The following is a 233,563-nucleotide window of genomic DNA, read 5'->3' as shown; positions in this document are numbered from 1 at the left end:
TCTGCTATAAAAGAGACTACAATTTCAGTACACAGTTCCCATGTGGAGCTACAGTGCTGTTAAATATTGTCCTAGTATTCGATTCAGAAGGTTAAGAAGCTATAGAAAGTATGTCTCTGTGTACACATGTGCACATTTAAATGCCATGCTTAGCAAAATGTTCAGAATGTAAAGACAGAAAATATTTAGCCAGGATAATTCTTAACAGCTATTCTAAACAGGAAGCAAAAGTGGGGAAGCAAAATTCCTTTGTTCTGCAACTTCTAGTTGTAGATTTAAAAAATTCCTAACAAAATGAGAGCACTTTTACAGTTGATGGACTGTCCTTCATTGAATTCATTCAAGTGGAAGATAAGACAACTCTCTGGTAGGTATGTTTTAGTTTACATTCCTCTGCAAAATAGGGGGATAGACTAAATAACTCTAGGAGCTCTTTCCAGGTCTGTGGCTCTATATGTCCATATCCAGTTGCTAGACATGCCAACAGAACTGGTAATTACATTTGCATACCAAATGATTCCTCCAACTTTCCATGAGAAAACACAGCTCTACTACCGGTTGAATCCAACCCCTGGATTACACACCAGCTTCTTCTTCTCCTCCTCCTTCTTCTTTTTCACAGAGTGATCTAATTCATCATTCTAGTTTCAATACACTAGCCTCCTGACTTGAAGCCCTTCACTGTTATCCTCATGAAGTTTGCTAAATGCATTAGAATGTCTAATTAAATTTTGGAAGCTTCAGAAATTTCCTTTCTCCTTTAGGTTTCTCCTTTTTAAAACTAACACTGTTTTTCGGAGAGATTCAGAATGGTTTGTTAATTCAGTTTAATTATAGAACTGTGTTTATGATGTCAGAATACAAGAACATTGTGGATCTCAATTATACTTATATTGCCAGGATTTGCTGCAATCATGATTTGAAAGTGGGTCAACTTCTTCAACTTTAGAAGGTACCAAGCCCAAATGAAATGTCGTTGCTCTGTTAAAGAGGATTCTGCTAAGAATAACTTCACAGACTTCATTTTAAGGGTTTGGAAATACCAAAAATTAAAACGAATGGTTTTTTTTAAAAAAAAAAACTTTCCAAATGTGTATTTTGTGTGCAGCTATAAAAGCTTGAGTTCTAATCCCACCTTAGGCACAAAGTTAACTTGATGGAGACCTTTGGCCACTCACTTTGTCACAATCTATGGAAGGCGCCAATGGGAAACCACTTCTGAAAAACCTTGCCAAAAAAACTGCAGATACTTATCCAGGCGGTCTCTGACAGTCAGACATGATTGATGTATATATTCTATGCAGATACTATGCAGGACCCTGAAACTCCCAGGCCTCAGTGAGGGCCTGGAGTGAGGAACACACATATTACTCATAGGGGTGAAGAAGGGATCTTTCGAATGGGTTGTATTGAAGCAAAATATACAAGACGGTGGGTGCACTGAAGCCTCACTCCTTTCATGCATGCTTTGTATTTGATCATGATTCTATACCCACCATCTTGCAGATTTTGACACACACACATTTATACACAGCCTGTGCACACCACTGAAATCCTCCATGGGATATACAATTGTAGGATGGGGCTTTAGAGGAGGGGAAACAGTAGGCCTCATTTGATGCCCTGTTAAACCAGGTGGTTTCTTCTGATTAAGTCCACAGGCTGGTGGAATTTCCTCTTGTGTTTGGCAAGGTTTAGAAATGTTCTTCCATAACTTGTGTTTTACATATTATGTAGCAAGTTATGCTTCTTTGCTTGCCTTTGGTAAGCTTCACCAACTCTCCTCCAAATGTGTTGGATTGTAATTGTGGAAATCCATGCTGGTATATCCGAAGCAGTTTAGACTGTTATACCATACAAAGTGTTTTGAACAGCTGAATATACTATATTTATATAAATAACCTTATAATAAACTTGACTTAGATATTTTGACTTAATCCTTATTAGGATGCTTTCTTCTCTTGCTTCAGATGCTTTCCAATCTTGCTTCAGCAGATGGCAGCACCTGGCTGGGCTGAGAAGATAAGCAGTGTCAGGCCTGGCTAACCCTTGGATGATAGATTACAAGGCAGTCCCAGGGCTATAAACTAGATTTAGAAGTTGAAAAACATCCTAAAATAAAGCAATAGCAAGCTTCTTCTGCACCGTGGCACAGACAATTTCATGGGCATGTCCATGAAATCACTAGGAATTATAATCAACTCAACTTAGAGGTTTCCCTTTTATATTTGAGATATTACCTTTCTACAATATTAAAATATTAGTTTACAGAAAGAAATCTATACATTGGATAATCTATTTCCTATAGGGTCCTTTGAGGCAGCTGCCTGACTATTTTCTCAACAATCTTCCCTCTGTTTGAGACTGGAAGACAATTGTCTTGATATTGGATCCAGCATGATTACTTGAGGAGAGGCTGGATGGATCATAGCCTTCTTTAAAGCCAGCAGAATCACCTTCCTTTTGAAAGAAAAAATTGCCATCAAAAATATTCAAATGCATGTCAACTCCTGGATGATCATAAAGTGGTTGGTTTGTAAGGACCTTGAAAACAATGCCAAGATTACCAGATGCCAGCATGGATTTTTCAGGGATAAATCTTGTCAGATTAACTTTATCTCATGGATAAGTTCCTCATTATATTGAGGGTGTAAATTGTAAGTAATTATCTTAACTTCAGCAAAACAGATAAAGTATCCCATAACATTCTGATCAGCAAGCTAATTAAGTGTAGTCTGGAATGACATGACAACTACAGTAACTGATATATAGCTGGTTTGAAAAGCACATTCAAAGTGCTCCTCAATACTCATAAAACTGGAAAAAGATATTGAGTGGGATGTCAGAAAGTTAGTTTTATTGAAAGGAAAAAAAGGATTAAGTTAGAGTTTTGGAAACTGCATAGGTGTATTTTAGCGCCCCATACATCAATAACTTTGTTAGAATGGATATTTTATTAATCTTCTTACTGACTACCACTTGAAGTTATGGGGAGGTTGTTACTCACTTTGTTGATATAGGAAGATTATGTGGCTCAATTTGATAGGTAGTTACTGTAGGTAGAAATAGATGATAGACAAAATCATAGTTTCCTTTTTCTGAAAGCAATATTGTGCAGAATGCAGGAAATGAGTAAGAAATAGTAATACTATTAATCACAGTTAGTGCTAACAATACAGTTATTGATTGGGAAAGGGGGAAAGAATTCACAGTAATAAGGAGCCAAATGGTATTAGGAATTAGAACTACATTAAAATTGCCGAGAAATTCTGGGAGATGAAGTCTACCCATCTTAAAGTCGCTAAAGTTGGGAAACACTGCTAAGGCAATCTATCATCATCTGTCACAGCCATAAAATCTGGAACCTTTGCTTCTCAAGCTGCAAGCAGCCTCAGTCGGCTGTGATCAGGACCCTCAAATTAGATGGCAGCAAAGAGATCCTGAAAAACCCTTTGGGACCATCTCCGGGTCACTCCGATTTCTGCGGCCCAGCTCCAGATTGGTGTGTAAAGCCTAGATTGGTGTGTGGTGTGTGTAATCGGAGTGACGTCATTATAGTTGTGCTTTTAAAGTTGTAGCAACGTTTTGGCAGAATCTCATCTGCCATGAAGCCTGATGGCAGATGAGATTCTGCCAAAACGTTGCTACAACTTTAAAAGCACAACTATAATGACGTGGGAAAATACCCGAACAAAGCTGAATACCATACATGTAAGTACCCGGGAAAACTTAAGAATATATATATATATAGAGAGAGAGAGAGAGAGAGAGGGAAAGGGAGAGAGAGAGAGTTACTAATGATCGGCACATGCCCAGAGGCACTAATGATCGGCCCTTTGATCTCGCTGCGCCGGGAGCTAAGCATCACAGCGGAACATCCTCCTTCTTAGGAAGCTCCGCTTCCTCTCCGGAGCAGACCGCCGCTCTCGAGAAGAGCTTCCCGCAGGCTTCCTCAGCTCGGGGAGGACCATGCCGGAAGGCTAAGAGGCTGCTTGCGTAGTTTCCGTGTGGGCTGGAAGGGAGCGAGAAGGAAGGGGAGGCGCTATCTGAAGCGACCAGGCAGCAAGAGCCGCGGCGGCGGCGGCGGCGGCAGCGCTCCGGGCAGCGGCTGGGACTCGCCCTGGCGTCCGAAGAGCAGCGGTAGCAGCAACGGCGGCGGCGGCAGGCAGGGGCCAGCCAGACTTCAGCCCTTCCCCGCCAGCATGGAGATCGAGAAGGAGTTCCAGCGCCTGGATCAGGAGGACAGCTGGGCCGCCATCTACCAGGTGAGCGAGGTGGGAGAAATGCCACCGGGACCTGCCCGGCTGGGAGCGAACCGCGGCTGCTTCTTTGTCCGCCGGTCCAGCAGCTCCTTTTTTTTCTTTTCCTTTTCCCCTCCCTCCCCGCCTCTTCCCTAGGGACTCGCACTCGCTCCTCGGACAAAGCTCTCTTTGCCTTTACCTCCCGTTAATCGCGTCGCGATCGGCTCCCAACTCTGATCCGGGCTCTCTCCCTCTCTCTTTTTTTTTTTCCGCGCGCGGCTTGGCACGGCTCCTTCCGACATCCAACGCTGGGACTTGGAGGTGGTGGTGGGGGGCTCCATTTCTTGCATCCCTCACCCAACTCCCTTTAAAACGACCCCGTTCCCGGCTTACTGTAAGGCTTGCCGGGGAGAGGATGACTTGCATTGTGCGTGTCCTGGACTTGATGTGTTTGTGTGAGTATACTCCCCCCCGCCCCCCGTCCCCAAAGACAAGAAGGAGACGAAGATTCAACCACGATCAAAGGAAGTCAAGAACACCCTGTTAATACAGATGGACGCTCTCCTCAAGGAAAGGAGGGGGCAGATCTGTAGGCCATCCCTAATGGACACCAACGAGGCTCTCTTTTATGTCTACCCGTTGATCCCTTCGCTGCCCCCTCTAGTCTTCAGGTCTTCCAGGGTGTGCCCCCCTTCCCCCCCCACACTATGAGGTGTCCGGAGGGAGGGAAATCAGCTGACTCTTGAAGATAGGCTTGCTTGCAACTCCTCCATTAGGGCATCTCTAATTAAGGGTCTTTTGCGCAGTGCCCCGGAGCAATTATATGAAGGGTCCATGTCCTTGTCTGGAAGCCAGTAAGGCTAATTATTTCTCCTACACACTTTTTTTGAGGGGGGACTAAAAACCTGATCCCCCTCCTAGACTTCTGTTCCCTGGAGTTAGGATTTACAATCTCTATCTGATTGGTTGCTTACCAAGAAAAGCAGCGGCTGCTTATAAGTTGCGATCTTTTATACTCACCATTTCTACCCCCCCCCCCCAATACACGTGTTGCCTGGAGAGTGTGGAAATGATATGTCTAAATGTGTTTTTGTTTTATTTTATTTTTTCCCCCAAGCTGCAGACTTTCAAGAAGAGTGAAAGTACTTTTTTTCTTTGTTTCTGGTAGTCTTTGCGATTTGACCTTAACTATGAAACATTGAGTTCTGTGCCACACATAGCATGAGGTGACTGAAGCTTGGATAAGTTGTAACTTTGCTTGTTCTTTTGAACCGCATTTGTCAAGTTGCGTGGGATAGAGGAAAGGCCCATTGAATAGATCTTTGGATTAAGAGGGAACACTTGTGTCCCATAGATTAGAAAGGATCAATACATTGAATGCAGTGCTGTCAACCTGGCAAGTTAACATTATTGTATCTCATTGTGTACCACCCAAAGTCACTTTTGTTGAGATGGGTGGCTCTATAAATTTGATAAATGAATAGAAATAAAATAATTTAAAATGGACAAGGAAATCTAATGGATATATTGTTTTCTGGGGTAAAAGTCTTTAAAAAGGACCTGGTCTTATTATGTTGAGCTTAAATGGCACTTGTTATTGTTTGTCAGATAGTCAGCCACATGTTCGGATTGGTTTTGGCATTTCTATCCACTTATCTAGTCCTTCCCAAGGACCTGGGTTGTCAGATGTTATTATTTTATTATCTTTGGATGTATATAACTAATAAGGGCCAACGTTTGACTGCTTGGGGATTTTGGTGAGTCAATAACAAATCTCTGCAGAAGGGATGTTCTCCCTGACTCTAGAAAAGGGACCCCCCCTTTTAGCATGGAGTTTTGTAAGATTTGTTTTAATGGCTATTGATGATATTTTAGTTCCTAGGCTGCCAGGCTAAATCAATAGGTGAAATTAGCCAATATTCTCCCTGGTGAGGAGAATGAATGAATTTATCCCTTGCCATGGAATTTTGGAGACTGGAAAAGTTGCCTAAGCAATTTCTTTTTCCTTGTGATCATGTTAGGAAATATTGAAAAAGATCTTCCTTCCGTAAGGCTTCGCGAAATAATAATGCATACATCATCAAATTACAAATTAAGCATGCCATCCTAGGCATTTGCAAAACTGCTGATTTCAGTAGAGTTTGATTGATAGTTTTCAGAGCTGGGTATATCCACTGAACAAAAAGAGATCTCAAATTGTGTTGGGGGGGCGGGGTAGGGGAGTGGGGAGAGGAATGCTCTTTAGTATGCTAGGCATTATTGAAAATTGGAATAACAGGATATTTGCTAATCTGGTCTTGAAATGTCAGTGACTAAGGTAGCTTAGCTTTTGTTTCTTAATTTTATTTTCTTACTGTATCTGTACCGAATTTGGCTGGAAATCTGTAGTGTATCAGTGAAACATAAGAAATTAGGTCAAGGTGGTTGCTCTGTCCCTGGAATTGTTACACTATGTGCTTTGCATAATATCACTCCTTAATGTGCTAGCAAGCTGCAGTACTCACTTTTTTTTTTTTTACTAAAAGCACGAGTAGCGATATCTTGGAAGGCTGCAATTCTTGCAAATCCTTGAAAAGCGTGTATATTTGTTCTAGCGTGGACATTTTGAATTTGGGTCAGGAATAATAATTAGGTCTTTTCTAGCCTTTGAAGAATATGGCTGAATATTTTCTCTGTGAATCCCACCTGGGCCAGGTTCACTGTGTCCCCCAAGCATTGCAAGTTCTATAGCCTGTTTTATTTCCTCTCATTCTATTAACCACCTATCTTGCAGGGAGTACTTGGATAGAAACATCAGCAATCCTATTTAGTTTCCCCTTTCCCATCTACTGAGCTGTGAGCCTTCTGCATTTCCTGATATTTAATTATAAGGCTATGTCGCTTAGAGATGTCCCTGTTCTATTATGATCACTCTTTCCTTTATTAATCTGTTTACATGAACTGCTTTTTTTTCCCTCATGAAAAGCCCGTAGTACACCTATTCACAGTGCATGCTTCATAACAAAAGGCTTCATTTCTTTAGTTTAGATGAGCTCAAGGCATAGCCTTTTTCGTCTTCATGCTGCTTTGCCTTAAAAGAAATCCCACATAAAAGCAGCGAGCTGTTTTTCTTGTTGGACTTCTGCAATAACCTACAAGGCTCTGCCTCCTGCTTCTCCAAGTGAAAAATTAGCTTGGATGTGGCAGATAGCTACTAATTTAGTTTTTCAGTGGGAGTAGATGAATTCGTGAAGGGCCAGAGCATTCAGGACTGCCAACTGGGATTGCTTTCTCTTAGCTGGATAGCCATGTTTTAAGAACTCACTTCCAGGGAAAAGGGAAGAAGAGCAGGTTTGTAATTTCTGGTTTCACAAAGGCAAAGCAAGTCAATAAAGCCTCAAACTAATTTTATCTGAACCGTGAGCTCTTGGCAATGTGAAGACTCAGTTCTTTGGAGATGGCTCAGTTACTGTGAAAGGTAGAAAGTGCATGGTCAACAGCACAGCGAATAATTACAGGGAATCCTCAATTTACGACTATAATTGGGACCAGCATCTCTGTTGCTAAATGAGGTGGTGGTTAATAGTTACACCTGATTTTATAACTTTTTTTTGTTATGGTTGTTAAGCGAATCACTCAAAACAGTTAAATGAAGGAGGATACTGCAATTGGCGAGCTCTCGATTTTGATTACATGACCATATGAATGCTGTGACAATTGTAAATGTGAAAACTGGCTGTAAGTCACCTTTTTCAGTGCCATTATAATTTCAAACGGTCACTAAATGAAGTGGCATAAGTACACAAATTATGTTAGAAAAAAATTAGGGATAGATCATCATGGATAAAATCTATGTGAATATTAGGAGTCAAAAATGCCTTAATGGCACATTATCTAACTAGTTTTGAGTAAGTTATTACTCTCTTGATGGTAGAACAATATAGTAATAAGCCATTTTTCTAGTATATCTTGTGTGAAAAACATTTATTTACCTTATTTCTTTCTTTATGGTATTGATTTCCCCGATTAATTAAGCTTGTGAGTGATGTACAACAAAACAAAAATAAAATAAAAAAGTTATCAAATTAATTGAAAATAATATATAATGCAATTACAGGTCCTTGACTTGTGACCACAATTGAGCCCAAAATTTACGTTGCTGAGCGAGACAGTTAAGTGAGTTTTCCCCATTTTATGACCTTTTTTGCCACGGTTAAGTTGTTAAGCAAATTATTGCTGTTGTTAAACAACATAGCTGTTAAGTGAATTTGGCTTCCCCATTGATTTTGCTTGTCAAAAGGTCGCAAAAGGGGATTCCATGACCCCAGGACACTGTAACCGTCATATTGTAAATATGAGTCAGTTGCCAAGCATCTAAATTTTGATCACATGACCGTGGAGATTTTTGCAGTGGTCATAAGTGTGAAAAACAGCCCTAGGTCATTTTTTTCCCCCAGTGCAGTTGTAACTTTGAACAGTCACTAAATGAGCTGTTGTAAGTCAAGGAATTCCTATACATAAAGGGTTAGATGCCCACAACCAGCTGGGACCAATGGCATGCTAAAATAAAATGCTTAGTAAAATACAGAGAGGAAAGGGATTCACTTCTAAGGAAAGTGTGTTTCACAACATAGGGTCTGTTACTTAGAAAATTTACAATCTAACCTGTGGCAGGAGGTGGGGTAGGGTGGGGTGAGGACGCTCTCAACAGGTCCTCACTAGAATTTCAGATCAGATAGTAAGATCTGATTTTTGTCAGTGCAGAACCTGATGTGTGTAACCTGGTGGCTTTTCCTGCTTTGACCATAATTACCCAAGACCTGTTTGCCTTTACATATATGAATTTTTAATCAAATTTGTTCCAGCTGTGGAGCACATTTGTAATTTCAATCTGTCTGAATATGTGTTTGCTAATGACATTTTCCTTCTTATGCAGATAATTATCATCTTACCGCCTCTATCTCCAAGGCCTAGATTTAATTAAAATAAAGGCTGAATTGCTTGTCATAAAGCTTTCAGTCTTACTATTGCAGAGCACCTTCTTAAGTAGCTTTTTGTAAAAGTTTGCCAATGAAACCATTGGGCATGTATGTTTATGCTTAATTTTGACATAAAGCAACAGTTATGGGCAACTGTGAATGCATTCACAAATGTTTCCAACCTCTTATTTTTACCAGTGAGTCTTTTCAAATATATGTTTGTGGGTGTTAATTTTTGTTCTTCAAAAATGAAGGGGAGGTAACAAATTGGTTGTCAAAATTGAATCTGTTTGTAAGATACCCTTTTGGTAATTCAACCTCTTCCCCCCTCCATCATAACACTGGATTGGGCAGCAAATTATACCAGCAACACAATTTCCTCCTGATTTTCAGCAGGAAGTAAATTAAAAAAGCTTCAATGGCCTTATAAAATGTAAACACATCCCCTACTAGGAAAGAAATCCCCATTACTGCTCCCCCACCACTGATGGTAGTCTGAAGTGGCTGAAAAAGAAATTGAATGTTGTATACTGCTGTGCTAAGTGACATTAGCTACAAACCTAGCCAATTACTGCTTACTCAGCAAAGCATGGTCAAACAAGCATGGATGTATTATAAAACATGAGGAAAGTCTAATATCTTTCATTATACAAAAGTTTTTTTGGTCCGGGTTTTTATAGGGTTCTGGAGTTTGGTGATTGAGATGCTCCAGGGGTTTGTGCAGTGTAGTGAGCCTTGTGTCTTTTGCTGTTCTAATGGTGATGAGTAAATTCTATTATGTCCTAAAGGTCATGTCCTGTCCTTAGAATTTGGGTGGGGAAATGTAATTTCTTAATCCCATCAGCTCCAGCCTTCTGTGGGAGCTTGTGCCTGAGGGCATTTTGTTTATGAATAGATTGGCTCAGTCTTTCTGAATGGATACCAAATCTCCATTCCAAAAGACCAGTGTCTTCTGCTTGAGGCTGTTTTCCTATGGCAGGAAGACTGGGGCTGCTTTCTGCCTTTTGGAATATATTTCTCTATTTCTCCTTTGGGGAAATATTCTGTCCTGCCTCTTTTTAATGTTAAGAAGAAAGGATATTTTAATCCGAGGAGGGGCAGGTTTCCTACAATACTTAACTTGTCACAAGTTAGATTACTAGCTGAATGCTTCTGAACCAGTACCAAGAACAAACTGTAATTTTGTAGAAACATGGTCTACCCACTTCCTTATTTTTAGTTTAAAAACGTAGGCTTTAGTTTCTTACTAGGAAATTTCCAACTGCTTCCCCTCTTCGTGCCCTTGCCTCTGAAAAGGTTAGAAGATTGAGAATGGATCTTAAATGGTGGAGCAAGCAGCTTTCTAGGAGACACTGAATGCATTCAGATGGGTTATGAAAACTTTTGAGAGGCTTCTGTAGAATTGAATGATATAAGAAGGGGTTTTTAAAATTATTCCTAAAAGATGAGAACTGGTATAGTCTAGTGGCTAAGATATCAGTCTGAGAGTCTGGAGATTCTCAGTCATCCAGGTCATGGTTGTCCCAAATGTGCTTTTTTTCAAGAGGCTTTCTGGTTTTTCTTTGAAGACGTTTTGCTTCTTATCCAACAAGCTTCTTCAGTTCTGAGAGTGGGAAGATGGAGGATGAAAGCACACCGCATCACAGTTTGGTGGGTGAGCCACCCTTTCAAATCAACACCTCATAGGAATTGTTGTTTGGGGGAATAAAATAAGATGAGGTCACCATGAAAGTGGTTTTGAACTCTGAGAGGAAAGCCAGACTTTAAATTTAAATTTATTATTATTATTATTAATCCTTTTGGAAAAATGATTTTAGCATCAGAAAAAAATAGTACTCAATTAAATTAGAGGACCAAAATTAGGCTAGTAGGCTTTCTCTAAAGACCATTCTCTATTTGGGAACAACCTGAGAAAGCATATTTATGCATACCTTCCTTTGGAGAATTTGGAGCATAATGAAATTGCATCAAAAAAGTCACAGGAAATAATCAGAATAAACGGATTTTGTGCCAAGAAATTTTAGCTTTGCTAAAGAGGCCGTGTGTGAAAACCATGAACAAGTTTTTACAGGATGCTAACCATAAAATGATTTGTTTGATTTTGGTTTAGCTGAATATGAGTGCTGAGTATTATTTCTGCTTTGTGAAACTCGGTTTTGAAGGTATCCCATTGGCTTGGTATTGGTTTGTGAGTGGGTATGTCCTTTATGGCAGTCATTTTTTGAGCAGACAAAGCTATAATGTAATTATAGGTTTGTCTTATTCAAAAATTTGGAATTTGGGGGAGCGGGTGAGCAATGGGGAGGAAGTGATTCCAAATATATTTACCTGCTTAACCAGTTTGTCCTTTTTCTGCTCTAGTAGCTATAATTTGAATAACAGAATCATGATATTATCATTCTTCAGAAATGGTGCTTATATTCCAGGCAATTGCATATGACAGCAAATTCTCCCCCCACCTTTCTAATTGTATGAACTTTGGAGATACATATAGTTCTCAACTTACGACTATAATGGAGCTGGGACCTCTGTCATAAGTCAAGACAGTCGTAAGTTGAGGCACCCATGTTACTGAATCCAATTGAACAACATTTTTTGTAGTGGTCATTATGCAAATACTGCTATTTGTGAATCAATGTGAATGCTTTTTGCTCATCACCAGCAAAGAATGCTACAAATCAGGGGTGGGGAAACTATGGCTGCTGTATGACCTGTGGACTTCAACTCCCAGAATATCTTAGCTAGCATGACTGGTGCAGGAATTCTGGGAATTGAAGTCTACAAGTCATACAGGGGCCATATTTCCCACTCCTGCTATGAATCATGATCATGTAACTGCAGAACCTTGCAAACAGCCATAAAGATGAGCTGGTTGCCAAGCGCCTGAAATGCAGTCATGTGATTTGGGGGTAGAGACATCAAGAGTTCTGGAGCCAGGTCGTAAGTACAGGTAGTTCTTGACTTACAACCATAATTGAGCCCAAAATTTCTGTTGCTAAGTTGTTAAGCGAATTTTGCTCCATTTTCTGACTTTCCTTGCCACAATTTTTAAATGAATCCCTGCAGATGTTAAATTAATAGCATGGTTGTTAAGTGAATCTGGCTTCCCCATTGACTTTGCTCGTCAGAAGGTCGCAAAAGGGAATCACAAGACCCCAGGACAGGGAAAACATCATAAATATAAACCAGTTGCAAAGTGTTTGAATTTTGATCACGTGACCATGGGGATATTGCAATGGTCAGAAGTGTGAAAACCAGTCATAAGTTACTTTTTTCAGTGCCGTTGTAACTTCAAACAGTCATTGAATGAACTGTTGTAAGTTGAGGACTATCTAGCTTTTGGGGGGATTCTTGTAACTTCCACTTGTTGAGCAAGAGGTACCTATAGTTGATTACGAAAATAATGCTTGGTTTTAATTTTACCTTGTTCTAGTAAACTACACTTGAATTTTAATGATGCAAGCTAACAAAACATTACCAATTAGGGGTAACAAAAAATATGAAAGGGCAGAGGATTTTTTTTTCTAAAAAGAACAAAATATTCTGAGTTTGATTTACTTTGTCATGCTTAGTGTGACTGGGTGGCTTTGACAGGGAGTTCTTGTTGGAAATGCTTTGGCATTTGGGTACCAGATGGTTTGCCACAGATTCTTCAGGGCATAAGGGTTTGGGAAGGATGCCCAGGACAAAGGCAAAGAATACAATCTGTTTCATAGCTTGTATCAACATCTCAGAAAATGTTCTAATAATTCACCATTTCTCTGGAACTAAATTGGTATAATTCTCAGAAAAACAGATGACACAGGTAGTGCTCAACTTATAACGATTCATTAAATGCCAGTATGAAGTTACAATGGCACTGAAAAAGTAACTTATGACCGTTCTTCACACTTACGACCATTGTAGCATTCCCCGTGGTCACGTGGGACTTCCTTTGTTGGCTTTCTGACAAGCAAAGTCAATGGGGAAGCCAAGTTCACTTAACAACCATGTTACCAACTAAACAGATTCACTTAATAACTGGGCAAGAAAGGTCTTAAAATGGGACAAAATTCATGTAACATCTTTATTGCTTAGCAACAGAGATTTTGGGCTTAATTGTGGTTGTAAGTCAAGGACCACCTGTATAGTAAACCTGTACTGCTACTATGCTAGGTTCAGGCTGCAAATGAAAATTCTTATGGATAAAGTTTTTCTACAGCAGGGGTGTCAAACTCAATTATATTGAGGGCCGGATCAGGGTTGGGGTGGGCGTGGCCAGGGTAGGCATGGCCAGCTTGATGTCACTCATGTTGGGGTGCACCTGTGGTGGCCCGAGCACCCTGCCAGAAAAAAATGGGCTCCTGAGTTCTGTTTTCGGCTGTGATGGCCTCCTGCAACCCTCTGCCAGCAAAAACAACTTGGGAGGGTTGGACACGGTTCCCCCGAGCTCTGTTTTTGCTGGCAGAGGGCTGCAGATGGCCGTCATGGCTGAAAATGGAGTCTGGGAAGGACATGCATGGCCCTCCCAAGCTCCATTTTCTCTGACAGAGGCACTGCAGGCTGGTCCTTTACTGTTTCCAGGTGGCCCCATGGGGCCAGATCTAAACACTTTGCAGGCTAAATGTGGCCCGTGGGCTTTGAGTTTGACACCCCTGTTCTACAGCATGCACATTTGAGACTTTATATGGAAAACTAGTATCTATCAGGTGCAAAGGATTAAGTTGCACCACAGAAGATTTATTCAAATCTATAAAGAAGAATTTAGACAACAAATTGTCAATTTAGACAATTAATTGGCACTGGATAAGAGTCCATAATTCAAAATGGGGCTGGGCTTGGATCATTTGTGGCAATGTAAGGACTCTAAATGTTTGACACATTTAACTCTGCCTCCCATGCCTGCCACTCTAAAATGGCGATTGCTTCTATATGCTTCTATTATATAGAGAGGTCCAAGGGTAGATTGGCTGGGTCTCCTTGCAGAATCTGGTCTTTTTTCTTAGAATGTGCACCCATGTGACCACAGAATGCTACACAGCCAGTTGTAAATGTGAGCAATTGCCAAATGCCCCAAATATGGGGTGAGGTGGGAATATTTTATGACAGCTGGAAGTGCTTTATGAGCACCCTTTCTAAGACTATCATAACTCCGAATGACCAGTTGTAAATCAAGGACTTAATCAAGGACTATTTGTACATAAAAAATCAAATAAAGGAGGAACCTGCAATGATGTTCATTAGATTAAATAAGAAGGTTCTGTACATAATGGTTTGCAAGGCAAGATATTGGTGTGCCTTTTGGTGGTAGATAAATAGGTACAATGATTTGGGGTGGAAGCTGACAGTTAGACAACAATTTTTATGATCTCAAAATTGTATACTGCATGTAGAGGATTGCCTGTTAATTGGCAGATAGAATAAGCAATATTCCCAGGAGGAAAGAAATAGATCTAATATGTAAACCAGGCAATTTTTAAATTGGGTTCAGTTTGTAAGGTATTAGTTATAGTTTGCGACATTGGACATTTAAGTGACAGTTTGCCTCTTTTGTATTGTATTGTATCTCAGTTTGTATTGGCAAACAGTCTCGCAAATAGAAATTTGGTGGAGGGTGTTTTTTTTAGTGTGTTGGAATTTGCAATTTTCTAATACTGTTGTAATAGGATTGCCAACGCCTAAAATGTTTAAAATCATTAAAAGCTCTGTCAACCCTGAAGCTGGCTTGACTGAAGCCATTTTGACCGCTTCGGTGTTGTCACACTGGAGCTGAGGGATAGGGAGGGAGGGACTTGAGATAGAGGGGATTTTGTAGCCAAAACAAAATACTTTCTGTTGGGAACCAAGGACATTCTCACACCTGGTTGGAGGGAGGCGGAATGATGCTACCCTGCTGCCAGACTGTACCATGATTGGACCATGTGACTGATTGTTATGAGAAAGTAGAAAATATTTTAGTAAGGTGAAAACCGTGGGAGTCTTCAGAGTCGGTTTTCACCAGATATGTGCCAATATGATATTTCCAATAAAAGTATTCTTTGAGGAGTTTAATTGCCTTGGAGTCTTGCTTGCTATGGATTTGTTACTTGGAACTCTACACTAACATTGAACAGGGCAAGATGTGAAGATATTTCTCAAAAGTAAAAGAAGGAGTCTTCAGACATTATCCTGTGCATGTGTTATGTTGCTCATATCTATTTTAACTTTTGATGTCACTGTTTAAATATACTAAACCTCATTACACTGTGGCATAAAATGTACTCTGTAGAAATATAATGTGATATGTTCTACAGAAAGAGGTTTGGCTGGACAGTTCGAATGAATTATATTGGTACAGAAAGTCCTGCAATAGTAGAAGTTGGCTTTTTAAAAATGGATTTTCTAGAAGATTAAAGACTTACAAATTATGCTACTGTAATTTTGTTTCTCATGGTCACAATTTTCTACTGACCTTGAGTAATGGGTAGTGAAATGGATGTATTTTTCAACTGGAAGCCAATATTTTGTCAGATGTGTTGATTGGAAAGTTTCATCTCAAAAACGAAAAATCTTATGAACGAGAAGGAGGTTTGGCACCGATTAATTTTGAAAGTCACCTTCTAATCTGCCAGGTTGTTTTCCACTATGTTAATTTTAATGGGTTCTTATTTTTAAAATGAATTCATCATTTTTGCTCAAAGCTAGGGTGACTCATCATCTCCAGACCAAAAGGCTACATGCAAATTTGTTCCTGAATATTACAGAATACAGAGAAGTATTTTTTTTAAAAAGATTGTTTAGCCAAAATGTTTTGGGATGACAAAAACTCCTATTGAGATTCTTAAGAAAATAAGTGATTGTGTTTCCAAATGGCATAGCCAGAGGACATTATTTAAAGTAAAACAGGTATGTTTCCCCTATCTCATTAATAAATATAAAGTACGGGTTTGGATTTTTAAAATTGTATGCATACACAAGCTATTTTGTCCTGAGTTTACATAAGACAATTAGTAAATGAACAGGGATGTCTTTGGATATGGAGTGGAGTACAATTAACTGAAGGACTTGAAGTTAATGGAATCCTTGGCTATAATGATTGTGTAATACAAAAATAGTTTTTAAAAAAATCATTTTCATATGAACGGGAAGAAGGGAATCACTTGATTCTGGTATTCTGCCTGGAATGATTGGCTCAGAGATTTTAGCTGCTGCTCCCAACATTCATGTAATACAGGTGGTTCTTGACTTATGATCATAATTGAGCCTGGAATTATGACTGGACCAAATTTAGCTAGTGATCTTTCATGCCTAAGGCAGGACTAGAACTCACAGTGTTCTGGTTTCTAGCCTGATATCTTAGCCACTAGATCAAGCTGACTTGTCTCTTTTTTTTTCAAAACAAACAAACCACAAATTTCTACTGTAAGCCTTTAAAAAAACGACAGCCCAACCACCAGAAGAAGAGAAAAAGCTCCATCTACTTTATATCAGTGCTTTACCAATTGTGAGGGATGTGCATTTCAACTGAACGAGGGATCATAAATTCATAGCACATAGAATAATAGAGTTGAAAGGGACCTTGGAGGTCTTCTTCTAGTACAGGGGTCGCCAATCTTTTGGACCTCAGGGACCACCAAACTCATAATTTTAAATCCCGCAGACCAGAGACCCTGGGAAAATCCCCAAAAAAGTCTGCACGAAAATTCCCTAGCCCATTTTCCTACTGATAGATCATTCTCTATTTGGGATTTCAGGATACCCTCTCCAGCTCCGTTCTCAGGGGGAGAGAAAGAGAGACTTTTGTCTTCATGCAAGGAAAGCAGCAGAAGCAGCAGAAGTCTTCCTTTCTCTCCCCCAAACTCCACCAGCAATGAATCTTTGTGAGACTTGTCACATTGGCACAGCCTCTTGGAGCAGCAGGGTCCCAAAGACTCATTTCTGGCAGAGTTCGGGGGAGAAAAAGAAAGACTTTTGCTGCTTTCCTTACTTGCAGCCAAAAGCAGTAGAAAAAAGAAGTGGAAAGAAGCAGCCCGGTGGCTAGGCGAGGCACATGGGGCAATTGGAGCAAGTTCCTCCCCTCCAACTTTTCTCCCCTCCCCTCATTACCTTGTGTTGTTTGCAATGCAAGCGATGCAAGCCTTGTGTTCCCCTGGGCCATGTGGGTGGCACAGCCTTGTGTTCCTGCGCAGCCTGGATTAATTGCTTTAGTGGGTGCTTTGGGGGTGACATTTCTCTGAGGACCACTGGTTGGCGACCACTGTTCTAGTCCAACCCCCTGCTGAAGCAGGAGATTCTATAATGGGGATGTCAAACTTGCATCATCACGGCATCGTCAAGTGACATATCGCAACTTTTCCCCCCTTTGCTAAACTGGGCATGGGTGTGACCAGCACATGACACATCCGCCCCGTGAGCCCCGAGTTTGGCAGCCCTGCTCTGTACCATTTTAGGCAAATGCTTTTTGAGTCTCTTTTTGAAAGCTTTCAGTGATGGAGATTGTCACAAGGGCTAATTCGTTGATCCAAGGACAAAAACATTTGTTTTACTTTGATACAAAAGTCTTTAATCAAAAAGAAGAACACAAAGAGTATCACAATATACCATCAAGCTAAAAATAGTGAAATAAAAGAATTACTGTAAGGCAGGGCTACTTTTATCATGTAAGTTTGCCATTTTTCTCTGTAGTATTTTTCATTAACAGGGACACTAGCATTTGGCTTGATGGTTGTTGAATAACAATATAAAACTCTTGAACCTAATCATCTGAAACTTGGCAGAATTGAATCCCTCAGGAGAAGTAACTGTGCCTGAAATGTATTTCCAGTGTGGTACAGAAATTAAAATTATACTGGCAAGACTCTGCTTAGGGAACAAAGTGTTAAAATTAATCAGATCAAAGTTTATTTATGGTGGTAGAACAACAATCTGTATAAAACATTAAACCACAAAATATGTAATAAAACTAACATTAAAATTACTTAATTGCTTTCCAATGTGGAAAACAGTTTATCAGATCTTATTCTATCGGAAGTAGCATACTCATGATGGAACAGTACTTTGCTTCCTAAATTGTCCATCAATTGGCATGTTCCATCCTTGTCCCAAAGGCTATAATTCCTGAAAATTTAGCTCAATTTCAAATTACTTTTTATAGAAAGCAGACTATCCCACAGAAAAAAAAAAGCAATTGTTACTTGGTGCTTTCCAGGTTTAATTAATGGGGAAGCTTGGAGGTTTGGGATTTTGCCTTTTCCTGCCTTGCTGTTTCCATCATCACCAGGGCTAGAATTGCTCAAAGTCTTTTGGGCTCCAGAACCTGAATTCAAGAGGGCAGGGGGAGCGGGAGGAAGCAGAGGAGGTATTCAGCAGGTTCTGACCAGTTCTGGAGAACCGGTAGCAGAAATTTTGAGTAGTTCGGAGAACCGGCAAATACCACCTCTGACTGGAGTTTTACAGTATCTTTCCCCTGCCACGCCCACCAAGCCACGCCCATAGAACCGGGAATTTAAAAAATTGAATCCCACCACTGGGAGAAAGGCAGGAAGTCTTGTCTATCAGCAAATCCTAGCAGCAATGGGAGATATTTTTGTGTAGCTTCTGCCAGCTGCATCAGTGACAACCATACAGGCCCATTCTAAACAAAAAAATATTATTATTCTAGATGAACTTAGACACAAACCTATCAAACCTAGGCATAGAACTATCAAGTTTGTGTTTAGAATAGTAATATTTGAGCTGAAGTCACTACAAGCTTGTTTTAATCGCAGAATGCTTTTTAATTGTTATTTTTATTACGTGTTTTTATTGTATGTCACCCAGAGTCACATTCTGGGAGATGGGCAGCTATATAAATGTGATAAATAAGCAAGCTTTGGCCAACTCTGTCAGGGTTTCTTCTGAAAATAAAATAGACGTAAAGCTAAATTAGTTCACTTACATAATAATTATTTATTTTAGTTTTATACAACTTATTTCCAAGATTTAGGTCAGTGTACAAGCAATAAATAGCTATAAATACATAGCAATAAAACAGTCTTCTGAAGAAAATCCATAAGTTAAAGAAAATGTGAGGAAATTAATGCACATTTAAAAAAAAAGTTTCCTCACCTTCCGAAAATATATGATTGGATTAGTGAATATGATATCTGCACATGAATTTAAAATGTAATTTTACTGCTCACACTCAGAAGCCTTGCGGTTTCACCCAGTGGTTCCAGAATAGGAATGCTCACTATAGCTCAGCAGATGAGATGATTTGGTAGATGAAGAGTAGATAACAGTTGCCATTGGCTTCCAGAAGGGATTGAAGTGGATGAAAGAAGTACAGATAGTCCTCGATTTACAACAGTTCATTTAGTGACTGTTCAAAGTTATCACGGCACTGAAAAAAGTGACTTATGACCATTTTTCACACTTACCACCATTGTAGCATACCCCATGGTCACATGATTTACATTCAGATGCCTGGCAACTAACTCACATTTATGACCGCTGCAGTCATAAATCCTGGGGTCATGTGATTAGCTTTTGGGGACCTTCTGACAGGCAAAGTCAATGGGGAAGCCCGGTTCACTTAACGACCGTGTTACTAATTTAACAACTGTAGTGATTCACTTAACAAATGCGATAAGAACAGTTGTAAAATGGGGCAAAACTCACCGAACAAATTCTCACTTAGCAACATAAATTTTGGACTTAGTTGTGTTTGGAAGTTGAGGACTACCTGTATAAGATGGAAGAAGGCGGTGGGGGGGGGAGGAATAAGCAAAGATTAATAAGAAAAAGAGGAAAGAAGCAATGCGCTTCTGGAAAAGAAAGGAAGGAAGGTGAAAATGTGTAAGAGAAAAAAGTGAAAGAGAAAGGAAGTGGATTTGGACAATGTATGAGATTATTAGAGTTTAAGTAGAGCAGAGGCTGAAGAGTAACTGGAACATACTGGAAGATGTGGAAAGAAAAAGAGAAGCGTAACAGATAAAAGGGATGCTTTGAACAAAGGGGACTAATGTTTCAGAGGTTTATTTTTTGCCATTATTAGCAACAGCTGAAGGCAGTCTAAGAGGGATAATGCAATTGCTGTTATGGCCCTTCTAGGGAGGAACATTTCCAAAGCTATAATTTTCCAGAGATATTATGATTGGTACATGGACTCGTTAGAGGATGGCTAAGTCTCGTTTAAGTTACTGAGGGGCTTTTTTCCCTTGGAGATGAGAGCAAGCCAGCCATAGATGTGAACTGCTAACTAGCATCCTTCCTCTTGGTATTTGGATGCCTAGGACAGATCCTGTTTGGGTGATAGGAACATGATTCAGTTGAAATCTGGAAGGTTGATCTGCTGGTGATCACATGACCTCAGGATGCTGCAGCCATTGTAAATACATGCTGATTTCCAGGTGCCCAAATTTTGATCACATGACCATGCGGGCGCTGCAACAGTCATAGGTGTGAGGACTGATTGTGTCACTTTTTTTCAGTGCCATTGTAACTTTGAACAAATGTTTGTGAGTGGAGGACTTTCTTGTGTTGGAGAGAAGAGAAAGACAATGCTTGTTAAATATTAAAAATTGAATAAAAATATAGAAAGTGGTACATCTTCTTTTGGCACAGATTTGGGACAATGGATTAGGCTTAGATTCCCCCCAGCACAAAGTCAGGGTTATATCATATGCTGCAGTTATATTGCATTTTGTCTTGTTAGCCTTCTGTTTTAAAACAGTTGCTCAGCATGTGTGTCTGTGATTAAAATACATGCTAAGTGATTTAGCAGAAGGGGATACATGACAGGTGCATTGTAATGGCATTTTAAAATATGAAAATAGGTTTTCCCCATCCATGCTTAAAAATGCTGAAAGCTATTTGCAAGAGATTTGAGCTAAAAGAGAGGAAACCCCTAATATATATATATGGTTTAAATAATGTTTTTGGATTCCTATTCTTAGAAGGTGTTTAAAAAATTGGTATTGAGTTTACATCAAATTTGGGCTTGTATATCTGTAGTGTACAAGATTTGAAGTGTTTTGTTTTGAGGGAACCAAATGAACTAATACACATTAGTGAAACAAGCCCACTTCAAACTGAATAATTATATTCTACTAACGTACTGATGGCCAAATATTTGCTGTATAGGACATATCGTAGTTAAAGTTTTTTGAGGAAACAAAAGCTAGAATGACTCAAATAGGTGCTACCACATCATACATGGATAGAACCAGGATTTTCTCTTCCTCCTGGGATTTGCAAGTTTGGATGGGGTTGTGTGATTACATTTGTTTAGACAATGTTAAAACTTATTTGGGAGGATTATGCTGCAAATTGTGTGTTTTTCCTGCCTACAAATGGCAGAAATGTGTGCCACTGATTTTCAGCAATTACCGTATACTACCGTGTTTCTCCAACAATACGGCCTCCACCAATAGGAAGGCCCAGCATGATTTCTAGGCATGAGGTGAAATTAAGCCCCATCCCCCAAATTTAGGCCTATTTAAACCATGCGTTTCCCCGCCATTTCTCACATCATTTGTTAGAACTACACGAGGTGAAGAGAAATGGGGGGGAAGGGCAGGGGGTGGGGAGAAAACTTGCCTTTAGGAGTGCCATGCAGGTAGCCTAGGCTAGAATACCCCGATCTACCGATAGAACATCAGCTGATAGAAGCTCCCCGAAGGCAGAGTCCCCAGCTGCTTCAGGGCGAGGCGTGGCTGCCCATGTCCCCTCGCCATTAGGCAGTGTCTTTTGGGCGATGGAAGCTCCCCAAGTGCAGTCACCAGCCACTTCAATCAGCTGGTAGAAGCGGTTTCGGGGCGAGCACACACACACATTCCCCTCACTGCGAGGCTGCTTCTATCAGCTGATAAAAGCTCCCTGAAGGCAGAGTCCCCAGCCGCTTCAGGGCGTGGCGTGGCTGCCCGTGTGCCCTCGCCATTAGGCAGTGTCTTTCGGGTGATGGAAGCTCCCCAAGTACAGTCACCAGCCACTTTGATCAGCCAGTAGAAGCGGCCTCGTGTGAGGGGAGTGTTTGTGTGTGCTCGCCCCGAGGCCACCTCTACCGGCCGATCGAAGTGGCTGGTGACTGCACTTGGGGAGTTTCCATCACCCGAAAGACACTGCCTAATGGCGAGGGGACATGGGCAGCCGCGCCGAAGCGGCTGGGGACTCTGCCTTCGGGGAGCTTTTGTCGGCTGATGGAAGTGGCTTTGTGGCGAGGTACGTGCATATGGGCCGCTCTAGGTGGGGGAGGAAATTAAGTCACCCCCGAAAAGACGGCCTAGCCGTTTTTTCAGGGGTCAAAAAAAAAAAAAAGGCCCGGCCTTATTTTGAGAGAAACACGGTACTGGTGTAGGAATATCAGAGTAATAAAATGGTTTCGGCTTGCAAATTACTCACACCTGCAGAAGCAAAATATTTTAATACAGATTGTGTGAAGAATTGAAAAACAATGAATTGCCTAATTAATTCCAGAAACTCATTACATTAAAATAGTTGGTAGACGGCAGAAACAAAAAAGATCAGACAAATTGAAAATTACATTGCTATAAAGAAATTGGTTTTCCTTTTCTTCTGAAATGAGAATTGTAGCTCTAAATCATAGAAGAATTTATGGTTATATCTATGTCATTATTAGAAAATCTGATACCAGTTTTTTTAAAGAACATCGCAACAAGGTACAATCCGTTGCATAGTTTTTATTGCATATATACTAAATATTCAATGGTGACTGTTACAGCAAATGAAGATGAGAGGTGACAACAAAGTTAGCCAAAGAATTCATGGCAGCTCAACAACAGAAGAATTAAATATTTGGACTAGAAGTCAATATATCACATTTTGTGTTTGTTGAAACATTTCACATCATAATTTGCTTTATTCTAGTTGTGAAGAAATAAACCTCTTCTTGACACTTCATGTTTTTTCTCAAAAATATATCCATGTAATTTACATCGATGTAAGATTTATTGTCTTTTTCCCCAAGTACTTGGCACATGCTATTTCCATCACTAATGAGAACTGTAATATAGCAACATCCATTACTTACAGGAATGCTGAGTAATTAGTCTAAATGTTTATACTAGGGTGGGAGAGGCATTAGAAAGATGAAGAGGTAGAAAGGGTGCTAATAAAACTAACTGGACATTTAATCCAACAGTACAGTGGTTTGGCTTATAAGTTAGATATGAGAATTATATAAAATTGAAGTGTTTCAGGTGGTAGAGTAATATGGTATTAATTTGTCAAAAACTTCAATATCAGCCTTTCCCAGAACATGGCCAAAACAGTGATCTATAGACTTAAGTGTTTCACAAACTTATCACAAGAGAAGGTATGTAGTTGTCTGATATTATTTTGTGACATAATCTGCCGTAATGCTTTAATAAAATCTTCAGATTTTTTTAAATATTTGATTTTTAATAGAAATAAAAGTAAAATATGAAATAGTATAGAATAAGTAAATAAGAGAAAATGTGAAGTAAGAAAATACAGAAAGAGATACAAATATATGCAGAACCACTTCAGTTCTTTTTTTCAGCAATTACACTCTTATGCTCATTCTTCCCTCATTAAAATAACATACTATTCTGTTCTTCCCATTTTCAGTCCGCAAATCCATAAATCACCAGTTCGATTTTTTCCATTTTCAACAAAATGTCCCTAAGAGGTTTGATAAAAGTACTTATTGTCTTATATCTGATCAAATAGGTCAATTTTGGCCATGTCCAGCCATTGTATAATCGTTACAACACACTCTTCCTTCAGAAACATTGATTGCTAGTAAATGAGCTGTCAGAGTTCCAGAAAACCTCCATTCCAACAAATAACTCCGAGACAGACATCTTCTCAAAAGTTCTGCTTTATTTGGAAAGTAAACTGGCACATCTCAGGAATCCCGAATCTGAAAGTTCCAGGTTTCCTTGCAATAAGTAAAAACTACAAATCCACCCCCTGCACTCTTCATCGCATCACATGCCCCAATCACCATCCGTCCCAACTTGAGATGTCTTCTCACCTAGGTGCAGAATTACATGACCTTAACTTAGAAGAAGAATGCTATTATGTCTAACCATATACACCCCAAGAAATTCCCCCCTCCCATTTTCCCAGGCTCAAGAATGTGGCAGTGTGGAAGCCTCTGGTGTCACTATGGTCATTATGGCTTCCAAAGCTGACATGAACAGCGTATTGATACATATAAGTCAGGCAACAATTGCTGTTATTGCTTATCAGCATGCATAGTTTATAAGATTTCAGATTCAAAGACGAAGGATGCTTGGAATCCTTCGAATACAAGTAGTCCTCGACTTAACAACAGTTCATTTAGTGACCATTCGAAGTTACAACAGCAGTGAAAAATGTGAGTTATAACTGTTTTTCACACATGGCGGTTGCAACACCCCCATGGTCATGTGATTATGATGGCTGCAGACTCCCTGAATCATGGGGTCACTTTTTGCGACCTTCTGACAAGCCAAGACAACGGGGAAGCCAGATTCCCTTAACAACCATGTTACTAACTTAATAACTGCAGTGATTCACTTAATAACTTTGGCAAGAAAGATTGTAAAACAGGGCAAAATTCAGATAACAAATGTTTCGCTTAGCAACAGAAATTTTGGGCTTAATTGTGGTCATAAGTCGATGTCTACTTATTTTTGAACTTGGAATTCTTAAAAGAGAACAAACTGGAATTGCGTTTTTAGAGGCAGAATGCTTCTTCTGGGATGGGTGATAGAAGAAGACTTGCTTCTAATGGACTAAAACAGGGGTAACTAGAACCTTAGCAATTTTAAGACTTGTGGACTTCAACTCCAAGAATTCTGAGAGTTGAAGTCCGCAAGTCTTAAAGTTGCTAAGTTTGGAGACCCCTGGTCTAGGCCCCTTCCAACTCCGTTATTCCAAGGCCCCTTCCAACTCCATTATTCTGTTCTCTTCTAATGCCTGGAGCAAGATGAAGGGTGGGTTATGAAAGGAGCAAGTGCACAATATATTTGTGGAACACTTCATTCCTCGGAAAATTGGAAATCAGTTTTTCTGATACATTTATGGGCTGAAAGGTGCAGAAGTAAATTAATCACATTCTTTTGTCAGCCCTAAATGCAAATGAAGCCAGGGAATAAGATATTAAGAAAACATTGTTTTGGAATATGAGATAATATTGTGTATGGGGCTCATGTTTGCATGGTTCCTCTCAAATAGCATATAATCATCAAAGGCTTTATTGTCTAAACCAGGGGTCACCAACCTTTCGGACCTCAGGGACCACTAAATTCATAATTCTAAATCCTGTGGATCCGGTGCACTAATATGATCTGCCTAATGACTGGTTGGGTTGGCGTGGCTAGGTGATCATGTGACTGGGTAGGTGTGGCCAACTCGATGTCACTCACATTGAGGGGTACCTTGCCAGGCTCTACGCACCCCTCCTTTCCCAGCCACTCTTTGACTCCCCACCCAGGCTGCTTAGGGCCCCAACAGGAAGCAGTTGTTGGAGCTAAGCAGCCACCATGAGAAAGAGTTGGCAAAACAGCTGGCTCAGCTCAAATTGGATCTGACCGAGAAGGAGGCTCAGCAGAGGCACCTCACTGAGGACTACGAGCATAGGCTTTCCAAGTAGAGGGAAAACCTGCAGGAGTACAAGGCCAGGTACCGACACCTGGAGGCTCAGGAGGCTGGCATGGTCAGCCAGTTCCAGGCCATGATGCAATCCCACTGGAACAAGGCTCTCTGGCTCTTTGCCACCGGTTTTACTTTCCTCCAGCCTTCGCCCAAAGCCCCACACCAGGAGTCTGAAACAGACCCTGGGGGAGTTTCTGCCCCCCTCCGACCAGCACAAAAAGACCCCGAAGTGGGAGACGTTCATTGCACGTATCCTGCCCAGGGACTGTAGTTTGAGGACCCTGATTTAGTACAATATAAAAATTGCAAATAATTTTTCTGTGAACCACCAAAGTTTTCTCAAGGACCACAGTGATCCACAGGCCACCAGTTGGTGACCACTGGTCTAAATCTTTCTGAAGTTTTCTAATATTTACACTGGACGAATTTTGTAGCAGTATTATGCAGGTAGTCCCTGACTTGTGACTATTTATTTAACAACCGTTGAAATTTCAGTTGCAGTAAAAAAAAGTGATTTATGACAAGTCTTCACATTTACAACTGTTGCAACAGCCCTACAGACGGGTGATCAAAATCTGGGTGCTTGATAATTGGCATGTATTTGAAATGGTTTCAGTGTCCCAAGGATCACCATTTGTGACCATCCAAGGGGATTTCCAACAAGCAAAATCAATGCGGGAAGCCAGATTCTCTTAATGACCAAAGCAGGAAAAAAATCATGATATCAATTGTGACTCAGTGACTGCATTACTTAACAATCGGGTGGATTTGATTTAAATTAAGTCAATTTAAAACATGATTTAAATCACTAGTAAAAAGGCTTGATTTAAGTCAACTTGATTTTTAAAGAGCAATAATTTTTAAAGAGCAACTGTCATATCTGCTGTGAAATTGTGTGAATGCATCAATGCAGTGCATGTTGTTTCAGCTTGCAGAGCTTGGATTCAATGTAAATATTGCAGAATATACAGCCTCATGCTACATAACTAAGCTCCATTTCCTGTTGAATAAACTAAATTATTAATGTATCTTAAATTGAAAACTATCTTTGGATAGATTTTTATTCCAAAACCATTTTATTAAAATAAAACTGATTTAAAAAATCCTATTTAGATTTTAAAAATCTGATTTTTTTATTTAAAAACCATTGATTTTTATCCACTCTGTTAGCAATGGAAGTTCTAGTCCCAATTGTGATCATAGGTGAAACACTATCTGTATTATGGTTTTATATTATGGATTGATTTTATCTTTTGCATTTGTTTATTTTGCTTAGATATGTATTTATGACCACTCTTTTTAATACCCAAGGCATGTTAAATAGAAAGATGGCATGCCCATTTGAGGTAGACAATTCAGGAATGGAAGTCTGGGGCATAAAGAAGTAAATATTGTCAAATAAGAAGGAGTTTGTAAGAAAATCCCAATTCCCCTCCCCTCCCCCAAAAAGCTTAACTTAGTTCTTGCTTAAGCTGTGTCTTTTTCATAAACCTGTTGAACAGCCAACTGCTTTCCTGCTCCAGTGTCATTCAAGACATAAACAGATTTTACATTCCATTTCTTTCTGAAAGTCTGAAGTCAGTAGATACTTGTACTAAAGTATTAGTTACTGGTGATGTCTTATTTTATGAATTGAGATCATAAAAGATAGCCCCTTGCTGCTGGAACTTATGAAAAGTAGAGTTTCATCTGCTCTTTCCCAATTAAATATGTGGCAAGTCCATGGCTTCCTACAAACTGTAGAAATTGCAGTCTGAACACATCTTTGTGGCGCTAGGTTGGACCACAATGGTGTAAACCCTTCCTCTATGCCTTGGGTTAACTGGTCAGGTTACCTAATACTAAGAGGATTCTGCAGAAATTTCTGATGTGCTTTCTTGTCTTGTGTTTAAACCACCCAGAACTGGTTGTACTCTGCACTATTTATAGTTGAGACAATGCCTGTACAAGGCATAATGAAATTGAATATCTTTGCTTTCCAGTTGGGTTCCTTAGCAGAAAACAGCTGAGGAACATGATTGGACTGGAATTGGAGATTAACATATAAATCATATCAACAGTTCATGGTTGTGAGGATAATAAACACAGTCATGCATTTCTTCTTTTAGCCCGTTAAACTAGCAAGTGCTTGTTGGTTGCCACAGGAATGAATTTAGTCTTTCACATCGATTTGTCAGCTGATTTCCATATTATTCATTCCATCTTAAAAGAGCATCTAGCTTCTGGATTTAATTAGATTGCTCAGAATATTTTTTGCATTTTAGCTGGCACCAAGTAGGTACTTAGCCTGTTTCTTGGGTCCTGTACTGTATTAGTCATACAAACACAGGCAATAATGGTCATCAGATAGGATGAAGACATTTCCCCATTCAGTTGGTTAACCTCTGCAGTTAATTGAGTTTTTGCATTGAATTGAATTTTTTTGTTTTGTTTTTGTTCTGCTGTTGACAGACGTGTCAGTTGCTCTGTTTGGAATATGGCAAGATCTCCAGTTCTTTGCCAGTTGAAAAAATTATATGATTGAGGAAGATGCTAATTCTAAAACAACTTTTTAACTAACAAAGGATAATATTTGTAATTCAGGGTTGAAGCACCAAGGGTAGAACATTAAGGACCCTTCATTTCAACTTTGACCCTTTTAACACCTTTGATGTCCCTGTGACTGGTCTGTAAACATATTCTCTTCTGGCCTGTTTTTAAATACTTTTCTTCAGAATGGCAGAGCAGGGAACTAGAATAGACTTGAACAATGGAATTGGGGACCGAATTATTTAAAATTTGTAACTGCTTATTGTTCAAAATGATATTGTAGATTTGGATTTTGGTTGTTGTTGTTTTTAGACTATTTAAAAAATGGGCTAACAAGGAGGCTGATTGAATAAAACAAAATGCCTCTAATCTGATAAATTTATTCAATGCAGGTCAATTTGTTTGTGAGTCATATGTTCTGGAAGCATAAATATCAGCAAGGTTCCTATATACAAGTTGATTTCTCCCTTCCATATCAGCCAGCATTTTCAGTGAATTATCTTGACTTTTCAAAGTCCCTTCCATCTTAACTTCACTGTATCATCCAGTCAATTTTTAAGCTTTTTTTTTAAATATTCTGTCTTCTTTTTCTCTTCCTCAACATCCTCCTTTTATTTTGTGAAGACTCTCTAACAATAATGTTTCTATGTAGTAAATTGTAATTATCTCTGAGATGGAAAGAGGACTTTCAACATTGCAGCTGTTTTGTCTCCTGTCTTCTTCAGTGGTGGGTCTTGTGTGGCTTCCATTCTCACAGTGGCTATTCCTGGATCAGCTGAATCAGCTGTTCTTGTCTGGTGGGAGTTGGAAGCCAACAACTCTGACACAAAGGGAGATGCTGGGATGTTAAGATGCTCAAACTGATTTGTGTTACTTGCATTGCAAGATTTTGTTTCATGTTTGCTGTTGGTTTTGAAAAGTCTCCTATGTTGTAACTTAAATACGTATACATTCAAATGGAGGGCACACAGTACAAGCATTAGCAATTGTGGACTGTATGAATGGGTTTTTCTGTACCTCATTAATTCCTATATGCAGTTTTCTTTTTTTTTTCTTTTTTTTTAAATCTGGCTCTTTAATTAATAATTCTTATTTCTTCCATAGATGTTCCATAGTTAGCAGAGATTAGAAATTGGAGATGATGTCCTAAAATGGCTTTTTTCTTTCGGTTTTATACATTTAGAACAGATGCAAACCATTTGCACATAGAAGACATTCTAAAATCCATCTCCCAAAGTGAAGCAAATTTCATTGCTTCAGGCTATAGTTTCAAAAGTAGTATGACCTTTTAGAGGGAGGAGGTGGGCCTTTGAAGAACACTGAGCTTCCTGTTTCTTAGCAGGAGGAACCAACAGTGTTGCTGAAACCAATTTTCCACTGTATTGCAAGTAAGAAAAAAAACAACCAATATAATCTCTGGCCTATAGGCATGGTTAGAGGGAAGCGAGTTCAAAGCAGAAGTGACCACAAAATGTATGCTTGCATACAGTATGTGTGTAAATGTATACATGTGTGTGTGCATGTATATAGTGTGTGTCTACATATACATATATGGAGAGGGAGGGAGGGAGGGAGGGAAGGAAGGAAGGAAGGAAGGAAGGAAGGAAGGAAGGAAGGAAGGAAGGAAGGATGGATCATCTTGCTCAGGAAAAGGGGCGTTGGTTCTTACCTGATACGCTTCTTTTCGTAGAGCTGTTGAGAGTGTCCAGGTTGGGAGGAGCTCCAGTCTCGGCTCTTCCAGGCTGAGCTTGAAAATTGAGGAACGCCCCCTCACCGTCACATGGTCCTCGGGCACTCCCCAGGTTTTTGCACAGACGAGAAGGAAAGTCCTGTTCTCATCACACTCAGGAAAAAAATATATTAGATTGCTCGGTCGAACAGCCAGGTTTCCCACCAGACGGCCTACGGGTGGGGCTGGACACTCTCAACAGCTCTACGAAAAGAAGCGTATCAGGTAAGAACCAACGCCCTTTTCCATAGAGCTGTCTCGAGTGTCCAGGTTGGGACATACCAAAGCTTGGCTAGTCCTGCGGGTGGGGCCCCGTCTGGAATAGAATCTCTCCTGGAACCCTGATGACCCGCTGGAAGGCATGCCCAACAGGAGAAAACCCCTGGATGTTGGAATGTCTCAACAAGGGGCCTAAAGAGGAGGCGGAGCTATCCGGGAGGCAGTCCCGCTAAAGAGGCCAACAGGTGTGCACTGGGACCGGGATTCAAGAAACTGGGAAGATCGACCCGTGTTGGGAATTCCCCTGGGAGAACTCTGGGACAGAGAGAAGGAGGGAGGCGCAGAGATCTGTGTGAGGCCCGGGAGCGCAAGAAGGGACCCCGGCTAGCATTGAATGGGGGTAGATGTGTTGCCGACCAGTTGCCCAGGGCAGGGTGAGGAGGACAAGAGTGCTCCTGGGGTAGGAGCCTGTTGCAAGCAGGGGTTAAAGGTCGGAGTAGAGAAGGCCTTCTCGCACTCCTTCCTCTTTTTTTTTTTTAAAGGACAAGCGCCTGAGGGCGACTGCATTATCAAGAACGAGCGGAACGAACCTCTCCCGGATCCCGGGAGGGCTTCCTGGAAGAAGTACCTCCGGACCCATCCGGCTCCGCTCGGTAGGGAGATCTATAGGGAGAGGATCGGTAGTATCTGGCAAAGGAGGAGGAGTGAGAAGAACCCTGGCGAGGAGAGGGGGAGCCTCTGAAGTTGGACCTCCTAGAGAGGGAAGGGAGGTACTTGCGCTTGTTCCGGGTCTCGGCCAGGAATGGGTCGAGAACCGGTCCAAATAACTTCCCCCAGAGATGGGGGCTGTTGCTAGCTTAGTCTTGTTTTTAACGTCCGCTTGCCAGTGGCGGAGCCAGAGTAGACGGCGGGCGGTAACCTGGGACGAAATGGCCCTGGTGGAGAACTTTGCCGCCTGGAAGGTGGCGTCTGCAAAACTTCGGCGCGGCCAGGATCTTGGCAATGTCCTGGTGCGCCCTGAGATTGGCTGTGGGGACATGCTGCTTGAGCTGCTGGAGCCACTTGATGGAAGACCTGGTGAAAAACGACGCGGCAGTGGAAGCCCTGACTGCCCAAGCGTCAGAGAGGTGAGCGCGGCACAGGGCCAGTTCAGCTCGCTTGTCCTCGGGCTGGAGAGCATCGAGTGAGTCGCTGGGAGTAGAGCGGGAAACCAGGCCCACCACGGGCTCGTCCACGGGAAGGGGGTCGAGCAAGGTGGAGAACTGCGGTTCCAGGTTAAAAAACCGCTTGTCCTGGGCGTTGGGGGAGGGGGCCCGAGGAGGCCAGCTGCCTAGAAACCATGTCTGAGAATATGGGCGGGACAGGGATCACCTCAGTTTCGCCACGGGCTGAGAGAAGAGAGAGTCGGGAGGAACCCCTGCCGCCGCTGGGTTGGGTGGGGAGGGGGTTCAGGCCCGAGGTGGTCCTGGCTTTGAACAGGAGGGACCTAAATAGGTGCGGTTTAAAGAGCCCTAGAAACGCGGGCTGACCTGGAGGAGGCCCTCGTCCTCCGACATGTCCCCTTCTAGGGGACCTGTTCCCAAAAGAGTTCACTGCCTATGAGGGACCTCATGTCAAGGTCCTGCTCGTCCCCAAAGAGGGAAGGGTCCCGGGTTCTTGGGCCTCCATTCCCTCCAACTCCAAAGGTAAGGTTAAGTCCTCTTGGGGAGTTGCCTGACCATGCGAGGCCGCTGATCCTAGGGCCTCGGGGGCCGCGGGCCGAGGAGCCAGACCGGCCAGCTGCTGCATCTGTTGCGCTACCCTTTGCCGGATGGCCAGCTCCATAGCCTGCATTAGGTTTTCGGGTATTTCCGCCATGGGGAGAGACTCCTCCGGGCGCAGTTCTACAGCAGTGGTGGGCAAGGTGACCTCAGGGGCCTGTCCAGGCTGTGGGGAGAAGCAGAAGCAGGAGGGGAGGGGAGAGGAGGATGGGTGGAGGTTGATGGAACGGAAGGGTCCCGGGACACAGAGCTTGACTCCTGAGAGCGTCTGTCAATTTCCCTTTCGAGGGCCCTGTGTCGCCTGAGGGCATCCCTTTGGGAAGCTTTGGATGGTTCCTGTGCCTGTTTGCGCAGGTGGTGGGATTTGGCCTTGGCCTTCAGAGAAGTGCCACGAGAGGTATTGTCGTCTGCCATCTGGAGAGGACAGAAAAAGGAAAAAAATTTTCTGGTTAATGCGAGGCGGTTAACGGGTCTGGGTACAGCCTAAGCAGAGGCTGGAACTCCCAGTGCTCGTGTTGCACCCCCTTTTTTGTCAAGGCCACAGAATTGTTCTGTAACGTGTTGGGAAGTAGGGCCTAGCCCGGGGCCAATCAGCCAGAATGAACGCCAAGCTGTCCCTGCCGGGCGAACCGGGAAGGGACATGGCAAGCAACTAACTCCTTAGTTGGGGGAGACTTAGGCAGAATTGCAAGGTATTTGAGCAGTCCCAGGATCTGCCCAGGAGTCAGGAAGCAATGCGGCCTACTGGTAGGCCTCTGAAAAAAAACCAATGACCCTGGGGCCGCAGGCAGAAGGGAATAATGTAAGCTGAAACCAGGTCTGGATGCGGCCTACGGGAGGCCGGGAATCCCAACGCAACTAACAAAGGATAATATTTGTAATTCAGGGTTGAAGCACCAAGGGTAGAACATTAAGGACCCTTCATTTCAACTTTGACCCTTTTAACACCTTTGATGTCCCTGTGACTGGTCTGTAAACATATTCTCTTCTGGCCTGTTTTTAAATACTTTTCTTCAGAATGGCAGAGCAGGGAACTAGAATAGACTTGAACAATGGAATTGGGGACCGAATTATTTAAAATTTGTAACTGCTTATTGTTCAAAATGATATTGTAGATTTGGATTTTGGTTGTTGTTGTTTTTAGACTATTTAAAAATGGGCTAACAAGGAGGCTGATTGAATAAAACAAAATGCCTCTAATCTGATAAATTTATTCAATGCAGGTCAATTTGTTTGTGAGTCATATGTTCTGGAAGCATAAATATCAGCAAGGTTCCTATATACAGGATTGATTTCTCCCTTCCATATCAGCCAGCATTTTTCAGTGAATTATCTTGACTTTTCAAAGTCCCTTCCATCTTAACTTCACTGTATCATCCAGTCAATTTTTAAGCTTTTTTTTAAATATTCTGTCTTCTTTTTCTCTTCCTCAACATCCTCCTTTTATTTTGTGAAGACTCTCTAACAATAATGTTTCTATGTAGTAAATTGTAATTATCTCTGAGATGGAAAGAGGACTTTCAACATTGCAGCTGTTTTGTCTCCTGTCTTCTTCAGTGGTGGGTCTTGTGTGGCTTCCATTCTCACAGTGGTTATTCCTGGATCAGCTGAATCAGCTGTTCTTGTCTGGTGGGAGTTGGAAGCCAACAACTCTGACACAAAGGGAGATGCTGGGATGTTAAGATGCTCAAACTGATTTGTGTTACTTGCATTGCAAGATTTTGTTTCATGTTTGCTGTTGGTTTGAAAAGTCTCCTATGTTGTAACTTAAATACGTATACATTCAAATGGAGGGCACACAGTACAAGCATTAGCAATTGTGGACTGTATGAATGGGTTTTTCTGTACCTCATTAATTCCTATATGCAGTTTTTTTTTTTTTCTTTTTTTAAATCTGGCTCTTTAATTAATAATTCTTATTTCTTCCATAGATGTTCCATAGTTAGCAGAGATTAGAAATTGGAGATGATGTCCTAAAATGGCTTTTTTTCTTTCGGTTTTATACATTTAGAACAGATGCAAACCATTTGCACATAGAAGACATTCTAAAATCCATCTCCCCAAAGTGAAGCAAATTTCATTGCTTCAGGCTATAGTTTCAAAAGTAGTATGACCTTTTTAGAGGGAGGAGGTGGGCCTTTGAAGAACACTGAGCTTCCTGTTTCTTAGCAGGAGGAACCAACAGTGTTGCTGAAACCAATTTTCCACTGTATTGCAAGTAAGAAAAAAAACAACCAATATAATCTCTGGCCTATAGGCATGGTTAGAGGGAAGCGAGTTCAAAGCAGAAGTGACCACAAAATGTATGCTTGCATACAGTATGTGTGTAAATGTATACATGTGTGTGTGCATGTATATAGTGTGTGTCTACATATACATATATGGAGAGGGAGGGAGGGAGGGAGGGAAGGAAGGAAGGAAGGAAGGAAGGAAGGAAGGAAGGAAGGAAGGAAGGATGGATCATCTTGCTCAGGAAAACTGACAATAAGCTGTGAGTATATGCTGGGGTTGCAGTACCAGGTCCACAGGAACAAAAATAAGTTGAAGTATTTTATTTTATTTCTAAAAATACTACATGTGCAAGTAGTATCTTTTGTTTTAACAGACAAGGCTACAAACCTAAAAATAAGAATTTAGTAAGAGAAGAAAGAAGCAGGCAAGCAGGAGGAGGGAAACCATAATTTTGCCTTGAGCTCCTACAGAAAAAGATGAGATGTTAAATTAAACAAATTAAAATTACTAGTAATAGTAGTACTGTCTTAAACTGGCATAGCACTACTTATGGCAGTTGAGAAGGGCATTTTGGAAGCTGTTCTGCTTCTGTCTTTTACACCAAAAATGTGATTTTAGTTCCAGTTTCCAGGGGAGTAGTCATTTTCACCATAAAAACATATTTTTTAAGACCAACACATTTATGATGGCATAAGATTCTATGAATTACAGTCCATTTCATCTAAAACTCAGAATATTATCCTGAAATAGGAATATGTATGTGTGGATATGAAGAGACAATAATTAACATTGAGGTCAATTGACAATGAAGAACAGATGGCCAAGTGGATAATAATCTATTGATAACTACTCACTTGTCAGTTGTGATAAGAAAGCTTTTTCTTCCTTTAATCCATGGGAATCGAATTGAATTTTTCAATTCTAGTGAAGTTGTTTCACAATGGAGCCTTTATCAGTACTTTGTTCAGGAGTATATATTTCACAATCGGTCATGAACTGTCCTGTGGATTTAAAAGTGTTCTCCTGCATTGGGTTTGACAGCTTTATATCCAGTTTGTGGGATGGGAGTAAAAAACAGATATATATACTAATTGTGAGATTGCAGACAAATTCTGTATTAGAAATAATGAACCCCTGATTTTCGAGTTAAGGGATATCAAACTCAAGGCCCGAGGGCCAGATCCAACCCGCAGGGTGCTTAGATCTGCCCTGCGAGGCTGCCCTGGAAACAGTGAAGGATCGACCCATGGTGCTTCTGCTAGCAAAAATAGAGCTCGGGGGGGGGCATGCATGCCCCCCCCCCGAGCTCCATTTTCACTGGCAGAGGGCTGCAGGAGGCCATTGCAGCTGAAAATGGACGTTGAGATGGCCATGCCCTCCTGGCCACACACACACCGCCCTTCGCAAGGTCAAACACAATCCTGATGTGGCCCTCAGTGAAATTGAGTTTGGCACCCTCATTCTGAATGAAATTATTAGATCTCTCTAATAGTATTGCCAGAGGCAATGGATGAATGCAAACCATTTTAAGGAGATCATAAGATATGGATCCTATATCAGTGTTGTTATACAGTGAAAATATAGTCTGTGGTTGTTAAACTGTCGGTTACCTGGAATGGCTGTCCATATGCCTATGGAGCCTATCTATCATTCAAGTTCTGTGAAAAGGAATATCATTGTCCAGCATGATTTTTAATTATATGTTTGGAGTGAAGTGGAGATAATAATGCTACCACCATGTTTAGAGTACAAAACTCCAGATAACCACTAGAATAACAATAAAAAGATAGAAAATAAAAATCTGTATTTCCCGTATTCTTGAAATTCAGATATGCTATTTCTAGACAATACATAATGTTCTTTTCTCTCTTCTTAACCTACCTTGTAGGTTATTCTTGAGTACCAATTTGGTCTCATTGATAAGGATGCTATATTGTATTTATTGCTTTATAATTATAGTAACTTTATTTCGTTTACTGATCAGCAGGGTCATTTGACATTTCTAAAAATAACAAATAAAAGGGTTCAAACTATAAAACACTATAAATGCAAGTAATAAAATACTATATATTTAAACTTATAATTATAAACTACTTCATGAATTAAATAAATTTCTCTCTCATCTATGTTTCTATCTATTTATCATCTATCACAATAATATGCTCAGTATGCAACAAAAAGCATAACAGAGCATACAGAGGATGAGAATATTTTATATATAGATAATTCTTAAAATTTGGACAGTGTTTTTCGGTAGAGAACTGTAGCAGCTGAAATTTTTTTGCAAATCTTCTAGAGATGTTAAAGTTCAGGTCCAACAGTAAAAACAAAATAGAAATCACCTATAAGCTGGAAGGACGATTGAGAGAACATATGAGCAGAGGTGGTATCCAGCAGTTTCTGACCAGTTCTGGAGAACTGGAAGTGGAAAATTTGAGTAGTTCAGAGAACTGGCAAATTCCACCTCTCACTGGCCCCACCCACCTCTATTCTCTGCCTCCCAAGTCCCTGCTGATCAGCTGGGTCTTCTTTTGTTGCCCTGCACAGGTGAAAGGAGCTGGAAAGCAGGTTAGTGGGGTGGGGAGGGAATGGGATTTTGCAGTAACCTTCCCCCAAGAGTGGGGACAGAATGGAGGTTTTACAGTATCCTTCCCCTGCCATGCCCACCAAGCCATGCCCACAGAACCGGCAGTAAAAAAATTTGAATCCCACCACTGCATATGGGGTACAGTCTCAGATTCCTCAGGGGTGTCAAAGTCTCCGTCCATGATCTGGATGCGTCATGTGCTGGCCCCGCCTGGTTTAGTGAAGGGGGAAAATGTCCCGCTACGTCATATGACGCCGCTATGGCGATGCAAGTTTGACACTCCTGCTCTAGGTTACAGGGGAGTATTTACTGTTTCTTTGCTTGTGATATCTGTGTGTGGTTGAGTAGATATAGTTGTTCCATGTTTTGATAGTACATGCAGCTGGTAGTTCCATGGAGAGTTGAAAGAAAAATGAGTAACCATTCTTTCAACCAAGGTTGACTCAGCCTTCTATCCTTCTGAGGTGGGTAAAATGAGGACCCAAATTGTTGGGGGCAATATGCTGACTCTGTAAACCGCTTAGAGAGGGCTGTAAACAGGGATAAGATTCTACCGGTTCTGCCCGGGTCTGCCCGGGTCTGCAGAACTGGTAGCTCTGAAGAGCAGCAGACATAGAACCGCAAATTGTAAAATCACCAAACCAGTAGTTACACCGGTTGGATCCCACCCCTGGTTGTAAAGCACTGTACGGTATATAAGTCTAAATGCTATTGCTGTTATATTGATTTGTAAACCTAAGACCTATGTTTAAAAACTGCCTAAGTATAAAATACAAACTTAAAATCACAAAGCTGTTCCCAGACCCACTTTTTCTAGTAGGGGAAAGAACCTTCTTCCATTTTCGTAATAAAGTTAGCATAGTTCCTCTTATTTGCAAGCATGAATTCCAAGAAGTTCAGTTTTAACCTGGAAAGCCCTGGATCTTCTTCTTCACGTATCTTCCGTGCATGGACCTGCCTTGTTTTCCACTTAAAATTGACCTGAAGACAAGATGAGTCAAGAAGTTTGAGTCTCTGACACTAACATCCTTTTTGTTGTGGTTCAATTGTGTCTGATTCTTGGAGACTGTCTGGACAAGTCCCTGCAGTTTACTTGGCAAGAGTTTTCAGAAGTGGTTTGCCATTTCTTACGTCTTAGGATTCGGAGAAAGTGACTGGTCCAAGGTCAGCCAGCTGCCTTTTGTGCCTAAGGCAAGTCTCACCTTCCAGAATTCATGGCCTTTCTGTTTCAAACCTGATGCCTTAACCATTATACCAACTCGTCTGTCTTTTAACATTGTAGTAGAATAATAATGCTGGAATAATCCTTTTCAAACATTCTGGCAGGAATCCAGTTTTGAAGTGTTGGCTCATTTAACATACAGCAACCTTTTCAGGCAGTGGATGCACTGTGATTTCACTTCTAGGGGTGCCAAAAATATAATTAAAAATCAACAGAGTGTTTTAATTACAATTAATTGACAGAAGTGGACATGCCATCATGTGACCCCAGCCATTTCATTAGAAATACAACCAGGATTTCAGTGGATACCACCTGGCAGAAACACAGCCACTAAGGTACAAAAGAACAATGCTTCATAATAATATGCTAGAAGGTGTGTAATTGTTTGAAAATCTGAGCCATACCAACCAGGCAATTTTGGAAAGAAAGGTTGTCAGTATACTATCACTGAAAATCATTGTTAGAAGCATGTTTACATAAAGATCTTGGCTTATTGTATCATAATCTGGCAGTCTCTTAACCTCTTAGGAGTTGCTCAGAAAGGCACGGCACATTGGCCTTTCCCAACTATCTCCTTTCCCTAAGAGCAATCTTGTTCCATTGGTAACCCCTCCCTTACTGCAAGAGAAAAATCACCTAACATAGAATTATCCGGTGCACAATGCTCCGCGAGCAAAAAGCCCCTCAAAACTCCAATTTTCTACCAGTAGTAAAAGACATCCATAGAGGAATGTCAGAAAGTCAAAATGGCAACCACAATCATAAGTTTGAAGCTTTTTTTTTACAAATATTACATGAAACCTGTTTGTATATCTATATCATTAAAATATATGCATTAATTTAAGTGTCCCTAATTTTAAGGTACCTTGTTTTTCTGACTTTATGCTGGGTATTACATTACCATTGTTTTTAATTGCATGTTTCCAGGCTATGGAAACACACAATCCTGTGCATATCTACTCATTCCTTTCGGTTCAGTGGATATTGGGCTACAACATTTAGCAATAGCAGCTCAATAATTCTTCTTCCATTCACTTCTTAAGTTGTTGCTTAACAAGTTTCTTGACTCCAAAGGAAGCATTGCTCTTGCCTATATAGGTAGTTCCTACTTAATAACAGTAATTGAACCAGAATTTTCATCACTAAGTGATGCAGTTGCATCTGTGCTAATTAGTAATAGCAGTTAAGACAGTCCTTGGTTATCTTTGTCAAGCAAGGGCCTCACACATTGTGATTCTTATTTCCTGCCAGTTTTCCCATTGATTTTCCTTGTGGGAAGGCAGCAGAAATGCTCAAAATGTGATCACAGGATGCTGCCATGGTTGGAAAGCCAGGCTTGTTGTCGAGTGTCTGGATCACACCCATGAGGGCTCTGCAAAGGCCAGAACTTTGAGGATCAAGTAATAAGTACCACTTGCTCAGCACTGTCACAAGTTTGAATGATCACTGACCAAGTAGTTGTTAAATGAGGATCGCCTGTATTTACACTTTTTCTTTAACATTTTCTATCATTTTTTCATCATTCAGTGAATACATATCCTTTTCTGAATTTGTTGATCTCTTTTATGCCTCACTTCAAAATACTATATTAATTATTCATTGGTTATGATACAAAAATATTTCACTGGAAGCAATTGGAATTTTATAACCGAGAATCTTAAACTGTTTTGGAGATTAAATAATTGCATTCCATAATATAATTCCAAAAGAGTAACAGATTTTTCTTGGAAGCATTTATCACGTACTTGTGTAGATGAACATGTAGTTTGAGCTGTAGATGTACCCAATCCGATCCATTATAGAATATGTCAACTTTGTCTGAACGAGATTTCTGTAGCTACTCATTGGAAAGTAAGTTGAATTTAATTTGAACATATTTTTTTAAATAACTTTTTTCCTGGAAGATTTATAGTTTTACCAAGTACTAGGATTGTACAAATTGTGAAACAGGACAGATTAGATTACAAAACCTAAGATGCAAGTGATGCAATACATAGTTGTAATCTTGTAGATCCAAGCCTTGATCTCCCCCTTTCTTTAGCACCTTAACTGTTACCTGAGAGAGTTGTTTTGTGATCTTATCTTCCTTTTCTAGATTGGAGCTCTTGTCTTCTCTGGAGGAGGAGATTCTAAACAATCTATGTCCTTGGCTTCCATGCCAGCAGTTTTATGTTGACACTGATAGCAAATTTTACTGGATGGATTATTAGTCATCTTTCATTTATCTTTCTGGTTTTATTTCTTCTTTTAAATGATCTGTTTATTATGTTTAAATATTAATATGTATTGTATTAATTATCTTGATTTATCTGTGTTAAATCAGGCCTTTCCTAACTTGATTCCCCCCAGATGTGTGGGAAATTCGCTCCCAAACAACATAGCATTCTGGAAGTTATAATCCCATCAAGTTGGGTGAGACTAGGTTAATAAATCATTTAGTGTTTCAGATGGATTGGGGTGATGGTAGTGGAAATGATGATTCTTGAAATCTTGCTTGTTATTTGGGAAGTGTATTAATGGATTAAATAAAATAAATGCAAAAAAGTGATTTTATCTCCTTTTTTACTTATTTTTTCTTACTTCTTATTATTTTTGAATTCTTCTGAATTCAAAAATCTTATGAAATAGATCATAAACTTTATCCAAGGTCAACAAAATGCTCACATGTCAGATCCAAATCCAGAGAATTATGAGAAATATAAGAATCTCTTTATTTATTTTGTCAAACAATTATTAGATAACAAGTATAAGCATAAACATGGTTATAAATACATGAAATGGATACAAATAAGAAAAAAAAGAAACAATAGGACAGGGACGGTAGGCACGTTTTGGTGTGTTTTTGCACACCCCCTACAGACCTCTTAAGAAAGGGGTGAGGTCAATAGTAGACAGTCTAATGTTGAAGATTTTGGGGTTTGGGGAAGAAACCACAGAGTCAGGTCGAGTATTCCAGACATTGACCACTCTGTTGCTGAATTCGTATTTCCTGCAATCAAGTTTGGTGTGGTTAACCTTGAGTTTGTATCTATTGTGTGTTCTTGTGTTGTTATGGTTGAAGCTGAAGTATTCATTGATAGGTAAGTCATTGCAATGTATGATTTTATATACCATACTTAGATCAGACTGAAGACGGCGTAATTCAACGTTTTCTAGGTCTAGAATTTCAAGTCTGGTGGCATAAGGTATTCTACAATGAGTAGAGGAGCGAAGAACTCTTCTTGTGAAATATTTCTGGACTTTCTCAACTGTGCTAATATCAGATACGTAATGCGGGTTCCAGATTGATGAGCTGTATTCGAGTATCGGTCTAGCAAATGTTTTGTATGCTCTAGTTAGTAGTGTGATATTGCCAGAGAAAAAGCTACGTAGCATTAGGTTAACAACTCTTAATGCCTTTTTGGCTATGTAGTTACAGTGGGCTCTAGCACTTAGATCATTAGAGATGAGTATCCCAAGGTCCTTTACAGAGCTTGGATCATCAAAAAGATCTTGACTATTCAGCTTATATTTTATTTTCTGATTTTTTTTTGCCAATATGTAAGATAGAACATTTATTTCTTGAGATTTGAAGTTGCCATTTGTTTGACCATCTTCTCCATTTCTACTCTGTGCCAAGCCCTCATGGGAAATGTTTTTAATTTGGCAGTAGAACAAACACTGCTTCAGTCCATACACATATGGGAAATTATTTAAATAAAACCATTTTTATTAGCAAGTAAGTGTTCCCTCCAAAATGTCCATTATTTGATTGCATAGCAATATTTTTAATTAATGTATAAGTGCTATCATTGTTATACTTTTGTTTTATTTGGCTAAGAGCAGTTTTCCATTTATTTGAGAGATTGTGAGGTTATATCACCAGATTACTGAAAACAGTCATGTTTGAAACAAACATTTGATGTTTATAATACATGTAAGATTTCATGTTTCTTTCCTTAAAGGTGAATCAAGTTGCTCTCAGTGTTTGGATATTAAATCTGCTATATGTATTCATTAAATCAATGAAATTTGTTTATTTGGCTAATATGCAGCTCATTTCCATTGAGTTGGGTTTAGTTTTGTATTTACTGTGATACAGATATTTGTGCCAGGAGAAGGTCCATTGAAATCAATGAAATTAAAAAATTTGTAGCTAAATTCTCCCTTTCATTTAATTCGTCCCTTTCATTTCTTACACTACACAGTTGGATCCAACCTACTTGCACTTTGGCATATGAATAGGATAAATGCAATTTGGGCAGAAAATTAAGAAAGAAAAGAAAACACGTTGGAGAGTCAGAATTTACAAAGCAGTTTGTACTTGCTATGTTGTGCTGAAGTATAATGGACATTTTTATAGACATTTTGTCTTCATTTGAATATTATTTAATAACCTCACTAGGTTTTACAAAAGAAGAGCAAATACTTACTCTGTTTTGTCACTGGGGTTTGCGTTGTTTTAGTTCTTGTTTTGCTTTTGCCTGTATGGATACAGAAATAAAATCTAGAATAAACAGCCATTTTTTCAGCCTTCCAAAACTCGGCCTACCCACCATGTCAGCACAAAGAAAAACTTAAAAAGCACAGGGCTTGCTACTCCTTGGAGTGCTTATAAAAAAGGGGTGGAAAAAACATGAACAGCTATGTGCCACTGTTAGCTCTTTGCTTTCAGGAAAAGAGTGTAAATTCAGGCTATTTTCAGCGTGGTTTTGAAATATCCTCATTTCCATCCAGTTCAATATTCATGCTTGGTAGGAAAAACACGATTTCTACTACTTATGTTTACATACAGATAGAAGGGTCAATAAAGATCAGTCCTTACTGGAAGGACAAGTCATATTTAGGTCTTCCTCTTGCCAGAAAGATAACTTAAAAGGAAATGCATTATTTCCAGTCTTGATTCCCAGACATCCTCTTATTTTTTTCCTCTGGATGAAAGCCACAAAGGCAAAAATGCCTGTTTCGTTTAAATGGTCAGGAAAAAGTAAGTGTACATCCATAGTTCTTCCAAAGGATTTCTTTTAAGGCAAAATAAATATTTGGGAATATAAAGCTTAACAGAACTGCTGGACTCAGTGGAAGGAAACCAAGCACATAATCATTCTGACAACAACTATTAGCAGAAAGAATCTCCACCACAGTAGTCTGAGACCTAAAATATTGTGCAGCAAATTTTATACTTTTGGCGACCAGTTGTTTGTCACCAGTATCATTCAGCTAGAAATTGCAGTGTTCTCAGTTTCTACTTGGAAGTTCAGTAAATTTCCCCTCTTCATTTTAGCAATTTAAAATAGGGGAAAGCCCTATTTGCAGCTATTTCCACTTTTGCTTTCATAGTTAGAATCCAGATTTGCACAGGGCCAACAAGCATACTAATTGATAACATCTTCAATCTGGGTTTAGGATTTAGATGTACTTTTCTAGTTCTGTAATTCTGAAAACCAACCAGCTCAGCATATCCTCCATCTGACTACTGTTAGGGCTGTGTCTTTATCTAGTACTACATCTTCCCAGGATGATATCTAAGGAATGTTAGAAATTGTAACTCACTGATGAGACTTGGAGTATATGAATCAGTTTCCGCTACTAATTTCTCCATAGGCATTGAAGGACAAACAATAAAATGCATGTAATGGGCCTAAAGTGTAAATGCGAGGAAAAAAATCTAACTTGCATTGAAATAGTTGGTTTCAATTGTTTATGTCATTTTGAAGCAGATTTTCCCAACAGACTGTTTTCAGATATGATGATTGAATATTATGGGGGGGGCGGGGGGGGGAGACCATCCTAGCAATAAAAGGGAGATGGGGTACAATAGTGGAATCAGTTGCCCAAAGAAATGATACACTCCCTTTCACTGAACGAGGTCTAGCAAATATTAGGTAAAGATTGTAGATTCCTACATCAAGTGGTAGGTTGGACTCAGTAGCCTCTTTTAACTCTTATTGTAGCATTACAGCTCCCATCATGCTGGATCAACGTTGAAGTCCAACCTACTAAGAGGCCACACAAGTTAGGAAAAGCTGCCTCAAAGACGTTTGTTTTTTATTACTACAGGACAGCATACTAATTGAGGGGAGGAAGAAATGATTAGGCTCAGTACCAATGTACAACATATTTTTATTTTTAATTGTTTCTTCGGTGTTTTAAACCGATAGAGAGGCATACTGGTATCTTTTACATGTTTTGGACTGAATTTATTAGACCTCTGTGAGTAACCATGCTATCTAAGGTTGATTGAACTTCAAAGCAAGCGGAGGTCACCAGATTGTCTATCCTTGTTTGAAACAAATATGTGTCTTTTGACAACATCTTCTCTTGGCATCAGAACAACAGTAAAGTATTCATAAGAAAAGTGTCAGTCACAACAGGTTGTAGCATGTAGTTCTTTGGAATAACATTTTGTAGAATGAAGCGGGGTTTCGAAAAATCCACATTGTTTGAAGCAATAGTATTAATAAAACAGGTTGGCAAAATGGACAGAATGCATTAAAACTGGCCTACAATAAAATTATTTGAGAAGGAATGGTGTGTGGGTGGGTGTATAATCCTTTCCTTTTTCTTGTGTAATATTGTGAAAGGAATTTAACTCTTTTGAATGTGAATTATATGTTGACTTCCATACAGGTAGTCCTCAACTTATGACAGTTGAGCCCAAAATTTCTTAACACTAAGAAGTCATTTGTTAAGTGAATTTTGCCGAATTTTATGACCTTTCTTGTCACAGTTAAGTGAATCACTGAAGTTGTTAAGTTAGTAACACAGTTGTGGAGTGAATCTTACTTCTCCATTTCTTGTCACAAGGTCACAAAAGGTGATCATAGGACCCCAATAGCATAGAACTTGGGAATCTAGAGATAGGTTAAGATAATACAGCTAGTAAATGTAAAAAGTCAGTATGTCCAATTTTGCAAGGAAATATTGCAATTAAACTTGAATAAGAATATGTCTTAAGATGTGCTTATATGTGTGATCCATGTGCCAATTAATTTGCTCACTGAAATGAAAATTTAATAATTGGAAGGAGTAGTTTTTTCTTATGGAAATTACCTAGGATTTAAATTGAGACTCGCTGATGCAAGACTATACCTTTTTGGCAAGATAGGATTTCAGATAGGTTCTCTTCCAAATTCTGTTACGGCCTGTAGCAATAAATCCAGACCTGGAATTTGAGGATGTGATGACCAGGAAGGAAGGCATGTAGGAAAAATGAGTCCTGTAATTTAGTTCCTGGGTGACTAAAAGAATCCTCTTATTTGTTTGCCATTTGGTTCTGTTTAATTTTATTTCCATAAAATTATTTCTAATAATGTGTAGTCCTCATTTAGCAACCACAATTGTAACTGGCAACTTGGTTGTTAAGCAGAGTGGCCATTAAGTGAAACTGTGACTTCAGATTTCCTTTGCTTTGTAGATTTCCAAAGATTGTAAATGTGAAGATTGGTAATAAAATCACTCTTTCATCACTATCGTAACTATAGTTACTGAAGCATGTTCTTTAAATTATAAAGAATTTTCGCAAGTTCAGTTGCTTAAAAATTATATTTGTCTCCATTGTGGGAGTGGGTGAGTGGGGAGTTTATAACTTTTTAAATTTTATTTATTTTCAATTAAAATTTATTTTACATTTTTTTTATTATGGATGTTTAATTGTGTGAACAGCCCCGAGTCAATATGTGTGACTTGGACGGTTATATAAAGGTATATAATATAATAAAATAAAAGATATCTCAGTTTTGGCATTTGGATTGATTTGCCTCTTGAGTTTTCCTTCTTTTTTGGCTTTCTGTGTATCTTAAGAGTTTGTATTAGGTTTTTTTTTTCTTTTTCTTTTCTGCCACTGCTACTAACTCCTGTAAATGCAAGTTGTTTGTAAACTTCCACTGTTCTTTTTTGAGCATAAAAAATGCTCATAAAGGAGGGATGGGAATTGGTTTGCAAAATTTAAATTTTCTCATGTGCTTGTCTGGCATCAAACAAGGTAGGCTTGACGCCTCCGCTTCCATCTTGCGCTTTACATCTCATCCGTCTTTGGCAGTTGCTAACACCTCTGCAAATACACTTGGCTCATATTTTTAAATCCCTGTTCCTAAATCAATCACAAATTGTTTATGAACTTCCTGTGCTTCCCCTAACTCTAGCCCACTCACTACATTCCTCAGGTTTTGACCTTCTGTCTTGTTCTCATGACTCTCAACTGTGATTTAGATTAGATGTTTAAAACTGAATTTCTCAACTACAGAACTGTCATTGTATCTGCATTGTAATGTATTTGTAACTTTAAACACTGATACTGCTGTGAAGACGAATAAGGCAAACCTATAGCTGGGGTGGTAGTGTGAGTAAGCAGATAGGAGAAACTGGAGTTGCGTTTGGGGGAAAAGGAAGTAAATCTGTGATCAATTAAGCCTTATAAATAAATCCTTGAATGATCCCTCTCATGCTGCAATCTTGAGTAGGAGGTGAAGAATTTAGATTTTTATGTAGGTGATAAAGATAAGGAAGAAAGAAGAGAAAAGCACGTCCATAAAGAAATAGTAGCAAGGGAATTGGGATAAATTACAAGTGAATTTAAGAACTGGGTCATCCTGTTACGTCTTGGAATAGAAAAGACAAAGATCTCAAAAAGGTTTGGACAATAGCAATCAGCAAACATAGACTATGCAGAATGACCATTGAACCATCAGGAGTCTTTTATATCAGTTTGTAAGGTACATTATGTCTGATCCAAATTTTTGTGTTTGTGCCATCTTATGCCTGTGATAATTGTTTGTAGGAATGAAGGAGGATTCAGGGATGTATATATTTCTTGGTAGCATCCCAAGTTGTATACTGCCTCTGAGGGAATATATGAAATAGTTTTGACCTTTGTCTAGCCCAAAGTTTTTCATCACATCACATCTTCTATCTCTAATTATTTTTACCATATTGAATATTATTGGCATGAGGGCACCACATTAGAGTATTTCTTAATACCCAAACAAAGCAGACAGTATGGATACGCTTCAGCGCTAGAAGGTTATAAGAGGATCTGTTAATATAACAGGTATTAATGCTAACGTAGCAAAGAAAATTTACAAGTTTTACTCTAGACCTACTAGAAGACTGTTTTATAACTATAGTACAGATGCAGAAAACACATACTGTACATTAAAACTTGAAAGTATTTTATAAATATTTTAAAAGTCAACTTCGAAAATGAGGTGAAAGAATAGGAGGGGCAGGAAAGAAGAAAAGGGGAAGGAGGAAGATGAAGAAAAGAAACAACAGCAATAGGAATAGCACTTACACTTATATGCAACTTCATAGTGCTTTATAGCCCTCTCTAAGCAGTTTTATAGAGTCACTGTATTTCCCCTAACAATCTGTGTCCTCAATTTCCCGACCTGCAATAATATATTCTAACCACTGTGCCTCCAAGGCTCTTTCACTATCCTATGTGGAGCTCACATGCCCCCTTCCTCCCCACCCCAATGTGGTAGCTCAAAATGGTACAAAGGCCGGGCTTTCATTATTTGTATTTTATACACACTATAGGCTATAAAATATAATTGTCCATAAAATTAGCACTATTATAAAAAGGGAGGTTCTGAAAAATGCAAACAAAAGCAATAGGAAATCATATGCATAAAAGTAACATATAAGCTCAAGTATTCATTAAAGCCTTGTTTGTTCAGCAGAGGTAGAGGCCTTCTGAAGTGGATTTCATAAATCTGTATTCTGGTGTTTTGTTTTGTTTTTGGGTCTGGTCCTCATCACAAAACTTCCACTGCACATCTGTTATTGTACCATATAATTTGCTCTTCTTGGTTTAAATTTTGGGTTATTATGCGGTTGATGTGCTGTTGCTACTTGTTGATTTAAAAGACAGGCATACTTTTTAGGTGAAAGGATACATATCCCACAAACAATTTTCATTTGCTGATTTTGAGTTCCAGAGAAATGTTTCTGTTCCAAGGAACAGAGGTCTTGCTGCTAAGTCTTGACATGCAATAAAACACAAGGACTCTAATTTCCTTCCACATATGATCTAATTCCAAGGTTTGTTCTGTAAAATGAAGAAGTTTTCAGCTCTAAAAAAAACCCAGATAACATGGTGGACTTCCCAGATCTTAATGCCTTTGAATTTTGGTTTTTCTTATTGGTAGGTGGCTGTTTCTTGAAGTTGTTATTGAAGTTCTTAAATCACTGTTGAATCTATTTGATGGTCATATTTGTCACTGGAAACATTATTTAGCATATAATTGAATTTACCAATTCAATTGGGAAATTTTGGAACATGTAGCCAGATCAAGTAGAGGAAAGAAAATTATGTTCCTACCAATCTTGTTTGGCCTTTTTTCAGAATGGCTCTGGTACTTCCTAATAGCTGAATAATGGAAGTCTTTGATATATAGAGCTATTTTTAATTGAAAGAAGCTGTTTTTATAAATAACAAAAGTGCTTCCTCTCCCTCTCTCCCTCTCTTTTTCTCATGGGTTGACAGCATTTGATCTGTAAAATATTATCATGCTCATTTTTATATCTTTTTCAGATCGAAGGGATGAGCAAATATCCGCTTCTTAGGATTGCAAAGAGAAAGTTGAAATGCAATAGCAAAATAACCTGAAACGAGAAATCTTTCAATGCACGATTTCAATTTGTATTACTTCCTATGAGTGACTACAAAAACATTTCAACAGAAAATAATAATATAGGATAAGGTTGCCTTGTCCCCAGAAGTATTTAGATGTCAACTATTTTTTTTTAATAATACAGGTTCATCTCATATGAAAATGAGATGAAAAACTTCACTGCATAGAATTTATACACAAGTGCGGTGGTTATACTTTTTTTTAAATGTGAGTACTGTGTAGTATAATTATTCTGAAGAATGTTCTTAATGGATATGACGTCCCTTCTTACTGTGAATTAGCCTTCAGGCTGTTTACTGAAGGTTATATGGAGAAAGCAAGTAGTCTGTCACTTGCTGTTTAGCTCAAATCAGAATATACCTGACCATTAACCCTTTTTTCTTGGAATGCTGAAAATTGTAGCTCAACAATATTTGGAATTTCCTAGGTTGCATTCCGTGCTGATCGTTAATATCTTAAAAATTCTCAAAGGAACTGTGGAAACTTTCAAGAATGTCTTCCATACTGGAAGTCAGATTATTCAAGGAATATATTATCCCTTTCTTAAAAGAAAGGGATAAAGGTAGGGCTGTTACAAAACCTGGAATATTGGTACCAGAAGTGTGGCTGTTGATTTCATTCTAGTATGCTGTCACTATTAAGAGGCGGCATTTTATAGGACACATCAAGGAAAATGAGAACCATGCTAATTATAACTTAATGAAACAAGATATCCCTTGTGCTACAAATGAAGCTGGTAAGTTAATGAAATAATTCTGTCCACATTCCCATCCAAGTAATAAATTCCTAAAGCATTTCTCACAAAGCGCATTTAACTCTACCCTTGAAGTTATCCTTAGTTGGTCACATCCAGGGGTGGGATTCTACCAGTTCACACCTATTTGCTAGAACCGGTTGTTAACATTCTAAGCAGTTCGGAGAACCAGTTGTTAGAAGAAATTACTGGCCTAATCCTGTAAGGAAGGCAGGAAGGAAACATTCTGGTGTTGCTTACAGAAACTGCCTCTCCGTTAACCCTTATTACATTCTTGGCAGGACTAGACTTCCTGTCTCAGGAACGTCTCTGGAGTTTTTTCCCCTCCTTTGCTGGTACTTTGCTTGTGTGGAGTGACCATTCAAAGTTACAATGGCACTGAAAAAAGTGACTGATGACCATTTTTCACACTTACAACTGTTGCAGCATCCCCAGTCATGAGAGGCCAGACGAGGAGATGCGTGCCTCGATATGAGTGATATTGGGTTGGCCATTCCCAGCCAGTCACATGACCACCAAGCCATGCCCAGCTAGTCACATGACCACCAAACCACGCCCACCAACCAAGCCATGCCCACAGAACCGGTTGTTAAAAAATTTGAATCCCACCCCTGGTCAACATCTATTAACTGTCTAGACAAAGGTAGGAGAAGGTTACCAAAAAAAGCCAATTTCTTTGGAAAGTGAAGACTTAAAAAGAATATCCATTTCACATGCTGCACTACAGTAGATTAAGAGCTGGGTTAGTCTATGGAAGCATAAAATCAGAAGGCTTTGTTAGCACATTTTCCAGCTAACATACTATATTGAAATAGTATGTTAAACCGTATTGCAATTAATTTCATTAAACATATAGAGTGACTTGACTAACTTAGATTTGAATTGGGATGAAGGGAGAAAAAGATTAGGTAGATGTGCATAATCAAAGTCTTACAACGTTTTAGAATATAATAGAATAACTTTCAAACAACCAGAATAGAGCTGGAAGGGACCTGGGAGGTCTTCTAGTCCAACCCCCTGCTCAAGCAGGAGACCCTATACCATTTCAGATAGGTTGATGTCCAATCTTTTCTTAAAAGCCTCCAGTGATGAAGCACCCACAATTTCTAAAGGCAAGCTATTCCACTGGTTAATTGTTCTCACTGTTAGGAAGTTTCTCCTCAATTTCAAGTTGCTTCTCTCCTTGATTTTTTTCCATCCATTATTTCTTGTCTTGCCTTCTGGTGCTTTGGAAAATAAATTGACTCCCCCTTTTTTGTGGCAGCCCCTCAAATACTGGAATACTGTTATCATGTCAACCCTACTCCTTCTTTTCTCTAGACTGGCTATATCCAATTCCTGCAACTATTGTTCATATGTTTTTGATTCCAGGACTTTAATCATCTTAATTGCTCTTCTTTGCACTTTTTCCAAAGTCTCAACATCTTTTTTGTAATGTGGTCACCAAAACTGAATGCAGTATTCCAGGTGTAGCCTTACTAAGGCTTTATTAAGCAGTACTAATACTTCACATGATTTTTATTCTATGCCGTGAAGTATTAGTACTGCTTTATAAAAGCTTAGCAAGGCCACATATGGAATACAACATCCAGTTTTGGTCACCACATTACAAAAAAAGATAACTAGAACATAAGCTATTATTGGGTGGAATTTGTGGTTCACAAAATGTTCCTGACAGGTAGATTATAGCTCTGAAAAGTTTCTGTTGCAATAAAACCAAGTTTTAAGACGCTAGAATTTATATTTGCTTCAGTAAATAAGCACAGCTTTCTTCATGAATGCAGTACATGTCTATTGGAAAGTTAAATGGGATTTTCTCCAAGGTTAATGTATTTTGCAAATGTTATTTGCTTCCAGTTTCCAGTATCAAAAAATCATAGAATTGGAAGGGACTATTTAGAGCATTAATCCCACTGCTGTCTGTTCAGTGCAGGAATCCAAATTAAAGGTCCCCTGTGTGTTCTGCTCTATTTTGAATAAATCAAGTAAAGTCATCTTTACAGATAATTGGCTGTTATTAAGCAGTTCTTATTAGAGACTATTTTTCTAACTTTCAGACAAAATTCGTGATCTGGTTATTCAAATTCTATGGCCTGACCTCTTTATGCATGTCTCTTCTGGTACTTTAAACATGCTGATACCTCTCTTATTGTTTTAACTCACTGTTAGGTGTCCAGAATTACATTATGTGAGAAGAAAAGCCATATACATTGATTTATTCATTGATTGTATGGATGAATAATAAGGCATGATATAGTGTGCTGATTTATGCTTTGTTTAATCAGAATAACTCTATGTATTAATAGGATATAAATTGAAATCCAAATCACATTGTAGATCACACCAGTGAAAGATTACTAATAGTTCTAAAAGGTTCAGAAACTTACTATCACTACAGTAAGAACTATCTATAGGGGGGATGTCAAACACAATTTCATTGAGGGCCACATCAGGGTTGTGTTTGACCTCAGGGGGCCAGCTCAATGTCACTTATGTCAGAGGCAGTTATGGTGGCTCGAATGCTCTGCCAGCAAAAATGGGCTCCTGAGCTCCATTTCTGGCTGTGACAGCCTCCTGCAACCTTCTGCCAGCGAAAGCAGAGCCTGGGAGAGCTGCATGCGGCCCTCATGAGCTCCATTTCTGGCTGCAATGGCATCCTGCAACCCTGTGCCAGTGAAACTGGAGCTTGGGAAGGCCACACACGGCCATCGCAAGCTCCATTTCTGGCTGTGATGGTTTCCTGCAACCCTCCATTTTCACCGGCAGAGACACTACAGGCCAGTTCTTCACTGTTTCCAGGGTGGCCCTGTGGGCCAGATCTAAGCACCCCATAGGCCAGATTGGGCCCACGGGCCTTGAGTTTGCTACATCCCTGATCCATAGCTTCCTGGCTATCCTTATTGCCTTTCTGCAAACATGTTCAATTTAGCTGAAAGCATAGTACCTAGAAGTAGATACAGTATTTCAGATGGGGTATGATCAGTGTAGAATGAAATTAATAACTTAATTAGTAACTTAACAATAGATCAGTTAAGCATGGTCAATGATGAGAAGTTGTTAGTATCTAAAGTTCTGTACTTTCCTCACTCTAATATGTAGCAATGAAATTACTTTTCTTCTGTTTAGTTTATTATGAATTTTCTAGAAAGTCTAGGTTACAGAAATGAATTTATAATTTGTTACACGTTGATTGGTTCATTAAGTATATTGATTAACCTGTGACATCAACTATTATAACCATGTTTATTTGGGATGAAGCAGACAATCTTAGTGAATTGTTCATTTTAATGTTTTTGTAAAAGCTTTTCCAAAGCACTTAATTCCTCTTTTCAACACATTACACCTTGTTAAATTGTGATCGTGATACAATTATTATTCAACATTTACTGAATTTAAATTTATTTGTATTTTTGTACTCACAGTGAGTGGCAACAGGTTGGCTGGTCTTTAAAACAATGATCTTCGGCATAGTAAGACTAGGTTTGTACTTGAATGAAAATATATTCAGGAATCCTAGGGCTTGGGATTTTTTAAAAAAATATTGGCCTGACAAACTACTTCTCTATTGTTGCCAAGAAATTTACATGGACTCTTCTATATAGCCACCACAAGTTGTGTTCAGCTCAAGAGCCTTTGTCATAGAAATGAAATATGTCATAGTTTAGAGTGAATGATGGTTCAAATGTTTAAATATCATTCAAAACTTTCACTAATTATAATGATTTGGATCTACAGTAAGGAGGATGATAATACAGATGTCTTTTAGAGCAGTGGTTGCCAACCGGTGGGCTGGGGACCACAGGTGGTCCGCGAGAAAATTGTGGTGGTCCACAGAAAAATGTCCCCCCCAAAGCACTCCCCCAAAGCAATTAATCCAGGCTGCACGGGAACACAAGGCCACATGGCCTGCCCACTCCTGGCCCCCACCCTTCAGCCAAGCGCAAACCATACCTTGAGTAGAGCCACGCGAGCTGGAACTGAAAGGTAAGACAAACGGCAGGGGAGGGAAATCCACCCAGGGGTGGCTTGCTGCCATTGGTGGGAAAGTCAGTCCCATATTCCAGAGCTGCAGTAGTCACAAGATTGGCCTTTTGGTCATCCTGGAGCAGCTCCTCCAGTCCATGGCAGGCCAGTGCACCCAGGTGGAAGAGCAGCTGCTCCGAGATGACCAAAGGGCCAATCCTGTGACTACTGCAGCTCTGGAATATGGAACCGACTTTCTCACCAACATCAGCAAGCCACTGTCAGTCAAAATTCATATTAGTGGTCCGTGGGGTTTAAAATTATGAGTTTGGTGGTCCCTGAGGTCCAAAAGGTTGGCGATCCCTGTTTTAGAGGATAATTGCAACAATTGTAACAAAATTGAACCATATTGCATTTATACTGATGTTAATTTTGCATATTGTTTGTAAGCTATGATTTGAGATGAAACCATATTTGAGGCTTCTTTTGTAACACACAGTTAAACAATCTACAGCTGGGTACATTTGTGAACCCAGTCCATAGGAAAAGATTTTGGTGTTCTTGCAAAAGGAAAGGCAACTTGAAGATCAATCTGCAGGTCCAGTAAAGTTTTAGGTTGAAACAATTATATTGCTTATTATTGCTATTGCTGTAAGGCCTATAAAAACTAAATTCCCGATAATGCTCATATAATGTATAAATTATTTATGAACAAAAGCAAATCTGAAGCCCCACAAAGCATTTGAACATAATTTATGAACTTTGCAGTAATAATTTCTTTTCCAAAATATCAGTAATTCCACTGATGGGAAGAGGTTTAAATCACCTTCAGTTCAGAAAAAAAATGTGATTGAAACTTTTCTGTAAAAGTATATCTGTGGATGCTTGTGGATTAAATCCCTTAACAGTTGTCAATGATCTGTTCATATTATGGAAATTTAGTGAAATTGACTGAGTCATGGGAATATGTGGGTTACGGTTACTGTTCATATGACATGCTATAAAGTATTGAGTTACCAAAATTGATTGTTCAAATGAGATAGTAACACTTGTAGTTGTGATTTTCAGTATATAATTGCTAATTGCACTATTTGTTGTGCAAGTAATTATATATTTAAAAAAAAAACTTTTACCAAATCCAGATAAAGTCATTTTTCAGAGATACTATAAAACTAATTTTTGTAAATGTGAACCATTTACTAAGGCTTATTTTAAAATAGGCCCACTAATTTAGCCTCCACATGAACCATTATCACTTGGATGTAAAATATTCTATACTTACTTTGAATGTTTTTATTTTTTTCATGTTTTAGTGTTTTAATTGTAATATATTTTTGAATTTTAAGCTGTCCAGAATCATTGATTGAGATGGGCAGCAATAGCAATTGTATAAATAAATAAATAAAATATACAATCCTTTTTAGTTACTAAAAAGGGAAAACTTCTGAAGCAGGCTTAATTCATGGAAGAAAGCTCTGCTAAACTCAGGAGACTAGCTTATTTGGAATAAATGTCCCTAAGATCAGTGTGGTTGTTGTCTATTAACTAGTTCATCAGATTTGTATCCCATTTCCCTAGAAGAACTCAAGGTAGTATAACAATTCCACCTCCCAATTCTTATCTCTCAGCAATTATTCTCTCAGGTAGGTTGAAGTGAAAAATAGTCCAAAATGGAAGTTCACTGGTCCAAAATTACCTAGTAAACTTCCATGATGGAAGGTGTGGATTTGACATGATCTAGTCATGAGCCAACATCTTAACATGATTTTTTTTCTTAACATGATTTTTTTTTCTTCTCATAATTTTACTCTTGCCTTGAGGCCTTGCTCTCAGCTCACTGTTTTCTTGTTTACGATGTTATTTTAAGAATAACTTCAGGGTAGGAACTGAACAGATGTTGCCTTCTCTGTCTGATTTTAGGCTTGCAACTGAAATATTTATTGTTACTCTTGTTTAGAAAGGTTAAATGAGTTTCATTTGGGCAACTTGTAAATTTGTAGCTCTCCCAATTTTCCTTCTTCCTTTGAATAGATAATGCAAAAGAAAGTGATTTGAGAATTTAGGATGAAGCTCTTTCTTTCTTTCTTTCTTCTTTTTTTCTTTCTTTCGCTCAAAAAAAGAAACAGTGAATTTATGAAACAGGAAGTGGTTATTTTGAAACAAGATAGTCTTTTGTCATTGGGTCTGTCTTCATATGTAAAAGGTTGAAGGAAGAAGGGAAGAATACAGCTGAATACAAACATAAAATCAACAATGGGGTAAAGGAATATTTGGATAGCTGTTTAGATAATTTGTGATAGACATTCCCAAAGCTTTTTATTCCACATGTATGTCAGAAACAATAAACTGTACTATCAGGGATGTGAATGAAAAAGTGAATCGATACAAGTAGCCCTCAACATACAACCACTTTTGAGACCCAAATTTATGTTGCTAAATGAAAAAATTGCTTTGTGAATCCCTGCCATTGTTAAATTAGTAACATGGTTGTTAAGTGAATCTGGCCTCCCCATTAACTTTGCTTGTCAGAAGGTTGCAAAATGAGATCACTTGACTTTGGGACATTGCAGTCGTCGTAAATGTGAGTCAATTGTCAAGCATCTGAGTATAAATCATGTGGCCATGGGAATGCTGCAATGATCATAAGTATGAAAAATGTCCTTTTTTCAGTGCCGTTGTAACTTTGAATGGTCACTAAATGAAATGTTATAAGTCAAGGACTACCTGTTTGTTGCTGGTAGTTGCATGTTAGTTTCTAGTGAATGTTGACAATGAAAGAGCCAGATGACATTTCTGAGTTTTTGTTTTTGTTTTAAAAACAGACTTCTGAGTGTCTGTTTTCCAAGGAGGTGGGGAGCCAGCTGTCATGAACGGGTGGATGGGAAGTTCAGAAAAAGTGATCTCAACATTCAGAGATCAAAGAATGAATGAGAATGCTATAACTGTACAGGAACAGATCTGTTCAAAATATATAGTTTATACATACAGTATATGTAGAAATTTCACTGATTGTGATGAAATATTGAGAGAAGTAATAAAGATAATTAACAGAGACATTTTGGAAGTATCAAGAAAGAAGGAAAAGAAGAGATAATGAAAGAAAACTACAGGAATAATCACAAAATGAGTTATTCTACCTAAATCAAATATTTTGCACTTGTTGCTAAAATTCATCAGCAACATCTGGAAGGGTGCAAATTTGCTATCCGTGACCTCCCATCTTAGCAGAAGATGGCTAGTAATCTTATCCACTGTACTTTTTGTGGCTGCACAAATTGGTGAAAAGGGTGGCTTACACTCTGTCCTTACAATTACAACTGTTGCAGCATCTTTCTAATCATATCATCAAAACTTGAGCACTTGGCAACTGGCCTGTATTTATGCAGTGTGGCAGTGTCTTGCAGCCATGCAGAGGTGGTATTCAGTAGGTTCTGACCAGTTCTGGAGAACCGGTAGTGGAAATTTTGAGTAGTTCGGAGAACCAGCAAATGCCACCTCTGACTGGAACTTTTACAGTATCCTTCCCCTGCCATGCCCACCAAGCCACACCCACAGAACTGGTAGTAAAAAAAAATTTGAATCCACTATTTGGGCCGTGTGATCCCCATTTGAGACCTTTCCAACCAGCTTCTGACAAGCAAAGTCAATGGGGAACCCAAATTTGCTTAACAGCCCTATGATTACCTTAACAACAAAAGTGATTCGCTTAACATAAAAGATCAGACACACTTCACTTAATAACATAAATTTTGGCCCAATTGTGGCCACAAGTCAAGGACTGCCTATAGATTACGAGTTCCTGTACAAAGGACACAGGACACTTTTTGCTCTTTAGTGCCTAATCTGGAAAGAATAACGCTATAAGGCAAAATTCCAAAGAAGAGTTAAGTTTACTATAATCTTTTTCCGGGAATCCCATCAACAGCTGAAGTATTTTCATACAGGCTGCTGATGTCTTTGGTATGAATTGAATTGTTTCTTGGAAACACAAATCTTATGGATTTGGGATTTTTGAATTTGATGATTAGGAAGGATAGATTATGGAACAAAGAAAATTATTATGTAAATTTAGAAAGGGTAAAATATAAATGCATTTATAACCACTGCTTTAAATATACATTTACATTTTATGTATACAAATGTATAGACACATATGCACCAGTGGTGGGATTCAAACATTTTTTACTACCGGTTCTGTGGGCGTGGCCATGTGACTAGGTGGGTGTGACTATTTTTTCTTTTTGTAGCACCCCCCATTTTTTGTGCCTTTTGAGCCTCAGGGAAGCCTCTTGGGCAAAGCAGTAAGTAAGCAAGGGGAATCCTGGCACAGCTGATTGTAGGAACAGCTGATTGTTGGGAGGGGGAAAAAAGAAATAGCTAAGGAGTGATTGGGTGGGCTAGCGTCAGGCGGGCAGGGTGAGCAAGCATTGGGCAGGCAGGGTGACCAACCGGCGACCGGGTCAGGGGCAGGGGCAGTCAGAAATAACTACCTGTTCAGCGACCCATACCAAATCCTTGCTACTGGTTTGCCCGAACTGGTGCGAACCAGCTGAATACCACCATTGATATGCACACGTTATATCAGACTTTTTTTCCTCTTTCTTTTCTACTTCTGTTTTATTTCTTTATTTACTATTTTTCTTTATTCTTCTTACTTTCAATTTAAAAATTTGTACTGCTTTTACTCTGTGGAAAACAATGGATGGATGGATGGATGGACAGACAGACAGACGTTTCTCCTGTCCAGTCGTGTCTGACTCGTGGGGTGGGGGGCAATCATTTCAGTTTCTTGGCTGAGGGAGCCAGCATTGTCTGAAGACATGTTCCGTGGTCATGTGGCCAGCATGGCTATATGCCAAGTATCACAAACACACACACACAAACACATATACACACAGCATATATATAAAGCTGCATTTTTTAAATAGTCGTTCCAGCCATAGTTTATGTTCCATTGTTCCCTTTCCAGGAAGAAAGAAAAAATAAAGATTGCACATACTTAACTGTAGCTCTTTCTGTCTCCTCACTCATATTGATAGAAAAGAAATGTAATGTCAGTTGACAGAATGAATTAGGAAATGAATACCAAGTACTTTTATAAATACAAAGGGTCGGGGAGAAAAGGATGTAGCAAATGATTCAGAAGAATTTTCTGCTTTGAAAAACTAAAAAATGTAGAAAAATGTCAATTTTCTGTTCCTGTTTATCTGCACAGATGAAACTTTTGCCCATGGCTTTTCAACTGTTGGATTATTGATGGTGCTGACAGTATGGTTTTAATGTACATTTTTCATTTGGTAAGATACCCAGAGTTATTTGGGATTGATTAATGTATGGATTTCTAATAATATTAATATCTTGCATTACTCCACAAATGATTTTGGAAAACTATAAAATAAGAAGGCTTTTTATGTATGACTTTTTATGGTATGAGATCATTACAATTCCTGTATGCTGAAGATAAAATACCCAGCACATTTCTGTACTAAAAGGACAAGAACATATATTACTTTCTCCAAAGGAGAATGGTAATCTACTTTCCAAGGAAATTGAGGACTGGGGCCTTTTAGCTCAGGGCCTTGTTGGATTTTCATCTAAAAATGGTGAATCAATTCCTGCCCTTCACCAGGCTTACAGAATATTACGAATGGGGTAAACATTGATAACAACATCCATGTGAACTATTTTATATGGGAGGATTCATTTTTTTTCTCCAAAAATATTTTTTTATGATTGCTTTTTCAGGATTTTCTTTCCAGAAACTTGCTTTCAGAAACTTCATCCCCTACCCCCTGCCACTACAGTGGAAAAAGATTCATTTTTCTAACCAGCAGAGAGACCAGAATGTTGTGTGTTCTTTTAGGGGTGACACAGCAAACGTACACAAAGTTGCTTTTTTAATTCCCAAGTTGGCTGTGGTTTATTGCTTCAGAGACTAATAAACATTTTCTCAGAAAACTTATTTCTTGCCTTGAACTCTCAATTATTGCCATTAATCATTCTTATGCTGTACCTATATAATTCCTGAGTGTTTTCTAACCCAGTTTTTTTTCAGCTTTGGCAACTTTAAGATAGGCAATCTCCAATTCCCAGAATTCCCCAACTGGTAAGTTGCCAAAGTTGAGAAACATGTTATCCTTATTTTCTATTACTCTGTTCCTTGTATGTCTGTGTTTCTCTTTTATCTATTATCTACCTAACCCATTACTCTGTACTTACGCTGATTGCTCTTCAGACTACTTATTTACTTAATATTATCAATTTATATAATAATCTGTTTTTAAGTACTCTTGTGCTGTGTTTTACTCTTTTAACACTGGCATGTGTTACACAGTACCTTTGTGTGAGGCTAGCTTTGGGTCACCCTCGGGCTGGGTGTGTGTGTAGAAATGAGTATTATTCATTGTTGAGTCCCTTACTAAAGGGACTAGACTCACTTTCAGACGTTCTCAGTATCAGTCAGTCCTTTTGACAACATTCCCATTTATCTTCGCAGGGATTTCTATATTTTTCCCAGAATGTACTACAGTTGTGGGGAAAGATCCATATTGGAAATTACTTTTGCATCCCCATACTAAATCCCCTGCTACTCTGCTAGTAGGTCTGTTGTCCAAGAAATGAAGATGAGCACACACACCCCCGCCAGAGTTAGACACAACTAGACAGGTGAAACCTTTACTTGCATGCAGGTGTTGGCATCAGGAGAGAGAACACTGGCAATTGCAATGCTCTTGTCCTACATAGTTCCAACTCCCTCCTCCTAGAAATTGTCTCAACTCTTCTTTATATTTACTTTCAGAAGAGACTCATTACCCATCCTTGTGTTATGCCACTCCATCTGTGCCACCATTTTGCCTTTTGAGCAAGTGGTGCTAAATACTTTGTGGACCCTTTTGAATTTTCAATATTTCTCTATAAATATTAGCCTAAAACTAGATAAAGAGATCCCAGTTAAGCTAATGAGTGAAAAACATTACACTTGTTCATTTATTTTCTGAGGAAAATGACACAGAGCTGCAGAGGTGTGTCAAAAGTTTGTGAACCTTTGCTTTCAGTAACTGGGTGCTCCTCTTTGACAGCAATAGCTACAACTAAACATTTCCCCAAAACGATCATTTTTATGTAGAAATACATAAAAGTCAAATGGCTTCATAATCCTTAAGTACACAGGAAAAGTTTTTAACTTCCAAACTAAATGTGATTTATTGCTTCAGGGAAAAACACATATTTTTTTTAAATAAAAAAATGTCCTTATTCTTCTTTGTTGAAGTTTGTTGAATACATTTTCTGCCTTTAGCCTCTTGCCTCTATATTTCTTTGAATTTATATCCAGAGTAATTTTCATCTTATTTATATAACTCTTCTTATATTTTAGTATTCTGTGGTGCCTGCTCTAAATTCTCTTTATGTCTATTCTCCCAATCATCAACAAAATCACATATTAATTCCTTGCAGGTGCTTTTCGTTTCTTGGTATTCTGTTGCCAGATGAGCAAGATGGCTGAGCAACTTCCATTCCTGGGCTGCTGTTATGTTGATTTGACTTCTTCAGGGTTTGTCCTGAATCTTTAGACTTCTGGAGAGTTCCTGCCAATTCCCTGAGTTTCTTTTCCAAGACTTGCTGGGATGCTGGGCTTCACTGAAAAAAATAGGAAGGAGGAATAGATAATGCTTTTTACTTCTGCTCTACCAAATCATCCCTGTAGTTTTTGATGCTACATCATGGTTGCACTGGCTGCTACCTTTTCCAGGTGCAGCTGCAGGCATCTCTGAGGTTCTTGATCATTGGTGTTGCTAACCTCCCGAGCTGTTCTTTGGGGTTTTCTGGGTCTCTTCCTCAACAATTTTAAAACTAGCCATTGATGACAATCATTCTGCTGTTGCTGCTCTTGTTGAATGTGCTGCCTGCCAATTCCTTCTAGCTGTCTTCAACTCCTTCCTCTCTTTCACTTTCCACACCTTCCTCATGATGATGTTCACTGTACAGTTGCTTTTTTTCACCTCCATGTTATGCTTGCTGGCGCTCTAGACAAGTGTGGTAGCCTTCAAAAAGAGGAAGAGGTAATGTGGCTATTTCCTGCCTCTCTCAGGGGCTTTTACACTTTCTGGAGATTTAGATATGCATATAAGAAAGAAGAAGCAAAAAAAATGCAGCAAATTAGTCTCATAGTGCTGTCCGCATCTTTTTGCAACCAAGCCATTATGACTAAAGATCCTTGTGTAACACCATCATTTGCTCTGCTGATTCTTATCCTGCTGCTTTTGGAGTCAAACTAATGAATTTATTTAAGGATCCTGTTCCCTATAAGATTTGGAGGTTGCTGGCTTGTCTCTATATCTCTGACTTTGATATTATGAAGCCAACTCATTGGCCTTGTGCACAAAGCCTACAAGGTCAATGATACAGTCTATATTCATAGATCATTCTAGCATGCTAAACTGCTGCACTTGGGAGTTTTGATTTCCCTTGTTTTGTATAAACTGCTATGCTGTCTACTGAATTTTGTTTGCTTAATGGAATTACCCTTTATCAAAATGACCTTATTTTTGGTAGTGTTTATTGGGACACAAGGATGATTTTTTTTTCTGCATGCTAAATGAAGGATATCTGACTGTGAAATAGAACAACAGCAGAAATGTGTTGCGTGTATGTTACTTTTTGTTTATACAATCAGTTATTTTCTTGAGGAAAGAATAGATGAAAGAAAGAGACCAATATGACAGACAATCTAAATTGAAAAAAATAAATAAATTGGTTTCATACTCATAATTCTGCCTGCAGATTTCACTTTTGCTAGATAAGTTGCTAGATCTATTTTTTTCACAATTGAAAATTAACTCCAAGCCTATCAGCTGTTCTCAGCATGAAGCAGACAGCCTTTTCATGGTAACAGCTTATTCTGACCACTGAAAGGAACATGGTCCCTGAAAACAGACAATTGTCCCTTTCTCATCTTACAATTGCAAGGCAATTTTCACAGACTCCTTTGTTAATAGACAGTTGCAGTTCAGCTGCTGTTGCTTCTGTTGACATACGCTAATCTCAGTTTGACATGCCTCACACCTCATGGTTCTGTCATCTGAAAAACTCAGCATTTTTTTAAAAATCATTTTTATGGAAGAATCTGTCTGGGAACAGCAGAATGAAATGCACTTGAATGGTTTTGAGATAAATCTTTTAAGCTAAGAATTATAGGAATTGTTGGTGAATGTGTCTGGAAATAATCAGGTTGAAATAGCCATGAAATTTCTAGGACAAGGACAGTCTTAAAGGGGGTCTATTTAGATTTGCATTGAAAGTAGGGCACCTTGACACCATATATGAGGATATCATTTTTAAGGCTATTTTTGAATGCCTTGGTTATGGATTGCATTGCCCATGCCATATAATAAAGGTGGGAAAAATAGCATGACTTAAAAAGTATAGTCAAAAACATATTTTTATTCAGTCTTTTACACTATTGAAATCCAAGGTCATTTATTGAATCAGATAAAAAAAAACTAATAAAAGGAAGTGTTATAATGTAACAACTCATAGTTAAATTATAGATTTGCTGACTAGCTATGCTATGGTGATAGTCAGCAATTTAGTTGAATAAGCAAATTCATTGCAATAGACATTGATGCATGTTACGATTAGAATCAAAGGCAGCAGATCCTAACTTCCAGCTGTTAAGGAGAAACACTAGATGAAGATTTTCATCTCCATGTGCTGCTTGTAAGTTCATCGATCATCTGATCAAATGCTGTTCAACCCCAAGTGGCTGGAGGATCCAATCTGAGTCAGTCACTGAGACCAAAAGTTTATTCTTTGAAGCTTTTAGGAATGGATCCCTTGTCAGTCAACAGGAGTGCTGATTTACCATCAGTTTACAGGAGCTTCTTGTTCTCTACCATCTTCTGGAATCCATTTAAGCTCATGCCTACTGCTTCAGTGACTTTATCTAGCCACCTCATTCTCTGTTGTCCCCTTCTTCTATTGTCCTCAATCTTTCCTAGCATTAGGCTCTTCTCCAATGAGTTCTTCCTTCTCATTAGGTGGACAAAGTATTTGATTGAGGACAGGAAGTATTTGGTAGAGGACAAGAAGGCCTGGAGGAATGTTGCCCATGGGTTTGCAATGGGTCAGGCATGACTTCACAACTAACAACTACAGGAGCTTATGGAGTGGCATAAGGAAACCACAATTAATGATACCATTATTGGTTATCCTGGGACACATATATTCACAGAGTGATTACGTTTGGGCTACATATAAATCAATCTTGACCGAACTATCAATCCAATTTTCTAGATTTGTTCAATATACAGCCCTGGACTATAAATTAATCATACATTGTGAGTTCACACACTATACCACACCACACCACACTAAAATGTGATTCACTACAGTAGTTATGATTTAGTTTTGATTAGAAGGCCTGATCTAGCTGGCAATTTAATCCTCTCTTATAAGAATATACAAGTGCAACTTCAGGGAATTTCCTTTTTCTCCCTACATTCTATAATGTTACCTGCTATAATTTGTCACCAAATTATGCAATTTTTTAAAATGAAGGTAAACAACCTGTCAACCTGTCAAGATTAATTCTTTCATAAAATGTGTATTTTATGTTGGCCAGAAAAATCCTTAGCTCTAGAAATGGTTCCTGTAGGGATAATTTGGAATGAAATCAGGACTACTTATTTTGTAAAAACTTCCTGTGAGTATGTTTTGTGGGCCAGAGTCCATTTCATCAAATTTATGAAATTTTGGTATGAGTACATCTGGGACTGTGTATGCAAGGAAGTGAAATCTGGCCACAAAAGAGGGAGCAGTTTTACCCAGCTACTTTTCTCAGTTTTGTTTCCAGAGAAATCACTTTAAAGTCACTTCTTAAGAAAAAGCAGTTTAAAATACCGTGTTTCTCATATAATAAGGCCTGGTCTTATTTTTTTTAAGCCCCGAAAAAATGGCTAGGATGACTTTTCGGGGGTGAATTAATTTATTTCCCGCCCCCCACACACCCTTGCCTATGGTGCCCCGTGGGCAGCTACGCCTCGCCACCAGCCACTCCTAATGGCCAATCATGGTGGAGCGTGGAGGGCTCCCTAACCCTGCCAAGTGCCTTTGCTGCAGACCCTGGTCAGCAAGCAGGCGGCAGGGATGTCCGCCGGCAGCGTTTCAGCTGCTTCTCAGGCCTCCATAGCTTTCACGGTTCCCACTGGTGCTGGCGCCTCTCTCACCAGCGCCGTCTTCAACAACAGCATTTGAGTTGCTCCCGCTTTTACCCCATCCCTGTAACAACAGGGGGAAAAAAAGATTTTGAGGTACCTGGGAGTGCCGCGCACTGCGTTTTGGTTTAATCCCGAGTGTCTGGGTGGGCATGAGAAGAGTCGAGCGAGCGTCTCTGCTGCTGCTATCCTTGGTGCTCCAGTCTCGGGCACTGCAAGTTCCCAAAAGTCCTGGGGCGCAGCCCACTCCTGCATTCCAAGCGCGCCCAGGCTGAGCTGCAGCTGGCCCTCTCTCGCCAGTGCCGTCTCCAACAACAGCTACGGAGGCCTGAGAAGTGGCTGAAATGCTGCTGGCGGACATCCATGCCAACACTGCTCGCCTGCTGACCCGGGTCTGCAGCAAAGGCACTTGGTGGGGTAGGGAGCCCTCCGCGCTCTGCCATGATCGGCTGTTAGGAGCAGCTGATGGCGAGGCGTAGCTGCCCGCGGGGCACTCCTAATAGCAAATTTCCCCCCGCCTCCCCCCCAATTTCGCATGTTTTAAATAGGCCTAAATTTGGGGGGAGGGGCTTAATTTCATTTTATGCCTAGAAAATATTCTGGGTCTTCCTATTGGGGGGGCATATTGTTGGAGAAACACGGTAATATACCCCAAAATGTTCCTTCTAAGTTGTGCAGGCATGCTTAAGGTTATCTGAACTTAATCAGACTTGCTTGAAGATAGTTTTTCTCAGCAAAGTTCTGAATTAACAGTCTCAAATTGGATTGTAAACAAAATCATAGATAATCCTGTGCTATCTCCACTGAGTTTCATTAATTGATCAGGAAGTGGATTACTGAAAAGATTGTTGAATAAGTTATTAAAATGGAAGCAGTAATTCAGTTTATTCATTTATCATCATGGATGAATATTTTTTGATGCAAACAATCATGCATACAGCTTTTCAAATACCACTTTTTATATGATAATAAACACAATACAGTGTTAAGCTAATTTTCTTGATCAGCAGATATATTTGCAATGTTAACATTATGCCACAAGGGCAGTCAAAAAATGACTATGATGAGCATGGCCAGTATAAAATGTCTATTCTCTAGTAAAAAAAACGATTGAGATTGTTCTGGTTTTTTTTCTAATTATTAGTTATTCTTCTCAGCAACCATACACATTTTTGTTTATTCTCATTTCCTGTTTGTTTATTTACTTAAAATTATCTTTTTAAAAATATAATGATTACCTGAGACAGTGAGAACAATTAATCAGTGAAACAGCTTGCCTCCAAAAATTGTGGGTGTTCCATCATTGGAGGTTTTTAAGAAACGATTGGACAGCCATTTTTCTGGAATAGAATGGGGTGTCCTGAGCAGGGGTTGAACTAGAAGACCTTTCCAGACCCTTCTGTTTCCTTCCAACTCTGTTATACTCTTCCTATTATACCTGTAAGCTATACAAGTTAAACATTGCTAGAGTATTAGTCACATCTACTTGCTAACTATCTGTATTTTACACCTGTGAGGTTCCTACCCCCAAAATAAGCCCTAATTAAGACTGCCCACTCCGATGGGGCGAGGCGAATGGGTAAACATTAAGTAGGGTTGGGAGAGTGGAGCTGCCCTACTTACTAGGCCTTGCACACTCTGACACCTGACTTGCCTTGCCGGCCCACTTCTTCTGTGGCTGCTTGCTGCCGCTTGCACACATTGCCTCCGCCCTCTGTTTCGTCACCAGAGGCCCTTCCAGAAAGGCCTCTGCAGCAATAACAGAACTCCGGATTGATCGCAAGTGATCCACAGAAATAGTGGGCCGGCAATGGGCTTCTGCTGAGTGGGGCTGTCAGTGCCTCTGCCGCAAGGTGAATCAGTGGAACATCCCCTCCTCCAGGGGTGGGATTCTACCAGTTTGCACCTATGCGCTAGAACCGGTTGTTAACATTATAACTTTGAATGGTCACTCCACACAAGCAAAGTACCAGCAAAGGAGGGAAAAAAACTCCAGAGAAGTTTCTGAGACAGGAAGTCTAGTCCTGCCAAGAATGTAATAAGGGTTAACAGAGAGGCAATTTCTGTAAGGAACACCAGAATGTTTCCTTCCTGTCTTCTTTACAGGCTTAGGCCAGTAATTTCTCCTAACAACCGGTTCTCTGAACTGCTTATAATGTTAACAGTTACGAGAGGCCAGGCGAGAAGATGCGTGCCCCGATGTGAGTGATATTGAGTTGGCCACGCCCAGACAACAACATGACCACCAAGCCATGTCCACCCAGTCACATGACCACCAAGCCACGCCCACCAACTAAGCCACGCCCACAGAACCAGTTGTTTAAAAAAATTGAATCCCACCCCTGCCCTTCCCCCCCCAACCCCTGAAAATAAGACCTGGTGCCTTTTTTTGGTGAGAGAAAAAAAAATAAGACCAGCTCTTACTTTCGGGGGAACACAGGTATTAGTATGAAACGAATAGGTTGCTTATAATGTCTTGTTTAATAAAAACTTTACCTTTATATTACTTTACTTCCATTGTTCTAAAGGCAGTCAAAACAAGAATTATGCAGTTTCCAGGCAATCCTGAAATGTCTTCAACAATTTTCCAGCGGAGGGCTATTTTACAACACCCAACAAAGCATGTATATACCCATTCATTCCTAACTTGACCACAGATGATAGACCTAGGAATGAATACTTGTTTGGCCACTGTCAACACAGTGTAATGACACCATGGAATGAGTTTCTCTATAAAGCCGCTTCCAAGGGACAGTATGATTTAATGGTTCCATCTAGTTTGCATACTGGCTGGCTGTTTCAGAGTCTGGCTCTCTGACAGTAGTCTGTGGTTTGCTGGGTGTGTTGCTTCACTGCAGCAGGTATCAAATTACTGAATACTAAATCAACAAGGGTTTTCTAGGAAAGCCATGTTGCAAAGGTACATTGGCAGTGCCAAGATCACAGTCTCTTATTTACTTCTTCACCATTTTAACAAGCAGTTCTGTGCTTTCAAGTTAGTAAAAGCTAACTTGAGTAAAGTCACAGCAAAAATAACAATTTTGCTGCCCAATTTCCCTGATATTGTGCTTTACCCCATATGCCATAAAACACATACTGTACTAGGATGTTCCCTTCTTAGTTTTTGCACGGTAGAGTTGTATTATAGATGTTGGAAATTCAGATAGTGTTATTGGTTCTACTAGTATAATGAATATCCTACACTTCCTGGTATGGAGATAGATAGATGGATGGGTGGGTGGATGGATGGATGGATAGATAGATAGATAGATAGATAGATAGATAGATAGATAGATAGATAGATCCAAAATTGTAAAATTCTGGCATACTCTCTTGAGGATATATGCAATTTAATTAATGAAGATGTACTGGGTCATCATGGAATCTCAATTATATGTTTTGTGCAATTTTCATTAGGCATACACAACAATAGTTAAGCGAATCCATTATGCTATGGGGCAGTTTTTGTCAGAAGCAGGAAGTAAACATTGGATTCCACCAGAAACATTGTAAATTGTGGTCACTGTGACCTCAGGGCACTGCATAGATTCAGACTGCTTGCTGAGCACCTAAAATGCAGTCAAATGTGCTTTAAGTCCAGGTCATAAGTCTCTTTTGGGGGATTTGCTACAACTTTGGTTGCTAAGCAACTGGTCGTATCGTAACTGGAGGACTATTTATAGTACTTCTCATTTGTTCAACAAACTTATTTGCAGTAAGTTTCTTTCGAAAAGCCATTTTGAATGTAGTAATTCTAGAACAGGATTACATAAAAAAAGTTTGACCTATTTTTTTTTATAGTCTCCTTTTGCAGACTTTGGCCTCATTCTAGCAAAATCTCACATCACTATAACATGAGCCACATACTGTAACTACTATGAAACCTTTGTCAGCCTCAGTAATGCAAATAATGACGACCTGATTAAAGGAAATTTCTGGTTGGACAATATGATATTTATGGAAAGTTTCTCCACACCAAGTGGAGAAACAATGATAAGCAGGAATGGGGCCCATAAATTGCATTTTCTAATCCAAAAAAACCATGAATGACAGAATACAGAAACAGAAGACAGAATTAAAAATAAGTAGGGGTGCAATATCTTTCAGTTGTCTTGCGTTTGCGGTTTTGTTATTGTTGTTATTGCTGGTTCTTCCCATCCTAGTTAACTTATTCTTAATCTTCATTGCCTCACATGTGATGATTGTAGTAACTGTAAATTTTGGGAGATATAATCCCAATACATCTGGAGTACACCAAGTTTGAGGAAAGAGCAAAGACTGGTAAATTGGGGTTCAAGACTTAAGTCACCATATTTTTCTCTATTCTTGGGTTGAAGAATACAGGGAAATTAACCTGAACATTCAGGGACACTCTGGAGGTCAAAGCTATAAGGATCTAGTTCCTGATTCAACCACCCATTCTAGGAGCTGAGACTTGAATTTCATTCTTACTAATTAATAAAATTAGCCACTTAAAAAAATATAAAAAACATTGCAACATTAAAAAAAATAGCATGTTCAGCGCTCCCACATTTGTCATGATTCAACATTTAGGCACCTTTGACCTGGATGATTGAGTCTTCATTGACATTTTTCAACACATTTGGGAAGAAACTCCTGAAGTTGCTATGACAAGAATTGGTACATTCCAACTCTAACTCTCTGCCTAACAAATTTTGCTCTGACTGATGAAGTTGCTTGGATGAGCAATGAAACACCTCAGACTAACAAAGTTTGGTCCAGTTGCCATGAGTTCACCTTTAGACACCTTTGGCCTGGATATTTGAGTCTTTATTCATTCATTCCCCCATTTTGGGGGAAAACCCCTGACATTGGTGTGACAAGAGTTGGTACATTCCAACAACTGTCTGATTCCCTGCCTCACTAATTTTGCTCTGATTGATAAAGTTGCTTGGATGAGCAACGAAATGTCTCAGATTAATGAAGTTTGATCCAGTTTCCATGACTCTTTAGACTCCCAAGAATGTAGTAGTCCATTATAGTGGATCTGAAAGACTTGATAAGAGGATGATGGCACTGTCATGTTCATTTCTGCTCCCTTCATTCTTGATCTAAACCCCCTTTATATATACTATAAGTAGACTCCTTTACTCATGAGCGAAATGGAAAGCTGTTCCATTTTAGTCTTACAAGAAAGGCAGAGGAGATGGGAAATAGTGATTGTTGTAGAGCGGCGGAATAACCTGAGGCGAACACAGAGCGAACTTCAGCTTTTACTTTATTGTAACAATAAAGGGTTGCCGCGGCTGCCGCACTAACAAGGTAGCCAGCTGGCGGACAACAGCTGATGCCGTTTGACAGCTTCTTTTATAGCCGGCTGTCAAACAGCATCAGCCAATAGGAACGGTCCGTGTTCCCGCTGGAAACACGGACCGGAGTGAAGACTTCAGCTCAGTCTTTCCCGAACGCCACAATGATCAGTCAACCCTTTCCTGCCTTTCCTTCCCACTCATATGCTGTCCTTGCTAATAAACCTATTTTTCTTAAATGATTCAAGCACATAAGGCTGTTGATATCCTATTACTCATCCTCAAACTGCATAAGTATTGAACCCTTGAAATAACTTAAGGAAAAGAAGAAGAAGAACAAGACTTCTGCTTCCGATACTGTATGGAAAATGCACCATTTTTTCCCCCTTAAGACTACTGAGGCTATTATAATGGGAACAGAGAATAAATCTCTGCCAGGGTGTGCTAGATAAGATTAAAACCACGACTGATTATATTTGAATTATCCTGCTTGCTCATCAGAAATCCCTCCATTAATGTATTGGATCATGTATTGATTTTATACTCTGCATTAAAATGAGGGCTGCACAGTTCTCACACATGTAAAATCTGTGAACTGCTTATATTTTGGAAATGACAACATGTGCTAAAGTGCAAATATTGGTCATTTGTGAGCTCTATCTTTGAATATTTATTTTATTATTTATTAAATGTATACAATGCCCATTTCACCAGGAAGGCAACTTTGTTTATTTTTGTGCCACTCAGAAATGGATCGTCTTTGTTGTTTTGTGTCATGTTTTAAACATAACTGGTGAATTGCAAACACATTTGTTCTTTTAACTTTTGTAAAGGGTGTAATAGGATGCCCTTATCCAGAGACTATGAAACCTTCTGTAAAGCTAATAAAACAAAAGTTGAGAATTATCTTCCCAAGCAATACCAAGGAAAAGTGCTTTGCAAGAAAAATTGATATGAAACTAGAAGAGTCTTGTCCTGCACTGGCTGGGGTTTAAAAAGTAGATTAGATTTGGCAATGTCCCTATACTATTCTTTCAAGGATATATTATGCTCCTGTTTATAAGCATGTGTTTAGTATTCGTTCATTTGTTTCCAGTATGTCAGCTACCCTACAATAGCATTCCTAAGGTGATTTAGCATAAGAAATCAAACCATTCAGAACCATTCTAATAATGGTAGATTTAGAGTAGGAATGTCAAACTTGATTTCATTGGGGCCCACATCAGGGTTGTGTTTGACCTGAGGGGGGCAGGAAGCGTGGCTAGGGTGGGTGTGGCCAGCTTGATGTCACTTGTATCAAGGGGGTACCTGTAGTGGCCTGAGTGCTCTGCCAGTGAAAGTGGCTCCCAAGCTCCATATTTGGCAAGGAAGGCCTCCCGCAACCCTCTGCCAATGAAAATGGAGCTTGGGAGTGCCATGCACAGCTCTTGAAAGATACATTTTCACTGGCAGAAACACCACGGGCCAGTCCTTCAATGTTTCCAGGGCACCCCACGGGTCCAATCTAAGAATCCCGCAGGCCAGATCCAGTCCCCCCCCGTACCTTGAGTTTGACACCCCTGATATAGAGTATTCATACAATCAGAAAAAGGCACTCATACAATCTCAAAAGGCTAAAAATAGCTTAAAGCTAACAGAGAAGAAAAGATCCATCCAGTCTATTCCTATGTTAAAATCAGGCCTGAAACTAATTTGAAATTTTCTGGAAAATCAGTTTCATGCAGTGGATCTTTATAATAAGCTGGCAACTACCCTCTTGAGAAACTGTTACACTAATTGTTTTGGTTACTTCTTGTGGGCCAAGGTCTGTTATTGTTGTTTTTCCTTCAATAGCGGCTTTTTCCCAGTCCCTGCAAGAAACATGGACCATTCACTGTCAGAAAATTTCAATGCACTTGTGTCTGAGAGGATTTTCAAAGCATCCTTTAGTTTTAGTACTGTAACTTGACTAGAATATCGGAGAAAGAAAGACGGAGAAAGAACTGGATTTTGATCTGGCACAAAATATTGTATCTTATATTTAAGGAGACTACAGTAGAAGTAAGGGAACCTTGAGGTTTCCAACCTCAGCTGCAGCCAGCAGTGTCCATTTGGTCTAGGAGCAGGATCTCTGATTTATATTCTGTCTCTGCTCAAATGAGCACTCAACATGGCTCATAAATTTTAAAGGCACAGTTCAAAGATTAAAAAGAGAATGAATGCTAAAATGATTAACTCTTAAGAGGATGGAGAAAAAACCATACATTGTTGTAGTCCAGCATTATCTTGGAGGGCTGTAAGTTCTCCCCTGGGCTATGGAAAAATCCAAACTTGCATGGCTTTAGTGTAAGCTGTCTCACATTTATTTAATTATGCATATTGCATTTATTTACTTAACCGTAAAAGTTAAAGAAAGGCTTCACTCCAAGTCTAGTGGGAAAAAAGTGTCTCAAGTGAAAATCCTATAACTTCTCTCTTTCTCTTTATTTTTAATCCCTGCATTTTTAAGTTATACATGCTTTGTTTGTTTGTTTGTTTTTTAAGTTCCTGACATGCAGTGTACAGGTTTGATTGATCCTACACATAGCTTTTGTTAGAACGTTATTTACAGCAAATGTTGGATTTTATGTGAGTTGCCAGAGAAATGAATGATCAGTGTCAAATTGGATGGCTGTAATAACTCTACTGTTGCTGTGAAGTACAATATGCCTCATCCTTTTAACATTTACAGCTCCTGTGTAGCTTGCTGATGACTCAAGGAAACCTATGCTCTTATCTTAACCAGGCATTTGTAGCCTTTAGCTGTTAATATGCATATATGAAAGGGTGGCATGTAGGATATCAAGAAACATGTGTGTTCCTGTAGATATCCTTGTTCAGTTGCTCTTCTTGCATGTCTGTCTTTGTGCTGCCCCAATACACATTTTGATGCTTGTTTTTAATTTCAGCAGTAAAATTGTATTTCATGCTGTAAATCCAATGAAACATGATACCCTTCTTTTAACATTCTCATAAATTTCCAAATTTATTTTCAGTAATGACATATGCTGCTAGTCTGTAATACATGCCTTCAATCTTTGCCATTATTAATCTTAAAAACTGTCATTATTTGGAAATTTTGCACAGCAACTGTTAAGAGAAAACAGAATTATGTGTGGTGATAAGCCACTAGCTCTCAGTGATTTTTTTTTTTTTGAACCAACAGTTCAACTCAGGTGGTAATATGCACAAGTCTTAGCATATACCAATGTCTTCTTTTATTTACTTCTAGGAAATCAAACATGAAGCCAGTGACTTTCCATGTAAAATAGCCAAACACCCGAAAAACAAAAATCGCAACAGGTACAGAGATGTCAGCCCCTGTAAGTATTGTGACCTTCTCAATTTACTTACAAAAACTGTAGCATTGTTGTCAGTGAAGATTCTCAGTCATCCAGGTAGAGTTATCTGGAAGTTATCTGAAAAGTTATCTGAAAAATAGCTTATATCCCAGGGCAGTAGCTCTTTTGAATTCTACTGTATAGTGCAGTGTTAGTGCAGTGTTGCGGGTTTTCTGTTCAATGTGTGGAATGTGAAGGGTGTATGTTTGTGTTTATTTTCATGGCCATGATGTGCACTGAAGATGTTTGATTTCATTGTACGAAGTGAAATGACAATAAAGTAAACTAAACTAAACTAAAGTTGTGTCATGGCAACTAGATGTAAGTCCAGTTGCCGTGACTCAACTTCCAGATATAGCATTATTATTTTTCTAATATAATTTTTCAAAGGAACAGGGTTTTTCAAATGTAATACCAATCTATGAATTAGCATTACAGTACAGGTAATCCTCAGTTTACAACTGTTCATTTAGTGACTATTCAAAGTTACAATGGTACTGAAAAAGTGACGTGACCATTTTTCACATTAATACCCATCGCAGCATTCCCATGGTCACTTGATCAAAATTCAGTCACTCCTATTTATAATGGCTGTAGTGTCACAGGGTCATGTGATCACCTTTTGTGACGTTCTGACAAGCAAAATCTGGAGAAACTAGATTCACTTAACAACACTTAACTTTAACAACTGCAGTGATTCAGTTAATGACTGTGACAAAAAGGTTGTAAAAGGGGGCAAATGTCTCACTAACTTTGGGGTCAATTGTCTATGTAAGTCAAGTGCAACATATTTAGGATTAGGTAGGCTTTACTTAATATGTCTTACTGAAGTCCCCGTTGAGTGAGATGTCAAGTAAGTAGAGCCACCTCATGAAAATTTGTGGGCCAGGACTTTCTGAGGTAGAAGATTTTTTGTTCATTGCATGTTTTGTTATGTTAAGTTTATTTTAGGGATCAAGAAGATTTTTTTTTCATTGCATTCTTTTGTTATGTTAAGCTTGTTTTAGGGCTTACAGTACAGCCCTTGTATTTCTTATTCCAAAAATCTCGGAAACTTGGCAGCCAATTTCTTGCAATTATAATCAGATGAGGTTCTGGGAATTGCAAAACAGGGTTTCTGAAAAAAGCACTATCCAGGAGTGAGTTGTGTAATTGTAAAGAGTCATTTATATTCAGAGATTAGATAAAATAATCCTATGTAGAAGAATTTACACACCTGGATCATGGCTTGCTGCTCTGAATTATCTCATGGTAGAGCAGAAATACAGTACAAAGAGCACAACAAAAAGAGACCAAAATGTGCATGAAATATGCAAGGCTTTGGAAAGGAGGTTGAAATGGCCATCACTGTAAAGGTAACAATTAAAAATCTTCAAATACATCAGAAAAATACCTTGGGATTATAGTCAATTATGCACTAAATGTGAGTTGGCATTGGATATGTGGTAAAAAGACCAATGTTAGATTGCACTAAAGAAAATATAGGTCCCACAAAAATGGTAAACAATAGGTCCACTGTATCCTTCATTGGTCTGTTCCCACTTTGAATGTTATAACCATTTATGGCACCACATAGGAAATACTTTGATAAAATGGAACAGATTCCAAAAAGAGCAATAAGGCTGACTGAGCAATTAAGAAACTGAAATCTATCAACAAGAAAACTAGAAATATGTAACTTTGAAAAGACCCATAGGGGTCTTTTCAGCTATCTGGAAGGGTGTTATGTAGAAATAGTGGCTATGACATATGGCAATTAATTCCAAAGTGGGGTGGGGGAAGCTTACAGAAATGTTCTCATTAAATCCTAAAAAATTAGTGTGGGTGGGAGATGGTGAAAGGGGATTTAAAAATCAAATACTTGTGGTTAAAATTTTGTCTCACATTCACATCACGACCCTGGTTTTCTTTTGCATCTGCTCATCTCCAAGTGTTACAGTCATCTACTCAGGAGCTTTACTTTGATTGTCATTTGTGCTACACACTCAGATTGCCAATCTGTTCTTCTCCATATGTTAGAATATCTCTACAATCATTTAATAGACTAAAAATCTGTTGAGCCTTCCAGGAAAACTCAATACATGCTATAGTGTTGCACATAATTTTGCTTACTGATCAGTTCTAGAGATTCTTTTTATGGTAACCGCCATTGATTTTGTTTGTTTTAGATAAAATGGTTTCCAGTCAGTTTGGTTTTCCTGTAAAACCCCTATTCTTTTATATCTGGGTCGGCTAAAGGGAACAAACTTTAGATCTTTAAAACTGTCAGACCGCTTTGAATATTGATAATCAGTGGGTTGGATTCTAAGAAATGTTAACTGAACAATATATATATATATATATATGACAATTTAGGTGAAGCAATTAAGTATTTTTATGATAGAGATTTCAGTTTCTCCTGAGAATGAAAGCAATGGTTTATGGAAAAGATTATAAAATCCTGCATATAAGATGGTAAATTCTATATTAACATATCTCTATGTCTCTCTGTATTATGCTTGTTCTAAATAAGATTATACACAATCAAAAAAAAAAGTTCTTCTGCAGTATTTCTAGAGCCCAGGGTAGTTTATATTGCTAGGAGCATCCATGGTTGGCTTCATCTGGTTTTCCTGGTTACAGGTAATTTAACTAATATAACCCACGTGCTGATAATCCAACATTTAGCTTACTGTAAAGCATTCTACATGGTACCATTCATGTACCTGTTTGAGAAGCTGCAACTAGGACAAAATAGAGCTATTTGTTGTTGAATGTTATATACATTCCGTGCTGAAGTATAGATTTATTGCATGTGAAAGCTCTCTACAAGAATCTGAACTACTCTATCCTTCATTGATCTGATCCCACTGTGAGTGTTATAATCATTTCTGGCACCACACTTTAGGAAATATTTTTTTTATAAAATGGACCAGGTTCAGAAAAGAGCAAAATACATGTGACAATTTAACAAATTGTCAAAGCAAATTGCAGTAGATAAGAATCAATGGAATTCAAGGTGGGCTCTTGTAGGTACGAAGGGACTCAAAACTGATGATGCACTTGATCCTTCCCTTGGGCTCAGTCTGGATGTCTCCTACAAAATACCTTCTTATTGATTGTGTCACTGTGTGGAGTGTTCTATCTCCACCACCCTCTGAAGAAGCAAATATCTGTTCTATTATTTAGATGTTTATTGAAGAGTTTCCTTGTGTGAATGATAACTGATTTTTTTCCTGTTCCCACTCATACATTAACTTACATGCTTTGTGTCCTTTGTTTTAACATACTTGTTATGTCTCCTCTTGGAGATTCAAACGAACAAACACAAGCAGCCGTTTCACAATCAAATCAAACTGAAGGAAAATAACAAGATAACGACTGGCAGAAACGGTTAGAATTCCCCTTCAAAATTCAAACAAACAGAGATCTCTTTGCAGTAACGTCCTCACTCAAATAGACATTTTGTTTCTGGCAAAAGGCACCAGCTCAGCTGTGTCCTTTTATACCCATTAAGGCAACGTGCTAATTAACTGGCTTGCCCTTCAGATTAACGTTCCCTGGTTCTGACGTCAATCCACGATCTAACAGTCATCAGATTCAAAATTCCTAACAGTACCAATCCTTCCAATCACAACACTATCCCCCACCGCAGGGCCCTTCCCCCGAGTCTGATGATTAACTTGACGATGTTTCGTTGACAACCCCACTCTGTCTCCCACAGCCAATGGAGGCGTCGCTCGTTCCAATTGTCTCAGGTGGTCTACACATTGGAGACTTGGAAAAGAAATACCGTTCTGCGACCAAGCCACCAACGGATTGTGCAAACGCAACCAGGACATTCCGAGCACCAAAGGGAGATGAAGGTTCGAGGTGATATAAAAACTTATCGCCTCCTCATGATCCCCAATGATCATACGCACTGGCTGGGTGGCAAAACGAATGGGCCCAGACTTGAGCTCATGCCCATCCACGGTTTCCACCTTAATGGGTGGATGTACAGCAACCAATGGGATCCCATAGAGCTTAGCAAAAGCTCGGTCCATAAAGCTGGTTGTAGCCCCTGAGTCCACCAACGCAACAGCAGGAATTCCCTCCTTCTGTGACTGTAGAAAAATCCGAGTGTCCAAAAGTAAATGCCGAGGAGGGCCAGGATTTACTTCAGCAATTTGAGGTGGGGATGTGAAATGTGTCCGACCTAGGGTTTCCTTGAGGTCAGGTCTACCCTTTTTTCCTGACGAGCCAAGAGTGGTTTCAGGTGCGGGTCTGCGGTTCCCTCTCCGATTGCAGGAATTAACAAAATGTCCCAGACCCCTGCAATAAAGGCACAAGCCTTCCTGGAACCGTCTCGAACGTTCCCGCGCTGTTAAGCGAGGGCGGAGTGCTCCCAACTCCATCGGCTCCTCTGTCTTAACCATGGGTTGGAAAACTCTCGGTGGCGTGGGTTGTGCACGAGAAAACGAAGATGGTTCCATACCGAGCCATTTGCGTCCACGTTGCTGTAAACGAGCTTCAATTCGTAAGCACTGAACTATCAATGCATCCAAAGTTAAAGCCCTCTCTGAATGGACCAGCTCATCTTTGATGGCATCAGACAAGCCTTCCTGGAATGCAGCCATATGAGCCGGTTCGTTCCAGTTGGATTCCAAACATAAACGAAATTCTGCAACGTAATCCTGCAGGGAACGTTTCCCCTGATTTATGTCCCATAAACGTCTGTCCACAGTTTGTATCTTAATTGGGTTCTCAAACATCACTCTCATTTGTTGAAGAAAACCCTGGAAATCATTCAACAACGGGCTATCTTGAACTAACAAAGGAGTAGCCCAATTAGCAGCCTGCCCAGATAAGAGGCTAAGAATGAATCCTGTCTTGGCCCGATCATTTGGAAACTTTTCAGGCCTCAAGGACATAAATAATTGACACTGCCCCAGAAATGCCGGAAACATGTCCGTTTGCCCAGAAAATTTCTCCGGCATGGATACTGGGCTTTTCCTCACAGGAGGGGCAGGGGGAACAGCAGCAGGACTTGGTAAGCTGGAAACATAATTCAGCAATTGTGTTACCTGATTCTGAAGCGTCACATTGCTTTGCAGGAGCTGATTTATTTGCTGTTGCTGCTGCTCTACCAAACGCTGCAGTTGATTTAAATCCATCTTGCTTGAAAGATGGTTTGTTTTGGCCAGAAACAATAATGTTATGTCTCCTCTTGGAGATTCAAACGAACAAACACAAAGCAGCCGTTTCACAATCAAATCAAACTGAAGGAAAATAACAAGATAACGACTGGCAGAAACGGTTAGAATTCCCCTTCAAAATTCAAACAGAGATCTCTTTGCAGTAACGTCCTCACTCAAATAGACATTTTGTTTCTGGCAAAAGGCACCAGCTCAGCTGTGTCCTTTTATACCCATTAAGGCAACGTGCTAATTAACTGGCTTGCCCTTCAGATTAACGTTCCCTGGTTCTGACGTCAATCCACGATCTAACAGTCATCAGATTCAAAATTCCTAACAGTACCAATCCTTCCAATCACAACACTTACTGCTGTTTTCTAACTATAAATCTGTTTCTTAAAACGCTTTGAGAATTTTTACAGAAAGCATTGTATCAGTGTTTTATGTAGAATGAAAAAATAACATCGGGCGTGACATTTAGCTCATGGTATCATACCTTATTAAATATTTTTCCCAAGAACACTTGATAATGGTATAGGAACTTTTCTTAAGAATAAAGGTTTTGCTTTGTGTTACATATATTTGGAAACAAAAAGAGCTTTCTTCTTTCATCTGAAACTAACTGTTTAGCAAAATTTAAATATTATATAAGTGTTTAATAGCGTGGCTTCTTATCCATTCTGTAGTTGACCACAGCCGAATTAAGCTGGAGCAAGGTGACAATGATTATGTCAATGCAAGTTTGATAAAAATGGAGGAGGCAAACAGAAGTTATATCCTTACACAGGTAAGAGCTTTAAGAGAATAATAGAAAGGAAATGGTAGTCTTTCTCTCCTGTATTTTGGCCTTGGAGATCACAGCTGGTAACTGTGTGGGAAAACAAGTGAAATGCTTTACTATCATGCAGTTATATGCTTTAGGTATAGTATGCTATTCTGCCCTTTCCCAGTTCCTGTAATGCCGCTTTTTGGTGAGGGTGGATGTTTCTGACACAGATGAGCAGAGAACAACAGGTGTATATGACAAGGCTATATATATATATATATATATATATATATATATATATATATCCCCAGCAGGATCACCTGTGGTGTGAAAGTCCTCCTAGCTAAATCAAGCAGGCACTGATATTGGAAAATAGTGATGCTGCAGGCAGATGATGACTTTAGTGAAAACATCAAAGGTATCATTTCATACTGTGGAGAAAGCAATGATAAATCCCTCCTGTATTTTATCAAGACGCTGCATGGATAGAAACTCATTAGATTATGATTGACAGCAAAGTCCCTCAAGTCAAATAGGACAAAATGCTATGAAGGAAGAGTTGTGGAACTTTTAGAATACTGACAGGGTTTATGATATGGCTAGATTAAAGTCTTAAGGACATCTAGTTGCTAATATAAGTAGTTCTCGACTTACAGTCATAATGGAGCCTACCTGTTATCATGTTATGGCAGTTGTAATCATGTGGCTTTCCCAAATTTACAGTTATTTTTCTGTGGTAGTTATTAATACCATGATTGTTTAAGCAAATTCATTGTTGGCGGTGGGGCATGTTTGCTGAAAATTGAAAATAAATGCCAGTTTTTAGTAAAAATATTGTAAATGCCAGTCACATGACCATGGAATGTAGATATGGGCCAGTTGCTTGAGCACCCAAAATGTGGTCACATGTTTCCAAGCTTTATAGTTTAACTGTGGGCAGTATGCAGTTCTAGCTAAAAGAATTGTCCTTAAACTGCTAATCCTTTCCTCAGTGGCTTTCAGAATTACATGTTTTTTGGAAGTATGGGCAATACCTAGGAAGATGTGGGTACTTCTTGAACAACTCTTAGGACAATGATGACCAGGGATTAAGGGCCTTTCAATCAAACACATCTGGAAGACACTAATCTCAGGAATGCTAATCTAGCATATTGCCTATTGTTATTAAGACAGAATCAAGCTATCTTCTCCTGAAATAGCACACTGTAGGAAGTGGTGTGCCACACCCTTCCTGTTGGTTGTTGTTCACATCATTTTCTCTTTCCAAAGCTGCTTCCTTTGATAAAATCTTGTCCCCTTAGGTACTTTGAATTATTCATCTGTTCATTTAGCTCTGCTTCAACACTTTTCCTTTAATTTTTTGGATCTGAGCTGTTGAAGATGATTAACATAAGTTTTAACTTCTGGTTTCTTTTTTAAAAGAAATCTGTATTATATAGCAGATATGTCAAAATACTAAGAAGCCACTGGGCACAAATTAAGGAAGCTGTTCTTTAGTTTCATGTTTTATTAAATCTAAAAGCATGAAAATTTCAGTATAGAATCTTTATAAAAGTAGCTCTGTAGGCAACGTTTTAAAGTTCAAGAATCAGCACCAAAATGCTATCTCACAAAACTAACATTTAGCTGGAGATTCTTATTATGTCACCTGTAATACTTCAGATCCTTCAACTGAATGACAGGAGCCTTGGTAGAATTTGGATGAGCAGTGTTTGAGTCCACAGTTTCCATTATCCCATTAAGCTACATCGATTTGAGTTTTAGCCCAAAATTCTCATTGATACTAAGTTGCTTGCTCCTGATTTCTGTTTAGAGGAAAGATGGTAGATAGGACCATAAGTGAGAGGAAAGCAAATAAGTGTATTGTATTTTGTATTATAACCAGTGAGAGCAATTGATTACTTTTTATTATTGTATATACATACACATATATTGTATATGTATATACACAAAAACACACACACACACACACACACATACACATACACGTGTGTGTGTGTGTGTGTGTATTAATTGTGACAAAAGACAACATACATTTGATATTCTAATTGTCATTTGTAAATTAACCAAATGAATTACAGCCATTTTCTGTAAACTGTTGTGTACTTTCAATGTAAGAATTACAGAATATGCCAGGCTTACAGGGACAAAGCTTATCTTTGATTTTTTGCTATTGTTTAAATTCTGATCAATTTTGTATAGTTGTGCTTCAGTATGTCAGTGCAGTCTAGCTTAATTTGATGGAAAAACAAGAACCTTTGACTTAGAAGGTTACCTTAAAAGTGATGGGATAAACATCTAGCAGGAAGAGTAAACACTCTCTAAGACCAAGAACTGTTAAAAGTTATTGAGCTTCCTACCCATGAGTTTTAATGATTCCTCATCCCAGCAAATCAGATGTTGCACTAACTACAGAATATAGGTTATCCTGCTGAGTGACCTTTTTGCCTTAAGAACTTTCCTGTCCCATCTTCCTTGCCTTCAGACCTTGTGGGTGTGTCAACACTGGAAGTTTTTTAAAAGAAATTGGATAACCATTTATCTGAAGTGGTGTAAGGTTTCCTGTCCTAAAGCAGGGGTTTGGACTAGAAGATCTCCAAGGTCCCTTCCAACTCTGTTATTCTATTATTCTGTTATTCCTTCTGGAAATAGGCTTTAATATTCTTGCCTAATTTGTACAAAGAGCTTTGACTTATCTATGGTTAAATATTACTAGCTGGCAACTTCAAAACAAAGCTAACTAGCTTGCAATTGCTTGTTTGCTTGTTGTTGCTTCTAAATTGCCCCAATCTGGATGCCAGATTTTACATACCTAGAAATGGAAGCCACATGGTGTCATATTTAGAATAATTAAATAAGTTTTGTTTGATCATAGTTTTCAGAAATTTGTGCCCTATGAATACTGCTCTTTCTTGAAAATTCAGTATCTTTTTCAGGGTCCACTTCCAAATACTTGTGGTCACTTTTGGGAGATGATTTGGGAACAGAAAAGCCGTGGAGTTGTCATGCTGAACAGAGTGATGGAAAAGGGATCAGTAAGTATATATAATTTTAACTCCTTTGGGAACATGGGTGCATAATTCATGTACATTTTAGAAATCTAGTAAAAATGATCTAAAGTTTTTAATCTAGCAAAAATAAAAAAAATCACCCCACAAAGCATTTTTCTAAAGTAAAAGAAGTGTTGTTTAAGCAGAATGAAAATACAATGGTATCTTTCAAGTTCAGAACTTAAGTTTGCCATGTCTAACAGCCTTGTTGTATGTTTTTTTTTTAAGCAAAGCAGCCTGGAAATTCAGTGCAACATTAAAAAAAACTTTCTTAATCACCAGCACCAAATTTCCAGCAAATACTATATTTTAAGCCCTTCCCCAGAATCACAATTTGCATGTGTTTATTTTAGCTCATGTAAATGTACCTAAATATTATTGCTTTGTGCCAGCAAAGAAGTGTTTGATCGAATTGATTTTCATATTGAGGCATCATTTCTGCTTTTCTAGTCACTTGAAATATGTTTGTACTGACTAGTGTAAATAGGATGCTACAAACTGAACTAGATCTTTTACAGTCTCCTTTCATTATGTAATGAAAATCAAGATCCGAAAGACCTTACAAAGAATTATTTGACATAGTTCATCCTCTTTCAGGAGCTTTATTTTAATGTTTATAACAGTTGTGGTAGAACCTCTTGGGGAAGGAGATTTCAAGCCAAGAATGTTCACCTTCTACTTTTTAGTATGGAAGCCAATATCTGCAATTTGATGGTACTTGGCACTAGAAGTTCTCAGTAGCATGTGTTTTCGATAGACTCTTTTTAAATCTGTATGAAAGCTTACTTCAAGTAGAAGTAAATACTATGTGGAGCAATAGTTCTCAATGTCATAAATCCAAGAAATGCTGGATTTCTCAAAAGCTTATTCCAAAAACCTTCAATAAGAACAGTAATAATGAAAACAGCTATTCAATCCCTAACTGGCCTAAAGTAGAAGAGCCATCTGAAATTACAGAAGACCCACTACCAATTAATTTGCAATAGACTATGTTGAAGGAGGTAAAGTAAAAAATTGGCATTATATGGCAACTTTCTTTGTTCTTAAAGACAATTTATCTTCTGTTCTGAAATGCCTCTCTTCTCAATGCAAGACTTAATAATTGAAAATGTTGACTATGTTGTAGGTTATCTGGCCTGTGCCTGAAATGACCATGCAGCAAATAACATGCCTAGAAAATATTTGCTGTGTACAGGCACGCAAAGATTCTTTAAGTTGATAAGGAAAATGCTCCCTTGGAAATATGTTATTTCAGAAAGTGTATTGCATAGCTGATGATAATTTTCTTCATATTCCTTTTCCTAGTCATTATCTCCCCATAATTTTTTATGTTGAATGTCTGCCTATAGATAATCTTTCTAAAGAAACAAAAATAGTTCAAGATTAAATACATTTTATATGCTCATTGTTTATTGCATAATGGAATTTTGTATCTCAGGTATTAGTATCAAATTAGTTAATTAATTATCAAATTAGTATGCAAATGGCTGATTAAATAATTCCTAAACAGTCTGAAAATTGTTCAGGACATTTGCAGAAAAGCCAGATAATAGTAGACCATGTTTGGTTAACTTTGTAGTTTGTAGTCCCTAAACTAACTTTATCTCTCTCCCCCCACCCACCATATATATCTCCCCCGCCCACCCCCCATATATAGCCACTTACAGTGAACTCTAGGCAGTTTACAAACAATAAAAACACAAGATACAGTAGAACCTCTGGTCACGATCGTATATATAAAAAAATAATCACCCACCCAGCCCCAGCGACAACACACAAATAAGCCGTTCGATGGGCAAAACTTCAGGGCCTTATAAAACACTGTCAAAGTGCAGGGCAGTCTAGTTTCTGCAGGGATGTTGTTCCAAAAGGAGGGAGCCACCATGGAGAAAGCCCTGCCAGATGTATCTCCTTAGGGGACAGGACCTGCAGCATTCCTTGCCTCCCTGCTTGAGTGGCTCGGGGGGGTTGTAACCAGCAAGAGACGTCAAGTCCCTCGGATAAACTGGTCCTTTCTTTAGTAATACAAGTAGTGAAACAGACCTAAAAGAAAAAGTGCTCTGACTTTAGCATTGGCTCAATTATCTTTATGTACTTTTCACTATTACCGATAATTTGGAACAAAGTATGAAATTATAGAGAACTCTTTGGAACAGGCTTCCAATGCCACTAAACAAATGGTTGTGTGGGACATTCAATGTATAGGGATCATTATTTGTCACCATGAGGTACAAAAAAAAAAAAATCATACATGCAGTGAATTCTCTTATATGTTGTAAGGAAAAATAAGTTCACAGGCGGTTATAATTTTCTACTATATCCAGATGAATCGTGCTGTTCAGGTTGAAAGGAAGAAAAACGTTGTTCTCTCTAATAATGAATCAACTTCTTGAAAGCATTTCTTTTGTGAATTCCATTTGATTCTGTTCCATAAAAGACCTTCAGTATAATCATCCCATGCTTAATTATTTTTCATTGGTATTTAATGAGTATAATAATTAATGTCTTTGCTACTTGATAGAAACAAAGGAAGAAAGAATAAGGTTCTTGCTCTGAAAATAGAACACTAAAAATCCATGAACAGTGAACATTTCCTTCTTAACTCCTGCTGAGTTATAATCCTAGCCAGAGAAATTATTTTGTCTTCTGCAGAATAACATTTAGCAAGGGCGTATTTTTTGCGACCAACTTGTATGTTACTTAGTGCAACTTAATTCCAGAATTTTCTAATAAAACTCCCTATCTTCCAGGATTAGATAGATATTTCTAGCATGTACATATCCTAATGATGCATTTCTTGGATTTCCTGGAAGATAATTTCTTTCAAAATTGGTGTGATTAGTCAAAAGCTTAGATAATGAGCAACTCAGACTTCATTTACAATAAACTATTGTAGTCTTTAAGCTATCCCATATGCCATCAAAATTACTTCATAAAGGGTGATTTTTGAAACCAGGTATGAGGTATGCTGGCTGTCTTTATTGCAATTCTTTCATTTGAATTGCAATTAAAACTCTGTGCCTGGGGTTGTCCTGGTGAACATCCAACTATTCTCTAAGGACTGTCCCTTCAATCACTTGGATAATTTTGTTGCCTTGTCATGTTTCTTAGTGACATACTCCGTAATCCCAAAGTAGATCCAGAAATTCAGAATCTATTGTCGAGCCAAATTATTGAGATAGCAGTGGTGTGCTAAGTAGTTGCAGTGTCTTAAGGAAAAATTATTTGAATTTTTCTTGAGTTTAAACCAGAGGTCTCCAAACTTGGCAACTTTAAGACTTGTGGACTTGAACTCCCAGAATTCTCCAGCCAGCATAGCTGGGAGTTGAAGTCCACAAGTCTTAAAGTTGCCAAGTTTGAGGACTCCTGGTTTAAACAGTTACATCTCAGTTTCTTTCTACGTATGTCTGAATGAACATGCATATAAATGTACCCATCTGTGCAGAGCTATACAGATTGAAAGTATAATCTTACAATGGTGTTCTCTTGGCTGTCATATATATTGATGATTTGGTGAGTGTATTTATGTTTAGCTGTATTCATTCTGTGAAATAATTTTCATATAACTCTTCTTTTACTTTCTACCCTTCAGATAAAATGTGCACAGTATTGGCCACAAAAAGAGGAGAAAGAAATGTTCTTTGAAGATACAAACTTCACATTGACTTTAATATCAGAAGACGTAAAATCCTATTATACAGTCCGACTATTAGAACTGAAGAACCTCATGGCAAGTATGATGAAAATTAATCAGTGTGCTGTATTTTGCAGCACTGATTCTCTTTATTAAAATGGGTTATGTTTAGCATCAATGCTTCAAGAATTTCCATAGTTGATAAAAAGTCTTAAGTTTTGATTTCGGATAGTATTTCATTCTAGTTTTGAATATTGCTCATTTCAAGGATTATTATTCTGTGATGTCTGTTGGGAATGGCATTATCACCATCCTGCTGTTACTTCCTGCAACTTTGCATTTGTTAGGCATTATCCAAAGCTTAACAAGATGCTTCCCACTTCCAACTTGCAAGAGAAGTCCATTTTTCATCTTTTATTTATTAATTTACTTCACACTTTACAGACACACGAAACACGAGAAATTCTGCATTTTCATTACACGACGTGGCCTGACTTTGGAGTCCCAGAATCTCCAGCTTCATTCCTCAACTTCCTGTTCAAAGTGAGAGAATCGGGGTCCCTGAGTCCTCAGCATGGTCCCATTGTGGTGCATTGCAGTGCTGGAATTGGAAGATCAGGAACTTTTTGTCTGGTTGATACTTGTCTTCTCTTGGTAAGAATGGCTGATAGGCAAAGCAGGAATTTGGGCTGGTTATATGGTTGGTTCAGCTGGGCTCAGGGCAAAATACCTTTCAGGGACTTTTGCGATGTGCTTTTGTTTTGATCATTATGCTTCTGCAGTAAAGGCTGCTGACTGGAGTAGGAACTGATATGGAGGCCCACAAGTGAAACAATACCCCAGATTCTTTTCAGTTTTGACCTTGAAGAAGAGGCCACAGCAGGAGGGAGGGACACAAAAACCACTATTGTTGAAGTTTTCCCATAAATCTTTTCAGAGAAGTACAGCAAACCCCATTTTTCAATGCTGTGTTTTGACATCAAAGCTGAGCACCAGCAGAATATTAAATAAATTTCTGTTCGTCAATTCTTACCACCCATTCTTTCCCAACGCTGCTCCTTTCTTGTTCCAATAACAGTGTTTCTCTTGATTCAGGCAATGCTTGACATTATCCTTTTTAAATTTTTGTTGCCTTAAATTTTAAGTTGCTTTCAAATAATTCATGAGCAGCTCTCCAGGACTCTCTTCAGTGCCTTCCTACATGTCAATAGCAGCCTATTCAAAAGCCTGGTGGGAAATCCATGCTATCCTAAGCCTGTAGGACATATTTGGAAGTACATCCTGCAACTTTTGGGAAAAAAACAAACACATCAGCAACAACCCTTACAAAGAATTACAATGCTAAGCATGTTTACTTTAATGTAAGATCCATTGTGTTCAGTGATGCTTACTCAATAGCTTTTAGGATAAGTGTAATTAGGATTGCCACAGTTGCATGCTGCCCAATACATTCCTTGGATGCGTTTCTGATCAAAATGTACTCCATGCTGATATGATTATATGTCTAAAAGCAGGGACTTTGGATCTTTGTATCCTAGAAAGTATAGTATTCTTTTATTTTTTCCCGTCCCTTAGTAAATTTCTAATTTGTAATCCTTGTGGCTCTAGGGATGAATTTAGCTAGGTTCACAGGTTGCATGAAGCCATTATTTGCTTAAGCATGATTTACTTAGTACATCTTGGTGGGCCGGGTTTACAAATAACCATTTTGTGGTTTATTGTAGGATGTGACTAAACGGCACGGCTGAAATACTATTAGCAGAAGTAATAAGGATTATGCTTTCAGTGCTTTGGAGAGAGGCAGAGGTGGTGTAATTAAGTAGTACATTCCTGCACTGTATTCCTTTAATGTTCCCCCCTCCCTACGTTTGGTTACTAGTTTTACTTTTTTTACATTATCAAGTAACTAAAATAGCATAAAGTCAAGATATTTTTAAAAAAGATAATGGAAAATGTTTTTTTTTAAAAAATCAACTAAAATGTCAGACTGATGAACCAAAAAGGATTCCAGAGGGAACTTGGGGATCTCCTGGCAGATTTACTGCATGGTACTGCTGAGACTCTGGTTATGTCCTGGAACCAAAGTGCAGCCAAAGCCTCTTTTGACCCATCGCTCCAGTTACTCCCCATGGTTCAGAGAGGAGCTGTGGGTTCCGAGGGCTAAAAGATGCCTAGAGTGCCCCCTGGAGGAAAATGAGGGATGAATCCAAGTGGACATGACTTCGAGCTCCTATTAAAGCCTGCCTCATAAGGGATGTGGTTGCTCAGTGGCTAAGACGCTGAGCTTGTTGATCTGAATCCTTAGCACTGCATAACGGAGTGAATTCCTGTTACTTGTCCTAGCTTCTGCCAACCTAGCAGTTCGAAAGGATGTAATAATGCAAGTAGAAAAATAGGGACCACTTTGGTGAGAAGGTAACAGAGTTCCGTGCGCCTTCGGTGTTTAGTTATGCTGGCCACATGACCACAGAAATGTCTTTGGACAGCACTGGCTCTTTGGCTTTGTAACGGAGATGAGCACTGCCCCCTGGAGCTGGAAACGACTAGCACGTATGTGCAAGGGGAACCTTTACCTTTTACATGCTGGTAAACGTGGTGAAACAGCATTATTTCTCTGCTATAATCTTATCTGTAGTGTTGCTAATTTTATTATTTGATGTTTTATAGTTTTTTATTGGTTTTAATGATTGTAAGATGCCTAGCATCATGGCATACAAGTTGAATAAGTAAATAAATAAATAACAAACTCATCTGACATCCATGTGATTTTCTTGATAAAAATTTACAGGAGTGGTTTATCATTGCCTTCTCCCACTCAGTGTGAATTGATGCTTTTGGCATTGTCGTGAAAATGTGGATCTGCCTCCAGTATCTTCCTTAATCGCTGTCTGCTTGCTTTTGCTGGGTAACCCTGCCGGGAATATATATTCTTGGCAAACACTTTCAGTGTTCTTCACTCATCTCTTACTGAAACACACACACACACACACACACACACACACCACAATTTGGACTTGGACTAACTGGGGAATTTTCAATTCTTTATTTAGCACTGATACTTATCTATCAGAAATTTTATATCAAACATGACCTTCACAGAGATAAGAAAAGCTATCTTTTTTGACAATCTCTCCAACATTGGCAAAGATAATTCTGATAGATAAGTGCCAATCTAACTGAGGTCAAGTGCCATCGGTACATAATGTTTCACTGCAGTTCTTGGACTGAAGCTGAGGTGGATTTCTATAATTCTGCAATTTATCTCTTGTATGGATTTACCAAGATTGGTATCTCAAGCTTTCTTTAAATCTTGAGGTGGATCTCCTACTATTAATTGCGGTAACAACCTATATAATTTTTGAGATTATTTCCTTGGGTTTTTCTAAGTAATTAAATATTAGATTCTCAAAATTGGTATAAGGCTCAGTTGCTGAATTTCTAACATTCATGTTGCCCAAAAGAGATTTGGGTTGATACCAGAAAAACTATGATAATTTATCATCTTTTCATTGCTGTATCTCATTCTATCTGTCTTCTATCATAGAGCTAATATTGAGTTTCCTTTGCCCAGATGGACAGCATACACATTTGATAAATAAATCAAATATTCTATCTATCAATCTATCTCTGTCTATCTACCTCTTATCTATCTATAATTACCTACCTACTTACTTAGAAACCACCATCTCATTCAAGGTTAGGCTTTATGGACATAATATTCATTGCTATAAAATATTTTAGTCTAAAAGTAATGGACTTTATTTTAAGAACATTTTATTGTGAAGTTATAAATTCTGAAATGTGATTTACAGATGTAGAACTCACTTCTGGGCTGATATAAAAGATAGCAAATAAAACTGACTGTTTCTAAGGGGCTTGAGGTATTGCAATTCCTTATCTATTGTTGGGTATTGGAACTAAGCATGATAGCTGCAAGCATTTTCACAGCAATAGTCATTTTTAATATGTTGTGGTAAGAAATAAGATTCTTTGAGCCCCCTTAAGATTATATTATTATGGGGTGAAGTTCACAGAAATTCAGCTGTAATATAATGTGCTGTCTTTGTGGGTTTTTTTGAAAATCTTGTCATTTTAGCAGACTTGACTACTCTTAATATCAGTGTTGCTCTGCAAATGAAAATTTGTAGTACTGTACTGCTTTTATGGGATCAAATTCTTGTTGAGTTGCATGTGATTGTTCTCAGGAATTATTTTTCTGGTTTGTTGCATAATTGTTCCTGCATTCATGAACATTTTTGTTGATAGATGAATTTTTTACATCATCTATGTTGTTTCATTTTTTAAAACCCTGTGAATTCTGGGGAACATGGTAAGATAGTTTAATGAGTGTCACCTCTCTTTGTGCAGATGGACAAAAGGAAAGATCCTTCTTCTGTCAACATTAAACAGGTTCTTTTAGAAATGAGGAACTATCGAATGGGGCTTATACAAACAGCAGACCAACTTCGCTTCTCATACTTGGCTGTTACAGAAGGAGCCAAATTTATTATGGGCGATTCTTCGGTACAAGTGAGTGCAGTACATATTGTCTTCAATTTCAATCATTCTTGACAGTCAGTCTTAGGTTTTAGTATATAGAAGAATTCCAATGCAGTGATATGTATTAAAAAGGAGTGATCATGATCTCTTTTTTTTTTTTGCATGCTAGTCAACATTACTAATAAACAAAGCAAATAATATAAAGCCTTTTGGTATTTTCAGAGGTGATAGATGATAGGTAGGTAGAGATAGATAAATAAATAGATAGATGTAGATGGATAGATAGATGATAGATAGATAGATAGATAGATAGATAGATAGATAGATAGATAGATAGATAGATAGATAGATAGACATGTAGATTAAGATATAAAACAGAGTTTATTATGACATATTTGTTGGAATTACAATAGTTTTCCTCAGATTCATGATCAAACAATAGTTTTCCTCAGATTCATGATCAGTTAGTTATGATTATGACATTCATAATTAGCATATGAGAAATACTTTTCCACCAGTTGTAGAATGGCAAGAAGTTATTATCCTGTTTGTGCCATAGGAAGTTGTTTGAACCTCTTAATACTTAGCTGTTTCACATTGAAATCTGAATCACAGTCCTTTGTTTTAAAAAAAATGTTATGGTGGGTTCTCCTTGGAGATTGAAATATTCTTCCTGATGTCCATTTTGAACATTGATCAGATTTGATGTTTATTTATTTATTTTCATGGAAATTGGTCGATTTATCTTCTGTAGAAAGTGGCAGGACGTGAATGACAAACGGTGGCATATTTTTGTAGTAGAACGAGGAAGTGCTTGGTCAAGAATGAGCAGCCACTGCAGTGAAGAACTCGTTTAGGATTATATGAAATGCCATGTGAGATTCTGATTAGAAAGGCAATTCCTTGTTCACAATTTACAAATGCAGGGAACCATTGTTACAAAAATAGGACAAAACATGCCCCAATTCTTCATTTGTTGGGGTTTTTTTCTATGCAATTTATAGGTTGTCTGACTCCCAACAACTCTGGAAGACTTACAGTTAAAACTACCAAACACAAAGCAGAATCATAGCCCTCCAAAACAGCATAAAGCAATAATAATAGTAACATTTATTGTGCCCTTTCTTCCCACTTCCTGTCCATATTTTGTATATAGGAAGACAAAGGAAGGAGAGGTTCCTCTGAAGCATGTGCTTTCCATAAGAAAGTTTCTCATATATATTAAATATAACAAACTACAATGTTTTCAGAAATGTAGTAATAGCAATAACAGGCTTATATACCTCTTCATAGTGCTTTACAGCCCTCTGTAAGATATACAAATATCAACATATTGCCCCCAACAGTTTGGGTCCTCATTTTACTGACCTTGGATAGACAAAGCTGAGTCAACCTTGAACCCCACCAGGATCGAACTGCTGGCAGTTGACAGAATTAGTCTGTAATACTGCATTCTAACCCCTGCACCACCATATATATCCAGCTTAGTGTCTCCATAAATATTAGGTTCCTATATATCCAGGAAAATATTCAGGGATTGGTGGAATTTATGATCATTTTGGAGAAGTTAATCAATTCCTTCTTCATGTTGAAGGAGCAATGGAAAGAACTCTCTAATGAAGATTTGGACCCACCACCAGAACATACTCCTCCACCTCCAAGGCCACCCAAAAGAACCTCTGAAATGAATAATGGAAGGGTGCATGGTGATATGGAAGTTTTATCAAAGCATCCAAGGGCTGAGGAAGAAATCAAGTGTGCTGCCAGCACTTTGGAAGCCAGTGTTCTGGATGGCAGAGCTTGTTCCTCTGAGCAGCAGGTTATAGAGAGGTAATGTTGCCAAGGAATACTATAAGTATTTCTTGTAGATTCTTAACAAATTGTCTCCGCTTATAGTGTGTTTCCACCAGTTTATGGCCTCCTCCTCTATTTTTCCCAATGTGTTCAGTAAAGTACACTGAAAATTTAATTCTCGTTCGTATAATGACATATGTCAGCATATAAAATAAAAATAGACATTTGAAAGGAGTCATTTTTTCTCAAGTTGCATTATCTTCTGAAAAAAGAAGCCCTTAAATGCTTTAAATTTAAATGTTTTAAATTGAATTCAGTATGGACAATATAATATTGCCATTTCTGAGTTAAAAGCTATCCTACTGAGCTACTTTAGTAACATAATGAAGAACAATACAGTATGATTTTTATAAGTCAAAGAGTAGTTCTGAAAAAAGCTAATATGTTCCTTATTTGCCTTCTGAAGTAACATTGCTAAAAGAAATTCCATGATAATAACATCAGCATATGAGTTTGAAGAAGAATGACTTGTCTTACAGTTTGAGAATATTTAAGTTATTTACTTTTTGCAATGGCTGAAAATGAACGAGAGTGATTTATTTAAAACTTCTCAATGGAATGAAACATTCTTAATTGGACTTAAATATTGTCAGGATGAAACTATACATTTCATGTAAGTTTATTACTCTTGGAGAAAGGAGGTTATATAAAAAAATAATTATGGAACTAATGGTCCTATATGGTTCTACTTCAGATCCTTTAAGAAAGTTGCAAAATTTCAGAGAAGCACCTTGCCACTTCAAAGGAAATTTAAGGGTGATTCCAGCTCCATTTATGAAAACTTTATCCAGAAATTGAGTGAGATGGTTATTGGAAACATAAAGGGGAAATGAAGTATATTTTAACACTAGATGTCACTATTGCTTTTTATATCTACAGGACCCATATCTTAATGTTTCCTGTTTTAATTTAGCTATTCTTATTCAGAAGTCATTTAATTAATTAAATGACAGAACCGCAGTATTGGAATCATGCTGGGGAAAGTTCATTTACTTTTCAGATTAAGCCTCACTAATCACACCACGCACCAAAGAATTCTAATCTCAGCATGTTTGTTGTCCTGCAGCACCAGTCCAGATATTACGCTTAGGAAGAGAACTGTTGATGCTTCACCGTGCAATGATGAAATTTTGAAGCCAGAAGAAGAGGATGAAGAGAGCGTGATGACAACTTGGAAACCATTCCTGGTCAACATCTGCATGTTCACTGTTCTGACAGCGGGTGCATACCTCTGTTACAGAGTGTATTTTCATTGATGGACATCACACTGGTGGTATCAGAATACCAGTAATATCCGTGGTGTTTCATTTGTTTCTGTACAAGAAAGCTAAAAGGGCAACTAAGCCTTATCCAAGTGAAAAGTATGGTATGTTAGAGAAGTTGGAACTTTGGTTAGGGTTTAAAGAGAAAGTCGATGCACTAGGGTTTAGGATTTAGCCCTAGGTCCCAAGAACATTCTAATCTCAGGGCCTTAAGATATTCAGGAGTAAGCAGAGAATATGCCAAATAAGTCTTGTGTTTTTCATTTTTTCCTTATTTTTTAAAATGGAATAATAAGAGTTTACAACACATTGCTGTTTTTTTTTAAATATTTTAAAGCCGGGGGGGTGGGGAGGGTACTTTTGTTGTTCTTTTGGTGGTTTTTCAGAAAAAAAGGAACTAGGCACAAGTGAAAATTGCCTATGTTCTCCAAGCATGATACATGATCGTATTCCTTTCAACAACCACTGTATACACAGATGCACACCCCTGAAGAATGTACAGCTTTTTTTGAGAGAGAGGGAGCTTTTCACTCTTTGCCTTTCTAGGGACTGATGGCTCAGTCTAAAGAACCACTTGTGCATAGCCTCTTATTAGATTTTGATGTTGTTCAGGAGCTCCAGTGAATGAATGGAGACTGGACACACTCAATTGGATTGCACCCTGAGTTTTTTGGCAGTGCAAATAATATGGGATCTATTTTATTTTTCTCAAGTAGGTTCTTGCTTCAGTAACATGCTATAAACGGGCACCACTTTTTCTCAGGGCATCCCAACAGGTCAATGCTACAATATTCTCCCTCCTTTTTGGACAAAATGAGTGATTTCTCTCCCCACTCACCATCAGTGCTCATTGCTATGTTGTCAATCATCTCTTGCACTCTTTTATTTCTGTGTACATGCCCATTGTATTGCACGATCAACTTCCTAAAAAAAATATTTTGACTTTGTATATAGTTTCCTATCCTCATGGAGAAGGGGAAGGGAAATGTAAGCAGAATGTCCACCAGCATTTATATCAGATACTTGCTTTAGAAAAGGACCAGTGTGTTAGCTTTGTCAGTCTATGGAATGTAAAATGCAATCTCATTCTAGACTTACCATGTGAAGAATGTCCTATGCCGTATACAGAATAGAAGAGGAACCATTTTAAAATCATCATCGTCACTCTCTTAACACACATGCAACCCTTCTTAGGCTAAAGATCCAGTGCAGTGTTTCTCAGCAAAACCTCAGTGCTGGGCCAGCTCTTCTCTCAATCTTTTCATGTTATAAACCACTGTGTTGATGATTTTCAGTGTTGTTTTTAGAACAAAGATTCCAAGATTAGTTTTTATTTGGCTTAAAGATCATGCTGTTTAGGAGCCAGGTTTAAGGCTGTAATCTTACGCATCCTAGAATGAACTCCATAGTTCTGACTGTTAATTCAGATGTGTAAAGATTGGTTGCTTTATCCGTGAGCTTTCTACTTCTGCTGAAGAGGAGGTTTGTACCCTAACTCAGAACAAATCCTTTGTTCCATATGAAGTTGAAGAGAGAATTTGTTTGTATTTTATTTTATTATTTTAGGTACAGCTAAGCTTGATTGAGTATAGCTGCTAAGAAAAGAGTAAAAGTTGACCAATCATAAATATTGTTCATAAATGTTACAACTGGGGTAGTATGCTGAAGTTGATAATCCCCCCCCCCTTCCACTCTTTATAAGCAATATAAATAACAAAAGAGAACCTTGTACAGCAGAGAAAGAGTACTGAAGTTGCAGCTGTTCCATTAACAAAATGACACCCAGTCTACAGTGCAAGTTATTTGGAAATTCTATATTCTACCTATATAGCACTTAACTGTCATCTCTTTTTAAAAATCTGTCATTGTATCAGGGTTCTCACTCCATATTTATTTTACTCCTCAATTCTGACCAAAGTTAGCTTTTTCTTCTTTAAGCAAATGAGATGTTAAAGAAAGGTCTTGGAGAAGGGGAATGGAAGAAAAGGTGGAGTTGAAAGAACAATTTCAAAATGAGGCTAGTATCAAGGGTTTTTTTTCAAAATGACAATAATACATTCATAGGTAGTCCTGGAAAACTTACACCCTTACCTGTGAGAAAGAGGAATTTTGTTAAGCAGTCAATACTAAGTAATAATATTGGAAACATGAAAATATTGACATGACTATAGAAAATGGCATAATATATAATAGCTCATCTATGTATTTTGCTACTCAATATGTGATTGCTTTGTCCCTTCCACGTTCCGTCATCCAGTAGAATATTATTCAGACGCATTTGTATCACATTTTTATTCAAATGCATGTATAAAGTCTCCTAAAAGTGTCCTGATTGAAATCCATGTGCTTAAAGGGTGAACATAATTTTTATATTTCTGCTTTCTGATGTGCCCAATTATACTTGCATGATCTGATTATTTAAATGGCTGTGATTCCAAGGGTGTTGCTGAAGTGTTTTCATTCAGCTCAAAGATTGGTAGGTGTGTATGTTCTCTTTAAAAAGAAGCCTGGTTGCCTGTATCTTGCCTATTATTTGGCAGTTTTTCTATGTACACCATCTAAACCAGTTGTATAGCACTCATTTCAACCAAGTAACTATAGTACAAACATTCCAGAGTGTGTACAAAGCCATATTCACACCTCTCCCTCTCTCACACACGCACCCTGGTTTTCTATGGCAAATTGCTGAAACGTGAAGTGCCAAGACAGGGGCATTCAGCAAGATGGGTCAAAAATGTCAAGATGGCAGCCATAACCAATTGAAGGCCCAACCCCCTTTTGATGTGTGTGACACATAAAAAAGAGGGAGGGAGGTTCAACCATATGGGTGCAGGTACCATCTTAACCATTTTTATTCCCCAGAGACGTCCCTATGCCAAGATACATTAAATTGACTTCTGATAGTCTGAAGGAAACAGTTACATTGATCGCTGGAATAAAACTAGAATTGAAAATCTGTTATTTTCATTAAAAATAAAGGGATTTTGGGTTTTTTTTTTTAAAAAAACAATTCTTTGATGAAAGAATTGCATTATCTCTTCCACAACGACATGGTCAACTTCAGAATGTATCTCCACAGCAACGTGATTGTACTATATTTAATCTGTCAGGGAGAACTAAATTTATTTTTTGTTGTTGTCCCAAGACAGCCAAGAAATCTCCTTCTGATTACCATGTTCCTCTCCAGTCTGCCAGCATCACTATTTGCCTTGATAATTTTGAACAAAAGAAGTGCTGTATCCAATCAAATATTTTTTATGGTCATAGACCAGCATAAGAAGGGTGGAATAGAAGTGCTGTAAGAAATACAGTAGAAAGCCCCGATAGAGCTCAGCGAGGTGTGGATACGGCTTGTCATGCTGAACTGTAAGCATTTTGTTTTGATGTCCTTGTACATGTAATGTAGTAGTTTGGGGTGTGTATATATACAGTAGCATTTCAAAGTGGATGTATTGGTTAACCTATTCTCGGGCGGGGTTAGGGAGGGGGAAGGAAAAGAAATATCCATGTTTAAACTTGTTAGAAAGTTAGTGAGCTGCTCTGCTATATGCCTTAAGCAAAATATTTACTCATCAGGTCTTTCTTTTTTTTACCAATTGCCATAGAAGACTTTTTTAAGAAAAAGAAATAAAATAAAAACAAGCTAAATGTTTTGGTATAATACGTTTTCAGGTATATTGTCTTATGTAAGGCGCTGCAATGACCTTACAGTTTCAGTAAAACTGTACAGTTTTTCAATTTCCCATACAAATTTTCAGTTCTCATTTTAGCTGCAACAATAAAATTCTTTTGTAAAGAAGCACTTGTCTGGTTTTTCTCTGCTTCCTTTTTTTTGTTGTTTGTTTCAATGGCAGCAGCTCATTGAAGCATATATTTTAGCCTTCATTTAAACATTTTACCTGGAAATTGCAGGCTAGCCAGTTCTCATAAATTGGTAGGCACTTGTGGAGAAAGATTCCATGCTCGCTGTAGTAAAACATTGCAATCTCTTAATCTCATATACTAATACTTTTAATTGATGAAAAAGATTTTACATTCAGCCTTTATATTGCAAAAATGAAAGATATGGCGAGGGGGCACACAATGCTTATTTAGCAAGAGACCGAGATTAGGAAAGAGTTCACGATTTATAAAGATTTGCATTTTTTCACAAAGGAGGCTGAAGAAACAACCTGGTAGAGTAAGATGGTCAATAGGATTTGTATCAATAATTTCACAGACTCCTTCATGGAATTGCCCTTTCAAGAGATGCCAACATCACTCCTAGAAGACTGTTCTAGAGAATGTTAGCCAGAAAGGCTGCAAAATTGAAAGTCTAAAGTTAATACTCTTGCAGTATAATATTTGTTGAGTGTGGAATGGTGGATTTTTTAAAAAAAAAAAACCACCCTGGTAATGGCCAGATTGATCTGGTGGTTAAAGGCAGTGAATTAAAAAGCTGAGATATCATGAGTTCTGATCCAGTCTTAATCATGAATTCAGCTGGGTGATTTTAAGACAGACCCTCCCTCTCAGTATTAGGAAGAAAGTAGTGCAACCCCCTTCTGAAAATATAACGTTCATAAAATAACAAAATTGCAAGACTGCATTGACTTGTCCATGCAGTCATCAAGAGTCAAAAATGACAATCACATTCTACTGCCATTGTTAGCAGAGCAACCACCAAACCTACTGGTCTGAAGGAAGAAAACCTGTTAAGATTGCTATTTAATACATAGAAATAGATTTAGCCCAATAAAGGAGCCAATCTTGAAAAACTGAGCTGCATATGAGCATATTATGGCCTGCCCAGTTCACGCAATAGTTTCCACCCATTGCAACTTTTCCCCCTAAGTAGTTAATTATTGTCTCTTCTCCAGCACCTTAAAGTCAAACAAATTTACCCCAAATTGATTCTTCCTTGAAACTCATTTTGTTGTTGAATGTTATATAAATGACCACTTGAAAATGAAAATCCTTTTCAGATATTTTAATAAAATATTTTTTAAAAAACTGAATATTCAAACTAGTCTTAGCAATAAATACTGAAAAATACACAGCAAAATATACTGTATAAAAGGATTAGGTGATGAAAACCTAGTACATTTGGAATAGTCAACCATTATCAGTAAAAGGAAAACCATACTATGCATTCAAAGCCTTAATCCTATTTACTCAATACCACAAGGTGTTGCCAAGATCAATGAAAACATAAAAATATATTTCAGGTGACCACTAGAAGCCCTTTAAAAATGGTTCTTTGTTACTGCTTCCAAAGGAGTCTGTTTTACTTCATTAACAGAAATAAAGACATAATTTCAATTTATCTTTCAAATCTTCAGGAGACAATAAAACGTTTCCAAAACTTTCTTGGGATATATTTTTTTCCCAGAGGGAAAAAGTCTACAGGTGTTGACTTGCCTGCAATTTTTTTTTGTACTAATTTTATTCCAATGTATTCAAATTACATTAATGAAAATATCCACTTGAGATGGATAAGTAACTCCCCCTTTTTCCAAACCTGTAATTCCTTAATTTGGGGTGAAACCAGAGCAACTGGCTGGAGCTGGCTGGATGCCCTTCAACACAATAGCACTTAAGACTGAGTTGGATAAGTAGAAAAAGGAAATAGGTGCAGTGGGGGGGAGGAGGAAGGAGTGAGGGAGAGAAGGTCTGTCAAAAATCTGAACATGGTAATATTCATCTTATATGGAAGCTTATATTCATCTTATATGGCAGCTACAGGGAGGACCAACAACTATTTGTAAAGCTCCAATCTCAGTCCCAAAATCCAAGAACTTTCTGTCTTGAGTTTTATTCTATGTACAAAGTTCTGTCTGCCTTTTCACATGCCTTATGCACATGGTACAAATAAAAGCAGGATAAGCTTCAATAATCCAGTTGTAGCCACCGAGTTAACTTTTTTTAAAAATACCTTTGCAGATGCCTCTCTCCCCAAATCAAAGAATGAGTGTTGTCTTGTGTGGGGAAGGCAGGAGAAATGCATTTTCCCTATGATTTTTTATGTAAAAAGGAAACAAAATGACTAAAAATTAAAATGATCAGCCTCAACTTTCGCCCTTTGGTGTAGGCTTAAGTTCTCTGTGAGATCTACTCCAAAGGGAAAAGGCCACTAGAAGGCAACCACAAGATAATTTGCTGCAATATGCTAATAATTTTAGAACTTGACATTTGAAAATCTTGGTCTACAAGAATTAAATGAATAAATATATATATATATAATAGTCTGCCTTCTCTTATTTATCTCAGAGAAGATAAATATTTATCTTGAAACCAAAAAGGAATATACCTAACAATTAAAAAGAAGAAGCTTCTCCAATCTCATTCATCGAATCCAAAAGTTGTGTTTTGGGTTTCACTATACATCTTCAGCACCCAAATATAGTGCAAGTGTAATATTAGGTATATTTAAAGACTGTAGAATGCGGATGCTTAAAAATCTTTGTAATTATGGCTTGTTACGCTTTCCAATGGCGTTCAACTTTTATTTTTTCTTGGAAGACTCTACTGTAGCATCTTATCCTTGGGTCCTCCTCTGAAGATCTTGTTCAAAATATTGTAATTTCAATTTCAGCTTCTTGATACATAGCCTCTCTTAGTTCACAGCATATCTTGTCCATTTTTTCAAAAGCCAATCTTCCCTTTTCTCCTGCAAAGAAAAACAGAAAATAATCATAACTAATATAACTGTGTTGGGAAAATGGTAGTCCATATTCTCTGGAGGCACCAATGGTGCTCCTCTTTCCAGATACTCAATAGCTATCTTTGCTAGAAAGAGATGTTCTTGGTCGCATTCAGACTGAGACTGCTCTAGCCCTTCCCTTTACTGGATATAGAAAAACTGTATTTGACTTCAGTTTATCAACGTATGAAACAAATGTATATGGCATCCATCTAAGCAGAGGAACAGTGGATGGTGAACGAAGATATAAACATGAAACATAATCTGGACCAATCACTCTCATGTCTCACATCATACAATGGCCCCAAACATCCATAAATGCCAGTACTTACTGGATCAGGGTGAAAGCTTAAGTCTTCATGACTTCCCAGAAGACCAACAGGATTGGAGGTCACCAATATTTCCTAAGAAAGGCTGTTCCAAGTTTTTTTTTTTTTAAAAAAAGGCACATACCAAGCCACAAATTAAACTGCAGCTTTCTTCTGGGTTTATTTTCTAGGAATGCTGATATTGGCTCCAAAGTTATTCCTGGGAATAAATCTGGCACATCAATTCCTTACTGACTTTTAAATCTTTTTTAAAAAGTGAAGTCAGGTGGAATAGAGAACCCGATGGGAGCCAAGAAGTTATTTGCAAGCATTTGGCATAATATACCTAACAATTATAGTTATAGAATTCCACATTGGTTATAATCCCGAACTGGATAATTTTATAAAGTTCAGTAAAGAGTACATGGTTTTAAAAGGAAGTTAAAAAAATTACTTTAAGTGACCATTAAAAGCAAATTTCTGGAGAAAGCCTATAGATTAATTCCATAAATTTGAAACATCATTTCAGTTATTTTTCTAGTGTTACATAGTAAATAGGTTGTAAATTGGGTTATCCAATTTCCTTCATTGTTGCTATCAAAAGAGGCCAAGCCATCAATTCTCCTTTCTTTAATTTGTTATAACAGATAGGTGATAGGTAGGGAGTACATCCCATAAATAAATAAAAAGTTATCTGGTTGGATGACCAAAGGTGATACTTTCACAGCTAAAGGTGATATTTCCACACAGAAAATATATTTTCACAGCTGCTGGAGTTCCCCATTTCTATATTACTTGAATAGAAGGCAGTTTGTGTTTTCTTTCTAGCACCAGCTGCACTAAGACAAATAATTCCTATCTGTCGTCAAAATGTCATCCGTGACTTTGTGGACAAAATCAGGCTTACTAGAATTGCAGAAGTTAACCCCTGAATCAGGACATCGAGGAAAGAAAGAACATTTGTGAGCCTGCATATGTTATTGGAATACAATTCCCATCAAGTTTGACTATATTGGCTGAAGCTAGCATCTTTGTGAGGGAGAGGAGCAGTGTCAAAGTGTGATAAATAATAAAATAATAAAGCAGGAGTGTCTAGTGTTTGCAACGGGCCCTCTGCCTATGAGGTAAAAACTAGCACTAATTAGCAGGAGCCAATGAGTTTGCTCCTTGCTGTGTCCTCTAACTTGGTTGTATAGTCTCCCCCGTTACAACTTCCTTCTGACTCCCCACCCCCACCCCGGAGAAATGAATACACTTCCATGAAAGCACTGGACTGCTACCTCCTAGTATTTAGTATTCAAAATGTCTTCAGTGTGCTTATGAGGTCCAGAGCACTGCTTGGGATTAGACAGATAACAACCACAACGATGTTGCTTCATGGCATGTTTGCTTCCCATTTGCTTTTACACATATAAGGATCTGAAAGTGGAACTTGGAGCATGATAGGCAGCACAGGACACGGCAGAGAGAATTTTAGATTTGGCATAAGAAAAGAAAAAAAGATACTTAAAATATGTGATCCAATAGCAAGAGGCAAGTCAGTTCAGAGCAATTTTTACATCTTGGTGCTACACCCACACCCACTAAGAAGATCAACTCTACAAGCTCCACTTCTTTTACTTGCTATTTTACAGGCAATCGTCAATTAGCTACTATCTCTTTTAGGTTGCTAAAATCTAAGCAGAGAATCGTGAAAGCATTTACCAAATGAAAGTGTTGTTTCTCTGGCAGTGGTCCTTACTTCCTCCGTTTCTGATTGGCACAGTGTGGCAATTTGTTCTAGACTTTCAACACCCTGTTTGATAAAAGAAACATGTCAGTAACTGTGTTTAAGTTATTTCTCCCAGTTCTTAATCCCAATGCATCTCTTTGAGAATAGCTAACCACTGGCTACAGTAAACTGAATTTTACAGCATTCTGTAAAGTAAGGACAGACCAATATATTTCGACAGATAAATTTACTTGCATCTTTGTTTTCTTAAGGCTCTGCTTCTGCCCATTCTCCAGCTCAGAAAGCTAGAGCAATATAATCGCCAATCTGGCAGTTTGTCTGTAATACATCAGCCAGATGAGAGAATCCCCACTGTAGGACTGCAAACCAGGAACTGCCAGAAACAAGAGACAATCACATGCTCTCAGTCTATCATAATTTACCAATACAGGTAGTCCTCCACGTACGATGACAATTTTTTGCCCATATTGCAATGCTAAAAATTCTGTTCGATTATCAGGAACCATCATTTCAGTGAGGGCTAAACAGTCTGCAAAAGGCTTTCACAGATATATGCAGTGAACTGGACCTTGAAAGGAAGTTACTGATTTCTGTAGCTTAAGGCAGCCACAAAAAAAAGTCTGCACTAAGGTTACAGCCAAGCAAAATAGTGAATGTTCTGATGTCCAGGCCAATAGATCTGGGCCTGATCACAGAATAACCATAAGATCCCAGATCAGGACAGGAGCAATGTGATAGATGTCCCTTAGTGGAGCCCTTAGAAGTACAGATATCATGTCTTAAATTTTCTTGAGGAAGAATTTGGACACCCTCTGCTGGCTGTTGATGAAACCTGTTCAAATAGTCCCTTTCACCAAGAATATTCTAATCTAAAGCAGTCTATGGAGATTCTCAGTCATCCAGGTTATGGATGTCCCAAAGGTGTTTTTTCAAGAAACAACTGGACTTCTTGGTTTTTCTTTGGAGATGTTTCGCTTCTCATCCAAGAAGAGCTGAGGAAGCGAGAAGAGAAACATCTCCAAAGAAAAACCAAGAAGTCCAGTTGTTTCTTGAAAAAACACCTATGGGACATTCTAAAGCAGGCGTCTCCAACCTTGGCCACTTTAAGCCTGGAGGACTTCAACTCCCAGAATTCCCCAACCAGCAAAGCTTTGCTGGCTGGGGAAATCTGGGAGTTGAAGTCCTTCAGGCTAAAGTGGCCAAGGTTGGAGACTCATATTCTAAAGCAGTGTTTTTCAAACTTGGCAACTTTAAGATGTGTGGACTTCAATTCCCAGAATTTCCCAGCCAGCATGCTGCAAAGCAGAGGTTCTCAAACATTTTGGTCTTTGACATTCTTAAAAATGATAGAGGACCCAAAAGTCCCAAAAGAGTTTTTGTTTACCTGGGTCATATCTATCAGTATTTACTGTATTAGAAATTAAGACTGAGAAATTTTAAAGTGTTTATTTCAGCAGTGGGATCCTACCTGTTTCACTACCAGTTCAGTGATTGTGCATGCACCTAATACGTGTGTGCAGCTTTCCACACACCAGCTGAGGCCTGCAGCACCAATCAGCTGAGAGGATAAAGAAGAGAAAAGTGCAGTGGCGGGTGGGAGGGTCGATCCTGCACTTTTCTCTCCTTTTTCCTCTCAGCTGATTGTCTTTGATTCCTCCTCTCAGCTGATCGTCGGAAGTGTTTTTTTACTACCGGTTCGATTGAACCGGTCCGAACCACTAGCATACCACCACTGGTTTATTTGATTTCATCACACACACACACACACACACACACACACACACACACACACACAAAAGACCACAATTTGAGAACCACTGGTCTAAACATTTCCTTAAAAGCACTCACTCTGAGATTTTTGAGGGCTAGACAGGCAGCTTGCTGTAGTTTGGCATCATTGTTGCTTAAGAGATCTGTGTAAAAAGGAAGAGCCTGTAGTAAAAAGAATGTAACAAGGCTGTTAATCGTTCTTCTTTAAAAAAAATACTTTAGCATAAATGCCCTAACTCTGACCTAGATGGGTAGGAACCGGCACTCCCAGAATTCCCTCCCAGTTGTAATTCCTACACATCTGGAAAGTACCAAGCCGGGGGGTGGGTGGGTGTAATTTAACAGTCTTAAGGGAAATTCTAGGTCTGTATAAGATCCTGCTTTTTGTCCTTCCTTTGCAAATAAAGATACGGCATTTCTCAACTTTGCCAGCTTGGAAATTCTGGAAGTTGAAGTCTAGACATCTTTAAGTTGTCAAAGTTGAGAGATACTAATTTTCTTCAATCTGGATCTACCCTGGAAAGACCTGGTCTCTTAATTCCCAGTTCAGCACAGTCTGAGTGGAAGTGGGAAATCATGGGAATGTAATTCACTGAATCTGGGATAGGAAAGCTAGCTCAAAGTATTGGGCTTTGAAAGAAGATGCAAGATTGGATCGACTTGCCTTCGGAAGTTGCGGTCACTCCCTCACTAGAGGTTTTTAAGAAGAGATTGGACAACCATTTGTCTGAAATTATGCAGAGTTTCCTGCTTGGGGCTGGACTAGAAGACCTCAAAAGTCTCTTCCAACTCTATTATTCTAATCTATCTCTGGTTTATTATGTAGTTTATGAATCTGAATAAAACACCTTCTCTCAGGTTAGTTTACCTAACCTATATTGCTGTAAAAATTACACATGGAGGAAGGAAGTGATGCATGTTAGCAGGAGATCTATAGAAGATAAAAAGAATAAATCACTACTGTATATTAAGGGCACTTGTTCCAGGTGCATAAAGAATACAGATAGTCCTTGACTTACAACCACAATTGAGTCCAAAATTTCTGTTGCTATGTGAGGCATTTGTTAAGTGAGTTTTGCCCCATTTTATGACCTTTCTTGCCACAGTTGATAAGTGAATAACTGGGGCTAAGTTAATAACATAGTTATTAAGTGGATCTGACTTCCCTATTGACTTTGCCTGTCAGAAGGTCACAAAAGGTGATGACATGACCCCGGGACACTGCAACCATCACAGTTAGTTACCAAGTGTCTGGATTTTGAACATTTGACCATGGGAGATGCTGCAACAGCTGTAGGTGTGAAAAATGGTCATAAGTCATTTTTCTCAGTGCTGTTGTAATTTTGAACGGTCACTAAATGAACTGTTGGAAGTGAAGACTACCTGTACCTATACTGGCTGGTGTTTACATGGCACTACATTGGGAGCCACTGCCAACAAAGCAGTGCAACAAAGAAGAGCAACAAAGATGATTAGGGGACTGGAGGCTAAAACATAAAAAGAACAATTGCTGGAACTGGGTATGTCTAATCTGTTGAAAAGAAGGGCTAAGGAAGACATAACGGCAGTCTTCCACAAAGAAGAGGAAAGCACCTGAGGGCAAGACAAGAAGCAATGGGTGGAAACTAATCAAGGAGAAAAGCAACTTAGGACTAAGGAGAAATGAGAACAATTAATCAGTGGAACAACTTGCCTCCAGAAGTTGTGGATGCTCCAACACTGGAAGTTTTTAAGAAGAGGTTGGATAACCATTTGGCTGAAGTGGTGTAGGGTTTCCTGCCTAGGCAGTGGGTTGGACTAGAAGACCTCCAAGGTCCCTTCCAACTCTGTTATTCTATTCTATTCTATTCTATTCTATTCTATTCTATTCTATTCTATTCTATTCTATTCTATTCTAATTCTATTCTATTCTATTCTATTCTATTCTAATTCTATTCTATTCTAAATGGTCATAAGTCACTTTTCTCAGTGCTGTTGTAATTTCAAATGGTCACTAAATGAACTATTGTAAGTCAAGGGCTACCTGTACCTATACTGGCTGGGATTTTACATGGCACTCAATTGGGAGCCACTGCCATGGACAGACCTCCTGCATGCAAAGGAGGACTATAGCTACTGAAATAGATGCATATATATTCCCAGGATGCAGCTGGTGGGACATTCCAAAGAAAAGTGAATGCTCCTACTTTTCCCCTGAAATTCCTGTTGGCTGCTGCACGAGAAAGGCACAATGTGGCCGCTTTGCCTATACGATGATTCTCATCAAGCTGCAGGACCGCAAGGAGCCGTAAGGTCTGAGGCAGAGGTTCCAGCTGATTCAGCTGCTTCCCTTTCAGCTTCTTTATTTTCTTCATTCTCCCAGGACGCTGCAGGTCCTCTGTCAATATTACTGGAGGAAAAGAATTCAGCCGTAAGTCGAGAGGCTCAGAAAAACAATTAATATTGTCGGAGCGGTGGCAAAAGAATTGATTTTAAAAAATGGAGATTCAATTTGAAATTCGAAACCATATGTGGTCTTACATTTACCACTTCTGGTCAAGCCATTAGTCCACTATGCTAACTACTGGAACTAGAAGTATCCTTGCCAAGGAAACAGGGACAAAGAGATCTTTCCAAGCAAAACTAAAATGATACTTCCAGACTGTAGAACTGGAGCATTAGCAAGATGTTAATGTGGTGGCGCAGTGGTTAGAATGCAGTACTGCAGGCTACTTTTACTGACTGCTGGTGCCTGAATTTGGCACTTCAAATCCCACCAGACTCAAGGTTGACTCAGCCTTCCATCCTTCCAAGGTTGGTAAAATGAGGACCCAGACTGTTGGGAGCAATATGCTGGCTCTGTAAATCGCTTTGAGGGTGCTGTAAAGCACCGTGAAGTCTAAGTCTAAATGCTATTGCTATTGCTATTAGGGGCTAAATCAATATTAAAACATCTCTGTAGATTGAAAGCCCTCCTGCCCTTGTTCCTTTTTCCCTTGTCAGGTGCCTCTGGGAATTTCAGAAAAGGGTCCATAAGACTGTCCTCTTCTGGTTTTATTATCCAGCAACAAATCTGAATATAGCCAGTTTGATGTAGTGGCTAATGCACCAGGCAAGAAACCAGAAGACCATAGGTTCCAGTCCCATCCTAGGCACGAAGCCAGTTGGGTGACCTTGAGCCAGGTACTCTTGGCAAACCACTTCTGAAAATTGCCAAGAAAACTGCAAGGATTGTCTATGCAGTCACCAGGAATTAATATTGACTTAAACACGCACATACACATAAAGAGAAAACTTATGATAAGTTCCCTCTATAATTGGAACAATGGACATCCAACATGGCAGATAGCTGTCAATACTCATACTGAAGTCAGTGACCTATTATACTGAAACTTAAAGTCCTGGCATAACTCTGAACCTCAAGATGGAAGTGAAACAATATTAACGCAGGATACCAGATGTCATCAAATCAACTTGTTAACCAGTTAAAAAGGGATAGGTTTAATCAATCTGAAAATTATCCAGGAAATCTACATATGCCTCCTTGAGTTCCACAATGGGACGAAGATGGAATGTAAATGGCCTAAACAATTTTAACATTAACTTCTCGAAGAAGCCTGTAGGTAGACTACATATAAAAAAAATACATCCAGAAGATGTTGCTACACTGGCTTTGTGTTTATTTTGTTGAGTACAGTCTTAACGTTTTCCAGTCTTAGGAATTATCTCATGGCTTTAAAACAGTATTTCCCAACTTTGGCAATGTCCAGATTAGTGGACTTCATTCTCCCAAAATTTCCTAGTCAACAAGGCCAACATTTTGAAAGTCAAAGTTCACACATCTGGAAGTTGCTAAGATTGGGAAACACTTACCTAATACACTTAGTTGGCAAGAGCAACAGAACTAGGAAGCAAAAATGATGCTCAGGCCAATCAGTGTGTGTTACTGATATTGATCAGAAAAAGATATGAATGAGAAAAAAATAAGGATAACATTTAATGCCTTATGGGAAACTGTTCAACGTTTCTGACAGAAAGATCGGACAATGATATTTGCTAAGTACTAGCTCAGTGGCTTTGGGTGCATGCCTTTCTCATAGAAAAGCTACTAGCAACATTAGGAACAGACAGGCCACTATTATCCTCAGCAATCTAGATTATCATCTTAAAATTCATAGTGCTTGGCCTGGTTATGAGACTGTCTAGAATCTATCCATCTAACCTACATGGGTAGGAGGGCAAGTTGTGGATTCCTTCCCTCTTGGGATAAGAAGAAAATAGGGTCCTGGAACCAAGCCTTCTTGGCTATTGCCTTTCTCTCTGGAGCCCTGAGGTCAGGACAGTCCCATTGCTAGTTTCATTTCCAAAGTTCATTAAGATAAAATTTTTCCCAAGATCTTTCAGATTGTCACCTAGTTGAAGAAACTGCTAAGTTGGAAATGGTCATCTAGGATGGAGCGGATGTTTTAATTTGTAGCCCCAAATTTCCCATTGATTACTTCAATATTAAGTTTGGGAATCACCAAATTTTAATTTGGTTCTCCATAAGTATCCACTCATTTACCTTCTTTAGCGAATCGGATCAAATATTTTTCCAAGTTGTTTACATGGTGTTTCTCCAAGTAGCTGTAAAACTGGAATAATGTCACAGATTCTGCTGGAAGATCTCTTGAGTTGCCTAATAAAATTCCTCCAACTATCTGTTCCAGGAATACCTGCAAAACTGAAGAGGATGGATATGGGCTGAAATCACTTTTAACCATAATATATTGATGTATTTCCCTATTTCTAAGGTTATAGGCCATCTGTCAAGTTGACTCACAAGGTGCCAAACCAATCTAAATTATGTTGCAGCAAGATAAATATTGACAGCTGCTTACTGTAAAACAATATAATATTAAACTCTGATGTTGCAAAATTAATAAATTGCTTACCAAATGGCATTATTAGCATTTTTATCAAAAAGCCAAAAGTGTCAAATAAAAGCCCTTCAGAAAAAATAATAATTTCCCAAGGCCGATCTTTGTGCCAAGAAAAAGATAGAAGAGGAGGCTACATCACAGAATAAAAAGATTCCACAGTTCAACCCTGAACTACATTTATTCCCATCTGTTGGAATAAGATCAGTGGTGGTACTCTACCAGTTCGGCCCAGTTCTGGCAAGCTGGTAGCAGCGATGAGCAGTGGAGACCACACTGGTTCTCTCTGCCACTCTGCTGTTGGGCACACCCACCCACCCAGACTCCCAGACTCACCTTTATCCTCTGAATTTGAAGGGAAGCTATTTTGCGCGGCACAGAATAGTGCCACGCGGCAGCTGCTGAAGTGACCGGGATTGTGCAGGCTTGCAGGAGGAGAGTTAGAATGCCTCTGCACCTGCACAAATGCCTCTGCGCCTATGCAAAGTGAGTGTTTGGCACATGCATGCACGCAAAGTGTGTGCATGTGCGCAAAGCATGCCCACCAGGCCACGCCCACCGAACCAATGGCAAAAATATTTGAATCCTACCACTGAATAAGATACTATTAAGTAGGGTGGTCTGAAGGAGCTGGCTATCCTGAGCTGGCATGCCAATTGGAAAGGGATCTAAGACTTCTACAAATCCAAATTTACCTTCAAGAGTAAGGCTCAGTTTCACCATTGTGTGTGGGAATCACAGGACTTGCCACTGCTCGCTGTGTGCACCACAGTATAGTTCTGCAGCCCTTATTTGCTCTTCCAGGGCTTACACTACCACTCGTATATCAATTGCACTGTTCTTGCATTCATCAGACCCCACTCTGCCCTAAAGGTAGTGATGTAGCAAGCTCTGCTGGGTTCCTTTACACACATAGTGTTTAGCAGAGTTGATCTGTTCCATCCTTGGATAGTTATGGACCAGAGGTGGTATTCAGAAGATTCTGACCAGTTCTGGAGAACCAGTAGCAGAAATTTTGGGTAGTTCAGAGAACCAGCAAATACCACTTGTGACTGGCCCCACCCCCATCTATTCCCTGCCTCCTGAGTCCCAGCTGATCGGCTGGGTCTTCCTTTGTTGCCCTGCACAGGAGAACAGAGCTGGAAAGCAGGTTAGTGGGATGGGGAGAGAATGTTATTTTGCAGTATCCTTTCCCCAAGAGTGGGGAAGGAATTATATTTTGCAGTATCCTTCCCCCAAGAGTGGGGAAGGAATGATATTTTGCAGTATCCTTCCCCTGCCACATCCACAAAGCCACACCCACTAAGCCACGCCAGCAGAACCGGTAGTAAAAAAAATTGAATCCCACCACTGTTATGGACTTTCTATTACATGCCCCAAAGCAAGCAGCTCCCTGCTCAGTGCTTCAATCCCTGCCTCCTCTTCACCTGACAGCAAGGATCATAAGAAGACAAGTGGTCTCTTTCTGCCAGCTGCCACTTGCTTTGTTACACAGGCTGAAATGAGGCACAGGAGCCTCCCGGAAGTTCCTGTAGCAAGTCACTTTCTGCTTTGTAAGCTGGGCAGGGCAGGGGTGGCTTCTCTGTCCTACTAAATGCCTTTGAACAGGTATGAAACATCTTGCTCTCCATAGGATTCTCTATGAGTTGAACACCGCCCCCTAGAGTTGGATACGACTGGACAGGGGAAACATTTACTTTTACCTTTAAAGCGGCCACAGAGAAAGGACAAAAACACAGCAATAATGTGTTTTTAAAACTATTTACATGTAGGCATTTGCTTACCACCTACCTCATTTAATGACCATTCGAAGTTACAATAACACTGAAAAAAATAACTTTATGACCAGTCCTCATTTTTACAAGCAATGCAGTGTTTTTGTAGTCACATGATTGAGATTTGGGCACTTTGCAACTGGAGGGTGTTTACTATCCCCTCGCAACATCCCATGGTCATGTGATTGCCACTTGCGTACTTCATCATTGGCTACTAACAAGCCAAAAACAAGAGGGAAGCCAGCAGTAACATTGTGATGTCTTGCTTAATGACTGGGACACTTCACTTAATGACCAAAGAGAAAGGAGAATCATAAGGCCGCTAGGTTATGTGATATTTCACTTAAGGACTGTGTCATTTAGCAACAGAGTTGCCAATTCCAATTGTTGCTGCTAAATGAGGACTACCTGTAATAAATTTTTTAAATGTTATGTTCTTCCTTCCCCCCTCCCTTATTAATTCATGAGGAACTTCTATATCAATGTATGAAAAGGCTTCAGTGTTGTAAACCTTGGACTCTTGTGAAATTTTCAGTGATTTGACTCTGAGACCCTGGACTAGAATAAACCTTATTAGTTTTGAACATAAATGAGGGAGATTTTCAGTTCAGTTTACTGAAACAATTAGATGACCCACACATCAAAATGTACCTTTTTCTAGATGATGTCGATATTTCTCTTTTGTTTTGAACATCAATATATATTTCAAAGGAGTCCAAAATTTTTCCACTGGACAGAATAATATGCTTCCCTGTTCAGTGCACTCATTCCAGATCTTCAAGCCATGTTTCTGCTTTTTGGCTTTTTGGATAACTGCAAAAGACAGTTTTGGAAGTTAGCAATGGAATCAGAACTCTCTTTCAGCTGGAAATGAAATACTAGATCATGCCAAGATGAACCACTATAATTTTGAATATATGCAAACATGCAAAGACATAAAATAGGAATGTGTGGATCAAGAATAGGTAGCCTAATGCCCTCCAGATGTTTTGGACTTCAACTCTCATTAGCTCTAGCCAATATAATCAGCAGTAAGGGAACTGTGGGATTTGTAACCCCAAAGATCTGCAAGGCACCAGTTTGCCTGGGCTTGATATGTTACCGAATTATGCTACTAGTCTTTTATTCTCTTCAACTACCCATCCCATGAGTCAGAATTTCAAGTGATCATACAACAAGGAAAGAAGGGAGAGACATGTCTTAAATGTTTTGCCAGACAACTGGGAAACCAACCCACCCAGCAGCACAGAAAACAGAAATAAAAATCTGTTCATTATGAAGACATCTGTAGTTGCAAAAACCACATAGTCTTTGAGCCGTATTCTAGCTTTTGACATTGCAGATTTCACATGCTTTTTTCCATATGCTGTCGTACAAACTGCAAGCTGTAGTAAATGTTGAGATGATCAATGCTGACAGATGTGATCCCAGAGAGCAGAACCGGACTCCTACAGTTAGACCTGCCACTGTCCCAGTTCTCATTTAAATGCAACAACAACAATAACCACATTCATTCTGTTGTTCAACTATGCATATGATTACTTGGCCTTGAATTCTGACTTAGAAGATAGCAGAGATTGATCCAGAGACTTTTTCTAGCAGTGCACAGCTTGGGTAAATAAACCAGACTGCACAATGAATAAATCAACCTGCAGGTTGTCCATTTGCAAGCACCATAATAAAATAAATTTGAAAAATTTAATACATTTAATAAAATGTCATGAGACCTTAGTGTTCTTGCCTAAAATGTTATGCCCGCTTAAGTTGTTAAATGAAAACACTAAGACCTTATGATATCTGAAATGCTAAACTCTCATGACATTTAAAATCTCCCAAGATTTCAACCTTATTTTTAATTTTTAAAGTATTCTTTAATTTTGGGGTCTTTTAGGTGTTATTGGCCAGGAAGAAGAAAATCAGACAAAGCATGGCACCTACACAATCGTACCCATGGACAGAAATGATGGACCACAAAGCATTTTGATGGGGGGGGGTTGCAGTTGTATCAGAAGCCCCGAGGCTCTTCTGGCTTGAACGGATTAGCTGGTAACATCACAGTTTGCCAGGGGACATCCAGTTGGAGGTCTCCTTTCATGTCTCCAGCAGGAGCTGAAGGATGAGAGCTGGACTTCTGGTTTGAGTTTCTTCGCTGACAGACCAAAATCGCGATCATGCGCAGTTTCGATCCATGCTCGCTGCCGGAGCGCCCAGAGCTGGCTGGCTTCGGGGCTAAGCCATTCCGTAGAGGTAGTGAAGGGGGGGGAGACTGGTAGTAGGGTTGAGGAGAGCCGCATCTCTCCTCCTCATCTGGCCCTTACTCCCTTTCCCAAAGGCATTTGCAGTGGTGGTCAGAAATGGCCACCTCAAAGAAGAACCTGACCAGAAAAGAATGTGCAAGAGGAAGATAAGAAGTGAAAGTCTTGGTTGACTGGGTTAAACTGCAAAAGCAACAACACAAGGTACCTTGGTATTTAAACTATTAAAAAATAACATTGTTCCCAAAGAAGATTTTGAAGCAGCGAAGGAAAGGAAAAAAGGGAAAGGATTTTGTTTGTTTTTCTCTCTTCCCTTCTATATACTGACAGCTAAGAGATTTAAGCAAGAAATTGAAAAAAACTCCGCTTTGACATCAACAGGCATTTAAGCTGAAAATAAAATGTCAAGGGAAAATAAAAATTTCTCAATACTTAAAAGCTTTTAAAAGCAGGAAAGGAGAGAAAAAGAATAAAAGGGCAGGATCTGGAAAAATGGAGGAGACTGCCTGGAACTAAAACCTCAACAACATTCCTAAAAGATACATTTTAACTGAAACTTGGCAACAAAATAGTAGAACCCCAGGAAGAGAAAGTTGAAAAAAGAAGCAAGAAGAAACAGTTTGGGATTATTTGGAGTACTGGAATTTTTCTCTGGATTTTTGTTACTGCGTTTGAATGACTAAAATCAATCAGGTGGTTGTTTAAAAGTGTTTAAAATGGCACCACTTTTAGAAGAACTGAAAATGGAACTTAAAAAGTACAAAGAAGATGCACAAGAAGGGAGAGGTTCTTTTGGCTTCGTATTTCAACTCTTAGAAATGGAGATCTGGAACTATGAGAAACAACAAGAAACGCTTGCCGAACAAGAAGATTGGGACAAAGAAGAAGCCATCTTTAATGATCAAGTAATTTTATGTGAGGGAAAAAAAGGAAAGGGGGGAAAGAGAATGAAAAGTTTAAGACTAGAAAAACAATCAAAAAAAGAACAATAGTTTGAAAAATAAGTATAATATTAGAAAGCAACAGAAGAGGGGATTACAGAAGAGAGAATTAGAAGTAGAGAGACAAGGGGGTAAAAAGGGGAGGGAGAAGAAGAGAGGGAAGAAGGAAAGGAAAATAAGTTATAAAGGACAGAAACAAGATATAGAGAAACAGGGAAAAGGTATAAGAATTGAAAGTATAAGCCTGCTTAGAGATAATGGGTGAACACTTAATTATAAAACGGATTCTTCAAAGGTACATAAGATAGTATTGTTATATTACAAATAGAAATAATCTTAATATGCTTAAAATGATGGATAAAATATATATTGTAATCTAGTGGAATGCTTGTTAATAAACAAATGAAATAAAGTGAATGAGAGAATTAAATTAGGAAAGGATGGGAACATTTTAATTATTATTAACGATTTATAAAATATAAGTGAAGAGAAATATGGAAAAAAAATTAATTATGGAAAGTTTATAAGTGTTCCCAAGGAAGTATGATATTTAATTGAAAAGAAATGTTAAAGATGTTAAGGTGTTAATGAATATTGATAGAATTGAATTGGAATGGAATGAGTGTTTTATTTACATATATATATATAATCTTTTTAAAGAATATAGTGTGTATTTTAAGAATGTACCAAGCAGAATTCAATTGGAAGTTATGTATTATATTGAATGTTATAATCTCAAAGGTATACATTGAAGCTTAAATAAGAGTTGAATGGATAAAATTAAAAGATATAAAGGCGTCATACTCCAATTTGTAACTACAGGAGAAAATTTGTTTAATGAGAAAAAATAATATGAAATTGAAACAGGACAGACAAAAGTATAAATATAATGATTTGAATTGAGATGAGATAATCAAAATAAAGTTGAGAAAATTAAAAGAGGGGAAAAACTATGTAGAAAATGTAAAACAGTAATAAGATATGGAATAGAACACAAGAATGAGCATGAAATTGAATTTGTGTCTGTATGAAGAAGTGTAATCTGGGACCATGCTATTTTTTAAAAAAAAAGATGTTTTATTTGTATTATGTTTTTTTGTTGTTTTTTTGTGAAAACCCAAATAAAATTTTCACAAAAAAAAAGGATGAGAGCTAAAACCCACCCCATGGCAGCTCTCAGATCTCAAATGTGGGCTTGTTAAATTCTCACCCAGCATCCCAACCACTGGAGCCACTCTGTTCCTTATTTTGATGATGATCTAATGGAACACATTAGGGAAACAGTTTGGAAGCAGTGAGGATGAAGATTCTAGAAAAAAGTTCAGACATCATTTATGTTGTTGTTGTTGTTGTTGTTGTTGTTGTTGTTAGCGCAAAGTCATGTCCGACCCATCGCAACCCTATGGACAAAGTTCCTCCAGGCCTTCCTGTCCTCTACCATCCCCTGGAGTCATTTATAGTCTCTTTCAACCCTGGAATGCTTGTAACTTACTCTCTTCAACTGAAGTAATTTTCCGTGGCACAGGAGTAGCCAGAGCAGAAATTATTTCTAAGACATGCTTCTGTTGTGACACTTCTTTCAAAAGGTTCTCCTGGACAACTGGAGCTAAGTTTGGCTTTACGAGTTTCTGGAAACAAAAGGAAAAACACAGATTATATAGATGACAATATAAAGATTATACACTGCTCAAAAAAATAAAGGGAACACTTAAACAACACAATGTAACTCCAAGTCAATCACACTTCTGTGAAATCAAACTGTCCACTTAGGTAGCAACACTGATTGACAATCAATTTCACATGCTGTTGTGCAAATGGAATAGACAACAGGTGGAAAGCCTAGGCAGTTAACAAGACATCCCCAATAAAGGAATGGTTCTGCAGGTGGTGACCACAGACCACTTCTCAGTTCCTATGCTTTCTGGCTGATGGTTTGTCCACTTTTGAATGCTGGTGGTACTTTCACTCCAGTGGTAGCATGAGACGGAGTCTACAACCCACACTAGTGGTTTAGGTTAGTGCAGCTCATCCAGGATGGCACATCAATGCGAGCTGTGGCAAGAAGGTTTGCTGTGTCTGTCAGCGTAGTGTCCAGAGCATGGAGGCGGTACCAGGAGACAGGCCAGTACATCAGGAGATGTGGAGGAGGCCATAGGAGGGCAACAACCCAACATCAGGACCGCTACCTCTGCCTTTGTGCAAGGAGGGACAGGAGGAGCACTGCCAGAGCCCTGCAAAATGACCTCCAGCGGGCCACAAATGTGCATGTGGCTGTTCAAACAGTCAGAAACAGACTCCATGAGGGTGGTATGAGGGTCTGACGTCCACAGGTGGGGGTTGTGCTTACAGCCCATCATCATGCAGGATGTTTGGCATTTGCCAGAGAACACCAAGATTGGCAAATTCACCACTGGCGCCCTGTGCTCTTCACAGATGAAAGCAGGTTCACACTGAGCACATGTGACAGACATGACAGGGTCTGGAGAACGTTCTGCTGCCTGCAACATCCTCCAGCATGACCGTTTTGGCAGTGGGTCAGTAATGGTATGGGGTGGCATTTCTTTAGGGGGCCACACAGCCCTCCATGTGCTCACCAGAGGTAGCCTGACTGCCATTAGGTACCAAGATGAGATCCTCAGACCCCTTGTGAGACCATATGCTGGTGCGGTTGGCCCTGGGTTCCTCCTAATGCACGACAATGTTAGACCTCATGTGGCTGGAGTGTGTCAGCAGTTCCTGCAAGACGAAGGCATTGATGCTATGGACTGGCCTGCCCGTTCCCCAGACCTAAATCCAATTGAGCACATCTGGGACATCATGCCTCCACCAACACCACATTGCACCACAGACTGTCCAGGAGTTGGGGGATGCGTTAGTCCAGGTGTGGGAGGAGATCCCTCAGGAGACCATCTGCCACCTCATCAGGAGCATGCCCAGGCATTGTAGGGAGGTCATACAGGCACGTGGAGGCCACACACACTACTGAGCCTCATTTTGACTTGTTTTAAGGACATTACATCAAAGTTAGATCAGCCTGTAGTGTTTTTTTCCACTTTAATTTTGAGTGTAACTCCAAATCCAGACCTCTACGGGTTGCTAAATTAGATTTCCATTGATAATTTTTGTGTGATTTTGTTGTCAGTACATTTAACTATGTAATGAACAAAGTATTTAATAAGAAGATTTCATTCATTCAGATCTAGGATGTCTTATTTTGTTTTATTATTTTTTTTGAAAATTTTATTTGGGTTTTCACAAAAACAAATACAAATAAAACATCTTTTTTGAAAATAGCATGGTCCCAGGTTATCACTCCTTCATACAGACACAAAACTCAATTTCATGCTCATTTTTATATTCTATTCCATATCTTATTACCATTTTATATTTTCTACATAGTTTTTCCCCTCTTTTAATTTTCTCAACTTTGTTTTAATTATCTTAATTCAAATCATTATATTTATACTTTTGTCTGTCCTGTTACAATTTCACATTATCTTTTCTTATTAAGCAAATTTTTCCCTGTAGTTACCAATTAGAGTATGACACCTTTATATCCTTTAATTTTATCCATTCAAGCTTTTATTTAAGCTTCAATGTATAGCTTTAAGATTATAGCATTCAATATAATACATAACTGCCAATCGAATTCTGCTTGGTACATTCTTAAAATAGACACTATATTCTTAAAAAGAAAAAATTATATATATATGTAAATAAAACACATTACATTCCAATTCAATTCTATCATTAATATACATTAAAATCTTAATATCTTTAACATTTCTTTTCAATTAAATATCATACTTCCTTGGGAACAGTTATAAACTTTCCATAGTTAATTCTTTTTTTTCCATATTTCTCACTTATATTTTATAAATCATTACTAATAATTAAAAATGTTCCCTTTTAATTCTCTCAATTATTTTAATTCATTTATTTATTAACAAACATCCCACTGCATTACAATAAATATTTTATCCATCATCATATTTTCTAAAGTTATTTCTATTTGTAATATAACAAAGCTATCTTATGTACCTTTGCAGAATCCCTTTTACAATTAAATTTTCACCTATTTTCTCTAAACAAACTTATGGTTACAATCCTTATATCTTTTCCCTGTTTCTCCATTTCTTGTTTCTGTCTTTTACAGTTTCTTGCTTAAGTCGCTTCTTTTCCTTGCCTTCTTCCTGCTCTTCTTCTCCCTCCCCTTTTTACCCCCTCGTCTCTCTACTTCTCTCTCATCTGTAATCCCCTCTTCTGTTGCTTTCTAATATTATACTTATCTTTCAAATTGTTCTTCTTCTTTTTGGTTGTTTTTTTCTAATCTTAAACCTTTCACTCTCTTTCCCCACTTTTCCCCCCTCCACTTAAAATTACTTGATCATTAAAGATGGCTTCTTCTTTGTCCCAATCTTCTTGTTCTGCAAGCATTTCTTGTTGTTTCTCATAGTTCCAGATCTCCATTTCTAAGAATTGAAACACGAAGCCAAAAGAACTTCTCCCTTCTTGTGAGTCTTCTTTCCATTTTTTAAGTTCTGTTTTCAGTTCTTCTAAGAGTGATACCATTTTAAAAACTTTTAAACAACCACCCAGTTAATTTTAGTCATCTAGATGCACAAACCAAAAATCACCAAGTAATCCAAATAATCCAAGGCTGTTTCTACTTGCTTCTTTTTTCCACTTTCTCTTCCTGGGGTTCTATTATTTTGTTACCAAGTTTCCATTAAAATGTATCTTTGAGGAATCTTGTTAAAATTTCACTGTAAGTTCCTTTTAATTACAGTTCCATTCCTTAATTCCAGGCAGTCTCCTCCATTTTTCCAGATCCTGCCCTTCTATTCTTTTTTTTTCTCCTTTTCAGCTTTTAAAAACTTTTAAATGTCCAGAAATCTTTATTATCCCCTTGACTTTTATTTTCAGCTTAGATGCCTATTAATGTCAAAGTGGATTTTTTTTCAGTTTCTTGCTTAAGTTGCTTAGCTGTCAGTATAAGGAAGGGAAGAAAAAAAACCTAATCCTTTCCCTTCTCTCTCTCCTTCGCAGCTTCAAAATCTTCTCTGGGAGCAATGTTGTTAAGTTTAAATTCCAGGGTACCTTATTTGTTGTTTTTGCTGTTTGACCTGGTCAACCAAAACTTTCTCTTCTTATCTTCCTCCTGCACATTCTTTTCGGTCGAGTTCTTCTTTGTGGTGGCCATTTCTGACCATAGTTACAACCGCCTTTGGGAAAGGGAGTAATGGCCAGCTGGGGAGGAGAGATGCAGCTCTCCTCAACCCTGCAGGCAGTCTCCCCCCTCTTCACCACCTCTATGGGGTGGCTTAGCCCCCAAACTAGCCAGCTCGGGGCTCTCCAGCAGTGAGCACGGATCGAAGCTGCAGAGAGACGAGGTTTCGGTCTGTCACCGAAGAAACTCAAACCGGAAGTCCGTGTTCCCTTTATTTTTTTTGAGCAGTGTATAAAGATGACAATTAGCACTAGCATAACAAATGACCAGGAAATCTTAGGAAAGCAGTTAGGTTGGGAAAATCAAGAAAGTACCTGAAAAGTGGCCACTCCATACAATCACCCAGAATCAAACCCTTCTTGAAGATTTTATCTTTTTATGATAACAACATAAATATTTTACTTTTTTTTTACCCTTTTAAACTTTTTTTAAAGTTGAATATCCCATACAGGTAGTCCTTGACTTCCAACAACTGACCCCAAAATTTCCAATTGCTAAGCAAGAGAGTTGTTAAGTGAGTTTTGCCCCATTTTATACTTTCTTGCCACCATTATTAAATGAATCACTGCAGTTGTTCAGTTAGTAACACGGTTGTAAAATGAATCTGGCTTCCCCATCGACATTTGCTTGTCAGAATGTCACAAAAGGTGATCACATGACCCCGGGACACTGCAACCATCATAATTATGGGCCCGTTGCCAAATCTCTGAATTTTGATCATATGATCATGCAGATGCTGCAACAGTCGTATGAAAAATGGTCATAGTCCATAAACAGTTTCAACTCCTTCCCTCAAAATGACACTATAGAGCACCGCACACCAGAACACCTAGACACAAGGACAGTTTTTTCCCGGAAGCCATCACTCTGCTAAACAAATAATTCCCTCAACACTGTTCAATTACTACAAAGTCTGAATTACTATTACTGTTAATCTTCTCATCCCTCCTTATCACCCATCCCCTCCCACTTGTGACTGTATGACTGTAACTTTGTCGCTTGTATCCTTACGATTTATATTGACTGTTTCCTAGTATGATTTGATTGCTAATTGTATCTTATGACTATTATTAAGTGTTGTACCTTATGATCTTGACTCTTGATGAATGTATCTTTTCTTTTATGTACACTGAGAGCATTTGCACCAAGACAAATTCCTTGTGTGGCCAATCACACTTGGCCAATCAAGAATTCTATTTCTTCTATTTCTATTTCTATTCCATTCCATTCCATTTTCCTTTGTAACTGAACGGTCACTAAATTAATGGCTGTAAATTAATGGCTACATATTTTTTGCTCCATACTATTTACATATGATATTTTCCTCAAAATATCTAATATTCCTACAAAATCCTTCTCCTGCTTATCCTCTAACAATTTAGATCCATGAGACCGAGTTGGAATCCTGATTTTATATTCCAATTGGTATCACTTTACACTTGCTCTTAGTGGAAAACATATGCCAATTTAGCAGTCATTTAATCAGTCCAGAGTAATACAGGCACTTTCAAGTAATGTTATACATTTTTCCTATCAATTTCAATTGGGGTTCCCCCCACAACTCCCCACAAAAGAATAGATTTTGACTGAAATGTTCTTAGGAAAATGGAATATTCTTGTAAATATATATAGTTACAAGAGGTCCAAGGGAAGTGAGTGAATGTTCTACTCTCTGTGAAACTGCAATTTCAAAGAGAGAATTCAGAAGGAATTCTCATAAAGTAAAAAAAAGTGGAAGATTCTTATAATAACCTTTGAGGGATTACAAGGTGGATTTTGGCACAACGTTAGTTTAGACAAATCCATTCAGAATTCCTTTTTGTTTGCACAACCATCATTTTAATCATTTTTGATCATCCGTTTCTACAGCAAAATGATGTTTATAGTGAACTCCAGATGCTTTATGAATGTGAGAAGAAGCGTTTCTTCCTTTACAAATCTTTGGAGGAATCAACTCTTTATAAATCCTTCGGAGACCCCACTGTTTATATTGAAAGAACTCAAAATTTATTCCTGCTCTTTGTTAAATTTGCTTAGGAGTCTTTGACTCCTATAATTGAAAATATGCTGATGGCCACAGGCTTTTAGCCAGAGGATCTGTTTGTGAATCAGCATGAATAAGACCTCCAGGCGTCAAAGCATCATGGCTCTTCCAGAAATTGGTCTTTTTCCTCCAGGGATTGTGGTGATCCTGTGGATAACTAGCGTGCAGACTCAGCATTCTGGACACCCACTGGCTGGGCAAGAGTTGTACTTGCTGTTACAGCACAAGCAAAGCAGTAGCTCTCTGTCACGACCTTAGATACAGAATGGGTTATCATCAATTACATCCCTAAAATATATATTGTCTTTCACCAAAAAATACAAACTACCCCGAAAGTAAGTCCTAGCTTGATTTTTACACATGCACCCAATATAAGCCCTACCCCCACACACACAAAAAATAAGCCCTAATTAAGACCCCAGTCACTCCAGGGTGCATGAGTAAAAATTAAGCTAGGATGGGGGGTGAAGGTGCCCTACTACTTCAGACAGTTACAGCCAGGCCCATTTCTTCTGCAGCTGGCAAGGCTTTCCTGAAAGCCTCTGCATCCAATAACAGAGCTCCAGATTGATCCAGAGCTCTGTTATGGTCTGCAGATGCCTTCAGGAAAGCCTTGCCAGCCTTGTTGGCCTCAGAAGAAATTCCAAAGGCCTCTGACAGCAAAAAGGAGGCTGCAGGCAATGCATGAAAGTGAAGTGAGTCAGTGGATGACATCCCCCTTGAAAATAAGGCCTGGTGCCTTTTTTGGTGGCAAAAAGAAATCTGATCTGATCTGATCTTATTTTGAGGGAAACACAGGTAGCAATACTGTAGCAATAGTACTTGGACTTATATCCTGCCCCATAGTGCTTTACAGCATTCTCTGAGCAGTTTACAAGGTCAGCATATTGCCTCCAACAATCTGGATCCTCATTTTACCAATCTCAGAAGGATGGAAAGCATTAACAGAGGGATACAATCAAGATCAAGTGAGGTACTAATACCACTCTATAAAGCCTTAGTAAGACCATGCCTAGACTACTGCATCCAGTTTTGGTCACCACATTATAAAAAAGATGTTGAGACTCTCGAAAAAGTACAAAGAAGAGGAACCAGGATGATTGGAGGCTAAAACATACAACGAACAGTTGCAGGAACTGGGCATGGCTAGTCTAGTGAAGAGAAGGACCAGAGGAGACATGATAGCAGTGTTACAATATTTGAGGGCGTGCCACAGAGAGAATGGGATCAAGCTATTTTCTAAAGCGCCTGTAGGCCAGACAAGGAATAATTGATGGAAACTGAATCAGGAGATATTCAACCTGAAAATAAGGAGAAACTTTCTGACAGTGAGAACAATCAACCAATGGAACAGAAGTTGCCTTCGGAAGTTGTGGGAGCGTCATCGCTTGAGACTTTCAAGAAGAGATTGGACTGCCATTTGTCAGAAATGGTGTAGGGTCTCCCGCGGGGGTTGGACTAGATGACCTACAAGGTCCCTTCCAACTCTGATTATCTGTTATCTGAATCAACCTTAAGCCGGTCAAGATTGAACTCTTGGCATTGGACAGAGTTTGCCTGCAATACTGCATTCTAACCACTGTGCCACCAGGGCTTTTAGCTCTTTGACATACAGTATTGGTTCTGAAAGATCCCATTCTGACTCCAATCATCTCCAGTTGCCAAGTAGAGTAGACTAGATAAAGCTATGATACCATGCAGAACAGCTTGTCATCTTATTTTCAAAGTTCCAAGCTGATTTTTCAGATTGTTTCATTACAGACCATTCTTGCTTGAGGACTCCCTGGCAATGTGAACTCCTGGCAATGTGAGCAGAATTAGCCTGCAATACTGCATTCTAACCACTGGGCCACCATGGCTCTTACATATATGGCATTCCAAACGAGGATTGGAGATATGGATGCACAGTAAACCTGTAAAGGAATTGTGATAAGTGTTTTTTGACTGCTTTATACCTTAGCTGCAGATTATATATATTTAAAAATTGTTTTCAATGCTTTTTATATGTTTTTATGTTGTATTGTTTTTTATATTGCTTTAAACTGTTCTAGGCCACCCAGAATCATGTATTTGAGATAGATGGCTATATAGAAATAACAAGCAAATGAATAAATAAATGCAAACTATAATGTAGAATTATGATGATTCATTAACACTATTCTTGGCACAGATAACTTTGCAGTCAAGCCCTGGAAAGTGATGTCTGGGTCTCCAAACTACTGTAATCTAATCACAAGCATGATCTAATCTAATCACAAGCATCACAAACACTTGATACACCAACCAAGGCTGAGTAAAGACCTCCCTGTCCATAAGTTTCAAGACTCTTTTTGCTAAAGCTGTGGATCCAAAATAGTCTCTACTGAGAGAGCACAACTCCACTGAGAATTGATGCAGTCCTGGAAGCAGAGGGTTTTGGAACTAACAGCCTCTCCATCTTGCTTGGGTTGAGTCTGTATTTCTACGTCCCCATCCACAGACTCAATTCCCAACCTTTGCAGGAAGAATGATCATTGCATATGTCCAGGCTTAATCCCAGATTGTAACAGGTCCAGATAATCTGTATCCTCCAGAGCTCTCTATAACTGCAGGCCACCATTTTCTCAACAACCTTCCCCCCAAAAGAAAGCAGGAAATGAGACATTAGTTATCTGTCCAGATCTGGTTCCCTGAAGTGTCTTTCAAGGCTCCTAAAAATGTCCTTTCCTGAAGACCACCCCCCCAATTATTTGCCTGAATCCAGCTTCTCTGTGGCCTTTTCATTAATCTGGCTAGGAAAAAGTCCAAGCAGAAGATCTAAGATCAGAGCTCTTCTTTGAGACTCTCAGGCTCAAAAACAAAGCAACCCTCCCTGCCACCATTCCAAGATGTCACTTCTGTCATCTCAAGAGATTCTCTCTTTAGGTCAGAGTGGACTCTGACAACTTGGTCAGCCAAATGAGCCATGAAATGCTCAGTTAGTGAACATGTGGTGTATATACATATATTGGAAGCAACACATGTATACATTAAATGTGCAGGAATGTTATGACTTCACATCCTGCTTGGGCTTTTCCCAGAGGCAGCTGTTTGGTTATTGCATAGGAAATAAATATTACACTGGCCAACTCTTTGATCTAATACCACAAAATATTTTTGTCGCATTCATACATGTTTACATTTGGCAATGAGTTCTGAATGGTTCAACAGCTTGCAAGCCATAAAATCTCCCCAACACAGATTATAAAGTTACTGTATTATAATATGTGTCTCCCATTCTGTGAGACTACAAACAGGATAAGGTTCTAGCTGGCTGGGTTAAAACTGTATTCCTTACCTGCAGAAGGACGCGACAGAGTTGCAGGTGGATTTCCAGAAGTCTATCCAGGTCATCACTTCCTGTGGTTAACTCCTTTTCCATTTGGGCATCACAGCACAGGGAAGAAAGAGTGGCATCATTGTAGATGCTGGTGCAAAGCACAAGAGGAGAGAAGAAGCATGTAATAAATCATAAATGCAAACCAGGAGTGGAGAGAATGAAGCTCCTATCCCATTCTTCTTGACACCAGAGGAGTCCTTGACTTACGAGAACAATTGGGCCCAAAATTTAGGTTGCTAAGTCAGACAGTTGTTAAGTGAATTTTGCCCCATTTTGCAATCTTTCTTGCCACCGTTGTTAAATGCATCACTGCACTTGTCAAGTTAGTAAAGTGGTTGTTAAGTGAATCTGGCTTCTTCATTGACTTTGCTTGTCAGAAGGTCACAAAAGGAGATTAACACGACCCCAGGACACTACAACTGTTGCCAAATGTCTGAATTTTGATCACATGACCATGGGGATGCCACAATGCTCATAAGTATGAAAACCGGTCATAAGTCACTTTTTTCAGTACCATTGTCACTTCGAATGGTCACTAAACTAATTTATAGGTCAAGGAGTATCTGTATTCCCTTTACATTGTGATAGAAATCAAATTAAATGTTTCTGGGACATAAAATTTTTAAAAACCTAGCAATTTTGGAAAAAAAAATAGAATTTCAGAAGAGGTCCTTTACTGGACAGGGAGGTCCATCTCAGCCTTCACCACCTTGGTATCTTCTAGAAGTGGACTGCAACTCTTGGCCAGCCTGAAGAACTTCAATCCCAACCCAGCACAAAAACATCAAAGATGGTTGGTTTGATTGCTACCATAGCTGACCAGATGGCTCTAATATGTTTGCAAGTACAGCATAAGGCCAACTGCCCTCCCAACAACTGATGTTTGGTAGCACATGGCGTCTGAACATTCAACTATGTTCAGGGATTAATGGATACTGAAAACCTTCATGAATTTGGCTAACCCCATTTTAAAGCCTTGACATGTGATATGTCTTATATGCCACTAAAACAGTCAGACTCACTTATTTATAAAACTCTTACATCAGGAACAAGAAACCTTCAGCTTGTCAGACCAAGTTTTTAATTCAAGATATGTTGAGTGAAAACTCCTTTGGCCTGGACCAAATGTTTTCCTTTCCCAACAGAGACCAGTCAGCCTTAAACTGTCCTATTGCATCTTTCCCCATGGAGTGCTTGCTGCAGTTAGCTAAAAATGACATGCCACAGTAGATTGAGCATATATTTGTCAGTCTTTTCTCTATTTTCAAGGCTCAATTTATAGTCAGTATATAATAAGTTATTCTGGAAGCTAATAACCTTATATGGAAGCATCTACCTGGTACTGCAGGTCCTTACACTTCCAAAGGATGAGAGTTCATCAGCACTACAATCAGCATTGAGGAAGTTGAAGCTTTCCAACACAGTCTCTACCATCAAACTCTCCATGGAAGAATGTTTGGGATGATACTTTTTGGGCTGTTGGTGACATAAAGCAAGCTATATATCTATGCACACAGGAACATATTCTACCTAGAGAATAACAGTGTTCTTAAATGCATCCATAACAAATTATAGGGAAGTCCGCCTTATAATCACAGTTTTTTCTTAAAAATGTGGTTACAACCACCACATGTATACAATATAATGCATATATTGTAATTCTCAGAGATATTATAATTACTCGGTACAACTGAAGTAAGGATGAAAATTACGACTATTTATAGATACCTCAGGCAGCAGAGTTCTTCATAGGAGAACTGCAAGAAACTAATTTGATTGAAAAGTAATAGTTCAAAAACACATTAAAAATAAATATTTAATAACAGAAAGGCTGCCAATATAGGAGGCATTAAAGATATCAGTTGCAAAGTAAAGCCTTAAATGTTCTTCCCAAAGTAAAGCCAGAGCTCTTCCCAAAATGTTGAATTAGTTATATTGAACATTAATTACATTTACTTGTCAATTAAACATATTTTAATTTTTGTCTTATTTTGTACATATGCACATAAGTAGAACGATGTATGCATATATAGGTTTTCCTAATCTAGTGGATTCTAAGCTTTTGGTGGACTTCAGAACCTACAATCTACTAGCCAGACTTTTCAAAATCCAAATACTTGGAAGATTTCAATACCTTTAATTTGTCCTGGATACAAAAGACCTGGTATTCCAATTCCTCCAGTGGGATAGGACTTGGGTCCTGTGACTTCAGCAAATTTAATACTTCCTGTAGGATCTTCTGAATTGACTTGGTCTTTCCAGTAGGTTTGGCATCATCATCATCATCATTCCAGTCTGTTTGTTCAACAGAGAGAATCTTTCTTTGTTGCTCTGAAGGGTGATGCCAGTCCCGAGTGATGGATTTACCACCATTTTTGTCTTGTTCCAGCAGACATGACGGAATAGTTAAAGAGGTTTCAGCATAGGGTGTCTCTTGTAGGATGTCTAAAGTTCTGTGTCCAGGAGGCTGGCATATTGAAATATCCTGTTCTTCTCCTTCTGCACAATTATTCTGCAGAATAGCCAGTGGCAACTTCCTTTGATTTGATGGTGGTGTCATGTTTCTGCTTTCTGCCACTTTCTGATCTTCAGAACTCAATGAACTTCCTTCGGTTGTCTCGGTAAGGCTGTGACTTACACTCCTCAGGCGCATGTTAAAATCACAGTCAGCCAAGTAGCTTAGGATGCAGGAATCTTGGGTCTCTTCCCTAATATTTGCACGCTTCTTACCTTGTTGCAAAACAGACTGTGGGAAACAGGTGGAAAAATGCAATTCTCTTTGGGACATTGTAATGACCTTCATACACTTTAGGCTCAGCTCTTAAATTAACATGTCTCAGAAGGTGGCAGCACATGGCAACTTTTGTAATGAGTTCAGAAGCTAAATAAGTTTGGAGATGGTTAGTTCTTGGGTAAAAAACTTCAGATAACACTGAGGCTGTAGACTAAGCTAAGTCAAAACAACAGCAAAATATCTAGAATGTTTATGTATTATAAATTACTTTATAATGCTGCCATGAAAACTAGCAAGGAATCAACCTCTTCTCAAAGATACTAATGTTACATTCTTTCAGTTGTATGCTTTGGGTTTTTTTTACTATTTATATAGGTTAGCAGTGTATCATTCTCAGGTATGTCTTTCTCTCATTGTCCTTTCTCTAAGCCCATGATGGTGAACCTATGGCACACGTGCTGGAAGTGACACGCAGAGCCCTCTCTGCTGGCATGTGAGCCGTCATCCCAGGTCAGTTCCACTGCACATGCGTGCATGCCTCCCACCAGCCAGCTGATTTTCAGGTATCTGCCATGCATGCATGGGGGCGGGGTGCATGCGAGAGATGCATGTGCATGCGCAGGGAGGCAGGAGAGTGCAGGGGATTGTGCATGCATGTGCAGGAGGTGGGGGAGCATGGGGAGCACATACGCATGTGCAGGGGCAGGGGAGCACAGGGGGAGCACGCATATGTGCAGGGGGCAGGGGGAGCGGGGGGAGTCATGCGTGCATGTGCAGGGGGAGGGGGAACACGTGGGAGCACATGCATTGCATTATGGGTGCAGGCACACATGCACACACACACACACACATGCATGTGCATACTTTCGACACGCGACGACAAAAAGGTTAGCCATCACTGCTCTAAGCAGCACAAATTACCATGGTTCATTAATTAACTCTAATCCAGTTTAGTTTTAGCTTAGCAAAGGGGGAAATATTTTTCTTGTAACACTCAATGGCTTCCTAGAATAATTTTTTTCAGACTTTATATCTTAGGACAACCTTCTTGAGATGACTAAAAAAAATTCAAACATCGGTCAGCCCAATTACTAAGGGATGCCAACACAATGGAACAACACCACTCTTAATACTCATAATACAGTGCAATTGTTTTTACAGATATTATTTTCAGGTGCTGCAAATTACACATGGCTAACATATCTAGGAACCATAGATAGTTTTACAGAACAAAATTTTAACTGGTCTCTTAAAATCCACCTAAGCCTGGTGGTCAAGAAATAAAGCTAAGGAGGACAAATTCTGCAAATGTTGTTCCAGTCTCTTGATTATTTGATCGTTTTTTCTCAATCTTTTCCAATAGAACAAAAAAAAATAGTCTCTTTTCTTCACTTCCCCACCCTTTATCCAAGTCTTTCCACTCCATCAAGCAAGATTACTTTGTTGAGAAACAAGCCTCAACAGAATCAGGATATTGCTTATATCAACATCATCATCGTCAAAATTATTATCATCATCCTGAGAAACTTTCCTTTTCTAAAGGGAAATTGTTTATTAGCATTGCAGAAAGAATGGTATTTTTCTTAACAAGAATTACAAGAATGTTTGAAACAGAAAATCTATCAAGCTGAGGGAAATTCTACCCATCCCAGAGCCTGCCAAAAGTGGATCTTTCCTGTTAACAGATCAGCTGTTTAATATTCCCCCTGTTACTTGGAATTCCTTCATTTTAATATTCCCATCCAGCAATGAAGAACTATCAGGAACTGGCAGGATACTAAGTTTCAACAGCCTTAATTTCACAAGAGACCATAGAAGAGTCTATAGGTTATGGTATGCCTTTTAGAAGAGAAACAGATCCTACTTCATGTATACTTACAAGGTAATATTTTTCTCGGAAGCTGGGAGTGTTTGGAGGAGTCCAGCTGTATATGGAGTTTTTTCTACTTCCCACAGAAAACTTGGTGGTGGACCCAGGGGACAAAATTAAGTTCTCGGAATCAAAAGGACTGTGGATTGAAAGAAACAAATAAAACCCAATAAGTATTAGAAAGCCAGCACATGTTTATCTGTATGCCAAAGCACAGAGGAAGTCTCGTGTATTTCTGCCAATTGGCTTTCTCAAATTCCCCATACAGACATACAATTCCAGTCTTGCAAGACATACCAAGAATGTGCTTCAAATGCTTTTGTAGGAATTATTCTTCAAGGGGTGCTGGTTTTTTTTTGTTTTTTTTTACCACTGGAAAGATACAAATATCCTAGCCACATGAGACATCTAATGAAGCCGTAACTATGGATTGTGGATGATGAGAATATGCTGAGCAAATTGCTAGAGATGATTCCAAATTGCACCTACCAACCTTTTGGGAGTTTCAGATAAGACTCACTTTATTTATCTGAGCTCTTATACTACATGATGTGTTCTTTTTATTCTCCCAGCTATTTCTCATGGTATTTATTTGCTTCCTTAGTTTAGTTCTGTTTTATTTGATTTTTATAATGTTGATGTACTCGGACAATATTTGAGATGTAACCTAGAGCTTTTCACTTTCAAATTATCTTGAAAATAATTCTATGAAATAGAGAATAAAATACATTACACAAATACAGATAAATTAATTTGGAACTGCCTTACTTTTGAATATTTTGTTTTACTTTTACAATAATGCTTGACAGTTCTTGAGTTTAATTTAAAAAAAGGAGCATGGAAAATGGTCATGAGTTCTGCTACTGTTATATATGGACTAACAATTTATTTGGGTTCTTCAGAGTCTTTTAAAAAGTTTCATCATGGTAAAACCCTTTCTTTCTTGATCTGTTTTTGGAGTGTGGAGTCAGCATAACCAAGATAGAAGGCTATACTGCAGTTAGAGCCACCAAGAGAATCCACAATGTCAAATGGTAAATGATCAGGGTATAGACCAGAGATATTAAAAATAATAGATATGATGTCTTGAACAGGATTACTTTTTCTGAGTTATAAGAACACTGGATGGGGACCAGAACAGTATGACTGTATTTTTTGAACTGTGAACTATCCCTGTTCTTATCTGTAGTGATAAAACTCTAGAAAGGCCCTGCCTTAATAAGGTCCAGCTCTGAAGAATGGTGTTAACCTCAAGTTTTGGTCATAGTAATCTCTTCCAATCTGTTCTCTGTTTGATAAGGGGAAATTCAACTCCCCTCTTGGCTGCAATTATGAAAGTTAAAGTCCACCCATCTGGGGACCACCATGTTTAAGAAGCTTTTTTAAAAAATTGCTTTTCTTCTGCAAAGAGAGCAGAAACAACATTTGAGAGCTCCCCTGCAGCTCCAGATTACCCTGGAAAATCAGTATTTGATAGTAAGCATATGGTCACAAAGTAGACAATAGACTGTCAACATTTAGAGCTGCAATGTGTCCAAATTAATTTTAATTCATTTCTGTGTAATGTATACATTCAGGATAAAATTATTGGAGACTGTTTATGGTCTCTTTTCTAAACTGGGGTTCATCTCTTTTAATGGTTTCATTGTATTTCATGCTTCCCACCCATAATTTCAAAACCCATACTGGTTATAAAGAGCCTTTGTATATATTTCCCATTTTGTGTATTTGTAGAATAGTATTTTCCTACCATTAAGCAACAGATGAACTGGATGCTTGTTCTGAAATTAAAATCCTTTGCATAGATAAGGAGGTGAAAGTCAGGGCTGATGGAGTACAGCAGGATCTACAAGACCAAAGATCTTTTTCTCCTTGAGATCCAAGCATGACCCCAAAAAATACTCTTAATTAATCAGCCACCTAAACTCACAGATTTGCCAATAGCTGGACTCGGTTCTCATCCATCACCTTCTTAGTTGTCCCAGAAGAAAGAAGCCAGGAGAACCGCAAAGTTACAGCTGTATCAGAAAGGACTGTCTGCTATATTGTCTCATCACAAACACCTGGAAATATTGCTATTCTCATGCTTGTTTAATGTAGCCTTTAAGGCATCAGGCTAGAAACTAGGAGATTATGAGTTCTAGTTTTGCATTAGGCATGAAGCCAGGTGGGTGACCTTGGGTAAATCATTTTCTCTCAAACCTAAGAAAGAGACAATGGGAAAATCTTGCCAAAAAACCCCTGCAAGAATGAGTTCAGGCAATCACCAGGAGTCAACACTAACGTATAGGCACACACAAACAAATCATGTCATTGTTGTGAACAGAGGAGAGGAAAAGGGAGGGGAGGGGGAGGGGAGAGGAGAGGAAAGAAGGAAAGGAAAAGGAAAAGGACAAAAGGGAAAGAGAAATAGTAGTGTAATGTTGAGTCCATGTCCCTGAATTCCTTGCTCCTGTGCTATTGGCTTTCTGCAAGATGACTAAAACTACCAGGTCCAGGTGACCTTTTGGACCTTAGTGATATCATTTAGTGGACCTTTTTGTTTGGAATATTATCTTACTAACCCAGCCTTGATAATGTATGTGCTTTTTTCCCCTCTACATTGCATTTCATGTCTGTAAACTATCTGGAATTTTGGGAAAGGGGTGGCATATACATAAATGAAATAAATACTTTCTATGTGTAACCAATCTACTGCATGTGGAAAGTTCCCATTTGTGTGAGTGGTCAAGTTGCGGGAATTTGATTGCAAGAGCCTTCTTTGGTTTCTCTATTTAGCACCTTAAAGGAAACCCTCTGTCCAAGTTCCTCTGAAAGCCAAAACTAAATAATTTGCAAATTCTGAGGTAAAGGCAATACCATTACCAGTGGATGAAGTTAACACAACTTTCAGTCGTGGCTCAAGCCATCAGAAGAAAAAGGGGAGAAAATGGATGGGTAAAAGGGAAGGAAGGAGCATAGGTAGGAGTGGGCCAATTGCACCATGCCAGAGTCTTGTCTAAAGCTGAATCTTTGCAATTCAAAAGGTCCCTTACTTCTGCTGTTTGCTTTTCTAGTCCAACTAATTTTCACTCCGTGATTGGCATCATCCAATAAATGTTGGCATTTGTTACATTTTTATACTACTGTCCTCCAACATGCTCAGAACAGCACACTTTGGTTTTGTTCTGTTCTCACATCAAGATAAGGAAGTTAAGCTGAAATGTTATGCCCTACTTCCTCACAATGGCAGTATTTGAACAAGCTTGACCAGGTCACTTCAAAATTTAGTGGCTACACTTGCATTTGTGAAGTTGTTTCAGTTTTAACAATTGTGAGATTATTATTTTTTGTGGCCACACATGTTGGACCAATTGACATAGTGCTAGATTGATTAAATGAATTAAATCAGTAGCAAAATTATCTGTGGTGTGAATCTCTTTCACATATCAGTGATCCCATATTGTATCAATCAGTTTTAACAATGATTTATTGGCTAATAACACAAGTAGCCGGGTTCATAGAGCGTGCTAAACAATAAATCGGGCCTTATAAATTACAATGGCTGATTAATATACAACATATTAAGTTAAGAGCAAGCAAGCAATTTTATGGCTTGGTGCAAGATGCGACCTTCTAGTATGCTAAATCATTGCTATTGCCTATTTTGGTCTTAAATTTTTAATATGATGTGTGAAATTATATTTTAGGTTATATGGGACTGAAAACACTGCCTCCACAAATTAATTGGTTAATCTGGGTACTTGTCGAAGCAAGTTAGCACCAGCAGCAGTCTATAAATGCACAGATTTCAGACATTCATGCTTATAAATTCAGTGTTAGAAATCTTGTACAGGAATCCAACTTATTTTTCAAGAAGCTATTATTTCCTAATTTATCTTCTGTAGAGTATTGCTACATGAGCAGATAACTCTCCAAAACTGATTTTTTGGTTCCAATAATTTTAATTTAAAAAAAATCCCTCAAGAGGCTACTTAGAACCATTGGAAATTCCTAATTCTCACTCAAAGTAGAGAATTTGAGACTCTAGTGAAGTTAGCATTCTAGGGCAGGGGTGTCAAACTCACGTCATGGTGGCGTCATGTGATGTATCATGACTTTTTCCTCTTCGCGAAACTGGGCTTGGGCATGGCCAGCATGTGACGTGCAGTGTGTGTGACCTGCAGGCCATGAGTTTGAAATCCCTATTCTAGGGAAATTTGGAGGAAGTAACTCTGACACAGCCAAATTCTGATAATGAAAGCTGTTACACCTCCATCAACCCCCCAGCAAATGTTGTACTTTGAGCTAATCTGAATGTTGTTTAGTGGCTTTTGGTTTGTGTTCATGTGGAAGCTAGCCTCTGTGATTTATAAACTATAGTTTATGGCTTAAAGAGTTGTGGTGTGACCTCCTAACTAAGAATGAATTATTCAACAAATTATGATTTTCCACTGGGGTTTTAAATGGTGCATTGAGCAAATGCAGTCATTATAATACATCTGCCAGTGCATCTGTCTTCAGCTCTTTGTCTATTACTGCAAATGCTCACATGAGAGCATGCTGCAAAGATGAACCACAGCAAAAGCTTTTGTGACAGGAAATCTTATTCATGTAAACATTCTTATTATAGATCTGTAAACAGGGCTGCTTGTACATACAGGTAATCCTCGACTTACAATGGTTCATTTAGTGACTGTTACAATGGCACTGAAAAAAAATGACCTATGACCATTTTTCACACTTACAACCTTTGCAGCATCCCCATGGTCATGTGACCAAAATTCAGATGCTTGGCATCTGGTTCATATTTATGATGGTTGCAATGTCCCATGGTCATGTGATTATCTTTTGCACCCTTCTGACAAGCAAAATCAAAGGAGAATCCAGATTCACTTAACAACCATGTTACTAATTTAACGAGTGCAATGATTCACTTAACAACTGTGGCAAGAAAAGTTATAAAATGGGGCAAAACTCACTTAACAAATGTTTCACTTAGTAAGATAAATTTTGGGCTCAACTGTAGTTGTAACTCAGGGACTGCCTGTATCTATTCTTTGAAGAGTCCTCGGTTCACTTTGAATATATAAATAAAAAAAGCACATAAGCATTACCTGTTTTATAATTATGTTATTTTAACCTAAAAAGATATTTATGAAAAGAGAAGACAAGATTGCTTATAACACCAAAAATATTTGCATGAATAAGAACAAGCAAGCAAACTACCAAGAAAAGCCAACACATTGCGGGATTGTGGTTGTTATTATTGTCATTATTATTCAGGACCCTTTATGCATCCACTTTGCAAAAGATCAACAGATGGAGCAGAGTCTGAGTATGAGAGAAATGGCTTTTAATTTTCCTAGGAGGTATTAACTCACACAACAAAACTTGTAAAAAAAGATTTCTCAGAAAAGCTATTTCTGTCTTAAAATGTTTCTTTCCAGAAGACAAAAGATAAAATAAAAATCTTTGTGTTATTTTTTTCCACCATAAATCACATGGCAGAAATCCTACTGGTGCTGTTATTTATTATAGATTCAATATATCATCCAAATGTATTTTCACATGCATAATTTACCCAATTTGTCAGATTGGTATTTTGTGGTAACCTTAGAAGAGTCTTTCCCAGTTTGCATTCCTCAGACCTGTTGGGGGTGCCTTTCCCTTGTATTCTGGTCATCATGACCACGGATGACAAGAGGCCATCGATATATTTGATAGATGCTAAACAGAGAATGCTATCTACAATCATGTCCTGATTAGCAACAGAGCACCTTCTAGAGTCATCCAATCATCTTTGTGCCAAAACAAGAGTAACACTTAATTTAGAGTTTCCCACAAATGTACCTAGCAGAAGTGGTATTCAGCAGGTTCTGACCAGTTCTGGAAAACCAGTAGAGGAAATTTTGAGTAGTTCAAAGAACCAGCAAATACCACCTCTGACTCGAGATTTTACAGTATCCTTCCCCTGTCACGCCCACCAAGCCACACCCACAGAACCAGTAGTAAAAAAAATTGGAATCCCACCACTGGTACTTAGGCATCACGGTCTATCTTATGCTGCGAAGGGGTTTATGGATAAGCCTAGGTTGCAAATGGGCCAACATGCACACCTCCCAAATCAAAGCATTATGCAGAGGTGCACATCCTGTGTGCTGATAGGTTGACCCAACTTCCTCTTCTGTGTTTTGGTGTTTGAGCGCCCCCTAGCCAGAACCTTCTGTATAAATGCAACAGCTATGCAACTTTCTCCAAATGGCAGGCACACATGTTCCTTCACATGGAACGCCAGAGAGGTCTAATCCAAGCTTCATGAGGGCAGGGGTTATATTGCTTCATCAATACATCAAGGACCCTGTGAAGATGACAGAAGCCACTAAATGGAGAATTGATGTATGCAAATATGTACTTCCAAATACGTACTGTCCCCAAAGATCTATGTTTCTCAAATCACAAATGCATGGCGGGGAGGGGGGAGGGGTCTTAATCTGACCCTGATGCAACTCCTTTAAGGATGAAAAGGTGAAAGTGGGGATTTTCTAGGAGTGGAGACCCAGGTTCTGGTCTTTAGGTTCACAAGATAAAAATTTAAAAATAGAAAATGCTCAGAACTCATGTATGGCAATAGCACTTAGACTTATATACTGCTTCACAGTGCTTTACAGCCCTCTCTAAGCGATTTATAGAGTCAGCATATTGCCCCCAACCATCTGGGTCCTAAATATGCCCATTCTTCATGTGAAGCATTAAGAAGTTGAGCCAGGAAGTGCTAAAGTTACCACAGATGTCCTTGTACAAGATCAGAATGAAAACTGTCCTTCTAAATAAGTGAAGCATCATTTGAACTTTAGGAGAGTGGGCAGAAACTCTTCTGAATCAAAAGAGCTAATAGTGGGAAAGGACTGGCAAATACTAAATGAATCAAGACTCACTGCAAAAGGACATTGTGGAAACTTCTGGCACCAAAAGGGAGAATCAGAAACAATTAAACTGTTCTTGGCTACACACAATTCTCTCACACAGGATATTTCTCCTGCCAAGAGACAAGAAGCTTGTCTGCAGTAAATGCTTCAAATACAGGCTCTATCAATATTGAAGCTAATTCAGACAGGAGCCAACTGAGAGGTGTATTGCTGAAAATATCTGATTGTCCTTGAAGTATAACATGAGAGAAACCTGAGCCTCCATTTTAATGATACTTTAATCAGTTTCACTCAATTTCGGCAGCTTGAAAATTTTGGACTTCAGTTTCCAGGATTATCCAGCCAGCATGGTGGGGAATTCTGGGAGTTGAGGTCCACACAAATTGCCACGGTTGAGAAACACTGATCTTGATCTCTTTTGAGAAGTCTGCATGGAGGAGGGGATATGATTTTACCTTAAATTAGAAAGTATCAGGACATACAACTGGTGAATTCTATTCTCTTTTTATTTACACCTTTGTATTTCATCTTCATACAAAAAAAGAGTGCTCAAAATGAATAATGTAAAATGCAAAAATCGTTAGGTGTTTTTTTACAAAAAACATTTTTCTATAAAATATTGCTTTAATCACTTGTCTAAGTATTTCCTGGATTTTTATTTGATTTGAATTGTGGGGAGACAAAGATTTATTGTAATCATCCATAATGATACAGTGTAGGTATACCCAGAACCTTTGAAGATGTAATAGAGCTTTCTAAAACAAAATATGTTAATAAAAGGAAGGTTGCAAACAGTCTAAGAACTGTTGTTCTTTTCTAAAAAAATTTTTTAAAAAGAATGAGATTAATCCCATGGTTTTATGGAAAGGAACTTTTAAAATATGCCACTGTGAAAGAAAATGTGACCTCATATGTGACAACAACATTGCTGGGACAACTTTAGAGTTTCAAGTCCATCTTTTCATAAGTGATCATAAATTTGAAGAAAAAAATCATTTTTAAAAAGTTTAAAACCATTCATATTCTTCGTCAGGAAACTTTGAAGAGACAAACCTGGCTAAAGAGATGCCATGACTAAAATGCATGTTTAATGCTTTGGTGTTTTCAATACAGAAAAGCCAAGAAAAATATATACATGCAGTTCTTCCCTTCTCTTTCTTTGGGGCAGCAGCCAAACGTCTAATGTGCTGTCTTAAAAACGCTTCTTTACTGCCTTACCACATCTTCAGAGACCTTTTTTTTTTTCATTTATTTGTACAGAACTAGAAAACGGAATATCCAACCATTCCCAAAAAGTGCATTTTTTCATTTATTTGTACAGAACTAGAAAACTGAATATCCAACCATTCCCCAAAAGTGCATTTTAAAATGGAGCCATACAGACAGAGTAGCTGGCTAAATTATCACCAACAGTGAAGACTGGAAATTTTTAAAAAGAAAATCTTGAAAACAGCCACAAGGTTGCGGCATCAAATTCTCCCTCCCAAACATCAATTTTTCCAGAGGAAACATTTATAGAGACTGGTTGTCATTACCAGATCAGAATATGGTCTGTAATAAGCAACAAAGTCTATGCATTGCCAATATATTTGAACCACAATTCAACACTTTTTTTCTCAATACTGTATTAGATTCGCTGTGCAACAAAAACTGTCAAGTTAAAGGCTACTCCATTCTCTGTTCATTGTGTTGCCAGTTGGAAGCGTGCTTCATATTAAGGGTGTGCAAAATGTTCTGGAACGAATGTTCCAACTCCAGAACAAGTGATTCCAGAAAAGATTGGACCTCCAAATGGACCACTCAAAGTATTCTGGAAGGCTTTTGGCCTGTGGTCCAGAGGTGGTGCATATGGCATGATCCGAAGTCACAATGGCTCATTTTGAGGTCAGATTTCTTTCAGAAAACTTGGAATTCCCTGCCTTCAGGTCAGTGAAGCCTGTTTGGAGGACAAAATGTTCTGTGATGAAATATTTTGTACCATCTCCTTTGTACACATGATGCACATACACACATGGCCAGAATGAATTATCCAATGGGATTTAGGAATAAAAACTGAACATGCACACTGTTGTGCTTGGACACTGTACCTCAAACATCATCTGGAGATCTGATGCTTTCTCTCTGCTATTTACTCCCCCCTCCCCGCACCCCAATACTTTCCCCTTAAGAATCATTTTTTCTTAAGAAGAAGGTGATATCATCACTTTCGGATTCAATTTTCGTTAGGTTACCAAGCGCAAGGAGATAACATTATTTTTGTTGCCACCCATTTTGCTTGTTATACAATACATTTCGTGTGACATAGCAGTCAGCATGCAAATTAGCGTTCTTACTTCCAGAGCACTTCCAATTGTAGTTTGATGGTACCGAGTTCAGTTATATCCACAATGATGGTTTGAGGTCTAGTTGTAAAGAAGTCGAGGCTGTCACAGGTTACAATGCCAACCAGGATTGTACTGAGTCCTCGCAATTCTGTTACCTGCAAAAAAGTATCAGTCAACCAGCTTTTCACATACTTTCCCCTTCCCCCAAAGATTTGGCAGAGGAAAAAGGATTGAGCAAAACTATTTAGGTGAGGAATGACAGGGAAGACATTATTAACTAGGATTTCTAAACTACCTAAAGAACAAGTATCGCCTTATAAAACAAGACATTATTCTAATCTGAGCACTTCCTTTATCGGGTCAACAATACAGCATTTCTACTGCAACTGGAATCCAAAATGGAGGGAGGCAAGGAGGAGAGCAAGTTAGGAGAAGGTACCTATTAACCATCATGTTCCCTCCCTTTGCAGAAAATAAACCACAAATGGATCCAGGTGTTGCTTCTAAAATATGAAATCTGTATCTGAAAGATGGTAGAATGGGCAAATGATTTAATTAACACTAATGATAGAAGAGAATATTTGTAGCTCGGGGGTGAACTATTGGCACCTGGGTGCTCTCTGAGCTTGGTTGTAAGCAACTGCCCAATCAATGAACCATGAAGACCATTTCTACTAATAATGACAGGGCAAACCGGTAGAATATAAAATGAGCAAACCACATTGCCTACTAGCACTGATGATGTTACCTAGTTTGTCTTCAAGAAAACAACTAAACTCAGAGAGCACCAAGGACTCCATAATTAATACTACATACAATGTCATATATAAAAGCCGTACAAAAAGCAACTCTAAAATCAGATACATTAATTCACACTCCCCCCACCCCCAAATGACATCATGATGAGGCAAGCAGAGCCAAACAAAACTTTATTGTTCTCTCAGATGGAGATTTTTTTACCTGGGAGAACATAAGGTAAAGGTAAAGGTTCCCCTCGCACATATGTGCTAGTCGTTTCTGGCTCTAGGGAGCAGTGCTCATCTCCATTTCAAAGCCAAAGAGCCAGCGCTGTCCGAAGATGTCTCCGTGGTCCTGTGGCTGGCATGACTAAATGCCAAAGGTTCACGGAACACTGTTACCTTCCCACCAAAGTGGTCCCAATTTTTCTACTTGCATTTTTACATGCTTTCGAACTGCTAGGTTGGCAGAAGCTGGGACAAGTAATAGGAATTCAGTCTGTTATGCAGTGCTAGGGATTCAAACCGCTGAACTGCCGACCTTTCTGATCGACAAGCTCAGAATCTTAGTCTCTGAGCCATCACAACCCTTCTCAGAGAACATAGATAGGTCATAATCCTATCATGCTAACATAGCATAGTAGATGGGAAAGGAGCAAATCTTTGGCCAACTGGATTTGGAACTTAACTTTACACCCTAACCTGGCTGATACATTGCATAAACTTAAACATGGTTTATTGAATTAAGTATAGTTGGCTGGGTTCACACAACACAACGAAACCATAGCTCATTATTTAGAAATCAGAATAAAGGCAAACCAAAGAAATCACACTAAGGTTTTGCATAACAAGTGAACCAGATTACAATATTATAATATTTCACTTGATATTTTTCTTTTTTTCTTTTGGATAGGCTTACTCTATAGAAATGTATACCTGGATGAATTCTATAGCTTTTCATATGTCTTTGCACTACAATTCTCATTCTTCATTGTTAAAAGATACTGGTTGGTTCAAGGGCCACCAGGTTAATAAACTATAAGTTTATATCAGAAACATCTTAAGAACTATACATCACTCCAGTGCAGAAAATATAGCATCCAAACAAGAAGATGACAAAAGTGTTCTCATGTTACTATTCCCATCAATGTATAAGACAACATGGAAAATTAACCATAAACAAACTTCATACATGCATTTACATAACTCAAAGGACTTCTACCACTTTGATGCACAACCTGTTTCTAATGAAACTTAAGTTCTGAAATGACAAGAAAACTCTTTTGTGACAGTAATTTCACACATGCAAATCATCAGCTGATGCTATGTGAACTCATCCAAAGATGGTTTAAAACAGTGTGTCTACATGTGGAATCCTGATTAGCCAACAATAGAAAAGCCAGTTCTATTACTTCTCCCTTTAATTTGGAGGAGATGATTCATCTGTATTGGCACAATGAAGGATCTGCATGTTTTCTCACAACATTTGCATAGTGCATCTCAATTAACCTCTCATCATGTAGAGAAGAAAGGAACATTTTAAGCACATTTCCATAAGCTTGGCTAGAGAGGAATCCGGAATTCTTTCCAGCAGAGCTCTGCCTACCCCCCAACAAACACATTGCCAGCACAAGAGAAGTGTTGCCAGAAAACAAGCAGTGTTGCAACAGTTGTTTGCAGAATGTAAAAGTTTCCAAGCAGACTATTATTCCAAAGAATTTTGAAAAATGATAGAAATGGCAAAACCTGGGCAGAGTGAAAAGTGGAATCAGCTTAGAGTATCGTCGTAGCCTGATTAAGTCGAATTTCTCCTGAATTCCCTTGACCTTTATCTAATGCCAAGATAGTCCAATGCTTAGTTGAGTAGATTCTTGTGCTTAGCAATAGCAATAGCACTTAGACTTATATGCCACTTCACAGTGCTTTACAGCCCCCTCTAAGTGGTTTACAGAGTCAGCCTCTTGCCTCCAACAATCTGGGTCCTTGTTTTGTCGACCTCGGGTGTATGGAATGCTGAGTCAACCTTGAGTCTGGTGAGATTCGAACTGCCAAATTGCAGGCAGCCAGCAGTCAGCAGAAGTAGCCTGCAGTACTGCATTCTAACCACTGTGCCACTGTGGCTCTTAGACAAATCAATTTAATTGGTAGTTCACACTAGAACTGATCTTTCACACCTTATAAAAAGCCAATTCAAACAATTTTTTTAAGGATATGGAAGGACAAGTTTACAAAGGATTTGCCTTGACCCACTCTTAAACTTATTGGATAATGTTATGAGACTTCCATTGAGAGCGAAACATGCACCAAATACTCTAGCAGTACTAGCCAGGATAACCAGAAAATAAGGTCATAAAAGTCCCGATGGCAGCTCCAATGGTACAATATAAACTTTTTTTTAATGTGGATCTTACCTTGTAAAATGATGAGGCTTTGATCACACTATCATGCCTATTATCTTGCCTTTTTTAACTATACCCTGCAGATACCCCTGCTAGTTACCAAAAGAAGGCTTCCATTCATGCACATTCTTACCTTGATTTCAAAATTCTCATGAAGATTGGGTATAAAAACTTTTTCTTCCTCATCCCAAGTTTGACTGTCATCTGTCAGAATCTTGCCTTTTATTTTCCACTTTTGGCGCCCCAGCCGTATAAACACCTTCAGCAATATACAAACAAGAGACAGGACAATCTATCATAAATGCATTTGGGTTTTGTTGTTGTTTTGCAGGAATCGATGGGAATTGTTGGATCAAGCAAACTGCATTAAAAAACCTCAGCCAATATACAGGCAGAGTGCACTCCATATTACATGCTAATGGTAGTTTCCCTCTTGAGTGGAAAGAGCTGATAGAGAAGTTAGTTAGTTTGCTTTATTGATTAGCTCTTGGACCGTATCAAAGTGCAGAGTTCCAGACACAAATAATTATTACTAAAAACTGATAAAAACAATTTAAAATGGAATTGGATAAAATACAATTTAAAATGAAATTAGAATAATATACAATAATTTAACATATAGATAAATAAAATATGATAAAATTATATTTCGGTGTCACCCCTACAATCTACCCCAAACCGGTCCCACATATGTCAATCTCAACCGAACCATTTTGCTTAAGTACTATGCTGTGTTAAATGTTATTTTCAGATTCTGGCTGTACATAAGGTAAGTTGTTTTGATATGGGGATTCCAATGGGTCATTCATCTAGTATATAGACCAAGGTACTTATCTCTCACCCTCTTACACAGGCAACAATCAAATAGGAAGTGATCCAGGTTGATAGAGAAAGCAAGCAAGGAGGAGAAAGTAGGTGCAGTGATTCATTTAACAACTGAGGAAAGAAAGGTCGTGATATGGGGCAAAACTCACTTAACAACTGTCTTGCTTAACAACTGAAATTTGGACTTAGTTGTGGTACATTGTGGTACGTTGTATCTGTTCAGCTGCCTAATGAACCAAGTGCTGCTTATTTGTATTTGTCAGCTAAATTATTTCTAAACACATCTTGAAGAGGGCAAGATCTATGATTAAAAATAGGCTAGCTGATTGGTCATAGATATTTGGGAAAGAAGCAGAAGGAAGTTGAGGGGGAGGAGATTTGGGGGAAAAACATGTCTACATGGACTATTTACAACTATTTAGGATTTCAGGAAGAATATTTTTCTTTCTACCTAGAGATGCCAAGAGTTGGACCTGGGAACAAATGACCACTCACTAGTACTAAATAGCCAAGTATTTCTTTTCTATAATTTGCTAAATACTATACCTCATATTGATCACCCGGACAGAGACGAGCATAACCCACCAATCCTGGATAAAGAAACACAAGAAAAACAAGTAAGAACCTAAATTCATAGTTTCTGAGAAAAGAAATCAGTGACATAAATTGTTGGTGATCCCCAATTACATAACCATTCCTTCAACTAAATGCCAGAACAATTATTTGAGGTCCAGCAAATGAGTTGGAATGGTAATACCAAAGCTTCTGTTTCAGTACCTCTCCAGCAAATGAATTCTCCTGATTGTAGTCCATGCCAACTTCATTCTCATATAAAATACAAAAATGCATGATCAAGCCCATCATTATGACAGATCTGTCCTTAGTTCATGAAATGAAGGCCCAGCAAGCATCACTTGTATAATTAGCATTTTGATATGGAAAGGTGCCTTAATGCTTTCAATGATTCTGCCCAAGATGCCAACAAGAGTACAAGCACTAGGATAGAATTCCCCCATCTGGTAAGTTTGAAAGACAGGAATGAATTCCAAGGTAATCTATAATTGAAGTAAGAGCAGCTAAAGTAAGAGCATCTTTAATGAGCCTCTGTGGCGCAGTGATTAGAGTGCAGTACTGCAAGCTACGTCTGCAGCCAGCAGTTGGCAGTTCAAATCCCACGAGGGTAAAATGAGGACCCAGATTGTAGGGGACAATATGCTGACTCTGTAAGCTGCTTAGAGAGGGCTGTAAAGCACTATAAAGTGGTATATAAGTCTAAGTGCTATTTCTATCTGCTGATATTGAGGGAGTCAATCTATTCTAGAAGAAGGATCTCTGTCAAGTTCAGAAGAAGGCAATGGCAAACCAGTTCTACAAAGTCACCAAGAACAATGTTATCATCGTGGTTCAAAAAATGTACAGAAATCTAAATGCCAGTTAACAATATCTTAAGGTCAGAAGGGATTTCTTTCGTTGCTGAAGAACATTGAACTTTTACTAGTAGATTTGGCCAAAGCAAAGCTGGAAGGAACACTGGTTACAGTTGGCGCCAATATTGAAAATGAGTTCCTCTTTTTACAATGAAACTGGAGCCTGAGATGTGAGTTTTATTGACCAAGGAAAACTTGAACTGTGAGGCATACTAAATTGTATGTTTAAGAGATAAGTGAATTATTGTTTCCAGTCACAGGATACTTCTTAAGTATGTGCTTGGGCATAAACTAATAAATGAGACAATATTAGAATTGATGGCTATCAAGAAAATATTGCTTTCAAGTGTGCAGTGATGGAAAACAGAGGAGAACTTTGTGCCAAATTGCAAAAGGTGCTAACCCAACATTTTAAAAAGTGATTGCATTCCATTTTTTGGTGAGTGGAATACAAGCGTTGAAGAATTGGTAGTCTGTTGTTAATTCTGGAGTTAATCTATGCTCATCTGGATGCTGATTGCTGATGGGGAGGTGTTTTGGTCCTTTTGTTCCCTGCACTGATGAAGTTATCTAGTTTGGGTAAGGAAATGTCTGCAAGAAAGCAACCAAGCTCAGAGAGCACCAAGGACCCCTCATTTCAATCCTGAGCTATAAACATTCTCCTTATTGGTAACACATGAAGAAGCCAAGGCAATTCCATAATAAAAGTTTAACTGGGAAGCACCCCATTACAATCAACACCTTTTCTTATGTTAGGGCAGGGGTGACAAACTAGATTTCATTGACGGCCTCATCAGGGTTGTGTTTGACCTTGGGGGTGGGCATGGCCAACTCAACATCACTCATGTCAGGGGTGCCTGTGGCAGCTAAAAGTAGCTCCCAAGCTCTGTTTTCAGTTGTCACAGCCTCCTGCGAACCTCTGCCAGCAAAAATGGAGCTCGGGAGAACTGCACACAGTCTTCCTGAACTCCATTTTCACTGGCAGAGGAATCACAGACTTGTCCTTCGCTGTTTCCAGGGCGGCCCCATGGGCTGGATTTAAGCACCCTGTGGGCTGGATGCAGCCCATGGGTCTTGTGTTTGACTGTGTTAGGGCAAAGATGGGTTCCTTTCTGAATCTATGATTTATTCTTCATAACTAATGTCATATATCAGCTCCTTCCAAGCGGTTCAACAATTCAGCTCACCTTTCATCTTCAAGTGAAACTCCCCCAAATGTACTTCAAGGGTCCCCTCAATCAAACACATGTCCTGAAACACAGAGCAATGAGACTGAGCGTATTCTGGCATTAAAAGGACCTGATCTTTACAAACTCTCAACATGATTATTGGCTATTTGATTTGACTTAACTTTGGGAGAGTACAAAAGAGAACAGCTGGCTGATCTGCAATCAAAAATAGAGAAATGCCCTTTCATGGAAGTATAGTAACTCATTTCATGATCATTTAACACATCTCATGATCACTTGTGTAAAACAATTGTTTAACAAAAAGGTGCTGGATTTTTTTTTATTTTTTATTTTAGTTTATCTGGGTAGCCATGTACTCTCTTTGCTGGAAGACCCTTTAAAAAGCTTCAAAAATGCTTTATATGCTCTATCTTTCTCGTGCATTGTTAAGAGTAACACGAATTAAGACATGATTAAATCTGCCCATGAGGACAAGGATTCTGCAAGGGTAAAGTACTTTAACACATTTTTCAGCAACTTCATCAAAATACAGTGCCCAAGATTTGGGGGTAAAGGTAACTATAATGGTTAGATTGATAGAAATCCACAGATTACTTCCAAATAAGACTTTGTTGGATAATTAATTGTTCTTGCCTCATTCACAACAAATCTATTGCAGGCAGTCTTCGACTACAGTTGAAGCCAAAAATTTTGTTGCTAAGGGAGACAGTTGTTAAGTGAGTTTTGCCTCATGTTATGACTTTTCTTGCTGCAGTTGTTAAGTGAATCACTGCAGTTGCTAAGTTAATCACATGATTGTTAAGCTAATCCGGCTTCCCTATGGACTGCTTGTCAGGTGGTCACAAACAGTGATCACATGTCCCCAGAACATTGCTACTGTCATAACTATGAGTCAGTTGCCAAGCATCTGAATTTTGATCACATGACCATGGGGATGCTGCAATGGTCTTAAGTGTGAAAGACTGTCATAAGTCCCCTTTTCAGTGTCATGGTATTGTAAGTTGAGGACTACCTGTTTATTTCACCATTAATAATATGCTTCCTCTACCAATTTTCCTTTTCTTTGCACCAAGTCCACTTGGAAGCACCCCAACTCAGTTACTTAACTCAATGCAAACTCTGTGGGATCCAACCAATGTGTGCAGCATGAAGTTCAAACCAGTCTCATTAAGAATGTAGAATGTAGATATAATACTTATTTCTCAAAAACAGATTCCATAATGACTTTCGATATCTACATGAAGTAGAATCAAGAAGTATAAAAATAGCAGTACCTCTGTACATTCTTGGAGATTTTTGTAGAGTTCTACCAGGCTTTCTCTTGATGCTTTAGTGGAAGGAGACAAGGAAAAAGCATGTTTCATATTTGAAGCACCATCTCGGAGTCTACACTGGATGCTGTATGCTTCATATAATTCTTCTACCTTTTAAAGAAAAGAGCAGAAAGGGGTGTGTGTGTGTGTACATGTGCGCGCACGTGCATACGCATCTGTACCAAATATATACCACATCATAGGTTCCTACTATGTGGGAAGTTATCGTGATATTTCCAAAAGATGTTCCACATACATGTTCCAAATTGTAGGAATATCTTAAGTTTTTCAACTATCTAGGATGATTCAACCAAGTCATAATGGTAGTAAGACTCAACCTTGGAACTCACATATGGACTTCGACCAGCCGACCAGCCATTTCAAGTGGGTTCCTTCTATGTGATCCCCGGAGGACAATTATCACTATCATATGAGGAGAATCCTAGAAATGTGTTTGCTTTTCAATAATAGTTATGGTGATTTTATTTACAATTGTTTATATAGCTGAAAGCAGGGGTGTCAAACTTGATTTCATTGAGTGCCACATCAGGGTTGTGTTTGACCTCAGGGTGCTGGGCTTTGTGTGTGGCCAGGGTGGGCATGGCCAGCTCATCATCACTCACCAAGGCTCCATTTTTGGCCATGATGGCCTACTGCAGCCCTCTGCCAGCAAAAACAGAGCTTGATGAATTCGTGCACACCTGCCCAACCTCCATTATTGCAGGCCAGTCCTTCATTATTTCCAAAGTGAGTCTGTGGGCCAGATCCATGCACTCCACAGGCTGGATTCGGGCACGGGCCTTGAGTTTGACACCCCTGGCTTAAAGGTTCATTAGAAGGAGCATTACAATTATAGGATTGAAATAAGAAAAAAACACTGGACTAGAGACCTTTTGTGCCACTTTTTTCAAAAACATTTCCCTGTCTAGCTAAACAGAGAAACAGAATGACCAAGGGCAAAAAGATAATGGGACCAGGAGCAACTTCCAACTTCCTGCTGGCTTGACTGCACCTGACCACCTAAAGGCAGCCAATGGTACGACCAGCCTCCAGAAGGATAGGGTAGAACTGGTCTAATTGATCTCCAGCAGCTAAAGGAAGGGCCAGTCTACCCAGCCTCAGAAGTCTAGGGATCTAGACTGATCCACTGAACCTCTGGGTGGCATAGTACCACAATGATGCAGCATTGAAGCAAGCACAAATTTGCTAAATTTCAATTCCACAGCAGTCAATGGGTCCCGGGGTTTGCAAGCATTCTGTATGTTAGCCCATTTAAGATAGCTTGGTTTAAAAAATGTTGCACTATAGTTACACTTTTTGCACACTTAAAGGTTACAGTCATGAGGATTTTAGTAGTATATAGATAAATCCAGGTGAATAAATCTAAATGAATTGTGAAATGTGACACAAACATTCTGAATTGAGCACATTAGGAAGAGTGCCATTCCTTGAATGAGACTATTTCTCATAAACCCAGATCCAGCCTTATATTATTGTTGAACCCTTCAAACATGAAAGTGATAGGCATGTGAACTCACCTTTTACAGTCATAAAACACAATGAATTGTGGTTTCTTCTTTTTCCTTATTCAAGAAATTTAGCAGGCATGGCAGAAAACTGGTTTTACAGGCTAAACACGGGCTGTGTTCAATAATCAGTCTGAATGCAGACATTGAGAAGAAAAGGCCTCTCCTTATGCAAGGAAACTTATTAAAAGTTTTTGGAAAGCACCTAATACAACTTCCCTACAATCAATCTAGGGTGGGAAAAAATACTCTCTGAGAAGATTTGTTTATACCACTGCAATAAACTTGAAGTCAGAGAAATCAAACTCTTACCTTGCTTATTTGAAATTCCAGTTTCCTAATATATCTTTCAACAGAGCGGATTTGCTTTGAAAGAACAGAAAAAAGATGAGCCAGATGTTATTTATACAATTCCAGATATTACACTGATATTTATTATAGAATGTAATTTCATGATGCAGAACCTCTTTCTTGTTTAGGCAATGCAGGATGTTCCTTATCAATGAGCATTGATTACATTGGTTATCACTATCACTGGCATATACCAACTGAGATTTAAAAAGAAAGAAATTAGGGCTTTCCATCACATTGCATGGGATCATAAGTTGTTATTATTTCATTTTAATGCACTATTATGGTCTAGATATTCTCTAGATTCTGAAGGATCAGGCTAGGGACAAATCATCTTGGAGAAAATCTATCTATGTGATTTCAACAGGACAACACCAGCTTGATAGTACATAATCAGCATAAGAGAATAACAGAGTTGGAAGGGACCTTATAGGTCATCTAGTCCAAACCCCTGTCCAAGCAGGAGATCCTACACCATTTCTGACAGATGGGAGTTGAGTCTCCTTTTGTAAACTTCCAGTGATGAAGCTCCCACAACTTCTGAAGGCAAGCTGTTCTATTGGTTGATTGTTCTCTCTCAGAAAAATTTTCCTTATTTGTAGCTTGAATCTCTCCTTGTTCAGTTTCCATCCATTATTCCTTGTCTGGCTTTCAGGTGCTTTGGAAAATACTTGACCTCTTCCTCCCTGTGGCAGCCCTTCAAATATTGGAAGACTACTATCATGTCTCCCCTGATCCTTCTCTTCACTAGACTAGCCATGTCCAGTTCCTGTAATTGTTCATTGTCTGTTTTAGCCTCCAGTCCCCTAATCATCTTGGTTGCTCTTTATTTATATTATTTTTATTTATTTTATTTTATTTTGATTTGTCAATCGCTTACAAGATAATAGGTATAAGTATATACATAGTTATGAATACATGAAATGGGTACACATAAGAAAAATGTCCACAGCTGTCCAACACTAGGACAGGGATGGTAGGCATGTTGGTGAGCTAAAACACGCCCCCTACAGACCTCTTAGGAAAGGGGTGAGATCAATAGTAGACAGTCTAAGGTTAAAGTTTTTGGGGTTTGGGGAAGAAACTACAGAGTCAGGTACAGTATTCCAGACATTGACCACTCTGTTGCTGAATTCGTATTTCCTGCAATCAAGTTTGGTGCGATTAACCTTGAGTTTGTATCTATTGTTTGCTCTTGTGTTGTTATGGTTGAAGCTGAAGTATTCATTGATAGGTAAGTCATTGCAATGTATGATTTTATATACCATACTTAGATCAGACTGAAGACAGCGTAATTCAAGGTTTTCTAGGTCTAGAATTTCAAGTCTGGTGGCATAAGGTATTCTACAATGAGTAGAGGAGCGGAGAACTCTTCATGTGAAATATTTCTGGACTTTCTCAACTGTGCTAATATCAGATATGTAATGCGGGTTCCAGACTGATGAGCTGTACTCATGTATTGATCTAGTAAATGTTTTGTATGCTCTAGTTAGTGGTGTGATATTACCAGAGAAAAAGCTACACAGGATTAGGTTAACAACTTTTAATGCCTTTTTGGCTCTGTAGTTACAGTGGGCTCTAGCACTTAGAACATTAGAGATGAGTACTCCAAGATCCTTGACAGAGTTTGGATCATCAACAAGGTCTTGACTATTCAGCTTGTATTTTATTTTCTGATTTTTTTTGCCAATATGTAGGACAGAGCATTTGTTTGTTGAGGTTTGAAGATGCCATCTGATTGACCATTCTGATACATAGTCAATAACTTTTTGAAGGGTAGCAGTATTGTCTGTGGTATTGAACAGCTTTACATCATCAGCAAAGAGAACACAGTTGCTCTTAATATGATCACAGAGGTCATTTATGTAGAGTATAAAGAGAGTTGGTCCTAGAACACTGCCTTGGGGGACAGGTACAGGATTTGATAGAACACTCACAATTTTGACCATTTGTTGTCTGTTTGACAGGAATGCTTCTATCCAGTTATGCAGTTGTCTAGAGATACCATAAGATTTTAGTTTTAGGAGTAGTTTGTCGTGTACCACTGAATCAAAGGCTTTACAGAAGTCTATGTAGATTGCATCTATTGCTTTGCCCTGATCGAGTTGTGTTGTCCATATGTTTTTGCAGTGTAAGAGTTGCAGATTACAGGATAGTTTTTTTCTGAAACCAAATTGTTTATTGGAGAGCAAGTTGTTTGTCTCTAAGTGGAGGATTGGTTAATAATTGATTCCATGACTTTACAGGTGATGCAGCATAAGGAGATTGGTCTGTAATTTTCAACTAGGCTGGGGTCTCTCTTTTTGAAGATGGGGATGACCGTGGCTTGTTACCATAGGTTAGGCAAGGAGCTGGTCCTGAAAGGTTTTTCAAAGATTATGTTTAGAGGTTCTGCTATGACAATGGATAGCTTTTTTAAGAAGTAGGCACATATTCCATCCGGTCCAATAGATAGAGATGGTTTTAGATTGTGTAGTGCTTTTTCAACATTGTCTTCTGTAAAATCGATATGTATTAGATCATTGTAGTTTTCTGTGGTTCGACTAGGAAACACTGGGCATGATCCATTGCTGTTTACAAATACTGAGCCAAAGAATGTGTTAAAGATGTTGGCCTTTATGGTGTCATCGTTGCAGTCTTTACCATTAGGTCCTATCAGGGATGGGATGGACCTTGAGTCTTTTAGTTTGTTGTTTACAAACTAAATAATATAAACTCTTCTCTGCACTCTTTCTAGGGTCTCAACATCTTTTTATAGTGTGGTGACCAAATCAATCAACCAATTCTATAGATGCTTTTATAGTATTTAAATACCTGGGAAGAGCACATAAGTCATGAAGACCTAGTAGCGTGCATATTTGGAAAACAAATAAGTGCTCTTATTTGCAGGACCATTGTTTCAATGGATATAAGCAAGGGGGTGGGGGGCGGGGAGCTATACTTGACCTAGGAGGCAGTGACAAAAAAAAAGGATCCAAAGGACTCAAAAAAATTGTCCCTGGGATACTCAGAGCCATACAGATGTCCTAGAGATAACTAGTAGTCATAAATGCTTCAAAGGTTTGTGAATCAATAGCAATAAGAATAACATTTGAACTTTAATGGAGTAAAATTGTCCTTAAAGTCACATTAGAATGTTTGGCTCTCCACGGACATGTGCAAATTATTTTGCATTTTAGTACAGAAATGATTTGTCACTATTTTTGCCTGGAATGTATTATTTTTACTTCCCAGTCCTAGGTGGTTCTGGTAATCTCTCACCTAAGTAGTAAACAAAATCCAGCCCTGGCTGGGTGGAGTGGGACGTCACAACATACAATTGGAAGAAGAGTCTGGAGAGGGAAGGTGCTGCCTAGAAACTGTCAGACTGTGAGTTTTAGTGCCACCATAAGCATGAAAGCTGGCTGGGTGACTTTCAGTCAGTCACTCTCTCTCTTAGCCCAACCCACCTCACGGGTGGGGTGGGGAAGAGGATGAGGAAGGTGTATTAGGCATGTTCACTGCCTTGAGTTATTTATAAAGTAATAAAGGTAGGATAAAAAAAATCTAATAATAAGTAAACCATTGGATTTCATACAATATCTAAAATTATATTATATTATCATGTAAAAATATAATATTTAATAATATTATGGGCTCCTGTTGTGTAGCCTAGAATCCTAAAAATCAATTTTTCTGATTATAAAACTAACCAAAAAGAAAAAAACCATTACCATACAGATAAATTTGGATCAATATTCCGGTATTTATAAAATGAGGCTTATAAAAAGACCATAAGATATTTGATTTGAAGATGAGCCTCCTCTTGACTTCACTGTATTCAGTCCGTATTGTTTCCTTCCACCTTTTAACATTAAATTTCCATTTCTAACAGATGTTTTCTCACATTGAATGAATCAAGTGTATTAAATTCATAAATGGAAACCTGAATAATGTATTCCAGATACATAGGGTGTGATTCTTGAAAAAAAAAATAGTATATCTCCAGAGACCATCTTACAAGAAGAAAAATAGTCAAGAAAATCAGATAATAAAAAAAAATTAAAGAGGGGGGGAAGGGGAATAAAAATTAGTGTCTTTAAGTATGTTCGAGTTACATTGCATCCTTGCCAGGACAATTTCTTACCTTGTCCAAATCATAGTAGAAACCCTGAAAAAAAATGCAGCAATTTAATGCACGGATCAAATGCAGACCAACTATTCGGGCTCTTTCTATGAAAGAGAGAATCACATCTTGCTGTTCTTAATCTAAAAAATAAACACAAATGACTCAAATATTATTGGTTGGTTATATGCCATTTGTTTACATTGCTTGCTTTTACCTATTCAATACAGGTAGTCCTCAAACTTACAATTGTTCATTTAGCAACCGTTCAAAGTTAAACGGCATTTTAAAAAGTGACTTATGACCATGTTTCACCTTTACAACTGTTGCAGCATCCCCATGGTCATGTGATCAATTAGGGCCATAAGTCGAGGGCTACCTATATTATCTTCTTCAAATACCAAGTCTAAGGCTAGGGACAGGATGAGAAGCAAGAATTTTTTTTTTAAAAAAAAGCCTGAAACAGATAACTCAATGTACTGGCAAAGTGCAGTTATTTGCACCTCAATTGTTTCACAGTCTTTGTACTATTATAAGTTGTGATACTGTTTGTTTCATGAGAACAATCGCTATTCACTGCTGGATGAGTCATCTGTGCAAGGAGGAATCCAGCTTCCATAAGGTTCAACCAGGAGAGTCCCAGTTGGTCACAACTGATCTGCCTGAACTCAATTCCTTTGCAAGGACATATTTATAAAGAATGCATTGTAATTTATCAAGTTATTTGTTATATGTGACTAAGCTGCATAGCAATGCATTTTGCTTTGTGCTCTAAGACTAAACAGTTAACTTCATTGATCTGAGTTTGCTCCATAATCATAGAGTAACAAAATGGATGCATTCAAGAACCGTGGTGGTACAAGGATTAGAATGCAGTTGTTGTTAGTCGCGAAGTTGTGTCCAACCCATCGCGGCCCCATGGACATCATTCCTCCAGGCCTTCCTTCCTCTGCCGTCCCCCGGAGTCCATTTAAGCTCATGCCGATGGACATTCTGCCCAGGCCCTCCTCTTCTCTCCAAAACAGACCACTGGGAAATCACTAGTCTGATTGTGCAAACTGAAGTCCAAAAGGCCAAAATGGCATAAAGTGCATTTAATTAAAAGGGAATACTGATGCCCTATTGATTTCACTGTAATAAACTTTTCTGGCCAACTCAATAAACTTTTTAAATGATCATTTCTTGATTATGCCATAATACCTAGCGATATTGCCATAATGTGAAAATCCAGGTGGCTGGTTTGGACAATAAGCCGTGATTAAGCCAACCAAGGCTCCTCAACCTATGTGTGACCCCATTCGGTTTCATCTTAATATTAAATTCAAGAAAAAGAAACTTCTTACCAGTCTGGAATTTCTTCTTCTGTCTCGGTGGCATTCTGATAGATAATCCAGCTCTGTTTGATGCATTTCCAGATATTCACTAAAGGGGAAAGTTAAATATACATCAGATCCATTTTCAGAAGTTAGGGGGAAAAAAGACATTTTCTAGTCCCTCACCGCACTTCCATTAAACACAGTGGGATCTTAGCTCAAGAGTATTTTAATTTTCAGATGTGTGCAGGAGATAACAATCTGTTTATTTACTGATTTGCAGTACAGCCTTATCCTGTTTAGTTCTCTTAACTCTGTGTTGGTCCAGACACATTCTAACTATCGCTAGAAGTACATATATAGATATATATGTACATCAGTACAATAGTTGTAGACACAAACTCCAGCAGTCCACAAGGATAAAACCCCGTTGGCTTACATTCCTATAAGTTTGTGGGTTAATTTAGACCAGACACAAATAACTCAATTTTCTCCTCATGTATTTAAAAGGGAAACAGTCAGCATTATACAAGATGCAAAATCTGAGCAGCTCATTATGTTTATATTAAGCACTGTATGTTTCTTCCAACTTATTTGAGGGATTTTTCCTCTAAAACCACTGCAGTCCCACCCATCCACCTGAGGCCCATTGTTCCTCTAAAATTCAGCCATTTGATCTTTTGCCAAGACTATACAGTAATCTCTCAGTCTAATTTAAATATTTCTGCACATAGATGTCCAAAATCCAGTCTTAAAATTTATCGAGTTGAAAAATTTCCTTGCCATAAATGTGCCAGCTAATATAAATGAAGTAGCTACCTGCTTCCAAAGAATGACTTTTCCCAAATGTGTTAACATTCCATTAGTGATTTATTTAGGTCTGAAAGATAGCTTGACATCTATTTGATATACAGTAGGAAAAGAAGACACGTGCTTGTTTTCTATGCAGAATTAAGTGCAATGTTCCAAATCTGGTTACACCCTGGTTTGATATAAAGATACTGACAGATGTTTGTTAAAATTCCTTTCTTACAAAAAGCTATTCCATGCCTTTAAAAAATAAAATAAAATAAAATAAAAATAAAAAGAGCATTGACACTTTTGAACTTTGATTTAGAGAAGACTCCTGAGAATACGGAGGACAGCCAAGAAATTAAAACCATTGAATAAATCAACCAGAATTCTCTCTTGAAGCATAATTGACCAGACTCAAATTATCCTATGTCAGACACATTATGTGAAGACTCAGCTCTTTGGAAAAGTCTCTTATCTGGGGAAAGGTGGAAGGCAAATAAAGAAAAGGATGATCAAAAGCAAGATGGATATAGTCAGTCACATGACAATTGGAAGGCCCAAAAGTTCAGGTTAGAGAGGTATCATCATGGAGAAAATGTATGTGGTCATTAAAAATTGACAATAACCTGATGCTACCTAATCAATCAATGATAATCTAAATGAAATAGAACTTCTCCACAACAGCTGCCCACTATTGATCTTACAGGTTGAACTATGCTTATGGAAGATTTCATTGGTACATTATTACTTTATTATGATTAGTAACCATGGCTTTTAATTTATTTAGCTTACCCATGGTGTAGCATGCTACCCAAACCAGAAAAGATTAAGCATTGGTTAGCTTTCCTTCCAGTTTCTGGGGACAGAATAGAAATACAGAAGTGCCTACAAAATGAAGGCCAAATGTCTTCAATGCTCTGGTAGATGCATAAAATAGCAAGCGAAGCTCAGCCTTCCCCCACATTAAGATCATAGTCTCCAATTTATAAGGGACCAAGGCAATTCCTTCTCCTCCCCCCCAACCCCCCCCCCCCAGAAAGATCATAAATGGGAAGCTACAAGTCTGAATCCAAAATAAATAATCAAAATAAATAATCACATACAGCAAATTATGTTATTTAATATAACATCCATGGAGGAGTACGCTGACTCAAATTTGGTAATGTTGTTAGATGCACAAGCACACACACAGAATTAAAATCTATTGTCTGGACAATCTCATCAGGATGTCCATATCAAGAACTTACAAAAAATGGTAAACCTTGTTCAGTGATATCACATCCCAAGCCCATTGTCAACCCTAAAGTGAACCTGACTGAAGCTGTCTTGGAGGCGTCAGGGTTGCCACATAGGGGTTTTTTAGCCAAAGCATTAAAATTTTCTTGTGGGAACCAAGGACACTCTCACAAGTGGCTAGCCAGAGAAGGAGTGAAGCAGTCGGCCACACCTGGATTGGACAGTAATTAGGGGAAAAGGGGAAATTTTTACTTTTAATTTGGTGAAAGCTGTGGGGAAATTCAGAATCGGTTTTCACCAGTTGTGCCAATATGATGCATCCAATAAATTGTTCTTTGAGGGATCTGCCTGCCTCGGAGTCCTGCTTTCTATGGGTGCATTACTTGAACTCTGACACCCATCTTTGCATCTCTGCAATGTAATTCTCCTGTGAGGTAAAGCTTCCAGCATAACACTACCACACAAGCAGTTTGCACTAATGAGGCTGCATCAAGTGATGGTATTCTACTGGTTTGGCCCAGCTTGGCTGAAACGGTAGTAAAAAAGCTACCGGTTTGGCCGAACCAGTAGTAAAAAATCTACTGGTTCAACCAAACCGGTGTTTCTGATGATCAGCTGGCCAATGATCAGCTGTGCTGCACAATTTAGCTTAGCTAGAAAGCAGGAAATCGTCGGATTTCTTGCTTTCTAGCTAAGCTAAATTACATGGCACAGCTGATTTCCCCCCTCACATCAAAATGCTGCTTTTTTCAGCTCCCAGGAGGCTTCCCTGAGGCCCACTAGGCTAAAAACAGGGTACGTGGGGCGGGGGGGTGTTGCTGCATAAGAAAAAAAGAAAGAGGGAGAGATGGAAGCCTAAGAGGTCTGTAGGGATATGCATAAGTGCACCAACGTGCCCTCCGCCCCTGTCCTATTGTTTCTTTTTATTTTTCTTATATGTATCCATTTCATGTATTCATAACTATGTTTATACTTATACCTGTTATCTTATTATCACTTGACAAAATAAATAAAATAAATAAAAAGATAGGGAGGGAGGTGAGAAAGAAAGAGAAAGAAAAAGAAAAAAAGAAAAAGAAAGAAAGAAAGGGAGGGAGGGAGGGAAAAAGGAGAGGAAGGAAGGACCATAAACCTTGCCACTAGACCAAGGGTCTTCCAACTTGGCAAGTTTAAGGCTTGTGGACTTCAACTCCCAGAATTCCTGAGCTAACATGACTGGAGGAGGAATTCTGGGAGTTGAAGTCCACAAGTCTGAAAGCTGTCAAATTTGAAGACTCCTGCCCTAGATGCAGCTTCAGAGGATGCTTTGAAACAGCACAGCAATCCAGGGGTGGAAGGTACCTAGAAGTCATCTAGGCCAACCCCCTGCTCCAGAAAGTGAGTTTCTGTCTTTTGACCCCCCAGTCATATGACCACATAGCCACACCTACCCAGTCACATGACCACATAGCCACATCACCCAGTCACATGACCACATAGCCACGCCCACCAAGTCACATCCACAGAACCAGTAGTAAAAAATTTTGAATCCCACCACTGGATTGTATGTGTGTGATCGTCTGCCCACTGCATGCTCAAGTGGAGCTGCATGCGCACACTCACCTGCTGCTTCTGCAGCTCAGTTCTGAATCCTGAACTTTCCTTTTGTGAAAGTCTTTTTGCATGCTTTAATTCTCTGGGAATCAAGTTATGTCAAGCGATGTCACTGACTATACTGCATAACATCAGACGTTACCCCATTGCCGAAATTCATTTCCTTATTCTCAGCTCTCTTTGCTGAAATTAAATAAGACTAAACCATAACAAATTCCCCCAATATGATTGGTTTTGGAAATGGTTCTTACTTAAGCCCTTTCTTCAAAGCTTCAAAAATCTTCTTTACTTGTTGCGGTTTGGGATCACAGAGGACGGCCCCTTTCTGGAGGGAGGAATACATCTTGGCAGATTTTACTGACATTTTGGATCTTGTGGATCCTTTGCTGAGAGATTTTCTGTAAAAAGAAACAGTGAAAGGATCGCATGAGAGGTAACTCACCAATTTGTTTGTTTCCTGTATAAAAGGTCGTAAAATGAATCAAATCATAATCAATAAATGTTCATGAGAAATACAGTGGCCATAACTGTGAGCAAAACCCTGCCTGTCTAATGTCTGGACAAGTGCTTCATGTAATATAGGGGAGGCGCTTTGATGACATGGTCACAGACATCCTTTTGAGGTCTTGACTTCTCCTCAGACCCAGAACTCGAGTCTTCCAACATTCATAGAGAGCCTCGGTGGCACAGTGGTTAGAGTATAGAATTGCAAGCTACTTCTGCTGCAGCCAGCTACCTGTAATTTGGCAGATTGAATCTCACCAGGCCAGTGATGGGATTCAATTTTTTTACTACTGGTTCTGTGGGCGTGGCTTGGTGGGCATGGCAGAAGAAGGATACCGCAAAATCTCCAGTCAGAGGTGGCATTTGCCGGTTCTCCGAATTACTCAAAATTTCCACTACCAGTTCTCCAGAATTGGTCAGAACCAGCTGAATACCACCTCTGCGCTAGGCTCAAGGTTGACTCAGCCTTCCATCCTTCCGAAGTGGGTAAAATGAGGACCCAAATTGTTGGGGGCAATATGCTGACTCTGTAAACTGCTTAGAGAGAGCTGTAAAGCATTATAAAGCGGTATATAAGTCTAAGTGCTATTGCTATTGCTATTCAGTAGAGCTTACTCATGTATGTATTGGTGTGTACGGTATTCAAGACAGAGACCTAACTGTTATCATCCAAACAGAACCATAGAGGCTTCTTAGATGAGAAGTTAAACATTTTCCAAGACAAAGAAAGAAGTCTGGCCACCTTTTGGAAAAAGCACCTTTGGGACAACCATATACTTTGATGATTTGAGGATCTCCATAGGCATATACTTCATATACTTCATATTATACTTCAGCAACAGAGTGGTCAATGTCTGGAATACTCTACCTGACTCTGTGGTTTCTTCCCCAAACCCCAAAAACTTTAACCTTAGACTGTCTACTGTTGACCTCACCCCTTTCCTAAGAGGTCTGTAGGGGGCGTGCATAAGCACACCAACATGCCTACCGTTCCTGTCCTATTGTTTCTTTTTTTTTAATTTTTCTTATATGTATCCATGTATTCATAACTATGTTTTTACTTATACCTATTATCTTGTAAGCAATTGACAAAAATAAATAAATAAATAAATAATATCATCCAAACACTTCTCATACCTATTCTATGATGAAAGATAAGAAGTCAGTGGAGATGTAATAGCATTTATATCTAAGTAATAGGTAAAGCTTTCCTGCCCAGTTGTATCCAACTCTAGAACAGGGTGTTCTTAGCTGAGGAAGCCAGTGTTGTCTGAAGACAGTTCTGTGGTCATGTGGCCAGCATAATTATAGCTCGAGGTACACGGAATGCTTTTACCTTCCCATTGAAGTGGTACCTATTTATCTACTCACATTTGCATGCTTTCCAGGTGGGCAGGAGCTGAAGCAAATAACAAGAGCTCACTCCATTGTGCAGAGCTCAGGTTTCAAACCTTGGGCTGCCAGTTTTCCAGTTGACTAACTCAGCATCTCCAACTGCTGAGTTCATTGTGTCTCAATAGACAAGCTAAAATCACAGCAAGTGCTCAACAAGCTGACCTTGACTAATCTCTGAACAGTTAAGCAAGTTCACACCTGATGAATCCTCGGACCAAAGATTGCCAAGAAATAACACAGCTGTGGACTAAAATTGGAAGTGGAAGAAGAGAACATGCTGGAGGAAAGCAGTGGCAAGACATATGTTATCCACCAGAGAACAATAAAAAACACATTGCCCAAACTTGCAGTGATAAATTGGTATCTGTAGAAATAAAAAGCCAATTTATTGCAAAGCCACCAGGGTTTCTTTTTTAGGTTATACTGAACAGATATATGTTTAAACTTTAATTTAACATTTTACTTGGCAAATGAAAATATCTCTGTAATGGCACCATTTTTAAAAGTCTTAAATACAGTATTTCACTTCTATCAGCACACTGAATCAGACAGCTCCAATAAACAGGTAAGAACTAGGAAAGATAAAAAACAGTTATATGTGGATTGTGAATATTCTACCCCAGGGCTGTCAAACTGGCAGCCCACGGGCTGGATGCATCACGGGCTGGCCCCTCCCCTGCCTGGTTTAGTGAAGGGGGGAAAAGTCCCGATACATCATGTGACGACACCATGACGATGCAAGTTTGACACCGTGCAATGCAAGTTTGACCCCTATCCTACACAATCTGTTTTCTGTTGCTACAGACAATGTGAAATGCATAAAATGAATCTGTGCCTATTGCTTATTTCCAAGAATATTTCTACTAATCTTCAAATTAATTACACAAGGAGCCATTAAATGTTATTTGGATTATCCTGAATGTTCCAGATACAAGTAGTTCTCGACATATGACTACAATTGAGCCCAACATTTCTGTTGCAAAGCAAGACAGTTGTTAAGTGAGTTTTGCCCCGTTTTATGGCCTCTTTGCCATAGTTGAATCATGCAGTTGTTAAATGAATTAGACTTCTTTCATTGACTTTGCTTGTAGGAAGCTAGCTGGGAAGGTTACAAAGGTTGACCACATGACCCCAGACATAAATGTCATAAATTTCATAAATACATGCCAGTTATCAAACATCCAAATTTTGATCTGATGACCCATACTGCAACTGTCATAAGTACAAAAACAGTCATTTTTTCAGTACCGTTGTAACTTCAAATGCTCACTAAATGAATAGTTATGTTGTGGTTAGCCGGCAAGGACTCAGATGAGGGGCCAGGACCATTATGGAGTGGACTGCTGCCTTCAGAGATTGTGGGGGCTGCAGCAGTGATAAGGAGGTTCCCAAGGAGCCTGTGCCAAGTGTGCATGTGCACAGGATTGCACGTAGGAAAGAGCAGCTACAGCAGTACGGGCAACTCGGGAGTAAGGCTGCAAGGTAATCGCACCCTCCTTCAAGAAAATAAAAGCCAGCTGTGAAACAGAAGTTTTTTGCAGAAGTCAAAGACGTTTTGAAACTCCAGCCTCGTGGACATGCCAGTATTCTTAGTTTGTATTTGAAGATTCTTGTATTTTATTTCTTTCTCTGTTATCTTTTGGCAAGTCTCGCACAGTTTGGCAAGGCTTGTGCTTATCACAGCTAATTATTTTGCAGAAGCATTAAAAGGTTTCTGTTTCCTTTGGATTGTGTTTGATTTGTTGGAAAAGGGTATGGGTCAGAACAGGTTGTAAGTCAAGGACTCCCCATATATAATTTACCTATTCAGAAAATACTTTATTAATAATAGTTTCAATTTTATTTATGGAATTATATTTAGTTTGATCCATTTATTTTACTATTTCTTACTCTCTTAAATGGGAATGTTCAAAACTGTTTCTTGAAGGGAATATTCAATATTGTTTCTTGAAAGCAACAAGTATTTGTTTTTCTTATACTTTTTAAATTTGCTTCATACCAGAGCCCTGCCTTAATCTAGAGTCTAACCTCTCAGGCCACTCCTCACATCTGGAATTTTGAGATCATACTATGGGCACCCTTACAAAACAGGTGTGGCCAATCAGGTATTGGTACAAGGCCAACACTGGTAAGTAGGTAAAAAAAAAACATACTTTCTTAAGAATAAACCCTAATGTGTAACTTAGTTGAGAGCTGTGGTATAGTACAGCGTTTCTCAACCTTGGCAGTTTGAAGATAGTGTGGACTTCAACTCCCAGAATTCTATGCTGGCTGGAGAATTCTGGGAGTTGAAGTCCACACATCTTTAAGCTGTCAAGGTTGAAAACACTGATGTAGTTTATAAAGAGTTGGACTTACACTGGGGAAATCTAGGTTACTTCAGCCACAGGAAGCTCATTGGGTAACTTTGGACTAACCTCACAAGCTTTTTGTTGTGGAATAATATGGAAGAGCAAACTGCCAGATGCAAACTGCTCTAAGCTCTTGGTTTAAAGATGGGTGATAACTCTAACAAATAAATAAATCACAACACCTCCAATGAAGCAGTTCATATCTAATTGGAAATACATTAAATCAAGGTAGCAAATCACCTTTTTGTTAAAAAAAAATAAACTTCTTACCTAAAAGAGCAGTTTTGTCACTCTTTTTTTGTTATTTTTTTTTTAAAGGAAGACAGTATCAACTCAAATTTATTTAAATACTTAGCCATCTTTTTTATTTATAACTCTTACAGAGTATTTGGCTCTTTACAGTTTTGCTCTGTCTGATAAATTAATTACTTTTTTACCCTTTAAAACAGCACAGAACAAGCTGTACTGATTCAGAAAACATGTGGAAATCCAACTTGAAACAAATTAACTTAAATCTCAATTACCTTCCTCTACACTTTAGAGTCTAAAGCCTAGTTCTTACTGAGTAAAACAGAGAGAGAAAAAATACACAGCTGAATATTCTTCACCTACCTGGATAAAATAATAGTTATAGACAGTCTAAGATTTCCTTAGAAAAGTTCTCCCTTAGTTACTTATGACTATGGCTAACTTTCTTTTTCCCCCTTTATTGGCTTGTTCCTCTCTCTTTGGCAGCAATAAGTTCTCTTACTACAACCACATTCTTATTGGTTTATCAAAGCATAACTGCTAGAATAGACACAGCTGGAAAGCACTATGAGGCTACAGAAAAGAAGGGCTTGGTGGCCCAACCTTAGCCATGCTTATTCAAAATAAGTTTCACTTCCAAAAAAGCAGTTTCCTTTTGTAATTTTTTTTTGGGGGGTGGGGGCAAGATAAAGAACTGAAATATACTCAATGGCTAAGTTCACACCTTGATTTAATCAAGGTTGATTAAAGAAACAACTTAGTGGGATGTGTGAATCTAGATTTTATGACTTGGTTTTACAAGTATGGGTGGGTGTCCCTTCAACTTAGTTGACTCCTTGCAATTGCCTGGATAAGTTAATCAGTTTTCTTAGCAAGATTTCAGAAGTTGCTTGCCATTACCTGCTTCCTAGGGCTGAAAGAGAGCGACAGGCCCAAGATCACCCAGGTGGCTTTGTGCTTAAGGCAGGACTTGAACTGATGATCTCCAGCTTTTGAGCTTTAATCGCTATGCTAAATTGACTCTCCAATCAATGAAGGTGACTTTAAATAGTGTGACTTATTTTACGGCTTTGAAATTTGCTTTCATCTCACCTAGATGCGAGCAAAGACCTATCTTTTGGTAAACCTCTAGGTGTTATCCAGATTATCTCATGTAAGGGATGCAAGCTCAAAACCTATGCTGAAATGATAATGATTGCATCTGTTTTCTGGAAATATTAACCTATAACTGTAATGCAAATCAAGCTGCTTTCCTAGTTAACTGGTACAGTACTTGGATATTTGTTTTCTGTCCACCCGTCTAAAAAATGCATAAAGAGTTTTTATTTTTGTTAATGCTTTACAGCTGAAAGTAACCAAATAACCTTCAGGGGAAAGTACACTTTTTTTTTCCCCTACAAGCATTCTTACCCAGTTGGAGGTGATTTAGTCCAAGGAACATCTGTTTGACTCCTTTCCCATCATCATTTGTTCTCAGGGCTCCCACTATGTATATCGGCCTCTAGCCTGTTTATTCAATTGCCTGCCTGGGTTCCCCCCCCCCTCCCACTTACAGAGTAAAATCAACCAGACTTCAGTTAAATGTCTTGCAGGCAACTGATGTCTTTGATGTTGTCTAGGTTTTATAATGAAAGTGGAAATCCATGTATAATTATGGATGTGTTTGAAATAGGTTCCACACTGGTGTGCAATGGAAATTATGCTTTGGCTATTTTGAAGTTGCTAGTTGCTTTTATACCTTGGTTGCTGTTTATTTTATATGGTTTGTATGTTTTCTTAATATTTGTATGTTTTCATATTGTATTTGTTTTGCTTTTAACTGTTGTACGCCACCCAGAGTCGTGTGTTTGATATGGAAGGAAGGAAGGAAGGGAAGGAGGGATGTTCACAAGGGGATGTCAAAATGGCAGCCATAATCACACAATCAAAGCCCTGTCCCTTTTTAATGTGTGCTGCATGATGGTACCCAACATTTTTACTCTTTTGAATCTCCCTGAAGATGCTCGTGTGTGCATATTTAAGAGATACTTTTAGAGACCTTCCTTATCCATCTGAACTAATTCAAAGGTGACACAGTCTTTTCAATTGTATTTCTTTCCTTACTGTAGTTGCTTCTTCCAGAACATATGCTGTTGTTGTTTTTTAATCTTAGGTCCAGATAAAAATACTTTAATTTACCCAGGACTGTGTCCTAGGTCAGTTATGCTAAACCAAGTGTGGTTTGCTTGACTTTGGCTTAATATGTTAAACAAGCACAGCCATTAAGATTTATAAATCATGATTTAATACTCAGTATATTATATAAATACCACTGTTTATTTAATAAACTGTCCAAACAATGCAGGGCTTAACTGGAACTGGCTGTTATAGTATTGCAAATCCCTCATGTAATTTTTGGAATGGATTTCACTTATACTATGTAGAGTAGACTTGTAAACCAGTCTGAGTCTCACACCTGAAGGGCAAAAATCCATGAACAACAACTGCATCCATCAGTCAGTCAGTCAAGCCTCCTTTGCATATAGATTTACTTTTGCTTGTGTTCATCCACTGATGATATTTCCACATAATAACAATAGCATTTAAGACTTATATACCATTTTACAGCACCCTCTGAGCCAGGGGTGTCAACCTCAAGGCACAGGGGCCAGATCCAGCCCATGGGATGCTTACATCTGGCCCGCAGAGCCATCCTGGAAACAGCAAAGAACCAGCCCACTGTGCCTGTGCGAGCAAAATCAGAGCTCGAGAGGGCCATGCACGGCCCTCCTGAGCTCTGCTTTCTCTGGCAGAGGATTGCAGGAGGCCTTCACAGCCAAAAATGGAGCTCACAAGGGCCACGTGTGCCCTGCCCCAACTCCTTTTTCTCTGGCAGAGAGTTGCAGGAGGCCATCTCAGCCAAAAATGGAGCTCGGGAGTCAGTTTGCACTGGCAGAGTGCTTGGGCCACCACAGGCATCTCCAACACACTGTGATGTCATGTTGGCCATGCCCCCCCCCCGCCACTCCCCCCTGCCCCCCCCATGAGGTCAAACACAAGCCTAATGCGGCCCTCAATGAAATAGAGTTTGAAACCCCTGCTCTAAGCAGTTTACAGATATATCACCAAATTGCCCCTGACAATCTAGGTCCTCATTTTACTGACATCAGAAGGATGGAAAGCTGATTCAACCTTGAGGCGGTGAGACTCAGACTGCTGGCAGTTGGCAGTCAGCAGAATTAGCCTGCAACATAATTCTCATGTCAGTATATTAGTCCCATATATCATTACATACTAATCTTTAAAACACAAACACACTGCAGTCAGTCTTGCACATACAACCCAAAATATCTAAGCCAGAGAAACAGAAGCTAGAAAGAGGTCTGTGGCATGTAAAGCTTACACCAACATCCGGCTTTGGGTGCTGCTAAATCCGGCGAAGGAGCAACTCCTGGTGATTCTTCTCCCATCAGCAGGGGAGGCAAAGGTTAGTTTCACTGACATGATTTGTGATTAATTGGATGCTGTCTCTAGAAATTAAACAAACAAAAATAAATGCGTCAAACGATTAGGCAGGAAATGGAAAAAACACTGAACTCTGTTTGCCGAATTAAGATATCTGAAAATCTGAAGCCTGACATTCAGTTGGATTCTTGGTTCATTAGACCAGTTATTGCTTTTCAAGCTTTCAGAAAGGATCTTCCCAGGATTTTTATATATACCGCATACTGTAAATTGAATGAATGAATGAATGAATGAATGAATGAATGAATGAATGAATGAATGAATGAAATGTTCTTTGGATGGAAAATGCAAAGGACTGCAAAGCATTTATTCCACTACGGAATTAAGGTGATGAATCATTATATGATCACATTCTTTTATTTTTGGTCACAGACATTTTTTTCCAATTCACCATCACATTGCTGAATTTTCCAAATGGAAAAAGAAAAAAGGACTTGCTTTAATTCTGACTGCTGTGGAATATTTGAACACACATTTCAGGTTCTAAAAGGGATATTTTGTATTAAGCCACAGACTAGAAGTAGTCAGAGCTTCATCACTGGAAGCTTTCAAGAAGAGACTGGACTGCCATCTGTCAGAAATGTGTAGGGTCTGCTTGGCAGGGGGTTGGACTAGGTGACCTACAAGATCCCTTTCAACTCTGTTAATCTGTATCTGTATTATTCTGCAAACTGGTAAAAAAATTCTTTAGAAAATTCAGCACATCAGATTGAATCCATAGCAATACAGAGTCATTATCTCCTTCACCATAGTTGGCTAAAAAGGTTACAGCAGACCAGATCCTCACCCTATGCCACACTGTAAATTGGAGTATACGTTTCCTTAATGGAAAACTTCAGTGATGTACCAAAGCTACACTCCAGTAAATAGTGGTTGATACCAAGCAAGATTAAATTCCATTTAATTTCCATGTCATATTTAATTATAATTAATGCAGCTATTTCACATCATAGACTTTGAAAGGTCACGTTAAACATTCACATTGAGAAACCTATTTTAAGTTTTCTGAGTGCAGTGATCTGGTTGATGACACCATGACATCACGCCAAGACATGACCAATAAAAATCCATCATTCAAGTCATCAGCATGATGTCACAATGCCCTTTGCCCTCCCTTATCCCCAATGCAGACACTGTATATTTAGGGGCTGTTCCATTGCTTCCACGGGGCAGACCCCTGGCCTGCCAAAAGCCATTGTTTGCAAATGGCAGATACACCCCATACATGGCAGCGACCAATCAAGCAACATTATGCTTTGGTAGGATGCATTGCATAGACTCACGTTTGAAGTACTTCTCTACATCATGGTTGCTTACAGAACCATCTATACTATACGTATGTATATATGGCAGACATCAACATGGCCTTCTCATAATCCCATCAATATTTTCCTCATTGCCACCACTTTTGGAAAAAGATGTTTAGTTTTTCAGGTGCGCTGAAGTCTGAATTTCCTAACAGAACAATTAATCTTGCCTCCAGAAATGGTGGGTGCTCCATCATTGGAGGGTTTTTTTTTAAGAAGAGGCTGGACAGTCACTTGCCTGAAATGAAATAGTTTTTCCTACTTGAGCAAGGAGTTGGATTAGAAGACCTCCAAAATCCCTCCCAACTCTGTTGTTCTAAATGAGACACATTGAAATTTTTGGTTTAAAGAACAGGAAGTATCAATATTAATACACCCCCTTCAGAAATAGCTATCCCATCCCTTTGTGATATTTGTAAGCATGATATGGTCATTAAAAAGAGGCCTGCAGAAACATTTTGCCAGAAATTGGAGCATGCTTTGATTCATGCATTTATCCTACTTTCAGGCTTCAACTGCCTTTAGGAAGGGGGAAAAGGCTGCCTGTTAAATACATAGTCTGAAACAATAACTTTCCTCTAGGACAAATGACACATTTAAATAGCCTTTATTTTATCAATGGGCTACATTAGATTCAGCCTTTTGCAACCTCTAATTGCATTTCCTTATTCTGCTTAAAGGAACACTCAGTTACTATAAGGAGAAATGTAATGAATCCAACAATCATGGGTTAGGAATAGAATTTACTATTTATTACATTTTACACACACATATCCCTCTTCCCTCTGCCTGTTTATTATTATAACTCCTCATGGGAGGAAAGCAACACTTCATGCTAACCTATTCCTTCTTAAATTCTGATTTATTGAATAAATGAAAACAGTCTGGAATCATCCAATGCACTACTTGATAAACAGCAGCAGTATGCAATACTATTACTAAAATAGTTTTATTGAAATTTACTACTATTACCAAACCATAAACCATAGTTTGCAGACCACATTGCTCCTATGCACATAGCACTGCAAGCCAAAACAAAGAAAGCCACATTACAGAGTTTGTAAATCATGGTGAGTCAAATTAGAAAATACTAGACAATAACAGTTTGGCTGAATGCAAATATTGCACTGTAAGCCTGTAATACTGTGTGTGGTGGGCATCCAATTGCAATTCTTCTGGACCAGCTAGACTTTAAGTCAAGTGAATATGGCAGGTATATGCGTGAAAGAAGCTTTTATTTATTTCTCTTTATCCCAAGTCTTTCGATAAATCAAATAGATATAGAGAAACTTTTTTAAATTTTCTAGTCTTGACCCACAAAAGACCCCAGGCAGAGGTATTTCCTATCTATTGATTCATTCATTCATTCATTCATTCATTTATTCATTCATTCATTCCCACCTTCAAGTCAACATTAACTCCTGGCGCCTGTCTGGACAAGTCCCTGCAGTATTTTGGCAAGGATTTTTGGAAGTGGTTTGCCATTGCCTCCCTTCCAGGAAGGGACTGAGAGAGAAAGACTGGGCCAAGGACCAACCAGTTGGCTTGTTTGTAAGGTGGACTAGAACAGTGGTCACTAACCGGTGGGCCAGGGACCACCAGTGGTCCATGAGAAAATTTTGGTGGTCCACAGAGAAATGTCTCCCCCCCAAAGCAATTAATCCAGACTGCATGGGAACACAAGGCTGCACCGCCAACATGGCCTGCCCACCCACTGGCCCCCACCCTTTGGACGAGCACAAACCTTACCTTGAGTAGAGCCACACAAGCTGGAACTGGAAGGTAAGACCAACAGCAGGGGAAGGAAATCCGCCCCAGGGTGGCTTGCTGACATTGGTGGGAAGTCGGTCCCACATTCCAGAGCTGCAGTAGTCACAAGACTGGCCCTTTGGTCATCCCAGAGCAGCTCCTCCAGTTCATGGTAGGCTGGTGCACCCAGGTGGAGGAGCAGCTTCTCCGGGATGACCAAAGGGCCAGTCCTGTGACTACTGCAGCTCTGGAATGTGGGACCGACTTTCCCACCAATGTCAGCAAGCCACTGTCAGTCAAAATTCATATTAGTGGTCCGCGGGATTTAAAATTATGAGTTTGGTGGTCCCTGAGGTCCAAAAGGTTGGCGACCCCTGGACTGAAACTCAGAGTCTTCTGCTTTCTAGCTTGGTGCCTTAACCACTACACTAAACTGGCTCTTCATTCATTCCTGATCCTTCAAACAAGAGATGCTGGAGATTATACTTCGATTCTCCCAAAGCACATGCTCCATCCTAGTGTTGCAGCTCACCCCTCCAAACTAAGCCATGTTGTGAGAATAATTGAGCCAACATACAAATACAAATCTTGCCCTGGTACTCAGTTGTTTTTCTTGTAACAACACATAGCAGTCATCTGTTGCTATTAGATTGCAAACACTCATATCTGTCCTAGGGTAAGGTCCAGTTCTGAGCAAACATTCAACCATTGCACTCTAGAATATCTTGCATAACAGATGCGTCTGTCACAATCAATGGTCCAGTTTTCAAGGGAAGAAAAAGATGAAGTCAGCCTATTCATTTCCCTCCATCACCATCTACACTGCCTGGCAGTTCTTTGAATAGTTCAGTACCAAGATCCACTCAAACTAGCACGGACAGCCACTGAACAGGACTCTTGTTTATTTTTCTCAAAGACGGTTCAATTTAGCTTCATCATGCTAGGTCCAAGGTCTTGAGTACTTGAGAGAGTTTTAACTTTCAATTGCAAAGACTGGCTCTTGATTCCCATTCTGATCATGCTGCCACCCCCAGAGTGCTAAATTCCCTTTGGCTTCCTTTCCTGCTTCCCATTATCACTCAATCCTTTGTGTTTCTTGGGGGAATTCAGGTCCCTGGTGCTGCATGCAGCATTGAATGGAGGTCACAGGTCAACCACCTCACAAGATGCAGATGGCCAATAAATCTGAAGAGTGGACAGAAAGCAGTTGAAAATCTTGCCACGCCTGCAATTACAAGCAAGCTAATGAAATGCAAAACCCCAGGTTTTAAATATTTCCCTTTTGAAAATAAAAAATATATAAATAGTCCTGCAGATAACATGACCAGGCCAGCTGGTCTAAATTATCTAATTTGGAATAAAGCCTCAGTTGTATAAAGCCATTTCACTAAATTCCATGTAAAAGGCAACATACAGATTATTTTTCTTACAGCAGTTCAGAGCAAAGCATAGATTAATTTGCTATTATGTGAGATCAGTGTGTGTAAGTGCAAGAGAAAGAGAGAGACTAATGCAAAAAGTCCAGTTCAGACCCAATCCCACTTTCATTGAAATCTTCTCTTTGAAATTAGAATACTAGTTCTTTTGACATTTATTCTTAAATTAATGTCTTGGAGAAAGGTGACAGGAATGCTTATCAAATGTACAGATGACATAGCATTTGGATAGCAAATAACTCAGAAGTCTGAAATGAAATTCAAAAGAAGCTTGAGAAGTTAGAGAAATAGCCTGTAAGTAACAAAATGAAATGCAAGAGAAATGCATGCAAAGTTCTTCTCCTACATAACAAAAAAATCAAATATTTATGTACAGCATAAGGGATACCTGGGGTAGGAGTTAGTTCTTGGGTGAACAGATAGAGATTCATTTGAGGGGTCCTTGGCGCTCTCTGAGCTTGGTTATTTTCTTGCAGATGTTTCATTACCCAAACTAGGTAACATCATCAGTGCTAATGCTAGAGATTTCATTCACCAGTGCTATTGATTCATTTCCTTATTACCAAGAAATATACTTCTTACCAGTTTTTCAGAAAGCTGGAAGACAATCCCAACATCTTTACACAAGAAGAAATGGTTTCCAAAATGAAAGTAATTTCTGGAATTCTTGTGACTCCCATCCCATCTCTCCCAATAGATCTTCCCAAAGAAGCTATGTGAAAATTTTGATTGGAAAAGATTAACTTTCAGGTTGGGCAGGTTCCCAAATGCTGCCCAGCTTGATACCTGTCTTGGTAATGGTTTACATGGAAATGATTTTGGAAAAGTGGTTGATTGAAAATTCGTTCCAGCCAGCGGTGCAGCTGCAAAAAAAAAAAAAAAAGGCAGATAGAAATGTAGGATGCACCAACAAAATTAAATTTCCAGCCCATGAGAAATAATACCACCCTTTAAAAAAGAGAAATTAGAATAGGTTCAAGGGTAATTGGGGGATTAGAAACTCAGGCTTATGAAGAGAATTTCCTGGGTATGTTTAACTTTCTGGAAAATAGGGGGAAGGGTATACTAGCAGTCTTCAAATACTTGAGAAAATGTCATATAGAAGGATAAGAGCTCTTCCTTCTCATTCCAGAATGCAGGGCCCAGACTAATGGACTTAATTTACAGGACATTCCCCTGATTTTTGTTTTTTAGGGGAAACAAAATTATTTGCAACAGTAAAAACAGTTCGATATTAGCTAGAGAAGTGGTGGATGAAAAGTAATTTAGCTTAATTACCAAAAGTTAAAGGGTATCTTTCATTTAAACAGGGAGTTTGATTTGATGAGCTAAATGCCTCCTTCCAATGCTATGATTCACTTCCTTCTGTATCTCCTTCAGCAATAAATAGAGATTAAAAAAAATACTGGTAGACTAGGGATGACCAACTGTTTTTTGTTTGTTTGTTTTGCAGCTAGGGCATGAATAGCCCGAATGTCTTTTGGAAGCATGACTGATGATGCCATTTTATCCCCAGAATTGAGAGGACTGCAATTTTGAAATGGGTGCCTTCAGCCATCTCCATCTCTAACAGCCCTCAACCAGCCAAAACAAATACACTAAAGACTCTAACATGCCTTAACAATAGTAAGGATTATTTTAGCACAATACTGGAAAAATGAAGATATACCGCGAGATGAAGAATTACTACCAACCTGCCTTCAATCAAGGACCTGCATACCGCACGAGTCAAAAAGAGGGCTGTGAAAATATTTACATACCCCTCACATCCCGGACATAAACTGTTTCAACTCCTTCCCTCAAAACAACGCTATAGAGCACTGCACACCAGAACCACTAGACACAAGGACAGTTTTTCCCTGAATGCCATCACTCAGCTAAACAATAATTCCCACAACAACTGTTCAACTATTTACAAAGTCTACACTGCTATTACTATTAATCTTCTCACCAGTCCTTATCACCCATCCCCTCCCACTTGTGACTGTATGACTGGAACTTTGTCGCTTGTATCCTTACAATTTATATTGACTGTTTCCTAGTATGATTTGATTGCTTATTGTACCCTATGACTATTATTAAGTGTTGTACCTGATGTTTCTTGATGAATGTATCTTTTCTTTTATGTACACTGAAAGCATTTGCACCAAGACAAATTCTTTGTGTGTCCTATCATACTTGGCCAATAAAGAATTTAGTCTATTCTATTCTATTCTATTCTGTTCTGTTCTGTTCTGTTCTGTTCTGTTCTATTCTAAAGAAATAGGCAAGAAGTTATTAGATTGCAGAAATGGATAGATTGACATTGGAAATTAAGCAGAAAGAAGATGTAGAATATTATCAATCATGGAATCTATTTTACCAATGGTTGGGGGGAGAAGGGGTGGAGATTAAGAATGTAAACGGTATTGTTAAGCAAACTAAATACACAATGTTTAAATAAAGCACTATGAATTGTATTTAATAGAAAATCAATAGTTTTAAAAAAACCCATAAGGCAGAGGTGTCAAACTCGTGCCCACAGGCCAGATGCATCATGCGCTGGCCATGCCCATGCCCGGTTTAGCAAAGGGGTGGGGGGGGAAGTCATGGTACGTCACGTGACAATGCTGTGACGATGTGAGTTTGATACCCCTGCTCTAGGGCCAGCATATCTGAAGAGTCATTAAAGCTGGAAAAAAAAATTATGGACACATGAAATGAACAGATTTGTCTGTCTCTGATGCTGACAGTTGGTGCAGGGAACAATTGTATGTTCTTTGTTCTCTCATGAAAAGCAACCTTGGACAGCTGCAGATGTAATTAAAAGATGGACAACAGGAAAGTCCATCCAATTCTGTCCCAAGGGGACATGCCTGCAATCAAAATTGTTTCCCTTAGCTGGTTTAGGGGGGGGGCAGAAGTGACAGCATTGGCTTATTTAGTCTTTGGCTGTATTGTTCAAAGGGAAGAGAATGACTCTTTCATTTCTTTCCAAATGTACTAGCACTGTTTTGATGCACGTGTGACTCTTCTACTCATCTGATCCAGTTCTGCCTTTTTTGGGTACCACAATGGGATGGCAGAAGGACCAGAAAGGGCAAAGCAACATAAAGAGTAGGGAAAGAGCCAATAACTGCTTCAGAACAATTAGATTCTGTAATAGCTTCATACCTCAGAGTATCAACCTTGCTAACTCTCAAGACTCTTTTTCCCCCCACTATGTATTCAAAATGGACTGTGATTTAATCCATATTGGGATGTGGGGTGTGCATGTGTGTGTGTGTGTGTGTGTGTGTGTGTGTGTGTGTGTGTGTAGCATATGTATATATCATATGTATGTGTATATATTTATTTTCTTTTGAGAGCAGGATCAGAGTTTCATTTTTAAAGTGTTCTACTGTGTTCACAGAAAAAGTGATGATAAAGGTTACCTTATCTCAGCTTGGCAGCTTGAAGGTGTATGGATATCCACTCCCAGAATTCTGTAAAATTCTGGGAGTTGAAGTCCACACATTGTCAGGATGCCAAGGGTGAGAAAAGCTGTTCCCCAGGCTGCTTTTCATTTCATTGTAAGTGAAAAAGAAATGAAATCTTTAACATAGTTTGCATATAAGGTGTGTGTGTGTGTGTGTGTGTGTGTACTCAAAGCAAATTTGTTTGGCAAAAATAATGAAAACATTGCAAGGATGTGCATAGTTCAGCATGATCTACGTGGAAGATTAGCGTGAGGAACTGACAGCCCATCCATCTGAGCCAGCACCAGGACATTTCCCCAAGGCCCTGCGAATCCTCTTGATGAAACATGGTGGGAGGGGGAAGAAACATTCCATTATTGCAATCATTACAGCTGAAGTAAACAAACCACATAATGGGGAGGGGAAGGAGGGGACAACTGCTTGCGTAACAAGCAATTAAAATAAGACACGGGACAAGACTTGGCCTTGTGGTTTTTGCCCCCAGGACTGCAGATGGGGTGAACTGGCAAATATTTGCATGAGCAACATTAAGAAAATGGCCATGGTGGGAGTTCTGCTTCTATAAACATGCAGAGGAAGAGGAGGGCACTGTCCTCTTGAAAATGCCCAAACATTCTCAGAAGCGCGGGATAAAATCCTCCATCCAGCTTGTGGGGAAGAGAGCTCGGAGAGGACCATTTCTAGGCATTTCTTCAGGGAAGGAGAAATTCTCCAGTGATGTTTCAAGAGGATGACTTCCTGACTGGCAATATCAACATGTCCAGTGAAAAAAAAGTCCCTAGAAATAATTCTGCTCCCGTGGGAATACAGACTGCAGCACGGAATGTCAAGATGACTGTAGTTTGCTGGAGAGATTATGAAAACAATGGGAAAACAGGACGCATTCCTTAGCTGCTTTATAATCGAACAAAGATGACACTCTACCCAGGAGAATCACTGTCCTCTTCTCCTCCACTGAATGAATTTCTCAATCAACTTCTGTTTTCGCCACCCCTCCTAATGCTCCCAAAAAATTATTATAGGTCCAGCAGAGCAAGCATACTTGTGAACTTCTGTTTGTTTTATTTCCTCACCATCTTTAAAGTGGTTCCCCATAAGGATCCCAAGTGTCAACTCAGGTAGATTGGTTTCATGGGGTATTTCATGCAAGCATTGTTTCCAAAAACTGGCAAAACCTGTTTGATCAGAACAAGGGAGGGGGAAAATATGTGTAATCTCACATCACTTGTGATGGTTTTAGACAGGTAGTGGCTGATCCACTCATTGCACAAAGCCATAGTTTAGCTCAGTCATGGTTTATTGAACAAGCTATAATATCCTGCCTGACTCATTGCACCCAACCCTACTTTATGATACCTAATGGCTGGGTTCATACACCACTACTTAATAATCTACAGTAGGACCTCTCAGATCATTCCCAAATTGTATTCCACACATCACTGGTAGACTAACCTATGCATGGAGAGATCACTGAATAAAAATACAATCCTGTGTATCAAGTATCATGTGCCATGTTGCATTATTATTAGTAGGGTAATTTGTTTCAGAAACATCCTTGTGTAGTACTGAGTTTTTTGCTTGACAACTTTGTGCATTGATACTCTATGCAAATTCAGCCATTAAGACATGAGAATCCAAAGATATTTTGACAAATTTGGAAGGAAGGGAAGGGAAGGGAAGGGAGGGGAGGGGAGGGGAAGGGAAGGGAAGGGAGGGAGGGAGGGAGGGAGGGAGGAAGGAAGGAAGGAAGGAAGGAAGGAAGGAAGGAAGGAAGGAAGGAAGGAAGGAAGGAAGGAAGGAAGGAAGGAAGGAAGGAAACAAACCTCTTATTTTCAGTTCGGCACTTTGTCTTGAAAATAACCTTGGGAATTATCCTTAAAAAGAAACAATTTGTAGATAATCGAAAAAGCATGGGTCAGAGACTAATTTCAGTAGCAAATGAAAATTAATACTGCAGCACGTAACTTCATGAAATTTCGTACAACACTTCAGAGAGGGGAAGTATGGAAAATTAAGAATCCATTGCATCAGGCAAAGGAGGATCAAGTCCAGCATTATATTTCTTCTTTCCTATGAACCAGATTTGAAGAACATTGTAAATAAAACCTTCTCTTGCGTGTTTTAGGAACTGAAAATCCTAAACCTATGGTATAAGTAGTATGCCTATTTGTTATTGATTTCCTCGTTCCTTGCCACAATCTCTTTGTCTAATCCCCTTTTATTGTTAACAAATTCTACACTTTAACAGCATTGTGGAAAGAAGGAAGGCTTTAAATACTGTGCTTATTGGTAGTTCTCAAATTATAACCACAAATGGCACCAGAATTTCTGTTGCTAAGCAAGGCAGCTGTTACCTGATTTTATTATTATTATTTGCCAGGTTGTTAAACAACTCATTTCCTTGCTGGAAGCTTGTAAAAAGGTTGCAGATGACCACATGATGTTGCAACCATCATAAATACATACCAGTTGCCAAAGCACTCAAATTTTGATCACATGTCCATGGGGATACTGCAACAAAAGACAAAAATAATAAAAAAATGTTTCTTCCAACATAGAAATAACAAGAAAAAAATAAAGGAAACAGTCAGTCCACTAAAGAGAAAAAACGGCAAGGAAGTAACAGGCAACAGAGAGAAAACAGAATTGCTTAACTCATTCTTTGCATTGGTCTTCATGCAAAAAGAAACTATAGCTCAACCCACCAAAAACATAACTGTAAAAAACAGACCAGAAATAAAAGTTAAAATAAGCAAAAAAAAAAACAGTAAGAGAACACCTGTCTGATTTTGATGAACAGAAATCACCAGGGCCTGATGGGATTACATCCCAGAGTTTTAAAGGAGCTGTCAGAATCACTGCACCATATCTTTCAAAAATCCTGAAGCACTGGGGAACTACCAGAGGATTGGAAAAGAGCTGATGTGGTTCCCATCTTCAAATAAGGAAAAAAAAAACAGACCCAGGAAACTATAGACCAATCAGCCTAACATCAATATCCGGGAGGGTACTGGAAAAGATAATAAAAAAAACAGATCTGCCAACAACTAGAAACAAGTAAAGTAATAACTAGCAGTCAGCACGGGTTTATTAAAAACAGATCATGCCAAACCATTCTTATTTCATTCTTCAACACAGTGACTAAATTAGTAGACCAGCGAAATACTGTGGATATAATATATTTAGATTTCAGCAAGGCATTCGACAAAGTAGACCACAACCTACTTAGTAAGCTAGTAAGCTAGAAAAAAGTGGAATAGATAGCACCATCACTAGATGGACTCATAACTGGCTGACAAAACATACTCAAGGAGTAGTCCTTAATGGGTTTACTTCTACATAGAGGAAAAAGTAAGTAGTGGGGTTCCATAAGGTTTTGTCTTAGGCCCAGTACTCTTCAATATCTTCTTTAACAACTTAGATGAGGGAATAGAAGGGGAACTTACCAAATTTGCAGATGACAGTAAGCTGGCAGGAACAGCTAAAACTCAAGAAGATAGGCTCAAGATCCAGATGGATCTTGACAGATTAGAACACTGGGCTGTATCTAACAAAAGGAAATTCAATGTAGAGAAAAGTAAAGTCCTACACTGAGGCAAGAAAAACCAAAAGTACACATATAGACTTGGTGAAACCAGGTTCAACAGCAGTAACTGTGAGAGGGATCTTGGAGTCTTAGTGGACAACCACCTAAATATGAGCCAGCAACATGTAGCGGCAGCCAAAAAAGTTAACAGAGGGATACAATCAAGATCAAGTGAGGTACTAATACCACTCTATAAAGCCTTAGTAAGACCACACCTACAGTACTGCATCCAGTTTTGGTCACCACACTATAACAAAGATGTTGAGACTCTAGAAAAAGTACAGAGAAGAGCAACCAGGATGATCAAGGGACTGGAGACTAAAACATATGAAGAACGGTTACAGGAACTGGGCATGGCTAGTCTAGTGAAGAGAAGGACCAGGGGAGACATGATAGCAGTGTTCCAATATTTGAGGGGCTGCCACAGAGAGGAAGGGGTCCAGCTATTTTGTAAAACACCCGAAGGCCAGACAAGGAACAATGGGTGGAAACTGAACAAGGGGAGATTTAACCTGCAAATAAGGAGAAACTTTCTGACAGTGAGAAAATCAACCAATGGAACAGTATGCCCTCAGAAGTTGTGGGAGTGTTATAACTTGAGACTTTCAAGAAAAGATTGGACAGCTATTTGTCAGAAATGATGTAAGGTCTCCCGCTTGGGTGGGGTTTTGGACTAGATGACCTACAAGGTCCCTTCCAACTCTGATTATTTGTTAATCTATTAAATGACAGTTATAATGGTACTGTTTTCAATACCATTATAACTTGGGCGGTCATTAAGTGAATCAGTGTAAATCAAAGACTACCTATATCTGGTGGCCTGCAGAACCTTTCAATCATGGTATAATGGTCTGTGTACTGCATATAGTGTCGGAAAAAAATTCAGAATCACTTATAGGTTAGTATACAAATAGAAAACTGGGAGCCTATTTTTTTACTGTCTAACATGAGTGCTTTCTATCAGTAATGCCATAAGAAGAAAGTGGTAACTTAAAGCTGTAATCATTTTATCTCCTCTCCTCCTGCCCCCAATGTATTTGCAGAGGAAAGATAAGAAATATCTACTTATGTATGACAAATATGATAATCATACATTAACTGGTTCACTATGGCCAATGCTCCCATTTTAAAATGTAAAAATTCCCATACATTGTAGAATTCTTCCCTTGCCACTTCTTCCTTGCCCTGTTCCATTAGTGCTAGCCCACACAAAAATTAAGCTAATGCAGAGGAGCTGTGCATTTAATCCTTAAGATCCTAACCCGGAGCTACTTTTGGCAATATGTACACACTCTATTGAATGGAGCATGTTTTGATTCAGTCTTACGCAGTGGTGACGGGGTGGGATCTGATCTCCCTTCTTCAAACTGATGCAGAAACATGTGACACCTGCTCCCAATTAAATCAGAATCTGGCTTCTATTCAAAAGCATTTCCCTCTCAAAGACCTGCAAGCATGTATGGCTGCCTGAAATGTACTTGCAGAGTTAGGCTGGATATGCTAAATCTGAGCATCAAAAACATTTATCACCTCTGGCTTAATTAAGGCCCCAATTGGGGATGAAGCAATAGCCATAGAGAGTTATTTGGGGCAAGTATCGACCCCACTTCAGCATCTTTTCAAGGCATCATGTGGAAACTGTGCCAGATGTTGCTATCTACCACTTATTTTCCCCACACTACCCCAGCACAAATTTTCTCAACCTTGGCTACTAGAAGCTGTATGGACTTTCAACTCCCAAAATTCCACAGCCAGCCATGAGGCATACCATGTGGGCTAAGGAATTCTGGGCATTGAAATCCACACATCTTCAAGTGACCAAGGTTGGAAAACTCTTATCCCAATGAAAATTTTACAACTGGGTACAATCAATAAGTAACATGTGTGGCTACTACACGTATTTTCCAAAATAGTTCTCCTGGTGATATCACCCCAATAAAACAAAATGTTAAAAAGTTATATTTAGGTACTTACTTACCAAGCATATTTAAATCATATTGACGTAAGCAAAATACTTTTGAGCACCCCTAATGTTTGGAAATTGAAAGCTGAAAATTTTGATATGTCCTAGACAGTGAGCAAATAGCACTGTTTTGCAAATGCAGAATGCAAAGTATATCAGTGGAACAAATTTCCTGGAACTTTTTAAAATCCCTTCAGAGAATGGATAAACAAAGTTTTCAAACCATCTGTCTACACATGGCCATGGACAATGTCCATTTTAGCTGTTTTGGCATGTGGCTCGTCACTGAATTGGAGGAGATAATTCATATCTGAACCAAGCACAGGACAAGATTAGAAGACAAGCCGCACTGATTGAAATGGACTTAAAATCACAGGGAGGAAGATGCAGAGTTTTTTCCTCTCTCTAGGGATAGCAAAGGTACACAATAAAACACATGCGCATCTCATTTTATAGCCTGTCCTACAAAGAAAATCTGGGCACAGGGACAGAATCTCTGGCAATGCACTTCAGAACACCTTCTGGGATCAATTTAATGTGCTACCCAAACTTGGAAACAGAAGAGCCAATGTGGCGGAGTAGCTAGAATAAGACTCGTGGATCAGTTACTGGACTGAAAAGGCACACGTTCAAAAGCACTCTGAACCTGAAGCACATTGGCTACAGCCAGATAAAAATGTATTATCTGCATACTGTATTATCTAACCTTCCTTGCAGGTTTGATGTCAGATTATAATCAGGGTGGGCAAGAATCCCATGACTCACTTTCAGCTACCAACAAAAGAGAATATTGGTAACACAGGGTTGAAATGAGAGGTCTTTGGTACTCTCTGAATTTGGTTGTTTTCTTGCAGACATTTTATTACCCAAGCAAGGTAACATCATCTGTGCTCTGATGCAGCACTGGTGCTGTTCCCTAGCTGCAGGACTGATGATGGAACCCAGTTTGGGTAATGAAACATCTGCAAGAAAACAACCAAGCTCAGAGAGCATCAAGGCCGTTCACTTTGAGCTTCTTAAACATGTATATAAATAAGATAAACAACATTTTTTTTAAAAAAGAGATTGCCTAATAATGCAAGGGTACTATTATTCACTCTGCCCATTGTTTTGGAACCATTTTTGGTGACAGCTGGCATTGAAATATTTTTAAATAATAATTAATATTAGTTTGGAGCAAGTATCACCATAATTGGTGTGCAAGTGTCTCAAGTTTAATATGGTGATGGCTCAGTGGTACAGTACTGGAGATTAACTCTGCAGACTGTCCACAGTTTGATCCTGACCAGCGCAAGAGTGACTCAGCCTTCTATCCTTCCAAGGTCAGTAAAATGAGGACCTAGATGGTTGGGACAATATACTGACTCCATAAAACATTTAGAGGGGGCTGTGAACCACTGAGAAGTGGTATATAAGTCTAAGTGCTATTGCTATTGCTAATACTGATGAAGATTGGCTTCACTGGTTTCCAACATCCATTCATTCCATCAACCAGTAAAAATGCCATCCTGCAAACTCAGGATCAGTGGTCTTCAATTTTCAGGGACTCAGGAGATATGTGGAATTTTGAGATCATCTTACAGATACTCTCAGAAAATATCTACAGGGAAGGGCTGCCTAATTATAAATATTCATATGTTAAAAGTCAAAGTGCTGGCCACCAATTACCCACAATTTCATTTTCTAAGAATGCTTTTGTTTGGTATTTTGCTTTATAGCACACCAACTACTCAAGCACTTTTTAAATAAAATAATCTTTTAAAAATTAATTTAGAACAGCAATCTTGAAATGAACTAAAGTACAAGTCAGCATACCTACGATCACTGATAAGTAGTTGAGCACTGATGTCATATTACACGCCCCACATTAAAACAGTGTTTTTCAAATGTGACAACTTTAAGATGTGCGGACTTCAATTCCCAGAATCCCCCAGTCAGCTTGCCTGTTGGAGAATTCTTGGAGTTGAAGTCCACACATCTTAAAGTTGCCAAGGTTGAGAAACATTGCTTTATAGCATGCAGGTCAAGACAACAGATGTCACATTAGAACACCCTTGACCTACCCTACTTATTTCACTTATCCTTGCTCTGTCCTTGAAGAGTAGGAAAGATCAGCTTGAACCTCCATGATCTTTACTACACCTGCTCACTAGGGTTGTTTTGAATGCTTTGATTTGCCACAAACAATACATAATTTTGCGTATCTCAAAGAGCTTCACCTGCTGATTCTACAGTCTTATTTAAATAAGAGGTATAGACTCAGCCTGAGATGGTTAATGCCTGGTTGACATTTCTTTTTCTTTTTAAGAAAAACAGGAGTTCCATATTCTGGAAGCTGCCTGTACTTTTCCTCTCCCTGCCTATTCCAAACAGTTAGTAAAGATACCACAAGACATTTCTTTACTGTAGACTGGAGAGCCCATGTATGAATGGGCCTCCCCATGAATTTTCTCTTTGCTTCCAGCAGCAGAAACAAGCGTTCCAGTGTCCCATATTTAGCAAAGGCAAGCTGGATGATAAAGTAAGTATTCTGCTGAGCTCCCAACAAATGCTTCTTTCAGAAATAAAGTGGCTCACAGCTATCCTCAAGTCACATGACCCAGCTTGTGGATTTTAATGTACTCCACAGCAACTCTAATACCCTAAATGGAGCAGCCTTGACCAGAGTGTTGAGTTCCTGAAATGCATTCCCTGGATCTCTGCTGGAGAAGAGGTTTATTCTAATAACTTCCCTGAGTTTATGCCTTGGTTCCAACCTATATAAAAAGCATTCCCCAACCTGGTGCCCTCCTTTATTTTTATTGCTTTAAGAAACAAAAAGAAGGACTACAAAGTATTCACTAAATCATCTAACTTTCTCCTTAGTAACAGCATGCCATTCTTCCTTTGCATTTATTTTTGAACCGTATATTTTCTGGGCTCAACAAGTGAAACTTTTTATGGGGCAGGCATCAACTACTGCAGCTATTTTGAGACCATTTTTTTTCTTCCTTTAAATTATGAGTTCAAATAATATTGAATTCAGTTAACTACCTCGATGCATTAAAATATCAGCATATTCTCAAAAGCATTAGGATTGTCAAGTGTCCTGGACAGACTTGGGGAAAACAGGACTGAGTTTGCCCAAAAAGAAGGATGGTCCTACTCTGGAGGAAGCTGAAGAAGGTCTTGATTATAGCTGTTTTCATTGTGAGTCATTATGAGATTTCTCTAGATTGCTGGAAGCAAACAGATCCTTGGGAACTGTCACATGGCAGAAGTGGGCACATTTTATTGTAAAACTCTAATATCTATAACATTACTTGTTAACAATCACAAACAAATACAGTTTGTTTTGTATTAACTTAGAAAGCAATGATTTATTCAATAGTCATTAATTAAACTATAGTTTTCCCAAAGGTAGTTTTTCAAAAGGCAACTGGACTTTGTTTTTCTTTGAAGACATTTTGCTTCTTATCCAAGAAGCATGTTCAGAATTGAAGAAGCCTCTTGGATAATAAGAGAAATATCTTCAAAGAAAAACAAATTCCAATTGCCTTTTGAAAAACCACTTTTGGGACAGCTATATGACCATTGAATAAATCATCCTTCTCCTGATTATTCCAAAATCCATAACTAGAAGGGAGGGGAGATCTGCTACTAATGATAAACAATATCAGAAAGTTCTTCCTGATTGACAAAGTATTCAAAGATTTACTAGTATCAAATTCTACTTTCAACTCATCCTCTCCCTGAGGGAAGAGATAGCTTTTCTTCATCTCTCTTTCCCTTTATTTCCCTTTAACATTATTTACTTGCAGATATTCCCATCAACTTGAATGCAGGTTGTGTGGGACAGTTTCTTGATTCTTTCTCACATTCAGATTTTCCACAGCAATGTGGAATGGACTAAAAATGATATCTCACTGGGAAAAAAAAAGAACTGAATCACTGTGATGATCAAAATACCTAATTCTTGGGCTAATTAAGTTCCAGTCCTTAATTTTCACTGCAGAGTTAAATCTACTGGGAAAATAAACTCTGCATTTAACCTCTGCCCTTAAGCATTCTTTAAAAAGACTGTCAACGTCCATGGCAAAGTCACCCTAACAAGAGATTTTGTTACATAAACATTCCAAAACTATGATATTTGGAATCAATGTTCTTTGTTTACTGATGGCATTCTTGTGATGATACTTGCACTAACATTAAACTGGAATTATCTAGTTACTCGTTAAATGTTTGAAGTTTATTGATTCCTTTTTCTTCAATTGCAACTTGAAACCATCATGTCAAAGGCAAATGCCCTGCCTTGAATGAAGAGCTCGATTCACAAATAAATATGATTTATTCACAGGTGTTTCTCTTGGTTTTTATTTGTATAAATTTGTTGGTACTGCAGTTTGTAGAATTATATTCTAAACTTTAGTATTCTAGTAGCATTTGAAGCGATCCCCAATAAGCATTGTGAACTGCCTAGAACTTGGAAGAGTATTTGCAACCCTATATAAAACTGCTTTTTTGCAATGCATGATTTTTCTTGCCTCGTACATAAGCGAGGTCGAACTCCCATGAAAGTAGCAAATCTTCATGACATTAGCAAAATTCACATTCTTTACTATGTAACATCCTTTCTATATCTAAAGGAAGTTTTGATATTTAGGTCAGCTGTCCTCCAATTAGGCTGATTTACTCAAGGATAAAGATAAACTCATTCAGGGTTTGCAAAATTTAGAAAATAAGAGGACAATTGTTAACAATAACCTGAAATGGTAATTTACTTGATATCCATGCATCTGCTAAGCTATTTGCTAATGTGGTACAATTTTTCTTCTCTGAATAAGCCTGCACCTTCTGCTACCTTATTAGATAACTGTCAAATAATTATTCAGTTAGACTGTATCCCTAAGAATGTAACATAATCTATGCCAGATCTACTGTCACCCAATAACAGGTTTCTTGGCATTGCTTTCTGCAAGTCTGGTAATCACTATTTCTTTGTTTGTTAGCTTAATAAAGAAAACCAATTTTCTGGATGTCTCCAATCTATTTATTTATTTGTTTATAAATTCATTGATTCGATTTATGTGACACCTCAACATATGACTACAATTTAGCCCAAAATTTCTGTTGCTAAGTGAAACATTTGTTAAGTGAGTTTTGCCCCATTTTACAACTTTTTGTATCTCTGTTGGTAAGTTAATTATTGCAATTGTTGAGTTAGTAACATAGTTGTTAAATGAATTTGGCATCTTCGTTGAGTTTGTTTGTTAGAAGGTCACAAAATGGGATCATATGACCCCAGGACACTGCAATCGTCATAAATGTGAACCAACTGCCAAGCATCTGAATTTTGATCATGTGACCATAGAGATGCTGCAGTGGTTGTAAGTATGAAAAATGACCATAATTTAAAAGTGACCACATTTTCAATGCTGTGGTAACTACAACAGTTACTAAATAAACTATTGTAAGTTGAGGGTTTCCTTTAGAGAACATTGTTTCTATCACAATGAATTCAGTCAATTATGGCTCATTCAGCAAACTGTGGATTAGCAAACCATGGATGAATACAGTGTGTGAACCAGGTTAATGTGGTTCCCACAACTTCTAGCCAACAAGATATTGACAGAATAATGTGTGTAGATAACAAAATACATTCCTTTAATATCCTGATAGAGTTGTTTAAGTAGAGTTCTCAGGGTCGATTGCCTAACTTATAGCTCTTAAGAGCTGATAAAATGCCTGCTCAAAGTTTGATACTCACATTGGAGATGATATTCAGATAAATGATCTAAATCAACTGCTGAAATGGTCCAAGAAACAGAGATGACAGGGAAATAAATTTAAAAAAATCAATGTTGCCTGATAGTGCTAAAGGAGCTTGCACATCCTTAGGATATGTTGGAACTGTGCACTGACTATGATAATAAATTAGGGATTTGAGAAAATATAACCCACTGGAGAATAAAATAGCAACCCACTTCCATTATTCTGCCAATAAAATCCAATGCCTATTCATAACTAGGATTATGTTAATATACTGGAAGATTAGCCTCCAAAATAAGAACATATCTAATGAGCTACTCATAAGGATTTATTGGGAACACCATTTAGCTGTTATTGTGGTTAGAGGCAAGAGGAAACCTCAATGGTGAGAAAATAGGTAAGATTGCCCTAAAGGTGCTTCTTTAAAAGGCAACTGGACTTCCTTTGTTTTTCCTTAAAGATGTTTCGCTTCTTGGTCAGAAGACGCTTCTTGGATGAGAAGCAAAAGGTCTTGAAAGAAAAACAAAGACAGCCTTTTGAAAAAGCACCTTTGGGACAACCATGGGCTGGATGACTGAAAATATCCATACCAATAACAATAGCACTTATATACCACTTCACAGTGCTTTACAACCCTCTCTAAGCAATTTACAGAGTCAGCATATTGCCCCCAACAATCTGGGTCCTCATTTTTCCAACCTCAGAAGGATGGAAGGCTGAGTCAACCTTGAGCCTGGTGAGACCCAAAATGCCAAACTGCTGGCAGCCAGTGATCAGCAGAAGTAGCCTGCAGTACTGCATTCTAACCACTGCACTCTTAGATGTATGTAAGATTAGTATATGGGATATTAAAATCATCATCCTGGGAAAATTTGGTGTTGACAGAGCAGAAATGTCAAAGAATGAATACTGATATTCTGGGAATCACTAAAATGAAAATGGACTGGAATCATTCATTTCACATCAAGAGGCCATTGGTTGCTGTTACTGTAAACAAAACAGTATAAAAATTGATACATAGATACAATGACTGATTGATCTGAATTTGACTTCAAGACAAGCCAGTCAGTATATTACAGGAATCCAAGCCAGTGCTCCAGTCCTTACTGTTTAGAAATTTGATCTCTGTTTTGTAAAATTATTGGAAGCATCGCTACTCAAACTTTGCATCAGATATTTTATTTACTTTTGTTTTGATGATTTAAGACCAGAATAGGATTTTTCCAAAGCATTCTGTGCCAATGTCAAGTGTTAAAAACTCTGAAAACTCCATAATCCTTACTTTAGTTTTAAAGGCTGCCAATGGTACTAGCCTGTTTGTTTCCTTTAAAACCCCAGGACTGAAAATGGTGAACATCCTTGGGTTCGTGCGTATACAAGAGATACAATGATTATCAAAAATGGTTGTTCTTTTTAAAAAACTAGCAATCCTGCTAAGAATATGCGTGTCCTTTTTTCTACCATAGTGATACTATACTAATGGAATACTGAGAGCCAACTGAGAAGAAAGAGGAGTAATTTGGGGTTGAAAAGACAGGATAGAAATGATTGTATAATTAAGGCAATAGTCACAGGGGGTGTGTGAAATGGGAACCAAAACACAATTAGAATCCCAGAAGGGAAATGACTTATGGGTGTGGGGAATCCATTTCATGTATTCATAACTATGTTTATACTTATACCTATTGATTTGATTGACAAATCAAATAAATAAATAAATAAAAATCTGCAGTTTTGAATCCCTCTCCCATTGTTTCTGCATTTTAGATCACCCCTGTCTCAAATTTTCATCTTCTAGGGGTTAAAGAGCTATGGCAGATGATTCAGAAATATCTACAAATAATATATAATATATAGCTTGGCCCTAAAACCATATGGAATCCTATTCAACAATTTAACATCTTGGAAACTATTATGCTTCCATTAAGAAGGATGTGCCTCTTTTTCTATTACAAATAACCAAGCTTCAGCAATAGACAACTTAAATATGATCAGTTACTGTTTGCCAGACACTGAAAATGTGAGCGCATGACTGCACATTTCATTTTAAATTTAAGCATTGTCAGTTTTTCCTCTGCATCAAGCTGTTTCATGATATTGAACTTTGTTCTGTTGGGAGTTTCCAAATTCACAGCCTTCTTCGTGGAATCCTGCATGAGGAGAGTCTGTGCAATTTAAGCAAGCACATTTCTGTGAAATAAATGGTGTGATTTTGATTCAAAGATAGGGGGATTCATACAAATCTAAGAAAATAACCTCTTTGACAGTACATAAAGATCTAGTAACACCCTGGGAAACTATACAAACATCATAGTAGTACAGTGTAGCTTAGTACAGCATAAAAGAAAGTTAGCATGTTTTCAAATGATGGCCTAAATCATAACACTGAAAGTATCCTATTAACTGTTGTTCATTCAATTCTGGTTAAACAAGCCATGGTTTTGCTTTAATGCATTACAATATAATGCCAATATAAAGCTATGTACAATAAAGCTATATCGAAGAGCCCTGGTGGCACAGGGGTTAAAATGCAATATTGCAGGCTAACTGTGCCCACAGCCTGGAGTTCAGTTCTGATTGGCTCAAGCTTGACTCAGCCTTCCATCTTTCCAAGGTCAGTAAAATGAGGGCCCAGATTGTTGGGGGCAGTTATGCTGACTCTGTAAACCACTTAAAAAGGGCTGTAAAGCACTGTGAAGCAGTATCTAACTCTAAGTGCTATTGCTATATACGAGTTCTGAGCATTGGTTACCCTGTTTTCTATTTCTAAAGCTTTATCTCATGAACTTAAAGACCAGAACCTGGGTCTCCAATACAGCAAGAATTCCTTGGCTTTTGCTAAGCTTCCATCTCTACCTAATTTTATTAATGTATAGGCTTTAAACCTGCAGTGTCTATGGGAAGGCAGCAAAAAGTTCAGACTGATATTAGTATCATAGCTTTGCAATGCAACTTCCAGAACTTTTCACAATGTCAGACACACTCAAAAGAGGACAGAATCGGCAGCACACATTGTAACATCATTTTCATCATTACTGCAAAAGTTGTAAACTCCTTTGATCACCATTGATTTCCTTATGGTTTTTTTAAAAAACTCAGTTGAGAATTACTATGTGCAAAGCTGAGCACCACATTCAAGCATAACATGCATTTCCAAGCATGCCGCTGGAATGACAGACTGCTTTAGTTGTGAAGAAGTCCTGTTCTTCCCATGCAATCGGAGTCCAAGAGGCAACGGTCACAAGATTATTCCCTATTTAGCTCACACATTGAGATTTGGGGTATCACACCTAATTTCTTTATGTGTCCTCTGGGCAGTCCATATAGCAACACAAGAAACATACCATTGTATCACAAAGGGGAAAAAATAGACTACACAAACTTCCCCATCCCCAGATTGCCTGATGTAAACTGTAATGCTTGTCATTTAAGAGACTTCAGTGGCAGTACAGCCAGGTAGGGCTGACTGGGGCCATGCCAGCTGTAGACAGGTGAGCTTCTCTGGAAGGAAGGGAGTCCTTGTGTTCATGCCATAACAGGGAGCTAAGAAGCACAGTTGCAATTTTCCATGAGGTTTGCAGCTCCCTTTATTTCTTCCCAGAAACCAAGCGGCAGGCAGTTTATGAGGCTGAAGGGGAGTTTGGGGCTCTCCTCAGAGTCGTGGAGGGAGGGGAAATGGCACAATCCGAGTACTCCCTTGTTCTTTTCTCACCAGTTATTGCTATTAAGAGATTTCAAGTTTAAGCCTTGGTTCCAAAGCAGCCAATGATATCTCATCCATTGGGCCTTGCTACCAGTTGATTGAGTGCAGAGATTAGAGGGAATTAGCCAAATTCCAATCCTACAGGCATCAGGGCTCTGGAATTTTGGACACATTCTGTAAATTAGCCCAATTGAAGTATGTTGATTCAAAAATGGGTGTTCTATGATGCCCCAATTGAAGGTTACAAAATACCCCCCCAAAAAAAAGTTTTAATAGTACAGATATCTGGAAACTTTTGAGTAAATACATATCACATACATTCACTGTAGTAGAATGGTATTAAGTAGCACTATTTATTCATATTAAAGAGAAAAGGGTAAATTGCTATGTAGCCCAAATGGGGCTACATACGGAAAGTTGGACAAATTATAAAAACTTGCAAAAGTTAAAAAATAGGAAAAAAAGTTTTCAAAAACTAAGGGGGCAACTACCCTCAAACGCTGTTCAGTTACGGTTATTCTGAGTGTCATCACTCTTTCCCTCTCTCTCCATCCTCCCGCTTAGCCATATTGCTTGTCAACAGAACACTCTTTTGGCATGGACCTAACCAGGGGTGAGATTCAAAATTTTTAACAACCGGTTCTGTAGCTTAAGTGGTAGGCGGCTTTGTAGTCATGTGACTGAGTGGACATGGCTTGGTGGTCATGTTATTGGCTGGGTGTGGTCAACTCTATGTCACTCACATCGAGGCATGCATCTCCTCGCCTGGCCTCTCATGAATGCAGGGATGCTGCAACAGTCGTAAGTGTGAAAAATGGTCATAAGTCACTTTTTTCAGTGCCATTGTAAATTTGAATGGTCACTCCACACAAGCAAAGTACTAGCAAAGGAGGGGAAAAAATCTCCAGAGACATTCCTGAGACAGGAAGTCTAGTCCTGCCAAAAATGTAATAAGGCTTAATGGAGAGGCAGTTTCTGTAAGCAACACCAGAATGTTTCCTTCCTGCCTTCCTTACAGGATTAGGCCAGTAATTTCTTCTAACAACCAGTTCTCCGAACTGCTTAGAATGTTAACAACCCATTCTGGCGAATAGGTGCAAACTGATAGAATCCCACCCCTGGACCTAACGATTAGCCCATTCTCTGGACAAGCTAAAGGTTTTCAGCCATGAAATTACACTGCCATCACTGCTGCAGGGGGTGGAAAAAGAGTGAGCGACAGAGGAAGAGACTTAATAGAAATTGCACAGCAAAAACTAATTAGCAAATTCAAAAACATACTTTCAAAAAAGACCACCACCCCCCAAAAAAAGTCCTGCTCAAAGCTCCTGCTTCAGCACAAAATGTAGCGATGACCTCACATATCTAGCATAGGCCAGTGTGGGTTGCAACATAGCAACCAAGTTTTATATACTCAGAACTGTATGTCTACATAATATACCAATTTTAGTTTTAATTAGGTATTTAGTTCAAGTTCTGTAAATTTTATTTTTCTTGTCTGAAATAGTTCCTGCTGTATCCAAGAACAAAGCCAAGTTTTGTGCAACTGCTATTTCTATTAGGAGATTAATTTAACAGAGCCTGCAGAACTTTTGTTATAATACATCTCATGCTATTACATTTATCCTTTGTACACCATATATCAGACTAAGCTTTTAAAAGAGAATCTGAAGGTAGCCATATTATTTTATCTTCTACATTACCCATGGAACTTTATAATGTATTACTATGTTATATACTTTTGAATTTTACCATATTTTACTATTTTTTTAGAACTTGCACTGATGTTCTAATTTGGTCTCATACCATGAATAAAGTTTTATCAATAACCCAGTCTTATTTAATATGCATTCTTTGCCAAGAAAACCTGAACCCATACATCGCAAAGAAATTTGTACCAAGAAATTATAACAATATTATTATTATAATATTTTGCAGAATATGTCATGGCTCCATGTTTATGAAGATTGAACACATTCTTGCAATTGTAATTTTTAAATTTATTGAGAGGTTTAAAAAAAAAAGGAATCAAAAATTATTACAAGCCAAATAGAAAAAAGAAAGAAAAAAGAAAGAAAGAAAGAAAAGACAAAGAATGCAAAATGTCCTTCATGACATGGGACCAAGCCAGAGGTGATATTCAGCAGGTTCTGACCAGTTCTGGACAACCGGCAGTGGAAATTTTGAGTAGTTCAGAGAACTGGCAAATACCACCTCTGACTGGAGATTTTACAGTATCCTTCCCCAGCCATGTCTACCAAGCCATGCCCACAGAACCAGTAGTAAAAAAATTTGAATCCCACCACTGGACCAAGTTATCTGAGGGATCAACTTTCTCCATTTACATCAACCCACCACAAAAGATCTTGCAGACAAGACATATTGCGGGTATAAAGATCTACATTTTTCCAACTATTATCTATCAACCCCGAGAAGAAAACTTCTGGTTTCAGTTGTGTATTAATCTTTAATATCCTATGAATCAGTGTATGCATTTGAACCCAAACTCTTACAGCTTCTTTGCATGTCCACTAAACATAATAAAATGTCCCTTCTTGTTCACATTTCCAACATAGATTTGAAGTGCTATTATACATTCTAGGTAATTTGTCTGGTGTCATATACCAACAGTACATCTTTTTTTTTTATAAAAGTTCCCTTTTATAACATAGTGTAAATCTCAATCCTTGCAGTTGCAAATTGAAATAGCAGTAGTTCTGATGTATGCACGAGATGCATGAATATCTTATGTTCAATAATTCCAAAGGCATCTTTGCATATGCATCTTTTTCTGGAATTCTGGAAGTTGTATCTCTAATATACTTGGATTGGGGAAAGCTGTACTACTGTCTGTGCTACTTTTATTGCCCATGAAAGTTATGTATCTGGGATACCTTATTTCTATCCCCTCTTTAACTTTGAAGTTAAGACTCCAAGGGGAAAGTATATGCCTGTGGAGATTCTCAGTCATCCAGGTCATGGTTTTTCAAAAGACAACTGAATGTTCTTTGTTTTTTTCCTTGAAGGTATTTCATTTCTCATCCAAGAAGCTTCTTCAGTTCTGACTGAATCATGGAGAATGGAAGGATTTATATTCCTTACAGTCATCTGGTTGTTAGCACTCTCTCTGAGAATCATTGAGGCCACTTGGAGGTTTATCTGTGCCCTCAGAGTCACCTGATTACTGCAAATGGGTGTAGGAACTGCGGAAAGGGTTTCAGCAGTTTCAAGAAAGTTCTACACCCAGTTCAAAAATTTAGTTTCAATAAATTATGTTTCACAAATCAGTTCAGACAACTGAATATAATTGGACTGATTTTCCAAATTGAAGTTCAAACCAAGTCAAAGATTGAATTTTATTTTGCTGATTTTCACACCCCTCTAAAATTATACCTTGTACTAATTTAACACATTGGCCTACTTAATTCATTATTTTGTTATCAGCCTTCCATAACTTGATAGGCTTAATTTTTTTTTATAGGCCCAGGTGTGTTGGGTTGTAATTCCCAACTTCCTTAGACAGCATGGTTGGCCATGATGATTGCAGTTGCTGCATTTGTGCTTCACAGATTTGATGGGCTTTATATTGGGGATGCTATTGTTGAAAATATTTCTCACTCCACATTGATTCTTTTTTAATCAAATGGCTCAATGATGAGCCTTTCTTTTGCCAAATAGAGAATTGCTTCTCTTTCCTTACAACTGTACTGTACCCATGAGGAACAATGCTGCCACATAATGGGATGTGCCAAGGATTCTGCTGAGAGACATACACACCCAATCCACCCAAGTTAGAGGGCCCAGAATAAGTCGACTTACTGTCACCATATTTAACAAGTTTCAAGAACTCCCTATTGTTCCTTTGGTTTTGATTTCAAGCCAATGACCAATTCAACTGCCTGAATTGCTGATTCTAGGATGCAGCAAGTTCTAGCTGGACACATAATCAGCTCATTTTGGCAGAAACCAGAACTCTACTTGGCTGAATTCTAGTGAGCCCTTGAAAACTAAAGAGAATATTTCAGGAGAAAATCAAAGGAAGAAGGAATGGAGATTTGAAATAGAACAATTTATTTTCCCAGCACAAACTGGGGAAACTTACTATCCAGATAATAGATACCACAAGACTGAATAAGAATCTTGATTGCATATAAGAATTAAGAGCTTCTAAAGTAGATGGGTGGAGAATTCTGGGAGCTGGAGTCCACAAGTCTTAAAGTTGCCAAGTTTGGGGACCTCTGTTCTAAAGCATTGATTGTCCTCTGACAATCAAATTTCACTCCCTTCTAATATTCCCTGTAGTCCAAACCTATGGCTTTCCCCTCCCCCTGGCCTTCTCAAGGTTTAATGGACAATCTATACTGTATTTCTCAGTTTTGGTGCTATGTTGCAACTGATGTCTAACATAACTGACATTCCTACCTTGAAAAAATCAAAACATCCAGCATGTTTCCCCACCAATATATATCTTGCAAGACTACAGAAGTTCTTATAGATACACAGATCACTCAAGAATGTTTTGTTTATTTACAGGTTCTATTGATGACTGCTCACTTAGTGACCATTTGAAGATATGGTTGACTCTGGGGATACTTAGGACCCAGTTCAACAGTTCTGACAGCCAATCACTCCTCTCCTCACAGTCACAGGACCGCATGTCAGGCAACTGGCAAAACCAGGCTATAGCAAACTATTGGTTTACTCTGCAACTGCAGCATTCACTCAATGACCACCTCAATCAAGGTCGTAAATCAGATCAGTCATATTGGTGATCTGATTTACAGCTGTCACTGACCGCAATCATCCAGGATCACAGTTCATGCATTAATATGACCCCTTTGAACGTTTACTCATGGGATTGAAACAGTTGCTGCCAGGATTCCTGATTCTAGTTTGATTTTCATCCTAGAAAATATACCAGCTGTTTTGTCACAATTTTAGAAAAAACAAAAAAGAGCTGTTGTTTCTTCTTCTTCTTCTTCTTCTTCTTCTTCTTCTTCTTCTTCTTCTTCTTCTTCTTCTTCTTCTTCTTCTTCTTCTCCTTCTCCTTCTCCTTCCTCCTCTTCCTCCTCCTCCTTCCTTGTCTATTTCTGCCTAGCAGAAGAAAAAGAAGGACCAATGCTCTTTAAGTTCCTCGAAAAAAAGCCATAGGAATGGAAAAGAAATCACATTAGAAAACAGCCATCCGGTTCCATTGCTCACCCACAGTCCCAGCACTGGCTTCATTTTCCTTGATGCATTGGTGAACCTAACAGCAAAGATTTGGATTTTGTGAAGTGCTCCTTCATGGAAACATATTGAAGGCCCTTGAATTTGTTTTCTTTGAAAGACATTTGGCTCCAGTCATCCACCTTTCTATGATATATTCTGCACAGCTAAATATTAATATAAAAGGAAAGATAATCTATCCTTCACTAAGATTTTGATGTTTGCCAATATAATCAGTCATTTGAGTTCCAGATAATCCACTAAAATGCTTAATGTGTAGAGATTTAAAGCATAAATTCAAAAAGAAAATGGAAGATTCCTCAGTTGGCTGGCTTGGTTGCTTGTAGATGAATTTATCTACTAAATGGTAAATGAACATTATTTAATCTAGTGCTAATAAATTAAGAACAAGATATTACATTCCACAGGGATTTCCTTACTTCAAATGGAAAATCTATTAAGACAATGTAATTATGCTCTTTGTTGTACAATTCTACTAATGTAGATTTTAGCAATACTTTTTTTTTAAATAGTCTTGGCAGGAGTACGTGGCAGGAAAACTGCATTAGTCAGGCCAGCATCATCACGCTTCACTGTTGTTGAATGTTGGCACTCAGCATGTGCTGCCTCAAACAGCCACTTTCTATACAACTGTTCCTAATAAATGCTTTGCTCCGTGGAACTTCTACTACTGTTGGCTGTATTTCAATGTAGCCCTAAGTTTTTTTTTTAAAACCTGTCTCAAATATACTCGGATTTTCATGCAGCTTTTTCAAATGTCATATACATTCTTCTAGCAAAAATAGAATGGATCATTTTAGGAGATCATGATATTTTGTGGTAAAAGAAATCTGCTGAGGATTTTTTTTAACACCCCCCTCCCCTCCAATTGCATGTGTTACTAATAACATGCTGTAATTTGTTGGGCAAGAGTCTTCTTCTTCTTCTTGACCAGAATCGCCATGTCTGCACAAAAGAAACACAAAAACAGCCTCAAGCTTGTAACGAAAGTTTATTCTTACAGAAAAAGGCTGAGCTGATTCCCATGGAAGTGGTTGTCTCAAGTGGATTCTCTTTGAAGACAAGGAACATCACAGGCATTGAAGTTTTTAACTGAAAACACATGAAGCTGCTCATGATTTTTCATTCCGTATGAAAACACATTGATCTTTTAAGACCAATTGGAAACATGGCATCGTTCCTTGGTTTTTCTATTTCTTCTCCCGCAGTGTTTAATTTTTCCACTCTCTCAACACTTTCCCCCACCCCCACTTCATTTGCATCTAAACACTTTGAAATGATGCTACCAAAATAATCCCCATTCATTTTAAATTGGAAAATGCAAGAGTTGAGTAAGTTCTCCATGTCTGGCAGCTGCACAATGTTTTATGTGACATGCTGGGAGCGCTCTCCAGAAGTGGTTGGACCCAGGGCCACAGAACTGGAGAGGGGAGCTGTTGTAGGAGAAGGGATTGCGGGGTTTTTTAAGGGGTCATGTCTCCAAAAGCCTCAAGAAACCACCTCATTTGTTAATATCCCCCATGCCCACTAACAAACACCATTCTGGGGTCTGGATTGCTGGTGCAACAAATGAACAGTCGCGCTTCAACATAACAGAATAACAGAGTTGGAAGGGACTCCAACCCCCTACTCAAGCACAAGATTTTATATCAGGGCTGTCCAGGGGTGGGATCTGACTGGTGTAACTACAGGTTCAGTGATTTTACGTTTTGTATGTTGCGTGCACATGTATATCGCCGTCAGCTAGCTGCCTGGACAGCTGAGTAGCGCAGCACGTGGGTGCACAGCGGTTGAAAAAGCACTTTTTCCCTGCTTTTTCAACCGTAGCTGTGTCATGTAAAGCAACCGTGGTTGAAAAAGCAGGAAATAAAGGTCAGGAAAGAGCCCGGGCAGGCGGGTGGGCCAAAAGAGCAGCAGACAGAGAACCGGTTCTATGTATGCTCTCTGTCTGCTGCTCTTCATAGCAACAGGTTATACCGAGGTGGACAGAACTGGTAGAATCACACCCCTGGGGCTGTCAAACTCGCATTGTTACAGTGGCGTCACGGCATCATCATGTGATGTATCAGGACTTTTTTTCCCTTTGTTAAACCGGGCGTGGGCATGGCCAGCACATCCAGCCCTTGGGCCGTGGGCTTGACTGCCATCTTATATCATTTCAGGCAAATGGCTGTCCAGTCTCTTCTTAAAAGCCTCCAATGAGAGAGAACCCACCACTTCAGGAGGAAAGTCATTCCGTTAATCAATTGTTCTCACCATTAGGAAATTTCTCCCTAGTTCTAGGTTGAATCTCTCCTTGATTAGTTTCTTCTTGATTGGTTTACATCCAATATGTATAAAGGGAGGACACAGACCTGAAAGTTGTTCAGTCTGGGAGCCCTATTAAGACTAAAGGTTTCAGGTTGCATTCAATATATCTACAAAAGATTCATCTGCTTGGTAGTTTGTTTGTTTCAGCTCTTTAAAAGCTGTGTTATTGCTAAGGGTGTGATCCAAGATAGTGGGAAAAGTGAAATGAGGTGTGCTGCATCTGTCAAACTAATCCTGAAAACTCTCCTCTATATGCCTTTCAGAAAGCAAAAAAAGAAAAATTAATTATTGGTCTATTTATCAAGTAGCTCGGTCAAGTCTGGCTTGTTATTTGATCACTGCCACAAGCAGGTGAAGTAGAGTTCCTATTTTGAAACTGTGAATTTGAAACCCATTGGAAGCTTTGCAGAACAAATGTTACTAAAGTGTCATGTTCATCCATCCAGCATGGACATTTGGTATGGAGAAAAAGCAGCAAGCTAGATCCTGCCATGCTCTTAAAGACAGCAGCTCAGTGGACTATCATTCATTGACTGCTTTGTGGCTTTTAATCCAGAAATTTCATTCAATTTTTGAAGCAAGCATGTTAATACGTGGCACAGTGGTTAGAGTGCAGTACTGCAGGCTACTTCTGCTGCCTGCTGGCTGTTTGCAATTTGGCAGTTCAAATCTCACTAGGTTCAAGGTTAACTCAGCCTTCCACCCTTCCAAGATGGGTAAAATGAGGACCCAAATTGGGGGCAGTGTGCTGACTCTGTAAACCACTTAGAGAGAGCTGTAAAGCACGATGAAGCAGTATATAAGTCTAAGTGCTATTGCTATTGTCAATTATTCTTAATAATATTGCCTGCTTGGATTCCAAAATTGAAAATAGAATCTTACATGTACTGGTTGGAACCTTACCTCATCAATACTTAAGATTCACTGGTTGCATTCTCATAATACAATAGCTAACACTGGGGCTGTTTTAAGCTAAAATCAATCCTTTCTAACTTAAATGCTGACTGACCATTGGTATTAGCCAATCAGGATTTAAATTAGAGGGGGGCAATATTAACTCAGAAAAGTTACAGGGTCACTTAGAGCTAAATGCCTCCCCCATTCACCCATGTTGTGCAAAGAAGACCAAGAAGGCTATCAACATGAAGTACTAGATTAGCCTTGTAAAAATGGAGCCACTCTAGGGAGTCCATCTCACTGTTTAGCTTCCTTTTTAGCTTTAGTCTAACAACCTCAAGGGATACGGGGTGGAATAGGGGAAGTAGTGGTAATGATACATCTCTCTGCCTTTGTCCATCATTGCATTGAGTCTGATGAAAGATAGGCTAAGTTCACATATTTAAGCGCTACAACATAAAACCTGGTCTATATTGGTATCCACAGGTAGACAAATGAGGTTGCGTGTACCATGACATCATCATGCAGTATTGTCTGTCCTCTGCACCTATCCTGTCAAGATTGATATGAGTGATTCTACTTGTGTAAGTTATCTAATTCACATCATTTACTTGATGGTGGCATGATATCAGTGGCATCCTCATGGTTTTTATTTGACACCTATACGATACTGGGTGATCTCTCTCACTCCAACTAAGTTAATCCAATAATTTAGTCAGCCACAAGCAGAAAGTCCCATAATTGTCCCTTAACATATCCAGTACAATTATGTGTTTTTGCAATAGGCTGTGTCTGCATGTAAAACATCAGAACTATGCAAAGTTCTCAAGGGGTGATTCACTATGATGGGTTCATGCAAATTGCCCCCCACCCCCTGCTGCTTTCCTTCTAACACTGAACCAAACCTGTTTGCTCTGGATCACACCAAGCTTTTGTCTTGCCCCGTCTTCTGATTCTTCCAACTACTGGGAGAGGCTTTTGCAAAGATATAGCAGATGTGCAGAAGTTTCTTCCAGCTATTAGATCTGGAACAGTGTGATGCATTTCAGCCAGAACACATCATCCCCTTGCCTTAACATGGCCCATTGGTTAACCTCCATTGTGCAAAGCACTTCAATCAGGAAAACCTTTAGGTATTTCACAGAAGCCCAAAATAAATCACAGGCTTTTACAATAATAGATATTCATTCCAAAAAAGAAAGAAATGCCCACAGAGAATGTTGTTGCAGGAGCCGGTTATACAACCAGCTAAAAATGATTTATATGGTGTTTCACCTGCAGGGCTGAAAATGCAAACCACATCTTGTGAACACCAGACTTATAAAGCATAATTCGTTTAGCACAATGGGACTTCCCAAACATCACACTTGTCGGTTCCCTCTATCCAGACTGGATGGAGTCTGTGTGAGACTGTGAAATATAGGATGATGCCAGCAATAAATCAAAGAGGTTATATGAGTACAATGAAAAATATGTTTTAGGGGGGGAAATAACTGTACATGGAAAGCATCCATCCAAATGCACTCGAATAATCCCAAAATAGTACAGCAGGCTATTTAAACTTTCCAAAAACATTTAACTTCTCAGCTGACACCAAGCCCAAGACATTTTTAGCAATAAAATGATGGGGACAGGGAGCTTGCACAGGGCAATTTAAGATTGAAAACATTTCCTCATCCCAGAGGAACATCTGGGTGTTTCAGTGAGGGGAAGGCTACAATCAGCTGCTATTCCAGCAAGCGTGCCACAAAATGCCAGCCTGTTACATACTTCCCATGCAGATAGCAGGTTTGGAAAATCTATATAGGACCTTCAGATAGTTTCCATTTTTAGTTTGCCAAGTGTTTCATGTCCTGTTTTCTGTGCTCAAACAAAAAAGCAGTCTAATCCCTGACTTTTTTCAATCCCTTAACATTTCAATTATCTACTTTAACTGAGCACAATGTAAGTGATGTGGACTCTAGTCTTTTTAGCTTCCCGCTTTCCCATATGTGGCTTCATTTTCAGTTTGCCTTTTAGCACAAATAATTATATCCAGACTGGCAATCTAAAAGTTCTCATTCTTGTTTGAAGGACAAGAAATACTTCGTGGTCTGGAGAAGGTCTGCATGGAAAAAAAGAGCTTTCTGCTTAGAGCTGTCCTTTTGTGAACCCTGTTGGAGTGATTTAACACCCAGTGTTGTATAGGTATCAAATAGAAACCATGAGGATGCCACAGATATCATGACATCAATGTGCAAATGATCTAAGTTAGATAACTTGCATGAGTTGAATCATTGACATCAATCTTGGCAGTACTGATGCAAAGAAGAGACAATCTCCCACAGTGATGCCATGGTGCATATATCATCACTTGCCTACCTGTGGATAGCCATGGCTTGTTTTTAGTGCTTAATTATGTGAACCCACCCAGTTGTCATTTATGCAACAAATAATGACTTAAAAGAGTGATTTAGTACTATATGTGAACTTAGCCCCAGGTAATTTGAATGGCAGCCATTTACTTCAATCAAATTAATTCAAGTCTTTGTCCTTAAGAATGCAATTAGAACTGCTTGCTCTTCAACACCTTCAGGTTTTAAAAGCCTTGGGCATAAGCCTGAGTCTACTCTAAGTCTTTCTCCTTCTTAGCATTACCACCATGGGTTCAATTCACAAAACCATTCAATAAAGAAGCACCATTTGTTACCAAGGGCAAAGAAATAGGTAATGATAGCAAGAAGTTGAGCAACCAAGTTAGAAAGATTCAAGAAAGTCCCCAATGATTGCTTGGGCACAAAATGTAGGTCATAACATACAGTTAGAAGTTTGGGAGAAAATTTGGACCAAGAACTGCAAACTAACATTATCAACAGCATATAAAGAAAAACTAATCAAGATGTTTTATAGATGGCATTTGACACCGGCGAGATTGGCCAAAATATACCCGAATATGAAACCACATTGTTGGAAATGTAAGCTCACAGACAGAACATACTATCATATGTGGTGGCAATGCCCCAAAGTTAAAAAATACTGGGAAAAATTGAAGAAATGTATAAGAGAAATTACAGGGTATGATATTGAATTTAAGCCAGCAACTTTCTTATTGGGGATGTCAAAAGGAAACTTGAAGAAACATATTCGATACGTCATTCAACACATATTAACAGTGGCAAGAATTGCCTATGCCCCAAACTGGAAAATAGACAATGTACCTTTTGAAAATATGGTAATAAACAAAATACTTGATTGTGCTGAGATGGATAGGCTTACGAGGAAACTTAAAAGTAAAGAGGAGTCTGAGTTTTATGGGGTTTGGGAAGTGTTTTATATATATATGGTTAGATAAGAGAAATAAGGTTTGATATGGAAAAGAATTGTAAATATAAGTAACACTTTACACAGAACTGTTAAAATGTAATTTTCACATGTATTTTGAAAATAAATAAAATTTTAAAAAGAAAGAAAGAAAGATTCAAGAAAGTCATTTACACTGAAGAATAATGGGTTTGATAGGTGGGTGCTGATCCTGGGAATATCTTGGTCTTTGTTCCTGATATCAGGTAGACCAGGACTTGCCACCAATGATGTGTGTCCAGGAGGATGACAAAAAAGTCAAGATGGCTTTGCATTGAAAAAGAGTGGAACTTGAATTGCACAATCACAAGTGACTGTTGTCTTGCCTTTCTTTTACTTCCTTGGAGACATCCCTCCATTCCATTTCCATCTACTGGAGATTACAGAGTAGTAACAAATGCTAAAATAGTAGTATAACTGTAATCCCCTTTGGGAGAATTCCTTTCAAAAAATAAATATATAAAGGTGTCTATGGAGATACTCAGTCATTCAAGTCATAGTTGTCCAAAGGTGCTTTTCAAAAGGCAACTGGACTTTCTTTGTTTTGCTTGAAGATTTCTCATCCTAGAAGCGTCTTCAGTTCTGATTGAACTGTCTGAGTCAGAACTGAAGAGGCTTCTTGGATGAGAAGCAAAACGTCTTCAAGCAAAACAATGAAATTCACTTTTGGACAAGCATATAAAGGATTAGAGAGCTTACCACATTTAATTTATCCCATCTATTTGATGCCTTCAGTTCAAATCTAGGAAATAGCGAGGTTCAATTTGGCAATTTCCACCAAATTGAAATGCAGTCTTGGATGAACGTTCTGGGATCTGCAAAATGGGTTTCAGGGGCTATTTGCTACTATTGTTGGTTCAGAAGGGAATTGACAATTTAAAGGTTTGCAAATAGTCAGGATTAGAATGCCTTTATTTGAGCACAGAAAATAGGGCATGGAACACTTGGTGAACTAAAAATGGAACTCATCTGAAGCTCCTGTTTATATTTCGAGAACCTGCTATCTTCCTGGGCTGTACATGACAGACTAGCACTTTGTGGTGCAGCAGCTATAAACTATACCTGTATAAATGTAACAAATATGGCCTAGAAAGGATATTCAGAATGTAGCATAGTTATATTTACTTCTTCTCCCAGGGTAAGAATGTCTGAGAACAGAAATGCTTCCATTTTTTTTTTTAAAGTGTAAAGTTGCTTTCTCATCAATATCCAATAACATTTAGAATTTAATGTTTTAAGATTTCGTCATCTTGAGGCTATTTCAGGAGTATTCTCTTGCTTTTTGTCCCTTTGTCCCACAGCCTGTGGGGTGTGTATGTCCACAATAAAACTGCTCTTACAAAAGGCAATTTTTAAAAAATATGTTTCAAAAATCATTTCAAGATTGTCGCACAGGGACATAAATCATGTAGTCAATGCAGCATATTTTAATTGTTGCATGAGAAGTTTTAAAATGTTAACAGATGTAGGATAGTACAGTCCACCTAATCTCTTGCACATTATTTATTCACTTTCACACACACACACACGGACATATGTAAATTCTGAAACACAAATGCAATTTTTCTAATTACCATCATTGGGGGAGAGCAGAGAATTGGAAAATGTGTTTTTCTATTTAGATTGTTTCTGTAGTAACACATCTGGCCATCTGATTCACAGCCAGGATGCCAAATGTTATAGAAGGGTGCAAATCATAACTGCTTTCCGTGAAAAGAGAAAGTGAACTACAGAGGTTCAATCCAGATGTGTTTGATCAGGAAGAAGTTTATCCACTATTGCCATCTTCACAACAGCATGAATGTTTCTTTTGAGTCTCTTGTATTTTAAAAAAGCAAGCTTTGGGAATGTTTAAATTTTAAAAACGTTTCAGATAGTTAGACTTCCACTTTAATGCTGTTGCTTGTACAAACATAGCAATTCAGTTGTGATTGTTACCATTTGAGCGTAAAACAATGACAGAAAAGCTTAGATGGTGAAATGAGCAAAAGCAGCCTGGACTTTTTCTTGACTACTTGACATACTTAGCAAAAGAAGAAAAAAAACACCCAAACCAAACTAAAGCGGTTGTCAAATAGCAAACAATCATCCCTGTCTTTCTGAGAGGCCTACGTAAATACTTTACTGCACCTACTGAATGAGATAGGTAGGTACGTAAGTTGGTTGGTTGGTTGTAAATGCAAAATGTACTAACTGCCAATACACTCTCTTTGGTCTGTTCCCTCTTTCAAAGAGCAAATTTTGAAATCCTTCTTTTTATATGCAACATACAGTACGTGAAAAACAGGCAGAGCCTCAATCACACCACTGTGGCAGCCATCTTTGTTTTCTGTCCCTGGCTGCACAGCCTGTTGTTGAGCAATCACAACTGCTTACACTGTTGCATGCTGAACCAGCTTAGCTTCCAGATGGTCTTCCACGGCAGGCCCTTTGCAAAAGTCCCACTATGAGTTGAGTTGTGAGTCAGTGATCATCTGAATAGCCTCCCAGTTATGGAAGGGGAATAACTGGTGCACCAGCTGAACCTGTGCAAAGACCTTCCTGGTCACAGCTGCCATCAATTCATCAAGCAGTAGCAGGAACTGGGAGTCCAGGAGGACTCCCAAGTTGTGCACCAATCTCAAATGTCTCCGTATCCCTGACCCACTGAAACAGCCTTGCCAGGGTTGAGAAAACTCATCCACATCTGAGCAGCCTCCAGATAGTGGCTCAGTACATTGACAATATAACTTGCACAACCCAGAGTAGAGTTGTAGAATTGTGTACCATTCACATACTGATGATCTCCTCTATCAGTTTCCTCCAGATGTTGAATGGAAGGAGTTGTATTGGACCCTGAGGCATTCACAAGTAAAACAAACAAAAAACTCTTGCAATTTTCCCCTGGCTCTCAGCACAAAGCAATCCCGTAATGCATTAATGCCCTTCAGGGACAGCAACAGCAGTGATTCCTGACATCGGCTATTCCCAGTTTTACGAGAATCAGAACAAGCTCAGGATTTCTTACACTTTATGTATAAAACGCTTCCAATTTGAATTATTTTGAAGCAATCCATTTCCCACTGGTACCAGCTATGGTTCAGATTCAATGCCTAATGAACATGTGATTCTTAGCCTCCACTTTGTTTCATACCACAGAGACACTAATTTGCACAAGAGGTCACACCACTTTGACTCAGTAATTTCCAGGTATATTTTGCTGGATTTGGGGCTGGGCTGGGCTCCAGGGATCCAAACTATTCAGGCACCTTATCAGGAGCACATCGCTGGTCCTAAGTGACTATTTTAGGTGGATAAACTGAAATCCAGTTTCTTCTCTCAAGAAGAATTCTGTATATTTTGTCCTTGCTTCTGAGATCAACCATTAAGAACTCAACTATATCTATCTATCTATCTATCTATCTATCTATCTATCTATCTATCTATCTATCTATCTATCTATCTATCTATCTATCTATCTATCATCTGTCTGTGTATCACGTTTATATACCGTAACTCCTCATCTCTGGGTAACAAACAGAAAATGCATGTAGATGAAAGGATTTGAAAGGATTTAAAGTGATGCAAAGCAATCAAACCGGTTAGTCCTAGAGGAGATCAACCCTGACTGCTCTTTAGAAGGCCAGATCCTGAAGATGAAACTCAAATACTTTGGCCACCTAATGAGAAGGAAGGACTCCCTGGAGAAGAGCCTAATGCTGGGAACGATTGAGGGCAAAAGAAGAAGAAGGGGACGGCAGGGAGTGAGGTGGCTGGAAGGAGCCTAAATGGCCTAAATGGAGCCTAAATGGACTCTGGGGGATGGTAGAGGACAGGAAGGCCTGGAAGAACATTGTCCATTGGGTTGTGATCGGTCGGATGTGACTTTGCAACTAACAACAACAAAAGTGATGGAGAACAATCCTTGTATCCCGTTGCAGTGGGAAGCATGAGGGATGTCACCTTCTTTCTCTCTCTCTTCAGAATGTAATGTTTAAAAAACTAGAAAGCATGTATCTTGAGTTCTAAGGCCAGAACTAATCTCTCTCTCGTGCGTGCATGCTCACTCGCTCTCTCTTTCTTATTTCTAGTGATAATATGATTTTGTGCAATCATATCATTTTTAGTTCCTAGCCATCATTCCTGAAAGGTCTCCCAATGGTCACTGTAACTGAATGCATCCAACTTGCTGCTGGTCTTCCTCTTCTCTTTCCTCTCATCTTTTCCAGACAGCTGAGTCTTTGCATAATGTTTCCCGAGTAGAATAACTTTGAGCCTGGCCATTTGCGCTTCAAGTGAGAATGCTGGGTTGATTTGTTCAATAAGCCATCAATTTGGTTTTCTTAACTGGCCATGGTCTTCTCAGGAGTCTTCTCCAGTACCAAAATTCAAAAGGCATCAGTTCCCTTCCTATCCTCCTTCTTCATTATTTCCATCAGAAAAGCAAAAATGTAGTTACTTCTGATCCTTGCCAAAGTCACGTCTCAATGGCTGACCAAAATACATTTCTGCTACTACTTTTTCATTGTTGCATAGAAATCAGGACTGTAAAGCCTTTAAAGCCACCCTGAGAATTTCCAGAATAGAAAATCAGCTTGTGGAAAACTAATTGACAAGTGGAATGTATTTGAAGCGAACAGCACATCAGAAAATGAATTTTCCTAACTCTGGTACTAAAGTCTCTGAGTACAACACTGTCTTCTTGAGAAGATCAACTAATTCCCAACTTGTGTGTTATCTCAGTTGGGTTTAGATATTCCAATGGGATAAGGTAGTCGACATGTCCAATAGATTGTCCATTATCCCTAGAAAGGAGCACTGTGACTTGTGTGGTTAGGATGCTAGCTTGACAAGCAGCAAGTTCATGTTAGAGACCCAAGAACTGCTGTGGGACAGGGCGAATTCCTGTCCTTCGCTCCAGCTCCTGCTGGGGACATGAAAGGAACCCCCAACTGGTATGCCCTGGGCAATGGGAATATCAACGGCTAAACCTTTCAACCCGGAAGCACCTTGATGACCCTGACATGAGTGCAATGCGATCTATAGACACAGATTAAAAGATAGGATTTGCATCTCTTATTTAAAAGTTCTTTCTTCAGAAAATATTATACACTTTTCATTCCAAAGTTCAGACTAGGCCAAATAATTGTCTGACATTCTGCGAATCTACTTCCTGTCAAATTTTTGCTAAAGTCACGTCTGTAATACATTAATCAGATACTGCAGACATGCATGATGAAGATCTTTTTCCAGCCTTTCTTATATGGAATTTACCCAGCAAACTCCTGAGTAATTATATTCAAATATATTGTTTTCATATCCTGATTTTTTGCTCTGTGCAAGCCACTAGAGAACTGGCTAAACAAATGTCCAACATTCTAGAAGGTGATTGTGAGAAGCAGAGTTTACTATACCCAAAGCTCACATCTCAAATTCTGTTCCGGCACATCCATCCATCAAAATCCTATAAAAAGGAAAAGGAAATGCCCGGTTCCTCGGGTGCATTAAAAATATCCTAACGATGCACAGCAAATTTCTGTTGCAATTGGAGGAAAATTTCTCCTACTATGACCTACTGGGTTCACACATTGAGCTGTTTACATATTGCAACAAACCATGGTCTGTTCATCTATATACTGTATTATTATCATGATGGCCACAAATATTTGTATTCACTACCTACATAGAAATATTTACAGACCCCTCACATCTGGACATAAACTGTTTCAACTCCTTCCCTCAAAACGACTCTATAGAGCACTGCACACCGGAGCAACTAGACACAAGAACAGTTTTTTCTTGAAAGCCATCACTCTGCTAAACAAATAATTCCATCAACACTGTTCAGCTACTACAAAGTCTGCACTACTGTTAATGTTCTCATCACTCCTTATCACCCATCCCCACCCACTTGTGATTGTAGGACTGTAATTTTGTCGCTTGTATCCTTACAATTTATATTGATTGTTTCCTAATATGATTTGATTGCTGATTGTACCCTATGACTATCATTAAGTGTTGTACATTATGATTCTTGATTCTTAACAAATGTATCTTTTCTTTTATGTATACTGAGAGTATTTACACCAAGACAAATTCCTTGTGTCCAACCACACTTGGTCAATAAATTATTCTATTCTATTCTATTCTATTCTATTCTATTCTATTCTATTCTATTCTATTCTATTCTATTCTATTCTATTCTACATAGAAATAGACATTTTCTATTAGTAAAACTGAGGAATGGAAGTTTTCCAAGAGTCACGCAACTAACAAATGAAGCAATTCTCCTCTGTTTTTCTACAACATTTATACAAATTTTGTAGCAGCAGAACAATGATAAGACTGAAAAAAGAAATCGGAAGCAAAAATAGGAGGTATTATTTCTCATGTGAATAAAACTGAGGATAAGATTCAGACCATGGCTTAATTAAAATTGAGGTTGGTTTCCAACAGGCAATCTTGATTTTCACCAGAAATGTTGCCAATCCATTCAGGGAGACTTCCCAGACAGAACATCGCAAGAGGAGATTGTACAAATATTTCTCACCAAAGAATAGAATGGATCCTAGTCCAACCCAGGGCCCAATGCAGGACTCCATTACTACAGAAACCCAAAGAAATGTTGATAGTTTAGTGTTTGTGTTATTTCATTAAAAGAAATAAACAAATGACACATTGGACCATTGAAATATTATATTGCCATCTGTCTTTTTTGGAACTGGTTAGGCAAACTACGTTTTTCACTCTCCATGATTCCTGTCATTGAAATAGAAGCAAGAACCTACCAGGTGGAGTTTAAAAAGTCAAAATGGTGACCACAACTGTGCTACTGAAGCCCAACCCATTTTTTCTCCACATGTATGCCTAAGAAGATTTGTTTTTTTCTTATTGGATTCTTCTTTGGCGTATGTATGTATCATCATCATCATCATCATTTTAGCCATTGTCAGAGGTGGGCTGCTACTGGTTCTCCCCAGTTCGGGTGAACCAGTATCTAATTTTATCATTTTTAATTACTGGTTCAGTGAACCAGTAAATCCACCCCCCACCCCTGGCTGGCCCTGCCTACCTCATCCCATCCCTCCCAGGAGTCCCATTTTGGATGTGAGATAAGTACAGGGCCCACATAGAGGCTTGGGGAGGGTGAAAAATGGGCCTCCCAGAAGCTCCGGAAGGCCAGAAACGGGCCTGTTTCTGGCCTCCAGAAGGCCTCTGGACCCTGGGGAGGCCGTTTTCACCCTCTGGAGGTTCAAGGAAAGCCTCCAGAGCCTGGGGAGGGTGAAGAATGAGCCTCCCACAAGTTCAGGAAGGCTGGAAATGGGCCTTTTTCCAGCCTCCAGAAGTCCTTCAGAGCCTGGGGAGGTCGTTTTTGCCCTCCCTGAGGCTCGACAAAAGCCTCTGGAGCCCAGGGAGGGTGAAAATGCCCTCCCCTGACCATGGTGCAAGAGTCCAACTAGGCCATGGCCACAATGGCCATGCCCACCCAATAACCAGGCAGAAAACCAGTTGCTGAAATTTCTGAAGCCCAGCCCTGACAATTGTCTATCTACTACAGGATGAAGGCCTCTTCTGCATGATTCCAACTAATATGATCCTAAGCTTTCTTTTTCCAATTGAGCCCACAATACTTGCTGATGTCATCGATCCGTCTTGCTTTAAGTCTCTTTCATGGATGCTTTTTATCAAGTGGAATCCAATCTATGTCTGCCTTGGTCCATCTGCCATGTTTGTATGTATGTAGGTAGATAGGTAGGTAGGTAGGTTGATATACTGTGTATATGTGTGTGTGTTACTAATATGTTATACATTCTTTTATTCTCCATTGCAATACTTATTCAGGATTTGTATTTTAAAGATTTAGTACATTCCCTCTGGCTTGTTTGTTTTTATGTTTTCATTATTTGCTCACTCTGTTCCTTAGAAAACAAAAATTATAAATGTTCCTTTGAGCATTTACGCCGCCCGGTCTAGGTTATACATATAAAGGCATGTTATAAGAAAGCAACAAGGCAACGGTTAGCATCTTAACAGCACATGAATAATCTGTTTGCAATAATACACTGAAACTAAATTCACACATCTCACTAAAGCATTCAGTTTAGGCTTTATTTTTTCCCTGAGATGATACAGTTTTATATGACTGATTCAATGTTTACTTATGCAGGTTTATCAAAAGTGTTATTTTAAGACAGGAAGCAGGGGAAAGTTTCCCCAATAAAATGTAGCTGAACTCTGATCCAGGACCTCATAAATATTTTAAAGTAAATAGTTATATAATGCTAAAAAGTAACAATAATATAAACAGCTTGTAATTAATGCATATAAGTTTACCCCGTACTGCAGAAGTTTGTGTCTGAGATAAATACAAAGTTGGCAGAAATAGATCAGGATTTACTAGTATGTTTCTGGATTACAGGGTAGCTCTTCTGAATTACTTAACCTCACAACAAAAGTGTTTCCTTTTTCTAATTTAAGCTCTTCTGTCATTCGACAATAGATATGTGCTTGTCTATGTAAGTCATCCCATCAGTATAGCTCACAAGGGGCTAAATAGAGGCTAGAAAAAAAAAACATTTAAAGGTTCATAAAAATTAAAAGAAACATGCTTTGAAGACCATGTTTCTAAGAAGCTATTAGATCCCAATCTAATTTTTTCTCCTGCACAGATGTTATCCTAATTCTTTATATCTGATATCCTGAATCATTCTTCTAAAACTTGTTTAATATTAGGAGTTGTCTACATAGCAACACTTTTGGATTGGAAAGAGGGTGTGAATCGATCGATCAGTCAAATAAATAAATATCTTGTCATGTCGTATTATCATTACAATAGTCTCATATGAGCTCACCTCAGACCACAAGGATGATTTTGTTTCTTGAAAAACTAAAAACATTTTTAAATTATCTATGGGGTGATCTGATACAAATAGTATTTTGTGCTTGAGAAGACTGCCAACTTCTTCCATATGTAATAGAGCCTGAGATTCTAATAATTATGTTAAACAGAAAAATAAATCCTCTGTTTAATAGGTGTAAACAGGAAAATAAATAGCTGTAGAACTGAACAGTTTCACCTGGAATATTTGTGTCAAAGGTTCAGGAATGGTGAGAAGACAGGATAAGAGCTCAGTTCCCTTTGGGGTATGATTTCCATAAACAATGGAAATCACACTCTTCTTATTTTTGATCTTATGTCTTTAAGTCCTGGCTGTTGTATATCTCCTTTATCTGAGCCTTATTCTATCTACGCCTGCTTTATGTCTAGCTGGTGCAATGAGCACAGAGGAAAAAGCTATGGTGATAGCCTGGGAAAAGAGTTAGGTACAAAGAAGACTCATGTCAGATTCATCTCCTGGTAGGGATTTTCCTATCCCAGCACCACTATAGAAACCCATGTGTTTCTACATGGGCAGTCTTAGACTTGACTTTAATTGACTTGACTTGACTTTCTTTCCCTTCCCTTTCCTTCCTCTTCCTTCCTTCCCAGTTCCATTTAATTTATTTTCATCACTATAAAGTATGTAATGTTTTTTCACTATACAATTACAACTATATCGATTCTGTGTATTGTGATGATGATACATTCAACTATTTTTAAAAAAAATGAACATATTTTTTTTAAAAAATCGCCATAAGAATCTTGTATGGACATTAGACAGCAAATACTAGAAGGGTAAGAAGCAGTAGCAAGATGCTGAAAGACAGTTGCATACATCATGACAGCACTGTATACTTTGGGCCCTTGTTGTTTTCTACACGGGTTTTTTTTTTTTTTTTTTTGCAGACATTGCATTACTAAACTGGGTAACATCATCAGTGCAGAGAGGAATGAACTTTGTGGGCTGAGAAAAAAAAAGACCTGAAACAATTCAGTCTACAGTAGCTACAATACACAGATATTCTCAGTAGGACTCTGTCAACCAAGCTCTTTGGCCAGCTTAATGTGTTCTAGAGGGCTCTCTTCTATCATCAAGGCAAGATTCAAAAAGCAGTCTAGTTAGTTGTGAATGGTAAAGTCAAGCGCAAGTAGGTTCACCTAGATCTGAAGAAAAGGTTCCAAATAATAATGGGTGACTAAATCTAGGAACTCTTTAAATTTCCAATTTTCCTCCACAACAAGGTGAGATCACAGGGCATTCCCTCAGATTCTGTGTCAAGAATAAGAATCATTCTAGCAATGAGTTAATTATGGCAAGCATTAACAGCTTCTCTTTGCTTGAACTCAATCTCCATTCTGAATTCATGCTGTCATCCAGACACCACCACAACTCACCAGTAGCCATCCTTTAATTAATCATGGGGGTGTATGCAGCCCTCTCTCTATTAATGTGCTCCCCAATTTAGTAATGTAAAAGAACAAAAACTGAGAGTCCAAAGTATCTGAACAAGCATCAAAGTCCACAGCGGAACATCCAACACCATGTTACTCTGTGATGAGCCCCAGTGAAATTTTGATCCATGCTGATCGAAATGATGCAGCAGGTTCTCTTTTTCCGTCGTAACGAGGGATGGCTGATCACACTACTCTCTCAAGCTCCTCTCCACTTTGGAAGAGCAAACTTACTGGAATGTACATTGCTATATTTTGCCTCTATGGTTTCCTCTCTGCAACAAATCAGAGCTGGACTGAGAGAGAAAATCATAGAGCCACAGAATTCTAGGCTGTCGTTCGACTTGAGGGTAATTTATTGTTTTTTTAGTTTACAGCTATGTCACTAAAACAGAAACAGATGACATAGAATTAGAAAAGCCTATTCATGCCCCCAAGTCCAATGCTCTGCTCAGTGAAGAAATACAAATTAAAAAATGCAGTTGGGTAATTTAACCTTTGGACCATTATCTCACTGGATAATTGGTTCCATCGTTAAACTGTTCTTATTGTTAGGAAGTTTTATTCTAACATAAATTTGGAAGCTGAATCCATTATTTGATATTTTGTTTTCTGTAAGGAGGAAAAACATAGCTTGACCTTCTATAATGTACACTTTCTGATAGCTAAGTGAATTTTCAGTCATCATTTCCCAAGATTAACCATCTCTAGTAGCTTCCATAGTTCTTGATAGATCATTCTTTATCCTCTGCCTCCCAAAATCATCTTCATTACTCTCCCCTTGGCCTATTCCAAATTCTCTGAACTGTGGTGCTGAAAATGGGACATAGCAAAGATGTGATCAGGAATCGAGGTAAATTATAATCTAATAGTTCTACAGTAATTGTTTCATTAAGGTTCTCCAACCTTTCTGAAGCAGTTGATGTTTTTGGAGAGTTATAAGTACTTTCACAAAATGGTTGCCATGCAAGATGTAGCCAACCATAAAACAGTCATGCCCAAGAAGGCAACCAAAGTACTAACCTTCAGTCACTCACCCTTTTATTTTCAAACAATGCCTTCTAGGTTTTTGTTGATAGCTAGCCACAACAACAGAAAATTGCTAAGGAAATACAACGATGTTACAAGGCAAACCCTCCATCTATGTATATGTTAACCTTCAATGCATGCACAAATTATTTTTGTTTGCATCATAACACAATGGTGCATGTTATCTTACTATTCCATACCCAGCAACCCCATAGATGCCTATCTGAATGGCAGCCCATTCCTCAAAATGCATCTTGGTTGGAAGAGTCAGACACTATCCCATAAACAGAAATTAGCCACTTATTCAAATTTTCAAGAAATCCAAGAATTGTTGATAATAACACAGAAAACACACAGCCATAACTGCTATGTAGCAATTCCAGGAAAGTCCTATATAGAAGGAGACCCCCCCCCCCACCTTCTTCTTCCAAGTCATTTTCCTTCCTGCCAGATTTCTTTGCCCCATCCTTGGGACACCCATCTCCGTGTGTCCTTGTTTTCATAGGGATGAGATTTGCCATGCCACCGTTCTTCACTGACCGGGTAAGAATTAACTCTCACGGATGCTTTGCTTTGCAACATGTTCGCCTCCCATTTTTGCTTCTAAGAATCAAACATAAATAAAATTAAGCAGGGCAGGCAACTGGCAGGAGCCAAGGGACATGTTAGCAGATGCCATGTTGAAGACCCAGGTACTAACCTCTTTGTGGTTTGTAGCTAGAAGAAAATTAGACTAAAGGACTGAAGCTTGGTAGAGTCATCATCCCAAGAAATCCAAGCTAAATGTAAGAGCAGGCAAGAAACTGATAAAAGAGTTCTGTTTTTTTTAACAACAGGGAGTCATATAACACCCTAAAGACTAACACATTTAAGATGAATAAGCATTTGGGATTACTAGCTACTAACTTCATTTCTCAGAATAAACTGTCCTTGCTATACAGCTGAAATTAATACTAAACAAGGGACTCTCTCCTTAAATAAAAGACAAGGCTAAATCCTGGATCTCCTAAGGAATGGCAGTTTAACTCATACAGTGAATTGTTCCTATTATAACATACAGTGCCAACTGGGCACTATTGCTGTGCTGAGAAAATTCCTTTCTTTTCCCTTTTTCTACAGCTTCCCTGTTTAGTAGAGACAATAGGTTCAGGCTAAATCTCTTCTGTCCCCACCCCAGGAAAAGCATCTATCTGCCTTTGCAAGTTGTCTTTCTCCCCTGAAAGCTCACTTCTTCTCTTCTAGGAGTTGTTTCTCCCTCAGAAAAATCATTCTGAAACATACCGCTATGGAGGTATCTCCATATTTACTTATGCTATTCTCTGGGTTGGCTTCCTTCTTCTTGCATACAATGTTCAAAAACCCTCCGTGTGACCTACCAGGGCTTCCTACAGTCTCTCCAAGTATTTCCACCAACCACACTCCCATGACTGCAATCGTTCAGGTGGGAGGAGTGTGAAAAGATATAGACTATATATTTCAACATTGTTCATTCCAAGTGACTGAATTCACACAATACAATATACACACCTCTAGCCGCAGGAGAACAAAACAAAGTAAGATGCTAGGCCCAAATTGAAAAAAAAAAAGTCATATTAGCACTTAAAGTCATAGCTTGGTTCATTCAACAGCTAAGACAATGGCTGAGTTTCCATAATATACTTGAAAAATAGATTTCCCAGTCTTTGTGCAAACCCAGCCATTGTGTTCAATTTCAATTGTCATAATCCCCCAGCCAGCTGTTGGTTGGGAAATTTTGGCAATTAGTCTTACACATCTGGAGAGCACTAAGTTGAGGAAACCGTATGCGTGTGTGTTTGTGTGTGTGCATGCACGAGTGCACACACACACACACGACTCTGTGTGTGTGTGTGTGTGCATGTTTCAGTCTATAATTTCTTTATTAGTGTGCCATGCATTTTGTTTCAACACAGACATTTCATTACATTAAACAGATCTACATTCTAGGATGAAACTGCGTTAGATTTCTATAGGAACTGAGAGTCAGAGTTTCTCAGGGCAAAGATATTAGTTATAATAACAATCAACAGGCATATAAGGCAAAGAAGGACATCAGGAAAAGTCCATTAAAATAAAGGGGGGCAAGTGCTGGAATTAAGCCAGTGTATAGACAGAATTACAATTTCATGTTGACAGAAGTGAAGCATAGGGGTGGGATTCAATTTTTTTTAACAACTGGTTCTGTGGGCATGGCTTAGTTGGTGGGTGTGGCTTGGTGGTCATGTGACTGGGTGGATGTGGCTTGGTGGTCATGTTATTGGCTGGGTGTGGCCAACTCAACCTCACTCACATCGAGGCACGCATCTCCTCGCCTGGCTTCTCATGACTGTGGGGATGCTGCAACAGTTGTAAGTATGAAAAATAGTCATAAGTCACTTTTTTCAGTGTCATTGTAATTTTGAATGGTCACCACGCACAAGCAAAGTACCAGCAAAGAAGGGAAAAAAAAACAACTCCCGAGACGTTCCTGAGACAGGAAGTCTAGTCCCGCTAAGAATGTAATAAGGGTTAATGGAGAAGCAATTTCTGCAAGCAACACCAGAATGTTTTCTTCCTGCCTTCCTTACAGGATTAGGCCAGTAATTTCTTCTAACAATTGGTTCTCCAAACTGCTTAGAATGTTAACAAATGGTTCTAGCGAATAGGTGCAAACTGGTAGAATCCCACCCCTGGTGAATCAGCTGTTTTTGTGACTTCTTTTTGATGCACAATGAATACTTACATCTAGCCAAGCATGTTGTACGTCAAAGGGCCTTAAGCTGAATTCAGGCCTAAAAACTAGTCAAACCATCCTGAATTGAGCTGGCTGTCTGAAAAAAATTGCCACATTTTGCCAGCAAGCCTGACAATTTCCATGTGGTGTATTAGCTAAAAATAACAGAATGGTATATCCCTGATCTGCCATTGGGGGCTGGTTCTTCAACTGAAATCTCTGCATATTTCCATAGTTGCATTAGCTAAGCCTATTCAGTATCACTAAACCATAACAACACTCTCCCACAAACCCAGCACACAACTGCTGTGTTTACATACAGAGATGATTGTAGGGAGGAATCAAAACTGAAAAGATGGAAGGCGTAATGTTGCAATCCAAGCCATGCCCACAAAGGCTTTGATAACAATGACACACCTGCCATCTTGCCTGTTAGGTTTCACCCTGCAAAATCCTGATGTTTATATAAAATGTTTTACCCAACCAAATGAATAGCCTATTTCACACAACATATTATGACAATGCCAAACCACGAACTTTTCAACTCTAATTTAATCTAGTCTGGGTTTGAAGAAACCAAATCCAGGGTAAGTCTGATGTTGTTTTGGCTTAGCATGTTATGTGAAGCTAAGCAACTTAGTGTAGAAGGGATGTCAAAATGTGGGGTTGGAATTAAAAGAGGGATCAGTCTAGAATCTCTATGCAGCCATAAGCAAATTAACTCCAACCTCTTCTTGAATTTTGTTGACCCTTATCTAACCTTGATGCAAGATAGGCAGCCTATAAATTTGATAGATATATAAATACCCCAATCCAGTTAGTTAAGAAGATTCATGTGCATATTTGGCCCTTCATGTGTGGACATGTTCTTTTGTTTCTGACATGTAGTATTTTCCACAAGTCATAGTTAACACAATTGTGATTAAACATAATGTTGGAACTACCATTAATGTCCTTATTCTGTATTGCTGCTGCAATTCTATTTACCTAACAACAAATACTTGTGGAAAATACTTTGGCATAGAAATGCACTGGTTTGCCACTGGATCACATCTTTAATTACTTTGGTTTCTCATCTTTTAAAGGGGTGAATAATAAAGATTCCTGACAGGAAGCAAAATAAACATCACCCAACAGTCTATTTTAAGCATGTTCCTAATAATGATTTTTCTGTGGTTTTCATCACATCCCACTGCAACTCCCTCAGGTCAATATACCTTCAAGCTTAGTATGAATGGAAAGGCATGTGGTCTCAGGCATATTTACTTGGAAATGAGTTTATGGAAGAGTTTAGCTCACTGTATTTGTTGGACATTTGTGTTTGAGGCCTGAGCAGTAAAAGCAGAGAAATGGAGTTTTTGTTGTTCCAAGTGTATATTTTCCAAGTGACCCAGAATGTAAAAATATAAGAAGAATACAAAGAACATAGGAAAGTCCAACATTTGATATTGCTTAGTTTCCAACCAAGTACAGACCAGAAGAAGATGGGCCATGGGCCTCTTCCCATTTTTGCTCCTTCTTACTAACCCGTATTAGACACAGTGCTCATCATTTATAGGCATTGAACAATTGTTACGTCTACTAGCCATTCCTTGCCTGTTTTCCATGAATGTTTCTCTTCTCTTTTAAAACCACCTAAGTTAATATCTATACCCACATCTGATTATAGCAAATTTCACAGTTTAATTTAGGTTGTACAAAGAATTCCTTCTTTTTTGCTCTTAGCCCTGAGTGTCTAGTGATGCTCCAAGTTCTCACACAGGAAGGAGAACTTGGCTCTGGAAACATTTTCCATATCACCCAAGCACCCTTTCATAGGCTGCTAAATAGCTTCCCTTCCTTCTTTTCCATCTGAGCTGTTCTAAAAAGCCAGCCCTTTTAATCTTTTTGAAGGGGAGCCAGTCTAATCACCCAGCATCCTTCTAATTGGCTTTGTTGGCATCCTTCCCCATCTATAGCATCATGTCTGACATGTGGTGACCAGAACTGTATAGAGTTTCCAAACGTAGCCTCACTATAAATTACTATAACGGCATTTCTATGTGGGCAATTTCCCCCCCCCCCAATGAAACACGGAGTTTTCCACCCCTCCCCCACTTTACCTTTATTCTTGATGGATTTTCATTTAGCAAGAAACTCTTAATTTATGACATGTGTCTTTTCTGGTTAGACCCTATGGCTAGCTCAGAGGATCCCATTGAGATGCTGAAATGTGGAGTCCTCCCTCCCCACCCCCAGGGGAGAAAGCAGTCTTAAAGCAGAGTTAGGGTTGTCTCTATAAGCCAACCGGACTCTTCTCTCTCTCCTCCAAACATGTCCGTAAATCTAAAAGTCTGGGATCCTGCGCCAGTTTCTCCTGACCTGGGTCAATTCAACACACACACACACACACACACACACACACACACACACACACACAGGTAAGGCACCGGCTTCGGAAGGCTTAAACTCCGCCCTCCCGTCCCCTCCCCTCCCCAAATGCTCCGCTTCACCTTTCCTCCGAAGCTCCTCTCCCCTCCACCTCCTACCTTTGCTACATCTCCAGAAGCGGCACCCGGGAGGCGAGCAGCTTTTCCGTCCTCCTGGACAGCGACGCCACCGAGCGCACAAGAGGCTTCCAGCACGGTTGGAGGGGAGCCCGGGTCTCCACGCCCTCTGGGTTGTTCTCCGTCCCTCCTTCCCGGCTGGGTTTGGAGATGTGCCCGCTCGCTCGCTCGCTTCCCCGCCGCAGCTCCTCCTTTGCTGGGCTCTTGCTGCCTGCGACGTCCCGATAGCGGCCACAACTTTATCGAGCCCTCGCAGCTTCTCGCCCGAATCAGGCGCCTCTCCTTGGAAGACGCGTGCAGTGACGAGGCCGGGGACCAGAAGCATCTGCCCGCCGTCACCGCCTCTGCTCTGCGCCTGTTGCTCCTTCTCCTCCTCCCGCTCCCTCCTCGACCCCCTCCTAGGCTCGCGGGGAGGAGGGGGCTGGGAAACCACGGAGGCTCCTTCACATAAGGCCCGTTTTGGGAGATCGGGGACCGGAGGTGCAGGTCCAACCTTCCTCCGCTGCCCCATCCCCAAAGCTGCTAGCCAACCAGCCATTCCCAAGGGGAAGCACACCTGGAGAAAGGAAGACTAGATTGACAAGGGAGCGGAGGTGGTTGAAGGAGTTTGCAAAGCTGGGTGGGGTCTCACATACCTGCGCAGGATATCAGGAAGGTGAATGTGGTAGATCTGTTCCTCCTGGGAAGACCTAGGTCCCAATTAATGTTCTCATCCGGAAGTTTTCATCTGCCCCAGAGTTTTGTCCAGCCAGCGTTAGTGTCAACTTTGACAACCCTTGTGTGATCTCAGTCTTCTGCTGATCCAACTCCAATTTGGAGGAGAGAAAGAAAGAGCAAACTACCCTCCATTGCACGGTCTTCTCACCCTTGCTGCTTCTTGGCTTGTACTCTTGGCCGAATGCAAAGTGCACCAACTCTTACCAAATATTGGAGGGGGAGACAACTCCGTGGGTCCTTGAAGGCCAAATTCCAGCAGCTGCAGAAAATCAAAGAGATAGGTGCAATTTGGAAACCTAAGCTAGCCCATCACAGACCTAGAGGGAAAAGGCAAAGTTGGGGATGGTACTGCAATAACAACAACAACAAAGTCAAAATAGTAACTGTGATGGTGCAATCAAAGCTCTGCCCATTTTATATCACACCTACCTTATGGACACCTCTGTTGGGAGATGTTGGTTTCCCCTTGGCTCTGATGCTGATCATTGCTCGAAAAGATTAGATGAGGGGGTCTAACAAAGAGGCTTCTTGTCAGAACAAGAGCCTTGACAGATTTCTCCAGGGTTTGATTTGCTCTACCATTTTCAAATATATAGGCTGACTTCTTCATAAAATCATGGGGATCGCTTGTCCAACTAACCAAATCAATATATTAGACCAATTGTGGGTATACAGAACAGCATGCAAACTTTTGTATCTCTTCATCTAGAAAGAATTACAGGGCAATTGCAAAATAACAGTCTTGATTTGAGTGGAGTTTTGAGAGAACCTGAAAAGTGGATTTCTCTGAGCTGAGAAATGACTTTTGTTGCATTTGATGGGCCAAAGCAATTCACAAATATCTGTTGTCCCCACTTCAGTTTTCCCAGGAAAGTCAGCTCAGGTCATATCACACATTTAAAAAGTCACCTGTCCCTCCTGTAATTGGCACTGTCACCAGTTGGGCGTAGGATTCAACAAATTTTCACCAGAGTTATTGAGGGATGACAATGCCCCCTTGTGATTGCCATTCTATAACTGCAGCATTTTAATGTTGCTCAGTGCAACATGTATTAAAACAGTCATTCCAAAACTGGTTTTGCATTGGAATACAACTCACATGAATACAGCTCACTGGAAAGATCATGGCTCATCACACCATGTGGAATTTATTAAGATGATAATCTAAACATTGGAAGGATAAATCCTAATGTTTCATCTGTAAAAATCAATAATAATAATTCAGGTTGAAGCCTACAGGTATCTGACATTTTACAGTTGTGTAAAAGTGTAACTTATCCAAGCATGGGTAAGTTTGAAATGTGATTAGTAAGGAATGTGCGTAAAGAGAAACTTGCTGAAGGCAAATCTGAATGGTGGAAACATGAGTACCCGGGCCATATCTGTGATATGATTCACTGCTGGAATTATTAACTGAACACAAGCTAAACAGAATAGTTTGGACCAAAAACAGGAAAACTGATGACTATTTACTATGCACTACATCCCCAGTGATATTGATAGAGTATTTCTGCCTGCAGAAATGGAAGCAGAGGTTTACTTCAGGTCAAACAAACTGCTGAAGCAAAAAAGTATGCACTGACTGATTATATAAAAGAAGTCAAAAATTGGAAGTTGCAAGTTAAAAATTGGACGTTACTGAACACACAGGAAGTAAAACATGATTATTGAAATAATTTAATGAAAACAAGAATAGAATGCTGGCAAGGGAAAATATTGCGTGGTCAATTTCTACAAAAGATTTGGGGGGTGGTTTAAATAAAAATGAAGACTGGCAATGGCTTACACCTGAAACATTAAAAAAAAAGAAACTGAAGACCATTTTTGCTGCATAAGAGCAAGCTGTTCAAACTAATGCAATCAATGAAAAAATAATTCAATGATTTAAAGTGCAGCTTGAGCAAAGATGCAGAAGAAACAATAGATTGTACATTCAGCTCATTCTTGATCACATGCAAGATTATAAACAATGACATAACACAGCTGCCAAATTTATTCACTGGAACATCTGTTAAAATTATCATTTGCCAGTAATTAAAAATTGGTAGCAACACAGATTTGAAAAATTAGTTGAAAATGAGCATGTTAAAATATTGTGAGATTTCTGAATACAAACTCATAAAATCTTGGCTCATATCACTTCATATTTAACTGTGGTTGAAAGTAAGAAAGTATGGATAATTGATGTGGCAATAAGAGGGTATAAGAAGACAAAAAACTGGAGAAAATAACAAAGAATCAAAATCAAAAGATTATAGCATAAAGTGGCCATGTTGGTCCCATAGTTTTTGGCCCAGTGGATGCCATGTAAAAAAATATTGGATGGTATTTAGAAAATCTGCATATTGATACAATTTTCATCTGTCGATTACAGAAGGCCACACTGCTTGGATATACTTGGATATGGCACATATGCTATGCCAATACATTATAATATCTTAGCATTTGGTATATACGGCCAACACCAACTAAATAATTGGCAACTGCAATTTCACATAATATTGTTTAACCTATGTGCATTTAACCTATGAGCATCTTAACTTTAAATCAACCAATTGCTCCTCTAATTTTCCTTCCCCCTTTCTGCATAAATCTTACTCTTAATGAATTTACTCCCCATTCAAAATTTATCTCCCCTGTCTTCCAATTCTCTTTCAGGGCTCTTTATATAACTGCTGCTTAAATTTCTTAAATTCTGGGGAGAAAGTGCTTAAGCAAAAGCTGTAGCATCTAATTTTAAATTCAACAGAACCTATTGCTGCCACCCACCGACAGCAATTTATCATTACAGTTTCTCAGTTCATGCAATACTTGGGTTTATTCACTTCTTTTTTCCGGTTATGCCATACTCTTCCATGGAGTGCATATTAAAAAAAATTAAAAAGAGGAAATACAAATATGTTTGTAAAAATAGGTGCTAAACCTCTTTGCGGTTTGCTTCAGTCCCAAAATTATTCTATAATGGAGTAAGACCCAGGAGATTAATTAGGTTCTACTTATGTGAATACATGAATGAAATCATCATCACCATCTCAAATATAGAGGAATGGGAAGAAAAGATTAATAACTTAATTGACTTTGGGTGTATTAATAGCTTGATTGGCTTTCAGTATCAATCTCTCTTTGGAAATGAGCTTAGAGTGGAGGATTATTTGCTATTTTACTTCAGTAGCAAAAACATTTTGACCCAACCCAAAGAAAAAAAAGATGAATTATTCTGGGGTAGGGGTCATCTCTTTGAACATCCAAAAAAGTGTTGAAAACACTGTTGATAAATATAAGAAAGTGACCTCCAACTGTGATGATTGCAACATGCAGGGAACAGTGTGCAATTCCAATCTCTTTCTTATTTCTCTCAAAAATACACTTTTTCTGTGCTTCTATATCAAGTACTTCTGGCTTCCGTGTGCTGCCAAGTGCAATGTATTTCACAGTTGTAGTATTATCGTTTGAGGGATGCTGTTCTGGGAAGGTGCGTGTGACATATCAGGAGAAATCAAGCTGGGAACTTTTCTGCTGGCATCATAAAGCTGATCAGAAAGTTTTCTCACAGAGAAATGTGAGAAAAGAAGATTGTGAAATCTGCTGGAGAAAAAACAAAACATTAAGGAAACAGCAGGAGGGAGGGATGAGAGTTTCTGATTTCTGTTTCTCCAAGAAATGAATGGAAATAATTTATCTAAAACCAGAAGAATCATCTATATTAAATGTAGAGGAAGAAAACAGCCATTATTTGAATCTGTACACTTACATAAGCAGGAAACTTTAACTATAAAAAATTCACATATAGAAGCAACAGGAGTCTTAAATACTAAGAATATTACTAGCATCTCCTTCATGGCCACCAGTTTCAACAGCTTTATTTATACCACCTGATTACAGACTTAAGTCATTTTCTGGATTTGCATGTTCGTATAGATTATAAACAAATCAAACAGAGTTTTAAGTCCATATCAAATAGAAAGCCACAAAAAAGAACTATGGTTAACCCTAAACAAGCATGGTATGTTGAGTGAATTCATCAAAGATGTATTCAATAAATAATATTTTCCTATTGGACAAACCCAACCATGATGAAGGTTTGAGCTAGCAAATGTTGGTTAAAACTATCATCTCTTCATCTAGCCTATTTAATTTCACCAAAATGGTGAAAATTGTTGCCATAACCAGAACTTGGTGGGATTATCTGAGAAGTCTCTATTTATTGTTCTCCATGCACACTTCTTGTATCAAGTTGATAACTAGCCTTTTTTCAACAACAAATGTCTGGCTTCTCATAATATATGATTTCCAGTTCTTTCTGGTGAGAATCTGGCCTTGTTGGTATTCTTGCACTCATCACAAAATATCTCTTTACGATTTATAACTTGGAACTATCTTCCTCTGGCATAGTTTTGAATTACTGTTTTATGACATTCATTATTTTAATGGCCTCCCTTGGTTATGTATTCTCAGGAAGGACAGCTCAGCCTGCTTATTACAATACTCAGCTATACATTTTTCAGATCCAAGCTGGTATTTGGATCAATCAATCAATTATTAATTTAAGAAACAAGCAAGCAGAATTCTATATTGCACTGAATATTTTGGGAAACAAAAGTGTACAAATTTACAAGTTATTATTCCTGGCTGATTTTTCCATCTTTGGAATCTGCTTTTTAAAAAGCTGCATGTTTTCAGTTGAAGGTCTGAGCAAGCTCTGAATTTCATCACTAAGGCCTTTAAAAACTTTAGTCAGAACATATTTTAGGGCATGTTTGAGCAATCTACAGATAAAACATTTAGCAAGTTTTATTAAGATTTACAAAACAGGTCACTAATAGGTTATTGGCTATTTAAGATAGGGTTAAACTTAAACCTTAGCAACTCTGTACAAGCCCTACATTTGAGAAGGCACACCCCTCTCCCCAAAAAGTAATAAACAATACCAGAATATTTGAGAACTATTTTACTAGCTTTCAACCATTCTGTGCCAAATTGAGCCAGCTGTGAAAAAACTATAGCTTCCAGCTGATCCTGAGCTACAACTCTGATCTTTTCTCACTAACTAATCGGGTAAGATTTGTAAGGGAATCTTTGATGTTTTTTGAACTTGATTGTTTCATTACACATCAGTATAAGGACTCTGATGATGGCTGCTGTGGATCTGAAGCAAGTTTCTGGAGGAAGGAAAGAGCATATTATGCTTTATTTTCAGGGTCCAGAAATATCTGAAGTGGAAAAAGTAGCTTTTGTAGACATATTACAATGGCTAATACACTGGGCCAGCCTTTGTCCATTTGTGTTCTTCAGTTGTCCTGAACTTCACTGTTCATGAACTTTCAGACAACAATGAGCTTGGCCATGCTGTCTGTCAATCATAAGGTGAACTCCAATTCATGATGATTATAGTCAGTAGTGGTATCCTACCTTAATCGCTACTGGTTCGGTGGGTGATTGTGCACGTGTGCATGCACAACTAACAAGCCAATCAGCTGAGAGGATGAAGAAACAGAAAGCTAGGAGTGGCCCTCCCCTCCTCCCATGCGCTTTTTGGACTTTTATCCTCTCAGCTGATCGGAGGCTTTTTTTTAACTATAGGTTTGGCCAACTGGTAGTGATTTTTACTACCGGTTCACTTGAACCGGGCTGAACTGGTAGCATACCACCAATGATTATAGTCATCATGACATTCCTATGGATGTCATATCTGAGCTGCCAAAATATTTTCATTACAACCACTAGATAGCAACAAGAGTGTATCTCTTCGCTATATCCTAGTAGCTTCCTTTTTTTTTCAGCCCAGTTATAGCAAATTTTCCAAAATATCTGGCACCAGGTTGTAATCCGCTTAGAAATTCTGCCATGGTTTGACGCCTTCAAAGTTCCGAGATTCCAGACAGTCAATTAATTATCAAGTCAAAAGGTCTGTAGACTAATTCCCTTTTCCCCCAGGATAAAGCCCTGCAAAAACCTAATCACATTCCAATAGAAGAGACTATACTGTGTGTATCTCAGGGTTGAAGTATGGAATCCTTGGTGTTCTCAGAGCTTGGTTGTTTGCTGATGTGAAGTCTTCACCCATGTGCTTGACAGTCAAGCTTAGAGAGCACCAAGGACTCCTCCACTCATCACATTAATGTAAAAAATGACAGCAAGAGCCCAGGAATGGGTCCTTTCGTGAGCCAGGAATAGGGAGACTGGTGTTTACATCTTTTTCACAGCAAAGTTCAGCTCTTTTGGTGAGAGAATTGTTAAAAATGTACTCTCCCTTTTCCTTTCCTTTCAACAAAGATTTGTGTAAAAGGAAAATCTAAGGGGGAGGAAGAATATAGACCTCTGTTGAGTTTCAAGTGCCCTTTGGATCATGAAAATTATGTACCTCAATTGTATGGAATCAGGTAAAACAGAAGTAGACAGATTTGGAATAGAATGGTATGAAATAGAACGGAACAGAACAGAACAGAACAGAAGAGTTGGAAGGGACATTGGAGGTCTTCTAGTCCAACCCCATGCTCAGGCAGGAAACCTTATACCATTTCAGACATATGGTTGTCTAATCTCTTTTTTAAAACTTCCAGTGTTGCAGCATCCACAACTTCTGGAGGCAAGTTGTTCCAATGATTAATGGTTCTATCAGGGAATTTCTCCTTAGTTCTACGTTGCTTCTCTCCTTGATTAGATTCCATCCATTGCTTCTTGTCCCGCCTTGAGGTGCTTTGGAGAATAGCTTGACTCCCTCTTCTTTGTGGCAGCCCCTGAGATATTGGAACACTGCTATCATGTCACCCCTAATCCTTCTTTTCATCAAACTAGACATACCCAATTCCAGCAACTATTCTTTATATGTTTTAGCCTCCAGTACCCTATTCATCTTTGTTGCTATTCTCTGCACTCTTTCTAGAGTCTCAACACCTTTTTTACATCATGGTGACCAAAACTAGATCAGTTTTCCAAATGTGGCCTTACCAAGGCATTATAAAGTGGTATTATAAATATTTGGGATATTTAGAGGGGAAGCAATGTTATAATGCAAAATGGATGGGGTTATGCAATCTATACACTTTATCTTTTCCTCAACTATTTCTATGGTGATACTACAGAATTGATAGGTTCCATGCCTCAGCATGGCAAAGGAATTTTACAGATTTCCAAAAATTATATTTGGACTTTGGGAAGCATAAAGTCAAGGTTTCAAGGGCCTTATGGGTTCTAGGAACTTAGATTTTGTCCCCCTCTGAAATAAACCAAGGATTGATCAACAACTTACTCCTTAGTCACCAGTTGAGGGTGCTATTGTATCTCAAAGATGTGAAACAATAATGACAATCGAGTTTGTATTGTAATAAACATAATTTGGTGAGTTTTTCCTCATCAAAATGTGGGGTGCTTTTTTTCCCCACATAACTAATTAAGCACAAAGAGCAAGGCATCGTGCATCTGCTTCCACTCAAGAACTCTGATTTCACTCAAATGGTTTTCTTGAAAAATAATAGCTATTTCCAAAAATCTGTGGCATCCAAACAAAGACTCTGTGGTTAAATTCATAACAAATGCTGCTCATGGATCTTGGAATTTAAATCTCAGTCACAGTAAGTGAACCAAGCAAAACAACATCATTATTCTCATGACAGTATAGTATTAAAACAATAAATAGTGATAACATACATGGGGAACAAAATGACTTGGAACTTCAGTTATTATACTAGACAATGCCTAAAATTCCAACTTTTTTTAAAAGGTTGTTTTTGAAGCTTAACTTTATACCTTAGCTTGACATCGCTTGTGAGAATAATCCATTTTTTTTACTCTCTGTAAAAAATGAAAATAGATGCAAACTAAAGCTTGCACTGTTAAAGAATTAAATTACATGATTGTTTTACCTTACCTGCTGCTTCAAACAGCAGCCAGCATTATAGAATCATTAGTGGGTGAGCTGCACAGCTGTTCCTCTTTAATAAACGCCATTATGGCAGAGAAGATGGATGCTACTCTATTCCCCATGATCATAATTGTATCGGTTATATTATTCCAATTTTTAAATACAGGTAGTCCTTGACTTATAATCATAAATGGTACCAGAATTTCCACTAGCAAGCAAGACAGTTGTTAAGTGAATCAGGCCAGATCTTTACAACCTTTTTGCCATAATTGTTAAGTTACATCACTGCAGTTATGAAGTGAACCTTGTGATCGTTAAACAAATTCATCTCCCGTTATTAACTTTGCTTGTACGAAGCCAGCTAGGAAGGCTGCAAATGATGATCTCATGACCCTGGCATGCTGCTACCATCATAAACACATGCCAGTTGCCAAGGGCCTGAATGTTGAGTATGTGACCACGGAGATGCTGTGATGGTCATAAGTATAAGGACCAGTCAAAAATCACTTTCCCCCCATTTTAATAATAATAATAATAATAATAATAATAATAATAATAATAATAATAATAATAATACTTTATTTGCAGTCACAGACCAAAACACAAGTACAACAAAAAAAGAACATGGGAAAATTAATCATGAACAATTGGTCACCAAAAACTTGAACACGTCTGCTATAATTGTAAAGGATCACTAAACAAATGGTTATAAGTTGAGGACTACCTGCATTCCTTTTTTAAAATAAAGATTTCATCCTAGTAAATCATTTGAATATCCCATCAGCCTGTATAAAAAAAATACACAGTACTCTCTGTGGCGTTTTTGTCCCAATGCCCTGTGATAATTAAATAAAAATGCCATTTATTTTATTTTATCTGTTGTGTGTGTTCTTCCAAATTTTGGATTGGCTTTGAAGATAGTTTCTGAATGAGAATTCTTCTTTCCTTGCAATTTTGGCTTTGCAGCATTGGGAGGTGATTAAAGCTGCAAGTCTTTAGGTGGCTGACAGAAAACAAAATGCATTCCATCTTTAATTGACCGCTGGAGCTCTTATCAGGTATATGTCAACTTAGGCACAAGAAGGTTGAGTTAAAAGAAGCAGACTCTTTTCATCTGCATTACCAACTGCAGAATTAAAACATGAGCACACAGGAATTTCCAAGATTCAGGCTTCACCGTGAGCTGGAAGCAGAGCTGGAATCAATCACTGGATGTCCTCACCTCGACAGAACGTTCCATTATTCATTTTGTTTTGATAAACAGTTTTTTAAAAACCATGTAGTCCTCACCCTCACATGAATAGGACAAGCCTGAATAAAACCATTTATATTTCCAACAAAGCCCCAAGATAGAGTTGTTACAGTGTAATGTAGAAAATTAAAATGGTGGCTCTATCTCATTGCTAGTTACTACTTAAGTCGATAATTGTCAGCAGACATGTCCATGAGGAATTCACTGAGGTCAGGAGATCCAATAGGAATCACCTCCTTGAAGCTGGAAAAGCAGTTTTCCTCCTATCTGGATGCATGCTGAAACAAAAAAATTCAACACCGAAAATGTAAACACAGCACAGGGTTTAGTACACCCCACAATGTTGCATCTTCTAGGTGTGCACCAATATGTTGTAATATGTTGGATTATAGACTCCTGGCAATTCACCAATAAATTTTACAAGCACATAATCCATTAAAGTGTAAATAAAATTAATAATCCTTTCTTAGATGTCCACATAACGTTATTCATTTATTTATTGTGTATGATCACTCATCTTGTATATATAACTCTGGGAGTCTAAACAATTAAAATAAAAGCTTAATAAAATAGTCAACATTGAAAAATAACTTTGATAGCATAAAAATAGCTGTTGAGAACATTCATAACATTGTTGGGGTCCTTGGTGCTCTCTGAACCTGGTAGTTTCTTGGCAGGTATTTATTTACCAAACAAGGTAACCTCATCATGAAACATCTGCAAAAAACCTGTAAAGCCTAGAAAGCACCAAAGACCCCACATTTCAATTCTGAGCTACAAATTTTCTCTTCTATCAGTATTCATACCATTCCACATTCAAATCAACCGTGAAAATGGTCTACTTGTATTCCCAAGGCTACCTGGTAGGATGGTAGATCCAAGATTTTAATGCCTTGGAAAAGACCAGCAAAGTCGGGGCAAGTCTAATCTCACAGGGGAATGTTACTTCAGAGGATGGGCATTATAGCAGGAAAGGCTCTGTTGCTGGGTGATGCCAGATGGAACTCTCTAGTGCAATGGTTCTCAACCTATTCTTCACCATAGACCGCCTTTAGATACCTTTTGTGGCCATGAACCACATACCCCCAAGACCTAACTAAAGATTTAAATCATAAATTTTTTCAAGTCTTTGTGGATCCTCTATGATGACATAATGCCCCCCCGCCCCGAGGTCTCTGGACCACTTGAGAACCACTGCTCTAGTGGACAGGATCTCCTCCTCTGTTGAATCTAACAGGACACCAATGGGGAGAGGTGGTCTGAAAAGTAACCTATGAGTACTCAACAGTAAAAAAAAATGTATCACAAAGCAGCAATATCAGCACACTAATCAATGAGAAATATAGATAACATCACCTCATTTTCCATGTGCTTTCCAGATGAACTCTATGTTCAATAACTTTTGAAAGAATAGCATGGAGTTCAGTTTGATCTTCAAAGGAAGGCTGATCCACAGAGCAAATATACCCGATGAAGCCCTATTCATCTCACCAATAGCATTTTACCCCTGAACCCATGCATCAAAAACATTTGCTAGACCAATAGTCGAATACAGCTCATCAGTCTGGAACCCACATTACGTATCTGATATTAACACAGTTGAGAAAGTCCAGGAATTTTTCACCAGAAGAGTTCTCCACTCTTCTACTCGTTGCAGAATACCTTATGCAACCAGACTTGAAATTCTATTCCTAGAAAACCTAGAACTATGCCACCTTCGGTCTGATCTAAGTATAGTATATAAAATCATACATTGCAATGTCCTACCTGCAAATGAATACTTCAGCTTCAACCACAGCTACACAAGAGCACACAGGAGGTACAAACTCAAGGTTAACCACACCAAACTTGATTGCAGGAAATATGACTTCAGCAACTGAATGGTCAATGTCTGGAACACTCTACCTGACTCTGTGGTTTCTTCCCCAAACCCCAAAAACTTTAACCTTAGACTGCCTACTACTGACCTCACCCCTTTCCTAAGAGGTCTGTAGGGGGAGTGCATAAGCACGCCAACGTGCCTACTGTCCCTGTCCTATTGTTTCTTTTTATTTTTCTTATATGTATCCATTTCATGTATTCACAACTATGTTTATTCTTATACCTATTATCTTGAAAGCGATTGACAAATCTAATTTAAAAAAAATGAGTGGATTCCAACTGGACAGTATCAGGACCATAAACCCCATTGTTAGTCTTCTCCTAAGCATTAGCTCAGCTCTGGCTGAAACTCATGGATGTCTGTCTGTGCTGTTCCTGGGACTACCTAGTGAGAAAAATGTTGGTGGCCTCTACCTCCTTCATCTGTAGCATCTTGCTAGCATGTGATTCTTCATAGGTTGTCAAACTAGAACTCCCAGATAGCTCACTAAGGGCAATCTTGTTAGAGTTTCAGTTTCAATAAATGGAAGGTCATAAATTGTGCACTCCTGACTCAGTGTTTGACACCAGCTATCCAATTCGAGCTGCCTGGATAGGAAATTATTAATAGGGTTGGGTTGGTGTTTTTTTTCGTTCCAGAGAAACTTGTCCTTCTATGCTTTGCAGAGTTCTTCAGTTTTCTGCTGGCTCTGATTCCTCATTTGTTGTACCATCTGAATGCATATTTTAATCCTGCCCTTTGGCTTGCTCAATTCTACCTCTTGTCTCACTGTTTTGTCCTGATTAATGGTACCATCCAGTGTCTCCTTTCATTGAATTTTAGATCTTCTCACATTGCAGAGTTGAAATGCTATCCATTTATTGTCCATAAGGGATGTTTTCTATATAGGACCACAACCAATTATCTGTTAATAACTGCATCAAGTTAGCACTTCAAAATGAGAAATATCAGAATAGGCCACGAGTCCCCAAACTTGGCAATTTTAAGACTTGTGGATTTCAGCTCCCAGAATTCTCCAGCCAGCTGACTGGAGAATTCTGGGAATTGAAGTCCACAAGTCTTAAAGTTGCCAAGTTTGGAGAGCTCTGGAATAGGCAATAATCAGAACACACCAACCAATCTTTTAAAAGGCTGCATTATTTCAACATAGATACCAAAGTACAGTGAGTCACACCACCACCAATAAGGCAAGGTTCTCAAACTTGGCAGTGTCATGAACCACAAGTTCAAAATATGAAATAGTTCTGGCTTTTCTCATCGCTTTGATATTGCAAATCCAGGAATCTGCTCGAAATAATACCCCTGAAAAATTAGTGAATTTCAATCAAACGTTTATTGTCAATGCACAACATGTGCATTGAAATTGAAATTGAAATTGAAAATTTAGAATGTAAGATCGGCAGAAACTTCCATGTAAATATTTGTCATTGAATGGCATTTCTTGATGTCAGGAGGTTAGAAGAGTCTGGTTATCTGAGAGATAATATCCATCTTCAGTGTAGGATACTCAGAGCAGGGATACAGAAAGTATTTTTGTCATTAATTCTTTTTAAATTGTTGATGGATGGTAGTTATAGAGTTAGATAATTAAAACAATTTTAACAGCTTTACTAATTAAAAGTCATTATCTGCAATCCTAAACACACTGCCCATACTTCTTTTAAGAACTGAATTAATGTAATATAGTTTTGTGCCCAAAATGCTGCTGAACTACAATGGACACCAGAATTTCCATTGCTGAGCAAGATAGCAATAGCACTTTATTTTATATACTGCTTCACAGTGCTTTACAGCCCTCTCTAAGTGGTTTACAGAATCAGCCTATTGCCCCCAACAATCTGGGTCCTCATTTTACCCACCTTGGAAGGATGGAAGGCTGAGTCCACCTTGAGCCGGTGAGACCCAAACTACCAGATTGCAGGCAGCTGGCAGTCAGCAGAAGTAGCCTGCAGTACTGTATGCTAACTACTGCGCCACTATGGCTCTTAAAAATACATTTTAACAAGATGGTTGTTAAGTGAGTTGTACCCAACTTTACAATCTTTTTTGCCATAGTTAAATGAATCACTGCAATTGTTAATTGAATCTATGGTCATTAAGTGAATCAACCTTCCCCTATTGGCTTTGCTTGTGGAAGACAGCTGGGAAGTTCACAAATCATGGCCACATGACTTCAAAATGCTGCAATTGTCCTAAATACCTATTGGTTACAGCAGTGGGATCCTACCTGTTCAACTACCAGTTTGGTGATTGCACACACTAACACATATGCACCTAACACGCGCACACAGCAGCACTTGCCCTTTTCTCTTCTTTCTCTTCTCAGCTGATCATCATCAAAGGCTTTTTTTTCTATCAGTTCAGCCGAACCGGGCCAAACCAGTAGCATGCCACCATTGATCAGTTGCCAGAATTTGGATCACATGACTGTGATGATGTTGCAACTACGATGAGTGTGGGGATCAATTGTAAGTCCTTTTTTCAGTGTCTTTGTAACTTTGAATGGTTGCTAAACGAATGGTTCTAAGTATATGCATGCACGGGTGCACCAGAGATGCACACTTACAAGAAAAATTCATCCATAAACCATTATTATGGATGTCAAGCTCTATTAATAAGGAATCGAGAGAAGCTCAATTCTTCATTTGGTACTTATAAGCCTTTAAAAAAGCATAGCTAAGATAAAAATTTACATCCACCCCCTCTTCTTCTGTCCTTTCTGGATGAGCCAACTGTTTGCAAAGCCTGGAGTTTGAGCCAGCTGAGGCTCTGAGTTTACACAGGCATACAAAGTTCAGTCCTTGTTAGGCACAATCTAAATGTTTCGGCACTGCTTGGATTCTCCATGCAGAACAGGGGGAAAATGTGAGTTTTTGGCTTAGGCAATTTAGCTACCACTCCTTATGAATCAGACTCAACCAATTAGATAACACCCTTAGCCTTTATCCTTGAAATTTGCTGCCCCCATTCAATTGCAGCTGTTGCGGTTATTTAATTTCCATCCAAGGTGCTTAAGCCTAATAGTTTTTAAGACACTTTGTAGCTGCCCTTAGATAGTGCTGGAAAAAAAGGAGAGAAATGTTACTTCAGCACCAGTACATCTAAGGATAATATAAACCTGCCTCACTCATATGCTGTAAGATGGGGGGAAAAGTGCAACACTCTGGAGACTTAGCAGAGGAAAATAAGATATCCCCCCGCGCCCCCCCCCCCCCCCCCCCCCCCCCCCCCCCCCCCCCCCCCCCCCCCCCCCCCCCCCCCCCCGTTGCCAAGGTGTTTCTAACCATTTTTAATTTCAAGATAAGAAAGGCCTGTAAATAAAAAAGGCTGCCAGGTTTTAGCCATGACAGTTACAGCATCAGAACAGAAAAACATTATTTTATGCATTTCAAGGAAAGAACAGAGCAAAGGTTTCCCAATTCATTTTAGATGGGAACAAAAACCAACTACTTCACCCTTTATTTTGTGCAACTAAATAATCAACTTCCAGTTAAGGCATCAGGCTGGAAACCAGAAGGCAATGAGTTCTAGAAGAGATTGGACAATCATTTGTTTGAAATAGTACAGATTTTTTTCTGCTTGAGAAGGGGGTTGGAGTAAAAGACCTTCTAACTCTGTTATTCTGTTATTAGGCATTATTTCATATCTACTGTAAAGTCTTAGGTATAAAAGCCACCTGGGTGACTTTGGACCAGTCACTCTCTCTCAACCCAATCCACTTCATAGGATTATTGCTGTGGAGAAATAGGAGGCAGAATCATGTATGTTTACTGCCTTGAGCTATATATTTATAAAGTGGGATAAAAAAATTATTATACCATGAAGTTTTGATGCTGCTAAGTTGCAACTGTGCAGCTGAATAGATGGTGTTTACTCAGAGATACAGCTGCAATGTGCCATCATTAGCTTGACATTTTTCATCTTTATTTCAGAACAAAATACAGAAATATGGATCAGTTTTGCATTAGTGATGAGAACAAATAAGAGTAGAAATACACCCAGAACTAAAATATTTGCATTCCCCCTCTCCTGAAGATTTCTTTCAGTATACTAGTAATTGGTTATGTACTATGTAATTATCTCAACCAGTCATGAGATAAAGACAATCATACTGGCTCTAAAAAAATTAACATATTTATTATGGCAATTCTTTGTCATAACCTGGAAATGGTGTGTATGTCAGTATCTACATTCTTTTTGATTTATAATGATGATTTATCTCACTGAAGCATTAATCATACTTCATTCTTATTTAATGAGTAACTCTGTATTTCTGAAAGGTTCAGAAGTAAAGTCCATGGCCCTCAAACCTTCAATTATGCACACAGTTTATTGTCCTGGCTCTTGAGGAAGCCAATTTATATTCATATTAATATAATTTGAAATGCTTGAAATTCTCCAACAATGATTCAGAACCATCCTGGTAAAAGTAGATATAAATCTTATGAAAAGACCATGCACCAAAGGTTGAAAGAAGATTCTTATAGGCTGCTATACTAGAAAAGAAGGGAGGGAGGGAGGAAGGAAGGAAGGAAGGAGATCTCTTATTTTCAGTTTGGCACTTTGTCTTGAAAATAACCTCTGGAGTTATCCTTAGAAAGAAATAATTTGTAGATTATTCAAAAAACATGGGTCAGAAACTAATTTCAGCAGCAAATGAAAATTAATACTGCTGCACAAGGAATTTCATGAAATTTCATGCAACAATTCAGAGTGGAAGTATGGAAAAATTAAGGATCTGTTACCTCAGGCCAAAAGCTGATCCAGTCCAGCATTATATTCCTTCTTTTCAACTAAACAGATTTGAAGAACACTGTAAATAAAACTACTTCCACTCTGAAGTAGTATGCTTACTTGTTATTTATTTTCTTGCCCCACCCCACCCCCATCACTTTGTCTAATCCCCTTTTATTGCTAACAAATTCTATGCCTTAACAGCATCAAGACACCGATAAAATGAAAAGGTCTAATCTGTTCATAGAAACAGAAAAGCAGCTAAACTCATTTTACAAAAACAGGGTGTGTTTTTTCTTCAAACATAATGAACAATTCATTTCTTCCTACCTTTTGAGTAGTTGGCTTGGATTAGGCGAGGGAAAAAACCCACCGGCTCTGATTATTCTTGTGATCTAAAATAGACCACAAAAATTATTTATGACACGGCTGTGGGGAGGATAATATGAGGGAAAAAAACTGGACATACCAGTTTCTTTCCTTCACCTCTAGGCACTTATTTAGTATGTTAAGGGAGCTCCCTTTTTGGCAATTTATCTGTGCATACCAACATTGGATTTCTGGATTTTCTATCTATCTCATAAAAGGTAATAATATACAAAAATATGTTAAAATATTACTGGTGTGCCAGTTTCTCATGAGATCTAAAATTATTTTAGAAAATAATTAAATTCAAAGGTAACTTGAGATTGTTT

At 38.8% G+C, this 233,563-nt stretch overlaps 2 protein-coding genes across 4 annotated transcripts; one reads left to right on the top strand and one right to left on the bottom strand.

Moving 5' to 3' along the window:
* Window positions 1–4,032: 4,032 nt before the first annotated feature.
* On the top strand, window positions 4,033–97,236 carry PTPN1 (protein tyrosine phosphatase non-receptor type 1). Its single transcript, XM_026697489.2, has 9 exons — window positions 4,033–4,265; window positions 73,107–73,197; window positions 79,058–79,158; window positions 82,074–82,172; window positions 85,780–85,917; window positions 86,266–86,475; window positions 90,190–90,351; window positions 91,916–92,151; window positions 93,242–97,236. Exons 1-9 carry the CDS (start codon window positions 4,203–4,205, stop codon window positions 93,429–93,431), a joined length of 1,290 nt encoding a protein of 429 aa, XP_026553274.1. The 5' UTR covers window positions 4,033–4,202; the 3' UTR covers window positions 93,432–97,236.
* Window positions 97,237–98,391: 1,155 nt separating this feature from the next.
* RIPOR3 (RIPOR family member 3) lies at window positions 98,392–216,634 on the bottom strand. 3 transcript variants are annotated; one of them, XM_087929002.1, is made up of 22 exons: window positions 216,405–216,634; window positions 164,958–165,084; window positions 157,328–157,474; window positions 153,483–153,561; window positions 152,161–152,184; window positions 147,996–148,049; window positions 146,119–146,268; window positions 144,842–144,905; window positions 142,774–142,817; window positions 141,536–141,661; window positions 138,276–138,421; window positions 129,044–129,173; window positions 126,565–127,176; window positions 125,767–125,906; window positions 124,389–124,518; window positions 115,291–115,426; window positions 111,254–111,415; window positions 108,473–108,631; window positions 106,116–106,318; window positions 104,008–104,091; window positions 102,132–102,222; window positions 98,392–100,086 (listed from the first exon to the last, which is right to left on the bottom strand). In XM_087929002.1, the coding sequence occupies exons 2-22, from the start codon at window positions 165,056–165,058 to the stop codon at window positions 99,986–99,988; spliced, it is 2,883 nt and encodes a 960-aa protein (XP_087785128.1). In that variant the 5' UTR covers window positions 165,059–165,084; window positions 216,405–216,634; the 3' UTR covers window positions 98,392–99,985. The 3 variants fall into 3 exon arrangements, 2 of the variants coding, with proteins under 2 accessions (XP_087785128.1, XP_087785129.1); XM_087929003.1 differs by lacking the exon at window positions 216,405–216,634 and adding an exon at window positions 174,103–174,155; XR_015742690.1 differs by lacking the exon at window positions 98,392–100,086 and having other exon boundaries at window positions 102,131–102,222; window positions 104,008–104,072.
* Between the last annotated feature and the right edge of the window lie 16,929 nt (window positions 216,635–233,563).

This window comes from Pseudonaja textilis, chromosome 3, assembly GCF_049901715.1.
Source record: "Pseudonaja textilis isolate UNSWEBS1 chromosome 3, rPseTex1.2, whole genome shotgun sequence".
Classification (NCBI taxonomy): domain Eukaryota; kingdom Metazoa; phylum Chordata; class Lepidosauria; order Squamata; family Elapidae; genus Pseudonaja; species Pseudonaja textilis.
Note: the sequence above shows the minus strand (reverse complement) of the source record. Positions and strands in the feature narration are given on the sequence as shown.

Bases quoted from the DNA above. Each gene is read 5' to 3' on its own strand.
- PTPN1 (XM_026697489.2), top strand. From the start codon at position 4,203: ATGGAGATCGAGAAGGAGTTCCAGCGCCTGGATCAGGAGGACAGCTGG. The intron at 79,159-82,073 runs GTAAGAGCTTTA...TATCTTTTTCAG, and splicing joins GAAGTTATATCCTTACACAG to GGTCCACTTCCAAATACTTG. The intron at 85,918-86,265 runs GCAAGTATGATG...CACACTTTACAG, and splicing joins TAGAACTGAAGAACCTCATG to ACACACGAAACACGAGAAAT.
- RIPOR3 (XM_087929002.1), bottom strand. From the start codon at position 165,058: ATGTCAGTGAAACTAACCTTTGCCTCCCCTGCTGATGGGAGAAGAATC. The intron at 127,177-129,043 runs GTAAGTATACAT...TGTTTCCCACAG, and splicing joins TCCGAGAAAAATATTACCTT to TCTGTTTTGCAACAAGGTAA. The intron at 108,632-111,253 runs GTACATTTTGAT...CATCCTCTTCAG, and splicing joins TCGACATCATCTAGAAAAAG to TTTTGCAGGTATTCCTGGAA.